We start from the raw sequence: 288,358 nt of genomic DNA, 5'->3' as shown, positions 1-288,358 counted from the left end.
GGGAGGACCATCGCAGCACGTCTCGGATGATGACGAAACACAGGTGCCAACTGCTGGGGCTTTCGAAAGCGTGCAGACCGACAAGGAAGTCAGGGGTGAAGACTGGGTGGAAGATGATGTGGAGGACGATGAGGTCCTCGACCCCACATGGAATCGAGGTCATGCGAGTGACCGATGTAGTTCGGAGGAAGAGGCGGTGGTTGCACAGAGCCACCAGCACAGCAGAAGAGGGAGCAGGGTGCAAAAGCGGAGCGGCCGTCCTCTAGACAGTACACCTCCTACTGCCCACACAGCAAGGGACCGAGCACACCAAAGCCAGCTCCAAGGAGTGACGACAAGACACGAGTGGTTTGCACGCTGTGCAATCAGAGCCTGAAGCGAGGCATAAACGTTCTCAACCTGAGCACAACCTGCATGACCAGGCATTTAAGTGCAAAGCACGAGCTGCAGTGGAGTAGACACCTCAAAAACCAAGAAAGGTCTCTGGCTCCTCCTGCTTCCTCTTCTGCTGCAGTCGCGGCCTCTTCATCCACCTCTGGAGTGACAGTGCCACCTGGCACCCCACAAACAGAGGATCTGCCAGCAACACCAACACCTGGGTCACCAAGCATCTCCACAATGTCACACAGAAGCGTTCAGCTCTCCATATCCCAAACGCTGGAGAGGAAGAGGAAGTACCCCCCTACCCACCCGCGATCCCTAACCCTGAATGCCAGCATTTCTAAATTACTTGCCTTTGAAATGCTGTCATTCCGTCTGGTGGAGACGGATAGTTTTAAAGGCCTTATGGCGGTGGCTGTCCCACAGTACGTCGTGCCCAGCCGCCACTACTTTTCAAGGCGAGCCATCCCTTCCCTTCACAACCAAGTAGGGGACAAAATCAGGTGTGCACTGCGCAACGCCATCTGTGGCAAGGTGCACCTGACTATGGATACGTGGACCAGTAAGCACGGTCAGGGCCGTTATATCTCCATAACAGCACACTGGGTAAATGCAGTGGCGGCTGGGCCTGAGGCGGATAGCAGTTTGGCACATGTCCTTCCTGCACCGAGGATTGCAGGGCGCTTCAGTTTGCCTCCTGTTGCTTCCTCCTCCTACTCCGCTTCCTCATCCTCTACCAGCTCCTCATCCGGTCAGCGTAACACCTTCACCACCAACTTCAGCACAGCCAGGGGTAAACGACAGCAGGCAGTTTTAAAACTTATCTGTTTGGGGGACAAACCCCACACCGCGCAGGAGCTGTGGACGGGCCTTGAACAACAGACCGATGAGTGGTTTGTGCCAGTCAGCCTCAAGCCCAGCCTGGTGGTGTGCGATAATGGGCGAAATCTCACACATCCCTTGCCTGGCGCATGTGCTGAATTTGGTAGTGCAGAGATTCCTTAAAAATTACCTGACTACATGTCAGAGCTGCTGCATAAAGTGCGGGCCGTCTGTGCGCGCTTTAGGCGTTCTCACCCTGCTGCTGCTCGCCTGTCAGCTCTGCAGCGTAACTTCGGCCTTCCCGCTCACCGCCTCATATGCAACGTGCCCACAAGGTGGAACTCCACCTTGCACATGCTGGCCAGACTGTGCGAGCAGCAGCAGGCCATAGTGGAGTTTCAGCTGCAGCACGCACGGCGGAATAGCCGCAATTCACCACCAATGACTGGGCCTCCATGAGAGACTTGTGTTTCTTGTTGCGCTGTTTCGAGTACTCCACCAACATGGCCAGTGCCGATAACGCCGTTCTCAGCGTTACTATCCCACTTCTATGCCTCCTTGAAAAAACGTTCATGGCGATGATGGAAGAGGATGTGGCACAGGAGGAGGAGGAGGAAGAGGGATCATTTTGTAGGGTTTCCGGCCAGTCATTCCCAAGTGGCTCCGAGGGTGGGTTCCTGCACCCACAAACCCAAGGTACACAATTGTCCAGCCAGGGCACAGTTCTGGAGGATGAGGAGGTGGAGGATGAGGAGGAGGAGATGCAGGAGGAGGAACCATGTTCACAGCAGGGTGACACCCAGTCCAGCTTATGGCCATCACGGGTGCGTGGATGGGGGGATACAGAGGACACAGACGATACACCTCCCATAGAGGACAGCTTTTTGTTGCCTCTGGGCAGCCTGGCACACATGAGCGATTACATGCTGCAGTGTCTCCGCAGCGACCGCCGAGTTGCCCACATTCTAACTTGTGCTGATTACTAGGTGGCCACGCTTCTGAATCCCCGTTGCAAGGACAATGTACCGTTCTTAATTCAGTCACTGGAGCGTGATCGTAAGATGCGCGAGTACAAGCGCACGCTGGTAGATGCGCTGCTGGTGGCATTCCCACCTGACAGCGGGGGCACAGTGGAAGCATAAGGTGAAGGCAGAGGACGAGGAATAGGTCGCCAACGAAGCTGGGGCACCGCCAGCACTTCAGAAGGCAGGGTTAGCATTGCCGAAATGTGGAAAAGCTTTGTCAGCACGCCACAACAACCAGCACCACTAGCTGATATGGAACGTCTTAGCAGGAGGCAGCATTTCACCAACATGGTGGAGCAGTATGTGTGCACACGCCTACACGTACTGAATGACGTGAATGAACCCCTGCTGTGCCTGGGTGACAGGGGCCTAAATCTCTCAAAATCCTCTGTTCTATTGCTGGGTGACATGAACCCCCTTTTGCCGTGAATGAACCCCTGCTGTGCCTGGGTGACAGGGGCCTAAATCTCTCAAAATCCTCTGTTCTATTGCTGGGTGACATGAACCCCCTTTTGCCGTGAATGAACCCCTGCTGTGCCAGGGTGACATGGGCCTAAATCTCTCAAAATCCTCTGTTCTATTGCTGGGTGACATGAACGCCCTTTTGCCGTGAATGAACCCCTGCTGTCCCTGGGTGACAGGAGCCTAAATCTCTCAAAATCCTCTGTTCTATTGCTGGGTGACATGTACCTTCTTTTGCCGTGAATGAATCCCTGCTGTGCCTGGGTGACAGGGGCCTAAATCTCTCAAAATCCTCTGTTCTATTGCTGGGTGACATGAACGCCCTTTTGCCGTGAATGAACCCCTGCTGTCCCTGGGTGACAGGAGCCTAAATCTCTCAAAATCCTCTGTTCTATTGCTGGGTGACATGTACCTTCTTTTGCCGTGAATGAATCCCTGCTGTGCCTGGGTGACAGGGGCCTAAATCTCTCAAAATCCTCTGTTCTATTGCTGGGTGACATGAACCCCCTTTTGCCGTGAATGAACCCCTGCTGTGCCTGGGTGACAGGAGCCTAAATCTCTCAAAATCCTCTGTTCTATTGCTGGGTGACATGAACGCCCTTTTGCCGTGAATGAACCCCTGATGTCCCTGGGTGACAGGAGCCTAAATCTCTCAAAATCCTCTGTTCTATTGCTGGGTGACATGAACCCCCTTTTGCCGTGAATGAACCCCTGCTGTGCCTGGGTGACAGGAGCCTAAATCTCTCAAAATCCTCTGTTCTATTGCTGGGTGACATGAACGCCCTTTTGCCGTGAATGAACCCCTGATGTCCCTGGGTGACAGGAGCCTAAATCTCTCAAAATCCTCTGTTCTATTGCTGGGTGACATGAACCCCCTTTTGCCGTGAATGAACCCCTGCTGTGCCTGGGTGACAGGGGCCTAAATCTCTCAAAATCCTCTGTTCTATTGCTGGGTGACATCAACCCCCTTTTGCCGTGAATGAACCCCTGCTGTGCCTGGGTGACAGGGGCCTAAATCTCTCAAAATCCTCTGTTCTATTGCTGGGTGACATGAACCCCCTTTTGCCGTGAATGAACCCCTGCTGTGCCTGGGTGACAGGGGCCTAAATCTCTCAAAATCCTCTGTTCTATTGCTGGGTGACATGAACCCCCTTTTGCCGTGAATGAACCCCTGCTGTGCCTGGGTGACAGGGGCCTAAATCTCTCAAAATCCTCTGTTCTATTGCTGGGTGACATGAACCCCCTTTTGCCGTGAATGAACCCCTGCTGTGCCAGGGTGACATGGGCCTAAATCTCTCAAAATCCTCTGTTCTATTGCTGGGTGACATGAACGCCCTTTTGCCGTGAATGAACCCCTGCTGTCCCTGGGTGACAGGAGCCTAAATCTCTCAAAATCCTCTGTTCTATTGCTGGGTGACATGAACCCCCCTTTGCCGTGAATGAATCCCTGCTGTGCCTGGGTGACAGGGGCCTAAATCTCTCAAAATCCTCTGTTCTATTGCTGGGTGACATGAACCCCCTTTTGCCGTGAATGAACCCCTGCTGTGCCTGGGTGACAGGGGCCTAAATCTCTCAAAATCCTCTGTTCTATTGCTGGGTGACATGAACCCCCTTTTGCCGTGAATGAACCCCTGCTGTGCCTGGGTGACAGGGGCCTAAATCTCTCAAAATACTCTGTTGTATTGCTGGGTGACATGAACCCCCTTTTGCCGTGAATGAACCCCTGCTGTGCCTGGGTGACAGGGGCCTAAATCTCTCAAAATCCTCTGTTCTATTGCTGGGTGACATGAACCCCCTTTTGCCGTGAATGAACCCCTGCTGTGCCAGGGTGACAGGGGCCTAAATCTCTCAAAATCCTCTGTTCTATTGCTGGGTGACGTGAACCCCCTTTTGCCGTGAATAAACCCCTGCTGTGCCAGGGTGACATGGGCCTAAATCTCTCAAAATCCTCTGTTCTATTGCTGGGTGACATGAACCCCCTTTTGCCGTGAATGAACCCCTGCTGTGCCTGGGTGACAGGGGCCTAAATCTCTCAAAATCCTCTGTTCTATTGCTGGGTGACATGAACCCCCTTTTGCCGTGAATGAACCCCTGCTGTGCCAGGGTGACAAGGGCCTAAATCTCTCAAAATCCTCTGTTCTATTGCTGGGTGACATGAACCCCCTTTTGCCGTGAATGAACCCCTGCTGTGCCTGGGTGACAGGGGCCTAAATCTCTCAAAATCCTCTGTTCTATTGCTGGGTGACATGAACCCCCTTTTGCCGTGAATGAACCCCTGCTCTGCATTGCTGACAGGGGCCTAAATCTCTCAAAATCCTCTGTTGTATTGCTGGGTGACATGAACCCTCTTTTGCCGTGAATGAACCCCTACTGTGCCTGGGTGACAGGAGCCTAAATCTCTCAAAATCCTCTGTTCTATTGCTGGGTGACATGAACCTCCTTTTGCCGTGAATGAACCCCTGCTGTGCCTGGGTGACAGGAGCCTAAATCTCTCAAAATCCTCTGTTCTATTGCTGGGTGACATGAACCCCCTTTTGCCGTGAATGAACCCCTGCTGTGCCAGGGTGACAAGGGCCTAAATCTCTCAAAATCCTCTGTTCTATTGCTGGGTGACATGAACGCCCTTTTGCCGTGAATGAACCCCTGCTGTCCCTGGGTGACAGGAGCCTAAATCTCTCAAAATCCTCTGTTCTATTGCTGGGTGACATGAACCCCCCTTTGCCGTGAATGAATCCCTGCTGTGCCTGGGTGACAGGGGCCTAAATCTCTCAAAATCCTCTGTTCTATTGCTGGGTGACATGAACCCTCTTTTGCCGTGAATGAACCCCTACTGTGCCTGGGTGACAGGAGCCTAAATCTCTCAAAATCCTCTGTTCTATTGCTGGGTGACATGAACCTCCTTTTGCCGTGAATGAACCCCTGCTGTGCCTGGGTGACAGGAGCCTAAATCTCTCAAAATCCTCTGTTCTATTGCTGGGTGACATGAACCCCCTTTTGCCATGAATGAACCCCTGCTGTGCCTGGGTGACAGGGGCCTAAATCTCTCAAAATCCTCTGTTCTATTGCTGGGTGACATGAACCCCCTTTTGCCGTGAATGAACCCCTGCTGTGCCAGGGTGACAGGGGCCTAAATCTCTCAAAATCCTCTGTTCTATTGCTGGGTGACGTGAACCCCCTTTTGCCGTGAATGAACCCCTGCTGTGCCAGGGTGACAGGGGCCTAAATCTCTCAAAATCCTCTGTTCTATTGCTGGGTGACATGAACCCCCTTTTGCCGTGAATGAACCCCTGCTGTGCCTGGGTGACAGGGGCCTAAATCTCTCAAAATCCTCTGTTCTATTGCTGGGTGACATGAACCCCCTTTTGCCGTGAATGAACCCCTGCTGTGCCTGGGTGACAGGGGCCTAAATCTCTCAAAATCCTCTGTTCTATTGCTGGGTGACGTGAACCCCCTTTTGCCGTGAATAAACCCCTGCTGTGCCTGGGTGACAGGGGCCTAAATCTCTCAAATCCTCTGTTCTATTGCTGGGTGACATGAACCCCCTTTTGCCGTGAATGAACCCCTGCTGTGCCTGGGTGACAGGGGCCTAAATCTCTCAAAATCCTCTGTTCTATTGCTGGGTGACATGAACCCCCTTTTGCCAAGAATGAACCCCTGCTGTGCCTGGGTGACAGGGGCCTAAATCTCTCAAAATCCTCTGTTCTATTGCTGGGTGACATGAACCCCCTTTTGCCGTGAATGAACCCCTGCTGTGCCAGGGTGACAAGGGCCTAAATCTCTCAAAATCCTCTGTTCTATTGCTGGGTGACATGAACCCCCTTTTGCCGTGAATGAACCCCTGCTGTGCCAGGGTGACATGGGCCTAAATCTCTCATAATCCTCTGTTCTATTGCTGGGTGACATGAACCCCCTTTTGCCGTGAATGAACCCCTGCTCTGCATTGCTGACAGGAGCCTAAATCTCTCAAAATCCTCTGTTGTATTGCTGGGTGACATGAACCCTCTTTTGCCGTGAATGAACCCCTGCTGTGCCTGGGTGACAGGAGCCTAAATCTCTCAAAATCCTCTGTTCTATTGCTGGGTGACATGAACCCCCTTTTGCCGTGAATGAACCCCTGCTGTGCCTGGGTGACAGGAGCCTAAATCTCTCAAAATCCTCTGTTCTATTGCTGGGTGACATGAACCCCCTTTTGCCGTGAATGAACCCCTGCTGTGCCTGGGTGACAGGGGCCTAAATCTCTCAAAATCCTCTGTTCTATTGCTGGGTGACATGAACCCCCTTTTGCCGTGAATGAACCCCTGCTGTGCCAGGGTGACATGGGCCTAAATCTCTCAAAATCCTCTGTTCTATTGCTGGGTGACATGAACCCCCTTTTGCCGTGAATGAACCCCTGCTGTGCCCGGGTGACAGGGGCCTAAATCTCTTAAAATCCTCTGTTCTATTGCTGGGTGACATGAACCCCCTTTTGCCGTGAATGAACCCCTGCTGTGCCTGGGTGACAGGGGCCTAAATCTCTCAAAATCCTCTGTTCTGTTGCTGGGTGACATGAACCCCCTTTTGCCGTGAATGAATCCCTGCTGTGCCTGGGTGACAGGGGCCTAAATCTCTCAAAATCCTCTGTTCTATTGCTGGGTGACATGAACCCCCTTTTGCCGTGAATGAACCCCTGCTCTGCATTGCTGACAGGAGCCTAAATCTCTCAAAATCCTCTGTTGTATTGCTGGGTGACATGAACCCTCTTTTGCCGTGAATGAACCCCTGCTGTGCCTGGGTGACAGGAGCCTAAATCTCTCAAAATCCTCTGTTCTATTGCTGGGTGACATGAACCCCCTTTTGCCGTGAATGAACCCCTGCTGTGCCTGGGTGACAGGAGCCTAAATCTCTCAAAATCCTCTGTTCTATTGCTGGGTGACATGAACCCCCTTTTGCCGTGAATGAACCCCTGCTGTGCCTGGGTGACAGGGGCCTAAATCTCTCAAAATCCTCTGTTCTATTGCTGGGTGACATGAACCCCCTTTTGCCGTGAATGAACCCCTGCTGTGCCAGGGTGACATGGGCCTAAATCTCTCAAAATCCTCTGTTCTATTGCTGGGTGACATGAACCCCCTTTTGCCGTGAATGAACCCCTGCTGTGCCCGGGTGACAGGGGCCTAAATCTCTCAAAATCCTCTGTTCTATTGCTGGGTGACATGAACCCCCTTTTGCCGTGAATGAACCCCTGCTGTGCCTGGGTGACAGGGGCCTAAATCTCTCAAAATCCTCTGTTCTGTTGCTGGGTGACATGAACCCCCTTTTGCCGTGAATGAATCCCTGCTGTGCCTGGGTGACAGGAGCCTAAATCTCTCAAAATCCTCTGTTCTATTGCTGGGTGACATGAACCCCCTTTTGCCGTGAATGAACCCCTGCTGTGCCTGGGTGACAGGGGCCTAAATCTCTCAAAATCCTCTGTTCTATTGCTGGGTGACATGAACCCCCTTTTGCCGTGAATGAACCCCTGCTGTGCCAGGGTGACATGGGCCTAAATCTCTCAAAATCCTCTGTTCTATTGCTGGGTGACATGAACCCCCTTTTGCCGTGAATGAACCCCTGCTGTGCCCGGGTGACAGGGGCCTAAATCTCTCAAAATCCTCTGTTCTATTGCTGGGTGACATGAACCCCCTTTTGCCGTGAATGAACCCCTGCTGTGCCTGGGTGACAGGGGCCTAAATCTCTCAAAATCCTCTGTTCTGTTGCTGGGTGACATGAACCCCCTTTTGCCGTGAATGAATCCCTGCTGTGCCTGGGTGACAGGGGCCTAAATCTCTCAAAATCCTCTGTTCTGTTGCTGGGTGACATGAACCCCCTTTCACCGTAAATGAACTCCTGCTCTGCATTGCTGACAGGGAACTAAATTTAGTGAAAACATCTGTTACTGATCGGAAGATGCACGACTACAAGCGCACGCTGATGATAGCATTCCCACCTGACAGCAGGGGCACAGTGGAAGCACAAGGCGAAGGCAGAGGAGGAGGAAGAGGTCGCCAACGCAGCTGGGGCACCGCCAGCACCTGAGAAGGCAGGGTTAGCCTGGCCAAAATGTGGAAAAGCTTTGTCAGCCTTGGAGGTGCTGACCTGCCCTGCAGCCAATGTATAGTGTGAACGTGTGTTTAGCACGACAGAGAGCATTATCACAGGCCACAGCCAATGTGGACAAGCTCACGTTTATTAAAATGAACCAGGCATGGATCCCACAGGACTTGTCCGTACCTTGTGCAGAATAGACATTTTTATACTAGCTGTTGAGGAAGGGTGGCAGGTATACATAGATATATATGCATGCCTACTGGGGCATGCATATATGTATATATTAGCGGTGCATAATGTTCCCCTCAGAGGGCGATGTGCGCAGATGTGCCCAGCACCTGCGCCCATCCGCCTCTGATATTCCCCAGGGGCTCATGCCCCTGTGGGAATTATGTATGTGCCCCCTTAATATATGATATAGATGTATGGGCCCCCTTAATATATGCCCCTTATCATATGTCCCCTTATCATACAGATTTCCCCCTTAATATATGCCCCTTATCATATGTCCCCTTATACAGATATACGCCCCCTTATCATATAGATAGATAAATATATATCCCCCTATATGTATGTGATTCCATTAATATATGTTTATGGATGTGCCTCAAGCATCCATAAACATATATGGCAGTTGCTGGTGCCCCAAATCCCCGCTCAGATGCGTCTGCTGGCGGTGGTGGAGGAGACCGACAGTTGGACAATTATGTCCAGCGTCGGCCTCTACAAAGGACAGAGGATCAATAAGATCCTCTGCCCTTTGTCATCATCTCCGGCCGCGCCGGAGATGATGCTCCTAACAGAGACATGGGAACAAGGAGTTCCCATGCCCCTGTGAGTGGCTGACCTCCGGCGCTGTAATTACAGCGCCGGAGGTAGGCGTCCGCTTCACAGGCGGGAGGATCAAAGGATCCCCCCTCCTGGAAGCGCGCTCTAAGATACTCGGGCCGGCGCGGTGACGTCATATCACCGCGCCGGCCAACGAGTTCAGGCCGGCAGTGCGCATGCGCACGGCGGCAATAGAGGGACTGCGAGCGGGCGCTGCCAAGCTTAAATAGGCTGGCGGCGCTCCGCTCAGCAGTCCAGCTTACCACCGGCCAGAAGAATCATCCCCTGGACCAACGAGCCCCCCTGGACAACGAGCATAATACCCTAAGTATCTTATACCTGCTATATACCCCCCTGAGATATACCCCCTGCTACCTGCTATATACCCCCCTGAGCTGATATATATACCCCCTGCTATATATACCCCCTGCTACCTGCTATATACCCCCCTGAGCTGATATATATACCCCCTGCTATATATATCCCCTGCTCTGATATATACCCCCTGCTACCTGTTATATACCCCTCTGAGCCCCTGGTAACCCTATCCCCTGCTCCCCTGAAATACACACCCCTGGTAACCCTACCCTATATACCCCTGGTAACCCTACCCTACATACCCCTGGTCCATACCTATTACCCCTGATAATCCTACACCCCTGGTAACCCTCTACGCCCCTTGTTGCTAATCACCTCCCGCTGTATATTTATGCTTTGTGGTTGGCTTCGTCTACCCCATAGGGATAGTATATAGCACTAGGTGGGTGGGCTGTTAATATTGAATGTGTGTATCGTATAGTTAGTTTATGGGTGGAATTGGGAACGTGTAGTGTAGTTGAGTACTGTATAATTAGTGCTGTAATGTTAGTGTATTGCGTAGTGTATGGTTAATAAATACTGTTATATTTGTATCTGTGTAATGTGTAATTATTGGCGATAGTTAGTTAGTAATGCGCATGCAGCTAGCATAGTGATTAGTGTAAAGCATAGCAAAGGTATTGTTATTATAATATAAAGGCATAAATAGGCGGAGTCATCAATAGACGGCTCCTCCTATTTATGAATATTAATTACCGATATCTGCATAAATATCGGTGATCAATACGCTCCCTTTACACTAGCCTCAACCATCCATTCTTGTACTCAAGTATTCTTTGTTTTATTTTGTTATATGTCCCAATATTTTGGGGGATACCCCAATTTAAAAATAAAAAATAGCACAAATCAGTGTTGGCTATCTATTCCTCCTTCACCGCCGCTTCCACCCACACCGCCACTTCAACCTACACCGCCCCATCCAGCCATCCACCGCCTCCTCAACCTCCTACTCCTAGATCCAGATTGTTATTTTTAATTTTTCTGTATTTTATGTTATTTTAAGTCATTTCCCTATCCACATTTGTTTGCAGAACAGTTGCCATGCTCTTAAAGAGGACCTTTCACCAGAATAAAGCATCTAAACTAACTATACAGACGTGTAGAGCGGCGTCCAGGGATCCCCCTGCACTTACTGTTATCCCCGGGCGCCGCTCCGTTCTCCCGTTATAGCCTCCGGTATCTTCATAGTGAAAGGTCCTCTTTAAGCACATTTTGATGCCTTTTGCAGCCCTCTAGCCCTTTCCAGGACTATTTTAGAGCCATTTTAGTGCCCAAAAGTTCGGGTCCCCATTGACTTCAATGGGGTTCGGGTTCGGGGTCAATTTCGGGTCAATTTCGGGTCAAGTTCGGGTACCGAACCCGAACTTTCTTTTCAAGTTCGGCCGAACTCGTCGAACCCGAACATCCAGGTGTCCGCTCAACTCTAGCGCATGGCAAATGTGGTGCCAATATTCAAAAAGGGGGGCGGAATCTAGGTTTTAATTTGCTGAACCCTATTGAGTTATGCTGCAACCTATGTGCTCGATGTAAAACACTCATTGCCATTAGGCTCATCTCACATTGGTGCTTACACCCCAGACATGGGGGTCTAGCAGACATCAGGCACAGCATAGTACACTGTCCAATACAGCTGGGACGGAGGTGTGTGGTAGAGCGGTGTTAGTGCACTCCCGCCTACCTATACACCTTAACTGACCCATTATTTACAGCATCTCTTATGGGGCACAGTGTTTTTAACCCTTTAGTTAGCTCACAAAATATCTTTTCACGAGTTTTAAAGAGTAATAAGTAAAAGTTATGTTTTATTAGTCTGGGACAAGAGTGGTTAGTAGCCGTTTAGGCAGTAGTTGTTGTATAATAAATAAACCCTTCCCAGATAGGGTCCTTTATAGCAAATAATATTCAAAAAGGGTGCAAAAACAGAGCCTGGAAACTATAGGCCGGTAAGTTTAACATCTGTTGTGGGTAAGGCTACTTTCACACTTGTGGCAGAGTGATCCGGCAAGCAGTTCCGTCGCCAGAAATGCCTGCCGGATCCGTCAAAATGTACATTCCCGGAGATTTTTTATGCAACGGATCAGTCGTTCCGTTGACGAAAATTTTAGCCAGATCCGTCAATCCGTTGCATACCGTAGACACTTTTTGACGGATCCGTCTGCGGGATCTGTCGTAATAGCGGATCCGTCTGTTCCATTTTCTTCCGTTTTTAAACGGAAAGACGGATCCGGTATTCAAATTTTTGAGATAAAAAGATGCAATCTGTTAAGCAAATACTACAGTGGCTATAAAAGACAACTGAAGGTCTCTTACCACTCAGGAGTTCCTTCTGCAGATTGCAAAGATGATGCCGGACCATATTCGTTTTGGATTTCAGGCTCTAATTCTGGTTTCACGCTGGAGAAGACGTCTTCGAGCCAGACGGCGTCGTAAGCGTTACTATTGGGTGCATCCAATAACCTCTGCAAGAATAAGAAGGGGAGTTTTTGAAACTCTGTTGACTGAATTGAGGGATTATCCTTAAAAATTCTTTAATTACTTACGGATGACCGTAGAAAGTTTTGATGATCTTTTACAACGTGTGTCACCTCACATTCAAAGACAAGACACCACTTTCCGCCGCTGTGTTTCCCCAGCAGAACGCCTATTATTGACCATAAAGTAAAGTACATACTTATTATATATAGTACCAATTAATTTCTGTCAATTTTTTAAAGCTGCTCTTTTAGGTAGTGTGAAACCCTAAAAGTTTTTGAACCCAAATTTGCTCTGTTTTTCTGGGATCACTGTACAAAGTGCCTAATTTTGGCCACAATTGATGCTCAGCATTATTATTTTTACTTCTACATCTTGTCTGTTAAAGTTTTAATCCATATAATGTTCATTAACGATGTAGAATGAACTGTGATCAATATCGTTCACCATGGAGAAGAAACCTTTATCGTTGTATTTTCAAAAAAATTCTATTGGCCACATTAAAAATCTTGTCCAAACAAAAATATTGAAATAAGGTCCCATAGAATTGTGTCCAATTTATATACCTTGTATATTATGTTATTTGAAAATCTAATACCCTAATAAGGTTTCTGGCAAGTGGAGAAAGTTTCAGCTCACTCCATTTTCAATTTCGCCTTGGCATATCAACTGTTTCCATAATTGTAAAGGAGACATGCCGTGTTTTGTGGGATCAACTGCATGATGAATTTATTCCACATCCAACTAGACAGCATTGGACAGAAATAGCTGAAAAATTTTGGGACGTTTGTCAGTTTCCCAACTGCATAGGTGCGGTAGACGGGAAACATATTCGGATTATCAAGCCCCAAGGAACCGGATCAGAGTTTTTCAACTACAAGAAATATTTTTCAATTATACTATGGGCCATCGCAGATGCCCAATATCGTTTTGTTGCCGTTGATGTAGGGGCCTATGGACGCACCAACGATTCAATGGTATTTAAAAATTCTTATATGGGCCGTAGTCTATATAACAGACAATTTAATTTTCATCTGCCTCAACCACTGCCAGGTACTGATGCCCCAACCATGCCGTTTGTATTGGTTGGTGATGAGGCCTTCCAAATGTGTGGAAATCTTCTGAAACGGTATTCAAGCCGCGGATTAGATTTAAAAAATTGCACATACAACTACCACTTGACCAGGGCTCGAAGAATGGTTGAATGCACATTTGGAATTTTGGTCGCAAAATGGAGGATTTTCACTAAAACAATTCATATGAAGGTTGAATCGGTCGACGAGGTTGTAAAGTCTGCTGTGGTGTTACACAACTACCTCCTTAAAAAACCACTCAATTTGGAACAAATACCGGAGGACAGCGAGATGGCAAGCATTCAAAGTTTTGGACCTCGGTCAAGTGTAGCGGTTTGACGTATGAGAGACTGTTTTGAGGATTATTTCTGCTCTGAAGCAGGAAGGGTGGACTGGCAGGACCGATTTGTATAAACTTTTTGCCATTAATTTCAAATAACCGTTAATTTCAGTTTTTTTGCCTGTTTGTTGGTGGTTACAGTTGGTTGTTATATTTGTTTTCAATTTGATTTGTGGTTCAATAAATATTGTTTTTCAACCTACTTGAAATTTTCATTCAATATATTTATTTGCCCACGATAGAGGAGAAACACATTCTTGCGTTGCTCCACTGGCGATGGTATATTATGTGAGGCATGTTTATAGAGACTCATTTTCAATCTCCCCACGAGAGAACCGACACATACTTGTGTCGCTCCACTGGCGCTGGTAGATTTTATCAGGCCTGTTATGTAGTGAGGTTAAATCTGCCCACGCTAGAGGAGCGACACATACTTGTGTCGCTCCACTGGCGCTGGTAGATTTTATTAGGCCTTTTATGTAGTGAGGTTAAATCTGCCCACGCTAGAGGAGCGACACATACTTGTGTCGCTCCACTGGCGATTAGACATTTTTAAAGACCTGTCTACATACCCTAAAGTTATCTCCCATCGCTGGTGGAGCGAACCAAGTATAGGTCGCTTCAAAAGCGATGTGAGACTTTTATTTAAAAAAATATATATTTTATTTGATACAGAAATATATTTAAATAATATAAATAAATAATAATTAAAAAAAACGGCTACAAATGCCTGTAGGTAGGACCGGTGGGAGTAGAAGGTTGGGTGGTGGAGGGGCGAACACTGGTTGGTCCCCCTCGTTCCTGTTCCTGTGCCCCTGTGGACATATAAGCGTGTGTTGTGGCAAGCACAACAGAGGGAGTATGCAATCTGGATGGGGGAGCAGGAGAAGGAGTTGACCGAGCAAGAGTAGAAGGAGTAGTGAAACTGGTAGCAGGTAAGTATTGAGGAGGAGAAGGAGAAAAGTGTTTAGGAAAAGTGCTCGGTGGATTGGGAATGGGGATGGGGAGGCTGGGATGGAGGATAGGGCATGGATGGGGGATAGGGCATGGATGGGGGATAGGGCATGGACGGGGATAGGGCATGGACGGAGGATAGGGCATGGACGGGGGATAGCATGTGGGGCGGTGCTGAACTTGCCACAAGACACTGTCCTCCTGTCTTCGGGCCTCAAACAGCTGGTCGGGCTTAAATCGTTCCATCACGGGGAGCAACGATAACCAATAGTGATGCACAGGACCCAACTACGACGTATGCACCGCCCCCTCCTGCAGACGTCGCACTGTGTCCTCCAAAGCGGCAACTCTATTGGTGAATCCCATCAAGGACTCGTAAACGTGCCTTGTGAGATCCCCGTAGTCCGCCTGACGGCTCCTACCGGTCCTCTGGCGATGCATCAATGCTTTAAAAAGTGGTGCCATTGTGACCATTGTTGAGTCGCCAGAGGGCACAGGTAGGGGAACATTGAGGTCCCGACCAGCTGTTGGAGTGGGACGAGAGGGACCCGCTGTGGGCAGCTCTTCGAGGACCGCCACTGGTGCTCCAGCCTCTGGAAGGACTTCACGAGGAGGTTCGTGCGCCCGAGTACTGCTAGATGTGCTGTAAAGGAAACAAAAATAATAATTAATGAAAAAATAGAGAACTATATGCGGATGTCCCGGACAGAGTGTCAAATGACAGTCTGCCTGGGCCTCACACATAGATTGGAGATTAACATTCATAATTATTCTAAACATTAGAGCTTACCTTCGCAGCTGTAGGGTTCGACGGAGAAAACCTAATGCGGCCGCATATGCTACGGCCGCTTTTGGCTCGCTCTTGAACCACTCGGGCGCTTGACCCCCTCGTTATAGTCCTTCTTATAGCGGTCCCTCATTGACCGCCACCGCACCAGGATCGTCATCCCTGTCCACAAGAAGAAAATAATAAATAAAAATTAATATTATAATTTTTTTTTTCATACATCAAAAATGGTTTAGTATTTGATTGAACCTGCCACAACAACAATAAAAAAAATATTGATGTTCACTATAGGTAGCAGTGACCAACTTCAACCAGACACAAAACAAATTTTGAATGAAAAGTAGACATGTGCATTATACAAAGTTATACTGTATAGTTACGGCACTCCTCCCATTGACTTTCATTGAGGTCGTCCCAATTTGGCACTATGACTTCGCATATCTCAAGCCAGAGGAGCCGGGTAGCATGATGGTCTGCGTGGCGGCGGTCGGTGTGGTCCCACAGTGGTGGCCTGTCCTCCACCATCTGGATGAGGAGTTCATTGTCGATAATCAAACCGCCAAATTCCTCCTCATCCGTTCTGGTGGAGCCTCTGGAACCCTAAAAATAGAAAATAAATAAATAAATTAGAACCTCATGTTTGACAGATTTGCAATTAAAAACACTCATTGAGGAAATACTCACACGAACACGACCGCCGGGTGCTCCCCGACTTCCTCTGGCTTTTGATTGACGACCTCTATTGGAGTCAACAGGCCGAGCTGCCTGTAATAGAAATAACAATAATAAAAAAAAATTGAAATATAAAAAATCATATTATTGAGCCTAAAAAAAAAAAAAAATGTACCGCTTGCTGTCCTCCACCACCGACTTCCTCCTCTCCTGCGTTCTCTGGGCTGGGAGGCCTCTCCTCCAAAGATGATGACTGTGAAATAAAAAATGAAATATTTAAAATGCGTTCATAATATTATAATGCTGAATGCTTCCAAAATTTTCTTACCGTATCATGTCTACGATGACGTCTTGGAGGAGAGGTCCCGGCCTCAGTAGAAGATGATGAGCTTGTAGAAAAAAAAAAAAAAAAATTTGATTTGAACTATTATTATTAGAAAAAACCCACACAAATCGTTAATTTCTAACGATAATTTGTTTTCCCTTAGTCCTAACAGCAGCACAGATGGGGTTAACTGCCCCTGTGGACTGGTAGGACCGGCGGAATTTTAATGAGCCCAAGAACCAATAAACGATCTTTAGCTCCCTGAAAGGGAGGAGATCACCCCCCAGCCCACCGTGTTTTTAACAAGCATAATGTATTTAGGGTAGGATATTTGTGTGCTGCTGTTAGGACTAAGGGAAAACAAATTATCGTTAGAAATTAACGATTCCCTTACGTCCTCAACAGCAGCACAGATGGGGAGATAGCAAGAAGAATCCCCTAGGGAGGGTCCTCATGCCTGGCAGAACTAAGAACAGTCTGCCCAAAAGCCGAAAACTCTGACATCCTAGCATCTATCCTATAATGGGAGATGAAGGTTGACTCAGAGCTCCAGGAGGCCGCCTTACAGATCAACTCTAAGGGGAGGAGTCTTCTCTCCGCAACCGAGGTGGAGACCGCCCTAGTAGAATGGGCCCTCACAACTCAGGAGGATCTAAGGATTGGGAGACGAAAGCTTCCATAATGGCCTCCTTGATCCAGCGACTAATGATGGCTTTAGACGCTTTACGGCCTTTAGACTTACCGGCAAACAGGATAAGAAGATTCTCATCTATCCTGAACTCACTAGATCTATCCACATAGATCTGGAGGCATCTAGAAATATCCAGCGGGTCTCTAGCTGGAGTATCAGAGGAGGAGGCTGTAAACAAAACTGGTAAAGATATTACCTGATTGATGTTCTGGAAAGTAGGCACCTTAGGCCTGAAGTAAGGTAAAAACTTCAGGAGTACTCTATCCTGTAGAAAAATAATGTACGGGTGAATTGCGGAGAAAGCCTGCAATTCAGAAACTCTTTTGGCTGAAGCTATAGCCAGAAGAAAGACCATCTTTAAAGTCAAAAATTTAAAATTTACCTCCTCGAAGGGCTCGAAGGGGGGGAGATGCTAGCTCCCTGAGCACTACTGAAAGATCCCACTGGGGGATAGGTTTCAGTATAGTAGGCTTTAGTCTTTCAGCTCCCTTCAGGAAGCGTTTGATGAGTGGGTCCCGAGAATGTGGCCTGTTGAGACAGGCCGAGATGGCATAAACCTGTACCTTCAAGGTAGCTGGAGATAGGCCTCTATCTAATCCATCCTGAAGAAATTGAAGTATCGCAGGAAGGGGCGGATCTGCAGACGCCACCTGTCTGGAATCACACCATGCCTCGAAGATTCTCATGATCCTGGAGTAGGCCTTCTTTGTAGACTCTGCTCGGGAATGCGACAAAGTTCTCAGGACCGACTCGGAAAGCCCTTCTATGTTGGGAAGGGACTGATCAACCTCCAGGCTGTCAGGTTGAACCTGTGCAGATCTAGGCAGAGGTGAGTGTCCCACGACACCAGGGTCTGCTCCGGGGGGAGTCTCCAGTATTGTCCCCGACTCATCTGAATGAGCTGGGTAAACCAGGATCTTCTGGGCCAAAATGGTATGATGGCTATTACCGAGGCCTGATCCTGACGGATTTTCATCAATACCCTCGGTATCATGGAAAAGGGAGGGAAGATGTAAGCCAGCCTGAACCTCCACGGTATTGACAGAGCATCTATCGCCAGGGGGTTGTCTTCCCTGTAGAGGGAACAGAACCTCATCACCTTGGCGTTGAACCTGGTTGCCATGAGATCCACTTCTGGCATACCCCATCTGTGAACTAGCTGCCTGAAGATCTCCGGATGCAGAGACCACTCCATGGTCGGTAATCCTCGACTTAAGCGGTCCGCTATCATATTGAGGGAGCCTCGAATATGAACGGCAGATAGATGGGAAAGGTTCAGCTCTGCCCACCGAAGAATTACCCCGATCTCTGACAGAAGGGGCAATGATCTTGTGCCTCCCTGTTTGTTTATATAGAGAACTGCAGTCATATTGTCTGACTGGACTTTCACTGCTTTGCCCCGGATCTGAGGCGCAAAGTGAAGGAGGGCTAGCCGGATAGCTCGCATCTCGCGAAGATTGGAGGAAAGATGCCGCTCCAGAGGAGACCAAGATCCCTGAATTGGGGATCCGTCCAGGTGAGCGCCCCAGCCTACAAGGGACGCGTCTGTAGTCAATATGACCCAAGCTGGTTGGGTCATAGACTTCCCTGCTGGTAGCTGAAACCACCATCTGAGGGAATTTCGGGTTTGACCGGACAGGGAGCACAGGGAATCTAGCCCCGCAGGGCTGCCGTTCCATAGGTGTAAGACCTCCGACTGAAGAGGACGGAGGTGCCATAGCGCCCAAGGGACCGCATCCGCAGCCGCTGACATGAGCCCCAGCATCTTCATGAGAGTCCGGATAGAGACTCGACGAGGGACATAAAGGACCTTTGCCAGGTCCTGAATCCACGCTCTCCTTTCTGGAGTCAACCGGAGGGACATCTCCACAGAGTCGACCACGAATCCTAAGTAATGGATTGAAGTCGATGGGCTCACATTCGACTTCTGCCAGTTGATAATCCAGCCTAGGCGGAAGAGAAAAGAGATTGCGACCTGAAGATGGTGGGTAAGGATCGGAACTGAAGAGGCTATGAAAAACCAATCGTCCAGATAAGGAATAATAGTCAGTCCTTGGAGTCTCAAAGCTGCCACCACCGAAACTACCACCTTGGTGAAGATAAGGGGGGCAGAAGAGATTCCAAAGGGAAGCACGGCAAACTGAAAGTGCCTGCAAACCCCTGAAATCTGGACCGCGATCCTGAGGAGTTTCCGGGAAGCGGAATGGATCGGAATGTGAAGGTACGCATCCTTGAGGTCCAGAGTAGCCATGACGTCCTCAGGATTGAGGATATGGCTGACTGATCTTATGGTTTCCATGCGAAACCTTGTTTTCCTTATAAATCGATTGAGGAATCTCAAATCGATGATCATCCGGAGATCTCCTGTCTTCTTGGGAACCAGGAACACTGGTGAATAAATCCCTAGGCCCCTCTCCCCTGCCGATACCTCCTCTAGGGCTCCCTTGGAAATATAGTCCTGAATGTAAGATTCTAGGACCACCTGTTTGGCAGACCCGAAGTTTCGTGTGGCGATGAATCTCTCTGGGGGGAGAGAGATAAGATCTACCCGGTACCCGGCGGAAACTATGTCCTGGACCCAGGGGTCTGCAATCAACCGGCTCCAAGAGTCTTTGAAATGGGTAAGACGACCCCCCACGGGAATCTGGGGGAGGGGTACGGGAAAATCTAGAGGAGACACTGCAGGGGCAGCAGGGCTTATCCAAGAGCCTCGAGGAGGCCCATAGTCAGGAGGGTTTTGCCTCCCTGGTGGGTTTGTGGGGGCGTCTCGGATATTTACGAGACGGCCCCCCCCAATCTCTGCGACTAGACTGCTGCCCAGGACGACCTCCGCCCTTCTTTTCCTGTCTGGGGCGTCCCCGAAAGGGCTGCTGGGGGAGGCTCTTCCCTTTTTTATCGGAGAGCCCCTCCATTATTTTGTCCAATTCGGACCCGAATAACCTATCTGGTTCGAAGGGGAGCCCACAAAGGTTAAACTTGGATGCGTTATCCGCGATCCACGGTTTCAGCCAGAGTGGTCTGCGGGCAGCTGAAACTAGGGCCATAGTTTTGGCGGCCAGCTTCAGCTGCATCTGGGAGGAATCAACTAAAAAGTCCATAGCCAGGTTGGCTGACTTGAAGGCTGCCAGGATGTCGTCTCTTGATACGCTCTGGTCCACATCCGTCTGGATTTGATTAAGCCTAGAGCGTAGATAGGTGGCTACCTCAGTGGCCGCAATGGAAGCAGATGCGGAGGCAGCGGCCGCCGCATAACCCCTCCTAAGGGTGCACTCTGCTCTCCGGTCTAGAGGGTCCTGCAGGCTAGACCCATCGTCTGCAGGGACTAGAGTGCGCCGGGACAACTTGGCTATAGCCATGTCCACCTTGGGAACGGAACCCCACGATTCCACCAAGGGTTTAGCCATCGGGTACATGAGTCTGAATTTTCTGGTAAGCACTGGACCCTTCTCAGGCTTTTTCCACTCTGTGCGCATCACAGAGAGGAGGGTCTCATCCGCTCTAAAGACACGCTGTGTCCGACCGGCGGGATCGGAGGACTCCCCCATGTCAACATCCTGGTCCCCCGACCTGATGGACTTGAGTAACTTCTGCGTCTTTTCTGGAGGGAAAAAGCAAGAAGTAGATTCTTCTTCCTCAGAAGAAGAAGACCCCACTGAACAGGGGGTAGGTCTTTTGACCAGTGCGACCACCTCCATGGGAGTCTGAGAGGGACCTGGTAGCCTCTCATTAAGCAGCTGAACTACTCCCTTGATGGAATCATCCACGTATGTCTTGGTCCATTGGAACATCTCCTGCATCGTGGGTTCCGTGGATGCCGTGCGACAACTCTCACATCTGGAGTAAGGACAGCTGTCATCTAGGGGTGTGTTACATTCGTAACATGCCAAATGCTTCCTCTTGGCCCCAGCCTTCCGCTGATCCTGCTCCTTAGGGGAAGCCATAGTCTGTAATGGAAGAAACAAAACAGGTCATAACACCTACAATATCAGGAGGTGGAGAAAACCAGACCTTAAGGGGCCCCACCAGCACTAGAAGAAATAGAGCTGAAAGAAGAGGAAGTACAAAACCCAAGCAAAGCAATACTGCAGGAATATCACAAAGCACAGGAGAGCTCTGGAGCTAACTTGTGAAAGCAACGCAACCAGAGCACTGACTGATGGGCTCTGGGCGCTTAAAAGGAGGAAGCCCCGCCCAATGGGCGGGTTCCTGAAACGAGATCAGCACCACTCCCTTTTTTTTTTTCTCTTGTAGAAAAACCAGAGCCTATACTGGCTCTACCTATACGAAAATTGTCTCCCCAGACTAATCCTAAGTCCAGGATGTCCTTCTAGGGAGCCAGTTTAAAAGAAAGGTGAGTTTTATACATCACCGCAACGCTTCGGAAAACCGGAAGTGACGTAGCGCACCTAGGGCGCGTCACTTCCGGAAAATGGCGGCGCCCATAGTGCCGCACACATGCGGTAACGGAGGGACGGAGCACCGTCTACAGATGATGAGAGAAGAGGGGAGGGGACGCCCCCCTCCCCGACGGTACCCCAGACCGAAATCGCCATGATCAGGCCTAAAATAAAGGCACTGAGATCCATAGAAAGCGAGCTAAGCTTAAAGAGGGGAAAAGAACCCCTAAGCAATCTTCAGCTCCCAGAGAGGGAGCGACACGCCAGTCCACCTGTCCAGAGGACAGAAAAAAACACGGTGGGCTGGGGGGTGATCTCCTCCCTTTCAGGGAGCTGAAGATCGTTTATTGGTTCTTGGGCTCATTAAAATTCCGCCGGTCCTACCAGTCCACAGGGGCAGTTAACCCCATCTGTGCTGCTGTTGAGGACGTAAGGGAATACTTACTTGACATTCTTGTCGAAAATTTTAAAATTTTTAAAAAGATGGCTTCTCTCTCTGGCTTTTTCTTGCGAGCAGGTCACAAGTGGAATTTTTTTTTTGAATACAAATATTTTTGGTAATTTTTTTTGACTACATGAAAAGGGAGAGTTACCATATTGTAGGAGTAATACCCCTAGCATTCCCTATGTACTTGCACCAAATGCAGTACCTATGTAGTTTTGCATAGGCACTCTATGTGGTGCAAGTACATAGTGGATGCTAGAGGTAGTAGTCATCAGGACTACCACCCCTAGCATCCACTATGTACTTGCACCACATGCATTGCCTATGCAAAACTACATAGGCACTGCATGTGGTGCAAGTACATAGTGGATGCTAGAGGTAGTAGTCATCAGGACTACCACCCCTAGCATCCACTATGTACTTGCACCACATGCATTCCTATGCAAAACTACATAGGCACTGCATGTAGAGCAAGTACATAGTGGATGCTAGGGGTAGTAGTCATCAGGACTACCACCCCTAGCATCCCATCCACTATGTATTTGCACCACATGCAGTCCCTATGCAAAAGTACATAGGGCCCCACTGGTGGTACAAGTACATAGTGGATGCTAGGAGTAGTCATCAACAAGACTACTACTCCTAGCATGATCTATTTACTACAGCTCCTATGTATAAATACATAGGAGCTGCTTATATTTCTTTTCCCTGCAAAGACAAACCAAAAAAAACTAACTTTCTACTCACCTCAATGGCGTCCACCCTTCTCCCTCGCAGGCAGGATCGAAGAGAGAACAGGAAGTAGACTGCGCCCACAGCTCCTCCTATTCGATTGCGCCGGCGCAGAAAGAAAGCCGGATCCGTGGATCAGGCAAATGACGGAAATCTTTACGATGGATCCGGCTCTAATGCATTCCTATGGAGAAAAACGCCGGATCCATCATTCCGGCAAGTCTTCAGTTTTTTTCGCGGGAGAAAAAAACGTAGCATGCTACGGTATTCTTTTTTGTCTGATCAGTCAAAACGACTGAACTGAAGACATCCTGATGCATCCTGAACGGATTACTCTCCATTCAGAATGCATGGGGATATGACGGATCAGTTGTTTTCCGGCATAGAGCCCTTTTGACGGAACTCTATGCCGGAAAACAAAAATGCAAGTGTGAAAGTACCCTAAACTGTTTGAAGGTTTTCTAAGAGATGCTGTCTTAGAGCATCTCAACGGAAATAAGCAAATAACGCCATATCAGCATGGCTTCATGAGGGATCGGTCATGTCAGACTAATTTAATCAGTTTCTATGAGGAGGTAAGTTCTAGACTTGACAGCGGCGAATCAATGGATGTCGTGTATCTGGACTTCTACAAAGCATTTGACACTGTACCACATAAAAGGTTAGTATATAAAATGAGAATGTTTGGACTGGGAGAAAACGTCTGTATGTGGGTAAGTAACTGGCTCAATGATAGAAAACAGAGGGTGGTTATTAACGGTACACACTCAGATTGGGTCACTGTCACTAGTGGGGTACCTCAGGGGTCAGTATTGGGCCCTATTCTCTTCAATATATTTATTAATGATCTTGTAGAAGGCTTGCACAGTAAAATATCAATTTTCGCAGATGACACTAAACTGTGTAAAGTAATTAAAGGGTTTCTGTCACCCCATTAAACCGTTTTTTTTCTTCTTTACTAATAATCCCTATAGTGCGATCTCATGATACATAAGCAAATTAATCATTTTGGTTCAGTAGAATTTGCTAAAAATCGATTTTTAAAATATGCTAATTACCTTGCTACCAGCAAGTAGGGCGGCTACTTGCTGGTAGCAGCCGCATCCTCCGATGGTAATGACGCCCCCTCGGCATGCTGATTGACAGGGCCAGGGAAGGGAATCGTTCTCTGCTGGCGCTGTTAGAATTTGAAATCTCGCGCCTGCGCCGTACCTGTCTTCAATCGGCGCAGGCGCACTGAGAGGCGGCCGCTCGCTTGACCGCTCCATCCTCAATGCGCCTGCGTCGATAACGTCATCAAGTACACCCGGAAGAGAAGACGCCGGCATCGCTGGAAGGAGGCGGAGAGTCTGGTGACGTCGCTGGATGCTCGAATCAGGTAAGTATGTACATAATAAGCATGCTGCCACAAAAACCACCAACGAAATGGGAATAAATAATTTTATAAAAATGACAGTTATTAACACTATACCACCAACGATTATTAATAATAAATCTCTTCCGGGTGTACTTGATGACGTCATCGACGCAGGCGCATTGAGGATGGAGCGGTCGAGCGAGCGGCCGCCTCTCAGTGCGCCTGCGCCGATTGAAGACAGGTACGGCACAGGCGCGAGATTTCAAATTCTAACAGCGCCAGCAGAGAACGATTCCCTTCCCTGGCCCTGTCAATCAGCATGCTGAGGGGGCGTCATTACCATCGGAGGATGCGGCTGCTACCAGCAAGTAGCCGCCCTACTTGCTGGTAGCAAGGTAATTAGCATATTTTAAAAATCGATTTTTAGCAAATTCTACTGAACCAAAATGATTAATTTGCTTATGTATCATGAGATCGCACTATAGGGATTATTAGTAAAAAAAAAAAAAAAACGGTTTAATGGGGTGACAGAAACCCTTTAACACTGAAGAGGACAGTATACTACTACAGAGGGATCTGGATAGATTGGAGGCTTGGGCCGATAAGTGGCAGATGAGATTTAACACTGACAAATGTAAAGTTATGCACATGGGAAGGAATAATGCAAGTCACCCGTACATACTAAATGGCAAAACACTCGGTAACACTGACATGGAAAAGGATCTAGGAATTTTAATAAACAGCAAACTAAGCTGCAAAAACCAGTGTCAGGCAGCTGCTGCCAAAGCCAATAAGATAATGGGTTGCATCAAAAGGGGCATAGATGCCCGTGATAAGAACATAGTCCTAACCACTTTACAAATCGCTAGTCATACCACACATGGAGTACTGTGTACAGTTCTGGGCTCCAGTGAACAAGGCAGACATAGCAGAGCTAGAGAGGGTCCAGAGGAGGGCGACTAAAGTAATAACTGGAATGGGGCAACTACAGTACCCTGAAAGATTATCAAAATTAGGGTTATTCACTTTAGAAAAAAGACGACTCAGGGCAGATCTAATAACTATGTATAAATATATCAGGGGTCAGTACAGAGATCTATCCCATCATCTATTTATCCCCAGGACAGTGACTGTGACGAGGGGACATCCTCTGCGTCTGGAGGAAAGAAGGTTTGTACACAAACATAGAAGAGGATTCTTTACAGTAAGAGCAGTGAGACTATGGAACTCTCTGCCTGAGGAGGTGGTGATGGTGAGTACAATAAAGGAATTCAAGAGGGGCCTGGATGTATTTCTGGAGCGTAATAATATTACAGGCTATGGCTACTAGAGAGTGGCCGTTGATCCAGGGAGTTATTCTGATTGCCTGATTGGAGTCGGGAAGGAATTTTTTATTCCCCTAAAGTGGGGAAAATTGGCTTCTACCTCACAGTTTTTTTTTTGCCTTCCTCTGGATCAACTTGCAGGATGACAGGCCGAACTGGATGGACAAATGTCTTTTTTCGGCCTTATGTACTATGTTACTATGTTACTATGTAATTGTCACGGCCACGGTTATGGTCGTGACTCCCTGGGAGTCGCATACAGTTGCCCGCGGTTTTGGTTGTTGTGTCAACCGCAGCTGAGGCATTATGTAGTTGGCCTCGGTGCGGTTGCCGCGGACAACAGCCTTGTGTGCGGTTCCCGGGGAGTTGTGTGTGGATGCACGTTTGTATGTCTGGTGTGCACTGTGTTTTATGTTTGTGTGCGCACGGACATCATTCCCCGCACTGTGGTTACCCGTGGCAACCTTAGGTGGTATTATGTACATGTGGTGGCAGTGTCCCGGCCTTCGGGCTGACTCCCTGGACACGTGTGCCACCCATGTCGTTGCTTGCGGCAACGGCCACAGTGTGATCTGTTGGACACTTTTCCTTTTTGTGAGTTTCCCTTCTGTGGTGTGTGTAGGGTTAACTCCCTTCCCAGTGTGTGTGTGATGTCACTGGGTGTGTCCTTCCTTTGGGTGTGGCCACTTTGGGCCTATATAACCTCTCTCTGTGGCAGGGCTCAGGAGGTTGCTTCAGCATGCTTGCTGATAGCAGCCTCCTGTGTTTTTCCATCTGCCTGTGAGAGCCACCACTGTGGTCATAGATTTAAGTTAAGGTTTTATGTATGCCTATCTCTTTATGTGTGTGTTGTAGCAAGTTTGTCTGTTGGGATTTTCATATGTCTTTGTGCAGCATAACGGTTCTGGATCCCTGCCTGTTTACGGATCCAGTCAGCAGGGCTGTGGCAGGTTGGTGAATGTCTGTTCACCTGCCATTTCCGTATTGCTGTTTCTGTTCCCCTTTTCCCAACAGCTTGGCCGTTGAGGCTCCTGCTCCTCCGTGTCAAGGAGGAGTAGGTTGCCTTACCCAGCTCCTAGCTCAGGGATCTGCGGAGGGTAAGATAGGGCTCCGAGGTTCCGGCGCATGGGCCCTCCTACCTTAAAGGTCGGCCCATGCAGGTTAGGAGTTAGGGTCAGGGTAGGGACGCTGTAGGAAGTGACCTGCTCCCTGTCCTGTGGCTTCATGGCCGAGTAGCTACTTCAACACCTGGCACCTCACGGCTGAGGGTTTCCCCCATCCTCAGCCGTGACAGTAATACAAAACCAACTAATACACAATAGATCCTAATAATGTGCCATATTGATCACAGTTGTGTGTAGTTTAAAACTCTATAATACCTTAAGGGGGGGGGGGGGGGCAGCCAGAGAAGCATATATACCAAGCACCTGCGATTCATGTACGCGTCCTAAAAACTTCAATATGCATGACCGCGATGTCATCCAGCGCTGACCAAATCAAAGTGGCGCGAATCACCGCGTCATCATGTTAGATCACACGACGGTCACTTGACAATCACATGACCACTATTCAATCTCCACCCAAACAAGTAAAAAAAATATACTACATAGGAGCATCTCCATTACCATGAATACTCACTCCACCCTAAACACAAAACAATGTAGTGATCTGGATTCGCATGAGGAGTCCCACTATCATAGCATACTGTGTGCTAGGGACCTCTCTAAAACAGCGGTATCCTGCACCATACAGTCACAACTATCTCACATATATATAAGATTCCTACCTGCTAATTCATGAATAGTAGAATCAGGGTGACTCGGTCGCCCCAGCAGGCTCCGCCCACCACCTGTGAGAAATAAAGTGACATTAATAAAAGACATAAAAAAAACTTCTACCGTATTTTTCGCCCTATAAGACGCACCTGCCCCTAAGACGCACCTAGGTTTTTGAGGAGAAAAATAAGAAAAAAATATTTTGAACCAAAAGGTGTGCTTTTGGTGGGTTTTGAACTAACGGTGGTCTGCAGATGACACTGTTATGGGGATCCGTGGATGGCACTGTTATGGGGGATCTGTAGATGACTCACTATTATGGGGGATCTGTGGATGGAATCAATTGACACAACCAAGATAAGGGTTTTGGTCAGACCGATGCTATTTAAGTAGGCTAAACCCTAAAGTCCAAAAGAATAATCACAAAATGGGTAGCTATATTAATACTTAACATTTATTTATTTAATAGTTAAAATAATAGGCCCTTGATGTATAGAAAAAATCTAAACTGAGTGCAATTGAGATATTGCATACAACTCTCTGTTGGCATGCCAACACAGAGAGAAAAGATGGACCAAAAAAGGAGGAAGGGACAGATATATTGATAGGTTGAGAAGAGAGGATGCGTAGTAAGAGGGACACACTGCTGAGTCTCAGCCCTAGATGTCCCTTATCCTAACTCCTCAACACACTAAAGATCTATCCCAACCCTAATTCGCCCTACCTAGACCTGGACTGCCCAGCTTTGTCCGAAAGATAGAATGTGGTCCCTATTTCTAGAGAATAGCATACCAGATCAGATAAAGGAGGGCAGTATATAAAAGACTGACAAACAAAAATTATATATATATGTGTATATGAGAAAACCTAAATACATTGCGATGAATGAGCTATATAGGTACAGTGCTCAGGGATCAATGGTCGGTCCTAAATTAATAAAGAGCATCCCATAAATACATATATGACACAACCTATAAAATTTGTGATAAATAAACTCAATAGGTACAGTGCTCAGGGATCAATGGTAGGTCCCAAGTTAATAAAGAACGTCCCGACGCGTTTCCTTGAAGGTTAACAAATCTTCAGGGGACTACAACCTTTAAATGTATTGGTCACAAAATTTGACTGAATTGTATGTGTCACAAGTTCTGTCAAATATTTAAATTTCTGCAAGAGGTGGCTCTCAAGTATCCAGAGCAATAGCCACACTAATGATACACAGAAATATTGTCATTTGACCAGAAAGGACTCAAAAGACCCCCCCATGACCACCTGAATTCAGGGTCATAGACACAATGGTTACCAAGTAGCTGGGTCTAGAGTCATTTCGGTCAAAAGACATACAAACTAACACGTGACCACCTATTTGAGGGTCACTAGTTTGATTCATCAATCAGCAAAAAATAATAAAGTGACTATCAGTTCAAAAGTCAATCATAAGACATGGTATAACAGATAGACCACCAGTTTAAATAAAATCCAGGTCTATGACAATACAATATGACCTGAGTTGCACTCAGAGAAACTAAAGAGGCTGTCTCTCAAGCATTGAATCAGCTTTGCTGGTGTATTATCGCCCACCAGATGATGTTAAAAGACAGTTCAATGCTATGTGCCAGAAAGCGCTTGTACAGCGATAAGGTTTGAGCACATGCAGTCAGCAAGGTACTTATCTGTACAGTCGTGATACACCAACTGTTCACAGAGGGGTGCGGGTGTCACGCCTCGGCATTCCGCGTATGGCAGCTGCAGTGAGGGTGAGTTCGCGGCTCGTTTAAAAAGCCGTCCAGTTCCGCCCATTCTCCGCCCATTGACGTCATCTCGTCAGCTGATCGGGTCACGTGACAACAGCACATGATAGTTTCCCGATCAGGTGACCCGGCCGGGATGGGAGGCGCTCGGCGAGTCCTGCTGTCATAGCAACCGCAAACAGAACAGCCTTTATCACGGAGCAAAGACCTAGGCAGATCGGCTGTCAGTCCAGCGGCCGCAAAGGCCATAGCGCCGCCCCAAACCGCACAGGATTGACGTTACAACAGAGCGGATCTGTTTCAATGTGTCAGCGAAGTAGGTAGGCAAAACATCTCCACATGACACATTAAACAATATTTATATATTTAGAGATCAATGGTTCCTTGGTCTCCGAATAGTATGTTTATTTAGAGCTCATATATTTGGATTTCATAATGACTGTTGCGATTTAAACTAGAAAATATACTTCCACCACAGAAAGCAGCAGCAAATGCAAAAAACAAGAGGAAGAAAAGAGACAAGAAACAGGTAGGGATTGAAGAATGTACAGGTTTTAAGAGTACACATAGATGAGTGGATCAATGGGCTTAAGGATCTATGTAACTGTTGAATGACAACTGTTCATTCAATCCCAAAGGAGCCACAGTCTGCAGTTGGAAGATCCACCACGTCTCTCTCTGTAAAATCCTCCTGTCCCAATCGCCCCCTCGTCTTGGTTTTTGAACAATTTCAATTCCCATGAATTTAAGGCCAGATATATCGCCTCCATGTACAGTATTGATATGTGTGGCTAGGGGTGTGTCCCTGTCATTCCTGACGTCACCCAGATGTTCCCCAACCCGACGACGTAATTCACGGGTGGTCTTGCCCACATATTCAAGTCCACAGATACAGTTAGCTTTATATATAACGCCCCTTGAGCGGCAGTTAACAAATTGTCTAATCTGGTGCATCTTGCCAGTGACACTACCACAAAATGTGCGTCCCTGTGTAATGTGAGGGCACGCTATACAGCCACTGCAGCGAAAACTACCAACAGGTCGTCGGAGCCAAGTTTCTCTGCCCTCCTGGTTTTCGCTGAAGTGGCTGTGGACCAATCGGTCCTTGAGGCTCAAACCCCTGCGATATGTGACCTGTACTGTCTCGGAGATGGCATTTCTGATATCAGGGTCTAGTAGGAGGACCTCCCAGTGGTTCCTGAGTATCTGTTTTACTTCATCCGATGCACCATCAAATGTGCCTATCAGACGTATCGGTCCACTGGTTGTTATTTTTGGTTTAGGGTATAATAATTCATCCCTCTTGCTATTACAAGCCCTCCTATAAGCTGATCTCAAAACAGCATCTGGATACCCCCTCTCACGAAACCTGCACCGTAGATCTTGGGCCTGTTTCTTAAAATCATGCCAGGTGGAACAGTTCCTCCTAATACGCAGGTACTGTCCCACCGGTATCCCTCTTTTGAGGGGTTGTGGATGATGACTCGTCCAATGTAACAGCGCATTCGTGGAGGTAGGTTTCCTAAATGTTTTAGTTTGTAACATATTATCCTTGTCCCTTGATATCTCTATATCCAGGAAGGGCAAGGTGTCGGTTTTGAATTCAAAGGTGAATCTCATATTGATGGAATTAATGTTCAATTCTTTTATGAATGCAATGAATTCACTCTCATTCCCCTTCCAGACGACAAAAATATCGTCTATAAATCTGGCCCATGTTAAAACGCATGGGATAAAATTGTTAGGTGCATCGTTGAATACCAGGGTCCGTTCCCACCAGCCCAGGAACAAATTTGCATACGATGGGGCACAAGAACTCCCCATCGCAGTGCCCCTGAGCTGGTGGTACAGAACCCCGTCGAACAAAAAGAAATTCCTTGTCAAGACAAAATTCAATAGACGTAAGACAAATAAGTTATGTAAATGGAACTGACGTCCCCTTGTACTCAAGAATGTTTCCACAGCCCTCAATCCTAAGGTATGGGGTATTGAGGAGTATAGGGCCTCCACATCAATCGAGGCCAAAGATGTACCCTCCTCCATGGAAACTCCCTCTAAGCGACCCAATAGATCGCTCGTGTCCCTCAGGTAAGAGGGCAAGGTCTTGACAAAAGGTGCCAAGATGTGATCTATATAGATCCCCACATTCTGTGTCAAGCTGTTTACACCCGACACGATGGGGCGACCTTTAACAGGGGTGCCACCCTTGTGAATTTTTGGTAAACTGTAAAAGGTGGCTAGGGTTGGATGTTTTTTATAAAGGAAATCAAATTCCTCCCCTGAGATCAGATCTTCCATTTTGGCTTCTCGTAGAATGCAAATCAGTTCTTGCTGAAAAGTGCCAGTAGGGTCACTATTGAGCTTCTCATAAGTGTCTCCATCACTGAGTAAAGACTGGCACATTGCCCTATAGTCTGCAGTATCCATCAGGACAATGTTCCCCCCTTTATCAGAAGGTTTGATGGTGAGATTTTTCTTTTGTTCAAGATTTTGTAGAGATTTGTATTCAGCTTTGCTGCAATTAAAGTCGTGTAAAGATGGTACCAGGTTTGACAAGTCTCGACATACTTGATTAACAAATACATCGATGCAAGTCGGATCCCCTGAAGGTGGAGTTTTAACGCTTTTGTTCTTCAGAGTGGTAAATGGACCCTTACCTTCCTGAGGTACACTCTCACTAAGGCTAAATAATAGACGGACATCCTTCAAAATATCTGGTGAGACACCCATCTCTTTGCTTTCACGTTTCTCAACCAGCGCAAAATGTTTGCGCCACCTGAGTTTCCTCGCAAAGAGATGGATGTCTCTCACCCAGCTGAAAAGGTCGAAACTTGATGCAGGGACAAAGGACAGGCCCTTACTTAGAATGCACATCTCCGAATCCTGTAGAGACTGGCTAGATAAGTTGACTATTTGGCTATATTTCCCTGGGGCCTTGTTGTCTGTAGTGGTAGTTTCTGAGGACCCCGATTGCGGAGTGGATAGGGTGTCTCTAAAAAATCAAGCCCAGCACCAGTCTGACCGCCTCTTGAATTCTTCCTATCTCCTCTGCGACGTCCTATCCTCTGTTGACCTCTACCTCTACCTCTGTTGTAGTGGCCTGCCTCTCTCTCGTTATCAGAGGCATCAGTTTCACTGGATGTAACATCCGTCTCTGGTCTTTTATGTTGCGAGGTATTACGATCTACAGTGGAGTAAACTCTATTTTCCCTAAAATCTTGGAGATCACGATTAAACTGACGATGTTTTCGTTCTTTTAGATGGAATTGGAATTTTTCCAAGATGTTTTTAAGTTGTAATTCCTTATTGTTAAACTCTGTCTCAGTTTTAAATTTTTGTGTGAGCTCAATCTGTTCTCTCAGTTTATTTTCTAAGATTACAAGATTGCTCTTCTCCTCATCTAGTAATAGCTGCATAAACCGCAGCGAGCTTTTTGTGGCTTCCTCTTCCCATTTACTAATCAACGAGGCAGTTCTACATCTATTAGCCGGTGTCAGAGTGATCCTCAATCCTCTAGGGACAATTTTATTCTTCAGGTAGTTTTCAATTGACTGGATCTCCCACCATGAAGTAATTTGCTCTTTGTAGATTTTAGTAAGATCTTTAAATGCTGCTTTAAATGAAGGTGCGTATTTACTCTGTACTAGTGTTTTCTCCGAGAAGACCTCACTAGCCTCTGAGAGTAATAGTTGTTTATCAACACCAGTGGAGAGAAACCCAGCCATACTCTAAGAAAAATGAAATCAATTGACACAACCAAGATAAGGGTTTTGGTCAGACCGATGCTATTTAAGTAGGCTAAACCCTAAAGTCCAAAAGAATAATCACAAAATGGGTAGCTATATTAATACTTAACATTTATTTATTTAATAGTTAAAATAATAGGCCCTTGATGTATAGAAAAAATCTAAACTGAGTGCAATTGAGATATTGCATACAACTCTCTGTTGGCATGCCAACACAGAGAGAAAAGATGGACCAAAAAAGGAGGAAGGGACAGATATATTGATAGGTTGAGAAGAGAGGATGCGTAGTAAGAGGGACACACTGCTGAGTCTCAGCCCTAGATGTCCCTTATCCTAACTCCTCAACACACTAAAGATCTATCCCAACCCTAATTCGCCCTACCTAGACCTGGACTGCCCAGCTTTGTCCGAAAGATAGAATGTGGTCCCTATTTCTAGAGAATAGCATACCAGATCAGATAAAGGAGGGCAGTATATAAAAGACTGACAAACAAAAATTATATATATATGTGTATATGAGAAAACCTATATACATTGCGATGAATGAGCTATATAGGTACAGTGCTCAGGGATCAATGGTCGGTCCTAAATTAATAAAGAGCGTCCCATAAATACATATATGACACAACCTATAAAATTTGTGATAAATAAACTCAATAGGTACAGTGCTCAGGGATCAATGGTAGGTCCCAAGTTAATAAAGAACGTCCCGACGCGTTTCCTTGAAGGTTAACAAATCTTCAGGGGACTACAACCTTTAAATGTATTGGTCACAAAATTTGACTGAATTGTATGTGTCACAAGTTCTGTCAAATATTTAAATTTCTGCAAGAGGTGGCTCTCAAGTATCCAGAGCAATAGCCACACTAATGATACACAGAAATATTGTCATTTGACCAGAAAGGACTCAAAAGACCCCCACATGACCACCTGAATTCAGGGTCATAGACACAATGGTTACCAAGTAGCTGGGTCTAGAGTCATTTCGGTCAAAAGACATACACTGCGTGCAGAATTATTAGGCAAATGAGTATTTTGACCACATCATCCTCTTTATGCATGTTGTCTTACTCCAAGCTGTATAGGCTCGAAAGCCTACTACCAATTAAGCATATTAGGTGATGTGCATCTCTGTAATGAGAAGGGGTGTGGCCTAATGACATCAACACCCTATATTAGGTGTGCATAATTATTAGGCAACTTCCTTTCCTTTGGCAAAATGGGTCAAAAGAAGGACTTGACAGGCTCAGACAAGTCAAAAATAGTGAGATATCTTGCAGAGGGATGCAGCACTCTTAAAATTACAAAGCGTGATCATCGAACAATCAAGCGTTTCATTCAAAATAGTCAACAGGGTCGCAAAAAGCGTGTGGAAAAACCAAGGCGCAAAATAACTGCCCATGAACTGAGAAAAGTCAAGCGTGCAGCTGCCAAGATGCCACTTGCCACCAGTTTGGCCATATTTCAGAGCTGCAACATCACTGGAGTGCCCAAAAGCACAAGGTGTGCAATACTCAGAGACATGGCCAAGGTAAGAAAGGCTGAAAGACGACCACCACTGAACAAGACACACAAGCTGAAATGTCAAGACTGGGCCAAGAAATATCTCAAGACTGATTTTTCTAAGGTTTTATGGACTGATGAAATGAGAGTGAGTCTTGATGGGCCAGATGGATGGGCCCATGGCTGGATTGGTAAAGGGCAGAGAGCTCCAGTCCGACTCAGACGCCAGCAAGGTGGAGGTGGAGTACTGGTTTTGGCTGGTATCATGAAAGATGAGCTTGTGGGGCCTTTTCGGGTTGAGGATGGAGTCAAGCTCAACTCCCAGTCCTACTGCCAGTTTCTGGAAGACACCTTCTTCAAGCAGTGGTTCAGGAAGAAGTCTGCATCCTTCAAGAAAAACATGATTTTCATGCAGGACAATGCTCCATCACACGCGTCCAAATACTCCACAGCGTGGCTGGCAAGAAAGGGTATAAAAGAAGAAAATCTAATGACATAGCCTCCTTGTTCACCTGATCTGAACCCCATTGAGAACCTGTGGTCCATCATCAAATGTGAGATTTACAAGGAGGGAAAACAGTACACCTCTCTGAACAGTGTCTGGGAGGCTGTGGTTGCTGCTGCACGCAATGTTGATGGTGAACAGATCAAAACACTGACAGAATCCATGGATGGCAGGCTTTTGAGTGTCCTTGCAAAGAAAGGTGGCTATATTGGTCACTGATTTGTTTTTGTTTTGTTTTTGAATGTCAGAAATGTATATTTGTGAATGTTGAGATGTTATATTGGTTTCACTGGTAAAAATAAATAATTGAAATGGGTATATATTTGTTTTTTGTTAAGTTGCCTAATAATTATGCACAGTAATAGTCACCTGCACACACAGATATCCCCCTAAAATAGCTAAAACTAAAAACAAACTAAAAACTACTTCCAAAAATATTCAGCTTTGATATTAATGAGTTTTTTGGGTTCATTGAGAACATGGTTGTTGTTCAATAATAAAATTAATCCTCAAAAATACAACTTGCCTAATAATTCTGCACTCCCTGTACAAACTAACACGTGACCACCTATTTGAGGGTCACTAGTTTGATTCATCAATCAGCAAAAAATAATAAAGTGACTATCAGTTCAAAAGTCAATCATAAGACATGGTATAACAGATAGACCACCAGTTTAAATAAAATCCAGGTCTATGACAATACAATATGACCTGAGTTGCACTCAGAGAAACTAAAGAGGCTGTCTCTCAAGCATTGAATCAGCTTTGCTGGTGTATTATCGCCCACCAGATGATGTTAAAAGACAGTTCAATGCTATGTGCCAGAAAGCGCTTGTACAGCGATAAGGTTTGAGCACATGCAGTCAGCAAGGTACTTATCTGTACAGTCGTGATACACCAACTGTTCACAGAGGGGTGCGGGTGTCACGCCTCGGCATTCCGCGTATGGCAGCTGCAGTGAGGGTGAGTTCGCGGCTCGTTTAAAAAGCCGTCCAGTTCCGCCCATTCTCCGCCCATTGACGTCATCTCGTCAGCTGATCGGGTCACGTGACAACAGCACATGATAGTTTCCCGATCAGGTGACCCGGCCGGGATGGGAGGCGCTCGGCGAGTCCTGCTGTCATAGCAACCGCAAACAGAACAGCCTTTATCACGGAGCAAAGACCTAGGCAGATCGGCTGTCAGTCCAGCGGCCGCAAAGGCCATAGCGCCGCCCCAAACCGCACAGGATTGACGTTACAACAGAGCGGATCTGTTTCAATGTGTCAGCGAAGTAGGTAGGCAAAACATCTCCACATGACACATTAAACAATATTTATATATTTAGAGATCAATGGTTCCTTGGTCTCCGAATAGTATGTTTATTTAGAGCTCATATATTTGGATTTCATAATGACTGTTGCGATTTAAACTAGAAAATATACTTCCACCACAGAAAGCAGCAGCAAATGCAAAAAACAAGAGGAAGAAAAGAGACAAGAAACCCTGATATCAGAAATGCCATCTCCGAGACAGTACAGGTCACATATCGCAGGGGTTTGAGCCTCAAGGACCGATTGGTCCACAGCCACTTCAGCGAAAACCAGGAGGGCAGAGAAACTTGGCTCCGACGACCTGTTGGTAGTTTTCGCTGCAGTGGCTGTATAGCGTGCCCTCACATTACACAGGGACGCACATTTTGTGGTAGTGTCACTGGCAAGATGCACCAGATTAGACAATTTGTTAACTGCCGCTCAAGGGGCGTTATATATAAAGCTAACTGTATCTGTGGACTTGAATATGTGGGCAAGACCACCCGTGAATTACGTCGTCGGGTTGGGGAACATCTGGGTGACGTCAGGAATGACAGGGACACACCCCTAGCCACACATATCAATACTGTACATGGAGGCGATATATCTGGCCTTAAATTCATGGGAATTGAAATTGTTCAAAAACCAAGACGAGGGGGCGATTGGGACAGGAGGATTTTACAGAGAGAGACGTGGTGGATCTTCCAACTGCAGACTGTGGCTCCTTTGGGATTGAATGAACAGTTGTCATTCAACAGTTACATAGATCCTTAAGCCCATTGATCCACTCATCTATGTGTACTCTTAAAACCTGTACATTCTTCAATCCCTACCTGTTTCTTGTCTCTTTTCTTCCTCTTGTTTTTTGCATTTGCTGCTGCTTTCTGTGGTGGAAGTATATTTTCTAGTTTAAATCGCAACAGTCATTATGAAATCCAAATATATGAGCTCTAAATAAACATACTATTCGGAGACCAAGGAACCATTGATCTCTAAATATATAAATATTGTTTAATGTGTCATGTGGAGATGTTTTGCCTACCTACTTCGCTGACACATTGAAACAGATCCGCTCTGTTGTAACGTCAATCCTGTGCGGTTTGGGGCGGCGCTATGGCCTTTGCGGCCGCTGGACTGACAGCCGATCTGCCTAGGTCTTTGCTCCGTGATAAAGGCTGTTCTGTTTGCGGTTGCTATGACAGCAGGACTCGCCGAGCGCCTCCCATCCCGGCCGGGTCACCTGATCGGGAAACTATCATGTGCTGTTGTCACGTGACCCGATCAGCTGACGAGATGACGTCAATGGGCGGAGAATGGGCGGAACTGGACGGCTTTTTAAACGAGCCGCGAACTCACCCTCACTGCAGCTGCCATACGCGGAATGCCGAGGCGTGACACCCGCACCCCTCTGTGAACAGTTGGTGTATCACGACTGTACAGATAAGTACCTTGCTGACTGCATGTGCTCAAACCTTATCGCTGTACAAGCGCTTTCTGGCACATAGCATTGAACTGTCTTTTAACATCATCTGGTGGGCGATAATACACCAGCAAAGCTGATTCAATGCTTGAGAGACAGCCTCTTTAGTTTCTCTGAGTGCAACTCAGGTCATATTGTATTGTCATAGACCTGGATTTTATTTAAACTGGTGGTCTATCTGTTATACCATGTCTTATGATTGACTTTTGAACTGATAGTCACTTTATTATTTTTTGCTGATTGATGAATCAAACTAGTGACCCTCAAATAGGTGGTCACGTGTTAGTTTGTATGTCTTTTGACCGAAATGACTCTAGACCCAGCTACTTGGTAACCATTGTGTCTATGACCCTGAATTCAGGTGGTCATGGGGGGGTCTTTTGAGTCCTTTCTGGTCAAATGACAATATTTCTGTGTATCATTAGTGTGGCTATTGCTCTGGATACTTGAGAGCCACCTCTTGCAGAAATTTAAATATTTGACAGAACTTGTGACACATACAATTCAGTCAAATTTTGTGACCAATACATTTAAAGGTTGTAGTCCCCTGAAGATTTGTTAACCTTCAAGGAAACGCGTCGGGACGTTCTTTATTAACTTGGGACCTACCATTGATCCCTGAGCACTGTACCTATTGAGTTTATTTATCACAAATTTTATAGGTTGTGTCATATATGTATTTATGGGACGCTCTTTATTAATTTAGGACCGACCATTGATCCCTGAGCACTGTACCTATATAGCTCATTCATCGCAATGTATATAGGTTTTCTCATATACACATATATATATAATTTTTGTTTGTCAGTCTTTTATATACTGCCCTCCTTTATCTGATCTGGTATGCTATTCTCTAGAAATAGGGACCACATTCTATCTTTCGGACAAAGCTGGGCAGTCCAGGTCTAGGTAGGGCGAATTAGGGTTGGGATAGATCTTTAGTGTGTTGAGGAGTTAGGATAAGGGACATCTAGGGCTGAGACTCAGCAGTGTGTCCCTCTTACTACGCATCCTCTCTTCTCAACCTATCAATATATCTGTCCCTTCCTCCTTTTTTGGTCCATCTTTTCTCTCTGTGTTGGCATGCCAACAGAGAGTTGTATGCAATATCTCAATTGCACTCAGTTTAGATTTTTTCTATACATCAAGGGCCTATTATTTTAACTATTAAATAAATAAATGTTAAGTATTAATATAGCTACCCATTTTGTGATTATTCTTTTGGATCTGTGGATGGCACTGTTATGGGGGATCTGTGGATGGCACTGTTATGGGGGCATCTGTAGTGTACGGGGACTGTAATACCCGTCACTACCAAAGTGTCACTTGGTGTGCTGTCGTCCCTCCTTAGTTATGGAGAAGTTGGTATATGTCAGTTTTATAAAATGTAATGCAATGCTATGTGTTTCCCTGTTGCTGTGAAACTTGCATGTACAGGCCTGCAGGGGTGTCATTCCAGCTTCTAGTCGCTAGAGGGAGCTAGAGAGCCCTAGTTTATATAAGGCCCAGTCAAGGAAGCAAAAGTCCGTCTAGTGGAGAGCTCAGAAGTTTCTAGAGCCTCAGGAAGCTGAGAGAGACCGAAGCAAAGTGCAGAAAAGCAAGAGGTACTAAGAATAACAGAGGAGGTACTTTTATAAAGCTACAACCAAGGATATAAAGCCAGAACTAGGTTATTGGGCCTTGGTGAAGAATTGCTATATTCCAGGATCAGACAGAAATAGAGTGCAAGCTCCTGTACTGCAAGTCCTGTGTTCAACACTCTGTAATCACCTTGCTAAAACTGTAATTGCCTGCATCAACCGTATTGCAAGATCGACTGTATGCAAAGGAACTGTGATTCCATTAATGTCCCTGTATTGATGATGACTACTAAAGTTGGAGTTTGGTTTTAATACCACGTGTTCCTCAATTTATTCCTGCATCCGCAAACGGCGTGCCACCGTTTAATTGGCACTGGCGTCACGAACATTTTCTACCATCACCTGCCCTTGCAGAGAGTCAGCCGTCTCAGGTTAGTGTCATTGCACTACTACACCCAGAAACTCTATTACACACAACTTGAGTACGCTGCACCTCTCTTTTGGCGTCACGAACAGGATACGCACGCTTTCTAGTGCAAGAAGCGTGAACTTTGTGCCTTATACCGTTGCCCTGTGACCAAAGTGACAAATTGCCTGTTTATTGAAAGTGGACTTTGTGGACTGAAAATCATACCCAAAGTGTACCCAAAACTTCTAAAAAGCGCTGTGCAGTGTTGCGCTACCCAGAGAAAGAAAATCGCCGCATTGGAGTGTGGTTTTGTGGACTTTTTACAATCCTGCTTGCTGTCAGTGAATGGACAGCGTTTTGCTAAAGATGGCCACCAGCTGCCTGGAGTAAAGTTTCCCGCGCCGCTGAGGACCTTCGTGGGCGGATCCCTGCAAAGACATAGAGAGTCCCGCCCCTCTTCATCATCGCACCGCCGCGGCCCTGCTTCTTCTGCGTCATCGGGTGCTCAGGACGTCCGGAACCTCGCGAGACTTGGCCTGCGCAAGCCCGGCGATAACGGTAAGCACTTGTAACCGGAGGGAAGGGGAGTGTACCGGCCCCTTTAGTCGCCAGCGGCCACCTCTCAATAGACTACCATGTCAGAGCCAGGAGTGCCTGAGCAGCCGGCCCCGGGAGAGCTTGCGGCTCCTAATCATCCTACAGCCCCCAGCATGATGCCCTTTACCATGCCTTACTACTTCGGGGCCCCATGGTTCCCTCGCTACAGGGGAGAGACCCATACCCTAAGGGACTTTAAAGAAAAGTTGCTGGCACTATTCCGATTGTACCCTATAAATGCCGACCAGCAAATGGAAATCCTGCTGGCACAACTGGAGGGAGCTGCCCGTAGAGAAGTGTTATCCTGGCCGGCTCCTGAGCGGAGTACTATAGAACAGATATTCACCCGCCTCAGAGCCACTTTTGAAACTAGGACTGCCTCAGAGATAAAGATGCATTTCTTTGGCAAGAAACAGAAGTCCGGTGAGTCCCTCCGTGACTATGCCCTATCACTTCAGGAGGCTTTAGGGGCTGTACTCCAGATAGATCCCAAAGAGGCTGATAACCAAGACCAGACCCTGAGGGAACAATTTATCAACGGGGTGTCTAGTGAACAAATAAGGACCCAGTTAAAGATGCTGTCTGCCCAGCACCCTAACAGTGCCTTTCTAGACTTTAAAGAACTAGCTATAAAGATCCTGGGGTCCACAGTATCTCCTGAGTTGAGCGCCCTATCTGAGTCATCAGCCTGCAGGCCAAAACCGCTTATCACTAACCGAGCTGAGGCCGGCCAAGCTGTTCAAGTGTCAGCTACCGATACTATTGCCATGCTGACAGAGCAAGTAAATCACCTCACTAAAAGTCTAGAGAAAGTGTGCAGAAAAATAGAGGAATGGGAAAAACCCATAATGACAGAAGAAAAGTTCCTGTCGTCTCCTAGGCCGTTCCCACCTCCATACCAAGAGACTCACCCCAGGGATCCTGGGAGGCGTAATAGAGGTCGCAAGAAGCCCGTGTGTACATACTGCAAAAAGCTGGGACACACAGAATCCACGTGCTGGCAGTTAAACGGGCAACCCCTGAGGCTGAGGACCACCCCTCGGGAGGTAGAACACTAGGTCCAGAGGATCCAAATTGGATGCCACGTTATGTAGGATCCCATCCTAAAATCAATATAGAGATCAACGGGATCCCCTTTGAAGCCCTATTAGATATTGGGTCTCAGGTCACTACTATTCAGCTGCCTGCATTTGAAAAGTTCTGGGACACCAACCAGTTGACCCAACCGCCTGAATCCTGGGTGGAAATTATCGCCAGCAATGGCAAACCAGTAAAGGTTCATGGATACTGGGAACCCACCCTGCAGGTGGGAGAAGTAACCCTGCCTCAACAGGGAGTGATCGTAGTACAGGCCGGTGACAGAGGAGGACATCCTGTCATTCTAGGCACCAATGTCTTCAAAAACTGTTATTCAGAAATACTTGCTGTATTACATCAGACTTTGCCCACAGCTTCCTCTGCATCCAGGAGGGTGATTCAAAAGACTATTACTGTGTTAAGTGCCCAGCAGAGGTTTGCTAATGGGAAAGGAGAAATTTGTACTGCCAGGATTAGTGATATTAAGCCTGTGACTTTGCCTCCTAATTCTCAAACTCTCTTATGGTGTCGTGCTGTCCTGGGAGTCCAAGGCCGAGACTATCCAGCCCTGGTGGAACCAATCCAGATGGAGGATTACCCTTTTGTGAGAGCTGCCAAGTCCCTGGTGAATGTCTCCCAAGGTAAAGTACCTGTCCGTCTGATTAACCTGAGTGATCATCCTGTGGCGCTTACTAAGCATTGCCGTGTTGCCCAGCTTTCTCAGGTATCCTTCCAAGACATCATTCGTCTTCCAGTGACAGAAAAGCCGCCAGCCGCAGTCAGCGGATGCTCGCCGATGACCCAGCCACAAGTGCCCTGGTGGGAGGAGCTCCATGTCGGGGACGAGACTACCCCCCAACAACAACAGGAAGGGATTATACAGCTTGTCAAGGAGCACCACCAGGCCTTCAGTAAGCATGCCACTGATTATGGAGAGGTGAGTGCCATACAACACACCATACCTACTGGCTCTCATCCTCCTATCAAGGAGAGATACAGACCTTTACCGCCTACTTCATATCAGACTGTAAAGGAAATGATCCAAGAGATGAAGGACTCTAATGTAATCCGGGACAGCCGTAGTCCGTGGGCTGCACCCCTGGTCCTTGTAAAGAAGAAGGATGGTGGTATCCGTTTCTGTGTGGATTATAGGAAAATTAATCAAATAACCCACAAAGATGCATACCCACTGCCCCGCATTGAGGAGTCACTAACCGCTCTGGGCTCCTCTGCCTATTTCTCCACATTGGACTTAACCAGTGGCTATTGGCAAGTACCCATGGCCCCTGCAGATAGAGAAAAGACTGCTTTCACTACTCCCATGGGCCTGTTCGAATTCAATTGTATGCCGTTCGGGCTATGTAATGCCCCAGGAACTTTCCAGAGACTAATGGAACGGTGTTTGGGTCACAAAAACTTCGAAACAGTGCTGCTGTATCTAGATGACGTCATTGTGTATTCAAAAACATATGAAGACCATCTGAAACATTTGGCAGAAGTATTTGAAATCCTTATCAAATATGGCTTGAAGGTAAAGCCATCCAAGTGTCACCTGCTCAAACCTGCAGTAAGATACCTGGGGCATGTAGTAAGCGGAGAGGGAGTGCAACCTGACCCTGATAAATTAGCAGCTGTCCGTAATTGGCCGGTTCCTACTACCGTCAAAGAGGTGAGGAGTTTTCTTGGTTTTGCCGGCTACTATAGACGTTTTATCCCCCATTTTGCTCAAATAGCTGATCCTATCCAGGAACTCTTGAGGGGGCAACCCAAGAAGAGTCCTAGAACTCCTGTGCCCATTGAGTGGAATGAGAAAAGAGAGATAGCGTTCCAATTGCTAAAAAAGAAACTGACCGAGCCTCCAGTGTTAGGTTATCCAGATTATAGCAAGCCCTTCCATCTCTATACTGATGCTAGCAAGCGAGGCCTGGGAGCTGTGTTAGCCCAGATCCAAGAGGGAAAAGAGAGAGTGATAGCATATGCAAGCCGCTCCCTGAAAGGAGCTGAGAAAAATGACCAGAATTATAGTTCCTTCAAACTAGAGTTCCTGGCATTAGTGTGGGCGGTGACAGAAAAATTCAAGGATTATCTAGCCGCCACCCCGTTCATTGCATTCACTGACAATAACCCTCTGGCACATCTAAATACAGCTAAATTGGGAGCCTTGGAGCAGAGATGGGCCTCTCGCCTTGCCAACTATAATTTCTCTGTAAAGTATCGTGCTGGACGCACTAATGATAATGCTGATGCTTTATCCAGACTTCCCACAGAGACAGCTCCTGATGATGTACGAGATGCTTGGGAAGATGTAGAGATGCCGGCTTTCTATAACAAATTTGCTCAACAGGATCAGGCTCGAGCTACCAATAACAGAGCTGCAGTTCCTTCACCCTCCAGTAGGCCTGATCCTAAAGAAGAAAGGTGGGTGAAACTACAGTCTGAAAGTAGAGTGCTGGGTGAGTTGTTGGACTTCATTACTAGTGGCAGAGCCCCTGAGAGGATTCGGCGTAAGAGTGCAGATCCTGAGCTCATCAAACTGTGGAGACAGCGCCATCAACTCTTCATACAAAAGGGCCTATTGCTACGGAGAAGCCTAGACCCAGTGTCCAACGAGAGAGTGCACCAGATTCTCATACCCCGACGAGATGCAGGTATGGTGTTGGAGATGTACCACAATCAATCCGGTCACTTTGGGGTCCAAAAGACTGAAGCTACTATCCGCCAGCGGTTTTACTGGGTGGGCATGAGAGAAGACATGGAGAAGTGGTGTCGAGAGTGTGTAGCCTGTGCCTTGAAACGAAGTGAGCACCATGATCAGAGGGCACCACTGAGACCCATTGTAAGTACCCGTCCTCTTGAACTTGTCGCCATCGACCATGTAAAACTGGAGCCTAGTCGCTCAGGGTATGCTTATGCCATGACTATTATTGATCATTTCACAAAGTTTGTTGTAGCAGTGCCTGTGAGAGACCAGACAGCCAAGACTACAGCCGAAATGTTCTGGAAGCACTTCCTCCTGCCCTATGGATGTCCAGAAAAGATCCTCACCGATCAAGGACCTGCTTTTGAGTCCCATCTGTTCCATGAACTGTGCCGCTTACACAACTGTAAGAAGATCCGGACAACGGCCTACCATCCTCAAGGTAACGGATTATGTGAAAAAATGAATCAGACCTTGATAGAGATGCTGAGGGCCGTGCCTCCTGAGAACAGAGGAGATTGGCCCAGTCTGTTGCCACAGCTCATGTTCACATACAATCATACCATACATTGTTCCACCGGGTATACTCCTTTTTACTTGATGTTTGGGCGCCAAGGGACATTGCCTGCTGATCATTCATTGGACATACACGTACCTGATTGCATTAACCCATTACCTAACACCGACTGGGTTGCTGAACATCAAAGGCGATTGAATACAGCCAACGCCATTGTTCAGGAACGTATGGACTATGCAAGGGACCGACAGCAGAGAGACTATGATCAAGCAGCCCATGCAGAACCCTTGACAATAGGGGCCGTGGTATGGTTAAAGAATAACCGCCGTACCAGTAAATTGGACAGTAAGTGGGAGCGAAGTCCCTATGTTGTCACTGCAATCCCAAATGTTGGAACTCACACTTATGAGATCACCCGGGAAGACAAGGGATCCCAAATTGTACACCGAAACCGGTTGAAGCTCTGCCTGACACCAGAACCTAGTGCCGAGAGTTCTGGATCTGAATATCCTGTGTCAGAGTCAGCAATACAGCCCGAGGATCCTATGCAAGCTGTTAGTAATCTGAGGTATGACGCTGATCCCATGCATTGGCTTCTGACACCTTGGTTGAACTTGCTGGTGCCTGCTCCGGCACCTACTGTAACTTCACCTCCGGAAGAGCTGGTTCAAGATGCCCCGGATCCAGTCCCCCCTGTAGTGGATATTGTTGTTCCAGTTGTTCCTGACCAAGATCTCCCTGTTGGAGACCCTCCTGTTGCTCCTCTCTCTTCTACCTCGTTGCTAAGGGAAGAGGAGACCCCTGTTTTGAGAAGGTCTACCCGGATGACCAGGGGACGCCCGCCAGTCCGTTTAGGAGACTTTGATTATTCTGGTGGTGTCTCCTCCCAAACAGTTGCCACTGGCAATACCTTACTTGACATTTGTGCGCAAGAATGGACTCCTCCACGTGAGCCCTTGCCTGTGATACACCCACAGGAAAATCTTGGGTAGTTCCGTTTTTATACTGTTTTATCCATTTGGCTGTTCTATTATGGACTTATTCATTGTCATGGACTATCCTGGTTATAATGTTACGCTGTGCCAGGTCAGCGCCCCAGTTCCATTCACTATCCTGAGAGAAGAGAACGACGCCCCTTGTCACCACCCTTCACCTTTGCCAATTGGACCTGATGTAAATGTAAATGCAGATGGATTACATGTATGTATGCCTGCATGTCTCTATTTTCTATTTCAGGTAGAGATTCCAGTTGGGCGACCCATGATGGAGTACGAGGTCGTACTCAGCTTAAAGCAGTGGGGTATGTAGTGTACGGGGACTGTAATACCCGTCACTACCAAAGTGTCACTTGGTGTGCTGTCGTCCCTCCTTAGTTATGGAGAAGTTGGTATATGTCAGTTTTATAAAATGTAATGCAATGCTATGTGTTTCCCTGTTGCTGTGAAACTTGCATGTACAGGCCTGCAGGGGTGTCATTCCAGCTTCTAGTCGCTAGAGGGAGCTAGAGAGCCCTAGTTTATATAAGGCCCAGTCAAGGAAGCAAAAGTCCGTCTAGTGGAGAGCTCAGAAGTTTCTAGAGCCTCAGGAAGCTGAGAGAGACCGAAGCAAAGTGCAGAAAAGCAAGAGGTACTAAGAATAACAGAGGAGGTACTTTTATAAAGCTACAACCAAGGATATAAAGCCAGAACTAGGTTATTGGGCCTTGGTGAAGAATTGCTATATTCCAGGATCAGACAGAAATAGAGTGCAAGCTCCTGTACTGCAAGTCCTGTGTTCAACACTCTGTAATCACCTTGCTAAAACTGTAATTGCCTGCATCAACCGTATTGCAAGATCGACTGTATGCAAAGGAACTGTGATTCCATTAATGTCCCTGTATTGATGATGACTACTAAAGTTGGAGTTTGGTTTTAATACCACGTGTTCCTCAATTTATTCCTGCATCCGCAAACGGCGTGCCACCGTTTAATTGGCACTGGCGTCACGAACATTTTCTACCATCACCTGCCCTTGCAGAGAGTCAGCCGTCTCAGGTTAGTGTCATTGCACTACTACACCCAGAAACTCTATTACACACAACTTGAGTACGCTGCACCTCTGTGGATGACACTGTTATGGGAGGATCTGTCAATGACACTGTTATCGGGGGGATCTGTGGATGACACTGCTATGGGGGGATCTATGAATGACACATATATAGCATCTTATGCTATATATGTGTCATCCACAGATCCCCCCATAACAGTGTCCCTATGTAAATAGTGACCCTCCCTTAATACAGGCGGTGGAGGCTGGCAACTGCTGTTGGAATCACGGCGGGGCCCAGTGCAGTCACTGTACTCTATTACACCGGGCCCCACTCACAGCAGTATTCATATGTAAAGTGAAGTCATGGGTAAAGCTTTGTTAAGGTATAGCAATCCTCTGCAGCAGTAGCGCAATTCACGTAGTACTCACTATGAAACTCCCATAACGTCACTCGCTCTATTGCGTCATATGCCTGCTCTGCCTGCTTCAGTGGGAGGAGCATGTGCGTGATGAAGTGAGTGATCGGCCAGCCTGCCTGCTACGGGAGTTTCATAGTGAGTACTACGTGAATTGCGCTACTGCTGCAGAGGATTTCTATACCTTAACAAAGCTTTACCCATGACTTCACTTTACATATGAATACTGCTGTGAGCAGGGCCCGATGTAATAGAGTACAGTGACTGCACCGGGCCCCCCGCCGCGATTTCAACACCAGTTGCTGGCCTCCAGCCCCTCCTCCCTCCCCGCTGATACATCGCAGGCCGCGCTGTGCAGTATCGCGGCCAGCATTGCATCAGTGTTAGCAGAGTAAAAATGGCAGCATTCACCCCATAAGATGCACTGCCATTTCCCCCCTACTTTTAGGGGGGGGGGAAGTGTGTCTTATAGGGCGAAAAATACAGTATACAAATAGAATAATAAATGCTCAATACTGAATCGGACATAAAAACATAATATAATCACCTCCTACATCGATTAATCCATATCATTCACACTGAATTCAATATTAAGTCCATGGGGTTGTAGTGATTTTAAATTGAAGATCCATTTCAACTCTTTCTTCCTAAGTATCTTGTCCTTATCACCACCCCTTCTCAAAGTGCCAACTGAATCTATCACACCGAATCTTAATTGGTTGACAGAGTGACCACACTGCACAAAATGTTTAGCAACCGGTTTTTCCAACATCTTCTTTCTAATCATACTCTTATGTTTATTTATCCTTTCCCTAATTTCCTTTGTCGTCTCACCCACATAGATTAAGCTACACGGGCACTGTATCATGTATATGACATCCCTAGATCTACAAGTATAAAAACCTCTGATGTTATATATTTTTCCACTGTAAAGGTGAACAAAGATCTCTCCCTTTATTATATTCCCACAATTACAGCATTGCAAACACAGAAAATGACCCATTTTTCTAGGTGCCAAGTATGTTTGTCTATCACCTTGCGTGCCACCTATGCTGTCGTTACCGTTTCTTTGAACGCTATCCTGAGGATAGGTCACCAATATAGGAGAGCCTGGAGAACCGCTTTAATTGTATTTTACCATTTGTAGCACTAATCTTTGTACATGTTGTGATTTTTTTTTTAGGTTTATAACACTTGACATTATTGATGTCATATAGAGTTGTTGCACTTTTAGGTTTCGCCTGCACTTTATATGCACTGGTCACTTTTAGTGGTTTCTTCAACAATAGTTTTTGACTGATTTAGGAACTTGATACTGGGTCTCACTATAATATTAAGGGTTGTTTGTGTGGAAGGTGGGAGGTCTGGGCCTACCAGTTATTTATGCCGCACACTTCCCGTGTAAATGTTTTTAATGTTTTTAAATTTTGTTTGTGATCATGTTTTGGATATCAATACATTTTGGGATTTAATCATGTGACTTTTTGGTGTGTGCCATTTTTCCATGTACCCTTTACTATTTACTATAATTTCAATAAATTGTGTTGCCATCCCAATTTTAGCTGGATGGTGGCAGCTTGGAATAGCAACTATGTGCACCAAACTTAAAAGTGGCCCCATGTTTCAGGTGGGTCCAAGCTGAAAGAAGGCAACATAATTAGGAATGGACAACAGAAGTAGGAGGGCAAGCAATACCATAGGGGCAGAACAATATACCTCCCCAGCTGAACCAAATACCACAGTGCAGCCACCTGTGCCACAGTATTTAACTGCATAGCTGTCCTGTCCTGACCATACCAATTGCTTTATGTCCATAATTAGGAATGGACAACAGAAGTAGGAGGGCAAGCAATACCATAGGGGCAGAACAATATACCTCCCCAGCTGAACCAAATACCACAGTGCAGCCACCTGTGCCACAGTATTTAACTGCATAGCTGTCCTTAGGATGTCGATATAGTTGAATTCGGGAGTACTGCTGGCCAGGTGAGTAGGAGAGATCAGATCATTATGTGCCCAGCTTGCGGCTGTGAGGAAGGCTTGAGTGGCCCTCCTAGGCATTGGCCCACCAGGAAATTTCCCTGTAGGGTCTATGGCCAATCCACCCCTGACCAGGGAATACTTATTATATACGCATCTAAGAGATGGGCCTTTCATCTTGCACAACCTCCTCCTGTGACCATACCAATTGCTTTATGTTACTAGACCTGCATGATGTCAACTTTTGTAGCAAGTACTGTTTTGCAAAGTTTTTTCCCCCAACATCCTTGCCACTTTTCCAAAGAGTGAGTGGGGTGTGGACAGGAGGAGTCAGGCCACAGAAGGAAGCTCCAGAAAAATGGCACACACTACATAAAAATTTAATCCTGGCTGAAGTAAATTTCTGTACGGCGCCTGGATAGCAGAATATGCAACTAAAGTTTTAAGAGCGTGCACCTCTTAATAAATTGGTGGGATTTTCTTCCCGAGGGGTTTTACTAAGACTGGCATGTGTCTAATCCTTCAGTCACATGTTCTTTTTTTAAAAATCTTTATTAAATATTTTCCCACATGATTATAGAATTACAAAACCACAAAAATCAGATATATCAAAATAAACTGAAAAATAATTAATAATCAACATCATAGTGATTGGGTCATTTTAAACCGTATATCTAATCAAATAGATACATAAATTCATAATGTACCATAATGATAAAACACAATCAAAAACAACAAAGAAAACCCATATACTTTAACATAAAAAAGGAGAGAAAGAGAAAGGGGTAAAAGAAGAGAAAAAAAAACACGTGTTTCTGTACTCCCTCTGTCCACCCTTCTTTCTAACCTACAAACAGCAGGTAAAAAAAGGTTCAGACTACATACAGTCAGGTCCATAAATATTGGGACATCAACACAATTCTAACATTTTTGGCTCTATACACCACCACAATGGATTTGAAATGAAATGAACAAAATGTGCTATAACTGCAGACTGTCAGCTTTAATTTCAGTGTATTTACGTACAAATCAGGTGAACGGTGTAGGAATTACAACAGTTTGCATATGTGCCTCTCACTTGTTAGGGGACCAAAAGTAATGGGACATAATAATAATCATAAATCAAACTTTCACTTTTTAAGACTTGGTTGCAAATCCTTTGCAGTCAATTACAGCCTGAAGTCTGGAACGCATAGACATCACCAGACGCTGGGTTTCATCCCTGGTGATGCTCTGCCAGGCCTCTACTGCAACTGTCTTCAGTTCCTGCTTTTCTTGGGGCATTTTCCCTTCAGTTTTGTCTTCAGCAAGTGAAATGCATGCTCAATCGGATTCAGGTCAGGTGATTGACTTGGCCATTGCATAACATTCCACTTCTTTCCCTTAAAAAACTCTTTGGTTGCTTTTGCAGTATGCTTTGGGTCATTGTCCATCTGCACTGTGAAGCGCTATCCAGTGAGTTCTGAAGCATTTGGCTGAATATGAGCAGATAATATTGCCTGAAACACTTCAGAATTCATCAGCAGTCACATCATCATTAAATACAAGAGAACTAGTTCCATTGGCAGCCATACATGCCCACGCCATGACACTACCACCACCATGCTTCACTGATGAGGTGGTATGCTTAGGATCACGAGCAGTTCCTTTCCTTCTCCATACTCTTCTCTTCCCATCTCTCTGGTACAAGTTGATCTTGGTCTCATCTGTACATAGGATATTGTTCCAGAACTGTGAAGGCCTTTTTAGATGTCGTTTGGCAAACTGTAATCTGGCCTTCCTGTTTTTGATGCTCACCAATGGTTTACATCTTGTGGTGAACCCTCTGTATTCACTCTGGTGAGGTCTTCTCTTGATTGTTGACTTTGACACACATACACCTACCTCCTGGAGAGTGTTCTTGATCTGTCCAACTGTTGTGAAGGGTGTCTTCTTCACCAGGGAAAGAATTCTTCGGTCATCCACCACAGTTGTTTTCCGTGGTCTTCTGGGTCTTTTGGTGTTGCTGAGCTCACCGGTGCGTTCCTTCTTTTTAAGAATGTTCCAAACAGTTGTTTTGGCCACACCTAATGTTTTTGCTATCTCTCTGATGGGTTTGTTTTGTTTTTTCAGCCTAATGATGGCTTGCTTCACTGATAGTGACAGCTATTTGGATCTCATCTTGAGAGTTGATAGCAAGAGATTCCAAATGCAAATAGCACACTAGAAATGAACTCTGGACCTTGTATCTGCTCATTGTAATTGGGATAATGTGGGAATAACACACACCTGGCCATAGAACAGCTGAGAAGCCAATTGTCCTATTACTTTTGGTTCCTTAATAAGTGGGAGACACATATGAAAACTGTTGTAATTCCTACACCGTTCACCTCATTTTGATGTAAATACCCTCAAATTAAAGCTGACACTCTGCAGTTACAGCACATCTTTTTTTCATTTCAAATCCATTGTGGTGGTGTATAGAGCCAAAAATGTTAGAATTGTGTCGATGTCCCAATATTTATGGACCTGACTGTCCATACCAACACGCTGGTAAGTCTGTAACAATGGAGACTTCTTCATAGAAGCTTCATACACCTAATACTAGGATGTTTTGAGTCAAGCCAATATGCAGAGTTGCTTAATTTAATATTTTAAATGTATTGGAGCAGTAAACAGCGGTTGCAAAAATGTACATAGGATATGGCTTTGTTCATATCATGTATTTTTTTATTTGTATGAATGCAAAATGGAAGATATACATTTGTACTCATTGACAAAAAAATAGCGCACCAAGAAGGAGTTGTTGGAATGGAATGAAACTTTCTATGTGTGAATGCAATGATGAGATTTATAAGTCATTACAAAATTAGAGCAAAAGTAAAAAGTAGAAGTTTATTGTACAAGTTTACTGTACAACTTAAAAGAAGGCTCTCGGTCCTCGTGGGGCCATCTCTTGCCTGGATACAAGATGAGATACGGTTGGGTATGGAGGCATACAGGTTCTGTATGGTATACTGCAGTACATTTACCCACAGATGTTACAGCTGAGCCTGAAGTTCCTTTACACTCATAGGTTGCCGAAGCTAGTGTCCCAGCTGGTCCCATAAATTGCAAATTAAATGTCAAAAAGGTATTTGCATTTCAATTTTGGTTTAGGCTACTTTCACATTCGCGTTTGGTGCGGATCCGTCTTGTATCTGCATAGACGGATCCGCACCAATAATGAAAACGCTTGTATCCGTTCATAACGAATCCGTTTGAATTATTCATTTAAAAAAAAAAGTCTAAGTCAAAACGGATCCGTCTTGACTTACATTGAAAGTCAATGGGGGACGGATCCGTTTTCAATTGCACCATATTGTGACAGTGATAAACTGATCTGTCCCCATTGACTTACATTGTAAGTCAGGACGGATCCGTTTGGCTCCGCATAGTCAGACGGTCACCAAAACGCTGCAAGCTGTGTTTTAGTGACCGTCTAAAAAATGCAACGGAGACCAAACGCAGCCAAATTGAAGCATTATGAACGGATCCTTGTCCATTCAGAATGCATTGGGGCTGAACTGATCCGTTTTGGGCCGCTTGTGAGAGCCTTGAAACGGATCTCACCAGCAGACCCAGAAACGCCAGTGTGAAAGTAGCCTTACCCATTTTCATTTTGTTTTTGGCCACTAATACCTCCCATACCTCCTCATAGGGTTCAGTCCTGTTTTGTTTTCATTAAAAAAATGCATGCAAAATAATTAACCCAAAACTGCACCTTGATTACGTCTGGGGCTTTGGAAATTAATATTAGAAAGGGCAGTGTTGTCAGTAACTTCTAATAAACTGAACGCTGACTTGTTCGTACATATAAATATGGAAATAGCAGTCGCTTTTACATCTTTATGCATACTTCATTATACTGTACATGGAAACACACAATTAATAAAGTCACGATCTAATTATACACAGTCACGCATGAGCTCCTTAATAGAGATAGAGCAGTTCCTAACGGTACTATTAATTGCACTACAGTCAGGTGCCAACACACACACAACACTTACCATACTCAGGTTCTGGTTTGCATAAAGAAGAAATTATAAAATGTGATTAGAGATGAGCAAAGTATTGGAAAATTCGATTTGTTTGCTTCTCTGAATTGTACAAAAAAAATTGCTTTTCTCCCCGTCATTGTACCCCTCAGATGCCACGTTCATAGCAGATCGTGGCATCTGACATTAATATTACAGTGTAAAATAAAAAAATAAATAAAATCATACTTACCTCATCCATTTGATCGCGACGAGACGGCCACTGACATCTTGCCTGAAGATTCAGTGCGAAATCTAGCGTGGCCTGTGATGACATCATCACTTCAGCCGGCGTGGTGACGTCATACATCACCGCGCACGGGATTTCACTCGTCATCTTCAGTCAAGATGGTGGCCGGCTCTTAGTGCTCAAATGGATGAGGTAAGTATTTGATTTTTCTTATTTTTTACCGCCATTCAGGAAAAACCTATTCAATACCACAAAGCACGAAGAAATTTGACTTCGCGGCAAATCAAATTTTGCCTGGAATTCGTATCGAAGCCCGCTTCGTGCAATTTGAACACTAAATGTGATATTGCAGTATGGAATGATTAAAATCAAGGGGTAGGATTATTTGTCAGGTGTTTAGGGTCTTACAGAGAGACCCAGACCATTTATATTCCATAAAACGCGATAGAGGTAAAAGATATTGGTCTCCACGGAGACTAATGAGATTTATAGGGTTCTCCACTGTATCTAGCCTCATGGCGTAGAAAACATCTGGTCTCTACAGGAAACGTCTTATGTGGCAAAGGTCGAGCATAGGAAGTACCTCTATCCATGCATAGGGAGTATATATTGGCTATGCAGATGTATGTATTGGATATAAATGTATTCACTGAAGTCCAGGGGGGTAACTTTGCATATGAGTTGCAAGTTGTAATAGTAGAAAATCCCTTTAAAAACATTATTTTCCAACGAAGGCTCTGTTCACATTAGTATCATGTTTTCTGTTCATAATGGAACCATGATAGATCTCTTATCAAATAGACTCCAACAACCCTAGACTGATCCCCTTGACAGTGATGGTTTTTTGTTGGGTTAAACCTCATTCACACGTCAGTGTTTCACGGACGTGTGCTGTACATGTTCTCCACGGACAGCACACGTCCCTATTCATTTTAATGTGTGTATTCACACATCAGTGTTTTAGCACAGTCCGTGGGTCTGTTTTTTTAGCACGGATGCATGCTCTGTTTTGTCTGTGTTCACGGATCCATCACGCCCATTATAGTCTATGGGTCCGTGAAAACCACGGATGCCATCCGTGTTGCATCCGTGTTTCATGGATCATTAAGAAGAGATTCTTTAAAAATTATTTTTCAGCTGGTCAGTGTCAGTGAAACATGGATGCAACACGGACAGCAAAAAACAGACACCGATCCTTCACGGACAGCTTCACGGATGCATCACTGACCACCTGCTCACGGATCTGAGCACGGACACGGACGTGTGAATGAGGCTTTACTGGTATTTTGATGGCAAGAATAGTCCTGCAGGCTACACTCTTTGTGATGAGGGCGGGCATGGCTGCAGCAACACTCACCCCATCTCCCGCTACAGTGCTGCGACCATCGCTGCCTGTCGGTGTCTCCTTGTTCCTTCCTGGAGGGCATGGCAGTCAGAGTAGTGCAGACTGATAAATGGATTGAACACATTCTGCCTGCCCTGACCTCAGCTCCTCCTTCTTGACTTGATTCTGCCTATCCTCTCTGTGCTACACATCAGTGTCTCTTGATCTGCCTGGGCCAGCTGCCACTGAATAGAGACTACTCCAAGAGGGAACTTCCTGGTGGTTCCCTGCAACAGAGTTCAGATCCCTGTATAGGGTGAAGACCAGGGGGTCACGTAGATAACGCCTTTAGGAGTTGCCCCATGCCAAATCTGTTCAATGACCCAGTTGGTCCTCACCCACTTTGCGATGCCTTTGCTGCTAGAAGTGTAGCTAGGCTTTCCAATGTTGGCTCTCCTCTAGACCCCAGCACATAAAGCACATGTCCCACTATCTGCCCTTATCCAGGTCCCAATGGAAAAAAAAAACTGATAGAAAGGGAAAAACATATGTTGTGGAAAAATTATTGTTCGCCATATGGTCGTCATCTATCCTATGGAGATGCTCAGATTCGTTCGCATCGCGCAGAAACTCTCACACGATGGTCTGGTCGTCCCGACCTGTAGCTGATTTGTGCCCGGCCTGGTATTGCTGCAGGATACCAGTGTCATGGCACCGGCTGAGGCGGAAGGGATGGGGATCGTCGAACAAAGGTTTCTTCATCCATGAGGATAAGTGCGGCAACGGAAAGGGCGCGAATAAGTGTGCGAACGCGCGAACATAAGTTCGCACGATCATTCACATCTTCGCCTGCCAATCACTTCATACCATAACCTGTATGCCCATTGGTCATGATTGTAAGACCGCCTTCCAACCAATCATTTCATACCATAACCTGTCTCCCCATTGGTCATGATTGTAAGACCGCCTTCCATCTTCTGGTATAAAAAAACCTTGCCTAGCTGTTGGAAGCAGGCACATTATTGGATCCTACTTGAGAACGTCTCTGTGATGTTATTTTGGAGGAATTGCGCACACATTGACGCACACTACACCAAGGATTTCCCAATTGTACTTCTGGTGGTCGTTTTCGGTTATGAGAATGAGACTTAGGAGCAAACGGCGATATCAGTTGGCGAGCACAGTTAGAGAGCTAATTTTTTTCCCCGTTATCAGCAGAACTTAAAGGAGACACAGCTTCATTTTCAAAAAGCAAAAAAAGGCCGGCATAAGGTAATAAAATCCCTTTCCTTACTCTCATTTTTGAGAAAGTTTTGCTCTTTGTGAATTGAAATCTGTGTACTCCAATCTGCTGATATCAGGAAAAAAAATCTACTGAAAGAACCTTTTGGTGTATGTGGTTGATGTTTTTCCAATAATAGCTGCCCAGATACTACATATTTGCATAACTGCTGTGGGGGTTTCTCAACTGTAACAGGCTGGTCAGTGCTCTGTTGGGACAAAGGATCTATAGTGAGAGATCCAACAGAGGGATCTGTGTGTAAGGTCGGGTGTTTATAGTTTAACACCACAGCAGGCAGATATTGCCATCAGTATCTAAACAGGGGTTTTGTTATGTCTATGGAAAGCGATTTGGTTGTTTTTGCCTCAAATGTCAGTTTTGTCCAGAATAGTTATCTTCTCTTTTTGTAACATTTCTATGTACAGTTTGATTTTGTGTTGGTAAGTTTTGTGCTGGATATCAGTTGAGTGTTTGGTTATGGTATAGCTCAGTGACGTAGAAAATAAGAAAATCCAGCTCACCCACTTGAATTCCAAATGATCCACCCTTGGTGCATGGTAGTGTAGGTAAGACCTCAGCAAATGAACAAAGGAAAGGATTCCAGCACCTATAATCTTTGAGTGACGATTTCTTTATTCCAGCAGTGGGTAATAAAACATTGATGGCAAAATCTTCAAACATTCAGTTACAGTCAGTTACAGTCAACGCGTTTCGAACAAATAAATGTTCTTACTCATGACTTGCCCTCTGTCTGCGGTGCTCCACTTGCTTATGAACTTTGTGATTCACCATCCCCCATGTTCTGGGCGGGCGGTTAAGTTCAGGTGTATGCAGTGAAGTGGATAATTGCAGGCAGAGAGGCCGTCTGTTTTAACCTCCAATATAGAAAAACCATATAGTACAGATTAAAATTGGAAAAATTGAGAAAGATCGTATAAAATAGAGTTACATTGATACAATAGATGCTTAGACTGACACAATAGCGATAAAAATTATTATCCTGTATTCATTGAAAAAATCAGTGTCTGAATTGTCATCTATAACCAATACCTCATGTATGATACAATTAAAACAAACATACATATAGAAATGTGGCCATGTGTTGAAAACCATTTTGAAGGGTGCTAGCTTCTCAATAAATGTACATAAGATCTTTCCTTAAATTTAAACCCGAGGGAAATCTTGTGTTCAATTTTAAGATCCAAAAATCTTCCCTTTGAAGGGTTAATTTATGCAGATCATCTCCCCTTGATGGAAGGAAAATACGTTCGATTGCATATGCAGAAAAGTATGCAAACTTCTGTTGTGCGAAGTGATAAAATGTTTCGCAGCATTCAAAATATTCACATATGCGCTGTTCGTGCTATAATTTAAGTGTTCCAAAAGTCTTAATTAAATTTTTCGAGTTGTACAGCCCACATACAGAAGTCTGCATTCCACACATTTGATCACGTAGACCACTCCAGTGGAATTACAATTAATGTACGATTTAATGGGGAAGCAATTTTTATCTGATGAATCTTGAAAGTTCTTACAAGGGAGGACATAACCACATGTTTTGCAAGGGTGACTACCGCATCGTGTGAACCCAGTATATTTTAACCAAGTCTGTTTGCTTTTAGACCTGGTTAAAGAAGTGAAGAGAGGGAGACAGTGAGCTCGCAAGAGACGGAGGTCGTCTTGAGACCACCCTGTGTCCATCTCTCAACAATCGATATAATACTGGATCCTCGAACAGCAAAGAAATGCATTTTGAGACATTCGCCCTCAGGAATTGATTTGATTGTATGTATGGGATGGTGACTATCTGCCCTGAGAATGGTGTTGCCTGTTGTTGGCTTACGGTAGGTTTTGGTTTGAATTATTTCTCCTTCAACACCTGTTAGAGCCAAATCTAGAAAATTTATCGAAACCCAATCATGTGAACACAAAGCGGAGACCATAGGGATTGCCGTTAAGGTAACCTTCGAATGAAGGTATGGCAGATACATCGCCTTCCCAAACCAAAAGCAGGTCATCGATATATCTGCCATACCACTGAATGTCCTCCATATAAGGATTATCTGTGCTAAAAATGTAACGTTCCTCCCAGTAAGCAATTGTAATATTTGCTAGGGAAGGGGAGCATTTTGCCCCCATAGAGACTCCTCGTATTTGCAAGTAGTACGAATTATTAAAGCAGAAACAATTATGCAACAACAAGAATTGAGTTACTTCTTGTAACGGGGTGCCGAAGGCGCACTCGGTCTCCCATCAGCCGCAGACCTGCTGCTTAGCTTCGGGAGCGAGGATCTGTGTTTGACCTCATTCACAGGGCGGCTTTGCTAGCTGGGAGGCTCCCTGCTCCTAGGTCTGCCTTTAGTGCCGAGCTGATCACTCGGTGCTCGACTGGTCGGTCTGTCGGTCATGTGACGCTGGCCACGTCACATGACCCTCACTCCCCACTATAAATACAGGCAGCCTTCTGGCCACAGGTTGCCTGTTAATTTTGGTTCCTGGCGTTTGTTGGATACCTGTATACTTACCTGATCCTGTTCCCTGGCGATCCTTTGCCTGCTCCTCCTGTACTGTGCATCCCTGCTGGTATTTTGACCTCGGCTTCCACCTGACTATTCTTTGCGGACTCCTTTGGTACTTCTCGACTCTCCTGGTATTTATGACCCCGGGTTCTCCTGACCATTCTTTGCTTATCCCTCTGTACTGCGTTGTCCTCTTGGTTTTGACCCGGTCCGTTCACTATCCGTTATTTGTCTTGTCTGTCCTTCCCGCACGTTTCCTAAGTTAGGGACTGCCGTCCAGTTGTCCGCTGTCATCAGGACTCGTGAGGCAAGTAGGCAGGGCCAGGGGTGAGGGTGGAGCGCAGTGGTCACTATCCTCCCCCCTGTGTGTGTGTGTACGTGACCGTTACAGATTAACAGGCCCAATAACTGTATAATGAATCCTCTGGTGACCCTGACTGACCATGTCTCTAATCTGACGCATATGGTGCAGGAGCTAGGGGAAAAACTCAGTTCTTTTAAGTTAGGGCAAGGTTCTTCCACTCCTCAGGCCTCCAGTCCACATTTTGAACCCCAGATAAAGCTCCTAGAACCCTTTTCTGGAAACCGGAAGAAGTTTCTCTCTTTTAAGGAGAGTTGCAGACTTTACTTCCGTTTGCGCCCCGTGTTCTCTGGCCCCGAGAGTCAACGCGTGGGCATTATCATTTCCCGACTACAGGCTGATCCCGAGGACTGGGCATTCTCTTTACCTGCTGGCGCCAGTTGTTTGACTTCTGTGGAGGGGTTCTTTCAGGCCCTGGGTACCCTCTATGATGAACCAGACAGGGCTCTGGTAGCCGAGACGGCTCTAAAGGCACTGGTTCAGGGCAATCTACCTGCGGAGGATTATTGCACCCAATTCAGAAGGTGGTGTGTCCCCTCAGGATGGAATGAACCAGCCCTGAAGAGTCAGTTCAGGTCAGGTCTGTCTGATAATTTAAAGGATCTTCTGGTCAGTTATCAACTTCCAGAGACCTTAGAGGAGATGATGACCCTTGTTGTCCGATTTGACCGACGGGTTAGAGAGAGACGACAGGAACGACAGTTCTCTTCCCAGATAGTGGTCCAGCCAGAGGCCTATTCCAGACACAATGCTGAGGTCTCCACCGAGGAACCCATGCAGGTTGGCATGACCCAAATGAATCTTCGCCGCAGACGTGGAGAATGCTTTTACTGTGGAGATCCTAACCATTGGATCAACCAGTGTCCAAAGAAGGTCCTCTGTCAAGTCTCCTAAGGCAAGGCAACCTAAATACCAGGTACACCCTGAATTTTTCTAAATATAAGCTTTTGGTACCCATTACGATTTCTCTGGGGGTAGATAAATGGCCGGGTAAGGCCTTTATTGATTCTGGCTCAGCGGCCAGCTTTATTGACTCTGAGTACGCTGTAAGATTGGGTATTCCAATGTTTGCTTTACCAACTGCTATCCATGTCATGGCTATTGATGCTACTCCTCTTATTGGTGGTACGGTGAGCTCATGTACCTCAGATTTCTCTAACCGTGGGTGTGTGCCACTCAGAGATGTTCCCTTTTAGTCCTGGAGAACCTACTGGTTGAGGTGGTACTAGGGTTGCCTTGGCTCCGACTACATAACCCCACTATAGATTGGTCCAAGGGGGAGTTGGTGAGATGGGGGCCTAAGTGTGACTCGTGCTTGTCCGTGGTACAGGCTGGGGTCTCAGTAAAGTCTGATACTTTACCCACTGTTAGGGAATATTCTGATGTATTCTCATCACCAACCCCGGAGGTATTACCCCCCCATAGACCTTATGATTGTACTATAGAGCTAGTAGAGGGGGCCAAGTTTCCTAAGGGGCGAATTTATAATCTTTCTAAGCCCGAACTCAAGTCCATGGAAGATTATATTAAGGAGAGCCTTGGTAAAGGGCATATTAGACCTTCTGTCTCTCCTATGGGGGTGGGGTTTTTCTTCGTTAAGAAAAAAGATGGTGGTCTTAGGCCATGTATCGATTACCGGAGATTAAATAAAATCACTGTCCAGAATAGATACTCCCTCCCATTGATTCCGGATTTATTTAACCAGGTTCTAGGGGCAACCTGGTTTTCCAAGATTGACCTGAAAGGGGCATACAATCTAATCCGAATCAAGGAGGGAGACGAATGGAAGACGGCGTTCAATACTCCGGCAGGACACTTTGAATATCAGGTGATGCCTTTTGGACTCAGCAATGCCCCAGCTGTGCTACAAAACTTTATGAATGACATTCTTAGGGAGTTCTTAGGTAAATTGGTTATTGTCTATCTTGACGACATTTTGATATTCTCTCCTGACTTCGAACCCCATGTGTCTCATGTTAAACAAGTATTAGAGGTGTTGAGGGAGAATCAGCTATCCGCTAAGCAAGAGAAATGTGTCTTTGGTGTACAGGAGATTCTGTTTCTAGGGCATGTTCTGACTCCTCACGCCTTCAAGATGGATCCTGGTAAGGTACTAGCAATTAAGGAATGGGTAAGACCTTCATCCTTAAAGGCCTTACAACGGTTCTTAGGTTTAGCCAATTACTATCGTAAATTTATTATGAATTTTTCTGTAATTGCTAAACCGTTGACCGATCTTACTAAGAAAGGGGTAGATTTGGAGAATTGGTCTACTGAGGCCATTTCTTCATTTTAAAAATTAAAAAAGGCATTCAGTAGCGCTCCCATTCTGATGCAGCCTGATCAGGAGAGACCTTTTATTGTGGAGGTGGATGCGTCCGAGGACGGCGCAGGAGCAGTCCTTTCACAATGTCCTGCTAGCCTCACTAACCTGAGACCGTGTGCCTTCTTCTCCAGGAAATTCTCTCCCACGGAGAGAAACTACGACATAGGGAATAGGGAGCTGCTGGCCATTAAATGGGCATTTGAGGAGTGGAGGCATTTTCTGGAGGGGGCAAGGCATTGTGTAACTGTTGTCACTGACCATAAAAACCTTATGTTTCTCGAGTCTGCTAAGAGGTTGAATCCCCGTCAAGCCAGATGGGCTCTGTTTTTTACTGGTTTTGATTTTTCCATTACGTTCAGGCCGGGAAGTAAAAATGTGAAGGCGGACGCATTATCTCGGAGCTTCCATGCTTTTCAACCTACTGAGGTACCACCTGAATCCATCCTACCAGCAAAAATCTTCATAGCAGCTCTAACCCAGGATATCTCGGCTCGCATTTGGTCTGAACAACATCTGGCACCGGTATCCACGCCAACAGATAAGTTGTTTGTTCCTGTACAATTTCGTCTCCAGCTGTTGGGTGAGTGTCACAATTCTGCCTTTTGTGGACATCCGGGTGTTGAGGGCACTAAGCATCTGGTTTCTAGATCTTATTGGTGGCCCACTCTAACTAGGGATGTCAAGTCCTACTTGTCAGCCTGTGAGGTTTGTGCCAGGTCCAAGACACCTAGGACTTGCCCTGCTGGTAACCTACGACCCCTACCCATTCCCAGTAGACCCTGGTCCCATATCTTGATGGACTTTATAACTGACCTACCGCCGGCGGAGGGTAAGACTGTGGTTTGGGTAGTGGTCGATAGGTTTAGCAAGATGGTCCATTTCATTCCCCTGTCTAAACTCCCGAATGCCCAAACCCTGGCGTCTATTTTTGTGAAAGAAATTGTTTGATTGCATGGTATCCCAGAAAATATTGTTTCTGACAGGGGTGTGCAATTTGTATCCAAATTCTGGAGGGCCTTCTGTCAAAAATGTCAAATTTCATAGTCTTTTTCCTCTGCCTACCATCCTGAGAGTAATGGGCAGACTGAACACCTTAATCAGTCTGTGGAACAATTCTTGAGGTTGTATGTTGCTGATGACCAGCAATTATGGGTGAAATTTCTTCCATTGGCTGAATTTGCTTTGAATAACCGTGTCAATTCTTCTGCTGGGGTTTCACCTTTCTTTTGTAACCATGGTTTCCATCCCCGTTTTCATTCTGGGTCATCCGTCTCCTCCTCTAACCCTGAGGCGGATAGGCTCTCCTCTGAACTGTGCACAGTTTGGGCCCGGGTTCAATCGAACTTAGAAAAGGCTCAAAGTTCTCAGAAACTCAAGGCCGATAGGTGACGTTCAAGGGGGGTGAATTTTCAGGTTGGGGATAAGGTATGGTTGTCCTCCAAGAATCTCTCTCTTAAGGTAGATTCTAAAGTTTGCTCCTCGCTTTATTGGACCATATAAGATCACGGAGGTGATTAACCCGGTATCATTTTTGTTGGAGCTGCCCGAGTCATTCCACATTCATAATGTGTTCGATAAATCTCTACTTAAAAAATATTTTGAACCGGTAGTACCATCCAAAGCCTCGCCTCTGCCGGTTCTTGTTAATGATGCTGTCGAGTATGTGGTGTCTAAAATAGTGGATGTCAGGAAGGTGCGTAATTCCTTGCAGTACCTGATTTACTGGAAGGGGTATGGACCTGAAGAGAGATCTTGTGTACCTGCCAGGGAGGTTCATGCTCCTAGACTTGTTCGAAAATTTCATTTAGAACACCCTGAAAGGCCATCACCTGAAGTCTTAGGTCCGTTGGCCCCTCGTAAAAGGTGGGGTACTGTAACGGGGTGCCGAAGGCGTACTCGGTCTCCCATCAGCCGCAGACCTGCCGCTTAACTTCGGGAGCGAGGATCTGTGTTTGACCTCGTTCCCAGGGCGGCTTTGCTAGCTGGGAGTCTCCCTGCTCCTAGGTCTGCCTTGAGCGCCGAGCTGATCACTCGGTGCTCGACTGGTCGGTCTGTCGGTCATGTGACGCTGGCCACGTCACATGACCCTAACTCCCCACTATAAAAACAGGCAGCCTTCTGGCCACAGGTTGCCTGTTAATTTAGGTTCCTGGCGTTTGTTGGATACCTGTATACTTACCTGATCCTGTTCCCTGACGATCCTTTGCCTGCTCCTCCTGTACTGCGCATCCCTGCTGTTATTTTGACCTCGGCTTCCACCTGACTATTCTTTGCGGACTCCTTTGGTACTTCTCTCGACTCTCCTGGTATTTATGACCCCGGCTTCTCCTGACCATTCTTTGCTTATCCCTCTGTACTGCGTTGCCCTCTTGGTTTTGACCCGGTCCGTTCACTATCCATTATTTGTCTTGTCTGTCCTTCCCGCACGTATCCTAAGTTAGGGACTGCCATCCAGTTGTCCCCTGTCATCAGGACTCGTGAGGCAAGTAGGCAGGGCCAGGGTTGAGGGTGGAGCGCAGTGGTCACTATCCTCCCCCCTGTGTGTGTGTACGTGACCGTTACACTTCTAAGATGTATTGAATGTGTTCATAGGTATGGTGGCTATATTTATGTAAATAAAATTCTAATGCCTGAAGTGCAGTGTGATGTGGAATTGAAGGATATTAAGCTCACTACATCGGCAGTAAGCCAGATGTATTTAGAACACCATTTTTGATCGAATAAGCTCCTTAAAACATCACTAGTGTCTTTAATATACCCCGGAGTGCATTTGGCTAATGGTTGTAAAATGGAATCTAATCACTGACCCAATCTTTCCATATCATCACCAGGACGGCCATACAAGGAGATTGACCCCTGACCTCTGTAGGGGCAGGAAGCATAGAAAGGTTTAAATGTTCCCCTCCCACCACCAAACACCAGTGTTTCCTGTCCCTACAGAGGACAGGGGCGGAGAAAGGTCTCCGGGGCAGCCGCCGTGGAGATGAAGACAGAAGTGGTATGGAGTCGCGTACCTGCTTTTGCGGGCCCCCCCTGTCTGCCCGCGGTCTCGTACTAACGCCGGACAGGGGGGGGGTAGGGAGAGACTCGCCTCCGGTTGATCTGGGGCCTGCTCCCGGGAGCACGGAGATGCCCGCTGGTTCATCAAAACCATGCCGGCTTGTGCTCCCAGCGCCGTGCGGCGCTATACAAATTCGTCACTTCCGGGTAGCCGGACGTTTCCGGAAGTGACGCGGACGTCGGGGGCCGGCTTCAGAGGGCGGGAAGATTCAAATGGATTCTCCTGCCGGCAGCGTCCTGCGGTGAGTACCTACCTGATTTCGGCTGTACTACAGGATGTCTGCTTCTGAACACACCGAGACCTCTACTCTACCGTCCGTAAGTTCCCCATAGGGGAGAGTTTTTCTTCCTCTCTCACCGGGGCACATTTTAATGGGGTTTTCTCTCTTGGTTTTCCAGACTGCAAATGAACCTCTGAGAAAACCCAAGAAGTCATTGAAGTGTATCTCATGCCTCAAACGACTTCCTGATGATTACCCTAAGAAACTGTGCAGGGTCTGCATTACTAAGATTGTCCGGGAGGAACAACCGTCCCTCATGGACGAGATTAAGTCCATGATGCAGGAAGAAATTAAATCCTCTTTTGCGGCTTTTTCCTCTCTTCAAACAGTGAAGCCTGTGGTTTCGGAGCCCCCCGCTAAACGCCACAAATCGGACGATGATGTCTCATCCGACTCTGAGGTTTATGGGGGTTCAGCTTCCTCCTCTAAACATATGGAGGATGAAGATAAGCTCTCTGAACGGGATTTTTCAGAAAACAGAAGGAAATTTTATTTTTCCTCTGAGGATATGCCCGAGCTGTTAAAAGCCGTCAGAGCTACTATGGGAGTAGAGGAGGTTCCCTCTACGCCGTCAGTACAAGATGAGATGTTTGGAGGTCTCAGGGTAAAAAAATCCAGAGTCTTCCCTATTAATGAGAACATCAAGGGGATGATTTTGGATGAATGGGCAGATCCGGAGAAACGGCTAGGCGTCGCCAGATCCTTCCAAAACCGGCTTCTCTTTGATCAGGAAGAAGCTAGGACATTTAATACCATCCCTAAAATTGACGCCCAGGTAGCTAGGGTCAATAAGAAAACCAGCCTACCATTTGAGGATGCTTCTCAACTCAGAGATCCACTGGATAGAAAGGCTGACGGCCTGCTAAGGAGATCCTGGGAAGCGGCCATGCTCACGCTTAAGTCAAACATAGCAGCCACTTCCATGGCCAGATCTATGTTCATCTGGCTCTCTGAGTTAGAGAATAGGGCCTCCGACGATTCCTCTACAAATGAAATCATGAGCGCCATTCCCCTGTTAAAATCCGCTACAGCTTTTTTGGCAGACGCTTCCGCGGAGTCAGTGCGTTTTTCAGCAAAAGATGCGGGTCTGTCCAATGCAGTTCGCCGTGCCTTGTGGGTGAAGTGCTGGTCGGGGGACAAAGTATCTAAATCCAGATTATGTGGCATCCCTTTCTCTGGAGAATATGTTTTCGGACCTGAACTAGAAAAAATCCTAGAGAGGGCCTCCGATAAAAAGAAGGGTTTTCCGGAGGAGAAGGTCTATAAAAGGAAGTATCCCTTTCGTGCCCCTTCCAACCAAGGTAGTCAATACACGGGGAAGGGCAAGTCGGGCCGTTTCAGTTACCCCAAAGGGGGGAGAGGTAGGGCTCCCGCTTCTGCTCCCCAGAAAGGAAATGGAAACCAGTGACATCCGGGTGGGGGGGAGATTGAGGATGTTTTTTCCCCGCTGGGAGGAAATATCCTCAAACTCCTGGGCTCTGAGGATTGTAGGGTCGGGTTACAGAATACAATTCTCGGACCCTCCCCCAAAGAGGTTTTTGGTCACCAAGGTTGCGGTCCCAGACTTCAATCATCCCATTTACGTGGGCATCCGGGAATTACTCGCAAAGGGGGTAGTGGTGAAAGTACCTCTATCCGAACAGGGAGGGGGTTTCTATTCCAACCTCTTCCTAGTGAAGAAGAAGGAGGGATCCTACCGCACAATTATAAACTTAAAGCGCCTGAACAGATACATTACTTATCAAAGATTCAGGATGGAGACCCTAAGATCTATAGTCCCTTTGCTCCAAAGCAATTCAGTAATGTGCTCGGTCGATCTGACCGACGCCTATTATCATGTACCAATACATCCCAGCTCTCAACGGTTCTTAAGGTTCGCGGTCAGAGACCATCACGGCAGAATCCTTCATTACCAATTCACCTCTCTCCCCTTCGGCATATCATCAGCCCCTCGAGTTTTTACAAAGCTAATGATCGAGGTAGTGGCTTATCTAAGAAAAAAAGGTCTGACAGTCTTTCCGTACTTGGACGATTTTCTGATTTCAAACAGTTCCGCTCCTCTCCTGCTGAGAGATCTAGGTTTCTTCCGTCAAACTCTAGAAAGCCTGGGCTGGTTGATCAACATAAAAAAATCTCAGTTAGATCCGACAACGAAGATCCAGTTTCTGGGGGTTATTCTGGATTCTCAGAAACAGATAACCTGCTTACCTCAGAGCAAGATACGGGACATCCAAAGGAAGATCTCCATCTTCAACTCAAAGAATCTCTGTTCCATCAGGGACTCAATGAGTCTACTGGGGATCCTTACATCCTGCATACCATCCGTTCAGTGGTGTCAGATCCATTTTCGAACCCTACAGATGTGGATACTCAGGGTTTGGGACAGAAGAGAATCTTCTTTAGACCAAAGGGTGATCATCCCTCAGAGGATAAAGACCTCCCTTCTTTGGTGGAAGGACAGGCTAAAGATCTCCAAGGGGGTGCAGTGGTCAAGAAACCCCTATGCCCAGATCACCACAGATGCGAGCCAGTACGGTTGGGGAGCAAAGGTCGGAGAAGTTTATTACCAGGGAGTCTGGCCCAGATCTGTCAGCCTCCAGTCATCAAACCTTCGAGAACTAAGGGCAGTCTGGAAGACTCTAAGACAAGCAAAAGTTCATCTTCAGGGCCATCATGTAAGAGTCCTGTCAGACAACACGACAGTGATCAGGTATTTAAACCATCAGGGAGGCACATTGCTGTATGTTGGTTTTTATCTGCACGGGATTAAATAAAGCCTCAAGTATTTTTCAGTGAAGCTGGACCGTCTTTCTTTTTATTGGGATCCGTTGTGCGCCTAAGGTTCAGGGCGAGGTCCGGGCTCCTGGCTTCCTGTGGATGAGCGCGACATCTCCTAGTGTTGCTCCATCAGGGAGGCACAGGTTCGGGCAGCCTGCTGGAATTGTCGGCAAGAATATTCGCCTGGGCCGAAGCGAACGTCCGGTCAGTATCCGCAGTCCACCTGAAGGGGTCCCTAAATGTGGAAGCAGACTACCTAAGCCGGGCAAGAATAGATCACTCGGAATGGTCCTTAAACGAGGAGGTCTTCCTGATGATAGTGGACAGGTGGGGGAGACCTACAATAGATCTCTTTGCCACTCGAGCAAACTCAAAATTACCAGTTTTTTGTTCCCTACATCCCAGAGACAGTCCGAGTTTCCTGGACGCTTTCTCTCTCAGATGGAACCGAGGTCTCCATTACGCTTTCCCTCCTCTTCCATTAATACCGAGGGTGGTACAGAAGATCATACAGGACGGTACTTCAGTCATTCTGGTGACACCCTACTGGCCAAAGAGGAACTGGTTCCCAATCCTGTGGAACCTTGCCAGCGAAGGTCCTTGGATTCTACCAAAAAGACGAGACATCCTTCATCAGGGTCCGATCCTACACCCGGACCCGGACTTCCTCAACTTAGCAACCTGGATCCTGAGACCCAGATACTAAAGCGTCAGGGTCTATCAGAGGCGGTAATTTCAACTCTAAAGGCTTCCAAAAAGAAGGTGACCTTTTCAATTTACCTAAAGATCTGGAAGCGTTTCTGCTCATGGTCAGGTTTGCCTTCACCGAATACCTCATCCCCAAACATCCAGATGATTCTGGATTTTTTACAAAGAGGTTTCGAGATGGGATTAAGACCATCCACACTCAGGGTACAAGTATCAGCCCTTAGTTGCTTTTACGACACCGAGCTGGCAAGCCATAGGTGGATAAAACGCTTCATGAAGGCAACAACAAGGCTACGTCCGACCCTAAAGTCTCATGTACCTTCCTGGGATCTAGATATCGTCCTTAGGGGGCTATCGCATCCCCCATTTGAACCTCTGAGTGACTGCTCTTTGAAGCACAAATCCTACAAGACTGCATTCCTGGTTGCCATCACCTCAGCCAGGAGAATAAGTGAACTACAGGCCTTTTCAGTTAGAGAGCCTTACCTACAGGTCCTAGATGACAGGATAGTCCTAAAACTAGACCCGTGTTTTCTACCAAAGGTGGTTTCAAAATTTCATAGGGACCAGGAGATCACCCTCCCTTCCTTGTTTAATAACCCATCTAATGATCGGGAATCTACCCTTCATTTACTTGATGTCAGACGGGCAGTACTGGATTATTTAGAGACCACAAAGGACTTTAGGAAGTCAGATTGCCTCTTTGTCCAGTTTGGAGGAAGGAACAAGGGTCAGAAAGTTTCCAAGTCCTCCATTGCTAGATGGATCAAAGCTACCATCACCTCCTGTTATTCCCTACAGAATCTTTCTTGCCCTGGCGATATCAAAGCCCACTCTACCAGGGCAATGTCTTCTTCTCAGGCAGAAAGAGCGGGTGTCTCCCTAGAGGAGATCTGTAGGGCAGCCACTTGGTCCAGTATCCATACTTTTGCCAAACATTATAGGTTGGATCTTTTTAAAAAAAACTGACATGGCCTTCGGACAGGGGGTTCTTCAGTCTGTGTCCCACCCATAGATTCATATTTGATATACCTCCTTGTATGGCCGTCGTGGTGATGATATGGAAAGCCGGAATTAGTACTTACCGGTAATTCATTTTCCATGAGATCACCACGACGGCCCGTATTTCCCTCCCTATTGTTACCCGGGGGTTGATATGATGAAATATCTTCTCCTGTTTATTTATTTTTTTCACGTGTGTAGCCACCACCCTTTACTCTGATATTTTGGAAGCACTGGTGTTTGGTGGTGGGAGGGGAACATTTAAACCTTTCTCTGCTTCCTGCCCCTACAGAGGTCAGGGGTCAATCTCCTTGTATGGCCGTCGTGGTGATCTCATGGAAAATGAATTACCGGTAAGTACTAATTCCGGCTTTCGGTCAGTGAGCCGATTCCTGAGACAATCAGATGGAGCGGTGGTGGATTGAAACCTTTGTGAATTTTTGGTAAGGCATGTATGATGGGTGTAATAGGAGCCTCCACATGCAAATAAGAGTGTTCCTTGTATGAGATGTGTCCTGAATCCCTACCTTTACGAATAATATCCGAATATTCTTTAGTATATAATTCGATGGGGTTCGATTTTAACTTTTTGTAAGTGGAGGAATCCGAAACAATGTCCATCATATGTTTTTCATATACATTTCTCATCGAGAACCACCACCTCTCCGCCTTTGTCCGCCATTTTGATCACCACACTATGGGTATCTTTAAATTCTTGGAGAGCTATTCTATGTTTCTTAGTTAAATTATTACATTTGTATTTACTGTTTTTGTCCTGATTGATAGAGGACAATTCCTTCTCCATTACATCTTGAAAGATATCCATACCCACAGTGCGTGACTGTTTGGGATAAAATTGTGGATTGGTAATGCAAAATTTTGATGATGCACAATCGGGAGTATCATTATCGGAGGCTGTCTGCAATTCATTTAAAGTTGTAAGTGATAATTGTTCTCTAAACGATAAACCTGATGTGGCAATGTGAACATTGAGGTGCTGTTTGCACCAGGAGCGTGTCACCAAGGGGCCCGGCCTTGGTGGAGTAAAAGCCCTAGTCCAGGTGTCCACTAAAGTAGTTGGGGGACACCATATAGATAGTGTAGCTGGTTCAGCTAATTTAGGGCGGGCTTTTACTGGGAACAGGCAATGTGTTGGGTGGGTGCCTGTTCCCCATGCTCCAGTCCGGGACTTAGGGCATGCTCATGTCCAGGGATCCTATTTAATCCTGCTACTGGATCTTGGGTGTGGCTCACTCTGGAGTGTCTTGTGAAGCAGAGTCCTGGTGAGGCTCTGTGTGAGTGGTCTCAGCCGGGTGGGCTGAGGGGCCACGAGGCTAGGCGATAGCCTGAACTTTGTGGGATGCGGTGACGCCTGTGAAACAAGGATCACAAGGCCAGAGTCGGGAGGACTACTGGGCCACAATCCCCCAAAAGGAATTGAAGTGTCACAGCCTGGAGGTTGCTGGACTGAATGGCTGAGGAAAGCTGCATTTGTGTTCCATGTGTGGCTCTCTAGGTGAGTCAGGGATACGCTTATAGTGTTTAGTTAGAGCCTAGCCGGGCAAGAGTTTGTTATTTTGTGTGGATGTCACACGTGATAAGTTGAAGCTGCGACTTCGTAACCTGTGCTTTGCTAAAGTGTCTGAAATAAAGCAAGAGTTTGGACATTATAATTGTGTCTGCGAAGATATCTGAGTGTGACCCCCTGAAAAGAGACGATCCCTTACACTGAATACATGTTATTACAATTATTTGCTATAGGAGGAGGATCTTCTGGATCCGAGTCATTCTCCACTTCCCCAAAAAGTTTTTTTACTGTTAAATTTCTGACAAATTTGTTAATATTTAGGAGAGATAATCCTTATATGGAGGACATTCAGGAGTATGGCAGATACATTGATGACCTTCCTTTGGTTTGGGAAGGCGATGTATCTGCCATACCTTCATTCGAAGGTTACCTTAACGGCAATCCCTATGGTCTCCGCTTTGTGTGTTCACATGATGCGGTTTCGATCAATTTTCTGGATTTGGCTCTAACAGGTGTTGAATTAAAAATAATTCAAACCAAAAACTACCGTAAGCCCACAACAGGCAACACATTCTCAGGGCAGATAGTCACCATCCCATACATACAATCAAATCGATTCCTGTGGATGTATTTATTCGCGCAAGACTAAATTGCAGTGATAACATTTCCTTTCATCATGAGAGTAAAGTCATCACTGCACGTCTTGCTTCCAGAAACTATCCCTTATGGATTATACAACGGGCGCAGGCTATCGCACTGAGAAAAAAACGCAGGGATCTGCTGTTTGGAAACAAGCAATCCACCAATACCTCCAAAAATATCAAACAAATACCGACCTTAGTACTTACATACAGTAATCAGTTCCATCAAATTCGAGAATCTGTCTCAATGCATTTCTTTGCTGTTTTGAGGATCCAGTATTATATCGATTGTTAAGAGATGGACACAGGGTGGTCTCAAGACGACCTCTGTCTCTTGCGACCTCACTGTCTCCCTCTCTTCTCTTCTTTACCCAGGTCTAAACGCCAACAGACTTGGTTAAAATATACTGGGTTCACACGATGCGGTAGTCACCCTTGCAAAGCATGTGGTTATGTCCTCCCTTGTAAGAACTTTCGAGATTCTTCAGATAAAAATTGCTTCCCATTAAATCGTACATTAATTGTAATTCCACTGGAGTGGTCTACGTGATCGAATGTGTGTAATGCAGACTTCTGTATGTGGGCTGTACAACTCAAAAATTTTAATTGAGACTTTTGGAACACTTAAATTATATCACGAACAGCACATATGTGAATATTTTGAATGCTGCGAAACATTTTATTACTTCGCACAACAGAAGTTTGCATACTTTTTCTGCATATGCAATCGAACGTATTTTCCTTCCATCAAGGGGAGATGATCTGCATAAATTAACCCTTCAAAGGGAAGATTTTTGGATCTTAAAATTGAACACAAGGGTTTAAATTTAAGGAAAGATCTTATGTACATTTATTGAGAAGCTAGCAGCCTTTAAACTGATTTTCAACACATGGCCACATTTCTATATGTATGTTTGTTTTAATTGTATCATACATGAGGTATTGGTTATAGATGACAATTCAGACACTGATTTTTTTTTTTCAATTAATACAGGATAATAATTTTTATCGCTATTGTGTCAGTCTAAGCATCCATTGTACCTTTGTAACTCTATTTTATAGAATCTTTCTAAATTTTAATCTGTACTATATGTTTTTTCTATATTGGAGGTTAAAACAGACGGCCTCTCTGCCTGCAATTATCCACTTCACTGCATACACCTGAACTTAACCGCCCCCCGCCCAGAACATGGGGGATGGTGAATCACAAAGTTCATAAGCAAGTGGAGCACCGCAGACAGAGGGCAAGTCATGAGTAAGAACATTTATTTGTTTGAAACGCGTTGACTGTAACTGACTGTAACTGGATGTGTGAAGATTTTGCCATCGATGTTTTATTACCCACTGCTGGAATAAAGAAATCGTCACTCAAAGATTATAGGTGCTGGAATCCTTTCATTTGTTCATAGCTCAGTGACCAGTCTGATTCAGGGATCATTGTGTGAGCATTAGTGGCTGTTTAGCGGTGAAATTGTCCTATAGTTGATGATTCTGCTTAATGTTTGTATATCTGTGGCTGTTTCACTGAATTGTAGACTCGTTTGGCATAATTAATACGGGTACTACAGTGTAGAAAGGAGGTGCTTGTAGTTCTGTGCCAAAAGTATTGGGACAACTCTTAGAGATCGGTACCAGTGTTTTGTTTTTGTTTTTTTGTAGCAACCATTGTGCTAAGCATTTTTAAAGAAGTTGCAAAGTTGAAGGACACGGCTGCCATTCTTCATGCAGGGATCTACTGATCCATGGCTGAAGGCTCTGAATTGTGTAGCAAATGGCACAAAAGGAAAGGCAAGTATGCTCTGATTTTTGCTGCTGGGTGGATAGCGGATGAATATCAGGAGTCTTGTAGGCTGAAGCTGAGTTTGGAAGGACAAGTGGAAGATTTAAAAGTGGAAATTGTTAAATTGAGAACTCTTGTCCAGCAGGCAACTGAAGCTAGCGCTAATTATGAATGTACTGTGAGGTGTAATACTGAGCTGCGCAAGGAGATTGAATGGTTATCTGAAAGCCTGACTCATGCACAGGCTGCTGTAAGGGAATTATCTGCTCTCTGCAGGAGGACAGAAGATGAACATTCTCAGTGCTTAGTGCAGCCAGAGTCATTGAAACAACCGTTAGAGAGTAATGTGTCTGGGGTTAGAGGAAATGTATGGGCTGTAGGTATGGAGAAGTCTGAGGACTGTGGGTCACATAGTGGATCCGACTCAGGGATGGAGATGGACAATTTGTCTGACCCTGGAGTTGGAAGTGTTAACACAATGCCAGAAGATTCCTCAAATGAGTCCGTGGTAAGTGGACTCAATACAGATAGTAGTGTGGGATCTAGTCATGCTAGGATGGTTAATATTGTGCAGCAAGTCAAATCACAATGTGCCCATGCCCAGAGAAGGTATTGTGCAGGGAGACAAGCTATTTGTTGTTTTGCATGCAGGAAAATTGGGCACATTGCATGATATTGTGACGTTGCTAATGGCAACAGACACAGGTATGCTAAGTACCCCAGAACCACATCTAGAAGTAAAGTGGTTTATTCAGCAAGGTGGGGTAATGGCCCCATACATGGTTTTTTGCAAAGGTAGAGAAGCCAGGGACAGCCAAGGTCTTTGATCAAGGAAGCAGATTTTAAATCCCAATATGAACGGTTAAAATGTGAAAATGTGAAGCTCAGAGAGGAAAGATCGGTTCCTGGAATTCAGAAGAGTTTATAATTTTGTGTGCCAGAGAAGGGTAAATTAAGGTCTTTGTAAACCATTTTACTATTTGTATTTACAGAAAATGGAGGGACTCTAAGACCTAATTTAAACTGACTTTTCCCTTCTCCTAAAAAAACGGTTTGGGACCTTGTAATGTTAAATCCTGCTTCTTTGGTAAAATGAATCTGAAATTGGTTTGGGGCTGGGCAAATTGGCATTTCAATGACTGGGTGGGTAGAAATTCTCCTGCTAGTGTTTACGGTTTGAGTTGAACCCTCCAAGACATTTATTTGTTAATTCAGTCCTATACAGTTGTATGTGTTCCAAATTTTTTTTTGTATTTGAGGTTTGGTTTTAAGTTTAACATTTACTTTTTACTAATTCTCAATGTATATAGCAAGACTTCCTGTAACTGAAATTTTTTACGTTTTCTTTTACTAACCCATTTTTATTTTTAGTCTATTATTCAGTTTTCCCTTTTTCATATTTTGGCGCTTTCTCTTTCTCTTTCTCTCTTTCTCTTTCCCTCTCTCTTCTCTATAGATTTGGTTGGGAGTACTGGGGGTCTCGTGACATTGTGTGGGAACTACTGTCTGAATTCAAGGGTTGCTGCTGAGCGAGAGGTTTTTGATCAGTCACTGCAAAAAGGGCTTTGTGTGCTGTTCAGCTTGACTATATAGAATAATATAGGCAAAAGTAAGTGAGCTGATGAGTTTTTTTTAAGGAGACAAGGTGGTATATATCACCCGGGCATACCAATAGCTGTGTGAGTAACCCCTTTCCCCACAGGAGTACTGTGTGTTTCCTGTGCACCCCTCGTCCCCACAGAGGTACTGTGTGCTCTCTGTGATGACCCTCTTTTCCAACAGCTGGTACTGTGTGTTCTCTGTTGATCCTTCCCCCACGGGAGTACTGTGTGTTTCCTGTGCGCCCCTCGTCCCCACAGAGGTACTGTGTGTTCTCTGTAATGACCCTCTTTTCCAACAGCTGGTACTGTGTGTTCTTTGTTGATCCTTCCCCCCACGGGAGTACTGTGTGTTTCCTGTGCGCCCCTCGTCCCCACAGAAGGTACTGTGTGTTCTGTGTGTACCCCGTCCCCACAGAAGGTACTGTGTGTTCTCTGTGCGCCCATTTTTCCACAGGAGTACTGTGTGTTTCCTGTGTGCACATTCCACTCCAGGTCAATTGGAAGCCCTATCCTGTGGTTAGGTCACTATTCAGAGCCAAAGCCGAGGCTGGTATATCTCATTAGGAGACTGAGGGCCGCTGTGTGTTGGCAAGAGCCCTTTTCCTCACGCTGCTACTCCTTTTCCTGAGGTCTAACTAGGGTGAACGGAGTCCGTGTGTCGGTGCCAGAAATCCTAGAGCAACTCAAAGGCGAACGAAGGGGAGTAGCAGCCGTCCAGGTGTGTGTCGCGGGACACTGTAGCTGGACGCACCTACTTTTAGAAGGCTCGAGCATGGGTGTAGGGAAATTTAGGGAACAGAAGGTTACCACTTCTGAGTATAGGACAGCCAAGCAGCACATGAAATCCATCTATGGAGCAGGAGTTGTTAAGCCCCACAAAGATTGGCACTAATGGACTGTAGGTTCAGAGTGGACCATCCCCAAAGAAGGGACCTTTTGAGGTCTGGATTTGGGAAAAAGTTTGTCCGTGAATTCCCCACTAGACTCCAAAGCCATGGTTCCCTCTAGAAAGCAGAACTGTGGCTGCACGAATCGATCGATCTCCAGCAACAGGGCATTCAATAGTCCCAGACAGTGCGAACTAACACTGTCATGTACTCCCGTCCAACTAAAGCTACAGAGTCCAATAGAAGCCAGGGACAGACGATGCACCATGTTGAATCCAGCTTCTCTTCGTCCTGGTTTTAAGGACGAATCTTCAAACTTTTTACTAACCATTCTAACCTCTCAACTGTCAATCAATTTTCTAACCTAGTAGGGAATTATGTTGAGAACCATCACGACTGCCTTTCCTTTGACGGTACTTGGGTCAGATTTTTGCAAAGAAGGTAAAAATCACGGCCGATCCATGGCCTGAATGTTCCGCTGTAGCCCTTTATTCCTTCAGGGATGCCCCCAGGCAGCCCCACGGGTTATCACCTGATGTCCACCATCGGATTCGGGAGTCTCTTCCGGACCCAGACTCAATAACCAGTGTTCATTCTAGTCAACCAGGTGATTGGGTCGTGCTAAAGAAACATCCGAGGACGGGACTAGAGCCGAGATATCTTGGGCCATTCCAGGTGCTGCTGATGACACCAACCTCCCTCAAGGTCGAGGAACGTGACTGGTGGATCCATGCCAGCCATTGCAAGAAGCTACTGGACCACAAAGCGCAATGATCAGGTACCTCACATTCCTTTATTCTTTCTGTCTAATGCACTTTGGAAAATGTTATGAGGAGTCACATCCGAATTTGTTATTCAGAATGCATTTGCAGTTAGCAAAGACGTCAAATAGATCCAACTGCTGGGTGTGCTCCAAACCACCTCCAAGTCAGAGCCTCCCCACCATGGTGGCAGTTCATGCCCTTTATGACATCAGGGTGGGCATGAGGAAAATCAACCCTTTAGGTAAATCTGTGGAGCGTCACCTATCCATAGAGTTCAACCATACATTCTTAGATGGTAACGTCACTTATGGTCTTGATTTCAGCCCTGAGACTTGTAGTAGGCTTAGTAGACCCATGTGGGTATCCGGTCAATTAGGGTGACCCCAGATTTGTTTTAATATCGGCTCTGGATTTGGAGCTAAGTCCATGGGTCGGACCGAATGCCTATCTGGGATCACTGTCCAGATCGACCATAGAATCCCTGACCGTAACAACCTAACCACCAGACATGACTATATTTGCTGGGGTGGAGGGTGTGACATTCAGGACAGTGCAGCAATCCCTTTATCCACCCAGCTGTTGCTCAACTCCCGTAACCGGAACCCTAATGACCTTTGTGTCTCTCTAACTGGGCCCTATTACTTATTGTGTGGGCAGGCTGCTTACAGAGTCATTCCCACGAATGCTAGAGGGTCATGCTCCTTAGTCAGGTTAGTCCCCGCCTCCTACATTGCTGATGGTCACGAGGATCTGATGGTGCAGAGGAGGGTGAGTATACAAAGAAGGACTAGGAGGGAGCTGTTCACTGCAGGGGACCCTGCTTGGGCATGGTTTCCGGCATGGACCGGATGGGGTATAGAACTTATGAAGCGGCTGAACAAATTTTCTACCATAGTGGATGAGATGTTCAACAAGACAGTCGAAGCCATGAGAGAAGTCTCCTCCGAACAGCGACAGTTAAAAACTCTTCTCCTCCAGGAGAAGATGGCTCTCGACTATCTTTTAGCTGAAAAGGGGGTTTCTGTGAATTCATCGGGGAGGATTGCTGCACCTGGGTGAAAGATACTGGTGACAAGGTTCAGGCCGATCTAGATAGAGTTAAAGGGATTCTGTCACCAGGTTTTGGCCTATAGAGATACGGACATGCACGGCTAGATCGCCGCTAGCATGTCCGCAATATATCTGTCCTATAGGGCTGTGTGGTTTTAATTTCTTTAAAAAAGGATTTTATAGATATGTAAATGAGTCTTGAATGTGTCCAAGGGGCTGCACTAACCTTACTTGTGCCCAGCTACGCCCGTCTGTGAAGGAGCCCAGCACCGCCTATGTCCTCCGAATCTCCTCCTTTCATCAACGATAGCCGTAATCTCGCGATGCGTGACATCGCGCATGCGCAGTGCCGGTATAGTGTTTCTTCCCTGTGCTGGCATCAGCCTCAGGGAAAGAACTGCGCATGCGCGATTTCGCGCATCGCGAGATTACGGCTGTTTATCGTTGATGAAAGGAGGAGATTCGGAGGACATAGGCGGTGCTGGGCTCTTTCACAGGCGGGCGTGGCTGGGCACAAGTAAGGTTAGTGCAGCCCCTTGGACACATTCAAGACTCATTTACATATCTATAAAAATCCTTTTTTAAAGAAATTAAAACCACACAGCCCTATAGGACAGATATATTGCGGACATGCTAGCGGCGATCTAGCCGTGCATGTCCATATCTCTATAGGCCAAAACCTGGTGACAGAATCCCTTTAAGGCGTTACAGGGCCAAGCACGTGTGGATCGTGGCTTAAGGAAATAGGAGTGTATGTTCTGTTACTGCTGTGTTTTCTATTTCTTTTCTATGTGGCGGTGAGAATGACCTGCTGCTTGATGAATCGAGTCGTGAGAAGCCGTTCAGAGGACCACATTATGATCGCAGAGAACCATCGCCCGGATCAACCAGATTTTTACTCCAGGAGGACCAACCCAAGAAGAACCACCGCATTTTAACCCCTTAAGGACTTAGGACATACCGGTACGCCCTATTTCCCGAATCCTTAAGGACTCAGGGCGTACCGGTACGTCATAAGTTTAAATCGAGATTGCGGAGCTGGGGGGGTTAATCCGAACAGGATGCCGGCTGAAAGTTAACAGTAAGAGGGAGCTCCCTCCCTCTCCCATCGGGGGACTGCTGTGCCTTTGCAGCCCACCGATGGAGAGGGAGAGAGCCCCCAGACAGCCCCCCTCCTTACCCTTCCCCGTCTGCGAAGTTGTGGCCACAACTGAGCAGACTGGGAAGGTTCCCATGGCAACAGGACGCCTTCTTAGGCATCCTGCTGTCCATGGTGCTGAACAGATCTGTGCTAAAGGCATAGATCTGTTCAGACAAAGTGTAAGTAAAATACAGTACAAAACACTATATAGTGTACTGTACTGTATTATGCAGACATCAGACCTACTGGATCTTCAAGAACCAAGTGCGTCTGGGTAAAAAAAAAAGTAAAAAAAAGTGAAAAAAAAGTAAAAATCAAAAAAACACATTTATCACTGATTAAAAATGAAAAAAAAAAAATTCCTTACACATGTTTGGTATCGCCGCGTCCGTAACGACCTGATCTATAAAACGGTCATGTTACTTTGCCCGCACGGTGAACGCCATAAAAATAAAAAAATAAAGACTATGAGGAAATTGAAATTTTGCCCACCTTACTTCCCAAAAAAGGTAATAAAAGTGATCAAAAAAGTCACATGTACGCCAAAATAGTACCAATCAAACCGTCATCTCATCCCGCAAAAATTATACCCTACCCAAGATAATCGCCCAAAAACTGAAAAAACTATGTGTCACGGCTGAGGATGGGGGAAATCCTCAGCCGTGCGCTGCCAAGTGCTGTAGGCCTACACGGCCAGGAGAACAGGATAGGGAGCAGGTCACCTCCTACAGCATCCCTACCCTGACCCTAACTCCTAACTGCATGGGGTAAAGGAGTCACGGTCATGGGCATGGCCGTGACACTCCCACCCCTCAAAGCCCCCCCCACCAAAAAAAAAAAAAAAGAAACTGGTGAGGAACTCACACAAGGGGATGGGAGAAGGAGACGTCCACTCTCAGGACATGGTTCCCAGGAGGTCACTGTCAGCTGCATCCTCTCCCAGCTCACACTAGCCAGTCCGACGAGGCCTGCAGCCCGCACCAGCGACAAGGAAATGGAACCACAGAGAGTGGACGAGGGGACTCTCCACTCACGTCCCCACTCTAGTCGCTGCCAGCAGACACTCCTAACCAGCACGCAGCCGGACCACTTACGGAGTGCTGCCAGCAAACGACCAGAGATGGGAACATGGAGAGGGACGAGGGATCACCAACACAGACACGGAAGGTAAGGTGGCGGGGAATAAGCCACCAACTGTGCCGTTAACGGAGATCCCCCAGGAACGCTCTCCCTCCGGAGAACGCGCATGCAGGCCACAAGAAGATGGCTCTGCATGCTGCACCCTCTTTCGAAGGTATGCAGCCCTACACCAAAAAACACCAAGGTGAGGTGATAAAAATATCAGGGGACGCCAAACGAACACGGTGAGAAAGTGGCGGGGAATAAGCCACTCACCGTGCGGTCAGCGGCGAAACCCCCAGAACGCTCTCCCTCCGAAGAGCGCGCATGCACCCCATCAGCAGACGGCAGTACATGCTACACCCTCTTTCGAGGGAGCATACTCCCACCCCTCAAAGCCCCTCCCAACAACAAAAGGGGAAAGTTGGTGAGGCATAAGAAACAATGGGAGGGGGGAAGGGGAAAGACAAACAAAAGGGGACACCAACATGGACAACGGTGAGCAAGGAATGGCGGGGAATGCCACTCACCGCGCCGTAAATGGTGAAAGCCCCATAACGCTCTCCCTCCGGAGAACGCGCATGCACCCCATCTGCAGATAGCGGTGCATGCTATACCCTCTTTCGAGGGAGCGCCACGCGAGAAGCCTCTGTGGTCATACTTTATGTTTATGTTTTCCTGTACTATTTAGTGCTGCCATGTATCTGGGTTCCGGTGTGGGGATGAGTTTGTGCTGACGTCTGTCTGCTATTTGTGGACTTCAGCTTTCCTGCACACGGATCCAGTCAGCAGGGCTGTGGCAGGTGGCTGGAACTAGTGCAGCACCTGCCATATACATAGGCTGTTTATGTTTCCCCTTTTCCAGCAGCTTGGCCGTTGAGACTCCTGCTCCTCCGTGCTTAGGAGGAGTGGGTTGTCTTACTCAGCTCCTAGCTTAGGCCCATCTTGAGGGCTAGCAGGGACTTCTAGGTTCCGGAGCATGAGCCCTCCTACCATCAAGGTTGGCTCATGTAGCTAGGAGTCAGGGTCAGGTTAGGGATGCGTTTAGGAGGTGACCTGCTCCCTAATCCTGTCTTCTTGGTCAAGCAGCCATAACATCACCTGGCTTCACACGGCTGAGGATTTCCCCCATCCTCAGCCGTGACACTATGGCTCTTAGACTATGGAAACACTAAAACATGATTTTTTTTGTTTCAAAAATGAAATCATTGTGTAAAACTTAAATAAAAAAAATAAAAAAGTATACATATTAGGTATCGCCGCGTCCGTATTGACCAGCTCTATAAAAATATCACATGACTGAACCCCTCAGGTGACCACCGTAAAAAAATAAAAATAAAAACAGTGTAAAAAAAGCAATTTTTTGTCATCTTACGTCACAAAAAGTGTAATAGCAAGCGATCAAAAAGTCATATGCACCCCAAAATAGTGCCAATCAAACCGTCATCTCACCCCACACAAAATGAGACCCTACTTAAGATAATCACCCAAAAACTGAAAAAACTATGGCTCTTAGACTATGGAGACACTAAAACATTTATTTTTGTTTTAAAAATGAAATCATTGTGTAAAACTTACATAAATAAAAAAAAAATTGTATACATATTAGGTATCGCCGCGTCCGTGACAACCTGCTCTATAAAATTACCACATGATCTAACCTGTCAGATGAATGTTGTAAATAACAAAAAAAAAACGTGCCAAAAAAGCTATTTCTTGTTACCTTGCCGCACAAAAAAGTGTAATATAGAGCAACCAAAAATCATATGTACCCTAAACTAGTACCAACAAAACTGACACCCTATCCCGTAGTTTCTAAAATGGGGTCACTTTTTTGGAGTTTCTACTCTAGGGGTGCATCAGGGGGGCGTCAAATGGGACATGGTGTCAAAAAAACCAGTCCAGCAAAATCTGCCTTCCAAAAACCGTATGGCATTCCTTTCCTTCTGCGCCCTGCCGTGTGCCCGTACAGCAGTTTACGACCACATATGGGGTGTTTCTGTAAACTACAGAATCAGGGCCATAAATAATGAGTTTTGTTTGGCTGTTAACTCTTGCTTTGTAACTGGAAAAGAAATATTAAAATGGAAAATCTGCCAAAAAAGTGAAATTTTTAAATTGTATCTCTATTTTCCATTAAATCTTGTGCAACACCTAAAGGGTTAACAAAGTTTGTAAAATCAGTTTTGAATACCTTGAGGGGTGTAGTTTCTTAGATGGGGTCCTTTTAATGGAGTTTCTACTCTAGGGGTTCATCAGGGGGGCTTCAAATGGGACATGGTGTCAAAAAAACAGTCCAGCAAAATCTGGCTTCCAAAAACCATACGGCGCACCTTTCCCTCTACGCCCTACTGTGTGCCCGTACAGTAGTTTACGGCCACATATGGGGTGTTTCTGTAAACGGCAGAGTCAGGGCAATAAAGATAGTCTTGTTTGGCTGTTAAACCTTGCTTTGTTAGTGGAAAAAATGGGTTAAAATGGAAAATTAGGCAAAAAAATTAAATTCTCAAATTTCATCCCCATTTGCCAATAACTCTTGTGCAACACCTAAAGGGTTAACGAAGTTTGTAAAATCAGTTTTGAATACCTTGAGGGGTGCAGTTTATAGAATGGGGTCATTTGGGTGCGGTTTCTATTATGTAAGCCTCGCAAAGTGACTTCAGACCTGTAGTGGTCCCTAAAAATTGGGTTTTTGTAAATTTCTGAAAAATTTCAAGATTTGCTTCTAAACTTCTAAGCCTTGTAACATCCCCAAAAAATAAAATATCATTCCCAAAATAATTCAAACATGAAGTAGACATATGGGGAATCTAAAGTCATCACAATTTTTGGGGGTATTACTATGTATTACAGAAGTAGAGAAACTGAAACTTTGAAATTTGCTAATTTTTCCAAATTTTTGGTAAATTTGGTATTTTTTTTATGCAAAAAATTTACTTCATTTTGCCAGTGTCATGAAGTACAATATGTGACGAAAAAATGGCCTGGATAAGTCAAAGTGTTTTAAAGTTATCAGCACTTAAAGTGACACTGGTCAGATTTGCAAAAAATTGCCAAGTCCTTAAGGTGAAATAGGGCAGAGTCCTTAAGGGGTTAAGGAACCATCATGCAGAATCGCCCTTCCTTTTAAAAGGCCTTTCTTTATTAGATACACTTTAGAGACTTTTCACTGTCACCACCCTTGCCGGACGTCGCGATCAAGCAACCGAAGAGGCCCAAGAATGATAGGCCAGGTTCTTCTTGTTAGTTCATCTGTAGTGTAGCATGTTCCCCTTTACATGTTTATTCCCTTTCGAGGTCTGGTTTGAGTGATTGTAGTGTTAGGGGAGCCTCTGAAATGACGACATATGGCGAAAAAGGGGGGAACTGTTGTGGAAAAATTATTGTTCGCTGTATGTTCGCCACCTATCCTATGGAGATGCGCAGATTCGTTTGCATCGCGCAGAAACTTTCGCACGATGGTCTGGTCGTCCCGACCTGTAGCTGATTTGTGCCCGGCCTGGTATTACTGCAGGATACCAGTGTCATGGCACCGGCTGAGGCGGGAGGGATGGGGACCGTCGAACAAAGGTTTCTTCATCCACGAGGATAAGCGCGGCAACGGTAAGGGTGCGAATAAGTGTGCGAACGCGCGAACATAAGTATGCGCGATCATTCACATCTTCGCCAGCAAATCATTTCATACCATAACCTGTCTCCCCATTGGTCATGATTGTAAGACCGCCTTCCAGCCAATCACTTCATACCATAACCTGTCTCCCCATTGGTCATGATTGTAAGACCGCCTTCCATCTTCCGGTATAAATAAACCTCGCCTAGCTGTTGGAAGCAGGCACATTATTGGATCCTACTTGAGAACGTCTCTGTGATGTTATTTTGGAGGAATTGCGCACACATCGACGCACACTACACCAGGGATTTCCCGATTGTACTTCTGGCGGTCGTTTTCGGTTATGAGAACAAGACTAAGAAGCAAACGGGGATATCATATACATCGCTCACATATGTGCAAAGAAGTTCATGAAGGCAGGAGCATGGCTACAAGGGTGCAGGGATAGCAGTTGCATCCATCCTTTAAGCTTGAGACACCATTATTACAAATCAATAGATGAGTAAGGGTACTTGCCACACACACACAGGGATGCACCTAGCCTTTCTGCTGCCTGAGGCAAAAATCGAAATGACACCCAACCCCTCCAGCCCTACTGTTTAAGGCATACTGTGATACAGTTGAATATAGAGAGATATTCCCACAGCCGTGCCACTGTCCCTACTTTTCTCTAGGTCTTGCCACCTGGGGCAATCGCCTCACCTGGCCTCGTTGGCGGTGCATCCCAGGCGACACGGTCAGGTTTCTGAATGAAGTTTTCAAACCCAAAATCAAGAATGGATCATAAAAGGGGAGAAAGTAAAAAGGACCAATGCGACTTCTCACTTTTTTGAATTCACTCCTGGTTTTCGCTTCCAAAAATGCATCAGGAAACCTGACCATGTGGCCATAACCTTACAATTCATACGCACCAAAATCCTGCTACACCAGTCCAGTTGCAAATGAGATTGCTATGACCCCTGTAGTTACGCTACTGAAGCTGACATGTCACATAAACAGTTTTGTACTCGATGCATTGTCATACTCTTCTGCTGACAAGTAAACCTTCATCCACTTCCAGTATGTGGCGATGTCTCAGAGGACAAAGAATATAACATGCATCAGGTAGGTAGACAGGCACATCTCACAGCATGAAGATAGATGCTGAGCAGCACCAAACCAGAACTGACATTTCCAGCTACTGCGAGTCAAAGCTGCCTTGAGGGGCCACTTCTCACTCAACGCCTAGGTGATAGAAAGTCACATATATTTTCTATGTATTTTCCAAATCACTTCCATATATTCACATGGAAAGGATATCGGAAATACAGGCTTTACGATGCATGGAATTAAAAATACATGGTTGCCTTCTTCCAAAAACAGCGCTATACTTCTCCATGGGTTGTGTCTGGTACTGCAGCTCAGCTCCACTGAAGTGAACCTCATACTGTAAGTAAACACAGATGCTGCCTCTACCCATAGTCCCCTGGATCCCCTTTTGGATAAATGTCACAAAGTAGGTGTGGACCCGTTATATCACTGAACAGATTTGGTCTGTACTAGTTCTAATGGTTTCATCTAAGTGGTCTTCACGCTTTAACCCCTGTACAGGGACCTGGGTTCCACTGAAGTTGAACCACTAAGCCCCTAACTCCTGAAGTAGTCTTTGTTTGGACACTGGAGCGGGAGCGGGGGGGGGGGGGGGGGGGGGACACAAGAGACACTGATATGTGGGTCTGAGGAGACAGCCTAAATCAGATTCAATAGACAGGCGAGGTCCAGGTATTCAGACTTCATACAATCCCGTATACAGGCAATAAGTCAGGCAACTCAAGGTCAATATGAGAGACTGGCAGAAGTCATGTCAGGCAGCAGAGGGTCAAATCCGACAAACAGGCAGATGTCGAGCTTGTGAAATCAGAATGGAATAACAGCTCACCTTGTTAGGAACTAGCATGCTTGAGAACGTGTTGCTCAGGCTTTTTCTCATAGGAGAAAGTCACTTATAACACCCAGGAGCAGCAATCATTAACTGAGGACATATTAGGCTAGGTGCACTTAGAGAGAGCATGTGCACCCTAGAAACAGCAGGCAGAGGAGAAGAGGTCTAACAGACAGAATAACAAGTGCTCCAGTGACCATGCCCACCGGGTGGAGGAGGAGGCTGGCAGGTGCCACCACTGGAGCCATTGAAGGGGTAAGTGTTCCGGTGGTCATGGCTTCCAGGAGAGCAGAGACAACAGCGAGCATGGATCACGGATAAAACATAAAAAAAATCATGAAGACTATTTCAAGGGGTTTTCCGGGTTCAGAGCTGAACTCAGATATTTCCCCATTTTCACCCAGGCAGCCCCCCTGACTTGAGCATTGGAGCAGTTCATGCTCCGATGCTCTCCTTTGCCCTGCGCTAAATCGTGTAAAATGGCTAGGGCAGCGCTAAATCCCGCCCATCAGAGCTGGTGACGTCACAGAATACACTGCTGGGCGGAAGCCTCCGCCCGGCAGTGTGTTATTGTAAATAAAAGAGCCCTTGCCCTGCGCGATCCAGTGCAGGCCAAAGGAGTGCATCGGAGCATGAACTGCTCCTATGCTAACATCAGGGGGGCTGCCTGGGTAAAATTATGGGTATGTCCAGGTTCAGCTCTGAACCCGGACAACCCCTTCAAGGTTAACATCTCCAGTGTATTCTTCACATCAGATCATTATATTTAATGGAAAATGACCTCATACAATAATGTTTTAGCTTAATATTTGAAATACAGGTTTTCCTTCCAAGAACAAAGTAATGTTAATTAGATTACAAAGAACTGACCTTCCATTTCCTGTAATAAGTGTATTTTGTAATGACTGCTTTTACCAAGTATGACTTTGACCACTAAACTTAGCCATACACATACAGATCATAGTTGATGAAATCCCTAGATTACTGTGCAATTGCCTGCCGATCCTAACATGGCAGCAAGAAAGTCCCCGACAGTTCCCAGACAGCAGAAGCCATATTCTGTATGCTTGACTTGAAGATGCTTAATTTTTTTGTTGCATGGGAAATGAGCTACTGCATCACTGTTGGTGTCCCTTACCATGCCAGTGCTTGGCATTGAGAATTGTAATCTTGGTCTCCTGCAAAACAGCTCAGTCTTAGAAACCGAAACTCAAGGTGAAAAGCTGGTTTCTTAATCTTGCTTCCGAGAAAATTTGGAACTAGGTAGTGATATTGCAACCAAGGACAGATGATTTGTGATGTACCATGTTCTTCAGTGGTATAGTCAAACCTACTAATTGAAAGAGGGTATATACCGTTGGCCATGTAGCCACCTTGGATGATCAGATGAAAGAATGTATGTAGAATTCAGACCTCCATATCAGGATGGAAACTGCAATTACATTGTTTCATAGGTTAGGTGAGGTAGTGGTTCTCCTAAAGAGACAGAATGTGTATCGAGACTTAATGGTGATGCTCCATGGATAAAAAATATGCAAAGAGGTATCTCCCAAGGAAAGAGAACCATCTCACTAGCACCATCTTTTGGAAGTGGCTCCCTATGAGGGGCAAGCACCATGAAACAAGTCTGTGGAATGACATCTGGCTATTGTCATGTCCCAAGGCTTGTTAAAAAGTTGGACATTGACTCATAGGGAGACACTTCCAGCAAAATGCTTATTTTTCCCTGGGAGATATCTCTTTGTATATTGTTTCTTAGGGATCAACGAGGACTTTATTTTACTGTACAATAAAGTTAAAGGAACCACGAGGCACATGTAACCTTTGCTATGTAAGCCGGTCATTTCTATTACACACCTGAATTCACTCTTTTAGAATTATTTCCATCTCTCAAGCACAGAAAGGGCAACTGTCTGACTAAGCCTTTGTACATGACTGTTACTGCTTCATTTGACCCATTTTTTTCTACATTCTGTGCACAACCAGGAATTTCATCCTCTTAGACTAGAATTTAGTATTCCCTGCCATGAAAATATATAACATTACACTTTACTTTTACTTTATATCTAGTTGATTTACTGCTTGTTAATTTTGATTATTTCATGAAATTTTATGAGATTAGAATATGTTGCCTGCTTATCTCCAGAACAGTGCCACTCTTACCCATGGGCTGTGTTTGGTACTGCAGCTCAGTTTCATAGGTTTCAAGCACATTTGCAAAATAAAATTAAAGGGGTTATCCAACTCTTTGGACACCCAATACCCCCACCGATCAGCCGTTTGAGAAGGCTTCAAGACTCCTCTGAGTACTGTGGCTTTCTCATTTACTTACTCTAGGCCAGTGGTATGTGTTTTTACATACTTTTATATGTACTTTTATTTGGATGTTGATTATTTCATTTTATCTTTATCATTTTTTACTTTTATTAAACTTGTCTGCAGATGTGGATGTAATGTGGATGACGCACTTATGGGGGATATCTGTGGATGACGCACTTATGGGGGATATCTGTGGATGACGCACTTATGGGGGATATCTGTGGATGACGCACTTTTGGGGGATATCTGTGGATGACGCACTTTTGGGGGATATCTGTGGATGACGCACTTTTGGGGGATATCTGTGGATGACGCACTTATGGGGGATATCTGTGGATGACGCACTTATGGGGGATATCTGTGGATGACATAAGATGCTATATATGTGTCATTCACAGATATCCCCCATAAGTGCCCTCCACAGATATCCCCCATAAGTGCCCTCCACAGATATCCCCCATAAGTGCCCTCCACAGATATCCCCCATAAGTGCCCTCCAGTAAGTAAAGTAATATATTAGTGGGAGGAAGGGCGGACACAGGGACACTTGCGGCGGGGCCGGTGCAGTGCCCGGCGCTGTGCACACACTGGGGCAGCTCCTACCTTTCTGCTGCAGGACATTTCGCTCCTCCTGAGCGGCGGCCTCTTCACCACTCATCACATGGCCGGCAGTGGGTAGCCGAACTAGAGCGCCGCTGCCCGCCCTTCTGCTGCTGTGCGCAGTGTGACATCTCTACCTCCGTCATGCGCCTCCTGCCCCGCCTGCCTGCTTCATTCATAAAGTGGAAGGAACAGACAGATAGGGCAGGAGGCGCATGATGGACATTTTGCAAGCAGCTTGAGCGGCGCGATATGGCTGCACGGCCGCCCACCCGCCAGCCCGAACCAAAGAGCCGCATTGAAGGATCTAAAGATCCGCTTGTGGCTCGCGAGCCGCACTTTGCCGACCACTGCTCTAGGCCATTGACATCATGACCATCGGTCATGTGGCAAAGGTGTAGCTCGCACCCCCACCGATCAGATGCTGATGAGCTACCCAGAGGATAAGTCATCAGTTACAAAGTCGGATAACTCCTTAAACTTAGCTTAAAGCATCAGTGATAATTTGAAAGAAAGAAAATGGCATGGAAGAGTCCCTGTCCTCCTTATGTGTGATGTCTTTTAAAAGAGCCTCCTAGTGACATCTGCTCCCTGTATGTCCCCCACCATCATCTGATGATATCAGGAAGCCCTCACTTCCCTATACTCCATCTAAAAATGTAGTCTATGCAGTCACCTGGCGTTGCTATGGTAACTAGCACACATCAGATGACATCGTCAGATGTTAAAACTGGACTGCTCATCCATACACCATCTAAGCCTCAGTACTTCTTGATATCTATCACTAATCAGTTTGTCTGCTTTGTATAATGGTGTGATTCATTATTCATCCTTGGATAACAGAATGAGGTTCTGAGCAGGGGACCCCCATATGATATCTATGTGGTCTCATAGGGAATATGGGCAGGAGTTTCCAGGACTATTTGGGACATATCAAATGTAAACTGGCTATATGGGGAGAAACTGTACAGACTATGTGACTGCAGAGGGTTGTAGAAATGCCAGTTTATAATGCAGGTTATTTCTGATCCTGTAATTCCATATAGTTTATAACCATCCACTGAGACTAAAGCCGCCATATACATGAGATAACTGTTAGCCAACAGCTATCTCTCCTGACCCCCCATACACATGTACTTGGCTTAACTGAGCGTACATGTATTGTGAATGGGTGAAGGGAGAAAGCGGTTTCCAGAAAACTCTAGTGGATGGCTTATCTCCTGGAGAACAAAACAATTGAACATGTTGAAATCCAACATTTCCGACCCTTCTTGTCACATAAACTACAGACTTCACCGTACAGAATCACAGGTGTTGCACAGGAGTTATTGGCAAATGGAGATAAAATTTGATAATTCAAATTGTTTGGCAAATTTTCCATTTTAATCCATTTTTTTGAAAACTGCTACCAATCTTCCTACTCCACTCTTAGAATCTAAGGCTAACCCTTGGTGTTCACCAATCACCAGCGCCTGTCACAAGGCCAGATGGACTTAGCTTTTAAAAAGCCAGGTTATGTCAGAGGAGTAGGTGACTGAAAACGGGTGTGAGTTCACAGGTACAGTGCTGCCCATAATTATTCATACCCCTGGCAAATTTTGACTTAAAGTTACTTTTATTCAACCAGCAAGTATTTTTTGATGGGAAATGACATAGGTGCCTCCCAAAAGATAATAAGACGATGGACAAGAGGCATTATTGTGGAAAAAAACAATTTCTCATCTTTTATTTACATTTGAGCAAAAAGTGTCCAGTCCAAAATTATTCATACCCTTCACAAACTGTCACAGTCTGTGGGAAAATCAAAAGTTCTATACCATTCCAAATAGTCCAAGCTGTTCTAAAGCATCCTAATTACCCTGATTAATTGGGAACAGCTGTTTTAGCAGAAGGTGAAAAACAGCAGCTCTCTGCAGTTGGTTTGTAGACAGTCATAGCTAAGACAAAGGCGCTCAGTGAGGACCTGCGGCTGCACATTGTGGCTGCTCACAAGTCAGGAAAGGGCTACAAGGCCATTTCTAAATGTTTTCAAGTTCCAGTGGCTACAGTGCAAAGTATTATTAAAAAATACAAGATGTTCCGCATTGTGGAAAATCTCAGAGGACGTGGTTGGAAGCCAAAAGTGACACCTGTGCTGGCCAGGAGGATAGTTAGAGAGGTGAAAAAGAATCCAAGGATCACCACCAAGGCCATCCTGGTGAATCTAGGCTCTGCTGGTGGCAATGTCTCAAGGCAGACAATCCAACGGACACTGCACACTGCTGGGTTCCACGGATGAACACCAAGGACGCCACTTCTCCAGATAAGGCTGAATGCACACGGCCGTCTTCCGAGGCCGAGAGCGGTCTGTGGTATGCCGGGCTGGATTCCTGTTAAGAGCAGGAGCGCACGGCGTCATTGGTTGCTATGACGCCGTGCGCTTCATGCCGCCGCTGCAGTACAGTAATACACTCGTATGATCTATACGAGTGTATTACTGTACAGCAGCAGCGGCATAAAGCGCACGGCGTCATAGCAACCAATGACGCCGTGCGCTCCTGCTCTGAACAGGAATCCAGCCCGGCATACCACGAACCGATCTCAGCCGCGGAACACGGCCGTGTGCATTCGGCCTAAGGCACACAAAAGCTCGCTTGGCCTTTGCAAAAGCTTATCTGGACAAAGAAGAAGACTTCTGGTCTTCTGTGTTATGGTCAGATGAAACAAAAATTTAATTGTTTGGTCACAATGAGGTTTACTTCATTTGGCGTAAAAAAGGAGAAGCCTTCAACCCAAAGAACACCATCCCCACTGTCAAACATGGTGGTGGGAACCTAATGCTTTGGGGGTGTTTTTCAGCCAATGAACCAGGGAACCTAATCACAGTAAACGGCACCATGAAAAAAGAGCAATACATGAGGATTCTCAACGACAACATCAGGCAGTCTGCAGAGAAACTTGGCCTTGGGCACTAGTTAACATTTCAGCATGACAATGACCCAAAACACACAGCAAAAGTGGTGAAGAAATGGTTAGCAGACAACAACATTAACGTTTTAAAGTGGCCCAGCCAGAGTCCAGACTTGAATCCAATTGAAAATCTGTGGAGGGAGCTAAAGATCAGGGTGATGGCAAGATGACCCTCCAACCTGAAATATTTGGAGCTCATTGCTAAAGATGAATGGGCAAAAATACCTGTGGAGACATGCAAAAAGCTTGTCTGCAATTATAGGAAGCGTTTGATTGCTGTAATATCCAGTAAAGGCTTTTCTATTGATTATTGAGAAGGGTATGAATAATTTTGGACTGGACACTTTGGGCCAGATTTATCATTAGCTCAAGTCAGAATAATGGAGTGAAAAAGTCAAAGAAAATTGCGCAATCGCTAAAAATTGCGACTTTTTTCTGCTCTGCACTATGCTTCGCAGTTTTCTGAAAGTGGGTGTGTTTTCTTATGTAAATGAATCTCTAGACAGATTTACTATTGCGACTTTCTAAAAAGTCGCAAAAAAGTCGCAAAAAAATGCGCAATTTCACTCCAGTTAGGACCATGCTTATCTTATGAGACTTTTTAATAGAACATGCAACTTTTTCATAAAGACGTGCGACTTTTGTAAAGCTGCTTACTGACGATAAACTGCTACCGTCAAACCACATTTATTACAGTCTTAAAGGGCCGATCATAAATCTGACTTGGCTAAAACTGACTTTAGCCATATGTGAAAGTGGAGTGAGCTGTCAGAGTAATGATAAATCTGGCCCTTTGTGCTCAAATGTAAATAAAAGCTGAGAAATGTTTTTTTTTTTCCCACAATAATGCCTCATGTACATCGTCTAATTATCTTTTGAAAGACACCTATGTCATTTCCTGTCAAAAATTACTTTCTGGTTGAATCAAAGTAACTTTAAGTCAAAATTTGCCAGGGGTATGAATAATTATGTAGCAGGCATATCCAGATGACCAAATGGTAAACAAAAGAGTTGTCAGCTAGCAAGGGTCAAAAACAAGAGTTAGTAGAAGCCAAATCGGAAGAAAACAATAGGACAAGAGGATAATCAGGAAGCAAGCCAAAGCCAGGACACGGAGAATATGTAAGCAGGAATAGCATAGTAGCAATAAGCACAGATGGACAAACAGGAGCCAGGACACATACAAAATCATAGGCACTGAATCAGTGCCTGATTTAAATCCCTTGCCTAGTCCTATTGGACAACCAGCAAGAGCCCTGACTGGCTTGGCATCGCATCTCTCTTATAGCTTGGCCAGCCAGAGCTTGGCTGGTTGGCATGGCAATCGTCCAGGAATGTCGGTGTGACTGGCGCATGTCCTGCTCCGTATTTCTCCAGCACTATCACAACGACTGGAGAAGCTGCTGCTGGACAGAGAGATAGACACCACTGGATTGTGGTTAGGTACATTCATAACATTTCCCTCCTCCAACATTAGCATTATGAGAGAACCGGGGGCCCGCTATACATAAGATGGTTGGTCAATCCCACCAAAGTCATACACCTGATTTGTATGACCATTTTAAGATTATTCAGTGCCTGCTGCTGTTAATCCAATCTACATCACTGAGTGTTACGTTAATGATATTATCTCAAAAATACACAAGTGCCAGCTGCTTGGCTGGTTACAGCGATCTACTCATTAATGTGTATTCACATCTCTGCATGTGTCATATCTCTTTTACCATCTCCTTAATAATTGGAAGGAGGAATGTGACTTGCAAGAAGATGAGAGGAAATGATGACAAATAAATATCTGGTAAAAATCAAAGCATTTTATTGATAGATGGTACTGTGCAATGAACATAATGAGAGAAAAATAAGAAGAAAAAAGTCAATTAACACATATTTGGAAATCTACAAAATAATTCAGAGCTTGAAGGGGTTGTGCAGTGGTTTAATATTGATGAGCTATCCTCAGGATAGTTGATCAATATCAGATTGACGGGGATTCAACTCAAGACACACCTACTAATCGGCTTTTTGACAGTGTAGCGGCATTTGTGCGAGCACTCTTCAAAATTACCTGCGTGTTGTCTCTTTTGCAGTGGCGGTGCAGGGTAATTACTTGAATGGGTTAGAGGACTGGGAATTATACTGCGTCACATATACAAAGGAAACAATGCGTTAGTAATTTTGAAGAGGAAGCAGCGCTCAAACAAGCTTCACTACCCCTTCAAACAGCTGATCGGAAGGGGTCTCTTGAGTTGGACCCCCTTAGATCTGATATTGATTAAATATTACAAGGGTTGGTCACCAATATTAAGCCACTGCACCTTACCTTTAATATAGAGATGATATAGGGGGGATGATACAACCAAAAGTGTGGACCCATTCTACCAAATAACCTGTTTGACTCTGTGCTAGTCTTAAGGGTGTTATTCTAGCAATGCCACTACCTCTTAGAATAGTTCCAGTGTAGTTGGCAGCTGACACAGAGGGGCCAGACACTGGTGCAAAGCACCGAAGGGACAGGCAATACTTATAATCAAGAAACAGGACAAGGTCAAGGCAGTCAATTTTCATGCATGTTCGTGAAACTGGTCTGAGGTCAGGGCAGGCAGCAATGGTTCAGTATGGTAGTCAGGCTAAAGTCAGGGCAGGCAGTGGATAATCAGGGTCGATAAAAAGTTAGAGATATTCTCCTTGGGCAGACAAAAGATAAGCACATCTTCATTGGAACACTAGAAAGCTAGAAACCTAAGGCTCAGGCAAAGGGGTGAAAAAAACTGCCTGGAATAAATAGGATGGTTAATCAGCACTTTTGTCAGCAGCTGGATAAAAAACAAGAGGGTAGATTAACCTTTGCAGTACTACAGAGGCGTTTCACTGAATACTATCCCTAATACACATAGGGGGAGTGGAGCAACACCCACCCGTGCTAGCAGGGCAGCAGCGGCATAGGTTGCTAGCGGGAAAAAAAGCATATGGATGTTTAGGACCTAATCAATTCCCATAATGATTGATGTAACCCTTTACTGATTGAGATTCCACTGAGATGTGTGGCTCCACTTCAAGCTGTCCTGAATAAAGGGACAACGTTTGGTAATGGTTACAGTAATGCCTCTTCCCTCTTTCTATCATTACATTGATTAGTTAGTTACCTGTTACAGAAATTAAAGATGGGTAGCTATGTCACAGATGTCATTATGATTAAGAAGTGTGGCCTTCTAGGTTGAGCTTTACAAAAATGTCTCAATAACACTTCAGCTAATTACACCTTTTCCTCCTCCTCCACTACCACAAGTCCTGCTCCCAAGACTTCTTCTGTGCTGCACCGATACTCTGGAAAGCCTTGCCCCAGACCATCAGACTAAAACCTTAGATAGCCCTCAGCCAGATACTTGTTTGGGTGGCAACTATTCCTTCCAGTTCTCTTGTACACATGCACACTCTGCTCAACGATCTTGGATTCACATGTTGGTAACAGTGACCTGCATCCCTTCTGTACTTCTTGATAACATGAACTCAGTAGATTCAAGGAATTAGGGGGCCGATAAAAAGGAGTTCAAATGCAGGGTAAGACTACACCAAAATTGTTTGTAGTCTGTTACCATGGAGACACAAAACAGAAAGATATTTATAATTAAAAGGGGTTTCCCATTAATAATAGTAAACATTTAAATCATACATAATCTACTACATGACGGCCTCTTTCTAACAAAGCTAGAACCAGCCCTGTACCTCACATGGATCCAGAGATCTCCCCATTCATTACTGCAATTGCTGTGCTAGATTTAATTCAAGCTGGCAATTTAGGGTGTCTGTCCTTTCTGCTGCAGCTCGTGGCAATTTAAGGATCGAACTGAGCATGTGCTTACATCTCAGTGAGCAGGACAGAGAAATTAGAAGAAAAGCAAACAGCAGGTGGTTCTATACACATAGATTTCAGTGAATAACTCAGTGGCTATACTACATTTTCTATTACATGCAATTTTAAAAGTATTCAGATCCAGGTACTGAGAACTGTAGAATATATTTGTGGGACAACCCCTTCAAGGCTGCAAGGTTGCTTCATTTTAGATGCTGTGGAGCATTAGAAAATAGGGTGCCAAGGTAGGCATATCCTAGCTATGCAGAATTTGCTGGTGCTATATTACTAAAGGTTAGTATAATTATTATGTGATATTTAGCTGGTAGAAAACATAACAGCTAGCCATTGACACAGGCATGGGATTCAGCCAGTTCCCTCTGGTTCTCAAGATTCGGTTGTTAAAATTACAGCCGGATTGAAAAACCGTGTCCTATCCAGTGCTCTGGTGGCGGCATGGCAGCTGGAGATGTTCATTACAATTGCTTCTCGCACCATTGATAGGTCAGAAAACCAGTCAGTATCTGGTGTGGCCACCATTTGCCTCACACAGTGCAACACATCTCCGTCACATAGAGTTGATCAGGTTATTGATTGTGGCCTGTGGAATGTTGGTCCACTCCTCTTCAATAGCTGTGCGAAGTTGCAGAATATTGGCAGGAACTGGAACACGCAGTCGTATACGCCGATCCAGAGCATCCCAAACATGCTCAATGGGTGACATGTCCGGTGAGTATGCTGGCCATGCAAGAACTGGGATGTTTTCAGCTTCCAGGAATTGTGTACAGATCTTTGCAATATGGGGCCGTGCATTATCATGCTGCAACATCAGGTGATGGTCGTGGGTGAATGGCACAACAATGGGCCTCAGGATCTCGTCACGGTATCTCTGTACATTCAAAATGCCATCAATAAATTGCACCTGTGTTCATTGTCCATAACATACGCCTGCCCATACCATAACCCCACTGCCACCATGGGCCACTCGATCCACAACGTTGACGTCAGCAAACCGCTCACCCACATGACGCCACAAACGCTGTCTGCCATCTGCCCTGAACAGTGAAAACCGGGACTCATCCGTGAACAGAACGCCTCTCCAACGTGCCAGATGCCATTGAATGTGAGCATTTGCCCACTCAGGTCATTTACGACGACAAACTGCAGTCTGGTCCAGACCCTGATGAGGACGACGAACATGCAGATGAGCTTCCCTTAGACGGGTTCTAACATTTGTGCAGAAATTCTTTGGTTATGCAAACCGATTGTTGCTGCAGCTGTCCGGGTGGCTGGTCTCAGATGATCATAGAGGTGAACATGCTGGATGTGGAGGTCCTGGGCTGGTGTGGTTACACGTGGTCTGCAGTTGTGAGGCCTGTTGGATGTACTGCCAAATTCTCTGAAATGCCTTTGGAGACGGCTTATGGTAGAGAAATGAACATTCATTGCATGGGCAACAGCTCTGGTAGACATTCCTGCAATCACCACGCCAATTGCATGCTCCCTCAAAAGTTGTGACATCTGTGGCATTGTGCTATGTGATCAAACTGCACATTTCAGAGTGGCCTTTTATTGTGGGCAGTCTAAGACACACCTGTGCAATATTCATGCTGTCTAATCAGCACCTTCATATGCCACACCTGTGAAGTGGGATGGATAATCTCGGCAAAGGAGAAGTGCTCACTAACGCAGATTTAGTCAGATTTGTGAACAATATTTGAGAGTAATGGGTCTTTTGTGTATGTAGAAAATCTTTCAGATCTTTGAGTTCAGCTCATGCAAAATGGGAGCAAAACAGAAAGTGTTGCGTTTATATTTTTGTTCAGTGTACTTTATCATAATGCACATATATATGCTTTTATGTACTTTATTATAATACACATATCTGTATAGATGCAGATGAGCTAAACTTGATTAACGCGTTAAGTAAAGAATGGCAAGAAAAAGATAACAAACTTTTCAATGGATTTCATTGGCATATGCTTTTATGTACTTTATAATAATACACAGACAATATGCTTTTATGTACTTTATTCTAAAATAGTAACAGGGCTAGCATGCTGATAAAAAAGAACAAGTAACTAAAATAGCGACACTCCAAATCTGTCAGTAGAAAAGGAATGATACGCTTGTGGCGTAATAACATATTATGTGCGGCATAATTACATAACTAGCAAGACAGGGGCTGTCAGCTCAGCATTTACATTGTTTTGCACAACTACAAATTTACACTTAACCCATTAATGGTCCTCCATTAGATATAACCCTTGACCAGTTAGATCTTAAATGTGGCATTGACTGAAAATGGCGAGAAATTCTGCTGGCGACAAGATCAATTCAGCCTGTGCAATTCAGCAGCACTCAGGCCGTGGATAGCTCCTCACTGCTCCTCACAGCTCTGCTTTATAAAGCCGCTTCCGTACATTATGGAAGGATTTAAAAGTGACTGCGGGGACTGTGGGGCTTATCTCCCGGGCTCCATGTTAGACAGGATTTTTCCGGCTGGATAGAATGTACCTTACAAAACTACTACCGGTAAATAGTTTCCTCCTCTATCTGGCTGCATTCACACCCCCCACTATCATTCTCCGGCATTGTCCATGTGAAATTCTTCCCGTTTGCTCTAATACATATCAATGCTGCTCCAAGCGACTAGCTGACAGTATTCCAGCCGGCGTATTCACCCAACCCTGGCCTCTCTAAGACCACACTAAGCTTACTGTTATTTCCCCCGTCACGGTCAATTACGTGCCCTGGTTACAATAGATTAAGAAAATATATTAATCGAAGGGCTATCACTAGCATTTCCAAAATCAAATAATGTATAAGGGCTCATGCACATGTCTTTATGTATTTTGCGGTCCGCAAAACATGGATCTGCAAAAAATACGGATGACGTCTGAGTGCATTCTGTAATTGGCGGAACAGAACAGCTGGCCCCTAATAGAACAGTCCTATCCTTGTCCGTAATGCGGACAATAATAGGACATGTTCTATTTTTTGGTAGAACAGACATACAGAAACGGAATGCACACGGAATAACTTTTGTTTTTTTTGCGGACCCATTGAAATGAATAATTCCGCTTGCGGTCCGCAAAAAAAAATTGAATGGACACGGAAAGATAATCCGTTCGTGTGCATGAGCCCTAAGGGACAGACATGGCATGCAACTAAGGAAGTCTGTGCGAAATGATGGAACTGCAGCGACCAGCATTATGTGAGACTGAGGCAGGATATAAAATTACTTGTTTGTTGAACCCTAGCCTTATTGTGTTATATTTCGCCAAAAGAAAGCTACCCATTCTTCCTGGCAAAAAGCCTCCAGTTCCCCTAAATTCTTGGGATATCTTGAATGAACTGCCCGTTTAATGTCTCCCCAGAGTGGCTCAATGATATTGAGGTCTGGAGACTGAGATGGCCACTCCAGAACCTTCACTTTATTTTGCTGTAGCCAATGACAGGTCAACTTGGCCTTGTGTTTTGGATCATTGTCATGTTGGAATGTCCAAGTAAGTCCCATGCGCAGCTTCCGGGATGATGAGTGCACATTTTCCTCCAGCATTTGTTGATAAATTACTGCATTCATATTGCCATCAATTCTGACCAAATTTCCTGTGTCTTTGTAGCTCACACATCCCCAAAACATCAGCAATCCACCACCATGTTTCACAGTAGGAATGATTTACCTTTTATCATAGGCCTTGTTGACTCTTCTCCAAAGGTAGCTTTTATGGTTGTGTCCAAACAGTTCAATTTTAGTCTCATCACTCCAAATGACTTTGCGGCAGAAGATTTGAGGCTTGTCTCTGTACTGTTTGGAATATTGCAAGCGGGATACTTTGTGGCATTTGCGTAGTAATGGCTTTCTTCTGGCAACTCGACGATGCAGCCCATCTTTCTTCAAGTGCCTCTTTATTGTGCATCTTGAAACAGCCACACCACATTCTTTCAGAGAGTCCAGTATTTCACCAAAAGTTATTTGTAGGTTTTTCCTTGCATCCCGAACAATTTTTCTGGCAGTTGTGGCTGAAAGTTTAGTTGGTCTACCTGACAGTGGTTTGGTTTTAACAGAACCCCTACTTTTCCTATTCTCATTTAGAGTTTGAACACTGCTGATTGGCATTCTCAAGTCCTTTGATATTTTATTATATCCTTTTCCTATTTGTAGAGTTCTACTACCTTTTCCCGCAGATCCTTTGACATTTATTTTGCTTTCCCCATGACTTAGAATCCAAACAACATCAGTGCAGCACTGGATCAAAGATGCAAGGGTCTGAAAGTCATTGACCCTTTATACACACCCACTAATTACAAGCAAACAGATCATAGGTGAAGATGGTTACCTTTAATAGCATTGTAACCCTTTTGTGTCAAGTTGTGTGCATGTTATCAGGCCAAATCACAGGGTATGTAAACTTTTGATCAGGGTCATTTGGGTAGTTTGTGTTGTGATTATGATTTAACCCCTTCCCGACACATGATGTAATAGTACGTCATGGCGGCAGGTGCGTTCCCGCATTTTGACGTACTATTACGTCATGGTGATCGGGCGGGCACCGGAGCAGTGCACGCCCGTTCACTGCAGGGGTACGACATTCCCTGAATTAATAAAAAAAAGTAGATATGTTAGATATCACCATGTCCGTAACAACCTGCTTTATAAAAATATCACATAACGTTAAAAAAAATTAAAACAGTGGCAAAAAATTTTTTTTTGTCACCTAACATCATTTAAAGTGCAACACGAAGCAATAAAAAAGGCGTATGCCCCCCAAAATAGAACCAATCAAACCGTCATCTTATCCTGCAAAAAATTGGCCCTTACCTAAGACAATCGGTCAAAAAATAAAAAAGCTATGGCTCTCAGACTATGGAGACACTAAAACATCATTTTTTGTTTCAAAAATGCTATTATTGTGTAAAACTTAAATAAATAAGAAAAAGTATACATATTAGGTATTGCCACATCCGTAACGACCTGCTCTATAAAAATATCACATGACCTAACCCCTCAGTGAATGCTGTAAAAATAAATAAATAAAAGCTGTGCCTCATAAAGTGTAATAATGAAAGATCAAAAACTCATATGTACCCAAAAATGGTACCAATAAAAACATCAACCCTTCCTGCAAAAAATGAACCCCTGCACAAGACGATTGGCAGAAAAAAATAATAATATGACGTTCAGAAAATGGAGACACAAAAACATTATTTTTTTCAAAAATGCTTTATTAGAGTAGATATATTTGATATCACTGCATCCGTAACAACCTGCTCTATAAAAATAGTGCATGATATAACCTGTTAGATGAACGTTGCAAAAATAAATAAATAAAAACAGTGCCAAAACATTTTTTGGTTACCTTGCCTCACAAAAAACGTAAGCGATTGAAAATCATATGTACCCCAAAATAGTACCAATAAAACTGTCACCTTATCCCCTAGTTTCCAAAATGGGGTCACTTTTGGGAGTTTCTACTGTAGGGGTGCATCAGGGGGGCTTCAAATGGGACATGGTGTCTAAAAACCAGTCCAGCAAAATCTACCTTCCAAAAACCATGCTGCAGTCCTTTCCTTCTGCGCCCTGCCGTGTGCCATTACATCAGTTTACGACCACATGTGGGGTGTTTCTGTACACCTCAGAATCAGGGTAATAAATGTTGAGTTTTGTTTGGCTGTTAACCCTCAATGTGTTAAAGGAAAAAATGGATTAAAATGGAAAATCTGCCAAAAAAGTGAAATTTAGAAATTTTATCTCCATTTTCCTTTAATTCTTTGGAACACCTAAAGGGTTAACAAAGTTTGTAAAATCAGTTTTGAGTAACTTGAGGGATGTAGTTTCTACCATTGTATGGGGGGTTTCTATTATGTAAGCCCCACAAAGTGACTTCAGAACTGAACTGGTGCTTAAAAAGTGGGTTTTGGAAATTTTCTTAAAAGTTTTTAGAATTGCTTCTAAAATTCTAAGCCTTCTAATGCCCCCAAAAAAGAAAATTACATTTACAGAATGATGCAAACATAAAGTAGACATATGGGGAATGTAATAAATATTTTATGAGGTATCACTTTCTGTTTTAAAAGCAGAGAAATGAAAATTTGGAAAATTGCGAATTTTTCAAAGTTTTTGGTAAATTTGGGATTTTTTCATAAGTAAAGGCGAAATATATTGACTCAAATTTATGACTGTCATGCAGTACAATGTGTCACGAGAAACAATCTCAGAATGGCTTGGATAAGTGAAAAGCGTTCCAAAGTTATTACCACCATAAATTGACATGTCAGATTTGCAAAAAATGGCCTGGGCAGGAAGGTGAAAACTGGCCTGGGGTAGAAGGGGTTAAAAAGAGTAAACACAGTTGTTTGACAATAAATGGCTTCAGCCAATCACTAACCATGAGTGAAAGAAAAGTTTTTGTGTTATCATTCATATTCTCTGAACAATGGTAAGAAATGGTTAAGAAATCATAAATTCTGCAAGGATATGTAAACTTATGAGCACAACTGTAGATGGCTCCTGTGTGCAATCACTCCCCTAGACTAGGGCGAGTCGGGTCTGCAAACGTGAGCCAGAATACAACAGGCACTGAGGTTCTCTGATCGGGCACATGGATCCGTGAAAAAAATGGATACTTGAAGAATCCAATTGACTCATAAGGATCCATGTGCTGTCCATTTGCAAAAGTGCACAGTACAAAAAACTGAAACATGGCTGTGAATAAGCCCTAACTCTATTATATAATACATTACCAAATCTAAAGGTGGCCATACACATTAGATAGAAGTTGGTTGATGGTTGAACAGCAGTTGAACGGACATCTAGTGAGCAATCATGTCACAGACACAGCCTTACACATTTTAGTCCATGTTGGCCAATTTCTTGTTTTTTTTCTCTCCGCTTCTGGTTTTTGGATGGACCCCGAGAAGGTCCGCGCTGTGCTTGATTGGGAGCTTCCTGAGAATCAGAAGGTGCTGATGCGGTTTTTGGGTTTTGCCAATTATTACAGAAAGCTCATTTTGAATTATTCCTCTGTTGTTAAGCCACTCACTGATATGACTAAAAAGGGGGTGGATTTTTCCTCGTGGTCGGTAGATGCGCTTAAAGCGTTTTCTAGTATTAAAGAGTGTTTCGTTTCGGCTCGAATGGAAGACGGCCTTCAATACCCCTGAGGGTCATTTCGAGAATTTGGTTATGCCCTTTGGTTTAATGAATGCTCCGGCCATCTTCCAACATTTTGTGAACAGCATTTTTTTTATCATTTAATGGGGAAATTTGTACTGGTGTATCTAGATGACATTTTGATTTTTTCTCCTGATTTCAAGACTCATCGGGACCACCTATGTCAGGTCTTGCTGATTCTGCGGGAGAATAAATTGTACGATAGACTTGAAAAATGTGTGTTTGCGGTTCCGAGTGTTTGGCCGTATGTTTCCATGTACGGGTGTTTGGCCGTACATGTTCAATGACTCTGGGAGATGGAGGAAAGATCTTTCTGGGAACGTTCTTTCAAAGAATGATCTTTTGCTCATGAACAATGACCTTTCATCCGACCATCAAACAAAAATATTAAACCCTCGTTTATTGGTAAATGCTCATTTTGGTTGGAATCGTCAATTTTGATGAACTTTAGACTAATGTGTATGGCCTCCTTAACCCTGTCAAACCCTAATAATACTTTGCCATAAAAATTGTGTGAAACTCTATAAGACACTCTCCTATTCCGCGATCCACTGGGGCCCCCAGGGGTCCTCGTGGGGCTTGACCTGCGGGAGACCCCGTTGGAGTAGCGGGACAATTCACGCATGTGCCTGGGGAGTCTTCGGTTCCGACTCCTTTGCGGGCAGACACGTTAGTGCGTCCGCATGGTCGCCGGAGGGGAAGACCTTCGGGGTCTCGGAGGCAGATTGACCGGACTGGTGGCGACACGCAGGGGCCAGTCCTGTCTCCGGTATCACCTGCGGGTTCCGTTCAGGTGTCCGTGCCGACGTGATCGTGTATTCATGCTGGGCCGCTCGAGTGTCTGCTTGCACGCTCGAGAGGAGGTTCGCAAAAAGATACACGGCCGAATGTACGCGCATCTTATTCGCTACGCCGGCCGCTGACGGGGAAAATACCTGTACGGAAAATCTAGTAGATTAGAGGAGGTGTCAGGGGCTCGAGTCTTCACCAAACTCGATTTGCGGGGTGCATACAATTTGGTATGCATTCGAAAGGGTGACGAATGGAAGACCGCATTTAACACCAGGGACGGACATTACGAGTATCTCGTAATGCCTTTCGGTCTGTGTAATGCCCCCGTGGTCTTCCAGTAGTTCATCAATGATGTCCTCCGGGATTTCTTGGGTAGATTCATGGTCGTCTATTTAGACGATATACTAATCTACTCATTGGATCTGCAGACTCACTGGGACCATGTGTGTCAGGTTTTCCAGAAGCTGAGGGAGAATCGCCTATACGCCAAACTCGAGAAGTGCCTGTTTGATGTGAGAGAATTGCCCTTCCTAGGGTATATTGTCTCTGAACGCGGATTGGCGATGGATCCATCCAAGCTCTCAGCTGTTCTGGATTGGCCTCAGCCTAAGGACCTGAAGGGATTACAGCGTTTCTTTGGTTTCACCAACTTCTACCGCAAATTTATTAAAAACTTTTCTGCGGTGGTAGTGCCTCTCACAAACCTCACTAAGAAGGGGGCAAACCCTTCTAAGTGGACCTGAGAGGCTGGTGAAGCCTTTGAGACGCTGAAGCAGGCTTTCTGCTCCGCACCAATCCTCACTCATCCAGACACTTCTCGACCTTTTGTCCTCGAGGTTGATGCCTCTGAGGTTGGTGTGGGGGCAGTTTTCTCTCAGTATTCTGGAAGTCCTGAGAGGCTTCATCCTTGTGCATTTTTCTCCCGGAAGCTCTCACCAGCCGAATGCAATTATGACATTGGCAATAGACATTCTGGGAGTTAAGTTGGCCTTTCAAGAGTGGAGACATTGGCTAGAGGATGCTGAACATCCCATTGCGGTTTACACTGACCACAAAAACTTTGAAAACATCGAAGGTGCCAAGAGGTTAAATTCTCGTCAAGCTCGCTGGGCATTATTTTTCATTCTCTTTAATTTTCGGTTAGCTTACAAACTGGGACCCAAAAATGTCAAAGCAGAAGCTCTCTCCTGTTGTTTCTACGTGACTCTGAGCCTGAGCCCATTATTCCTGCGAGGTGCTTCGTAGCCGCTTTGAACACCTCAGGTATAATGGAGGACTTGTCTTCTCTTCTTCTGCCTTTATAGGCGGAGAGCCCTCCTAACAAACCTGAAGGTCGGCTGTTTGTGTTAAATTTTAGGCTCAGAGTCATAGAAGATTACATGATTCTAAGTCGGCCAGGCATCTGGGGTTAAAAAAGACCATGTCCCTTTGTAAACACCATATCTGGTGGCCTAAGATGTCTTTTGATATCAAAGCCTACATTCAGGCATGTAGTATTTGTGTCTGGTGTAAACCGGCTCGGTCCGCCCCCTCTGGTACTTTGCTTCCGCTGCCTATTCCTTCGGCCCCATGGACCCACGTGTCTATGGACTTCATAACAGATCTGCCCAGGTCTTCCGGTTGTACGGTAATTTGGGTAGTGGTGGACCATTTTAGTAAGATGGCCCATTTTATACCACTACCCGGATTGCCATCAGCTGGAGAGCTGGCAGATCTGTTTGTGAAGCATGTCCTCCGATTACACGGGGGGCTGGAGGAGTCCAGTTTACCACCCGATTCTGGCGTTCTTTCTGCTCCCGGTTGGGGATTGGGCTGTCATTTTCATCTGGCTTTCACCCAGAGACCAACGGCAGACGGAGAAACCAAACCGGACTCTGAAACAATATCTCTGGTGTTTCGTGTCAGACTGCCAGGAGGAATGGGCAGCTCACCTCCGCTTTGCGGAGGTGGCTTATAATAACTCTGAACATGCCTCTACCAAGATGTCTCTGTTCAGGTGCGTGGGGGGCAGGGACCAAAGGCTCGTCCCCGCCTGCCATTCGCTGCTCCCCCCCAACACCAGATGTTTTCATCCATGTACAGTGAGAAACAGCAGCGGCGGTGCGGGGTCCAGGAGTGGCACGGGGAGCGGGGAGACAGGCAAATATATTCCCTGTATTCAAGTGAATGTAAGGAAGCTGTCATCACCCTGTACTGCTACTACTGTGTAGATAGAAAGTAAACATTGAAGAGGTGGCAGCACCTGCATGAGCCCCGTGGTCCCATAAAACAGCTGATAGTTAGGGGTGGCTGGAGTCAGACCCTCATCAATTTTATATTGATTGCCTATCCTGAGGATAGCAATCAATACAGGGTGACTCATATTAATGCAGTGGCGTGCTAAGGGAAGGGGTGGGGGGTGGGGCGGTCCACACCTGGTGCCCGCTTTCAGGGGGGGTGCCAGAGCCCAGAAGCAATGAGCGCTTCCATCAATACACAATGGGCATTACTACTATAAATGGGATACAATGGGCATTATTACTATGAAGGGGGCACAATGCGCATTACTACTGCAAAGGGGGCACAAAGGGCATTAGTACTGTGAAAGGGGCACAATGGGCAATACTACTATGAAGGGAGCACAATGGGCAGTACTATTATGAAGAAGGCACAATGGGCATTACTACTATGAAGGGGGCACAATGGGCATTACTACTATGAATGGGGCACAGAGAGCATTATTCCTGTGAAGGAGTGGGCATAACTATTATGGGGCACAGTGAGGTCATAACTACTCTGAAGGGGCACAAAGATGGCATTACTACTGTAAAAGGGTCACAGAGAGGTCATAACTACTGTGAGAGAGGCACAAAGAGGGCATTACAACTGTGAAAGGGGCACAGATAAGGCATTACTACTGTGAAAGGGGCACAATGAGGGCATAACTACTGTGAAGGGGGCACAATGAAGGTATAAGTAATTTAAGGGGGCACAATATGGGCATAACTACCGTGAGGGGGCACATATCTGGACAAAACTACTGTGAAGGTTGTACAATGAGGGCAATACTACTGTGAGGGGGTACAATTTTTTTTATATTGAGGGGGGGAAGGGGTGCCAGAGAAAGAACCCGCCCGGGGTGCCAAACACCCTAAGCATGCCACTGTATGGGAGGCCATTCTTATAATAGCATATTAACATTATAACCATTATAATGACTCCAAAGGCAATTCTTCATTTTTTAAAGGGGTTATCCCACCTAATATATTTATTGACTATCCACAGGACCCCCTCTCTTAATTGAATGGTGGTGCACATTGAAAATTGCAGTGAGCTTTTCCCCGACCTTACTGTGATCCGATATTTATTACCTGTCCCGTGGATGATGAAATATACTGTTCATGCGTTAAACCCTTTAAAGGGGTTGTGCAAGAATAGGCAAGTTTTTGGCAACTCCCACCCCCACTTGGGCAGACCTGTAAAGGAAAGCTTACATACCTGCTTCTGGCTCCTTCTCCTCCACACCCAAGGTGCTCCTCTGGGATCCCTTTATTCATCCTGTTTGACATCACTGCAGCCAATCACTGGCTGTGGTGTAGAGCGGATCTCTTTACTTCATGTGACAATTTCTTATGAAGTGAGTGGACCTGGTCACGACTGCGGCCAGTGATTGGCTGCGGACATGTCAAACCGAATGTTTACTTTGAGGAAGCACAGCAGAGCATCGCAGACCTGGAGGAGAAGGAGCAGTAAAGCAGGTAAGTAAGCTTCCCTTTACAGGAGCGGCCAAGTGGGGGAGGAGTTGCCAAAAACCTCCCCATTCTTGCACAACCCCTTTAAGACTGCATAGAAATATAATCTTTTCTGCTATTTGTATTTTAGAAAATTGTAGAATTCTTATCTTGAAATTAAAATTCCACAACATCAAAGTTTAATCCTTCACATTTTCAATAGGATCTTTCAAAAGAGAATATTGAAGGAGTCCTGTGTATTTTTCCTTGTGTGGACCTGTGACCCCCTGGCCAGTCTTTTCATTAATGATACAAGCTCCTTGCTGACACACTCCTGGCAATCCAATTTGCCTTTGGTGTTTTACCTAGAGATGAAATGACTTGCACATCACAAACCTCAGCTTTTCTTCAAGATTCTTCAATAATGGTATTAGCTGACTTTCTCCTGAATGTAAATCATGGGGCTTATTTATTGTGCAGCTCTGCAGGCCTCTGTGTCATGCAAGACATAAAGCTTTAACTGCTGGATGTGGCATTAAGGATGCAGCACATTTACACTATGAAAACTATTTCTCTGCAGTAATGTTGATGGAAGGCAAGTGTGAAAAAGGCGATTGTGGGTGCGGATGGTGAGGATGTAGAAACCTTATAAGTGGAATTACAAAGGGATATAAACACTCAAAAAATAATACTTGGTGTAATCTATAGACCCCCTAACATCACAGAGGAGATCGAAACGCAAATGTATAACCAAATAGAGAAGGCGGCACAGGCTGGTACAGTGGTCATAATGGGAGATTTCAACTTCCCAGACATTGACTGGGGTCATGATTCTGCCTCAACTGCAAAAGGGAAAAAATTCCTTTTCTTGCTGCAGGACCACTTTATGGACCAGTTTGTAGAAGCTCCCACTAGGGGCGATGCTCTGTTGGATCTGGTAATTTCTAATGATGCAGAGCTTGTTGGAAATATTACTGCTCGAGAAACACTAGGTAATAGTGACCACAATATAATTATATTCCCCCTAAACTATAAGAAGCAAACTTTGTCAAGCAGAGCAAAGACAATGAATTTTAAAAAGGCAAATTTTCCTGGGTTGAGGGCAGAATTTCAGGGCATAGACTGGGTGCAGCTACTGTCACATACTAAGGCCTCATGCAGACGGCTGTTGTGTGGTCCCCAATGCACGGGCAACATCCGTGCAATGGGCCGGACCCACTGAACTTGAATGGGTCTGTGGTCAGTCCGCACCGCAAAAAAATATGACATGTCATATTTTTTTGCGGTGCGGAACAACAGAAAGAAACACCACGGAAGCACTCCGTAGTGCTTCCAGTGTTCCGTTCCGTGACTTCGTTCCGCATCTCCGGAATTGCGGACCCATTCAAGTGAATCGGTCCGCATCCATGATGCAGGGTGCACACAGCCGGCGGCCGTGGATTGCCGACCCACCGTTTGCGGGCCGCAATGCGGCCACGGCCGCACAACGGCTGTGTGCATGAGGCCTAATACTGAGGATAAATGGGAAAGTTTTAAATCCACATTGAGTAATTGCACTAAAAAATTAATTCCTTTAGGTAACAAGTATAAACGGCTAAAATTAAACCCCCCATGGCTTACAGCTACTGTAAAAAGGGCAATAAAAGACAAAAAGTGAGCATTTAAAAATACAAATCTGAGGGGTCAGCTGTAGCGTTTGAAGATTACGAAGGGCTTAATAAAATCTGTAAAAAGGACATATAAAATACAAAACAAACAGCAGGTGGCAAAATAAACAAATCCCCAAAAATTCTTTAAATATATAAATGCTAAAAAACCAAGTTCTGAGCAGGTAGGTCCCCTAAATAATGGTAAAGGGGGGTTAGTCACTGAAGATAAGAAAAAGGCAGAGTTACTAAATGTTTTTTTTTAGCTCTGTATATACAAAAGAAGAGAAAGGAGCTGATATCTGTGGTGCTGGGGCTGTTAGTACATCCAGTAATGTACTCAATTAGCTAACTGTAGATATGGTCCAAGCTAAGTTAAATAAGGTAAATGTGAACATGGGTCTGGATCTAGATGGATTACACCCAAGAGTTCTTAAAGAGCTCAGTTAAATTATTGATGTGCCCATGTTTATAATTTTTAAAGATTCTCTAGGTACTGGTACAGTGCCAAGTTATTGGCGCAAGGCAAATGTGGTGCCCGTATTCAAAAAAGGATCTACAGGTAGGTCTTTCATGGGTAATTATAGACCAGTTAGTTTAACTTCTGTTTTAGGAAAAATGTTTAAAGGACTCTTAAGGGACTATATACAGGAGTACGTGACTGTAAATAATATTTTAAGTGACAACCAACATGGGTTTACCCAGGTCAGAAGTTGTTAGACTAACCTGATTTGTTTTTATGAGGAGGTGACTAGAAGCCTGGACAGAGGGGCATCTGTGGATGTAGTGTTTCTGGATTTTTCAAACGCTTTTCATACTGTCCCTCATAGACATTTAATAGGTAAAGTGAGGTCTATAGGCTTGGAAAGTATATGTAATTGGATTGAAAACTGGCTGAAGGACCGTGTCCAGAGAGTTGTGGTCAATGATTCCTATTCAGAATGGTCCCAGGTTATAAGTGGTGTACCCCAAGGTTCATTGCTGGGCCCTCTATTATTTAATTTATTTATAAATGATATCAAGGACGGGATTAATAGCACCATTTCTATTTTTGCAGATGACACTAAGCTGTGTAGTACTGTACAGTCTATGGAAGATGTCCATAAAATACAAGCTGACTTGAACACTCTGAGTGATTGGGCATCAACTTGGCAAATGAGGTTCAATGTGGATAAATGTAATGTTATGCATCTTGGTAGTAATAATCTCTGTGCATCATATGTCCTAGGTGCTGTAACACTGGGAGAGTCACTTATAGAGAAGGATTTGGGTGTCCTTGTAGATAACAGATTAAATAACAGCATATAATGTCAATCAGCTGCTTCTAAGGCCACCAGGTCATTGTCATGCATTAAACGAGGCATGGACTTGCGGGGCAGGGATGTAATACTACCACTTTACAAAGCGTTGGTGTGGCCTCATCTGGAATATGCAGTTCAGTTCTGTGCCCCAGTCCATAGAAAGGAGGCACTGCAGCTGGGAAAAGTACAGAGGAGAGCGACTAAACTGATAAGGGGCATGGAGGGTCTTAGTTATGAAGAAAGATTAAAAGAATTGAATTTATTTAGTCTTGAGAAGAGACTTCTAAGGGGGGACATGATTAACCTATACAAATATATAAATGGACCATACAAAAAATACGGTGAAAAACTGTTCCATGTAAAATGCCCTCAAAAAACAAGGGGCCACTGCCTCCGACTGGAGAAGAAAAAGTTCAGTCTCCAGAAGCGTCAAAGCTTCTTTACTGTAAGAACTGTGAATCTGAGGAATAGAAGTCCTCAGGACGTGGTCACAGCAGGAAGAGTGGACAGTTTTATAAAGGGTTTAGATGAATTCTTAAAAGTAAACAACATTAATGCTTATGAAAACGAGTAGAAATCTGAGTCTCACTTCCTTCTGGGATTCGTGTCCCCACCTGTCCCTTGGTTGAACTTGATAGACTTATGCATTTTTTCAACCGTATTAACTATGTAACTATATAGCCAGTTTAATCATTAATGATAATACTTACTGAACAGGGGCGTACCCAGATCTCATACAGCCCCATAGCACAACCTAGCATAACCCACCCCCACACCACCCAGTTTTCTGGTACGCATGTGTTAAACACTCCCAAATAACCAAGGCACAATGTCTGAGATTTCTGATAAATTTACGATTTGTTTTTTCATTAAGAAAAAGACATTTTAATAAAAAAATTGTCATAAAAAGTTGCTCTCCACCTCACCCAATTTACATGACTTTTATGTTGGAAAAAGTGGAACAGGCGTTTCCTTCCAAACACTATACTTCTAAATGTATGTACACCAGGCAACTGGCAGAAAGACACTGATAAAGCTGATTTCCTTCACAGAATGTATTATAAATTGGCTGCCTACAGCCACCACTAGGGGGAGCTCAGTGCACAGGAATTTATACAGTTCTGATCAATTGAAGCTGTAAATAATTTATTTGCACTGAAATCCCTCTAGTGGTGGCTGCAGAAAAAGGCAGGAAATCTATGTTGAAATACACTGATAGCCAAAGAGGGGCTCGCTACCAAACTTTACCCAGATCTCGAATGAGTGCTAAAAATTAACTTTTATTCATTTATATATAAAAGTAGGCTGTGAGCCTTAAAAGGTGTTTTAAAAACACTGTTTACTGCACCAGCATATTATACTCATAACTGCTTACATGTGAGTATAATATGCTGGTGCAGTAAATAGTATTTTTACAACACCTTTTGAGGCTCACAACCTACTTTTATATATAAACGAATAAAAGTTAATTTTTAACACTTATTCGAGTTCTGGGTCAGCAAGCCCCTTTTTGGCTATTAGTGTATTTTGTAAATATACCTCTACCCAGATTGGGTCCTTTTGTGCTATTGCTGAATCTATGTTGGGCACAGGAAAAGCAGTACAGCGCAAGATAAAAGAGAGGATCTCATTGATAAAGCGTAAAAAAAATAACAGTGGACAAGAGGGGATTCTCCCAGAAATGATAAAGTACAGTCCACTATTTCAGTCCTGTACACAGCGCTGGTAGTACTCTTATAGGAGAAATGGAGCTGACAGACTCCCTTTAAAACTTTATTTTGCATACAGTAGATAGACTGATAGATAGTTTGATGATATGAGATCATGGATGGATGGATGGATAGATAGATAGATAGATAGATAGATAGATAGATAGATAGATAGATAGATAGATAGATATGAGATAGATAGAAAAAAGATATTGTAGATAGATATGAGATAGATAGATAGATAGATAGATAGATAGATAGATAGACGGATGAACGGACAGACTGACAGACAGACAGATAGTTAGAAAGATAGATAGGAGACAGATAATAGATAGATAATAGATAGACAGATACTGATTACTTATCACAGGGACATTTTAAGGATTAAATATATGTATAGAAATAGACTGTGCACATGGGTCCATCTTGTGGGGAGGGGGCCATATTCTGTCATTGTAGATTCCTTTTGAAGATCTTCTGGCTAACACAGTACCACGCTCTTTTTGCTATACATGAAAGATAACAGTAAATGGACTGCTGTTTGCTTTAGAGCCAGCTTCTACCCTGCTGCATGCCGACTCCTCCATCTGTTGGCTGCTTTGATTCTTTAAATGACATTACTATCAAAAGCAACTGGAACTTTCACTGACCACTAGACACCAGGGGAGGCATGGACCGGATTTTGAATCACAGACCTAAAGCGAGTCTGTTTCTTGTAGTTGGCAGGGCAGTTAATTGTGCCTGGCATTGTCAGGAGGACATTGTGACTGGCACTTTTATGGAGGAGCTCAACAAGCTAGTTATATAGTTTGAAAAAACAAACAAAAAAAACACCGGTTTAACATTTTTTGATCAATTAGCATTTTGAGTGTCAGATAACCTCCATAATAAGGTAAGGAATAATGGGCCGTGCACCAGATAGAGAAAGGGCCCCTGACTGCTGAGCTTCTTCATCTTTTCCTTTTGGTGGACCCAAGTTAACCCGCATTTGGTTTCTTCTCCCCCTGGGACCAGGCTGAGTATCCAGCCTACCACAGACTTGTTATCTCATTTGCCCCCTCCCTTTTCTTAAAAAGGCTTATCTTTTCCTGGTTCTGCCGTTTCCAGTGCCCTGTACCTGGAGGCGCTCCGACCTGCCTTCCGTCCTCTGTGGCCCATATAATGTGGTGTGTGTATTTACAGTAAAAAAGAAACATGGGGACAGTAATTTCCTGTATATGACTGTTTTGTACCTTTTTGTTTTGTAATGTTGCCTTCAAATTACAGAGGTGGTCAGTTTAGAAGAAATGGTGTGTGGTTGGATGTGTTTTGGTGGTTTGTATGTTTTGTATGTGTTTTTTTAATTTTAATTTATATTCTGGTGTTTTGTACATTTCTGTATGTGTTTTGATGTTTTGTATGGTTATGATGTTTTGTATGCGTTTATGGTGTTTTGTATGTATTTTCAATGTGTTTTGGTGTTTTGTATGGGTTATGGTGTTTTGTATGTGTTTTGGTGATTTGTATGCCTTTGCTGGTGGTAGTGTTTTGTATAAATTCTGGTGTTTTGTATGGGTTAGGGCTCATGCACACGACCATATGTGTTTTGCAGTCCGCAAAAAGCAGATCCGCAAAAAATACAGGTGACGTCCGTGTGACATCTGTTTTGCATCCTGTTTTTCCCCCCCGATCCATTGTAATAATGCCTATCCTTGGAACAGACAAGAATAGGACATGTACTATCTTTTTTTGTGGGGCTATAAAACGGACATATGGATGCGACCAGCACACAGAGCGCTAGCCACACTTTTTGCTGACCCATTGAAATGAATGGGTCCGCATCCTATCTGCAAAAAAACAGAACAGACACGGAAACAAAATACGTTTCTGTACATGTAAGCAGTTTGTGGTGTTTTGTATGTTTTTGTATGTGTTGTGGTGCTTTGTACATGTTTCGGTGTTTTGTATGTTTTTGCATATATAGTGTTGTTTTGCATAAGTTTAGGTGTTTAGTGTAACTCTTGGTGTATGTGTTTTGGTGTTTTTTATGGGTTATGGTGTTTTGCAATTTGTCACCACAGTTGGTGCAGATAGTTAATCCATATGTACACAGCTCCTATATTGTGTGATATTTATATATTGCATGTATATAGCAGCATATATAGTGGGTGGTAGGAGACCCATGACCATTACTGATCAGGTGCCCAGACATTTCAATTCAAATGCTGTGTTACACAATATCCAGTGGGCAGCACCAGTTATAATATAGTGGCACTAAAATGGGGGTTTCCGGTATCATTTGGCTCTCCTTTCATTTTTGTGTTAACCACTTTATAGACACAATCCTCCTCATCCACGTAAACGGTTCAGTAGTCTATGTCTATAATGGGCAGGTCTAATAAGGTTCACGTATAGGTGTCGTAACTGAACTGTGGGGGAAGGGACGGGAACAAAAATAGCCCAGGGAGCCGTACAAAGCGTGAAGGTGCACACACAGCACTGGAGGGAGCAAGTTGGCAGAAGCCCTGCGCAGTAATAGCCTCTGGGGGCGATTACGTTTCCATGGAGACTGAGCTGTTTACTCCCCACATCCTATAACTAAATGAATATGAAGCTTGGCAAGGTGCCCTCCACAGGAGAGTGAGCACCCACCCCCGGCTCTAAAATCTATTAACCCATGTCAGCCGTGGTTTTCACTGAGAGACAGGTTTTAATGCATTTCTGCTTCAATAAGTAGGTAAATCTATATTCTAAAAATTAGAGTAAGAGTATGGGGAAATGATGGAGAATAATAGACAGAATGATAGAAAAAAGATCATGAAAAAACTGAAGATTGTGGAGAAATAAATCAAAGATTTCCAAAACCCTCTGGATATACCAATCACACTGCTGGAGATAACAGAGAGGATCTCATTGATAAAGGGATAAAAAAAAGCCAGAGGGGATCCTCCCAGAAATGATAAAATACAGTCCACCACATATCGAGGCTGCAATTCCAAAACTCTTCAGTGTTGTGCCTAGTGCAGGCTACTTTCCCCAGAGCTGGAACCAAAGCCTCATAACCCCCATAGACAAGAGCGGAGACAGGTACGACCCAGCCAACTACCAAGGGATATGTGTCATCTGCAACCTAGGATAACTGTTCAACGGTGTCCTAAATAAGAGGATCCTCAGCTTAATCACCAGCACAATGTCCTCAGCAAAGGCCAAGCAGGCTTTTAGTGCCCTGGAGCAGGGGTACTTTAAAGTCTGAATATTTGTGGATATTTGCCGGTTTTCCCCTACGCAAAGTCATCAAAACCTTACTTCATTTCACTTTAAAGGGTTAACATGCATTGCCTTATACTCAGTGGCGTACATAGAGAAGTAAGGGCCCCATAGCAAGGAACAAACCAGGCCCCCCACAGGACAGAAGAGTTTCTGTCTAAACCCTTTTAAATGACGTTTGGGCCATTTTTCCACTGCCTCATTTACTAAAAGTTGTTCCTTTAGAGCAGGCATGCTCAACCTGCGGCCCTCCAGCTGTTGCAAAACTACAACTCCCACAATGCCCTGCTGTAGGCTGATAGCTGAAGGCTGTTCGGGCATGCTGGGAGTTGTAGTTTTGCAACAGCTGGAGAGCCGCAGGTTGAGCATGCCTGCTTTAGAAGGTAGAGTCCTGACCAAGTTTTCACCTCCAGTAGAAGAGGAGATAATCTGAACTAAGACTGGGCCCCCTCTTGCCCTGGGCCCCATAGCAGTCGCATGGTCTGCCACTATGGTAGTTACGCCCCTGCTTATACTGTTTAATACTGTGTATCTGCATTTCATATGTTTGCTGTGCATATACACTATGACAGCAAAAATATCCTGCTCATTTAAACTGTATTTGCACAGCACTGTGGAAATGGTTAATGAACACCAAGAGACTTTTTGGACTTTCTAGCTAATAATGAGACACTGGTAATTTTCCAAAGCTACCACAGGTTTTAAAGAAGAGCCTGTTTTGGAGGTAAAAAGCCAGGCTTGTTCACTACCAAAACCAGACAGACCTTTTGAATGTCAGGTGCTGCTATGTTATCATGTCTGAAAATCTGTTTTTGTCTGAAAAAACTACTGTGTCATTGCCATTGAGTATCACTAAAGCTTTAATACAAGTCTATGAGAAATGAGATTTGTAACATTGTATTTGTTTGTTAGTGTTTCTCCACTTCACCCCTTCCACTAGAAGGTTCTATTTCAACTAGAAACTGTATATAAGGAGAGCAGTAAGAGCCCCTAGTGTTCTGCAGTTAGGGAACAACGCTTAGAAAAGGAGACTCTGCCAGACTATTTGAGTGACCAGAAGAAGAGATGGGGATACTCTGCCACAGACCCTGGGTCACTAGCCTTTGTCCAGGGTACGAGCCTTCTGAGAGAGAGAGAGAGGGACAGCTAGCTCAGGCCTTTCCTCGGCATCAAACCCTTCTTCTGCCACGGAGGAGAATGGAGAAGCCAGCCCTATGCCACACCCAGTATCGGACTGGGGTTCCTAGGGCCCACCACTAAAATTCCTTTTGGAGGCCCACTATAAAGCTACATGCAAATACTAACCACCCATACAGTGGCAGCAGCAATACAATATGATTATGGGGGCCCATGCAGTGACTTTGAGAGGGAAGGTCCTTGGGTCAAGAGGACATGGCTAGCCTAACTCTATATCTCAAAGTCATCTCAGCCACCTAATGTGTCTATAATAATAAACTGTGTGGTTTGTTAAATAATGTGCCCAGGTTTTCATATCAACATAGGCTGGTTGAGATGCTCTATGCTGCCTATTTACATCTAGTTCTGTCAGTCTACTGTGCTAAGTGACATTTGTAAAATGGTTGAGGGACTAGGGGCCTACCTTGCCCAGGGGCCCACCAGGGAATTCATCTGTTCCCCTGTGGGCCAGTACGATCCTGGCATCACCAGTATTGTTTTGTACCTGAATTCCTCCAGTAAAGAGGCACATTGGTTTACTGCAGACTGTGAGTGTCCGGACTTATTTCCCATTGGGGTGCACCATGCCTTACCATTACTTCCGAAGAGCAGCAACACGTGGTGATATCTCAACGGCATCTGGGGGCGCCAGTGTAGCATTGAGGCCACCCCAAACCCGGCTACTGCTACACCCTGCACAGCCTCATCAAGAGCCATGTCCAGACCACCACATCATGGACTACATCTACACCCTACACAGCCTCATCAAGAGCCACACCTACAATACAAAGCATGGAAAGATTTATGCCTGTTCTGTGGCCTTTGACTCAGTGTGACACCCAGGCCTATTCCTGAAACATCTGGAAAGCAGAATAGGAGGAAAAACATGTACGATGTCATCAGAAGTTCCTACACAGCTACAGCCTAAGGCCGAATGCACACGGCCGTGTTTCACGGCCATGATCATACCAGTGTATTACTGTACTGCGGCGGCAGCAGGAAGCGCACGGTGTCATAGCAACCAATGACGCCGTGCGGTCCTGCTCTCAGCAGGAATCCAGCCCGTGTTACCACGGACCGCTCACGGCCGTGAAACACGGCCGTGTGCATTCGGCCTAATTCCAACTCTCTTCCACATCTACCCGTAAATCAGCAGCTCTGCAGACCTTCTTAACACCAGTTATCAACCTCCATGACATTTCCATAAAATTTCTGCTGAATGCAGAGGACCTCCTGCTGCTATCACCAACAAGATAACCATGCAGGATAAAACTTACCAGGAAAGGTTAAAGGACCTTAATATGTATAGCTTGGAAGAAAGAAGAGACAGAGGGGATATGATAGAAACTTTTAAATACATAAAGGGAATCAACTCGGTAAAGGAGGAGAGCATATTTAAAAGAAGAAAAACTACCACAAGAGGACACAGTTTTAAATTAGAGGGGCAAAGGTTTAAAAGTAATATAAGGAAGTATTACTTTACTGAGAGAGCAGTGGATGCATGGAATAGCCTTCCTGCAGAAGTGGTAGCTGCAAATACAGTGAAGGGGTTTAAGCACGCATGGGATAGGCATAAGGCTATCCTTCATATAAGATAGGGCCAGGGACTATTCATAGGATTCAGATATATTGGGCAGACTAGATGGGCCAAATGGTTCTTATCTGCCGACACATTCTATGTTTCTATGTTTCTGTATATCCTGGAGAAATTTAGCACCATGTGGGCACTGCCCACCAATCCAAGGAATACACACATTTTGGTGTTCTAGAAGAGAAACCTGAAAACAGCCAAGCAATCCTTCCTCCCTGTTAAACAACTGCCACTTACAGGATCCGACAGCACCTACCTGGGCCTAGAAATCAGCCAATCAGGATGCTTTAAACATATAAATACTGAAAGACAAAGCATGCAAGACCTTCTATGCCATCAGAAGAAATCTGTACCATCTCAAACCATCAGAGACCGCCTGGCTTAAAATCCTTGATAGCATCATTGACCTAACTCTCCTGTATGGATTCCTGACACATGCCCAGACTGGTCAAAGTGGGATTCTGGTCCAACACAAAGCCTTGCTACATCAAGAAGCCTCAAAAAATTAAACACCCCAAAGCAACTCACCCAAACCCAGCCTGACCAAGCCACCAACCAGTACAGCCTGACAAATGGTGAAAGCCAGACGATGACACACAAGCGCAAAGAGGAATATATCAGTGCCTGGAGGAACGTCATACAAACTGTTTCCATATCTGGCAAAACTACCCAATCCCAGAGACTGACAGATCCTGAGCTGGTACACACTGAGCGCACACATCATGCTCATCGAATCCGAGCATTACTGACAGAAATACAATCCCAAGGAGAGCGGACTTTGCCCACTGTGTGAACAGGAGGCTATTGAGGATAAGGCCAACTTTTTGCTGTGGTACCCCAAATACTCAATAGAGAGGGACGCTCATTTCAGGAGACTGTCGGATCACTTCCCAGATTTCATCTTCACGGATGAGGAAAAAAAAATATCCATACTGCTGGGGAGAGATGAAAACACAATCGCCATAGCAGCACCATATTTCATTATCTGCCATAGACTGAGAGGAGCATGATATGCCATGGACCTCTATACCCCCACCCTGGATGTGTCCCTATCCCTATTTCCCCATCCCCACCTGATTATTTTCTACTTTCTTTGGCAATGCTAATGTGTATTTAGTCCTGCCCATAAAGATAATTAGAATTTAAATGTGAAATAGATAGATGGATAGATAGATAGATAGATAGATAGATAGATAGATAGATAGATAAGCAAATACTATATATAGCAGCACACTGCTTTATGTGCAAAGACAGATGCAAATACTGGAAACATGGATAAATCTGAATTGCATTACTGCTACACTTACTATATGAAAATTAGAAGCTCTTTGCACAGATTTTTTTAATCAAAATTGTGTCAGGCCCATCTACCAGGGACAAGGTGGCTTCCAACAGACGGGACTTACACTAACAGACTTGTCTCTTCCGGGCCTAAGGGCTTTGTAGAATCCAGCTAAATAACACTCTGATTAAAAGCCATTGGTAGCATACACCTGTACTTTATTTCATATCGTTTGGAGATGCTGGTCTAAATTCGTTTTTTGCCTAACCCCACAGATGCCACCATTGCTATTGAACACGGCATCTAAGAGATTAAATGACCGGGTTCGGCGTCATCGCCAATCCCGGTCATTGTGGCCAGGTGCCAGCTGTATTATACATGTTGAAAAGTATGTTGGAAAGTCAGATCTTGACTCATAGGGAGTCACTTCCACAATGTGGCGCTGGCAAAATGGTTCTCTTTCTTGGGAGGTACCTCTTTGCATATTCATTTACCATGGAGCAATGGAGCATTGCCGATAAGTATCAATACCATGGACAATTCCAGTAAGTCTCCATACAGGACTGGTCTCTTTAAGAGGATTCAGCACAAATAGGATTGTGTTTGGAAATGGAAGGGATTGAAGATTATCATATGTTTCTTCTATATCTTATGTTCCTTTGACATATACACTCACCTAAAGAATTATTAGGAACACCTGTTCTATTTCTCATTAATGCAATTATCTAGTCAACCAATCACATGGCAGTTGCTTCAATGCATTTAGGGGTGTGGTCCTGGTCAAGACAATCTCCTGAACTCCAAACTGAATGTCAGAATGGGAAAGAAAGGTGATTTAAGCAATTTTGAGCGTGGCATGGTTGTTGGTGCCAGACGGGCCGGTCTGAGTATTTCACAATCTGCTCAGTTACTGGGATTTTCACGCACAACCATTTCTAGGATTTACAAAGAATGGTGTGAAAAGGGAAAAACATCCAGTATGCGGCAGTCCTGTGGGCGAAAATGCCTTGTGGATGCTAGAGGTCAGAGGAGAATGGGCCGACTGATTCAAGCTGATAGAAGAGCAACGTTACAACCGAGGTATGCAGCAAAGCATTTGTGAAGCCACAACACGCACAACCTTGAGGCGGATGGGCTACAACAGCAGAAGACCCCACCGGGTACCACTCATCTCCACTACAAATAGGAAAAAGAGGCTACAATTTGCACGAGCTCACCAAAATTGGACTGTTGAAGACTGGAAAAATGTTGCCTGGTCTGATGAGTCTCGATTTCTGTTGAGACATTCAAATGGTAGGGTCCGAATTTGGCGTAAACAGAATGAGAACATGTATCCATCCTCTGATGGCTACTTCCAGCAGTTTAATGCACCATGTAACAAAGCTTGAATCATTTCAAATTGGTTTCTTGAACATGACAATGAGTTCACTGTACTAAAATGGCCCCCACAGTCACCAGATCTCAACCCAATAGAGCATCTTTGGGATGTGGTGGAACGGGAGATTCGTACCCTGTATGTGCATCCCTCAAATCTCCATCAACTGCAAGATGCTATCCTATCAATATGGGCCAACATTTCTAAAGAATGCTATCAGCACTTTATTGAATCAATGCCACGTAGAATTAAGGCAGTTCTGAAGGAAAAAGGGGGTCCAACACCGTATTAGTATGGTGTTCCTAATAATTCTTTAGGCGAGTGTAGATGCCAATCATATAGGTGTCGGTTGCTCAGGTCTGATGGCTGTTGTATACAGGCAGACCTTATAGCTGAATTATCAGTAACATAGTAGCTAAAAGAAAGCTGAAACAATAGCTGCACAGAGGAGCGCTGCCATTAGGATTCCTCATTAGATTGTTATTTACGTGTTCTAAATCCTGATTGTGATTCCAGGAGAATTAAATGTCCTACTTTCATTCTTATTCTTTTATCTGATTTAGGCATCAGTGATTGTAGGGTTTAATCATGTTAAATAAAGATGCTACATGGGTAATGATGTCATATATAACATTCTAGGGGCTACATATCTATCTGGCACTACTACATCAGGCATTCTGCTACTGTATGTGGCAGTATAATGTATGCTGATACTGTGTGGAGGTATTCCATTATTCTGAATTACTATTTAAAAGCAAAGGACATTAATTAGAAAGTTCCATAAATGCAAAATTAAGCAGCTTTCTAAATAGAATTATTTTGCTGCTGTAGAGTCTGTGTATATCCTTCGCATAGCTGGTTCTCTTGCTGCTTCTGTATTACAATGTATGCAAAAGCGCAGGACTAGGCTTTACCTATAACTGTACGGTCACAAAAACATCATATAAGAAGAACATATTAATACTAGCAGAAAACTAGGTAATACATAAGCTTACCAATAGATGACAGGAGCTGAGGGATGAGGGTCACAGACAGAAGAGTGCATGGCAGATTGTATAGCATATAGCTAGAATGTAAGTGAACAGAAATGGAGCCTTACTGAACTGACCTGATCTGAATTTGAGTCAGCAAATCAGCCAGGACAATACACCAGCACAAGAATAAGCAAATACCAAACACGGAATGAAAGACAGTGAAAGTACAGATCAAGAACACACAGAAACACTCCAAACCAGATACAACTGTGGAACTACAAATCCCAGAGTACAGAACAAAGCACAAACTATCTGGAATGGAATGCAGCTAGAGAAAGCTAAACCCGACAACCAGAATGGAGTAAGGCCTGAATATATAAAGTCTAGACAATCATCAATCTAATTAACCAAGCAAAGCTAGTCAATATCCAAATAGCAAATACTGTAGTTGCACAGCAACTTCCTAAACAAAATTAGTAACTATTATTATACAGAGTGGCCCATGAAAAAGTAGCCCGCCTCCAGCGATAGTATGACAAGATGAATGAGCAAGTAGATTTTTTTTAATTACCCACAAGTCACAAAAGATGCTGAAAGTGGTCCCCGTTCACGTCTCTGCATCTTTGGGCAGATCGGATTATGATGGCTAATACTGCTTGCAGCTCTTCAACAGTGATGCTGCAGAAGAAGAAATGTCCTGCTTTTTCCAACAGATGGGACAGTATGCCACACCTCACGGGACTCACTGGCACGGGTTCATGAACGGTTTACGGAGGACAGAACTGTGAGTAAGGGGTTATGGATGCCACGTTACCCAGACTTGTCCACATGCGATTTTTATCTGTGGGAAAATTTAAAACAGAAAGTGCATCCTAGCAATCCATATCCCCTGGACAAACTCAAGGAAAACATCACAAACACTATCCACAGCATCTGCAAGCAGTATCAGCCATTATAATCTGACGTGCCCAAAGATGCAAAGACATGAACGGGGACCACTTTTAGCATATTTTGTGACTTGTGGGTAATTAAAAAAAACAATCCAGTTGTTCATTCATCTTGTCATACTATCAATGAAGGCAGGCTACTTTTTTGTGCATCACTTTGTAGTTATATATACATATATTTGTGGTCGGGGCGACGGCCCAGAGCGTACTAAAACCGGACCCTACAGATGGCTGGTTAATGCCGGGAGCCAAGGACGAGGGTAGGCCTAAAAGGGGGCCTACCCCAATGAGAACTGAAGAAAAAAGGGCAGGGTGGGTGGGGTACCTGGCTGCACGTCCCGCCTAAGTGTTAGCACGGGGTTATAAAGAAAAGGGGGGCCTCAGCCCCTCCCACAAATACAGGCTGCCGAATAGCCTTAACTACTTGTGGTCGGGGCGACGGCCCAGAGCGTACTAAAACCGGACCCTACAGATGGCTGGTTAATGCCGGGAGCCAAGGACAAGGGTAGACCTAAAAGGGGGCAAAGAATAGAGGCACAACGTACTGCAATACAACTTTATTGTTTGATTTACAGGGCAAGTGAGCAAAAAGCATTGCGAATTTCAGATTGTGGATTTGGAACGCATCTGGAGAAGCAAGACGACCTCCAACGCCTCATGTTCCTGATGACGTGCGGAGGTACTTGGTGTCTAGAAGCGGCTGAGGCCGCTCCAATGCGAAAGGAGTGGCCGGAGATGGTCTTTGGATCATAACCCAACCCTGCCGCTAACGAGCGTACGTGAGAAATAAACTGTGAAGTTGACAGTGGACCACCCTTGAACAGTAGCAAAGGACTATCTGAGGCTGCAGCTTGAAACCCCGACGTTAATTGCTGTAGTGCGCTGACCGGGCACCAATCGTTGTGAGTAGGGAAATACCTCACCTGTGTCGGAGGCTCTATTTGTGAGGTCTTAGTTGAAGGAATGCTGAGTATGAAGTGGTCGTAGTGCCATGAGAAATGCTGTTTCTGGAGATGATGCCCGCCCCTAATGGTGACGGTGAATTCCCCGGGCCGGAGGAACCCATAGAATCCTAGGTATATTGCGGCTTTGACGACTGTACTGATGAGAGGCCCAAAAGGATTACCGTCCAGGGCCAAAGACAGCTGCCTGAACATTGTGCTGGACAGGGGTTGTCGGACCAAGGGCCTATTTTCGCAGACTTTTTCAATGCCCCTGAGTGTGGCCTTGATGGCTTGAGCCGTGAAGAATGAGCCTCGGGCTGGGTCGCTTAACGTGAAAAGGTGTTGCACACCCGCCAAGTAAAGGCGGATGGTGTTGGGAGAGAGCCCGAGGTTGGAATAGCAGTGGGCGATAAATGCTATCATGAATGAGACATCATCGATATCGCCCTGCGGATGTCTATCTGCGAATTCCCTGTAGAGATTCCAGCCCGTGCGGTAATTCCTGGCGGTGTTCACCGAGAGGCTCCTGTGTAAAAGATCTTTAGCTGCCATGATCAAGGATGTTAATCCCAAGTTAGGTCGCTGAACTCTGGAATTGGCGCCCCTGTGGTGTCCGCGTGTGGCAAGTTCTGGAAAAAAAACATTGAAGTTAAAGCGGGACAGAGCGTCGGCGGCAATATTCCTGGAACCCTGAATATGGGAGCAATCAAAGTAGAAATTGTACACCATTGAAAGCCAAACCAATCTACGCATGAGGGACATGATTTTTGGGGATTTGGCTCTGCCTTTGTGGATGATGTCTACCAGGTCCTGACTGTCTGTGACAAACATCACTCTAGAATCTGACCACTGCCGGCCCCATACCTGTGCTGCTGCCACCAGTGGATACAACTCTAATAGGGGGAAGAGTGTAGAGCCTCCTTATCTGTGGTGATTTGTGGTGGCCAGGAGCTGGCGAGCCAATGATTCCTGAAAATGGCTGCAAAACCCTTGGCGGCAGGAGAAGCAAGAGACGCGAAATGAAGGACCGCCATTGGACTGGAGATCTGATTTGGTCAGGAAGCAGGAATCGGAGGCTTTATTGATGACCATCCGGATCTGCAGCCACTTCTCCTCGGGGAGCCTAGCTTCTAACCTAACAGAGTCGAGAATGACCCCCAGGAAGGTGATAGACTTGGATGGGCCTACCGTTTTCCCTGGGGCTACAGGGACTTTAAGTGTAGAAAATAGTTTTAATAGGGTGGACAAGCTGGAGGGCTGCTGGGATGGGTGCTCTACCAGCAGGAAGTCATCCGGGTAGTGGATGCACATGGGAGTCTCACCGTGTTTGACCAGGATCCAGTGCAGTGCCTGAGCGAGCTGGTCAAACAGCCACAGGCTGCTTTTGGAGCCAAAAGTTAAGCGATTGGCAAAATAATACTTGCCCGCCCACTTGATACCATAGTATTGCCAAAGTTAAGGAAGGATCGGAAGAAGTTTGAATGCGTCCGCTATATCCGTTTTGGACAACCAAGCTCCCCTACCCCCCTTGAGTATGAACTGTATGGCTTTGTCGATGGAAGAGTACTTTATATTGAATTCTTCTGATGGTATGAGGGAGTTAATGCTGGGCACGATGGAAGAATGAGGAGCCGAGAGGTCATAAATAAGCCTTTTTTTATTTGAATCTTTTTTAGCCACCACACCGATAGGGTTTACCCTCCAAAAATCGAAGGGAATGGAATTGAGGGGGCCGATGAGGAACCCTTTGTTCAACTCTGAGTCAATCGATGCCTGCACTGCCTCCGGATCCCGTTTGGCGGAAAGAAGGTTATCACACTTCCAGTTGGACTGAGGGAGGCCACCAACCCTGTATGGAACCCATGCGAAAGACCCGTCAACAAATGAACTACAAACTGCCGATCGTGGTGGCCCCTCAGAAGCGCTTCGAGGAGGTCCACGTTTATGTCGGTTAGTCATGGCTGCTTGGAGGATCTTTTGGGACATGTGGAGCACGGAAGCAGACTGTGCAAACATGAAGGGCCCTGCAGCCCGCTGAACAAGCAGTGACCGAAATTGAAATTGTTACATATCTGACTTTTCCCCAGATAGACAATAGGTCTACCGAACTTATCCATGGGGGCCGGGCCCCTGGGGTCCCCAGACGGGCCAGGAAGGGCTCTATCTGGTTGGGAAACAGCCTCATTGGGGCACCATTCGGTAGAATGAAAGATCGACTGACACGAACCACAAGTGGGGGCTTGGAGACCTCCAAAATGTCTGCAGAAGAGCTTCATGTCGAGATTAGCCCAATTTGTTGAAAACTGGAATTGCGCCAGGGCAGCTGCTGCCTTGGCCGCGAGGGAACGATGATAATCATAGAAGGCAGTGCCGCCATACTTGTGGCCTAAGTCGGTGACCCGGTAGAGGTACGAGTCAAGCTCTTCCCTCCTATTCGGCTGAGCAGAGCAGATGACATCCCTGTAAAGACAAATTCGGGTATGGAAAGCTTCCGATTGAGGCGGGCATCTTTGGATTTTAACACTACTGAGACCTCGCCGCAATCGATTGTTTTGTTCTCATTAGCATCGTGAGATGCTATGAGAATTGATGCCAGGTTGACGTCTTTCCCTGCCAATATGTCCTTCCTGATATTCTCTGCCACGAAGTGGGCCGGGGCGATGGCCGGAGGAGTGAGGGACATACCTGGGGAACCTGACTGAGGCCAGGGGGGTTGCCACGGGTGCCACTGGCTGTGAGGCGGCGGGTACCCTGGATTCGAGCTCCATGACCCTGGCCTGGATGTCTGCTACCGAAGTAGCCAGACTTCTCATCGTGGCGTGCAGCTGTGCCAATGAATTTTGAATCGAGGGTAGCAACGTTTGATCAACGGAAGGTCCCAGATTAGATACTAGAAGTCTATAAAGCTCCGCCTTTCTCGCCAATGCCGGGTGGCTGATGCCCCTTCTGTTTAATTCAGCGACCAGCTTCGGAATAGTCCAATTCCTGAGGGATCCATAGGCCGTCTGTCCGGATATTTGAGACTCGGGGATGGACGATGAGTCTTCTATGTCTGAAGCTTGAGACATGTCGCCCGTACCGACTGAAGAGCCGTGGACCGGTGACCACCTGAGGACTAAAAACCCTAGTTACAAGAAAAGCCACTGTGGATGGGAGACCGTGAAGAGCCCAGGACGCATGCTAAGGAAACCCTGGTGAAAGGGGAAGGTATACGGGGGGGCCACCACCAGGGGTGAGGTGGGCCGACCCAAGAAGGTGGAGGGTGACACGTGGACAAGCGCTAAAACACTTACCTGGGTATGACTGTGGACATGAACAGATCAGGTACCGTGGAAGTTGACACGAACAATCTAAAGGGGATGGTGGCCCTGCTTCACAAAGGCCGGAGATAACTGGTGCCACCTAAAAGTTGCTGGCGCGTGAAGAAGAGATTTATGATGAACACAATACCTGCATGACCGGAACGCAGAAGGTGACACGCATACTAGAAGTGAACCGACCAGCGGCCACCCCACCACTAGTGTGTGTTTTTTTTTTTTTTTATCATCATAAAAGACCGCCGAGACACAATGACCTGGACGTACCAGGCAGTACAACATGCCACCGCGGGCGGCAGACGTGACAGAAAGCCTGAACGCTTCAGGCGGAAGTGCAACGAGGACTGACGAGCATAACGACCTGGATGTTCCAGGCAGGACAACATGCCTCCGCGGGCGGCAGACGTGACAGAAAGCCTGAATGCTTCAGGCGGACGTGAAACGAGGACTGACGAGCATAACGACCTGGACGTTCCAGGCAGGACAACATGCCACCCCGGGCGGCAGACGTGACAGAAAGCCTGAACACTTCAGGCGGACGTGCAATGAGGACTGACGAGCATAACGACCTGGACATTCCTGTAAGACAACATGCCACCACGGGCGGCAGACGTGACAGGATGCCTGAACGCTTCAGGCGAACGTGCAATGAGGACTGACGAACATGAAACCTGAAGGAACCAGGCAGGACAACATGCCAACATGGTGATAGACGTGACAGTACGCCTGAACGCTTCCGGCGGATGTGCAACACTTAATGGAACAATCCCCAAACTGGGCAGATGTAGGACATGACAGGCACCTGAAGCTTCAGGAATACGTGAAACGAGGGCAAATAACACTCTTGGACGCACCAGGTGGAGACACACACCAACATGGAGCCCCAGCAAAGCCTGTATGCAACACTTAACATGGTGACATTATCGTGACAACATGCGTGGGATAACTGGCAAATGCCACTGGGACCTGGACGTACCACTTGACAGCTTGAAAAATAGACGTCTGCGAATTTGGGCCTGAAGCTTCTGCTTCGTGGGACCACAGACCCTAGCAACTCAGCCTATAGCGGAGCCGCGGGACGTGCGGAGTACAGGGTGGCGGGCGCGACGTGACCCGGAAGTACCTGGCTGCACGTCCCACCTAAGTGTTAGCACGGGGTTATAAAGAAAAGGGGGGGGGCCTCAGCCCCTCCCACAAATACAGACTGCCGGGCAGCCTTAACTACATATACACCTGACAACCTGAATGGAGTAAGGTCTGGATATATAAAGGCTCAATTATTAGCAACTTCACCCTAATTAACACGGCAAAGATGATGACCAAACCCAGGTTCAGTTACAAGCCAGATGCTTTGCAATTGGCCGAGCAAAATTAGTAATAAGGTGAACATGAAACAACCTGGTTGCCCATAATATTCTGACATACTGCAGATTTGAAAATACACTGATCTTGGATGTATTCTCACCTCACTATGGCACAGTGCCTCCAACCAAATCTTGCTTGGAGCTCTATAGGATAGCAGGAAGGTCTTGGGAAACTCCTGCCCAGCTCAGTACACACTCACCCTAGGAAGGAGTTAACTGATCAACAGGTTTGGGAAAGGGTAAACAATGGTGAAGAACATAAAAATAATGCAATAAAAGGAACAGAGCACAGATTATAATATTGTCTAAAAATTGAAAATCCCTGGTGAAGGGGACGGCTATCTATAAGGTAAACAGTGATGGTAGTCACACACACTCTTTTGGCAGATAAAAGCAATACACTCTTCCCAGCTATCTACTCCTAATGCTCAGATGGCCATATACTCATGCCTAACAACTAACCCAGTCCAAATGTTGGAGACCGATTGCAGAAAACGTTGGCGCGCAAATGTTGGTGCACTTATGATTGTCTTGCCCGGGGACCAGCTGGTGGCTCTCTCCTTGCACATAGGAATCACTGGAGCTGTCTGGACTGTGCTGTAGGGTTAATGCAGCAACTGAGCTCTCTCCTGTGACACAGGTATCACTCGAGCTGTCTGAACTGTCTGCACAGAAGAAGGGTTCACTTCTGCCTATGGAAAGTTTTTGGTCTGTCTCTCTTCTGTCTCCAAGAAAAAAAAAAAAACTTATTTTCAGAGTGAAAGGTGCCCATAGCCTTTAAACAGGTTAAGGGAACGTCTGATCCGATGGGACTAAACTTTAATCACTGAGTAATAAAAAAACTCTGTAACTTTCTGATATCTTTTGCGTCCAATTTCTTTTAGAAAACCCATGGGACAAGAGTGAATTAATTCTGTTAATGTATTTAACTCACAGAGACTTGCTTTGCTGCAAACCTTTTGCTGCTGTAATAGCAGTCAAATTTGCTGTTTGGCAGTGTTATCTGTACCTATTTGGGTTGTAGTTATAGAGCTGCCAGCATTACTACAGTTCAATGCATTATTGACCATGAATAAGATAATAAGGAGGAGGGAGCGCATCCTGGGCATTGTAAGCTTTTAATAGTAGGCCTAGTGAATTTTAGTGATGCCCTTGATTAGAATATTAGAGGTCATTTAGATTCTCATAGAAGCAGTAAAACTGGTTTTATAATGTAATAATATTGACATCCCAGATCAGAGGGACTTAGGCATCATATTAAGGACCTACATCCACAGCTCTATTATACCTCCATGTGCCTCTGATTTAAATATGCAAGGAGCTGTTTTATACTAGAAGCACTGCTTATAAGGAGGATACAATTCTGGGACATGGAGTGCCTATAGGTCACTAATGTCTTCCTTTAGGGACTCCATGATGTTACGCCCTGGGTGTGTAACCACTGTGTCAGTTAACTGAGCAGGTTTGACTTGGGGCTACTCCTAAGGGTTTATCCTGGCAGTCCCCTGTTTTTCACCCTTTAACCTCTGTATAGGGATCTGGACTATGCCGCAGGCAAACCACTAGGCCGCTACCTCCTGGAGTGGTCTCTGTTTGGTTTACTGACACACCAGAGCAGAGCACCGAGGGATCAGACAAAACTGTAGTCATGGACAGGCTGACGTCAGGGAAGGCAGAGTATGTGCAATCCGAGAAACAGTCCGAGGTCAGGACAGAGATCAGGCAGAGGTCAGGACAGGCAGTGAGGGGTCAAATCTGGAAAACAGGTGGAAATCAGTACACAGACAGACAAACCTATATCATCACACCTCAACAGGACACTAGAGTACTAGGAACCTATTACTCAGGTGCCTTCCCATTTAGGAAGAGGCCTTAAAGTACTCCAAGGTTGCTAGCCATTGGCTGGTAAAGACTAAGATGCGTGCACACTGACCCTTTACAAACTAGAGGGAACACATACGTGTGCCCTATGGGCAGACAGAGACACACTGAGCTGGCAAGGGGACAGAGTTATGCTACTTTCAAAATAGCGTTTTTTGCAGATCCGTCTTGGATCTGCAAAAAACGCCTCAGTTACAATAATACAACCTCATGCATCCATCCTGAACGGATCCTGTTGTATTATGTCTTCTATAGCCATGACGGATCCGTCATGAACACCATTGAAAGTCAATAGTGGACGGATCAGTTTTCTATTGTGTCAGAGAAAACGGATCCGTCCCCATTGACTTACATTGTGTGTCAGGAAGGGTCCATCTTGCTCCGCACCACATCGCGGACAGAAAAACGCTGCTTGCAGCGTTATTCTGTCCGCAATGGGAGCGCAACCAAATGGAATGGAATGCATTTTAGTGCATTCCGTTTCGTTTAGTTCTTTTTTTTTCCCTATTGGCAATGAATGGGGACAAAACTGAAGCGTTTTCATCCGCGATTAAGATCCTATGACGGATCTCAATAGCGGAATTGAAAACGCTAGTGTGAAAGTAGCCTTACTCTTCATCCGGGCCCACCTGGAAGAAGATTGGAGCAATAGGACAGGGGCAGATGAGCCGAGCAGGCCGTTGGCTGCCGATATAACGCTTGTGTTTCCCTATAGGGTTCAAGTTTGAAGCATAGCTATACAGAGTGCAGGGGTAGCAGTTGTACCCATGCCCTAGTTTCTGAGGGTCCCGAACACCATATAAACGGAGATCAGTATTAAAAAAGGCCTATGGCAGTTGGGGGCCCCGTTACAGATTACTAAAATAGGGCATTGCTATTAATGGTAATTTAATATATTCTCATATGTTCACCTACAATTTAATGTCACCCAATACTGAATAAAGGCATTCTGGTGAGATTAGTGTACATAGATTTCCATGACTGTTGGAGCTTCTCCTCTTTAAAGAAGTCTTTACATGATATATATACAGTATATATAATGAGAAAATGAATATCTGAATATCATCACTGCTGCACCAGGTCTGTGGGAAATTTCACATCAACATCAATGTGGAAAAAATACTATTGCTATCCTAGTCGAGAAGGGAATATTGGACAGAGAGGCTGTTTATGTAGATACAAATGTATCATGGGTGAATCTTTAGCGTTGGCCACATATTCTCGAAGCAGCCGGATCAATACTGCAAAATGTATGGCCTGCAAACAAACCTGACAAGCAATAAAGAGACTATCAACATCTATAGGATCACTATCTGACTTGGCCTTTGACATGTCTTGTCATCTTTCACAATCACTAAAAGGTTGACACCATCTATTTCTGTTTCTCTAGATCAGAGAAACCCTCCATGCAAAACTGAAGCAGTTTTATGACTAAGGCAGGGGGTGATGCATGACACCAGGATTTAATTTTGGTGTTTTGTGAATTATTGTGCATTTGTCTATCTGGCCCTACACTGGGCATAACACAGTGTATCAGTTTTAACTATAGAATTCCTTTAAAGGGGTTGTCTAACCCCATGAAGCATTTTATAAAACAGCTTACGATGGCATAAAATATCTAAAGGTGTAATATTCGTCTTAACAATCGGATGCAGATGACCCGCTAAGGTCTCTGTTTTTCCTGCTCCAGCAATGAGATGTCAACATGATATGTGACTTACTGATGTCACTGATACAGCCAGTGATTGGCTGCAGTGGTCACATGTCATGCGGACAAGTCATTAGTGAAGCAGAAAGATCTGCTGGATGACCAGGGAAGCATCGGCTTCGGAGTGGCAGGGGAATGGTAGAGAGAGTGTTACTCCTTTTGTTATTTTGCACCATTTTTTTTTAAATTGTGGACCAGGACAACACATCTAAAGGGCATCTGTTAGCATGTGCAATTGGGAGCTGAAGGCATCTGTGTTGGTCCCATGTATGTGCAGGTCAGCAAGTTTCATAGGTACAAATCTACTAACAGATGCCCTTTAACTAATTTTATGTGAGATGGCTGCAGTGTACAGAATAACATTATTGGTCTTCAATGGGTCTTTAGTTAGTAAGAAAAATGTAAAAAACAAAATAACATCTAAAAGAGCCCCTTACAAAAAAATAAAAATAAAAAATTACACTGTAGTAATAATTCCCACCCAAAAAACAAAACTAAATAATTATCTTGATGGCACTTTGGAAGTGATGGAGACCTCTTGAGGGAGATGACCACCCTCACCCTCTACTCTTCGGCAGAGTAATGTAATCAACAAATTGATACTGTTAAACTGCAAGAGGCAATAGGAATACATTGGACATTGGACAATGATAATGTCAAGGATGTTCAAAGATGAAGTGAAGTGAAATGAAGAAGGAAAGATGTAAATGTTACGTAATTTACTAAAACTAGAAAAACAACCAGTTAAAATAACACTTATCATGAGCTACACAAAATCGGAATAAAATTGCACAAAGCAGGGTAAAATCAATATTCACTGGGAAGATTAACTTTTAATGGATCATTTCCCCATTTTGGTAAACAGGTGAAAAAATCATTAAAAAGGGGGTTTTCACTTTGGACAACCCTTTTTCGTTAGAATGGTCACCAGCGAATAAGTTAATCACAGAGTATGGTATTCTATGGATCATCTGTAATCCGTAGATGAACCTGGCAACACGTGCTAAATACCCCTGCAGTGTCCCCACAGGAGAAATGAGTTATTACACAGCTCCTCTCCTATCTTCCATGATTGAAACACTCAGATTGGATGACAACCGAGCCAAAATAGGTGAGCAAGATCCCACCAAGTCTCCATCCATGTCTATACATATATAATTGCTCCAAACTGGCATACTCTATCCATTTGTTTAATTTTCTAGCAGCTCTCTGATCTTAGAAGAAAAAAAGGAAAGAAGCAGCACACAAAAAACAATATACGGGTGCAAAAATCCTCCTGAGGGACCTGAGACCAAGGCCCCAGGTGTAGATAAAGGAGCAAAAAGAAGGCAGCACTCCAGGTTGTGATAAAAAAGTGTCAGCTAGACAAAGGCTCCATAGAGAGAGCTGAAACGTTGCTACTGGTTGGGTGAATAAACCATCCACTTTTTTTATCACAACCTGGAGTGCTGCCTTCTTTTTGCTCCTTTAGTTCTCTGATCTTGCTAGAAGTTAGACACTCTTTTCTAACTTTATACCACATATTACTTGGCTTAGTTTAGGCATATGTTGTGCCATTATTGGCACATATCACATTTTGAGCCATGGCCGTTCCTGCCAAACTGTGCTCATGTTCCTTTAAGCCATGGCCCCTTATCTAGTGAGGCGCAAAAGAGTCAAAAACCAACAATAATCTCCCCTATTCTGTGTAGTTATGCTCTGCTCTGGTTAAAAGTTGAGGGTCTTGAAAGCAGATCACTCTCTATTCACTCAGAATTCCAGAGTAGAGTGTATAGGTCTTCTACATCAGCTAACCTCTTTAATGACCCAATGGAGGGGCAAATAAAATAATGTGTGCTACTTTTTAAATATAAATGGGTATCCCCATCTGGAAAATCATGCAATATCCACAGGATATGCCATAAATTTCCATTAGGCCTCATGCACACGACCATATCTGTTTTGCAGTCCAATAGTCTTCAAGGGGTCCACATTTTGCGGACATACAGTATTCTATCTTTTTGTGGAACAGACAAATGGATGCAGAAAGCACACAGATGATCCATGTGCTTTATTCCACAGTCTTATGCCTGTTACACAAGTGGATAGAACATGTCCTATACTTGTCCTCAAAGTGCGAACCGCGAACCCATTGTAAGTCAATGGGTCCACAAAAAATGCAGATGGAACATGGACAGCATTCGTATTTTGCGAATACGCAATTTGCGGACCTCAAACAGATATGATCCTGTGCATGAGGCATTAGGTGTGGGTCCCATTTCAGGGATACACACACATCTATCTTAAGAAATAAGCCCTGTCTCGCTACTGCTGCAGATGGAGGGGTGGCTGTTTATGAGCAACTCTCACCATTCACTGCTATGGGAGTTTTTAAAAATACCCCACAGAGGTGAATGACATGCATGACGCATGCAGTGCCACCTCTCCATTCACAGCAGCTGCAAGAGGAGACCCTGTTCTCGATATAGGAGCAGGACTGGGGTTCCTTGGGGCCACCAGAGGAAATTATTCTCGAAGCCCAATCCTCAAATCATCAATAAAGTCTAATAGGCTTTGATCCAAAGAAACAGACCCAAGTTGCAAGTTATGGGCTCCAAAGGCAGCCTGGGCCCACTGGAAGATCCTCTGGTATTCTTGTGGGCCAGTCCAATGCTAGTATCCATACCTACTGGACATTTATGGCTTATCCTGTAGACGTGAGTAACCCTTTCATTATGGTTGAGCAGTTCCTATCTATGGCATTGGGAAGTGGGGTGGGACAGATATTTAGTGACAACAGGTAGGACCATTACATGGTGTTAGCAAGTTCTCTACTAACCTAAAAAAAGGATTGTCCATATCTCTATCATGATACTGAAAAACGTCAAGATACATCCATATTTGCCAGAGACATGTCATGGTAATTGCTGCCCAGACTATGAAGTCAGTCATATAGCCTACCAAAGCAGTTGCACGATTCAACGTCAGGGCTCTGTAGTGCGGTACTGGGTGCTGTGATAATAGAGAAGGAGCAAGATGCACTTGGTTTTTCTAAAACTAGATGACACCTCCCTCCTGCAATGTATTTCAGGTTTGCTCTTCATATTGTGCTTAGTGAGTGGCACAATTATCATTACGGCTCCTTAAAGCCTGATAGATCGATTGTTGTGCATCACTATTTGGACCATTACTATCTGTTCTACAGCTGTAACATTCAATATGAAGCTAGTGGTGTGAAAACAGATGCCTGCTCTTCACCAGCCCGTGCATGAGAAGCTTGCAGTATAGATTTCCTTCTCTAAACAGATGTTGATTCTTATTCTTTTCTTTACTGTAGACAAACGACAATGGCTGTTAAACCTTTTCTCAATTGTTCTAGACCTTCAATTTCATCTTTCAAAAAGAGTGGCTACTGCGTAGCCGAAACGTTGTACTTTGTTTCTGTGTGCACTCAAGGCTTCCAATAAATGATGCACTGGATATGCTGCTGTGACCATCGTCTTCTAGCACTCTGGAGAAGTGTCACTGTAACAGGGTGCAAAATAGGTGGCACACTTTTTGCAGTTGTATTTATGTGCAGATATTTCATGCTTATATTACTTTGATAGTGCTTTGTTGTTATATGTGTGGCACTGGTGGCCTTGCAGGTATGGGGAGGAGGCAATAATATAGATCTGGCATGTGCCTCCTGCTGATAGTCGTTGGGATGACTATTAGAATCTCATAGGAGGCTAGGTGTGAAAACTGGGCACATAGTTTTGCCTCTATACAAATCACTAGTCAGACCACACATTAATTATTGTCTACAATTTGGGGTATCTGAGTATAAGAAGGACATTTAAACTAGAATGGTGATCAAGGTAATTAAGGGAATGTAAGGTTCAGTATCATGGCAGATGATCAAATATGGGGTTATTCAGTCTGGATAAAAGACAACTTAGATGAGAGCTAATCACACATGACCTTTTAATACCTAGGCATGTAACCATGACAAGTGGGCATCCTCTACATCTAGAAGAAAGAAAGCTTCTACACCAACATAGAAAAGGATTCTCTACTGTAAGAGCAGTGAGACTATGGAGCATTCTGCCACAGGAGCTTGTGATGCTCGATTCATTAAACACATTTATTAAGGCTCTGGATGCCTTTCTTGAATGTAAAAATATTTCAGGTTATGGGTACTAGATTTCTGGAGATGGGATGTAGATCCAGCGATTTATTGTTTGGAGTTGGGAAGGAATTTTTGTCCTTATATAAGGGACAATTGGCGCTTCATATGTAGAACTATAGGTTGGGATTGATAGACCTGTGTCTTTTTCCAACCTTACCAATGATGTAACTATGTAACTATGTAATTGTGTAAGTCAGCGATGAGGCGGGAGAGATCGGAGACCCACCAGGAATTAAGTTTGGCCAAAAATCTGCCGAGGGGTGAGTTCTATGAGATCCAGTGGTCACAATATGAATGAGAGTTCTCCTCATCTTCTTTTAGGAATCTACCACACAGAAGAACTAGACATGTTCATTCCAGGTAGAAGACCTCATGTACATAATGTAAAGATGATCTGCAAAGATTGGACACTCTGCATATGTTTTCTCTTGGTAAGACATGATTGTGAAAATGAACTGGAGTTGCCTGGGGAAAGAGCAAGCATCTGTTAGGGGACGAGAGCAAATGAGGTTGGCAGTGGTGTTTTCCAGCTTTATGGTACTGCATGCAGTTTCTGTTTAACATAAGGAGTTACTCTGAAATAACAGCCCATTAACTCTCTGCCATGAAAGCCTTGAATCTGTCAGGAACAAGCCAATAAAGAAATTAAGTTTTATTATGGGCCATGTGTATGCAGTCATGCCTACTGCTGAGTTTGGGCTTTTGATACAGGTACAAACTTTTTTCCCTATACACCGTATACACAGATTTTTAATTATCTTTGATTACAACTATTTTTTGTGTTATGACTGGAGCATGTCTGCCCTGACTTTTGCATCACGCCATGCCTTACAATCTCCACATTATCCACATTTAAATAAGTCAAACATTTTGTGCTGATAAATTTCTTATCAGGGTCTGACTCTCCATTTTTGTGATATGGACTGCCAAATCCTCTGCATGACCATAAAGTTAAAGGGAATCTGTCACCAGTGACCTATCTATACAACTGTCTGCGTAAACACATAGATGCAGTTTATCTGATTAAAACGCTGTTTTTCTTTAGTTGCTCCATTCCTGAGTTATGATATTTAGATCTTTGGAGCAATGAGGGCATCACCACTGCTCTTGTTGCACACAAGCTCCGCTCCTTTCTGTGGCCAGCCCCTCCCTTGCTACTTTGCCTCTGCCTGGTGCTGTCAATCGAAGTAGCCAGGGAGGGGCTGGCCACAGAAATGAGTGGAGCATGAGGGCAACAAGAGTTATGCCCTGTGATAAGTGTGATAAGGTGGACAGTGCGGGAAGAGGTGTATATCCCACTCAGGTACCTCAGCTGGGTGGGATAGCTAAAATATGGGAGGTAATAGTCTCAGCAGAATGTAGGTTGCTGAGACAAGGTTTTTGTTGGTGTAGTCTGGGCCGGATTTTAGTTGGATTGGCAGATAGGATTGGAAGTGGGATCTGCCAATCCACACCCTTTCAGCACGGGTGTTCCCTTTGACCAGAGAGGATCGCAGGTGAGGTCTGCGATAATCAGACTGGGATAAAGATCCTCCCAGGGTGTCAGTTAGTGGGGAATGTACAGACAGAGGCCTAGTGAGGCTCTGTCAGTTTGGTCTCAGCAGGGCAAGGCTGAGGGGCCACGGGGCTAGGCGCTAGCCGGAACTTCCGAGGACACCTTAATGCCTGGGAACAAGGGTCACGAGGCCAGAGTCGGGAGGACTACTGGGCCATAATCCCTCAGAATGTGTTGAAAGGGATTCTGTCATCAGAAATGAGCCCTATAAGCTAAACATATGGCGATGTCCCTTGTAAAACACTGAATCCTAAAGTGAGTTTATCAAATGCCCCTGTGGCTCTATATTCATAAAAAAGTGGTTTATATCACCTGTCAATCACTTCAAAATGTAGGAGGAGCCCAGCACCGCCTATGTCTCCTCCTTTCATCAATTGATAGATAATCTCGCGATGCGCGAGCTCGCGCATGCGTAGTGCCGGTATAGTGTTCCTTCCCTGTGCCGGCATCAGCCTCAGGGAAGGAACTGGGCATCGCGAGATTACGGCTATCTATCGTTGATGAAAGGAGGAGACATAGGCGGTGCTGGGCTTCTTCACAGGCGGGCGTGGCTGGGCACAAGGAAGCTTAGTCACCTGAGGTAGGCGTATCGAATGAAAGGGAGGGCGGTGATTTCAGCTCAGAAGGCGGCGCTGGGCACCTAAATGACATGGCTGCAGCCGGGCACCTTTCACCATGAGACGTCCCCTTGGACACATTTTGAAGTGATTGACAGGTGATATAAACCGCTTTTTTATGAATATACACTGCGTGCAGAATTATTAGGCAAATGAGTATTTTGACCACATCATCCTCTTTATGCATGTTGTCTTACTCCAAGCTGTATAGGCTCGAAAGCCTACTACCAATTAAGCATATTAGGTGATGTGCATCTCTGTAATGAGAAGGGGTGTGGTCTAATGACATCAACACCCTATATTAGGTGTGCATAATTATTTATTATCTTTGGCAAAATGGGTCAAAAGAAGGACTTGACAGGCTCAGAAAAGTCAAAAATAGTGAGATATCTTGCAGAGGGATGCAGCACTCTTAAAATTGCAAAGCTTCTGAAGCGTGATCATCGAACAATCAAGCGTTTCATTCAAAATAGTCAACAGGGTCCCAAGAAGCGTGTGGAAAAACCAAGGCGCAAAATATTTGCCCATGAACTGAGAAAAGTCAAGCGTGCAGCTGCCAAGATGCCACTTGCCACCAGTTTGGCCATATTTCAGAGCTGCAACATCACTGGAGTGCCCAAAAGCACAAGGTGTGCAATACTTAGAGACATGGCCAAGGTAAGAAAGGCTGAAAGACGACCACCACTGAACAAGACACACAAGCTGAAACGTCAAGACTGGGCCAAGAAATATCTCAAGACTGATTTTTCTAAGGTTTTATGGACTGTTGATATCTTGATGGGCCAGATGGATGGGCCCGTGGCTGGATTGGTAAAGGGCAGAGAGCTCCAGTCCGACTTAGACGCCAGCAAGGTGGAGGTGGAGTACTGGTTTGGGCTGGTATCATCAAAGATGAGCTTGAGGGGCCTTTTCGGGTTGAGGATGGAGTCAAGCTCAACTTCCAGTCCTACTGCCAGTTTCTGGAAGACAACTTCTTCAAGCAGTGGTACAGGAAGAAGTCTGCATCCTTCAAGAAAAACATGATTTTCATGCAGGACAATGCTCCATCACACGCGTCCAAGTACTCCACAGCGTGGCTGGCAAGAAAGGGTATAAAAGAAGAAAATCTAATGACATGGCCTCCTTGTTCACCTGATCTGAACCCCATTGAGTACCTGTGGTCCATCATCAAATGTGAGATTTACAAGGAGGGAAAACAGTACACCTCTCTGAACAGTGTCTGGGAGGCTGTGGTTGCTGCTGCACGCAATGTTGATGGTGAACAGATCAAAACACTGACAGAATCCATGGATGGCAGGCTTTTGAGTGTCCTTGCAAAGAAAGGTGGCTATATTGGTCACTGATTTGTTTTTGTTTTGTATTTGAATGTCAGAAATGTATATTTGTGAATGTTGAGATGTTATATTGGTTTTACTGGTAAAAATAAATAATTGAAATGGGTATATATTTGTTTTTTGTTAAGTTGCCTAATAATTATGCACAGTAATAGTCACCTGCACACACAGATATCCCCCTAAAATAGCTAAAACTAAAAGCAAACTAAAAACTACTTCCAAAAATATTCAGCTTTGATATTAATGAGTTTTTTGGGTTCATTGAGAACATGGTTGTTGTTCAATAATAAAATTAATCCTCAAAAATACAACTTGCCTAATAATTCTGCACTCCCTGTAGAGCCACAGGGGCATTTGATAAACTCACTTTAGGATTCAGTGTTTTACAAGGAACATCGCCATATGTTTGACTTATAGGGCTCATTTCTGATGACAGAATCCCTTTGAAGGGTCGCAGCCCAGAAGCTTCTGAACTATATGGCTGGAGAAAGCCGCATTTATGTTCCATGTGTGAACAGCACTCTGTATAGGTGAGTCAGGGATCATGTTATATGTAGAGCCCAGACAGGAAGGTTTTCATTTTGCATCGTGTTTTCTGGTGCTGGTATCAAAATAAATGCACTGTTTGGACATTCAACACGCTTGTCAGCAAGAATATTATGACTGAGACACCGGAGATAGAGCTAATCCCTCACAGCCCTCATTACACTAAAAACTGAATTTGCATATTAAGAAAAAGTATCATCACTTCGGAACCGAGCAACAAAACAAAAACAGTGTTTTAATCAGGTGAACTGCAGCTATGTGTCTATGCAAGCCTTTAAAGCGTATGGACAACTATGAAATGAAAAAAAATATTTTAAGATATGTTAGTGGTTACCTAAAAACTAAAAGTTTAATAAAAACTTGAACTAGGTTTCAGGCTGATGATATTTTATTTACATATAGTCCTTTTGGACCAACAATTGCCTTTTTTCCACCTGCTAGTAGAATTAAAATTTTACTTTTATTCTTTTCTATTTTAATATATCTTCTTGATGAGGAGATATTTAAAAGTAACAGTAGGAGGCACAGTGATACTATTGTATTTGGCGTCCTGCTTTCTGTCTCTGTGGCAGGAACTTAGATTGGTTTGCTATGTCTGTGGCTGCGCACTGCCACCCACTTTCCCATTCTCTCTATGCCCTATATTCTCAAATATGTTGGTATTTGTAAATTGTCTGTGCCTTTAACTGTCCCCCGACATGTTTCACCAGATTACCGGCGTCTTCAGGGGATCAGGCAGTGCGTATACGGGGACAATTTATAACCAAGCGTCTTGAACAGTGTTGAGCGAGCATGCTCAGCCGAATACCTCGCTTGCTTGAGTCAGTGTCTTTAAATGCAATTTAGGCTCTATTTCTGAAAAGTTTCTGCCAGGGTTTGAACCCACAACCTTCTACATTAGAGGCAAGGACTTTAACTACTCAGCTATAAAGCTGAATGATAAACTGGGTTAGAAAAACCTCATAGTAGTTTGTCATGTAGTAAGTATTCCTATACAGCAGAAGTATCATTTCATATTTCACTGCAGGTTAACATGTAGCTGTATAGTGTAGTGGTTAATGTTCTTGGCTCTAATGTAGAAGGTTGGCTCTCTATCTCTCTCTCTCTATATATACAGTCAGGTCCATAAATATTGGGACATGGACACTATTCTAACATTTTTGGCTCTATACACCACCACAATGGATTTGAAATGAAACAAACAAGATGTGCTTTACCTGCAGACTGTCAGCTTTAACCACTTCAGCCCCCAGTGCTTAAACACCCTGAAAGACCAGGCCACTTTTTACACTTCTGACCTACACTACTTTCACCGTTTATTGCTCGGTCATGCAACTTACCACCCAAATGAATTTTACCTCCTTTTCTTCTCACTAATAGAGCTTTCATTTGGTGGTATTTCATTGCTGCTGACATTTTTACTTTTTTTGTTATTAATCGAAATTTAACGATTTTTTTGCAAAAAAAATGACATTTTTCACTTTCAGTTGTAAAATTTTGCAAAAAAAACGAGATCCATATAGAAATTTTGCTCTAAATTTATTGTTCTACATGTCTTTGATAAAAAAAAAATGTTTGGGTAAAAAAAAAATGGTTTGGGTAAAAGTTATAGCGTTTACAAACTATGGTACAAAAATGTGAATTTCCGCTTTTTGAAGCAGCTCTGACTTTCTGAGCACCTGTCATGTTTCCTGAGGTTCTACAATGGCCAGACAGTACAAACACCCCACAAATGACCCCATTTCGGAAAGTACACACCCTAAGGTATTCGCTGATGGGCATAGTGAGTTCATAGAACTTTTTATTTTTTGTCACAAGTTAGCGGAAAATGATGATTTTTTTTTTTTCTTACAAAGTCTCATATTCCACTAACTTGTGACAAAAAATAAAAACTTCTATGAACTCACTATGCCCATCACGAAATACCTTGGGGTCTCTTCTTTCCAAAATGGGGTCACTTGTGGGGTAGTTATACTGCCCTGGCATTTTAGGGGCCCAAATGTGTGGTAAGGAGTTTGAAATCAAATTCTGTAAAAAATGACCTGTGAAATCCGAAAGGTGCTCTTTGGAATATGAGCCCCTTTGCCCACCTAGGCTGCAAAAAAGTGTCACACATCTGGTATCTCCGTACTCAGGGGAAGGTGGGGAATGTGTTTTGGGGTGTCTTTTTACATATACCCATGCTGGGTGAGATAAATATCTTGGTCAAATGCGAACTTTGTATAAAAAAATGGGAAAAGTTGTCTTTTGCCAAGATATTTCTCTCACCCAGCATGGGTATATGTAAAATGACACCCCAAAACACATTCCCCACCTTCTCCTGAGTACGGCAATACCAGATGTGTGACACTTTTTTGCAGCCTAGGTGGGCAAAGGGGCCCATATTCCAAAGAGCACCTTTCGGATTTCACAGGTCATTTTTTACAGAATTTGATTTCAAACTCCCTACCACACATTTGGGCCCCTAGAATGCCAGGGCAGTATAACTACCCCACAAGTGACCCCATTTTGAAAAGAAGACACCCCAAGGTATTCCGTGAGGGGCATGGCAAGTTCCTAGAATTTTTTATTTTTTGTCACAAGTTAGTGGAAAATGATGATTTTTTTTTAATTTATTTTTTTCATACAAAGTCTCATATTCCACTAACTTGTGACAAAAAATAAAAACTTCCATGAACTCACTATGCCCATCAGCGAATACCTTGGGGTCTCTTCTTTCCAAAATGGGGTCACTTGTGGGGTAGTTATACTGCCCTGGCATTCTAGGGGCCCAAATGTGTGGTAAGGAGTTTGAAATCAAATTCTGTAAAAAATGACCTGTGAAATCCGAAAGGTGCTCTTTGGAATATGGGCCCCTTTGCCCACCTAGGCTGCAAAAAAGTGTCACACATCTGGTATTGCCGTACTCAGGAGAAGGTGGGGAATGTGTTTTGGGGTGTCATTTTACATATACCCATGCTGGGTGAGATAAATGTCTTGGTCAAATGCCAACTTTGTATAAAAAAATGGGAAAAGTTGTCTTTTGCCAAGATATTTCTCTCACCCAGCATGGGTATATGTAAAATGACACCCCAAAACACATTCCCCACCTTCTCCTGAGTACGGAGATACCAGATGTGTGACACTTTTTTGCAGCCTAGGTGGGCAAAGGGGCCCATATTCCAAAGAGCACCTTTCGGATTTCACAGGTCATTTTTTACAGAATTTGATTTCAAACTCCTTACCACACATTTGGGCCCCTAGAATGCCAGGGCAGTATAACTACCCCACAAGTGACCCCATTTTGGAAAGAAGAGACCCCAAGGTATTCGCTGATGGGCATAGTGAGTTCATGGAAGTTTTTATTTTTTGTCACAAGTTAGTGGAATATGAGACTTTGTATGAAAAAAAAAAAAAAAAAAAAATCATCATTTTCCACTAACTTGTGACAAAAAGTAAAAAATTCTAGGAACTCGCCATGCCCCTCACGGAATACCTTGGGGTGTCTTCTTTCCAAAATGGGGTCACTTGTGGGGTAGTTATACTGCCCTGGCATTTTCCAGGGGCCCTAATGTGTGGTAAGTAGGTAAATGACCTGTGAAATCCTAAAGGTGCTCTTTGGAATGTGGGCCCCTTTGCCCACCTAGGCTGCAAAAAAGTGTCACAGATGTGGTATCGCCGTATTCAGGAGAAGTTGGGGAATGTGTTTTGGGGTGTCATTTTACATATACCCTTGCTGGGTGAGAGAAATATCTTGGCAAAAGACAACTTTTCCCATTTTTTTATACAAAGTTGGCATTTGACCAAGATATTTCTCTCACCCAGCATGGGTATATGTAAAATGACACCCCAAAACACATTCCCCAACTTCTCCTGAGTACGGCGATACCAGATGTGTGACACTTTTTTGCAGCCTAGATGCGCAAAGGTGCCCAAATTCCTTTTAGGAGGGCATTTTTAGACATTTGGATACCAGACTTCTTCTCACGCTTTGGGGCCCCTAGAATGCCAGGGCAGTATAAATACCCCACATGTGACCCCATTTTGGAAAGAAGACACCCCAAGGTATTCAATGAGGGGCATGGCGAGTTCATAGAATTTTTTTTTTTTTGGCACAAGTTAGCGGAAATTGATATTTTTAATTTTTTTCTCACAAAGTCTCCCGTTCCGCTAACTTGGGACAAAAATTTCAATCTTTCATGGACTCAATATGGCCCTCACGGAATACCTGGGGGTGTCTTCTTTCCGAAATGGGGTCACATGTGGGGTATTTATACTGCCCTGGCATTCTAGGGGCCCTAAAGCGTGAGAAGAAGTCTGGAATATAAATATCTAAAAAATTTTACGCATTTGGTTTCCGTGAGGGGTATGGTGAGTTCATGTGAGATTTTATTTTTTGACACAAGTTAGTGGAATATGAGACTTTGTAAGAAAAAAAAAAAAAAATTCCGCTAACTTGGGCCAAAAAAATGTCTGAATGGAGCCTTACAGAGGGTGATCAATGACAGGGGGGTGATCAATGACAGGGGGAGTGATCAATGACAGGGGAGTGATCAATGACACGGGGGTGATCAATGACAGGGGTGGTGATCAATGACAGGGGTGGTGATCAGGGAGTCTATATGGGGTGATCACCACAGTCATTGATCACGCCCCTGTAAGGCTTCATTCAGACGTCCGGATGCGTTTTGCGGATCGGATCCATCTATCAGTGCATCCGTAAAAATCATGCGGACATCTGAATGGAGCTTTACAGGGGGTTGATCAATGACAGGGGTGTAATCAATGACAGGGGGGTGATCAGGGAGTCTATATGGGGTGATAACCACAGTCATTGATCACGCCCCTGTAAGGCTTCATTCAGACGTCCGGATGTGTTTTGCGGATCGGATCCATCTATCAGTGCATCCGTAAAAATCATGCGGACATCTGAATGGAGCTTTACAGGGGGGTGATCAGGGAGTCTATATGGGGTGATCACCACAGTCATTGATCACGCCCCTGTAAGGCTTCATTCAGACGTCCGGATGCGTTTTGCGGATCGGATCCATCTATCAGTGCATCCGTAAAAATCATGCGGACATCTGAATGGAGCTTTACAGGGGGTTGATCAATGACAGGGGTGTAATCAATGACAGGGGGGTGATCAGGGAGTCTATATGGGGTGATCACCACAGTCATTGATCACGCCCCTGTAAGGCTTCATTCAGACGTCCGGATGCGTTTTGCGGATCGGATCCATCTATCAGTGCATCCGTAAAAATCATGCTGACATCTGAATGGAGCTTTACAGGGGGGTAATCAATGACAGGGGGGTGATCACCACAGTCATTGATCATGCCCCTGTAAGGCTTCATTCAGACGTCCGGATGCGTTTTGCGGATCGGATCCATCTATCAGTGCATCCGTAAAAATCATGCGGACATCTGAATGGAGCTTTACAGGGGGGTGATCAGGGAGTCTATATGGGGTGATCACCACAGTCATTGATCATGCCCCTGTAAGGCTTCATTCAGACGTCCGGATGCGTTTTGCGGATCGGATCCATCTATCAGTGCATCCGTAAAAATCATGCGGACATCTGAATGGAGCTTTACAGGGGGGTGATCAGGGAGTCTATATGGGGTGATCACCACAGTCATTGATCATGCCCCTGTAAGGCTTCATTCAGACGTCCGGATGCGTTTTGCGGATCCGATCCATCTATCAGTGCATCCGTAAAAATCATGCGGACATCTGAATGGAGCTTTACAGGGGGGTAATCAATGACAGGGGTGTAATCAATGACAGGGGGGTGATCAGGGAGTCTATATGGGGTGATCACCACAGTCATTGATCACGCCCCTGTAAGGCTTCATTCAGACGTCCGGATGCGTTTTGCGGATCCAATCCATCTATCAGTGGATCCGTAAAAATCATGCAGACATCTGAATGGAGCTTTACAGGGGGTTGATCAATGACAGGGGGGTAATCAATGACAGGGGGGTGATCAGGGAGTCTATATGGGGTGATCAGGGGTGATCAGGGGCTAATAAGGGGTTAATAAGTGACGGGGGGGGGGGGGGGTGTAGTGTAGTGTAGTAGTGCTTGGTGCTACTTTACTGAGCTACCTGTGTCCTCTGGTGGTCGATCCAAACAAAGGGGACCACCAGAGGACCAGGTAGCAGGTATATTAGACGCTGTTATCAAAACAGCGTCTAATATACCTGTTAGGGGTTAAAAAAAACACATCTCCAGCCTGCCAGCGAACGATCGCCGCTGGCAGGCTGGAGATCAACTCTCTTACCTTCCGTTCCTGTGAGCGCGCGCGCCTGTGTGCGCGCGTTCACAGGAAATCTCGGCCATCGCGAGATGACGCATATATGGGTGACTCTGCGCAGGGCTGCCACCTCCGGAACGCGATCCTGCGTTAGGCGGTCCGGAGGTGGTTAATGTGAGGGTATTTACATCCAAATCAGGTGAACGGTGCAGGAATTACAACAGTTTGCATATGTGCCTCCCACTTGTTAAGGGACCAGAAGTAATCGGACAGAATAATAATCATAAATCAAAATTTCACTTTTTAATACTTGGTTGCAAATCCTTTGCAGTCAATTACAGCCTGAAGTCTGGAGCGCATAGACATCACCAGATGCTGGGTTTCATCTCTGGTGATGCTCTGCCAGGCCTCTACTGCAACTGTCTTCAGTTCCTGCTTGTTCTTGGGGCAGTTTCCCTTCAGTTTTGTCTTCAGCAAGTGAAATGCATGCTCAATCGGATTCAGTTCCGGGGATTGACTTGGCCATTGCAGAACATTCCACTTCTTTCCCTTATAAAACTCTTTGGTTGCTTTTGCAGTATGCTTTGGGTCATTGTCCATCTGCACTGTGAAGCGCCGTCCAATGAGTTCTGAAGCATTTGGCTGAATATGAGCAGATAATATTGCCCGAAACACTTCAGAATTCATCCTGCTGCTTTTGTCAGCAGTCACATCATCAATAAATACAAGTGAAGCAGTTCCATTGGCAGCCATACATGCCCACGCCATGACACTACCACCACCATGCTTCACTGATGAGGTGGTATGCTTAGGATCATGAGCAGTTCCTTTCCTTCTCCATACTCTTCTCTTCCCATCACTCTGGTACAAGTTGATCTTGGTCTCATCTGTCCATAGGATGTTGTTCCAGAACTGTGAAGGCTTTTTTAGATGTCGTTTGGCAAACTCTAATATGGCCTTCCTGTTTTTGAGGCTCACCAATGGTTTACATCTTGTGGTGAACCCTCTGTATTCACTCTGGTGAAGTCTTCTCCTGATGGTTGACTTTGACACACATACATCTACCTCCTGGAGAGTGTTCTTGATCTGGCCAACTGTTGTGAAGGGCGTTTTCTTCACCAGGGAAAGAATTCTTCGGTCATCCACCACAGTTGTTTTCCGTGGTGTTCCGGGTATTTTGGTGTTGCTGAGCTCACCGGTGCGTTCCTTCTTTTCAAGAATGTTCCAAACAGTTGTTTTGGCCAGGCCTAATGTTTTTGCTATCTCTCTGATGGGTTTGTTGTGTTTTTCAGCCTAATGATGGCTTGCTTCACTGATAGTGACAGCTCTTTGGATCTCATCTTGAGAGTTGACAGCAACAGATTCTAAATGCAAATAGCAGACTGGAAATGAACTCTGGACCTTGTATCTGCTCATTGTAATTGGGATAATGAGGGAATAACACACACCTGGCCATGGAACAGCTGAAAAGCCAATTTTCCCATTACTTTTGGTCCCCTCTTAAGTGGGAGGCACATATGCGAACTGTTGTAATTCCTGCACCGTTCACCTGATTTGGATGTAAATAGCCTCAAATTAAAGCTGACAGTCTGCAGGTAAAGCACATCTTGTTTGTTTCATTTCAAATCCATTGTGGTGGTGTATAGAGCCAAAAATGTTAGAATAGTGTCCATGTCCCAATATTTATGGACCTGACTGTATATATATTTTGTATTTTTTTTTTTGTAATTACACATTTATTTTGTGCCATACATTTTTTACAATTACAAAAAAAACTATAAAATATATAAATTAAATTTAGCCTCTATTTCTGAAACATTTCTGCCAGGATTTGAGCTCACAACCTTCTACATTAGAGCCAAGAACTTTAACCACTAGACTATACAGCTACATGTTAACCTGCACTGAAATATGAAATGATACTTCTGCTGTGTAGGAATTCTTACTACCTGACAAACTACTATGAGGTTTTCTGACATAGTTTATCATTCAGCTTTATAGCTGACTGGTTAAAGTCCTTGCCTGTAATGTAGAAGGTTGTGAAACTTTTCAGAAATAGAGGCTAAATTAGATTTAAATACACTGGGTGTCCCCAAGCACTGACTCCATATATGGACATAGCTATATATGGAGTCAGAGCAGGGACTCCTAAGCCGCAGACTCACACTGGGGGATTCCCTCACTGTACAGCGATCTTCTGCATAGACCTCAGTGGGACCTGGCACCCTCCCCCCTTCAGAGCAGGGGGTGCCTGGTTTAATGCTCGATTTCTCTCACTGACTTCCATTGTGCTTAGGTGCTCTGTAGAGCACCCGAGCATCGCAAAGTGTTCTACTCGAGCACCAGAGCACCCGAGCACTTTGGTGCTCGATCAACACTAGTCTTGATGTCATCAAGCAAAGTAACCTATACTAACGCTCATTGCTATGATCTAGTGAATGGTGGGAGAGATGTAATCACTCATAGGGTAAGTATTCTCACTATCCATCCCCTGTGGTGAAGTATGCTTACCTTCCCCTTCCTCCCTAGTTGCTGCAACAGAGACATAAATTAGGACGCCAAATAGTAGTCATGGTGCCAAAACTGTGCCTTCTACTGATACTTTTAAATATCTCCTTATCAAGAAGATATATTAAAATAGAAAATAATAAAAGTTAAGTTTTATTTCTACTAGCAGGTGGAAAAAAGGCAACTGTTGGCCCAAAAGGACTATATGTAAATAAAATATGATCCATAAAATGCTATTAGGGGTCATATTAATCTGATTAGGTTTCAGACTGCAATCTTTATTCTTTCATAATTTTGAGATCCCTATAGTTAGTGTACAACCAGCTGTTAGTCTCAGATTTTTGTAATGTAGGATTGTACCTCTAGGTAACACATTCTGGATGTGAGGTTTGTGTGGCCAGGATACTGCTGCCTTCACTAGCTCTCATGTATCGGTAAAGCTTAATTTCTCCTTCTCTAGGCAATAGAGGTATTGTCAGGAGTTCACCCAGCCAAATCACTATGCATGGCTTTGCTGGGAGGGTTGACATGCTCACCAACCGAGTTCCAGCTAGTCAACGTATCGGTAAAGACTGTAAGGGAAGGTTCCCGACTGTGTCTAATCCCAGAGCTAATACTTGGAAAAATCTGCAGCACTCCTCAGTTTTGATAGAAAATTCCAGTGACTTTATTTAATAAAGCAGCATACAATTGCGACGTTTCAACTATAAGTCTTTATCAAGCAGTGCAATAATGGACAATATCATCCTTATATAACCCTAAGTGCAATCACATTGCATTTAGGATTATATAAGGATGATATTGTCCATTATTGCACTGCTTGATAAAGACTTATTATAGTCAAAACGTCGCAATTGTATGCTGCTTTATTAAATAAAGTCACTGGAATTTTCTATCAAAATGGAAGAGTGCTGCGAGCACCATGTCTGGATCATAATTGCTGGTACCAGATGAATTGGACTTTTCCCTAATGTGGGGTATCTAGTGCTGCTTACTTTGATGTTTAATCCCAGAGCTAGGCAGGGCATTTAAGTCTGCAGATTCTTAAGTGACTTGCCTGTGATTTTCCATTTTGTATCCTGGCTCTTAAGCAGAGCGCTTCTCAATACTACTTCATTAGAACTGGTATCTGACTACTGTCTGTATTCTAGATTAGCCTCTTGTCTACAATTTTAGCTTCTTTTAATGTTCCTGATATCCTGCTTGATTTTGGATTAACCTTCTAACCCTTGTTTTTGCTCTGTCCCTCTCTCCTGGTATTGACCCTGATTGTCAACTACTCTTTGCACCCCGGTCATTCTAGTAGGTCTGCTTCCACTTTTCTGCTGCTTAAGGGTCCATTCAAACGACCGTGTGTGTTTTGCGGATCCACGGATCTGCAAAACACAGACATCGGCGATGTGCATTCCGCATTTTGCAGACCGCACATCGCTGGCACTTAATAGAAAATGCCTATTCTTGTCCGCAATTGTGGACAAGAATAGGACATGTTCTATTTTTTTCGGGAACGGAATTGCGGACCCGGAAGTGCGGATCCGCAATCCTGGATCCAGGCAGCACATCGTGCTGCCCCATAGAAATGAATGGGTCCGCAATTCCGTTCAGCAAAATGCGGAACGAAATTGCAGATGTGTGGTTGGACCCACTTGGGTCCCTACCAGCCAACTCTATTCTGCCTTGCAGTTGGCTCTCGTGAAGAACCTAGGGATAGCTACCGGAATGGTTAAGAAAGACTGGTAGCAGTTTCTGAGTTTGGTGGATTTAGTTCCAGATGGTGACCATAGTATGTCAATACAGGTATCTTCTTTGTTTTGCTGAGTAATTGAGATTAACCCCTCTCATACAGTTGACTGTTGTGTGTGATTTCCTCCCTATCTACAGCTTGTGCGTTCAGCATTCCCTGAAAACTTGAATGCTTCTCCAAACTCCCACATACAACATCCTCCCCCTCCCTTCTGCTCTCTGTAACACTAAGAGAATGGAAGGGGAGAGCTGAGAGAGACTATGTAGCCAGAATAAGTGTGCTGTACAATTAGCAGGACAGACAGTCATGAGTAGAAGTTACACTCACTGAACAGCCGCAAAACGCTAACAAAATTTGTAATGAAGACTATTCAGAAAGTTAAGGTGTTAAAGTGTCAACAGTTTTTAAATTATAAAATTGTGGCTGTCTGCATTTGCCACTAGAGGAAGCCTGTTTATTTCAGGTAGACATTAAATTCAATAACTCTGTATGCAGTCAGCTCTTCAGCTCCATCTAGGGGTGACTGTGGACGGACAGAATGTTCTCTTTAATTTTATCATTATATAACTGTATGCCTATGCAGGGGATTTGGAGCTCTATATCAAATGGAAATCTGTCCATGATAAATATACTGGGGGAGATTTATCAAGACTGGCGTTCCTATGTGCCAGTCTTGATTCTCCCTGTGCTCGAGTCAGGTGAGCCATACCCTGTTTCTTACTAATTAAAAAATGTGGGGAGAACCTCAAAAAGTTGAAAATAATGGTGCACATATGGCATGCACTATAAAGAAATGTAACTCACTTTCTAAAATGATTCAGCACAGAATGCTGGACCTAAATCTGGCACAACGATAAAAGATGGCAGCTCACTTTAAAGAAGGAGCATGTTTCTTGCCATTGTCTGCTTGTTTCTTCTCAGACAATCTTCTTGTGCATGGCTGGCTTTAATCCACAGAACGCAATCACTTCCAGTGGGATAGAAATGAACATTACACCATGGGATTACAAGTGAAAATACGTAAGCACTGAGCCCCGATGATATCAGATCCTCAATAGGAGCAGACGTAATTAAGATCAATAGGCCTATCCTTCCCATTGAATGGAAAGGAAGGGGGAGCAGACTCTGCAAACGCTCAGATCTAGCTCTCTGAATACATTCATCTGCACCCAGGGTACATATAGATGTAGTGCTGCACGAATCAGTCTAAATTTATCTCTCTCCCCACTCTGCCCCTCCAATACAGTGCAGGCGTCAGCGGGGAAGCAGGAGAAAATGCCTCTGAATGTGAGATCATAGATGCTAAGTGTGCCTATAGATCTCACCTCCCCTTCACACCATATGCTTTGCAGTCGAAACAACGTATATTATTTATACCGAGAAGGCCCTGATTTGTCTGTGAGCTGTAAATGTAGATGGGGAGAGGTAATCACATTCACAACAGATTAGCGACATGTCTGGATGTGATGAATACATTGTGCACTTTACTCCCCAGAAACTGAAACGTCACATCAGGGATTCCACTTGGGATCAACATATGCTTGCAATGTCTACGGCACCATAGCCATAGACTATCTATCCAAATGTGTGCCTGAAGAGTGCCCTTTATGTTTGGCCAGTCTACATTGGCTTTCCTTTTAGTAGTCGGCTATGCTTATCAGTACAATTGGACGCAAAAAGTTAGGAGTGCATTTGGCCAGGGGCGTAGCTATAGGGGAAGCAGCAGCTTTGAGGCCTAAACCCACTAGGGGCGCCCTCGGTAGGAAGACTAAAATATTTTATTGTCAGAGCCCCCTCAACATTATGATACAATGACATTATATACAAATACACTGTAGGGAACGGACGGAGCAGCTGCCGGGTCTCGTCTGAGAGAGTGATCTTGACTAGCCTCAGGAGAGGGGGTTGCACGTGAGTTGGGGGTTGCAAAGAAGTTGCTGGGGGGCCCCGTTCAAAATATTGCTGTGGGCCTCAGTAAGTTGTAGTTACGCCACTGGATTTGGTATATCTGGGGCCCCAAGGAACGATATGTCATGGTGCATGACTCTACCCCCTTTGCACCATTCTCAGCTAAGCAATGCAGCCTGGACACTTCTTCTCCCGCACTTCAGCTAGGCCAAATCTTTGGAGACCCCAAGCATGTGCTTGGTTTGCATGGTTGTAAAGTCCTCTCCTGCAAAAGGTGTATACCCAGCGGTTTACTATTTTTACATTTACGGTTGTATATGCCTCCCGCCAGAACTGTAGCGAGACTCTCCTGCACTTGGGGCAAAGGTTCAGTTTACTGCCCTAGCCTTGGTATCTAAATACCCTGGCCAAGGTAAAGGGCTTGGCATCCACCCCTGCCATACTCCACCACTCAACACCCAGTGCACCCCCCCTCCCCCCCCCCCATAGCTATGCCCATGTCCCAAACTCAGTGTGAATAGAGCTATATATTTAAAACTGGTGTATAGTCTCATCTATGTATTTCTGTCCATTCCATACATACAAAATAGAGAAAATGAAGGGAAACTGATTTTTCAATACGTCCGGTCATGGCGGTCAAATGTTAGGACTTTGCGACATTATTTTATCATGGCGGGCATTAGGCATGAAATCGATTTTTGCTGCTTGTGATTGAAGCAATCCATCACCATAAAGGCCAAAAATAAAGCACCGTTATAATATTGCTTAGAATAAATGCAGTCACTGTGAAATTTCTTAAACTTTTTAAAGAAATTGCGCAACTAAGTATCTATTTTTTGGGATGATAAGACACTTCCAGCCCTCAGAAGGGGAGGGGATATTCACTTGTCCTACTGAAATTTATATTTTTCCATATCTTGTAGGACATAGATCTCTTCTCGAACCAACATATGTCATCTGTAACACCAGCTTTAGCAAAATAACAAATGACAGCTTTATTGCCGTGGAGAGGGTTAAACATCTCTGGTCTCCTACAGAAGAAAACGATCCTGCAGTACCACGTTTTTGGCAGCAGATGGCGCAGTTGTAGTAGGTGTAATCCAGCTGGCTGAAAACAATGCAGCCTCCACACTCAGCTGGCAGAGCGCAGTGTATGGCCGGGAAAGAAGGTGCAGACAGGTTTGTGGAGAAGAGATGGAGCATCCTCTGCCACCCTGGAATAGTCTGTCACCCACTTTCCTCTGCTGCTGACCTAACAAGCACTCAGGGTATGATCTCTTCTGAGTTATTGGTTACCTAGGTGTATTGGGCAGCTGGATGCATGATGGATCACTTGATGCTTTGTATGCAAGTGTAGACTGGGGAACCCCTGGCATAGGAATTATATAGAGGACCTGCTCTATTTTACTTACTAGCTGGCTGTAGTCAGACTGTATGTGGAAGGACTGTGATGCTGCTGATGATGAGAGGTATGCTCTAAAATGCATTGCATGAGGCTAAGGTGTTGGCATTATTGTGGGTATTAAAGGGGGTAGGTTTTGTCTGCTATTTCTTAAAGCTGTATACCCTATAAGATGGTAGATATATCATGTGCCATGCACTGGCTCCAAGCACAGCTGTGAACTGTATATATATATATATATATATATATATATATATATATACACCAAATCACTGGAAATAGAATACATAGAATGAAGACAGGCTAGGACTCCTGTAGACTAAAGTGATGCATCAATAAGGGGTATAAGACATGGTGCCAACCCAGTGCCCATGTGTGAGAGCCATGTGTCACCATATAATCTGTATGCATGAGTGAGATGCATGGTCAGTATAGTCATAGAGAGAGCGCTGCCTCTGTATGCAATGAAACGGTCTATATAGGTGCAGAATCCAGGCTTCTGTCATAGATACAAGGGGGTGAACTGCACGTATTTATAAATATATGTGTCTGGTGTTTACAAATATTTACTGTTATTTTATTATTCATTTGTTACATTGTATTTGAAAGATGTACGTCATGTGTCACGTATACTGTATGTAACTAGATGTATCGCTCTAGTGTTAGTTACCTAGTTATGGCTGATTATATAATGACATATATGTGTAAAACTCTGTATGTGTCATATAGTAGTATTGTGCTGTAAAGAATGCCTACAGTGATAGGTTGTGAAGGATGCTGATACTTATGACTTATGCTACACATATACTTACAAATACTGATATATATATATATACTGTAGATAGATATGTATACATATTCTCTATATACTGTACCCAAACCATACATTTGCATCTACATTTTATGTATATATATACACACATTTATATATTATGCACATAGAGCATGCATTGATATGTTTGCCTGCCCGCTAATATGCTGTGAAAGGGATGCTGTTATCTGTAGTCAGCTTATGCATCAGTCTGCTTAATATCAAGGTCCATAGACTCCTTCTTCCAGACAATACGTCCTTTTCTGAATTATATACAAAGCAAACACTTAGTGCAGAGCTTTGCTGTAGGTAAGCAATACAAAGGGAACAGCAGGAACAGAGCGTACAGAGTGCTTACTGGCGAGCTCTATCTAGATAGATACATAATGGACGCTGTTATTAACCCACCGTAAGAACCCCTGGAGCGTGTGCTTCCACCTGACTGTAGGTTCAGGTGTTAAGCTGCTCATGCATGGTTCACTTACTTGACAAGTTTTGTTCTTGAGCTTCTCATCAGGTGATTGAACGGGTATGAGCCTCCCACCCACGGCTCCAGACCAAGCATAGCCTACAAGCTTGGCAGAGGAAACTTGTTTGAGGGACACATTATATTATTCATTTTTGTATTATCCTCTACACATGAAATAGGAAGTGCACTGATTTGGTATCAGGGTGGGTGTCCACATATGGGGTGGAATGGACATCATGATTGTAACATGTGAGACCACAGAAAATCACCTGCTTTGAAGTCAACTTTTGCTCTGTGCTTGAAGTTTTCTCGTAGATTGTATTTTGGCCAGTAGGATACTAAACCAAACAAGTGGACAGTGATCAATGTTTGAGACCATGAGCTGGAAACTTGATTTTGGATTGAGATTTTGTGATGTCCAATATGTTGCGTATGGACTCTCCTAGATGATCAATAGCAGGTAGTTAGGCTCAACGGGGCAGAGTTGGTATCCCTATAGGTGGAGTAAACTTAAGCCTCTTTCACACGAATGATACAAATTGTGTCAGGGTGCATTCAATGCAACTCGCTCCATTTCGCAGCAACTTCAGTCAGTTTTGTCTGCAATTGCGTTCAGTGTTTACATTTTTTCCGCCCGGGTGCAATCAATTTTGATGCGTTTTTCATGTGCGTGAAAAAAAAAACCCGGAAGACTTACAAACATCTCCTAGCAACCATCAGTGAAAAACGCATTGCATCCGGACTGCATCTGGATGCAATGCGTTTTTCACTGAAGCCCCATTCACATCTATGGGGCCAGGGCTTCGTGAAAAACGCAGAATATAGAACATGCTGCGATTCTAATGCGACGCAGAACTGATGTGTGAAAAATAACGCTCATGTACACAGACCCATTGAAATGAATGGGTCAGGATTCAGTGCGGGTGCTATGCGTTCACGTCACACATTGCACCCGCGCAGAAAGGGGCCTTAGGCTGTCTAGACCTGCACCACATTTATCATAGGGGCTCAGGCTAGAAGATGAATGTGGTGCAGGCATAGAAAATTTTGTCTGACGCTATAACAACTGTTGATTGGCCAACTTTTCACCTGAATTTTATGCCAGAATTGTGGTGCAATTTTAGTACAAAATGATGCCCCTCAGGCCACCCCCATTTTCTTACTAAGCCACACCCCTTTCCTGCTACACCCCTTTCCATCCCCTTTAGGCAAACTAGGCACAATGGATTTTTCTAAAACTAATGTTGCCAAACTGCACCAGAAATTTGCTAAATTTAATTCAGTGTCGCACGGAACAGCAGTGAGGGTTGCATGTGGCCTACGAGACAGAGGTTGTGCACCTCTAGGCATCTAATAAAGTTAACATGTAGGTAGGTGCATCACTAAGGGGAAGGCTGCAGGACATGTGCCCCAGATGCAGGCTGCCAGAGGAGGTGCAAACAAGCAACTCACTCTCGGACAGGGAATTTATTTAGATGCAAAACCAAGGTATCAAACTAAATCTTTGGCTTAGATGGTGGAAGGCCTGGGGCTTTACACTCAGACCCCAACTAATCTGGCAGGAAGCATTAGTTATCTTGTATGCGGGGCAGGGAGATATCGCTCCTGTGCTCTGCCGCAATATTCAACTGTATTGCCATCCTGAGGACACCAATACAGTTGAAAAGAGAGATAGAGAGATGACTCATTGCTACAGCTTTGCTGTCGCCCCCATTTGCCCTATGTGTTGCCACCTGAGGCAGTTGCCTCATCTCGCCCCATTGGCGGTGCGCCCCTGCTTGAATGCAGTCTTAAAGGAAACCTGTCACCGGGATTTTGTGGAATAGAGCTGAGGATACGGGTTGCTAGATGGCCACTAGCACATCCGCAATACCCAGTCCCCATAGCTCTGTGTGCTTTTATTGTGTAAAAAAAACGATTTGATACATATGCAAATTAACATAAAAGAGTCATATCTTACTAGTGAGACCAGAGAAGAGTCTTATTTTCAAGCTCTGACTCATCTCAGGTTAATTTGCATATGTATCAAATTGGTTTTTATACACAATAAAAGCACACAGAGCTATGGGGACTGGATATTGCGGATGTGCTAGTGGCCATCTAGTAACCCATGTGTTCAGCTCTATACCCATAGATGGTTATTGGGAATGACAAATGGTAGAAAAGGAGCAAAAGAACTGAAAAACCTGAACCATGGAGAGACCTACAAGACACTGAAATTTTGAAATGACATGAAGTCTTGGAAGGAGTAACTATAATTCATTGCGGCCCCATAGCAAATAGGATGGGGCCCCCACCACCTAGTGTAAGAAAATGAAAACAGTAGCATAAATAGCCATAATAAAGGTATGTATAATAGCACCATATATCAGAAAAAAACACATTATAGCAAAAATGTTCTTGCACCTGACTGAAGTTCCTCAACCTCCAGGCCTCATAACAAGTGCTATGGCTATAGTTTTGCCCATGCCTGGGGGATTTCTCTCCCTGCTATAATGAGTAGGGAAGTAAATAGCTGTTAGGCCAGAGCAACAATAATGAACTCTTATAATGAGAGTATTAGGCAAAGCCAGGCGTCCAGAGCTCATTTCACATCCATAACCACTTCTTTTACCTCCATGTGGTGATCTCTACTGCTCCATATTCACTGAGTGCGTTGGTAGTACAGCATGTGTTGGAACATGTATAGCTCATGTTGTGGAGGGTTAGTATACAATATCCACATATCAGCCATTACTTTCAGACCGCCTGCCTAATATTGTGTTCTACACTGTACTGGTTACTATCTATGCAGCCTTATTTGCTGAGGGCTGTAATATACTGTACGCTTTTACACATTTCTATCATACTCAGAATTATTGTTTTCAGCTAATTGTGCTACAGTAGCTTTTTTGTGTGATTTTGTGTGACAGGCTAGCCTTCTCATTCCATACACATTAGTTATCCTAACCCCCGACTTACTTCACCAGTTGTTGTTCCTTGGACCACTTCTAGTAGTTACTAACCACAGTATACTGAGAACCCACGAGACCTGCCGTTTTGGAGAGGCTCTGACCCATTCGTCTAGTCATCATAGTTTGTCCTTTGACAAAGTCGCTCAGATCCTTAGGCCTCATTCACACGTCCATGTCTGGGACTGCATGGTCCGTATTTCATCCATATAGAAAACAGAAAAGAATTACCGCATGCAAGGCTGCACCTCTATTAATAAAAATATAATTTATTAAACACAAAAGCACAAAAACTCAGAGAGATACAAACATTGTATACAATGAAAACAATGTGTGTGGACTAAATATATGTCCACCACACTACCATATAAACACCAGTTTCTAAATGGAAACATACATGGGCTCAGCCGTGATAATGTACAATACATAATAAATAGGACATCAAAAGGCATAAAAAATTGCAGATACTTATCATAGTATTCAAATCGGCGAGCATGGTGTCTACAACTGGCTTCCTCAGGGGTCCACAAAGGAACCCTGAGGAAGCCAGTTGTACCTGGCGATATGCGTGGGGCGTGTCTACCCTAGATACCATGCTTGCCGATTTGTATACTATGATAAGTATCTGCAATTTTTATCTTATGTATCTTAGGTCTTATGTTTTTATCTCTCTGAGATTTTGTGCTATTGTGTTTAATAAATTATATTTTTATTAATAGAGGTGCAGCCTTGCATGCGTTATTTATTTTTCTGTTTTCTATATGGTCGTCTTTTAGTACCGTGGTTGGCACTCTTTTTCATTGGTGTGCCCCTTATTTCAGCATTCCTACCATGTTTCATCCATGACACTGTCCGTGATCTATCTGTGGTTCTGTGATTTTCAGTCTGTGTCATCAGTTTCACGGACAATTCAAAGGTGAAAAGTTTCACCTTCTAGCATCTATCCATGAAAACCATGGACCAAACACAGATACTGTAGCATCCGCATTGTATCCATGGTTTTGACTGACCCATAGACTATAATGTGCATGGAAGTTCCCTAATCACGGACAAAATAGAGCATGCTTCCATGGTGTCACCTAAGACTCGTGGTCCATGGTAAACCATTGATGTGTGAATGCACACATTAAAGTCAATAGAGATGCTAGTGACCTGTGGAGACCATAGACAGCACACATGTTAATCTACTTCCAACACGTCAACTTCAAGAACTGACTGTTTACATGCTGACACGAATCAGCTGTGTCAGGCAGCCACTGGCGCTAGAAACTATGCAGTGGGCGTAGCTTGAAACACAAGGGTCCATCCACTGTGTAGTTTCTGGCACCAGAAGCTGCTTAAAGCAGCAGTTGGACCCCCACCAATTTCATATTGATGACCTATCTTGAAGATAGACCATCAGTATCTAATCCTGGAAAGCCTTTTTAATGTGATTCACTTCATTTGTCAGTGCTTTTCATGCTTTGCACCACATTTATGAAGTGATTTAGACACTTTTTTTAACAGTAGAAGGGGATTTGGCTTAGCCATGGGGGGTGGGGCCTATTGTAAAGGGTAGTTTCTTAAAGCATACCTAAGTAGTTTTTTTTAAAGTTTGCATTATGGCTGTGCTTCTTTGTACAATCATAACTGTGAAGTAACAGTTATGTTTGGGCTTCCTTAATGTTTTTTTTCAGCCATATTATTCCCTGTTTCATCTGCACAGCTAGATACATTTCATTCAGTAGCATGTGGTGTCTCCCTTCTGTCAGCACTGCATGCAGTGACCATTATGTTTGTTTGGAGCTCACAGAACAGATAAGGAGGGATAAATCTCACTTACAGATAGGCAGGAGGCTCCTGTTATATCCTGAAGTGGTTCTTTTATCAGGCTCAGGATCTCAGCTAGCTCTGACATGTCCCCACTTCCTCTCTGCCATCTTCTAAGTCTCTGTTACAAGGTATGGATATTGCTTAACAACAGGCAGTGGACTGCAATTTAGTTGGAAGTGAGACTCCTAGTGGTCATTACTTTACTGCTTTTTTCAGGTGGATGCAGTCATATTTTTTAAATGAAGTGATTTAGAAATTTCCTAGCTACACCATCCTCTATTAAATTAAATGAAATTGTGTGAAAGTGCAGTGCCAAAAAATGTGCCAATATTTCAACTCAAAATTTGAGCCAACTAATACGTGGTTTGAATTTTAACTAGAGTGTGCCAGATTTATCATAATACAGCACCAGCCATTTTGGAGCATTTTTAGACTGTTTAGTCTCAGTTTAAATGATCAAAAAATTAGACAGGATTAGCAAATCTATCCCAGTATGTCTAGTTTACGTAGTACTTAGTCAGCATTTACAAGGTGCGTTATCGTGTGTCTATGTAGAATGGAACATAAGGTTGTAATAGCAGCTTGTATCTGTGTGGCGTCAGCTGTATCTGTATAGTTTATCGTCTGTAGTAGCATCTTCTGGCAAGCTATATAGGGTTGTCTATCATAAATCTGTATTATGGCTGTTTAGCTGTTGTTTGGGGGCACATATTATTTATAAGTAGCAAAAAAAAGACCAAGTTCATTTCCTCTTGTCAAGCCATGTGTGATTGGTCTAATATCCAGTAAGGACAATAAATTTGTACGCTATTACGGCCATTCTGCTGTAACGGGGAACACATTTTATATAAGCAGCACTTTCCATCCGTATTTCCATTATAATTTATCGTAAAGGATATTTCTTATGTATTTCATTTAGTTACAATAATTGAATTTACTATGTAGAAAATACATAGTACGTCTTAACGCTGCGGCTAGCTATTTTTTATAATTAAAAACGTCCTTGAGGTTGGTGGAGACCCACTTCCTTTCTGTAATGTCTGTATATAATGAATGCGAGGGAATTGACAGAGAAATGTCAGTACCACTGTAGCATGCAGTCTACCGCAGGAGTCGTAATCTACTGAGACACAATTTGTATAACCCCCCCTGTCCCCAGGGGAGTAGTTCAAGGCTTATGGACCCTGGTGCAAGAGATCGGCTTGGGCCCCAACCTTCCTCAGTGCTTTGTGGCAAGGGACAGGGAAGCACCTAACCTTTCTGCCGCCCTTTAGCAAAAATTTAAATGGCACCCATGCCAAACTTTCATCCTAACCCCTTCCCTTCAGCCCCACTGTTAAATACATATTTGGAAAACATTACATACTGTAATTCTTACATCCAGTAATGTATCCTCTGATGTAGATGTTTTCTTTCCTTAGCTTCTCCATTCAGACCAGACCGCCATGATGATTTCTTTTAGCCATCTCTTGTCTCTGCAGACATCTTAGTTTCCTACTTTTCCATCATCCTCCACACCTTCTCAACACCCAATCCTGCCACCCCCAATACAATGCCTACTGTTCTCCCCAACACTATACTGCAGAAATATTCCAGCTGAAAATAAAAGTACCGTGCAGATGGTGGCCCCTTTAATAATTATTGGCACACAGTGCCTTTAAAAATAACTGAGCCCCGAAAGTAGTGTACCTAACACTACTAGTGTAAACATAATGGCCCACAAAAATAATTGTGTTAATAAGTTGTGCGAGGGTGCCTCCACCGTAATAGTGCCCCCCAAAGGCCCACCAAAAGAAATAATTATCTGCCAGAGTGCATAGAGATAACAGTACCCCCAATAGTAATAATGCGCCCATTGTGCCCATACTAGTAATTATGTTCCCCATAGTCCCCCAGTAGTAATAATTCACATTATAATGTGTGCCAGTACAAAAATGCCCCCTAATGTGTCAGTACAAAAATGCCCCCTTATAATGTGCGCCAGTACAAAAAAACGTTATAATGTGTGCAATACAGAAAATACCCCCTTATAATGTGTGCCAGTACAAAATATCCCCTTATAATGTGCACCAGTACAAAAATAGTCCCTTATAATGCCCACCAGCAGAAAAAATACCCCCTTACATAACCCCTTACCTTTCAGATCAGACCCCTATATCAGACCCCCATATCACACCTCAGATCGGACCCCATATTAGACCTCAAATTAGACCCTCATATCAGACCTCAAATCAGACTCCCATATCAGATGCTTAGATTAGACCCCCATATCAGAACCCTATATCAGACCTGAAGACCTCAGATCAGACCCTTATATCAGATCCTCAAATCAGACCTCCATATTAGATCCTCAAATCAGACCCCCATGTCAGATCCACAGATCAGACCCCATATCAGATCCTCAGATCAGACCCCCATATAAAACCTCAGATCTTACCCCCATATCAAACCTCAGATCTGACCCCCATATCAAACTTCAGACATGACTCCCATCAGACCTCCATGTTAGACTCCCCATATCAGACCTCAGATCAGACCCCAAATAAATAAATTAACATACCTCTTCTGCTTTGCTGCTACTCTGCAGGTCCAGCATTCTCCCCTGCAGTCATGCTCCCTGGTTTTCTCGGGACCTACGCTGCACTATGACCTAACTGAATACATCAGGTCATAGTGCGTGCACTATGTCCTGGCGCTGTATGCAGTGGGGACAGTGCAGCGTGGGCCCAGAGAAGACCGGGGAGGGGTAAGTAACGAGCTTCACTCTCTGCTCCCTGCATCTCCTACATACCATAATGGAAGCACTCACTAGTATTCGCTTTATAAGAAGCACTGACATTTCCCCCCACTTCTGGGGGTACAAAGGCTGTCCTATAAAGCAAAATATATGGTAATTGGAGGTGCACCACTGGCTTAGGGTCCTGTTTGCAATTGCGAATGCTGAAAACCCTATAGCTATGCCCCTGCATATTCAGTTGATTGGCTGAGGGAGCAAGAGGTGACCCTGGTGCATCCTACAATCCCCTCAATCCCCATTAATAACACTGTCCCACCTGCTGAATGATTTATGATTATTATTACATGTGGTACCAAAATCCCATAGTGCCCTCCCAATAATTTATGACTTAATGACTTTCTACCTATGCAAAGTTTTGGAGGGAAAAAAACAGACACACTGGCCTTTTGACTGTCTGGGTTAGTTCTGTTGTATATGTCTGAAGACTTGTTTATGTCTGCAAAAACTGCTTATTATTTCCCAAAGACTTGCATGGAAGCTCTATACAAGTCTATGATGGACAGAAAGTGTGTTTCTGTTAAGGCTGTGATTCTCCTCTCCATCACTGCCACTAGAAGGTTTCAGTTCAGCTATAAACTGTATATAAGGAGACCAGTCAGAGCCACCGGAGTAATGTCTGGTGAGAAGCATGCTATTGTTATTATCCCGTGGACCCTACTTTATAGTAGCTATAGTAGTACAAACCCCTACAAACGAGGGAGTGACAGAGCCTTATTTGTGTGTATAGTGTATAGCAGTGGTCCACAGCCAGTGTCTCGAGAGCCATATGTGACTTGCAACCCTTACTGTGTGACCCTATGTGCGTACTACAATATGACATCCACATTAACAATATTTCAGACATATCCTACACCTGAACAGTGTTGTATTTGGTGGTGGAATACCAGAGGGTCAAATTTTGAACTGAGATATTTATGTGCAAATTGAATGGTGTGATCGTGATCTTCTATGTGGCCACCCACTGACCATTACGGAAAATTTACTGTGGCCCACAAGGTATGAAAGGTTAGAGATCTCTAGTGGATAGGGTTTCTATCCTGCTTTTTTTTTCTCCCTCCCGCTAATAATACCGAGAGAACTCTGCTCCACCTACCCCTATCTATACAGCAAAGCTGACAAGTGAGCTACAGAAAAGTGGAGTCGACTACTCTAATTGCCAGTGTGACTGACAAAACTGATCTGTCAGGATCTTCCTCAATAGGACAGGAAAATGAGAGAGTCTCTGATTCTCTGTCCTGTTGATAAAAACAGATCCTGGCGGAAACTTGTCAAATGGTGACAAACAAAAACACTTAACCATGATGGAAACCCCAAACCTGTAGATGCATTAAACTGATTTTCTAGGACTTAGATATTGATCACTGATCCGTAACATAGGTCATCAATTTCAGATCAGTGGGGGTCTAACTCCATTCCCCCCCCCCACCCCCCATTAATCAGCTATGTCAAGCAGCTGCTGGAACCAGTTTCCAGTACCAGTGTACTGCAGCTTAGCTTCCATTAACTGTGAACTGAGCTGCAATACTCCGGCATGGCCGCTACACAATGTCAGATGAACATGATCAGGATAGGTTTTCAATGTACATGTTTCCATTCACAATGTATACTACCTTGTTATATAATTAAAGGGGTCGTCTGGGATTTTAAGAAACTTGGGTAACGGCATGAAATGGTATAAAATAAAATAAATAACCCCTGATCTTTTATTGATGACATTACATATGGCCTCAGCAGTGATGCTGGCATGTATGGCATAGTGCTTGCTGCAGCAGCAACTCAGGACCGGCAGCGACCACTGGAGCTAAAACATTGGAGTGGCGGTGGATTTAATGCATAAGTACAGGTTTTCTTTCTTTTTTTTTACAATTTCATGCCCTTATGCAAGATTTTAAAAACTCAGGACAACCACTTTATTTATTTATAAAATGGCAAACCCTGCTTAAAGGGGTATTCCTGTCTGGGCCTTTATACTATACCCTGTGGATATGCCCTAAATTTCCAATAGGTGCAGGTTCTCGCGAATGGGACCCCGTTTCATACTGCAGTGGATGGAGAGGTGGTTGCACATGTACAGCTCTCACCATCTACCTCTCTGGGAGTTCTGAAAATAGCAGAACCTCCTTAGTTGGCCATTTTCAGAACTCCCATGAAAGTAGAGAGTGATGCGCATGTAAAGCCACCTCTCCATTCATGGTCCTGTTCTTCAGATATGTGCTGGTTCCAGGGGTGGTAATGTAGCTGCAACTTTGGAAAATTTATGAGATATCCCGTGGTGAGAATACTTCTGTGTTTGGCTCCGTTAACATCTGTGTTGGGCGCTCCATCATAAATTCAATAAAAATAGCGTGGCATGCAACGTCATTTTTCCAGCAAAATGATGGACAAGTCAGAGAGGTCCATCGGGTGCTGTGGCAGGCGCAGCACTATGAACTGCCTTTTGCGCTGTGGCATTAGAAGAATTCTGATATCTCTAACTTTTAGTCTAACCAGACTGTCTATTACTCAGTAATTCCTCTAGCGCCGTTCTATGGAAACAGTAGGCTTAAAGAGCATACCAAATGCTTGAAATAACTTCTTTATTAACTTCAAATTTTCTTCATATATGACACTGCCGCCTCCGCAGCAGATAGTCCATGTACATAAAACGTGTTGAAAAGATATCACAAAATGGCGGTATGCATAAGATGGTGGTTAAACTGTTCAATCTTGTCATTCAACATTAAATGGTGGATATATTTCTCTCTTGAGTATCTGTACTCTCACTTTAAGTTATTTAAACCCTTTATGATCTCTCTGAGAGGTATATCTGAGGTCTAACTAATAGTTCACTTGCTCAATTTGGTCGCAATTTGCAGTATGCAGTTAGCAGTAACTATTTGCAGATTGGTTGAGTATGATCTGGTCTGGTTGTATGCAATTTGGATTGCAATATGGAATTTGAATGGTTTCAATTGTGAACTTTGTGGTTTGCAATTGAATTTGTGGTTTGCAATTAGTGGAACTGTAAGTAAACACACATATAACTGGTTCAGTATACAGTTCCAATCACTACATTAACAATAGGAACATTATATAACTGTTTTAAATACCTATTTTGGCCTCTCTGCTTCCGTAAAAAACAGCTCTTGGTGGAGTGAATGTCTGTTCAGCTTCTCTCTTTCTGGTGTAATGATTCCAGCAGCTCCTGCTAGGGGAATTTCCCACACAGGCTGTGTGTGAGGCTGGCTGTGATTGGTGAAAACTCTTGCTGTGTGTGAGGCTGGCTGTGATTAGTTGAGACTCCTGCCCAGCAAAATCAGTTTAACTCTATGCTTTCTGTTGTTTCTGCTGTGTCATTGAGCTTACCTCACATCCATATATTGAATCTTAAAGGCATATTATCTTTTCTACTTCTGTGAACACAATATATATAACAGTTATATGACATCCAAACATGAAGTCACTGTAAATAACTCTGCTTTTGTCTTTAACACACAAACATAAGAACTGCATTAAGGTTATTGGCCGGTATAGCTGTATAAACACACAAGCTATAATAGCAACCTAGGATAGGTCTTAGCTGGCCAGCTACACTCCCACCAAAATTACCTATATTTCTATGTTCGTAGTGGTAGGACTTGAATTTGAGGAATTTTCCATCAGGTTCTCAACTTCCAAGTGTCAAGTAGAACAACTAACTTCTGTATAGGACGTTCCAACTTGAGTGGAGTAGTGAGACGTTTTCCTTTTTTGTCAAGTTTTGAGTCTCCTATTTGTAAAAACACTCTTCTTACTAGTTTGTTTTCATCCTTTTGAACTTCTAGAACTTTGGCCAATTTCCACTGAGTTCTAAGTAAATCTTCTTCTTTCAATAACACTATGTCACCAACTTGGACATTTCTTCTGGATGTTTGCCATTTACTTCTTAGCATCAGATTGGCTAAGTATTCTTTCCTCCATCTATTCCAAAACTGTTCTGATAGATATTGAACTTTTCGCCATCTCCTTTTGGCTAAGTATTCTTTCCTCCATCTATTCCAAAACTGTTCTGATAGATATTGAACTTTTCGCCATCTCCTTTTGGCATATAAATCCTCTTTGGTAAACTTGCCAGGTGATGGCTGTATGTAATCAGACTTAAGGTGAAGTAGATAGTTGGGAGTTAAAGGGTCCAAACTTGTTTGATTGTTGATGTTATCAACTGTAAGTGGACGACTGTTAACAATAGACATTACTTCATAGAATAGGGTCCTAAGTGAAGCATCATCTATTCTTCCGACGTTCTTTTTCAACACTGAACTTAATACATTTCTTACAGTTCTGATTTTTCTTTCCCAAACTCCTCTTGCATGGCTTTTTTGTGGAGCATTCATGTGCAAATCACACTGTTTCTTTAACAAATACTCAGTTACTTTTTCTTTATCGATCTCTTTTAGAGCTTTCTTCAATTCATTCTTCGCACTGACAAAATTAGATCCTTGGTCAGATCTAAGCTCTCTGACAGTACAATGACTATGAAACATCTCAAGGCGTTGATAATGAATGCATCAGTTGACATATCTTCTAACATTTCCAGGTGAATTGCTCTGGAGCTTAGACATGTAAATATTAGTCCATATCTTTTGTACTCCTTGCAGTTCTGTTTGGTGATGAATGGGCCAAAACAATCCATTTCGCTATAAAGAAATGGTGGTGATGTGTGGTGATTTACACGATCTGCCGGTAAATCTACCATTCTTTGTTCTTCGGCAGGTCTACGTGTCTTTCTGCAGACTACACATTTACTTATATACTTTGCTATAACTTTGCTTCCTTTCATTATCCAGTAACCACCTTCTCTCAAACAACTTTGGGTAAAGCTTCTTCCTTGATGCAAGGATTTTGTGTGGTAGTGATCAATAATCAATCTTGTGAAGGTAGAGTTTTTGGGTAGAATTGCTGGATGCTTCACTCTGCTAGGTAACGATGCATTTTCCAGTCTCCCTCCCACCTTCAGTATACCATCCTGCAGAACAAGATTAATCTTGTGCAATGGGTGGTTGTTTGGAAGCCTTTTAGGTTCTTGACTAAGTCTCTTCAAATCTTCACTGTAGAATCTCTGTTGAATGAGTCTTATGACTGTTTCTTCAGCTTTCATTCTTTCTTGTACATTCAACAATTCCTTCTTTCTGATTCCCTTTTCCAAATGTTGAGTTCGAGCTACTACGTTTATGACCGTATTCCATTTTGAAAATCTGGCTAGTCTTTCAAGTATGTCATCTTCACACTTAGCAGCAGTGCTCAATGTTTGTACAACTTTTACTTCTGGATCACCCATAGACAATTCTGTGTAACCTTTACTGGGCATGATTTCCTTTTCCCAAAGGAACTCTGGGCCTGTGAACCAATTTGAATTTTTCAATTCTGTTACATTCAGGCCTCTTGAAGCCTGATCTGCTGGGTTATGTTTTGTGTCAATGTGATGCCAATGTTCTGGATTTGTTATTTCCTGAATTTTCTCAACTCTTTTGGCGAAAAAGATATGGAATCTTCGAGCTTTGTTGTTTATGTATCCTAGGACAACTTGTGAGTCTGTCCAAAAATATTCTTCATTTACTTTTAACTCCAATTCTTCTCTCAGAAACGTGCTTACTGATGCTGAAACAAGAGCTGCTGTCAGTTCAAGTCTTGGTATTGTCTGAATACTGGTAGGTGCAACTTTGGCCTTCCCCATAACCAGGGCACAGTGTATCTTTTCTTCTCCTATTACTCTGATGTAGAAGAACTGACCATAACCATAACTGGCATCTGAAAAATGATGAAGTTCTATTTTCTTGTACTTTCCGAAATCATGAAATACAAAACATCTGGGTACCCAAACTTCTCTCTCCTACCTTGGCCTCAAATTTTTAGGTATGAGCTCGTCCCATCCCAACTTCTGTCTGCATAATTCTTGTAGTATTTTTTTTGCTTTGAGGATCACTGGGGCCAATAATCCCAATGGATCAAATATAGAAGCCACTGCGGAAAGAATGGTGCATCTAGTTGCAATTTTCTCTTCAATAGATACTTCAAAGAAGAACTTGTCATTCTCTACATTCCATCCCAATCCAAGTACATTCTGGACTGGAAGATGATCATAATTGAGATCTACATTCTTTATTGATGATGCATTTTCAGAGTCACTGATGGATTCCAGTACCACTCTGTTGTTTGAGATAAATTTATGAAGGCGCAGGTTTCCTCTTGCACATAACTCTTGGCTTTCTTTCACTAGTTTGATTGCAGATTCTGTGGACTTTAGACTTATGAGACCATCATCTACATAAAAGTTTTTCTTCAGAAAATTTGCTGCTGATGGGCAATCCTTTTCATTCTGATTGGCCAGGTACTTCATACCATAATTGGCGCAACCTGGAGACGATGGTGCTCCAAACAAGTGTACTTTGATTCTGTATTCTGCTGGCTCCGAATCTGTATCTCCGTCCTCCTACCATAGAAACCTCAGGAAGTCTCTATCTTCATTCTTCACATGAAACTGGTAGAATATCTTTTCAACGTCATACATGACCGCTACAGGATACTTTTTGAATCTACAGAGTACTCCAGGCAGAGTGTTGGTCAGATCTGGTCATTTTAGTAGATGATCGTTCAATGCAACACCATCGTACTTTGCTGAGTAATCAAATACTACTCTAATCTTATCTGGTTTCTTTGAGTGGTAAACACCTTGATGTGGGATGTACCACACTTCTTCTTTAGGTTGGTTATTAACTTTCTCTGCATGTCCTTTTTTGAGGATACCTTCCATGGATTTCAATTAATCATTCTTGAGTTTGGGATATCTTCCCATCCTTTTCTTCAAGCATTTCAATCTTGCTAGGGCAAGATTTCTGTTATTTGGCAGACGAGGTTGTTCTCTAAAGGGTAAGGGCATTTCAAGATGACCTTGTTGATTCTGTTGAATACTTTCTTCTAGAGTGTGTACGAACTTTATGTCTTCTTCGGATACACTCTTTTCTTTAGAACTTACTGTATGTCTGCAAACTCGGATTCAAGGATCTTGAGTACTTTTGCTGGACTTACAGTTGGTAACTATTGGACAGATATTCGATGACACAATCCTGTCACCTGTCTTGAGTTTGCGATCTGCTGTTTTCCTCCAACAACACCCTATCCTAGATCAGTTTGAACAGCGTAGGGTTCAGCCTTTCCTACTGTGATTACCTTTCGTGGTACCAAGGCTTTGGGACAATCGTAACCTATCAACAGTCCAACACGAAACTCCTTCAGCGGGGACATTTCATGAGATATGACAGATAGGTGCTCCCATTTATTGGCTGTTTCACAGGTAGGTATGCGATCTCGATGTATATAGTCTTTTGTATAAACTGGAGGTAGATCTTATATCTCTCACAGGCCTTTCTTCTAAGGATTTTAAGACGCAAGATGATGTTACTGGACTACATGCTATCCGTGCTTCCTCATTGACGAACTCAGAGAACTCTTTAAAACTTGGGAAGTTCTTACCTAGATCTGTTTACTCACATAGCGATTCCATCTAGAAGCCACTTCTTCAGGTAGCTTAGTTAGCATCCTGTGGTTTTCTAGGTAGTCGTTTAGTACTTCCAGTCCTTGAACATGTGGGATGACATTGCTGCATGCTTGCAGGAAGTCACCATACGTTTGGAGTCTGAAATGTTCTTTAGGACCAATTTTAGGTCAGTTATTCAGTTTCTCTCTAAAGGCTATTTGTACTAAGAATGGATGACCATATCTTACATTAAATTTTTCCCAAGCTTGCTTGTAGGCTTCTTCGTCTTTTCTATAGAAGTTACCTTCAAGAACTTCCTTGGCTTCTCCACCAACATATCTCTGAAGGTAGAATAACTTGTTGACTGGACTGAAGCAATGATGCTCAATGATCATTTCAAAACTTGCCTTCCACTCTATGATCTTCAGTATGTCTCCTGAAAATACAGTAGGTTCCGGAACGGGAAGTCTAGCTAAGACTGTTCTCTGTTGTCTTGCTGGGACAATAGTTGTAACACTCTCCTGAGCATTGGCGTGACATCTAGGAATAGAATCAGCCGGTTCTATTTTCTTACTTAGTTCTGAATTAGGTGAGTCCCTTTCTTTATCTTTTCTGGTAGAGATAGAGGGTATATCCTGACGCTGGATTAGGCCTCTCTTTGTCTTTCTGAGCAGGGATGAAAGGATAAAGACTTATTTCCTCACTAAGTGCTGGAGATTTCCTTCCATTCTCTTGGGAGTATGTATGAAAGTAGAAGTCTGCCTCTTCACTTAGTACAGATTTTAACCTATGACTACTCTGATTCATATCCTCTTCGTGTACTCTGAGTCTGGCTTCTATGATCTTAACTTCTTTCTGCCTTTCCAGACTTTTCATCTGTTGGTGCTGTGCTTCCATTTGATGGCGCTGTGCCTTCATTTCAGCTTCCATTTGATGGCCCTGTGCCTCCATTACAGCTTCCATTTGATGGCGCTGTGCTTCCATTTGACAGCGCTGTGTCTCAATGGCAGCTTCCATCTCAATTTCTGCTCTCTTGACAGCAAGTTGCTCAGCAAATTCCTTTCTTTTGGCTGAAGTACTTGAGGACTCTGATATGTGGGTGAAACTTCTGCTAGTGAAGGAAGTTACACTTGAGATTGTGGTTCCACCTAAGGACCTAGCATAGCCTCTCATAAAAAGCTCATTCATTCTACTTCTTGCTTTAACTTCATCATAGTTAGCTGCAGATGAACGTTCTCTCATGAGCTTTACTAAATCTTTAGTGACTGCAGTACATGTGTCCATGTTCCTTACAATATCCTGGGAAGATGTCGTAAACGACCGCAGGTTAACATACAGTATGCTGCCATAAGTTCAGATTCTTCTACCGTCTCTACCATATCACTCAAGTTCCTTTTTATACTTTCTTGTTTTAGCTTTCCACGAATGCCTCTAATGTATAATTTCCACTTATCATACATTCGGGCAAAACTTTTTCTCCAGATTTTCCAGCATCTGTGGGGTCTGTTTTCTGGCATGTGATGAACGTCTTAGCTCATATGCTTGGGCTATATTGGTTTGAGGCAAGACTAATGCTGCATCAGACTCTTCTACCTCAGACAGGTTCCCATGCTCTTCAACTTCTACTCCAGGCATCCTCAAACTGCGGCCCTCCAACTGTTACAAAACTACAACTCCCAGCATGCCCGAACAGCCTACAGGTATCAGCCTACAGCAGGGCATTGTGGGAGTTGTAGTTTTACAACAGCTGGAGGGCTGCAGTTTGAGGATGCCTGTTCTACTCTATCTATCTATCTTTGTATCCTCTAACAGTGGCATGGTAATACTAGGCTCAAACATTTTACTTTAAATGCAATACTGACAATCAATACAAATAATAAGATGCCTTTCACTTTAAATGTAATATTGACAAATGCAGAAATAAATAACTTTCACTTTAAATGTAACAGCGATAAATGCAGGCAAAATGACTTTCACTTTAAATGCTTTAGAGTCCATATACTACACACTGTCCTTTGTTTTTACTTTACAGTCTCTTATTTCTGAACACAAAAAATGTCTCTTTATTCCAAAGCCTATATGCAATGATAAGTAATAAAAGGAAAGCTCTGACCTTATTCTGAAGAGCAGGAACAAATGTCAGTCTTAAAGGAGACGTGTCTTTTCTTGATGTGTTGTGATCCTTGCGCTGACTTGCGATGCTTTGTGATGACTTGGAATGCTCTATGATGACTTACGATGCTCTGTGCTGACTTGCGATGCTCTGTGCAGACTTGCGATACTCTGTGCAAACTTGCGATGCGCTGGCTTGGATACGCTGCTGCAGGCTTTGGGCCTAGTGGTGCGAAACTAGCTGGCTGCAGTACACGGTCTCTCCGTGGATAGCGGTGCGAGCACTCTAGCTCTGGACTTTGGCCTCCCACCATGCGTCTATTTCTCTCTTTAGGGATCGCAGGAGGGTTGGCGCTCTTTCTCTGACTATTTTTCCTTTGCTGTTCTGCCACTTTAAGAGTCGGCTGCAGTTTGACTAATGCACACGTTCTATGGCCTCTATGGTAACTCCGCTGAGGTGTCATTGCTTGCTCACTCAGGGAACAGTTGCTGCGCGGCGGTATATGCTGGCGCTCTGCTGTTCTAATGCGCTCTTTACTGTGCAAGTTGAGGAGCGCTATCACTTCGCCCTCTGAGGGTAATAGTTCCACTGTGGCAGGCCTTTTGCGCTGTGGCATTAGGAGAATTTTCATATCTCTGACTTTTAGTCTAACCAGACTGTCTATTACTCTGTAATTCCTATAGCGCTGTTCCATGGAAACAGTAGGTTTAAAGAGCATACCAAATGCTTGAAATAACTTCTTTATTAACTTCAACTTTTCTTCATATATAACACTGCCGCCTCCGCAGCAGATAGTCCATGTACATAACACGAGTTGAAAAGATATCACAAAATGGCGGTATGCATAAGATGGTGGTTAAACTGTTCAATCTTGTCATTCAACATAAAATGTTGGATATATTTCTCTCTTGAGTATCTGTACTCTCTTTAAGTTATTTAAGCACTTTATGATCTCTCTGAGAGGTATATCTGAGGTCTAACTAATAGTTCACTTGCTGAATTTGATCGCAATTTGCAGTATGCAGTTAGCTGTAACTATTTGCAGATTGAGTATGATCTGGTATGGTTGTATGCAATTTGGATTGCAATATGGAATTTAAATGGTTGAAATTGTGAACCTTGTGGTTTGCAATTGAATTTGTGGTTTGCAATTAGTGGAGCTGGTTCAGTATACAGTTCCAATCACTACTTTAACAATAGGAACATTATATAACTGTTTTAAATACCTATTTTGGCCTCTCTGCTTCCATAAAACACAGCTCTTGGTGGAGTGAATGTCTGTTCAGCTTCTCTCTTTCTGGTGTAATGATTCCAGCAGCTCCTGCAAGGGGAAATTCCCACACAGGCTGTGTGTGAGGCTGGCTGTGATTGGTGAAAACTCTTGCTGTGTGTGAGGCTGGCTGTGATTGGTCGAGACTTCTGCCCAGCAACAACAGTTTAACTCTATGCTTTCTGTTGTTTCTGCTGTGTCATTGAGCTTACCTCACATCCTTATAATGAATCTTAAAGGCATATTATTTTTTCTGCTTCTGTGAATACAATATATATAACAGTTATATGACATCCAAACATGAAGTCACTGTAAATAACTCTGCTTTTGTGTTTAACACACAAACATAGCAACTGTATTAAGGTTATTGGCAGGTCTAGCTGTATAAACACACAAGCTATTTTAGCAACCTAGGACAGGTCTTAGCTGGCCAGCTACAGGTGCCATTGGTGTACATCATGTAATGGATTTGGCACTCCCATCAGTTTTGTTGTTTGGCTACTATGATGACGCAGCCTTCCATTACTGTATAAGGGCTCATTCAGACGGCCGCAGGGTTTTGCAGTCTGCAAAACACGGATACCGGCCTGTGTGCTTTCCGCATTTTGTGGACCGCACATGGCCGGCACTATGATAGAACATGCTTTTTCTTGCCTGCAATTGCGGACTAGAATAGTTCATTCTCTTTTTTTTTTGCAGGGCAACGGAACGGAATTACGGTTTGTTGTCCACATTTTTTGTAGCCCCATTGAAATGAATTGAAATTAATAGGTCTGCTCCCATTCCGCAAAATTGTGGAACTGATACGGATTCATTCATATGATCATGTGAATGAGCCCTAAGAGGGATTTAGCCTGGCCATGAGTTGTGTATGAGTTAGGAAGCTATCACACTTGTTCCAGATTTGGACTTCACTGCAGGAACGACTGTGGTTACTACAGGTTCCAGTTTTCCGCCATGAACATGCAGTGCCAGGTTAAACAAGTGACATTACATCTTAAGCATAATACGGCAATCACAAGCAATCATTGTTCTCTTCCGCAGTGTTTTAACTGCTTACCTGCAGGATATGTAGACTGCGGTGCTGCTGTTTAGGAATCACAGGGATTTGGCACATTAGCCTCAGATTTTCAGTGTGCTGCTATGACCCATGTCACGCTTAGCAGTAATGTGCACTACAGCGTATAATGAGAGCCACTGCGTTTCCATAACAACTGATATTTTTCGATGGTCTGACCGCTCTCCAAAAATGTTGAAGTTCTTAATCAATAGAAAAACTAATTTTGATATATCAGTGGGCATACAGCTGAACTGTTTAACTTCAATATACGTGTGGTGCTCCAGTGAACAGTTCAAATGAAATAATGCCTAAGGAGAGCTCTTTTTAAGCTATAAAAATATGGGTCACAGGGAACATTGATAACTAACACCATAACTATTCCATAGCAAGTGAAGCCTAATTGTACAACAGAAATGCCCCATCAGGGGCGTAAGACGTAATTATGAGGTCTCATAGCAAAACTTGGAATAGGGCTCCACGCATGCCATGACCACTTTCAGTAGCAAGTCGAGAATGTGAAAAGCACAGATTATTTTGGCTTAATGCACAGAGATAATGCACATAGTAATGTCATACTAGTGGGATAACATAATTGCCAGCTGTCCCGAGTTTGCAGAGGACAGTCCCAGGCCCGAAATGGTTGGGGATAAAATAACCTCGTCCATAAGTGGGTGTTTGTAGGCTGAGTATTCCCAGTGCGTGGTTTTGTTTGCCTCGATTTTACCAACCTAAATGTTGAGATACTAAACACAGTGAAGTTAGAACACAGGGATAATGCACAAAGTGATGTCACAGTACAGGATAATAAACACAGTGATGTCACAGTACAGAATAATAAACACAGTGATGTCACAGTACAGGTATAATAAACACAGTGATGTCACAGCACAGGGATAATAAACACAGTGATGTCACAGTACAGGTATAATAAACACAGTGATGTCACAGTACAGGGATAATAAACACAGTGATGTCACAGCACAGGGATAATAAACACAGTGATGTCACAGCACAGGGATAATAAACACAGTGATGTCATAGCACAGGGATAATAAACACAGTGATGTCACAGCACAGGGATAATAAAAACAGTTATATCACAGCACAGGGATAATAAACACAGTGATGTCACAGCACAGGGATAATAAACACAGTGATGTCACAGCACAGGGATAATAAACACAGTGATGTCACAGCACAGGGATAATAAACACAGTGATGTCACAGCACAGGGATAATAAACACAGTGATGTCACAGCACAGGGATAATAAACGCAGTGATGTCACAGCACAGGGATAATAAACACAGTGATGTCACAGCACAGGGATAATAAACACAGTGATGTCACAGCACAGGGATAATAAACAGTGATGTCACAGCACAGGGATAATAAACACAGTGATGTCACAGCACAGGGATAATAAACACAGTGATGTCACAGTACAGGGATAATAAACACAGTGATAGTATAGGGATAGTACAGTGATAATACACACCATAATGTCTTTTCATAGCACATTCATACTGCACACAGACTTAACTGGTGGGTGTATAAATAAGCCCTGGACATGCTTTCCCCAAAGTGAAAGACATGTGATTCACCACATGAAAGAAGGCCTCATTGTAAATTTTACTATAGATCCCTTAATTCCATATGTATCCACCTGCCATAAAGGAGGGCATCATACAGGAAAGATACGACAATCATGTTGTCATGACCCATTGGAAGCAGGCCGGAATCACATCAGGTTAGTGGTGTTTTATAACTTGGGGTGGATAATAGTCTAGATCTTACAGTAAGGTATAAAGGTCTGTAGATTGCAGATTTGATTTGTCTTAGTGTCTAGTTCATCGTATACATGAAGAATTATTGCTATTATTTTGCAGTGTTTTGTCTCATGCTCTGTTTTTGATGCCTGCTACTGGGATTACATCATCTCACAGAAGTCTAAGGAGAGGGGAGGGGGAGGAGAAGGGTGAAAGTGCAGAGAAAAACAAACAGTGCAAGACAGGCATGATCCAGCAAATTCATTATCTAATAGTAAGTGTTATATCTAAGCCCTTTATTCACATCATCTATACTGCTCAGTACTTTTTGATAACATCTGATATGGAGTTTCTGAGTGTTTCTTTGTGAGTGACACTTAGGGGGCAGAATCTACTGTCTCCACGTGTAGTCAATAGGCAGACATCATTACAGCTAGTCTCCACCCACCAGCTCACAGGAAACTGAGCATTAGAGATGCAGCCCTCAAAGGAGGAAACTGCAAAAAAAAAAAAATGCCAGATACAAGTCACGTAATGGTCGGATATATTGCTATCACTCATGTATGGCAGCTTATTTTGAAATGTCATTTGAAATGACAGGTACGCTTTATAAATATATTTATATATATATATATATATATATATTACATATCTATACATATTAATATATATTATTTAATATATGTATATATAAATTATACAGTATATATTTATATATAAAGTATTTATAACTTATTTATAACTTATTTATAATGTATTTATGTATTCATATATTTATATATAAATATAGAAAGATAATCTTAATACAAATAGCCAGATACACAATCCCTTTAACTCCTTAAACCATATAGGGTATATGAAAACAGAATTTCTGAATTGGATAACCCTTTAAATCTCTATTTGTAGGAGAGTAATAAATGGACGTAAAACAGGCAAACCAGCAGAAAATTGAGGAAATAGCTATTTCACAGTAATAAAGGATGTCATCTCCGTGCACCGTGCAGAGCCTGCTGTTTGACAAGTAAACTTTACAGGTTAGGGTGATTAAGTCATTGCAGTCACTCTTTATTCTTTTCTTCTCAATTTAATTCTGTTGGCATTATCCTTTCTCCCTTGCCATCAAATCTGATAATTTGAGGTGGTGTATAGGTGATGGATGTAGACAGAGTGATTTCTCGTCAGACCAGGCAAGGCACACCGGTCCGCCTCAATTCAAATCCACATGCAAAAAATAAGTGAGACTATTATAATAAGAGAATGTGATGGGATTGAAGTATTTGAAGATGGTTTCCACAGTTTATAAGACTGCACTCTACGAACTGTCTTTAATGTTGTGTTAACTCTTAAGTGAAAGCTCTCACGCCTCATTCTTATACTGTTCTAGTCTTGCTTCAATCTAAGTACACTTGTGATTTACACCTAGGAGATAAGTGCAAAATGAATACATTAGCAGTCAGTATACAGATGACACTACCCAATAAGCTGCATCCTGAACATTATGTAATGCGGCCGAAATAATGCGCATTAATTTCTTCCAAATTATTAGCTGTGGCCTGTGGACAGTGACGTGTTTGTCTTTACCTTCTCTAGTTTTCACCAGATGGCCTGCAAACATCAACCTAGGGCCCCATTTCAGTGCTGGACACCCTTCCTGGTGGTGGCTGGGGAGCCCTTGATGTTAGATAAGCAGCCGGGTGCAGCGTAGGAGAACAGGGGCCTGTGGATGATGAGTGGCACAGTGCAAGTAGTGGGCACAGTTCTCAGAAATATCACAGAGTACAACATGCCCAAACACTGTGAATAGGGGTGAAAATGATAACAGTACCCTCTTAGTCTCTCTTTACCTATACAATGCAATTTACCCAATTGACCAAAGGTGTGCAGTTTCTTGCTCAGTATCAGTGCAATGCCGAACTGCGAAGTGCAGTCCTTCAATATTTGGCCAGTCCATCTCAGTAATGTGGCGGGTGCTGGAAGCAAAATAAGCCCAATGTCTATAGCCATAAATATGTGTTACCTTTCACAGATCTTCTTGTCATTGTAGTGTCCCACTTTAATAGTTCTCGTTCTTCTAAAGAAGTTTGTTCTTCTCTCCCTTATGGGTCGATTCTTAGTACAGTTGCTTTTCTGGCAGCTTTTCACTCACAGGGATGGTGTTTTCTTTGAGAAGGATTCTCCTTTTCTTCTTCAGCTAAAGCTTGTCTGGCTCACACCAGCAACAACAGAACGTGTCTTCTCTCTTGGCCTGCTTTCCAGCATATCACTAACATGTCTTCTCTCTGGCCTTCTTGCCTACAAGTCCCTAGCCAGGAGGAGTGGGACCAGCCTACCACATGGCAATTGTCTCTAAGGTCTGCCAATTTACTATTTCCTATACTGCCTTTTGGAATACAGATATATAATAAAGTCACATCAATCACTTTTACCACTGAAAGTGCATATTCCACCTATATTAAGCCTTTTCTCACATTTTGAAAAAACTTTAGCAGTGAACCCCATTACAATAGGGCATTAACCCTTTTAGCGGTGAACCACTAAGTCACTGCTTAAGGCTGGATATACACATTAGATTAAAGGCATTGGTGAAAATCTTGTTGTGTGTTGACCTGTGGAGGGAAGATAGTCTGTTCAGTACTTACCCATCTGTCACACTGCCTCCACTGTGCTCACATGATCACCAGGTCTGGATGAAGGCTCTTCCACTCAAATCTCAACTGAAAATGTTCCTTAGTCTTCCGGTTCAGCTGAGAAAGTACTGAGCAGACTTACTGAGCTGAACAAGAAGACTAAGGAACACATTGGGTTTAGATTTGAGCGGAAGAGCCTTCATCCAGTCCTGGTGATCATGTGAGCACAGTGAAGGTGGTGCAATCGGCGGTGTGACAGAAGTACTGGGCAGACTATCTTTACTCCACAGGTCAGTACACAGTAAGAAAGCCCAGGAACCCCTTTCATAACTGTATAGTAGTATACAGTGCCGGACTGGGGTACCTAGGGCCCACCAGTAAAATTTATTTTGGAGGCCCACCATATGGATACATTAAAATATAATAAATAATCTAACAAGTTTTTTATATGAACCTCGGCTGGTTGAGGTGCTGTACAGTGAATATATGTATGAAGTGCAGTAAGTCTACTGTGTTATGTGCCACTTGTGCAGGGGGTGGGAGACTAGGGGCCCACTTTGCTCAGGGGCCCACCGGGGGATTCCCCTGTACCCCTGTGGTCCAGTCTGAGCCTGGTAGTATATGTCATATACTTGTATTTATGCTTGGAATGCTTCATTCATCTGCACCTCTTCTGGCCTCATAATAACAATGTTGGCATTTGTTCATAGGGTGGAGCACCAGACTACCCTGGATAAGTGGTTTTACCTGTGGAGTAAAATTCGGATATAAGGATGCTGTCTGTCAACTCTGATGGGAAGGTTTTGGTGCGAAGATGTTTTCTTACACTCAGGCCGTTCCGGTAAGCATATTTTGGAAGTTTGGAATTTGTGTTGACTTGAAAAGTATAATAATTTTACAGTTGCATTACAACATTTATATCTGGTCAGTGCATTAAAGGGCTTGTCCCATTAGGAAAAGCTCTGCCTGTATACACTGTTAGGCCGTATGGACATCATGGAGGGGGGGGGGGGGGTTGCATGAGTCCCTCACTACTAGTCAGAGTGCAGATCAGCTGCTAAGAATATATATTACATGCTTGTAAAAACCCAAATGTAGCAGAGCTCCACTTTTGAACAAATCTCTATAAAATGTTGAGCAATTTTGTAGATATATTCCTTCACTAACAGATTCAACTGTATATAGTTCTTTACAATTCACAATCAAAGAGGCAACAAAAATGTTGCACTATGCAGTTAATGTGCATGCAGTGGTCAATCATGTGACCTAAAAGCTCCGTTCATGTAACTCCCACAATGCACTGCTCTCTGGAATCCGGCAAAATCATGGATTTCAGTATTATGTCGAAATGAAGAATAAAAAATCTTATATTAATCAGCAGTTTGAGGATTTGCAAAAACAGACAAAATATATTTAAATTCAAACTGTAGAATGACATAAATAGGAAATCAATAATGATTTTGCAAAGTTAAAGTTGTCCGAGTGTCCAAAGTAAGAGTTGTCCGAGTATTTTATACTGACAACCTGCCCTCAGGATATGTCAATAGTATCTGATGGGTGGGGGTCCAACACCCGGCACCCCCTCCGATCTGCTGTTTGAAGATGCGCCGGTGAGTAGAGATGGCTTTGCGGTTCGCCCGAATTTTGCGCGTTCCTGATTCGCCGAACATGCAAACATATGGCGATGTCCGCCGTCGCCATATTCTTTTGCATTGCGCCGAACTTTGACCCATGACACATCCATCAGGTGGGACAGGACAGCCAATTGAAACGTTTCAGCACATGGACACACCCCCACTCTATCAAAGAACCCGATCTGGCAGCCATTTTACATTCTGTGTTTTGCCAGTGTAGGGAGAGGTTGCTTTGTGGAGCAGGGACAGGCTGCTAGGGACACCAAACACTAGCTAATAGGGCCACAAAAGTCCTTTTAAGGACTGGTATACAGTCAGATCCATAAATATTGGGACATTGACACAATTGTAATTTTTTTGGCTCTATACACCTCCACAATGAATTTGAAATGAAACAAACAAGATGTGCTTTAACTGCAGACTGTCAGCTTTAATTCGAGGGTATTTACATCCAAATCAGGTGAACGGTGTAGGAATTACAACAGTTTGCATATGTGCCTCCCACTTGTTAAGGGGCCAAAAGTAATGGGACAATTGGCTTCTCAGCTGTTCCATGGCCAGGTGTGTGTTATTCCCTCATTATCCCAATTACAATGAGGTGATAAAAGGTCCAGAGTTCATTTCAAGTGTGCTATTTGCATTTGGAATCTGTTGCTGTCAACTCTCAAGATGAGATCCAAAGAGCTGTCACTATCAGTGAAGCAAGCCATCATTAGGCTAAAAAAACAAAACAAACCCATCAGAGAGATAGCAAAAACATTAGGTGTGGCCAAAACAACTGTTAGCAACATTCTTAAAAAGAAGGAATGCAACGGTAAGCTCAGCAACACCAAAAGACCCGGAAGACCATGGAAAATAACTGTGGTGGATGACCGAAGAATTCTTTCCCTAGTGAAGAAAACACCCTTCACAACAGTTGGCCAGATCAAGAACACTCTCCAGGAGGCAGGTGTATGTGTGTCAAAGTGAACAATCAAGAGAAGACTTCACCAGAGTAAATACAGAGGGTTCACCACAAGATGTAAACCATCGGTGAGCCTCAAAAACAGGAAGGTCAGATTAGAGTTCGCCAAACAACATCTAAAAAAGCCTTCACAGTTCTGGAACAACATCCTATGGACAGATGAAACAAAGATCAACTTGTACCAGAGTTATGGGAAGAGAAGAGTATGGAGAAGGAAAGGAACTGCTCATGATCCTTAGCATGCCACCTCATCAGTGAAGCATGGTGGTGGTAGTGTCATGGCGTGGGCATGTATGGCTGCCAATGGAACTGGTTGTCTTGTATTTATTGATGATGTGACTGCTGATAAAAGCAGCAGGATGAATTCTGAAGTGTTTCGGGCAATATTAGGCTACTTTCACACCTGCGTTTAGGTCCGATCCGTCTGGTATGTGCCCAGACGGATCCGCACCTATAATGCAAACGCTTAGATCCGTTCAGAACGGATCCGTTTGCATTACCATGAACAAAAAAAAAAAAAAAAAAAAATTTTTTTTTTTTTTTTTTTTTTTTGTTCATGATAATGCAAACGGATCCGTTTTGACTTTACATTGAAAGTCTATGGGAGACGGATCCGTTTGAAAATTGAGCCATACTGTGTCAACTTAAAACGGATCCGTCCCCATTGACTTACATTGTAAGTCTGGACGGATCCGTTTGCCTCCGCACGGCCAGGCGGACACCTGAACGCTGCAAGCTGCGTTCAGGTGTCCGCCTGCTGAGCGGAGCGGAGGACAAACGGAGCCAGACTGATGCATTCTGAGCGGATCCGCATCCATTCAGAATGCATTAGGGCTGGACGGATCCGTTCGGGGCCGCTTGTGAGAGCCTTCAAACGGAACTCACAAGCGGAGCCCCGAACGCTAGTGTGAAAGTAGCCTTATCTGCTCATATTCAGCCAAATGCTTCAGAACTCATTGGACGGCACTTCACAGTGCAGATGGACAATGACCCAAAGCATACTGCAAAAGCAACAAAAGACTTTTTTAAGGGAAACAAGTAGAATGTTATGCAGTGGCCAAGTCAATCACCTGACCTGAATCTGTTTGAGCATGCATTTCACTTGCTGAAGACAAAACTGAAGGGAAAATGCCCCAAGAACAAGCAGGAACTGAAGACAGTTGCAGTAGAGACCTGGCAGAGCATCACCAGGGATGAAACCCACCGTCTGGTGATGTCTATGCGTTCCAGACTTCAGGCTGTAATTGACTGCAAAGGATTTGCAATCAAGTATTAAAAAGTGAAAGTTTGATTTATGATTATTATTCTGTCCCATTACTTTTGGATCCTTAACGAGTGGTAGGCACATATGCAAACTGTTGTAATTCCTACACCGTTCACCTGATTTGGATGTAAATACCCTCAAATTAAAGCTGACAGTTAGCAGTTAAAGCACATCTTGTTCGTTTCATTTCAAATCCATTGTGGTGGTGTGTAGAGTCAAAAATTTTAGAATTGTGTCGATGTCCCAATATTTATGGACCTGGCTGTAGGTGTGCTATCGATAGGTGTGATATACTGAGGGGTGTGAAAGTATATCGTGCATTTGTATTGTGCAACAGTTGCATGTGGTTCTGCTGCGATACCGCAGCTATATAGAGGGACAAGCGCTATTGGAACAACTATTTGCAACGGATGTGATATATCTGTTGCACCAAAAAAAAACAGATTGAGGGGTGTGATATAAATTCTTCCACAAAATACCGATTGAGGGCTGCGATATACCTGTTGCCCCAAATAAACAGGGTGGTGTAATATAACAGTTGTGGAGAAAAATAATTGAGGGGTGTGATATACCTGCTTCCACAAAATACTGATTAAGGGGTTCGATATACCTGTTTCCACCAAATATTGATTGAGGCCTGCGATATACCTGCTTCCACAAAATTCTGATTAAGGGGTTCGATATACCTGTTTCCACCAAATATTGATTGAAGCCTGCGATATACCTGCTTCCACAAAATACTGATTAAGGGGTTTGATTATACCTGCTTCCACAAAATACTGATTGAGGGCTGCGATATACCTCCTTCCACAAAATACTGATTAAGGTGTTTGATTATACCTGCTTCCACAAAATACTGCTTGAGGGCTGCGATATACCTACTTCCACAAAATACTGATTAAGGGGTTTGATATATCTGCTTCCACAAAATACTGATTGAGGGCTGCGATATACCGTATTTTTCGCCCTATAAGACGCACTTTTTTCTCCCCAAAAGTGGGGGGAAAATGGCAGTGTGTCTTATGGGGCGAATGCTGCATTTTGCCGAACTGTCAATGATACGCCGCGCCGCGATGCCGTGCGGTGGGTGTATCAGTTGAGAAGGAGGAGGGGCTGGGGGCCGGCATCTGGTTTTATAATGACAGCGGGGCCCGTGCAGTGACTGTATTCTACTACACGGGCCCCGCTCACTGTATATACCGTAATCTTATCTATAATTGTAGGCATTGTTAATATATACAAATTCAGGGTAATCAGCGCCTGTATTACTTACAACAAGCACTCGGTAGCAGAGAGGAGGCAGGCCGGAAGGACGGGCGCTGGCAGCGTGAGTCACTACGTCACGCGCCTGCACCGCCCACTTTATGAATGAAGCAGGTGGCGTGGGCGCATGACGTAGTGACTCACGCTACCAGCACCCGTCCTCCCGGCCTGCCCCCAACCTCCTCTCTGCTACCGAGCTCTTGTTGTAAGTAATACAGGCGCTGATACCCAGAATTTTTATATATTAACAATGCCTACAATTTTAGATAACATTACGGTATATACAGTGAGCGGGGCCCGTGTAGTAGAATACAGTCACTGCACGGGCCACGCTGTCATTATAAAACCAGATGCGACCCCCACCCCCTGTATTGGGGGTCATTCACACTACAGGGACACTGTTATGGAGGGGATCTGTGGATGACACATATATGTGTCATCCACAGATCCCCCCATAACAGTGTCATCCACAGATCTCCATAACAGTGCCATCCACAGATCTCCATAACAGTGCCATCCAGAGACCCCAATAAGAGCCATCCAGAGATCCCCATAACAGTGTCACCCACAGATCCCCCATAACAGTGTCACCCACAGATCCCCCATAACAGTGTCACCCACAGATCCCCCATAACAGTGTCACCCACAGATCCCCCATAACAGTGTCCTCAACAGATTCCCCATAATAGTGTCATCCACAGACCACCATTAGTTCAAAACCCACCAAAAGCACACCTTTTTGTTCAAAATATTTTTTTTCTTATTTTCCTCCTCAAAAATCTAGGTGCGTCTTATGGGCAGGTGCGTCTGATAGGGCGAAAAATACGTTACCTGCTTCCACAAAATACTGATTAAGGGGTTCAATATACCTGTTTTCACCAAATATTGATTTAGGCCTGCGATATACCTGCTTCCACAAAATAATGATTAAGGCATTTGATATACCTGCTTCCACAAAATACTGATTGAGGGCTGCAATATACCTGCTTCCACAAAATACTGATTAAGGGGTTTGATATACCCGTTTCCGCAAAATACTGATTGAGGGCTGCGATATACCTGCTTCCACAAAATACTGATTAAGGGGTTTGATATACCTGCTTCCACAAAATACTGATTAAGGGCTGCGATATACCTACTTCCACAAAATACTAATTAAGGGGTTTGATATACCTGCTTCCACAAAATACTGATTGAGTGCTGAAATATACCTGCTTCCACAAAATACTGATTAAGGGGTTCAATATACCTATTTCCACCAAATATTGTTTCAGGCCTGCGATATACCTGCTTCCACAAATATTGCTCTTCTGTAGGGACTTAGGCACAGGGTCATTTTGAAAATAACAGGCAGAGGAAGAGGCAGGCCGTTCGGCAGGGGTGGTAGGAGTCAGGCAGGCAGGCGCATGCGATTACTTCAAAGGGCGCACGAGAGTTGGTTGAGTGGCTCACTTACCCTTCCGCCTCTGCACCCTCCTCATCCTCTGTATCTGCACCCTCCTCACTCTCTGCTGTGTGCACCCCCAAGTACACCGCCTCCACCACCACCATAGCCCCTCCACTCAAGTCAGAGGAATTATTTTCCCAGACCTTACCGATGCGCAGCCATTCTTGACATCGGATGAGGAAGAGGAGGTAGCAACGGCCGCCACCCAGCGGTCTGACGACAGTACCCAGATCAGCCCAAGGAGGGAGGTCCCTGCTGTTGCTGCCTACTCCGAGATCTCAAATGTCAGTGGTGGTGAAGGTGACGATGATGACGTGTCGATGGACTTCTTGTGGGTGCCCACAAGAGAGGAAGAGGAGGGGAGTTCAGAAGGAGAGACGGAGCAGCAGAGAGGGAGGAGAAGCAGACAGAGCTCGCAGCGCACAGGAGGCAAAAGGCAGACTGCAAATGTATCTGGAGCGAGCCATCCACCATGCACGGTCATTTCTGGCGCTCCCAGGACGCCAACACATGGCTCCGCAGTGTGGGCTTTTTTTTAACGTGTGTCCTGCTGACAATAGTGTTTCCTTCTGCAGCCTGTGCTGTCAAAGCATAAGTCGCGGTAAGCCCAACACTCACCTAGGGACGACCGCCTTAAGAAGGCACCTGGCCTCCCATCACCGAGCCCAGTGGGAGCAACGCCGTCAGAACCCATAAAGCCACACTCCAGGTGCTCCACGTCCTGCCTCTTCTCCTTCTCCTCTCTCCTTCCATTTGTCCTCCACTCCACCTTCAACCATGCCGTCGTCCCGTTCATCTGGCCGAAGGCAGACTTCCGTTTCCCAAGTGTTCGAGCGTAAAAGGTTGACGCCGAAATAACCCTCTTGTCCAACGGCTGACCACTGGCTTGTTAGAACTACTAGCCCGCTAATTACTGCCATATAAACTGGTGGACTCGGAGGCCTTTAGAACATTTGTGGCCATTGGCACACCGCAATGGAAGGTCCCCAGAAGGAAATATTTCTCCCAGAAGGGCATTCCTGAACTATATGGCCATGATTAGCGGCAAGTTAATATATCTCTGGCACACAGTGTTGGTGCCAAGATACATCTGACCGCAGACACCTGGAATAGCAAACACGGGCAGGGAAGGTACATATTTTTTACTGCCCACTGGGTGAACCTTCTGATGGCCGTCAAGCATGTAACCCGTGGCTCCCGTGTGGATTTGGTGTTACCGCCAAGGATTGCATGCAGGCCTGCCTCTTCTTCTCCTCCTCCTACTCTATCCTCTGTCTTCTCCTCGGCTGAATCCTCCTATCCTACTGCTACCGCCTCTTCCGCTGCGCCCCCCAAGCTACCCAGAACCTATTCGAGGTCCCAGGTGAGACGTTGCCATGCTGTGCTGCGGCTGTTGTGCTTGGAAGCCAAGAGCCACACTGGTCCTGCACTGCTTTCAGCTCTGCTGTCACAGGCCGATTAGTGGCTAGCCCCGCTCAATTTGACATTTGGTAAAGTGGTGTGCGACAACGGTGCCAATCTGCTGAGCGCCCTGAAACAAGGCAAAATGACACACGTGCCATGCATGACACACATCCTGAACTTTGTCGCGCAGCGATTAGTTGCTAAATTCCCCGGGGTCCAGGACATCTTGCGGCAGGCCAGGAAAATTTCTGGCCATTTTAGAAGATCTTACACGGCCATGGCTAGCCTTGCTGACGTTCAGCGGCGACACCACTTGCCGTCTGATTTGTGACAGCCTGACACGCTGGAACTCCACTTTGTATATGCTTGATAGGCTGCTCCAGCAGCAACGTGCTGTTAACGACTACCTGTACGAACTCTGCAGCAGGACAGGTTCTGGGGATCTTGGTTTCTTTTCACCGCGCCAGTGGCTGCTCATGCGAGATGCATTCAGACTTTTGCTGCCATTTGATAAGATCACCAAACTGGTCAGTCGCAGCCAGGGTGCCATCAGTGACATCATACCTTACACCTTCTTTCTGGAGCGTGCATTGCATTATGTCATTGATCAAGCTGTCGAGGAGCAGGAGCTGGAAGATGAGGAAGTCGCAATGCTGGATGAATTCCCAGGGGGTGGCTACTCCATCTGAGACAAGTCAGCAGGAGTCTGAAGAGGAGTCAGAGGAGGATGGTGGCTGGGGGAGGAGGAGGAGGAGGAGCAAGAAGAGCAGGCTTTTAGGGGGACTTTAAACTTTTCGGGGATCCTTGGTGTTGTCTGTGGCTGGGGGGAGGAGACCAAGGACGACATTCTCCTGGGCGATGAGCAGGAGCCAGGGCTCCTTACCTCTTCCAATTTAGTGCAAATGGGGGCGTTCATGCTCCAGTGTTTGAAGAGGGACCCGCGTATAAAAAGCATAAAGGGCAAGGACCAGTACTGGGTGGCAACGTACTTAGACCTCCCGTACAAACACAAAATGGCGGACATGTTAACAGCATCACAGAGGGTAATTGAATTTCCTCATGCCAGCCCAGACAAATTCGCCACCACCCAGAACAAAGAATGGTCCTTGTCTTATGTATATACAGCGGCATAAAAGGCCTTTTCTGTCAGGTGAATGCCTAATTTTTGTGGCCTGTATTGGCCGACAGTAAAATTTTTAGCCAGTGACCGCCTAATGTACCTCCAGCCACATAATCACAAGATCTTTTCTGTCAGGTGAATGCCTAATTTTTAGGGTCTGTACCCCTGTGGCCTAAAATAAAAATTTCTAGGCTCCAGCAGTACACATTTTTGAGAGTTTCCCTTTAAGATTTATAAAAATGGTCCCTGATTAAAATACATATTTTTTGTGCAGATTTTTGCCAATGATCCCCCTCTGGTATGTCCATGTTGTGGGACTATTTGTGCACTTCTAGTAAGTATTTGGTGGCTGCAAATATGACCTAAAGGTTTTTCAGGTTTCAGGTAAAGCCAATGGGGCCCGCCGCGAACGCCCAGCTCGCAAACATTTGATCGCATTCACGAACCGTCCCGGCCGATGTTCGTCCATCACTATCGGTGTCATGTTCATTGGTCACATGACCTGGGTTCAGCTCAATACCAAGCATAGCCACTATCCAATGGACTGCGCTGTGCTTAGGAAGGTGCAAAGTGGCCACGGCACGAGTGTTGTGGTCTCTTCAAACAGCTGATATTAAGGGGTGCCAGGAATCAGACCCCCGATGATCACTGAGGATAGGTCATCAGTATAAAACGCTCAGAAAACCCTTTAACTATGTATTTCATTTAAAAAAACGTCCATGCGGTGGCGATACTGGAGGCACACTCTTCTTTCCCGCATCTTCTGTATATACAGCATACTTGCCAGCCTTATGGGAATGTTCAAAAGCCTCTCCGAAAAAGGGAGACCTCCTAGACTCCTGAAAGAGCTGGAAAATCTCCCAGGCTCCAAGAATAACTGTGTGTGGTGCCACGATGGAGTGTCAGCAGAATCATCCCCAGCAACCAAGTGTGCAATGAAGGGGTGAGGCATGTCACAAAATAGGATATAGCCTATGAAAATTGGGTGTGGTCTAAGAAAAGAGGTGTGTCAGTGCCCCCCAAAATTCTGTTTACTATCAGACAACATATGTGAAAAGTTGACACGTGTGATACACTGTGCAGCAGGGTGTGTGCTATATGCCAACTATGATAAAAGTAAGGTGTCAATAGACTGATATGTCTCAAGAAAGATTGTAGAGACACAGGAATGGCTGCATACAGAGCCTTATCTATGTGTCTAGTATTACTGTCTTACCTTATCTAGACTTCCATCTATACAGTAGAGCTGTTATAAATTTGTCAATCCATTGATGATAATGAGATGGCTCTCCTTGTCCTGTCCCAATCTGTACAGCAAAGCTGACAAATGAGCTACATGAGACGAGAAATATCAGCTTATTTTGTCTGCTCTAGCGGCCGGTGTAAAAATTTGAATATTTCAGGAATTGTATGTAGTCATACAAAAACACCATCAAAATGCTTTTAAAAACTGTGATTGTAATAAAAATATGAGCTATATGTCATTTTCTGATAAAACATTTAAAGGAGTTATCCAAGATCTATAATGCCCCCCCATATGCCTGGGCCCGTCACTTACCTTGTACTTACCTTGCTCCCCGGCACCCGCATCGCTTCTGGCGCCCGCACGTCGATGCATCTCCCCATCGCGCGGATTAAAACATCCAGCGTCGGGGGGGGCCAGCTAATTGCAGGCTGCGACAGGAACAAGCCTCCCTAGCCTCACCCACGGCCTGCTATTGGCTGCCCCTGTCGCCGTATGACGGGGAGATGTAGCGGTGGCCGTGCTGACATCAGGAGAGACGCGGGTGCCGGGGAGCGAGCTAAGTGCAGCCTCTGTGAGGGGCCCAGGCATATGGATCTTGGGTAACCACTTTAATTGCTTTAGTACTGATTCTTCCCTTCTAGTACTATATGTAGGCCTTCTACAGCTAAACAGAGGTTAATCATTAAATCTTTTTAATACACCTCTCCATAGGGAAAAAAAGTGAAAGACAAATATTGACTAATGCGGTGCTGAGGCAGTGCCACAATTGTAGCGATCATCTAATCAGAAACTCGGCATCTGACAAATAATAGCTTTGTCTGTTTGTGGCAAGGAGAATGCATGACATTATAAATCTATATAAAGCTCTATATAAAATCATAGTTTACAGGGACCTTGTTGGGTGATTTCTGCTTCCCAGTCTGAGAGCAGGTTATGATAGAGCAGGCATGCTCAACCTGCGGCCCTCCAGCTGTTGTAAAACTACAACTCCCACAATGCCCTGCTGTAGGCTGTTTGGGCATGCTGGAAGTTGTAGTTTTGCAACTGCCTGTGATAGAGGGAGAGCTGAGCTCTGTCATATGTAGGATTATATTATGTTATTTGGATCAGAATTTCAGAGTAATTCCTGGCAGGACTCCTAAGAGACAGCGAGATTCCTGAATACTCTGTCTACACAGGATGATTGACAGCTTTCTCTCTATACACACTGATACAGGGAGAGCTGTCAATCATCCTCAGTGGTCAGAGTAATCATACCCTGCTCTCAGAGAAGGCAACAGAATTCACCTGAAAGGTTCACATTAAACGGACACTTTCATCAGAAAGGGGTATTTTTTAAAACTCACTACTCATAGAATTTTTTTTTTTTAAGTTTTGGCTTTTTTTTTCTATTTCATTTTGGCATTACAATGCCACTGAAAAGGAAAATGGGTTTTCTTAGATATTTTTTCCTGAGGATAGGTCATCAGTATCTGATCGGTGGGGTTACGACACTTGGGAACCCCGCCAGTCAGCTGTTTAACAAGGCATCAGGGCTCACAGTAGCGCCGCGGCCTTCTCTTTGCTCACTAAGCACAGCGCTGTCCACTTGAAAGTGGATGTGCTTGGTATCGTAGCTCAGCCCTATTCACTTCTATGGGGCTGAACTGCGCCTAGGCCATGTGACTGATGAACGTGATGCCCTAAGGAGAGCTGCGAGAAGGCTGTGGCACTACTGCAAGCATCGGTGCCTTCTCAAACAGCTGATCGGCGGGGGTCCTGGATGTCGGACCCCCACCGATCAGATACTAATGACCTATCCAGAGGATAAGTCATCAGTAACAATATATAGGAAAAACCCTATAAGTGCCTAATATTGTCCTTCTGTAGCAGTCAAGAGAAAATATAAGATCTCCTATATCTATTGTCAGTTTACAGCTGCTGTGAGGGAAAGATGAGCTATTGTTCACTTGATAGGCCTAGATAAAGATGCTGACAGAAGAGCACTGCATTATGTGGTGCTCTGAGTCACTACAGGAGAGCTCTCTCTGGTCGCAGTGACTGTCTGACAGTGAGAGTTAGGAGGCACTTTCTGCCATGGTGAAAGTCCAAACAAACAGGAAGTTAAAAAGCCACAACAGGAAGTAGAATACATGAGGTGACTTCAAAAAATGATGTCCATAAAATCATCCATCCATCCATAGTTCATTGAAAATAATAAATAAATATACATAGAATATTTACATATTGGTTGTTGGTGTAAATACATTTTTGATGAATGTTGTGCACATAATGGAGAGGACTCTGGAGCACATGTTCAGAAGTCCTCTCAATGTCCACTCCTCACCGATCAGGACTCAGCGGGAGCACTATTATTCATGTGGTACGCACTTCATAAGCCTTGGGGGTGTTAACAGACTCCTTAGAAAGCCAAGTGAGTAAATTGAGCACATAATTGAAATGCTGGTCTTTCTCCTACATGATACATGGTCGAGAACCACGCGGCAAATCCAATTTGGTTTTCATCAGAATGGCTTGTACAGTACAGGTGGAGAAATCTGCTTGACCTGCAGAATCGAAAACTGTGTGGCACACTACTGCCCTGTACTTGCATTGTGTATGGGCACCCTAACTCATGTTCATTCTGGCATATATTTCATAAATTACCTCTCATTCTTGACCTATAGGATTTTCGTCCTGGGGATCGGATTTTTTACCCTTTGCTTCCTGATGACCTCACTTGGTGGACAGTTTTCAGCCAAGCGGCTAGCAGATTCTCCATTTACCATCAGGACAGAAGGTTAGTCCTATATAATAGAGCATGCGACTGTGATCCAAGATAAGCCCTAGAGGGTAATGGTTATAATGGCTGAAGGGAAATAATAATCAGATTAAGAGAGAAATAATATTGTTGAATAAACATTTAGTGGCACATTTATTAAGACCGGCGTTTTAGACGCGGGTCTTAATAAAGGCCAGTAGCTGGTGGTAGATCCGCCGAAGTTATGAAGAGGCGCCGGCCTCTCCATAAGTTCAGCTCATCCAGCGCCAGTTCTAAATGTAAGACAGCTTCCGAGCGGTCTTACATTTAGAACATTTCCTACGCCTGAAACAGGCGTAGAAAATGATGAATGAAAAGGGCCTGCCGGCCCTTCCCCGCCCATGCCATGACCACAATTTTAGACCAGGCATGAGCGGGGAAAATTTGCAGATAGCCGTGCAACTAACTGTTGCGCCAGAAATGCACTAAATTTAGGCGTATTTCAGATTAGTAAATGACCCCCAAATTGTATTCCAGTTACAACAAGTTATCCACTGTCCGTTGGATTTGTTAGATCTGTTAGAACATGAGTCCCATGTCCCTTGTGTGAATGGAGCCAGTTCACTGCTGCTCTATTCAAACTCTATGGGACTCTCGGAGATAGCTGAGCACTGTATTCTGCTATATCCGGCAGTCCTATAGAGATAATTGGAGAGTGCATGCTTGACTGGTGCTCCATTCGTAAGGGTGGATCGGGACAGGATCCCACTGACCTAACAGTTATTCCCTATGTTATTGAAATAACCATTTAAAGCGAATGTGCACCCCTGAACACAATTAAATGTTGTTTTACCTAAATATTTAATGCTGATTAATTTCTTATTATATCTTTATATCAGAGCTCTATTTTTTCCAGTACAAAGCTTCTGCATAGACATAAAAGAGAACCTGTCACCACAAGTTACCCGTATAAACCGCTGCAACCATATCTTGCAAAAAGACAGTTTGAAAAACTATTTTGATGACTGCTCAATTGTTCCATAGACATATCCGGATGATCTAGGAGTCCAGTTGAAACTTTGCTAAGCCAGCCCCCTGCCCTTTAATTAACAGTCTGCACTAAAGCTCACGCTTACGCAGTAGAGCAGAAAGACGGCCATGTGTAGCGTGTGTGCCCTTGTGTGGGCAGTCATCTCTTTTGTTTTGTATGTTTGCCGGTCCCGAGCACACTTTGGGGTCACCACAGCAGTTCAGCCGCTGCCGCAAAAGGAAAATATAACATAGTGAGTCCAGAACTGGCGCATGCACAGAAATGAATACTCTGCCCATACATGCACTGGTTCTCTGTTCTATCGCATACACTTTAGTGCAGCGTGTGGATGAAGGCGATATCCATATCATTTAAAGGTAGTGTAGTTTCAACAAAAATCCTAGATGGTCCAGATCTGCCCAATGTACATTTGAGCAGTAATTAGCATACGATGCAGTAGTTGTTCAGAATTCATTTGATATATAAATATATTTAAAAAAAAAAAAAATATATATATATATATATATATATATATATTTATATTTTGAAATACCTTTTGATGTCTTTTCAAGGTACTGGCAACAGATTATAGGGGTAAATCCTGGTGACAGGTTCCCTTTAAATGATAACATTCTGACTGCTTTCAGCCACCACTAGAGGGAGCTTCCTGTATACAGATATACTTTAAAGTGATTAAACACAATGCAGGTAGCTTGTTAGCTTCCCCAGTGGTGGCTTTAGGCAACTATAATTGCATGATTTTAAGAGGTTGTCCAGGATTTCTTCAGGATAGGCAATCAATATCAGATCTACGGGAACCCTGACACCCTGCACCTCCACTCCACAGACCTTGTAGCCCTGATGCCAGCTTCAGTCGGAGCAATGTTGCAGTTACCAGCTTTGTCCACTACACAGTGCACAAGGCAGTTTAGTTTTCGGGGTGTCAGACCTCTGCAGATATGATATTGATGGCCCATGCTGAGGACAGGCAAATCAATATCAAAATCCTGGACAGCCCTTTTAAGTCTGAAGCTCTGTATCATAAAAAGGAGCCCCAAGCACCATAAAGGTATAATAAAAAATGAATCAACACAGAATATTGGTCCCAAAAAGGACATGAAGTTAAAAGGTGAAAAGTAAAGTGAACTTCCAGGTATGAAATTATGTTTCATTCCTGGTGCCTGGAGTCCTATGTTCTTAAGGTTTTCAAAGGTGTTCCTGGTTTGCCTTCTTTGGAGCTTGTTATAACAAGATCCATCAGAGGAAATGTCGCTTTATAGAGGACCACATGAGGATGACGTCTCCAGAAAATGCAGATAGGAAAATACTAGGCGTCTCCAGCTCTCTTGGTTCCCTGTAAGTTGGAGGAATGGGATATCAACCCAAACCCAGGCAGAATGTACTAAATAAACATATCATTTTCATATAAGACATACGGTATCAGCACAACAGGCCTGATTCAGCTGGATACATTTTCAATCTGTATGCTATGCACATGGACGGCAGACACACCGATATGAGTAAATAGAGCAATTCACAGCTCTAATTTTCCACTTGGATCAAGAGATCATGCAGAGAAATTCAGGGCATGCACTATTTCGGTCCATGTCTTATGGAACATGGTAATGGAAAGTATTGGAAACAATTCTCTTAAGTGGTCGTCAGGTCTATAGACGTACGGACCGCACTGAGTATTAAAAATCATATGTGTGGTGGATAATTTTAAAAAAATGGACATATAACCCAGCCTAAAACAATAAAAAAGTAATAAATGAGAGTAAATATTAAAACAATAGCAAAAGCAACAACAAAAGCAACACAAGCTCTATAGCAAAATACAAAGATATGAGGTTAATATAGAAGAGTAAGATGATTTGTGTGACACGTGTGTGTGAGTGCGGGTATACACTTTCTGTGTAGATTGTATTGATCACTAGGTATATTTAGTGTACATATCTCGCCAGTAACAGTGCTATAAAGAAACGGAACCAGCATAACTATTTTTCTGCATGTCATAAAAAACAATCATAAAAATTTGTGAGCATGAAATTGCATTGCCAATCCCACTAGGACGTAGCTGGTGTAAAATTGTTGTTGCTGTGTATGATTTTAATGTTAGGGCAAATATCCAAAAGTTTGTTTTTGTTAGAAGAATTGAACAGCCAAATTACAGCAATTTTCAGGCTGCAGGGAGAGGTTGGAAATGTGTGATTGCAGACAAAGCATTGCACGGACATAATAACACAGCACTGGGAGACATATAGCGTGTGATGTGCAATGGGGAAGTTAGGTGGAAACGATGGGATCTTAAAGAAAGAAATACTAAGGCCTCACGCACATGAACGTATTTTCTTTCTGTGTCTGTTCCGTTTTTTTTTTGCAGACCGTATATGGAACCATTCATTTCAATGGGATACGGAATGCACATGGACATCATCCGTATTTTTTGCGGATCCGTTTTTTGTGGACCGCAAAATACATACGGCCGTGTGCATGAGGCCTAAATGGGAGTATAAGGTGGAAAGTGAAAAGGGTGATAACTGGGAGTATAAAAGGGGAATTTTGAGATGACATTAATGGATGTCCATAAGTTTGGATGACTACTGAAAGCTATAGCTAGATATTCCTTCATCTGGGGGCAAGTATTAAAGGCTAAAAATAATTTATGAAAAATGTTCAGCTGTTTCTGATTAACAGGGGTTAAAAAATCTGTCTATTTCCAAGCTGTCACTTTCTGTTTTCTTTGAATCCTGTCAAAATAATAAGAATATGGCTTAAATACGGTAAGTGTTTATGAGGTCAGGAGTTTAGGGATAATAGCTACACATGAGTCATCAGATAACGGGATTAAAAAAAAACACAAAGTGACAGCTTATTAACAGACTGAGTTAACAGTTAACAGACTGTATATCAGAAACAGCTGAATATTTTTAATAAATTATTTTTACTTGCCCCAGATGAAGGAATACCTGTCTATAGCTTTCAGTAGTCATTTCTAGCCCAAAATGAGTAACATGCAGTCATTAAACTACATATAAATGTATGTACTGTATGTATACATATATATATATATATATATATATATATATATATACACTCACCTAAAGAATTATTAGGAACACCTGTTCTATTTCTCATTAATGCAATTATCTAGTCAACCAATCACATGGCAGTTGCTTCAATGCATTTAGGGGGGTGGTCCTGGTCAAGACAATCTCCTGAACTCCAAACTGAATGTCAGAATGGGAAAGAAAGGTGATTTAAGCAATTTTGAGCGTGGCATGGTTGTTGGTGCCAGACGGGCCGGTCTGAGTATTTCACAATCTGCTCAGTTACTGGGATTTTCACGCACAACCATTTCTAGGGTTTACAAAGAATGGTGTGAAAAGGGAAAAACATCCAGTATGCGGCAGTCCTGTGGGCAAAAATGCCTTGTGGATGCTAGAGGTCAGAGGAGAATGGGCCGACTGATTCAAGCTGATAGAAGAGCAACATTGACTGAAATAACCACTCGTTACAACCGAGGTATGCAGCAAAGCATTTGTGAAGCCACAACACGCACAACCTTGAGGCGGATGGGCTACAACAGCAGAAGACCCCACCGGGTACCACTCATCTCCACTACAAATAGGAAAAAGAGGCTACAATTTGCACGAGCTCACCAAAATTGGACTGTTGAAGACTGGAAAAATGTTGCCTGGTCTGATTAGTCTCGATTTCTGTTGAGACATTCAAATGGTAGAGTCCGAATTTGGCGTAAACAGAATGAGAACATGTACCCATCCGCTGATGGCTACTTCCAGCAGGATAATGCACCATGTCACAAAGCTCGAATCATTTCAAATTGATTTCTTGAACATGACAATGAGTTCACTGTACTAAAATGGCCCCCACAGTCACCAGATCTCAACCCAATAGAGCATCTTTGGGATGTGGTGGAACGGGAGCTTCGTGCCCTGGATGTGCATCCCTCAAATCTCCATCAACTGCAAGATGCTATCCTATCAATATGGGCCAACATTTCTAAAGAATGCTATCAGCACCTTGTTGAATCAATGCCACGTAGAATTAAGGCAGTTCTGAAGGCAAAAGGGGGTCCAACACCGTATTAGTATGGTGTTCCTAATAATTCTTTAGGTGAGTGTGTATATATATATATATATATATATATATATATATATATAAAAATAGCTGTGTTACAATAGTGGAGGGGCTTTTGACAAAGCATTCCTAGTTCACAAGCCCCCTTAATTCTATCTTAAAATGAATTATATAGAGCCCCCCCTGCGCTCCTGTTGTTAGGCTTTGTAAATCTACCTTATGAAGCAGATCCCGCTGCTGAGTGGCTGAAAAGGAGCTATTGTTCTCCTCAGATAAATATAAATAATAATATTAAATCACCCGTGGGTGATATGAGACAAGAAAGCGCTGGATGACACAGTCAAAACAATTAGTCCTCTTGAGTGAGTGCTGTTCGTCCGCACTAGTATAATAGAACGGTTGGCACACAGAAGTTTATGGCAGTGAAAAAGGTATTGTAGGTGTTAGTCCTGGAATGTCAGAATTACTATTAGTAGTGATGTTAGTATTGCCTTGATTTACCTTTTCTCTGATCCAAAGTGATTCCTGGATTGGTGGTCCGCTGTGAGTGTCGCTATTGGTAGGAAGTTGCTGATGCTGTTCTTTTTATGAATCGCGGCGTCTTCCTAGCTCACCTACCAGGAGCCGCGCGGCTCCGGCCGGAAGCACGCGCAGCGCGAGGGAGCTTGTGTGTCTGTTGCCCGGGAAACCGCTAATGGTGACGTCACCAAGCAAAGTACAGGGGCCTCTGTAGGACAAAAAGATTACCTACGCGTTTCGGAGCCTATCGGGCTCCTTCGTCAGGGTTAATCCATTAGTTGTGCCTAGGTGGTTTAAATAGCTCCTCCGGTTCCCATGGCAACAGGTAAACAAAGATCTTGCAGCAACGGGAATGTCAGTGTATTTCCATATATTAAATATTCTGGATGCGACTTATTTCGGCAAGTTTATTTAGATGTTTATTCCAATGTTAGTGGGTGAGATAAGGAGATTATGGATAAAATCGGGTGAGAAATAGCAACTGTAATCTCTTGATCTGCCTAGAAAGTCCATTGGGTACGTTTTTTTGGGTTGTACTTTATTATTGAAATGCAAACAATTATATTTCTTGATTTAATCCTATTGGGGCCAGACTGTTGCATCTGAATATCCATTTACTTTCTGTTCTAGACATGGCTTTGATATAATCACCTCCCCTCTTATCTTCCTTAACTCTTTCAATGCCCCCAAAAAAGGATCCTGGGAATTTTCCTTGATGGAATTCTGTATAATGACGTGATAATGGGTGACTGTCAGATTTTTTGTTTATATTGTTGATATGTTCCCTTATTCTCACCCTAAGTTCTCTTTTGGTTCGTCCAACATATATTTTATTACATGGACATTTAATATAATAAATGACTCCTTTCGTATGACAAGTGATATAGTCCTTGATTGTGTATTTGCCCTGTTGGGTGTCTATTTGGAATATGGGTTTGACTTGGTGCTTCACAGTTTTACAGTTATTACATAGTCTGCAGGGGAAAAAACCCTTTTTAATACGTGTTCTGCAATTCACTGTATCTTTTTTAATGGAGGGAGCCACCAAATTAGCCAGGTTTGGGGCTTTTTTGAAAATAAATGTAGGGTTATTGGGGATCCTGTCACCAATGGTCTTGTCATATTTTAGGATGTCCCAGTGTTTGTATATAATCCTCTTAAAATTGTTCACCCCTATACTATAGGTTGTGATAATAGGGACTTTAATCACTTTGGGATCCTCCGGATCGTTTTTATTATTTTTATTTAATATTTTGTCCTTTAATAAGATGTTCCGATCCAGGTCTTTTACTGCTCCAATAATAGGAATAAGTGATTTTAATTCGTAGCCCTTTTCAGTGAATTTAGCATTTAATATCTCAACTTCCTCTTCATAGTGGGTCTCAGTGGTACAGTTTCTTCGTGCACGTATGTACTGACTGTAAGGTATGTTATTTAGCCAAATAGGTAGATGGCAGCTGTCCAGAGGAATTAAGAGGATTTTAAGAGGATTATATACAAACACTGGGACATCCTAAAATATGACAAGACCATTGGTGACAGGATCCCCAATAACCCTACATTTATTTTCAAAAAAGCCCCAAACCTGGCTAATTTGGTGGCTCCCTCCATTAAAAAAGATACAGTGAATTGCAGAACACGCAATAAAAAGGTTTTTTTCCCCTGCAGACTATGTAATAACTGTAAAACTGTGAAGCACCAAGTCAAACCCATATTCCAAATAGACACCCAACAGGGCAAATACACAATCAAGGACTATATCACTTGTCATACGAAAGGAGTCATTTATTATATTAAATGTCCATGTAATAAAATATATGTTGGACGAACCAAAAGAGAACTTAGGGTGAGAATAAGGGAACATATCAACAATATAAACAAAAAATCAGACAATCACCCATTATCACGTCATTATACAGAATTCCATCAAGGAAAATTCCCAGGATCCTTTTTTGGGGGCATTGAAAGTGTTAAGGAAGATAAGAGGGGAGGTGATTATATCAAAGCCATGTCTAGAACAGAAAGTAAATGGATATTCAGATGCAACAGTCTGGCCCCAATAGGATTAAATCAAGAAATAGAATTGTTTGCATTTCAATAATAAAGTACAACCCAAAAAAACGTACCCAATGGGCTTTCTAGGCAGATCAAGAGATTACAGTTGCCATTTCTCACCCGATTTTATCCATAATCTCCTTATCTCACCCACTAACATTGGAATAAACAGCTAAATAAACTTGCCGAAATAAGTCGCATCCAGAATATTTAATATATGGAAATACACTGACATTCCCGTTGCTGCAAGATCTTTGTTTACCTGTTGCCATGGGAACCGGAGGAGCTATTCAAACCACCTAGGCACATCTAATGGATTAACCCTGACGAAGGAGCCCGATAGGCTCCGAAACGCGTAGGCAATCTTTTTGTCCTACGGAGGCCCCTGTACTTTGCTTGGTGACGTCACCATTAGCGGTTTCCCGGGCAACAGACACACAAGCTCCCTCGCGCTGCGCGTGCTTCCGGCCGGAGCCGCGCGGCTGCTGGTAGGTGAGCTAGGAAGACGCCGCGATTCATAAAAAGAACAGCATCAGCAACTTCCTACCAATAGCGACACTCACAGCGGACCACCAATCCAGGAATCACTTTGGATCAGAGAAAAGGTAAATCAAGGCAATACTAATATCACTACTAATAGTAATTCTGACATTCCAGGACTAACACCTACAATACCTTTTTCACTGCCATAAACTTCTGTGTGCCAACCGTTCTATTATACTAGTGCGGACGAACAGCACTCACTCAAGAGGACTAATTGTTTTGACTGTGTCATCCAGCGCTTTCTTGTCTCATATCACCCACGGGTGATTTAATATTATTATTTATCTTAAAATGATATTCCAGTTTCACAAATTAAAGCTTAATTTCTTATGGCTTTAAAGATCACTGATAGTGATAGTGATAGTGAATTGTAGACTTACCCTTTTCCACGATGATAATCTGTCCTGGTCATGTGATGATCACTCTGCCGCATGGCTCGTCATTACAACTATACTACTCTTATCAGAGGTGCCCTTATAGCAATCTGTGAACCTGTGTAAGTGTGACCATCACATGACCCTGATGGATTGTAACCCTCTGGAAGAGAACAGAGAGGGTTCACATAAAATGACTCTAAGGCAAGATCTTGAAACTGAGATATACAAGCTGTATATCATGAATTTAAAAGATTTGAGAATGAATAAGCTTACGCAGCTAAGTGAATGAATATATTTACTAAGTGATTAGATATACGATAACACAAACAAATCACATGCAGAATAATAAAAAGTAAATAATCATCACTAGCCTAAATGTGGGGTAGGGATCAGGTCGGCCATGCTATAACCCAAGGCTGTCTATCATGTTATAACACATGACTGACACCCCAGGGTGTACAAGAGATAGGGCAAATCAATACTCACATCCTAACTCGGATGAAGTACCTGGTCGAATCCAAATTACGCAGGAATGTGTTCTTATCAGCACAATGGGGGATGGGTACTATCTCTAACCCACTTCATTGCAAGGAAAACTTGTAAAATATTACACAGAGTATTAAACAGAATTAAAGGAGACAGAACCAAGCAGTGCTTAAAAATACCCTTACAGTACAACAATAAATAAGCCTTATTTGTTAGATATCCCTTTGAAGGGGACTTGTCACCTCCCCTGACATGTCTGTTGCAGTAACGACTTGCGTTCCCCATGTAATAATAATTCTGGAGCATTTATTCCTATGTCTCTATGTTGTGCCATTCCTTTATTATTCCTGCAGAAGGTTATGAATTGCCAGCAGTCTGCAATAAAGGTCCAGCCGGGTGTTACCAGTTCCGGGGGGGGGGGGGGGGTGTCCCTGCACAATCTGACACTATCCAATCAGTGCTGCCAGTGTCAGATTGTGTAGGGACACACTTCCAACCGGGGACACCCATCTGGACCTTCATTGCAAATTGCTATCATTAATCTTTAACAGGAATAATAAAGGAATGGTGCAGCATAGAACCATAAGAATAAATGTTCCAGAATTGTAAGTACATGGGGGATGCAAGTAGTTACTAACGTGAAATTCCCCTTTCAACACTGAAGAGTTAGAAAGGAAAAGCACAGGAATAATGATAATCTGTGTAATATGCGGAATCTGTATAACACATGATTTAACCTACAAGAAGATTTAGACTAGAACCTTCAGAAATCACAGGTGCATATCCATGAAGCAAACATTATTATAAAAAGAAAATGGCTGCACACCATTAGGCCCCTTACACACGGGCGAGATTTCCACGCGGATGCAATGCGTGAGGTGAACACATTGCACCCGCACTGAATCCGGACCCATTCAATTCTATGGGGCTGTGCAGATGAGCGTTGGTTTTCACGCATCACTTGTGCGTTACATGAAAATCGCAGCATGTTCTATATTATGTGTTTTTCACGCAACGCAGGCCCCATAGAAGTGAATGGGGCTGCGTGAGAATCGCAAGCATCCGCAAGCAAGTGCGGATGCGGTGCGATTTTCACGCATCGTTGCTAGGAGACGATAGGGATGGAGACCCGATCATTATTATTTTCCCTTATAACATGGTTATAAGGGAAAATAATAGCATTCTTAATACAGAATGCATAGTACAATAGGGTTGGAGGGGTTAAAAAATAAAAAATAAAAAATTTAACTCACCTTAATCCACTTGCTCGCGCAGCCCGGCATCTCTTCTGTCTTCATCTTTGCTGTGCACAGGAAAAGGACCTTTGATGACGTCACTGCGCTCATCACATGGTCCAGCACATGATCTATCACCATGGTGATGGATTATGTGATGGACCATGTGATGAGCGCAGTGACGTCATCAAAGGTCCTATTCCTCAAAGAAGAAGACAGAAGAGAAGCCGGGCTGCGCGAGCAAGTGGATTAAGGTGAGTTAAATAATTTTTTTTATTTTTTTTAACCCCTCCAGCCTTATTGTACTATGCATTCTGTATTAAGAATGCTATTATTTTCTCTTATAACCATGTTATAAGGGGAAATAATACAATCTACACAACACTGAACGCAAACTTCTGTGAAGAAGTTCGGGTTTGGGTACCAAACATGCAGATTTTTCTCACTCGCGTGCAAAACGCATTACAATGTTTTGCACTCGCGCGGGAAAATCGCGCATTTTCCTGCAACGCACCCGCAACGCATCCGCACCTTATCCGGACACGCTCGTCTGCAAGGGACCTTATACATACAAACAATAGAGCTAAGAAATGGGGACCATTCTAAATAAAGTGGTATAATACCTACTATAAATGAGACAATGGAAGCTCTTTTATTTAGAATGGTCCCCATTTCTTAGCTCTATTGTTTGTATGTATAAGGGTGTGCAGCCATTTTCTTTTTATAATCATGTTTGCTTCATGGATATGCACCTGTGATTCTGAAGGCTCTAATCTAGATTCTCTTGTAGTATATATTGAGGGTAGCGCCTCTTTTAGACTGGACACGCCCATCTACCTGGGACTTTTTGGCAGAGTACGTATGGAGCTGGTTCCTACACTGCCCTGAATATTGTAGGCTTAGGTAAGTCCAAAGAGAGGCAGTATACTAGTGTTAGGGACCCATCTGCGGAAGCCACCTTGACGCCTGGTAGATGGGCCCGACACACGTTTGATCAGATATGTGCGCTAAGAGCTTCCATTAACTCATTTATAGTAGGTATCATACCACTTTTATTTAGAATGACCCCCATTTCTTAGCTCTACTGTTTGTATGTATAATGGTGTGCAGCCATTTTCTTTTTATAAACATGATGTAACCGGCAGTAAATAATGGAAAGGTCCTTCCATCTTTATGACAGTACCATATGTTCCTCTGTCGATTCCAGATGCCGCTGTACAAATAGCCTGAAGATATATCAGATCAGGGCAAACAGCCCCTGATCCAGTGAGAAGGTCTTGCATATTTTGTTTTCTGGCCATGCCAGGAAATATATGCTAATATTTTCAAGATTACATTGATCCCCCCCCCCCATACACATGAATGCTCGGATTGGCCAAGTGTGCATGTGTTCTGCACGAATGGTGAGGCGTAAGCCTCTGCCAGTAATCTCTGTGGTCGCATTTATCCCTTGGGAACAAAGGATCAGACATGTTGCATAATTTCGGACGAACATCAAATATACATTACATGGCCAGCTGTAGGGTTTGGCTTATCTTAGTTCAGGGACCAGCAACCTCCGGCACTCCAGCTGTTCTGAAACTACAACTCCTAGCATACTCCATTCACTTCTATGGGAGATACAAGAACAGCCAAGCAAATGTGCATGCAGGGAGTTGTAGTTTCGCAGCAGCTGGAGTGCCATGGGCTGCTGAACCCAGTCTTAGTCTAATGTGCATGGTCACCTCTCAACTTCGTTACAGCGCTGCATATGCTAGTTTTATGGCTATTTTTGTGACGAGGCAGAATCCAACATTACCTGAAACGCTGAACCACACGCCAGAGGTGAAACTAAAATTCGTGGGGCGCCATAGCAAAGTATAGCAAATGCATTTCTTATTATAGAGTGCCAATTTCATAATATATAATATGGAAATGAGACATCATATAGTACATGACTCATGACGATCTCTTTCTAACAAAGCTAGAACCAGCCCTGGACCTCACATTGATCCATAGATCTCCTCATTCATTGCTCCAATTGCTCTGTTAGATTTATGTCTAGCTGGCAGCTCAGAGGGTGTGTCCTTTCTCAGGAGGTGTGTCCTTGCTCAAGGAGCATGTCCTTTTTGATGCAACTCCCTCCCTGTAGCTGTCACATCTTCTACAAAAAAATCCAGCTGGTGGCAGTTGAGGGATAGGACTGAGTATGTGAGACCACCTCAGCCAGGGGTGCACACCAATGAGGCCAGGTGAGGCAATCCCCTCAGGCAGCACCAGGTAGGGGCAAGAGAGCGGCAGCCAAAGGGCCATGTGCTAAAGGGAAGGGTTAGGTTAAGAAATTGGCATGGGATGGGGGTGGTGGGGTCCATTTCAGTTTTTCGCCTCAGGCAGCAGAAAGGCTAGGTGCACCTCTGACCTCAGCCATGTTCCTAAGGTGGATGGAGAAATAAGGAAAAGAACAAACAGCAGGTGGTGCTATACAAATACGTTTTATTGAATAACTCAGTGGCTAAACCACATTTTTAATTACTTGCAATGAGAAAAGTATTCAGATCCAGGTGCTGGTTGAAATATTTATTTTTTTAACACTGCTGGCCCTCCTGTCAGTCCTCTACAGGGCCGGCCTTTGGGGTGTGCGGGCTGTGCGGCCGCACAGGGCGCCATAGTAACAGGGGCGCTGGGCGGCCGACAGCTCGCAATGTAATCTGCGGCAGGCGAGGCTGTACTTGTGTTCTCCCTCGGGGTGCCCCCTCCATCTCCCCCTCCCCTGTCTGACCTGCCTGCTGCCCCCGCCGCTGCCAATAAGAAGAGAGACAGGAGGAGGAGGGGAGGGGCTGTGGCCACTGCGCCACCAATGAAGAAAACTGACCTGAATACAAATACAGGAGGCGGGTGCCGGAATCAAATAGCCGGCACCCGACCTCTGTGACAGGGAGCTGCGATCAGCTGCAGTTGAGTTAACCCTTCAGGTGCGGTACCTGAGGGGTTAACTGCCGCTGATCGCAGCTCCCTGTCACAGAGGTCGGGTGCCGGCTATTTGATTCCGGCACCCGCCTCCTGTATTTGTATAAGAAACGTTGGTGGCACAGTGCGCCCCCCCCCCCAAACACCCCAGCATAAGAAACATAATTGGTGGCTCAGTGCGCCCCCCCTAGTATAAGAAACGTTGGTGGCACAGTGCGCCCCCCCCCCAGTATAAGAAACATTGGTGGCTCAGTGGGAAGTGCCAATGAGGGTTAAAAAATAATTTAAAAAAATTAACTCACCTCCTCCAGTTGATCGCGTAGCTGCCGGTCTTTCTTCAGGACCTGTGGTGACGTCACTGAGCTCATCACATGACCCATTACCATGGTGATGGATCATGTGATGTATCATGTGATGAGCACAGTGATGTCACCACAGGTCCTTTGACAGGTCATGAAGAAAGAACAGAAGACGATCAATTGGAGGAGGTGAGTTAATTATTTTTTTATTTTTTAACCCTCATTGGCACTGCCCACTGCGCCACCAATGTTTATTATATTGAGGGGGGGCGCACTGCGCCACCAATGTTTATTATATTGAGGGGGGGCGCACTGCGCCACCAATGTTTATTATATTGAGGGGGGGCGCACTGCGCCACCAATGTTTATTATATTGAGGGGGGGCGCACTGCGCCACCAATGTTTATTATATTGAGGGGGGGCGCACTGCGCCAATGTTTATTATACTGGGGTGTTGGGGGGGCGCACTGCGCCACCAATGTTTATTATACCGGGGTGTTGGGGGGGCGCACTGCGCCACCAATGTTTATTATATTGAGGGGGGGCGCACTGCGCAAATGTTTATTATACTGGGGTGTTGGGGGGGCGCACTGCGCCACCAATGTTTATTATACTGGGGTGTTGGGGGGGCACACTGCGCCACCAATGTTTATTATACTGGGGTGTTGGGGGGGCGCACTGCGCCACCAATGTTTATTATACTGGGGTGTTGGGGGGGGCGCACTGTGCCACCAATGTTTATTATATTGGGGGGGCGCACTGCGCACAACGATGGGTTAGGGAAATTTCACAGCAGAGTGCGCATGCGCTGGGAGCCTCGCCGGCAGTTAGGGTAGGGAAAAATTATGGGCCAGTGCACAGGTGCGGTGATCGGATGGATGTTCTCAGCAGGACACCGGCCGACACTGCGCATGCGCTGGGAGCCTCACCAGCGGTTAGGGTAGGGAAAAAGCACTGGCCCGTACGTAATTTTTCCCTTCCCTAACCGCTGGTGAGGCTCCCGGTGCATGCGCAGTGTCGGCCGGTGTTCAGCTGAGAACATCCATCCGATCACTGCGCCTGCGCACTGGCCCATAGTTTTTCCCTACCCTAACCGCCGGCGAGACTCCTGGCGCATGCGCACTCTGCTGTGAAACTTCCCTAACCTGACGTTGTGCGCCTGCGCGGCGCTGCACACCTCCTCACGTCATGTCCGGTGCGACCGGAAGTGACGAGGGTAGGGAAATCTCACGAAGTAGGGAAGTATGACATTACACCGGCCTTTGGGGTGTGCGGGCTGGTAACTACTTGGTTGGATAGTCAGCCAGCCTATGCCATGATGCCAGCAACAAGCAGTGCTTTTTTTTTTGGGGGGGGGGGGGGGGGCGCCACAAGGTTAGCTCGCACAGGGCGCCTGGACACCTAAGGCCGGCCCTGGTCCTCTATGACATCTATGTATCTAAGAGAACTATCTACAAGGATAGTATGTGTCTATAGGGGTGCCGTGGTTGCAACTTGAGGGCCCCAAAACCTTCCTGCCACATCACAGGACAGCAACGCTACAAACAGCCAGAGGGCTCTGACACAGATTTCCCATTGGAGCCCATGTCCATAGGCATAAAAAAAACATACAGTTACATCTCCATTCCTGGACTGCAGAATCTTAGATCAGCGGGATCTCTGGGAAGATAATACATTCTTCATACACATCTAGGCAGAAAATATTGGCAGAAAACCCATGGTCTTTACACACGATGGCAAAACAAAGCACGTGCCCAAATGCCATGAAATGTAGTAGCTTTGCTGTGCACAGATTTCTCTTCTCATACTCGACTGCTTAGATAATGAAATCTTCGGGCTGCGGGGAAGGGGATATTGCCACAGCAGCTTAAACTCTTCTGGGAGCTGTTGAGAATTGGAATCAAAGACAACTTTATAAACCCTTCCAGCAATTTCTCCCCCCCCCCCTCCCAACTCACGAAGAACGACGGATCCCCTCGGGACCTGGAGTGATGAGGGAACCGCAAGAAAACCTGCAGCGCAATCCAAGCTGAGAGTAATCATTATACATACAGATCCATGTTTAATGCATGAGTACTGGCTGTGTCAGTGTGTCACCCTGCAGACGAAGAATGGGCTCTATGTCCCCAGCTTCCCCGCTGTCCTCTGTCACTGTGTCACTTTGCATATGAACAACAGAGTTTACTAGCGCTTATGGATTATTCAAATGAATGGGTCTTCAGACAGAGAAAGCGCATCGTGGATCACTGCATCTTAGTCACTTATGTGTCATGTCCCAGGTCATGTAAGGTAGTCCTGGGTAAGACTGCATACCATAAGTCTAGCTAACACTCGAGGAAATGAATCTAAGATGCATTCCCAAGGTATTCCCAAGAGCACAGCCCCTGTGAGCACTCTATTCACAGAACACAGGCTGCCATAAACAATAGTGTTGATCGCAAATATTCTAATCGCGAAATTTTATCGTGAATATTGGCACTTTGAGGATTCAAATAGTGCTATATCTTCGTAATCGCGAATATTCTAGATTTTTTTTTAATCAGTACCCATGATCCCTCACTGCTTCTTGCTTGTGGGCCAATGAGAAGGCTGCAATATCTTTGACTTTAGGAGTAGTGTTGATCGCAAATTTTTATTGTGAATTTTTTTCGCGAATTTTAAGATTGCTGACTTTCGCAATCAAGAAAATAATGACTGGAGATCACGAATATATCGCGAATTCAAATATTGCCCCTGCCACTCATGACTCATAAACAACACCTGTATTCTGTAGACTGTGCCTGTTGGACAGCAGAGAGGTATTGGACTTCTAGGAAGCCCAATTTTAGACTTAGAGTTTTTTTTATCCAAACAGAAGAAAATTTACAGTTTGGTTGGAGGATTTGTCAGAGATTTTTTTTCATGGTTCCGTAAAAAGGTAAGGTTAGGAATTAGTGTTGTATTGTATTTTCAATGGTAATGATGCTGTTTTGCGTACCAGTGACCTACTGGAGATGTGGGCCCATTGGGTTGATAATAGTTTTGGTTTAAAGGGTTTCTGTCACCCCATTAAACCGTTTTTTTTTTTCTTTACTAAAAATCCCTATAGTGCGATCTCATGATACATAAGCAAATTAATCATTTTGGTTCAGTAGAATTTGCTAAAAATCGATTTTTAAAATATGCTAATTACCTTGCTACCAGCAAGTAGGGCGGCTACTTGCTGGTAGCAGCCGCATCCTCCGATGGTAATGACGCCCCCTCGGCATGCTGATTGACAGGGCCAGGGAAGGGAATCGTTCTCTGCTGGCGCTGTTAGAATTTGAAATCTCGCGCCTGCGCCGTACCTGTCTTCAATCGGCGCAGGCGCACTGAGAGGCGGCCGCTCGCTCAACCGCTCCATCCTCAATGCGCCTGCGTCGATGACGTCATCAAGTACACCCGGAAGAGAAGACGCCGGCATCGCTGGAAGGAGGCGGAGAGTCTGGTGACGTCGCTGGATGCTTGAATCAGGTAAGTATGTACATAATAAGCATGCTGCCACAAAAACCACCAACGAAATGGGAATAAATAATTTTATAAAAATGACAGTTATTAACACTATACCACCAACGATTATTAATAATAAATCTCTTCCGGGTGTACTTGATGACGTCATCGACGCAGGCGCATTGAGGATGGTGCGGTCGAGAGAGCGGCCGCCTCTCAGTGCGCCTGCGCCGATTGAAGACAGGTACGGCGCAGGCGCGAGATTTCAAATTCTAACAGCGCCAGCAGAGAACGATTCCCTTCCCTGGCCCTGTCAATCAGCATGCCGAGGGGGCGTCATTACCATCGGAGGATGCGGCTGCTACCAGCAAGTAGCCGCCCTACTTGCTGGTAGCAAGGTAATTAGCATATTTTAAAAATCGATTTTTAGCAAATTCTACTGAACCAAAATGATTAATTTGCTTATGTATCATGAGATCGCACTATAGGGATTATTAGTAAAGAAAAAAAAAAATAATGGTTTAATGGGGTGACAGAAACCCTTTAAGGCTAAACCAGGGAGTGGAGTCTGAGGGCTTGTGTGCTCTTCATCATTAACCCATGCAAGGGGATGGACTTTTCTTCCCCAGAGTAGCCTCCGTTAGGAATGATTGGTATGTAGATAGGCTGAAGTCACCATTGATGGTGCACAAGTCAAGGCAGGGAGAATTTGGTCATGAGTGGTAGATGGGCAGAGGTGAGAATGGGCAGCACATAATTAATAACACTGGCTGGGCTTATATCAGATGAAGCAGTAACATTCACACCTTTACAGACACAGGAACCAAGAAGACCTCTGTTCTCAGGCCTAGAATGTTGCAGGAATGAAGTCCAAGGAAAACGGGCATTGGCTGAGCATTAGCGCACACTGGCAGCAGCAGGTGAGCCGTAAGATGCAGCTGCAGAATGGTGGGTGGGAAGAGAATGGCGAGCAAGTGGTGTGACATTTGGGCAAAGATGGGCAAAGATGATGGTGTTATTGTAATGCCTGCTTGAATTTGGGGTATTATCTAGCATGTTTTAACCATGACCAATCACCAGGAGCAGTTGTGGAGCACCGTGTGGCACTGGTTGACCAGAGGCAGGATGTTCTGCGGCATCCGAGAACATGGATATAGTTGAAAGTGGTATTGATGCCAAATGCATTTCAGGATCATACTTCCTCAAAATCAACATAACCCTTGACGCTCGAAAAGTGGGATATATGCAAAAAAAAACAGGCCAATTAAAATTAGAGGATGTTGCTCAATGGAGCTTAGGGCTACCTGCACGTGTTGCGGATTGTGCACCTTTTTTCCATGCAGAGTTTCGTGCACAAAAAACAGTGTAATGCAGTTCTGGAAAAGCATATGAGAGTAGACAATTTCTGTGCAGAATTTGACCTGCCATGCAGATTTTGAAATCCACGATTTTCGGGGTGAATTTGACCCTTTTCAATTGAAGGGTGAAATCTGAAGCAAAACTGAATCAAATCTGCAACAACATCTGCTTCCTACATCCATGGGCACAAGTGTGTGATTCCTTAGGGTTAAGTATTGCAGTAGGTAACACCATGACAATACTGTAGCAGATAATGCAGTGTGGACCAAGCAAGAAGAGATGTCACATCCTTTTCCCTAAAGCCTTTATAGATTGCAGCAGATAGCTATAGATTTTACATACGCCGTGGGAAGACTGGTGCTTACTTCAGTGTGGTAATTACTACATCAGGCAGTACACACTCATTAAATATGTAGCTGTGCAGCCGCTTAATGAGTCTTTGTAGCCGAAACAAACTGTCACATGGTTCCTTCTCCCTTGAGGCTTTAGAAGAAGAAAATGAAGTGGAAGACATTTCTATTCCTTTAAACAGTGTTGGTATCTGATCTCTGGTTATCTCAACATAATGTTACTTGATAGACCTTGACAGATACTGGCTGTACTGACCATGGTCCATGCTTACATTCTCAAATGTTCTGACATAAGCCAAACTACTAGAGCTCATGCACACAGTCAGATTATGGTTCTGTACGGAGACTAGAAAGGGCGGCCATGAGGCCGATACTATACCTACATATGCCTCCAATTTTATTCGAAGGATTTGAAGTGTTCTTTTCAGGCCAAATTCAGAAGAACTTAAGCGAGAAAAACTTCCATTGAACTTATTCATTGCTTCTTAAGCACACTATGTGGGTACATAGGCAGTTTGATAGAACATGCAGAGCAGTTCATGGAGCTGTGTAGTTCCATAATAAGGAACTATGGCGCATTACCATGTGCATTAACCCTTAGAATGTTGTTCACAAAAGTCTGATTTTGCAAAGGATCCCATAGGACTGGTTTGAGCGGCAACATAACCTATGTACAGGGTGAGTCAAAAGTCTCAGGACACCCTTTTATTTCAGAAACTAAAGGGAAAATGAAATATCTGAACATCCCAGCAAGTAATGGGTAAAGGGGTCTATCTTTTAGGCTATGTCCAGAACATGGCCGTCATCTTGAAAGCTGCCATATTGGTTCAAGGGCAAATTGTTCTAATGGGAAGGGCGTCATGTAGCATATCAGAGAAGACAAGAATTTTCTCAGAAACCAATTGCCGCAATCACAATATCTCTTGTGGTTCAAAAGTTATCAACACAGAAAGTTCAAAACTTCAAAATTCTGTGTTCAGCACCAGGGAAAACATATTGAACACATCAAATAGCTGTGCATCACAGGGAATGCTCCCGGTTGTTGTTGCAACTTTCTGTGTTGATAACTTTTGAACCACAAGAGATATTGCAAATCTGATTGTGGCAATTGAGAAAATTCTAGTCCTCTCTCATATGCTACATGACCCCCTTCCCATTGAAAAAAATTGCCCCTGGCAGCATTCAAGATAGCAGCCATGTTCCACACACAGCCTAAAAGATAGGCCCCCTCACTCATTACTTGCTGGGGTATTCAGATATTTCATTTTCCCTTTCATTTCTGAAATAAAAGGGTGTCCTGTGACTTTTGACTCACCCTGTACATTTTTTTGAGTACTAGAGATAAGGATAGATTGGCTGATTATCAAAGTAGCCTTTTTATGATTGGATGCTATAGCTAAACATGCACCAAGCATCTTCAACAACTGTTGACTGAACTTTCTCCAGGACTTCTTTGTACACTGAACCGAGTGTGCGCGTGTTCTCACATCTGCCAAAAAGAGTGTTGGCCAGTGATCTAAAACACATTAGATGATTGGCTGGCCCTGCTGAAATTGGTAGGACAGCCAACCTTATGTATGGTCATCTTAAAAAGTCCACAGCTGAAGAGTGGAAGAAGTGGTTTACTGTAACTTCTCCTGCCCGTGAACCAGATTCTCCACTGAGATCCAGGAAGACAGCCAGGCAGCTACAACCTTACAAGCCCCACAGGCAGTTGTGCCTGACATAGTGCGACATACCTAGGTGAACAGCACCATCCCATGCTTCCTTTAAAGGTACGGCCACACGGTTAGGTTTTCTGATGCAGTTTTGGAAGCCAAAATCAAGAGTGAATTTAAAAGCAGGGAGAAATGGTATTTGGCCTTTTTCTCTTTTTATGATCCACCCCTGATCCTTTGGCTTCCAAAACTTCATCGGGAAACCTGATTGTATGGCTGTACCCTAATACTACTGGTCTAATTGATGGAGCTCCATGTTTTTTCACAATATGTTCAGGGGAAAGAATGAGGTGTTCTTCTCAAAGACACCAATAATATTTCTGGTGTATTTGTGGCCATATTTTGTTTCTCAGAGGAATGACTTTGCTGGTTGGTTGTAGTGCTTGTTCTTTTGATAATATAAAGTACATTACAAGTAGAACAGTGTGCAAATCCCTTCAGCTTGTAGCACACTATACATACTGTACCTGATTTTATTATACCACAATCTCTGTTTTATTCTGAGCCTTCTCTAGACTACAGTAAGTAGTTGACCTAGTATCTTTGGACATGATGGTGAAAATGTTTCACAAGTCCAGTCAATTTATTTTCAGTACTAGGTCTAGGAGAATCTCGAGGAGCCCTTCGCAGAATGAATGACATACTGGAGACCCTGGTGAGGAGGATGGATATCTTAGCCCGACTGGAAAATGTCAGCGAGTCGCGTAGGACAGAGGACATTGGACACTTCACATTGGACAGGTATATAACTAGGTTCCTCTATAATCCTGCCTGTATTATATCAGTACAAACTCTAGCAAGCCATGCGGTATAACTTATTGCACTGTGCCTGTGAAGGAAAGGACAAGGATGTTCATTTTGATGAAAAATTGTCAGATTGCTACAGGAGCCCAGGAACAGAATATGACATCATGTCAGGGTTTGTGTGCATTGCCTCTGATATATTTCTGACAGTTCTGTGCTAGTCTCTAGAATATAAAATTTTATGGCATGGTAGCAAAGCATGCTGGTTGCTGCATGGATAACTTAATAGAAATGATGTAAGGGGTCTTAAACTCAAGTTCTGCAACAGCTGAGCACGCCGTTCAGCATCAGTCATCAGTCTGGGCAGCTATGGAAGAGCAGACTTGCTGTCACTTGTAGTCTCCCACACATGGCACTCACCAGGTTCAGCTCCTTGGTCCAGGACCTTGCAACCACTCTTGGCTGCATGGCTTATGCTTGTTCCGAGTTCTGGGGCTGCCCACCCCAGCAGTGCACACAGCGCGGCCCCAGAACAGGCACAATGTGACAGGAAGTCTGGGCCTGTGGCAGTGAGCGGGCCTACAAAGGCTCTGAGCTGAGGGACTTTAGGAGCTGCATGCCTAAAGGGAACACTGGTCGTAGGCCACAGATAATTGCCTCAGGGGTGCGTGTTTGAGACCCTTTCTTTAATCAGTGTAAATATTAGCAGTAGAGTACAATGTATTATCTGGAAACCTTGAGGAATGCATTGTCAGTTAGGCACAAGAAGCCCATGCGTATGGGTCCCCCCTTAGCATTAACAACAGGGCAGGACAGTAGTTTGTGCAGTGAAAGTTGCTGTCACTCCAGGACTGCCCAGTAGAATTAATTGCAAAATATGGGCATTGGTTGAATTTGACTCCCTGAATTACCTACCAACATTGCCAGATGAAGGATTTTGACATGGAGCTGTATACTTCATGTTGTATGACGTGAAATGAGCCCCATGACCTCTAATATTGAAATATAGATCTCTTTGGTCACGTTGCATCTGATTAGGTGTCTACAGTACATAACTGGCAAACTTCTTAAAATTTTGCATTACTTTAAAAAAAAAAAATTGCATTAGGATCTAGTTTTGTATGACAAGAAATTCCTGACTCTATCAATTATCTGACATGACATACATGTAATATTATGGATTTACCATAAATTGTTAGGGGGTAAAATGTCCTTGTGATTCCTTATAGTTGGAAAATAGCAGAATTTGGGATAGAAATACAAGACATGATCCCAGCAAAATTAGAAAAACTGACAGATATTTTAAAAATAATTCGTGACTGCCTGTCACTGGCAATGTGTATACATGTCTTGCAGCGTGCAATCATTGGGTTTGATGGAGAAGATTCAGGCAATTGCTCAGAATGTGTCTGACATTGCAGTCAAAGTGGATCAGATCTTACGGAATAGTCTCCTGAGAGGAAAAGGTGAGGTAGATGAAAACTGGTATGTATCCCTGGACACAATGGATCCTATGTACACTAAAGTCTAAAGTAGTTGCAGTCTCTTTTGTATTGTTAGAATTTTTTTTTTACAGTGTTTTATACCAAAATCAGTGCAAATACTTATTTAATAAGTTAGGGAGCCCAGTCACCAGGCACTGGAGGATGTTGTCTTCAATAAGTGTCCAACTCCAAGCGGGCCTGGTGTTAAGGAGTGTCACGCTAGACAAATGCCAGGGCCACTGTCTCTCATCTATTTCTATATATGTAGAAGGATTCCTTCTTTGCCCTAAGCCACCAGGTATTTAACAATGAACCCTTTTAATATCCTAGACCACCAGGGATTTTACCATGAAGTACTTTATTGCACTATGCCACCAGGTATTTATCAATGAAGGAACCTCTTTACTGCCTTAGACAACCAGGGATTTAACCATAAACTCTTTATTTCACTACACCACTAGAGATTTAACAATGAACTCCTTTACTGCTCTAGACCACCAGGGATTTAATCATATATTGTCTGAGAACAGCAAATATTTAGGAATTCTAAAATTTAATAGGCATCTGTCAGCAGATTTGTACCTATGAAACTGGCTGACTTGTTACATGTGCGCTTGGCAGCAGAAGGCATCTGTGTTGGTCCCATGTTCATACGTGCCCACATTGCTGAGAAAAAATATGTTTAAATATATGAAAATGAGCCTCTAGGAGAAACAGGGGTGTTGCTATTACACCTAGAGGCTCTGCTCTCTCTGCAGCTGCTGCCCCTCTCCATTTTGATTGACAGGGCCAGGCATGATGACATTTATACTGCCTGGCCCTGTTAATTAATGTGGAGAGGGGCAGCAGCTGCAGAGAGATTAGAGCCTCTAGGTGTAATAGCTACGCCCCCGTTTCTCCTAGAGGCTCATTTGCATATAATAAAACATCATTTTTCTCAGCAATGCGGGTACATATAAACATGGGACCAACACAGATTCCTTCAGCTGCCAAGCGCACATGTAACAGGTCAGCCAGTGTCATAGGTACAAATCTGCTGATAGATGCCCTTTAAACTTTGACCTGCTTTCCATCTGCATATGTCTTTTGTAGGAAACAATAGTGTGGTAGACTACTCTTTTGTGCCTTTGTGAAAAATGTAAACCGATGTAGAACAGGACAAACAGGGCAAAGTATAATCTATCGGATTCCGTTTTCCTCATTGCAGTGAATGGATCCAGAGTGGAATATGTTTCAATGATGTTTTTGGGTATTCATATATACCCAAGGATAAAATGTGATTTGACCACCAAAGATGTTAACACTAGCACCTTCACCTTCTAGACCACTTGGAATGTTAACATTACCTAGCTTCCAGCATGTTGTCCTCTGTGTTAGCATGTTCTTCCAAGCTCTTGTCTTCCATTTTGCCCTACACCACTGCTTGTAAATATTCACCAAAATATTTTTCCTGTATTTTATAAAAAGGGAAGAAGCAGGTTGTGTGGTTGACAGCATAGGCTAGAAGAATCTTCTACAGCAGCGGTCTCTAAAAAAAAACTACAAAACTACAACTCCCAGCATGCTATAACAGCTGCATGATATCTGGAAGTTATAGTCTTTTGACAACTAGAGAGCCTAAGTTTCAAGACCATTGTTTCCCCGTGGTATGGTATGTTTTGTGTATCAGTGATGTACGTATCTGAGATGGGTCATTGTAGCTGCTTCTGCCATCTCTTTTCTGACTATTTTGTAGTACTAGACTGTTCTTTCTTTTCATGTGTTGACCTCTTAATATATACTTTAGCTATTGAAGGCCAGAGGGATCTGTGTGACATCCCAAGAGACCCCCGTTTCCCAGACTGCTCTGGAAAAGTGGAGGCAAGTGTATTCAATCCTGTTTTATTATTTATGCATAATAACTTATTTACTATTCAAACACTTGTCGATTTATATTCAATAAGCAACATTTAAAAAAAAATACCTTCATCTAATGAACTGTCATATTTAAAGCAGTTGTCTAGCCAATTTTGTAAAATATGCTGAGAATGGTTTAAAAAAATAAAATTTATAATAATACTCATCCCACTGTTTCCCCCTAAAACTCATTCCAACACTTCCCTGGTCCTCCAACAGCCTCTACCTCCTGCACCCTCTCAACACGGACATGTAATGCTAAAGCTAATCCCTGGCCACAGCAGAGTGTTGTTACAGCCAGTGATTGGCTGCAGCAGTCACATATCTGTGTGAAAAGGGTTTAGGAAGTAGAGACCGACAAAGGAACCAGGAAGTGTGGGAACAGGGATTGGTAAAAATTATTTTATTAAAGCATTTTCAGCATTTTTTTTTACTTTAATTGGCTGGACATTCCCTTTAAGATATGCTTATTCATTACTGATTGAGAATAATAAGCAAAGAACCTTGAATATCTCTTCTAACAATCCTTTTACAGTGGATGCGATCACGGTGGACATCTGATCCGTGCTATGCTTTCTATGGAGTGGATGGTACTGAGTGCTCCTTTCTGGTGTACCTCAGTGAAGTTGAATGGTTCTGTCCAGTTCTACCCTGGAGAAATCAATCCATCAGTCCGTTTTTCAAATCCCACCCCAAAAAACAGGTATGAATGGAAAACTGAATAAAATAAACTCAAAATGTAATGCAGAACAATAGATACATGACAGGCAAAGGTCCAACCATACAGATCACTTTTCAAATGTAATTCACATGTAAAAACTGTAAGGCCTCATGCACACGACCGTTGTGTGCATCCGTGGCCGTTGTGCCGTTTTCAGTTTTTTTTCGCGGACCCATTGACTTTCAATGGGTCAGTGGAAAAATCGGAAAATGCACCGTTTTGCAGCCGCATCCGTGATCCGTCTTTCCTGTCCGTCAAAAAAACATGACCTGTCCTATTTTTTTGACGGACAACGGTTCACGGACCCATTCAAGTCAATGGGTCCGTAAGGAACACGGATGCACACAAGATTGGCATCCGCGTCCGTGATCCGTGGCCGTAGGTTACTTTCATACAGACGGATCCGAAGATCCGTCTGCATAAAAGCTTTTTCAGAGCTGAGTTTTCACTTCGTGAAAACTCATATCCGACAGTATATTCTAACACAGAGGCGTTCCCATAGTGATGGGGATGCTTCTAGTTAGAATATATACTACGAACTGTGTACATGACTGCCCCCTGCTGCCTGGCAGCACCCGATCTCTTACAGGGGGCTGTGATCCGCACAATTAACCCCTCAGGTGCTGCACCTGAGGGGTTAATTGTGCATGTCATAGCCCCCTATAAGAGATCGGCCCCCCCTCCCTCTATTGTATTATTTTTATTGGTGGCACAGTGTGCGCCCCCCCCCGGCCCCCCCTCCCTCTATTGTATTATTTTCATTGGTGGCACAGTGTGCGGCCTTCCCTCCCTCCCTCTATTGTATTATTTTCATTGGTGGCACAGTGTGCGGCCCCCCCTTACTTAGCAATATTAGAAGCATCATACTTACCTGCTGCGCTGTCTGTGACCGGCCGGTAGCTCCTCCTACTGGTAAGTGACAGATCATTAAGCAATGCGCCGCACAGACCTGTCACTTACCAGTAGGAGGAGCTCCCGGCCGGTCACAGACAGCGCAGCAGGTAAGTATGATGCTTCTAATATTGCTAAGTAACCATGGCAACCAGGACTGCAGTAGCGTCCTGGTTGCCATGGTTACCGATCGGAGCCCCAGCGATTAAACTGGGACTCCGATCGGAACTCTCCGCTGCCACCAATGATCAGGGGGGGGGGAGGAGGGGAGGCCACACACTGTGCCACCAATGAAGATAATACAATAGAGGGAGGGAGGGGGGGCCGGGGGGGGGCCTGATTTCTTACAGGGAACTATGATACACACAATTAACACCCCTCAGGTGCAGCACCTGAGGGGTTAATTGTGTCGATCACAGCCCCCTGTAAGAGATCGGGTGCTGCCAGGCAGCAGGGGGCAGTCATGTACACAGTTCTTAGTATATTCTAACTTGAAGCGTCCCCATCACCATGGGAACGCCTCTGTGTTAGAATATACTGTCGGATCTGAGTTTCACGATCTAACTCATATCCGACAGTATATTCTAACATAGAGGCGTTCCCATGGTGATGGGGACGCTTCAAGTTAAAATATACCATCGGATTGGAGAAAACTTCGATCTGATGGTATATTAACTCCTGACTTTACATTGAAAGTCAATGGGGGACGGATCTGTTTGCAATTGCACCATATTGTGTCAACGTCAAACGGATCCGTCCACATTGACTTGCATTGTAAGTCAGGACGGATCCGTTTGGCTCCGCACGGCCAGGCGGACACCAAAACAACTTTTTTTTCATGTCCGTGGATCCTCCAAAAATCAAGACCCACGGACGAAAAAACGGTCACGGATCACGGACCAACAGAACCCCGTTTTGCGGACCGTGAAAAAATATTGTCGTGTGCAGGAGGCCTAAGAGTTACCTATAAGTGGTCTTTATAAGTTGTGATTCCCTCACCCAATCTATAAAGAGGTATAGGGCAGATATGGAGGCTTTGGTTAAGTGATGTAACATGTGAGCACGGTGTCATACAGTCATACATGTTATAGGACACTGTAGAAGAACCAGAGACTCAAAGCGGAGAATTAAAGAAATCAAAAGTGGTGAAAATTGTATGTTTCACAGAAATAGGAGACTAATAGTTTCCTATGCAGCCCTTAGTATATAGGCATTGATTCAAGTGTTAAAGGGGCTGTCTCACTTCAGCAAGTGTCATTTATCATGTAGAGAAAGTGAATACAAGGCACTTACTAATGTATTGCGATTGTCCATATTGCTTATTTTGCTGACTTGATTCATTTTTCCATCACATTATACACTGCTCGTTCCCATGGTTATGACCACCCTGCAATCCATCAGCTCAAGCCTATGTGCATGGTCCTGGTCACCAGACAGGCCAACATTTTTTCCTATAGTATGCAAGCATAAGCACCACTGATGGATTACAGGGTGGTCGTAACCATGGAAACGAACAGTGTATAATGTGATGGAAAAATGAATCCAGCCAGCAAAGGAGGCAATATGGACATACACAATACATTTGCTGAAGTGACACAACCCGTTTAAAGGGGTGATCCCATGAATAATGTAAAAAATGAAAATCAGACATCATGTACAGTACAGACCAAAAGTTTGGACACACCTTCTCATTCAAAGAGTTTTCTTTATTTTCATGACTATGAAGACATCAAAACTATGAATTAACACATGTGGAATTATATACATAACAAACAAGTGTGAAACAACTGAAAATATGTCATATTCTAGGTTCTCTTGGCATTCTCTTGATGAGCTTCAAGAGGTAGTCCCCTGAAATGGTCTTCCAACAGTCTTGAAGGAGTTCCCAGAGATGCTTAGCACTTGTTGGCCCTTTTGCCTTCACTCTGCGGTCCAGCTCACCCCAAACCATCTCGATTGGGTTCAGGTCCGGTGACTGTGGAGGCCAGGTCATCTGGCGCAGCCCCCCATCACTCTCCTTCATGGTCAAATAGCCCTTACTTTCAAAGTTTTCCCAATTTTTCGGCTGACTGACTGACCTTCATTTCTTAAAGTAATGATGGCCACTCGTTTTTCTTTACTTAGCTGCTTTTTTCTTGCCATAATACAAATTCTAACAGTCTATTCAGTAGGACTATCAGCTGTGTATCCACCTGACTTCTCCTCAACGCAACTGATGGTCCCAACCCCATTTATAAGGCAAGAAATCCCACCTATTAAACCTGACAGGGCACACCTGTGAAGTGAAAACCATTTCAGGTGTGTCACGGAACCATGAACCAGACGTACAACAAGGGATAAGTGAAAATAAGAAGGCTTTATTGAAAATAAAGCTGTAAAGCAAAAGTCCAAACGGATGGCGAAACCGAAGCAGAGTCTTTGCGAAGCCAGAGGTCAGGAACCAGAAGGGTAGTCAGACGAAGCCAGGATCAGGAACCAGCAGGGTAGTCAGACGAAGCCAGGATCAGGAACCAGCAGGGTAGTCGGACGAAACCAGGATCAGGAACCAGCAGGGTAGTCGGACGAAACCAGGATCAGGAACCAGAAGCAGCAGCAGTCTAGAAGCATGTGAACACAGGAGGACCAAGCAAGGAACTGAAGCCACAGACCTCCTATATATATGAGCTAGGCATCCAGCTCCTCCCAGTGGGAAGGAGGAGCCGCAGGGTGGGAGGCTACAAGAAACCCAGAAACCAAGATGGCCGCCAGCACATGTCAAACGAAGGAGAACAGCAAGAAGGTAAGACCATGACAGTACCTCCCCCTCAAGGGCCCCTCCTCCGCGGAGTAAAGAACGGTTTCTGAGGGAAGCGTGCGTGGAAGGCTCGGAGCAAGGCAGGAGCGTGGACATCTGCGGAGGGAACCCATGAACGCTCCTCTGGACCATAACCACGCCAATGGACCAAAAACTGCACCCGACCGCGGACCAGGCGTGAGTCCAGGATATTGCTCACCTCATACTCCTCACGATTACCCACTTGGACCGGACGAGGCCGAGGAACCGAGGAAGTGAAATGATTACACACCAGTGGCTTCAACAGGGAGACATGAAACACGTTGGAGATCCGCATGCCAGGAGGAAGCGCAGGAAGGGCATAGGCTACCGGGTTTACCCTGCGAAGCACTCGGAAGGGACCAACAAAGCGAGGCGCCAGCTTGGGAGTGGGCACTCGAAGGTTGAGGTTGCGGGTGGACAACCATACACGGTCTCCGACCTGGTAGGAAGGAGCAGGCGCTCGTCTGCGATCAGCCTGGAGTCTCTGGCGCTGCGCAGAGACCTCAAGGGACCTCTGGATCAGTACCCAAGAAGCACGTAGGACGGAAAGGTGATCCTCCACAGCCAGAATATCCTGGGGAGAGAATACCTCCGGTAACACGGCAGGTTGGAACCCATAATTGGCCATGAAGGGAGACGTCCCAGAGGAAGAGTTCACCGCCGTGTTCCTGGCAAACTCAGCCCAAGGCAGGAGGTCAACCCAATTGTCTTGGTGATCGGAGACATAGCAACGAAGGAATTGCTCCAAGGCCTGATTGGATCGTTCTGCGGCCCCATTGGACTGAGGGTGGTAGGCCGAGGAGAAGGAGAGATGAATCCCCAACTGGGAGCAAAAGGCGCGCCAGAACCTGGACACAAACTGACTCCCCCGATCCGACACAATCTCCTTGGGCAAACCGTGCAACCGGAAGACCTCCCTGGCAAAAATCGTGGCCAACTCTTGTGCAGAGGGTAACTTCTTGAGAGGAACACAGTGGCACATTTTGGAAAACCGATCCACAATCATGAGAATGACCGTATGGCCTCGGGATGCAGGGAGGTCCACAATGAAATCCATCCCCAGGTGTGACCATGGGCGCTCCCGGGTGGCTATGGGTTGCAGAAGGCCCAACGGAAGGTGCCGAGGGGACTTACTCTGGGCACAAACGGAGCATGCCGCTACATATGCGGCGATGTCGGAACGTAGGGAAGGCCACCAGAACAGACGTGAAACAGCCCAGGACAGCTGATTCTTTCCAGGATGCCCCGCGGTCTTGGAGTTATGGTAGGTTCGCAACAACCGAGTGCGCAACTCCTCAGGCACAAAACATCTGCCGTTGGGTCTCCCAGAGGGAGCACCAGATTGAGCCGCCAAAATCTGCTCACCCAGGGGAGAGGTCAGGCTGGTGCGAATGGCGGCCAAGATCTGATTCGGAGGTATGACCGAAGTCGGAATCGACTCCTCCCTGGACAGCTCGGAGTACTGCCGTGATAAGGCATCCGCCCTGAAGTTCTTGGAACCGGGTAGGTAGGAGACCACGTAATTAAAACGTGACAAGAACAGAGCCCATCTGGCCTGACGTGGTGTCAATCTCTTGGCCTCAGAAAGGTAGGTCAGATTCTTGTGGTCCGTCAGGATGAGGACCGGAACCACCGAACCCTCGAGCAAGTGCCTCCATTCTTTAAGGGCCTGCACGATGGCCAATAACTCCCTGTCACCAATCTGATAGTTGCACTCCGCGGAAGACAGTTTCCGGGAGTAAAACCCACAAGGAAGCAGAGGACCCTCTGGTGTTCTACGCTGAGACAGAAGGGCGCCTACTCCCGTCTCAGATGCGTCCACCTCGAGGACAAAGGGCAACCCAGGGTTGGGATGCGACAGAATCGGAGCCGACACAAAGGCGGACTTTAGAGCCTCAAAAGCTCGGATGGCCTCGAGCGGCCAGACCTGGGAATTACTGCCCTTCCTGGTCAGATCCGTGAGAGGCTTGGCTAGCATGGAAAAGTCCCTGATGAACTTCCGATAATAATTGGCGAAGCCCAAAAAGCGCTGCAGGGAACGAAGACCACTGGGCTGGGGCCACTGTAAGACAGCCGAAACCTCTCAGGATCCATAGAGAACCCCTCAGCGGAAATGATGTAACCTAAGAAGGTTACCTGGGATCGGTGAAATTCGCATTTCTCAAGCTTACCGAACAGCTTGTTCTCTCGTAACCGTTGCAACACTCGTCTGACATCCAGAATGTGGGCCTCCATGGATTCAGAATATACCAAGATGTCATCCAAATAGACCACCACACACTGCTGCAACAGGTCACGGAAAACATCGTTGATGAATTCCTGAAAGACTGCGGGCGCATTGCACAACCCAAAGGGCATAACCAAGGATTCATAATGACCGGTCCTGGTGTTAAACGCGGTCTTCCACTCATCGCCCGCCTTGATCCTTACCAGGTTATATGCCGCCCTCAGGTCGAGTTTGGTAAAGACCGTGGCCCCTTTAAGGCGATCGAACAGCTCGGAAATCAAGGGTATCGGGTAAGCGTTCTTGATCGTGATGCGATTGAGACCCCTGTAATCGATGCAAGGCCTCAACTCACCGCCCTTCTTTTTCACAAAGAAAAATCCAGCCCCTGCCGGGGACGAGGATTTGCGAATGTGTCCGCGTGAAAGCGCCTCCCTCACGTACTCCTCCATGGCCTCATTCTCCGCTACCGACAGTGGATAGACTTTGCCACGAGGAGGAATGGCACCAGATTGTAACTCTATGGCACAATCGTATGGGCGGTGCGGAGGTAGGGCAACCGCGCGCACCTTATCGAATACATCCCGGTACTCCTCGTATTCAGGAGGCAACAGAGAGTCCGAGGAAGTACACAGCAACTTGACAGACCCATGGATGCAACTAGCCCCACACTGCGGTGACCACGAGAGGATCTCGGCCGATCTCCAATCGAAAGTCGGATTATGCTTCCGGAGCCAGGGGTACCCCAAGACCACCGAGTAGTGTGGAGACGAAATAACCTGGAGGCAGACCGACTCTCTGTGAACGGCACCAATGGCTATCCCCACTGGAAGGGTCTCATGAGTCACGTGTGGCGGCAGAAGGGGTCTGCCGTCTATCGCCTCAAGAGCCAGTGGGGAACCTCGAGCCTGCAGAGGAATGGAATTGGCGGCAGCGAACACATTATCAATGAACAAACCACCAGCACCAGAGTCCACCAACGCCTGGGTCGTCACCGAGCCCCCGACCCAGGAGAGGACAACAGTGATCAGTGGTTTGTCAACACGGGAAACCGGGGATGAGGAGACTCCACCCAAGATCTGCCCCCGACAGGATCTCAGGTGCGAGCGTTTCCCGGACGGTTCGGACATGCCAACCGAAAATGCCCACCGAGACCACAGTACATGCATCGGCCCTCGCGTCTCCGGAGTACCCTCTCCCCCTCGGACAGGCGAGCAAACCCCAGCTGCATGGGTTCACCCCCAGACAAGTCATCCCCAGGAGGCGTGGGAGGAGAGGGAGGCACGGGTGGGACAGCAAACGTAGGCGCCAATCTGTTAGAAAACCTCCGCAGGCTCTCCTTAAAGGAAGGTCTCTCCCTGAGTCTGGTGTCAATCAAAATCAGGAAAGAAATAAGAGACTCGAGCTCCACTGGTAGGTCCTTAGCTGCAACCTCATCCTTCAAGGCATCCGAGAGACCATGAGAGAAAGCAGCGACCAGAGCCTCATTATTCCAGCCCACCTCTGCTGCCAGGGTACGAAACTCAATGGCGTATTCAGCTACGGATCGTGAACCCTGTCTGATGGACATAAGGAGCTTCGCAGCAGAGGCAGCACGAGCCGGCACATCGAATACCTTCCGAAGAGAAGCAACAAAACCGGAAAACTCGGCAACCACCGGAGTGTTGTTCTCCCATAAAGGGCTGGCCCAGGCCAAGGCCTTGTCCGAAAGCAGCGAGATCAAGAAGCCCACCTTTGATCTCTCAGTGGGAAAGGCATGTGGCAGCAACTCGAAATAAATGCCCACCTGGTTAAGGAAACCTCGGCACTGAGTTGGCTCTCCCCCAAAGCGCTGTGGAAGAGGGGCAGAACCGGTCATACCCCGAAACACCGCAGGTGCAACAACAGGTGTCGGGGTAGACTCTGGCGCAACAACCGGAGCGGCAGTAGGAGCGGGCCCAGGAGCGACAACCGACCCATCGGCAACGGGAGCGAAATGAGCCGTGCGTTCAAGCAGGGTTTGCAACGCCACAGCGAACCGACCCAACAGGTGATCCTGCTGATCAAGTCTGGCAACCAGCGTGGGTAGCGAGGATGGCCCTGTACCGTCAGAATTCATGGCTTGGTCCTAATGTCACGGAACCATGAACCAGACGTACAACAAGGGATAAGTGAAAATAAGAAGGCTTTATTGAAAATAAAGCTGTAAAGCAAAAGTCCAAACGGATGGCGAAACCGAAGCAGAGTCTTTGCGAAGCCAGAGGTCAGGAACCAGAAGGGTAGTCAGACGAAGCCAGGATCAGGAACCAGCAGGGTAGTCAGACGAAGCCAGGATCAGGAACCAGCAGGGTAGTCGGACGAAACCAGGATCAGGAACCAGCAGGGTAGTCGGACGGAACCAGAAGCAGCAGCAGTCTAGAAGCATGTGAACACAGGAGGACCAAGCAAGGAACTGAAGCCACAGACCTCCTATATATATATGAGCTAGGCATCCAGCTCCTCCCAGTGGGAAGGAGGAGCCGCAGGGTGGGAGGCTACAAGAAACCCAGAAACCAAGATGGCCGCCAGCACATGTCAAACAAAGGAGAACAGCAAGAAGGTAAGACCATGACAAGGTGACTACCTCTTGAAGCTCATCAAGAGAATGCCAAGAGTTGCAAAGCAGTAATCAAAGCAAAAGGTGGCTACTTTGAAGAACCTAGAATATTACATATTTTCAGTTGTTTCACACTTGTTTGTTATGTATATAATTCCACATGTGTTAATTCATAGTTTTGATGCCTTCAGTGTGAATCTACAATTTTCATAGTCATGAAAATAAAGAAAACTCTTTGAATGAGAAGGTGTGTCCAAACTTGGTCTGTACTGTAGTTCATGACAATACCTTTCTAACAAAACTAGAACCAGCCCTGTACCTCACATGGATCCAGAGATCTCCTCATTCATTCCTCTGCTAGATTTATATCAAGCTGAAAGCTCAAGGGGAGTGTCTTTTCTGCTGCAGCTCAGGGGGCGTGTTTCAGCTCTCCCTATCACAGCTCAGGGGGCGTGTCTCAGCTCTCCTTATCACAGCTCAGGAGGCAGATGAAAGATGAAACTGAGCATGTGCGGTTTTCTTAATGAGCCGGTCAAAGAAATACGAAATTAAGTTGCACTATACAGATACATTTGAATAACTCAATTATTTATTACATGCAACTACAAAAGTATTCGGATCCAGGTGCTGGTTTGAAAACTGTAGAATATTTTTCATGGGACAATCCCTTCAAGTTCTGAACTCTCCTATCCCAGGGCATTGAGGAGTAATTACATGAACCTGCAACAGGGAGCGCTGTTCTGAGTTTTATCATCCATTTTGTCAACGTTAATCAAATCTGTATGGGCACCTTTAGAGATAGCACCCAAAGAATGTCTTCAAATCAAGATACAATCAAATCCTTGTCCCGCAAGTAGGGCTTGTGTCAGTGTATGTGGGCCCATGGGGAAGAGTCACATTGAGTTCTTTGTTTACCACAATGTTTGGCTTTTCAAATCCATCAGGTTCTAACATCTGCCCAGGTTTGCCTGGTGCGTTACCACCAGCCAAGGCCCTAGGAAGGAACAGTTCTTATCTAAAGAAAATTCCAATCTCTTTCCTGAATGTCATCATTTTTCTTATATAAAACACCTTAGAATTTTCATGTGTATTTCATTTCTAAGGCGGCCTTCCGCACAGAACTCTCCTCTCTTCTTGATCTAATGGGTACCGGTAAAGAATCTCTCAGCTTCATGAAGAAAAGGCTGAGGAGGCTTGAGGCTCAATGGCTTCTGGCTGCTAGGAGGTTAGAGGCCAAAATTCAAGATAAACCAAATGAACAGAAACAGGTAAGAAAGCCTTCATTTCTTTTTACCCCATTTAAACTAATTTTATACCTACATAATTACTTTTTCTTTTACTTATTGATCCATTAATCATATTGCCGTGTCTTGTTAGATTCTAGTCCATATTGGATTTCTGACAGAAGAGTCTGGTGATGTTTTCAGTCCAAGAGTGCTGAAAGGTGGACCCCTGGGGGAGATGGTGCAGTGGGCAGATGTCCTTGCGGCTTTGTATGTGTTGGGCCACAGTCTAAAAATAACAGTGTCTGTGAAGGAACTGCAAAGGTGAGGATATCAATGGTGCCATGCCATCACTGTTTCCAGTTGTACTCCCTAGTAGAAGATTTCTAGTTTGCTATTGGTGCAGAATTAATTTTTTTTAATTTTTTTGTGACCATATTGATATTGGCTAGATGGTGGAACGTAGAAGATGGTCAATTTATATTTAGGTAGTAAATCATGAATCTGTATATATCCTGCTGTAAGTATCTGTGACCCTTTCTTCCTTGCAGTTATTTAGGTGTCCCACCTGGAAGAGGAAACTGTCCCCTTACAGAACCTCTAAGTTTTGATCTCATCTACACGGACTATCATGGCATGCAGCAGATGAAGCAGCACATGGGACTGTCCTTCAGAAAGTACAGGTGAGACGATGAGTTCAACTAGAAGCCATGGACCCAGATATGTATTATGTGGCTTCCAGGCTATTTTCGACCCTTGACTGAGCTATTGACGTAGACCTGAGATACCTGACCTCCTGTGGCATTGTTTGGCTACTTGATAGTTTACTGTGACCATTGACTTGCCCCAGATTTCCACCGGCTACAACGCCTAAAACTCCCCATAGTTTCCTGTTGTGCTTTGATTTATGTTGACACCCCAAAAAAATAAATAGATCCCTGCACTCCACACCGACATTTGGCACCTTACAGAGGGTCCACACCATGAACACCCCCCTCCTGCAGGTGCCGTCTACGTGTGGTGGACACATTTGGGACAGAGCCAGCGTATAACCATGAAGAGTATGCCACACTCCACGGCTACCGCACAAACTGGGGATACTGGAACCTGCACCCCAAACAGTTCATGACAATGTTCCGTGAGTCTGGGAAGAGGATTTGGGGAGGGTTCAACTGAAGTGATCGGACATCTTGCTTAAGCATGCTTCATGGCATTCGTGTGTCTTTTTTGTGCTGCCTGAAAACGATAAGCCGGTGTAAATATTTTCTCATTATGTGCTGTCATATCATACATAATAAAGAGGAAGTATCACTTAGTTTTATAAACATTGCATTAATTACAAATGGTGCTAGTTATATAGCTTGGCTATTGGGGAGAGGAGAACCTACAAATCTACACTGGCCTATTGTTGCCCATAGCAGCCAATCAGAGATCCGCTTTCATGTCTCACACTGCTCTGGTGAAATGAAAGCTGCATCGTTATTGGTTGTTATGGGTAACAAGGCCTGTTTTCATAAAAACCCACTGAATCCTGTACGCTAAAAGCAGTTTCACAAAGATAGAAATTACATTTTACAACCACATTAACTACCAATGGCAGTAAGTTAGCTAATGCTTTGGATAACCTGCATATCTATGGCCTGTCATTGTTGCCCATAGCAACCAATCAGAGCTTAGCTTACATGTCTTAAACTGCTCTTGTGAAATGAAAGCTGCGCTGTCATTGGTTGCTATGGGTAACGAGGCCTGTTTTCATTACAATCACAATGAATCCGGTAAATGGTTACTACATAAAAAAGGCACTTTCACAGAAATAGAAATGACCTTTTAATGAAACTCCCCCTTTGTTCTGCTCTTTGAATGAACCTCCATCTGCGCCCCCCTTGGAGTTCATTTATCTTCTCTTTATTAGGCGCTTGTATTGTTTTTCATTATTGGTACTGATAGGGCATCTATAGTACCCAGCGCTCTGCACTTTATCAGTGCTAAATGTCATTTAAGGTGAAGCTAATTTACTGTAATTAGAGGACAGGGAGGTGGGAGGTAGAAGTGTGATTTATGACTAGAGAAGAGCGAATTTCCGCTTATGAAATTCATTCATACTTCGTTAAATTGCATTATGGATTCTGTTACCACGGACCATAACGCAATTCTATGACGGAATGCATAACGAAATGCCTTTAGAGGCCTCCCCTGTCTAACGGAAACGAGACGGATCTGTTTTGTAGCCGATAGACTTCTATTATGACGGACTGAATAGGGGAATGCCTCTAAAGGCATTCTGTTATGCATTCTGTCATAGAATTGCGTTATGGCCCGTGGTAACGGAATCCATAACGCAATTCACCTTTTACCACAAAACAAAGTGTGAACGAATTTCAAAATATGAAACTCGCTCATCTCTATTTATGACGTTCCACATCCAGTTAGTGGGAAATTTGGTTGCATTAAAAAATTACATTAAAGTGCAGTTTGAAGACCGGCTAGTAGGAGTGGAGGATAAAAATTATAGAGCAGGAGGAGCTTAGAAGATGGATATATAGTTTTGTAGGGAAAGATTCAGTAAAACTTATATTTTATTGATTGAAATGCTAGCTTATTCTGCGTTTAGGAGTCCAGAGGGCGGGCCTACTCATTGATTGATAGCTATGTTTTCCCAAGCAGGAAGGGATATCAGTTATTGATAGGCCACCCACTGGACTAAACTGTAGAGATTAAAATAAACAAATTACTAGCTAGGCCCCATGCACACAACCGTATTTTCGGTAAGCATCCGATTTGCATTTTTTGCATATCAGATGAGGACCCATTCATTTTAATTCCCTGCAAAAAGATACATGTCCTATTCTTGCACACAAAAATAGGACATTTCTACAAGAGGAGGAAAAAAATGGTGGCATGCACACGGCCAGTATTCATGTATTGCGCATCCGAGGTTTGCAAGCCGTAAAGCACATACGGTTGGGTGTATGAGGCCTGATGCTGAATCTTTTCCCATAAAACTATATATCAATCTGCTCAGCTCCTCCTACTCTATAGCATGATAGTGATAGATTGGATTGCATTTTCATGGTTAGGGACGGACTTTACTACCATGCAAACCAAATTTATGCTTGGGGAACCCAGATATCCCGTCGGCCCCTTGCTTGCTACAAACTAGTGGTCTAAACCAGGGGTGTACATATGCCAATACATCCATTTCAGCTGCAGAAGGGCGCAGTAGGGGAGAGGGACTGTAGAGCAGTAGCAGAAGTGTCCAGACTGCAAAGCTAATCTTAAGGGCTCATGCACACGGCTGTTGCCTATTTTTTGTGGTGCAGACAGATCATGGACCCATTGAAGTGACCCACAGATGTTGCCCGCACGGAATGGCTGAGCAACGGCTTAGTGCATTAGCCCTAAGGCTGGTTTCACACCTGAGCGTATTTGATAAGCGCTTTTTACCGGCGTTTTTATCGGGCGTTTTTGAGGCGTATTTTGGGGCGTTTATGTATTTTGGAAACGCGTGTAGTATGCGCGTTTGTGTGATTAACCACAGAGGCATCCAATGAAAAACTGCCACAATACGCGCGACAATATGCCCTAAAGAGGCTCCTTTACTTCTTGCGGCGTAGGGCGTTTTACAGCGCGTTCGTACGCGCTGTAAAACGCTCAGGTGAGAACCATGCCCATAGGGAAACATTGGTTTTTGCCTGTTGAGCGTTTTACAGCGCGTAGGAACGCGCTGTAAAACGCTCAAGTGTGAACCTAGCCTAAGAGTGAGGTTTAGGGTTGTGATGGGACAGGGCATAACTAGATGGGCTGCACAGTAATATTCTAATAGTTTGCACCTCACATACAATGTGTCAGGAAAAGTAATGGGATTGTGCCTCTTCTCAAAAAGAATATTCATGGAGAACAGCTGGAGGGATGTAGTTTTGCATGACAACTAAGTAATAGATGCTTGCTCCAAGTCCACCAGATTGGGAACAGCTCTCCTCTTGAATAGCAGAAGATTGCAAGCCCTATGAACCTTCCATCCACCCCCTGTCATCCTTACATACTAAGGGTGGCTTCACACGTTGCGGTAAATTCTGCCACAAAATCGGCATAAGTTTTTTGGGTGGGAGGTATGGTGCACATTTTGTTGCATATTTCCTGTATGAGAATCATTCCTTTCAATTCAATGGCAAACTGATTCTGCAGCAGAAACCGTACAGACTTTGTTGCTGATCTTTCTGCAATGTTTTCCACTGCAGAATCAGTTTGCTATAGGATAACATGGTGGAAGTATTGATGTTGCAAATTATCAGGCAGAATTTTCCACAATGTATGAAGACAACCTTATAGGACAGAGCCAGTGTATAACGAGTATTCTGCACTCCACCCCAAACAGTAGTTCATGACTATGTGTCATGAGTTTTGGAGGAGAAATCTGGGAATGTCACAAGGACTTCCAGATAACGCAAGTGCTCCATAACAGAATCCCACTTTGGTCTTTCATCATAGAGGATAAAGCAGTAGTTCTGCAAATGGGTAGGAAAGGCAGTCCATCCATACACGGATATTGTGTCATGCACCTACCTCACAATGATTCAATCATGGAATCAGTCAATCACTCAATGAATCAATCATAGCACTTTTGCATGGAGTTAGTAGCCGTGTTCCTGCATATGCGACACCCCTGTGTTCCTGCACGTCCCTCCTGCTGAGTCTGCTTACCCCTGTGTTTGCTGCGTTCCTGCACCATTATTGTTGCACTGCTGGATTTCCAGTATTGGATAGCTTTGCCCGTGCATATCTCTGCCTGACTTTGTCCTCTATAGCGCAGTAGATACAAAGCACTACTTCTAGACTGTTTCAGCTCCGTGTCCTTGTTCTACAGCTCACACTCCAGATAATTCCTTCATGGGGTTTGTAACAGATGAACTGAATGAAACTGAGCGCCAACAGGTAACTCAGAACAAGGTCAGAAACATGGCCGTCGTATACGGAAAAGAGGCTGCTATGTGGAAGGTAAACTGTCTCCTCACACGCCTGAATGTAAATCTTTCTTGACTAATCTGCTTGTCATAACCTAAACCTAGCTTGTATTTAATATAAATCATTTTGTCTGGTTGTAGTCCCCATTTTCATGAACCTTAAGAGGATCATTTGCTAATTATACAAATTTGTAATGATTTCTTAATGCACTAAAGTCACCTGGACGTGTAGGTAGTATAGGATTTGAAACCTCTTGAAGCAGCATCCCTCTAGGCTGTGTCTGGTAGTGTAGCTATGCCTCGTTCACTTGAATGGTGCTGGGTTGCAATGCTGGACATGGGTGTAGTGTCCCACTACGTAAGGGTGGGCACTACTAAGGGACATGTTGTCCCCACCTCCTGTGGGAAATTGCTATTGTGTTTTGTATTGCATTGTAATGCATATTTTCATGTTATTTCCTGTGTACCAGGCCTGTTAGGGGTGTAGTTTCTCCTCCCAAGCTGTAGAGGGAGCTAGGGAACCCCCTAGTATATATAGTTAGGCCCAGACAGGAAGGAGTTAGTTCAGTCCAGTCCAGAAGGCTAAGTAGCTCAGTCTAGCCTGCCTGAAGTCCTGAGTAAGCAAAGCTCAGAAGTTAGTCCAGGAGAAGAGGTTCCCTCCTGAAGTCATCCTGCATCTTACAAAGTACAGAGCAGTGCTAATTTTAACCAGCAAAGTAGAAAGCTGAAAGGCAGAAGGTTATTTGCAACAAGTGGATTCATACCAGATGAAGGTTCCCTCCCAAGGATAAAGCCAGCTATTAGGCATCCGGGCCTTGGAGAAAGTCAGACAGGATTCTGCAGAAAGTACAGCCTGATCTGTGAGTTTATTCCCTCTGAGTTATCTTGCTAGGATTTTACCTGCCATTTATGTCAAGCCTACCTGATACCATTATCCTGCATATGGAACTTTATCTGAAGCCTGTAAATAGTTGAAATGTTCAGTAAAAAGGAGTTCTGGTTCACTACAACTGTGTGTACCTCAATTATTCCTACAACAAATCGGTGTGCCACCGTTACCGGCACTGGCGTCACGAACTATAAGGGATATTGCCACCTGCACACTAAACTTCCAACACCCAGGGCACCTCACCTACCACCCGGCCTGGTCCCTATATACAGAGAGTGCCCCAGAGGATTCATGTGCCAGCCTCTCCATCGCTGCTGTACGCCTGCCCAGGGTCTTCTACAAATTGTGAGTACCAAGAGTAACCCTCGGTCTGCTAACTGACCCCCGTGACCTCACATTCGCTCACCCTGCAGGACTGGCGTACTGCATGGGCAAGTGTGGGACTGTAGCCGAATGATAGGAGCCAAGTTATTTAAACTGTAGCTCCAAGTATAGACAACTTTCCATTAATCAATAGTGAAGTCAAAAATACTAACATAGGCTGGAAATAGACATCCGTCCATCCAGTTCAGCCTGTAATTCTGCAAAGTTGCTCTAGAGGAAGGCAAAAAAAAACCTGTGAGGTAGAAACCAATGTTCCTCATTTTAGGGGAACAGTTATTTTCCCTGGATCAACAACCCTTCTCCAGAAATCTAGTAACTATAACCTGTAATATTGTTACACTACAGAAATTCATATATTCCCCTCTTGAGCTCTTAGTGAGTTCACCATCACCACCTCCTGGAAGACAGTTCCCTAGTCTCACTGCTCTTACCGTAAAGAATCATCTTATATGTTGATGGAGAACCCTTCTTTCCTCGAGATGTAGAGGTTGTCCTCTTGTCACAGTCCTGATTTATCAGCAGGTCATGGAAGAGATCTCTTATACAGATGAGAAACTTTATAACATATGTTATTGCAAGAAAATTACTCATCTCCCCTTGCCTCTTGCACTGTTCACTTACTCTTAATTCAGTGATAATTTCAGTGATAATATCCATACACAGGAGGCAGATAAAGATTTTCAGCTTTACTGAGAGATCAGGTCATAGCTGCTGCCCATAGAAAGGGGATAGGATGGAAAGGTGGGAGCAGTTGCAGACAGTGACAGAAAAATTTAGCTTTTTCTAGTATTTTCTTTTTTAGTATCTCCTCCCAGTGCTGAATTCAGAACAGCACTGCACTGTACTGCTGTATCATGTCCTCTGTGTGATAGAATAAGGTAGGGGAGCAGGATCTCCTCTATTCTCTGTGTAATGTGCATGGGAGACATTATAGCAGCTAGTCTCCAGAGCAGCATCTGTAACCTGATCTCTTAGTGAAGCAGCAAATTGGTTTCCTCTCTGCTTTATGCACAGATTTTATTACTGGATTCAGAGAAAGTAAACAATAAAGTAGGAAGAGAAGAAAAGCCTGAGGTATTTTTTTGTAATAACATATATTAGAAAGTTTCTAACCTTTACATGACATGTTCTGGACCGTTGGAGGTAAAATTTGATACAGCCTTTTTAAGGTTCCTGTCCATAGACTGTAAAAGCTATGTCTCCAATCTGAATTTGCATTTAAAGATACGTAGGTGCCTCAAAAAATGTGCAGATAGTAGCTTATGTACTGTCCCCACAATGCTGAAGCATTTGCTTAGTTCTTTGTTTAGTTTACAGTGTTAAAGGGGTTGTCTCACCTCAGACATTGGGGGCATATCGCTAGGAGCCCGCTAAGTGAAGAAGGGTGCAGCTTGCATACGTGGCAGCCCTCCGTTCATTCCTGTGGGAGCATTGAAAATAGCCAAGCGGCATGCTCGGCTATTTTCGGCTGTCTGATTTAAAATGAATGGGAAGCGCAGCGCAGCCACCGCTTTATTCATTTCTGTTGGGCTGGCTAGCTATTTTTGTCACTCCCATAGGAATGAATGAAGGGTGGATGTGCATGAGTGGTGCACCCTCCTTCACTTGGCAGGCTCCGTTCTAAAGATAGGTGCAGGTCCCATAGGTTGGATCCACACCTATCAGACATTAGAGGCATATCCTAGCGATACATGAATCATAAATTTATATAATATTTTATTTAGGGATGAGCGAATCGACTTCGGGTGAAACATCCGAAGTTGATTCGCATAAAACGTTGTTTCTATACTGTAAGGAGCGAGCACTCCGTACAGTATTAGAATGTATTGGCTCCGATGAGCCGGTTATTATTTTGCGAAGTCTCAAAATAACTTCTGAAATTGATTTATAGTGTAAAAAAACATTTCCCGAACTCGGGTTCGGTTCCAAGTGGTACCTTGCTTGCTCCCTACAGTATTAAAACAAAGTTTTATGCGAATCGACTTCGGATGTTTCATCCGAAGTCGATTCGCTCATCCCTAATTTTATTATATGTCTTCTACTTTAGTGTTGAATTAGTTAGGAAATATTACAGCCCATTATTTGTTGTGTGTGCTGCCATTTACTATACTTCAGTATCCCATCCATCCCATTCACTACCAGGCTTTGCTCGGAGTGCTGTAGTGTATACGTTTCATCACTGCATATTAGTATATGTCATGCCATATTAAGGTAGTAAAGAGAACGCAGATGAAAAAAATTTCTTGGTCTACCAGAAAAAATGGTTAATAAAAAATGGTTTGTCAAAACTGTTCTGCACATTGGTTCCATTCTGCTCATTTCACCATCCTTCCATGTAATGTTCTCTGTCTTACAAGCATTTTCATCATATTTGCCTCATCACAAGCTAATTCCTCCTCCATTTCTTTCAAACTACTCACGCGCCTCTCTCTTTCTCCCATGGATTCTTCCCTGGTGACGTTGCACAGTTGCAGGTAGGAATTTATATCTAATCCCTCATCTGCCACTCTTATAGGCATGACATTGATCCATCTTGCATTGAAATGTTGACAGTGATGTCTAGATTGTCGAGTTGCTAAATGATGCGTGAAAACTGCAATGAATAGGTAGGTAGAAATATGGAGAACAGAGGATAGAAAATACCAGAGAAGGACAGACGCTTCTTAAAGAGGACATGTCCCCTCTGCTGACATGTCTCTTGCATACCTCATGTAATAACAATTCCGCAGCATCTATTCTTATGACTCTATGTTATGCCATTCCTTTATTATTCCTGCTAGAAGCTATGCAAATGAATTACTAGCAGTTTGTAGTGAAGGTCCAGCTGGGTGTTACCAGTCTGACACTATCCAGTCAGTGCTGTTAGTGTCATACTGTGCAGGAACACACTCCCAATTGGTAAGCCTCCTCTGGATCTTCATTGCAAACTGGTAGTAATTCATTCATAATTTCTATCAGGAATAATAAAGGAATAGTACATCATAGAGTCATAGCAATAGATGCTCCGGAATTGTTATTACATGTGCAATTCAAGTAGTTGCTATAACAGGCATGTCAGAAGAGGTGACAGGTCCTCATTAAATGGGCTATTGTTGTGCCTTTTCATAGGTAAATGCATTCATATCCAATTCATTATTGTCAAAATGGATGTTCATTGCCTTTAAGAGCCATGCTCGACTATAGTTGCAATTTTGTATGTCTTGAGTAGGCCAATTTAAGGTCACACAAAGGTTTATACTCTTCAGTGTTATCCTTCCCATGAATATACCAGTCTGAGAAGAGGCCTCTCCTTGTCTACTTTTAAATTTATGACGGGAGGTAAAGATAAGCTCTATGCAGCTGGTGATAATTACCTATACAATTAGGCATTTATTAATGAAGCAAAATATATAATATGTATGTATTCATTTAATGAGCCTTAGTTAGTCCTTAGCATAAGACAATCAGTAGGACATATATATATTACTTTATATTATATTGTTATATGTTACGAAGACAACATGTATCCAGTATATTGTATATATTTCTCATTAGAAGAGTGTCTGTGAAGATGTGTGTTTTGTAACAATTAATCACATCTTTGGTATGACAGAGGAGGTACTGATATCTCTGAGAAAACAAGGCCGTTTACGATCCATAAATTAAGTGTGAGAAACGTTTAAAGAGACGCCTAGAGGTCTGTCTCTAATTGCTACAAGTGTCAGAATTAATCCCTATGGCTGTGAATTAAAGCTTCTAAGGTCAAAATGTGTATTCAGACTTACATAAGTTAACCCTTTATACTATGATGCAGATAGCTTATACAGCAGTGCCACCTATGTATCAGTAGGTGACAATACAACAGTAGCAAAAGTGCATTCTGGGTAAGGTTATGATGTCACATTTTTTATCAATGGTCACGCCCATTCGACAATGATTGGAAAGTTCCAAACTAGGAAGGTGTGTCTAACTGATAAGTTTGGGATCATAAGCCATACACAGGAGGTAGAGAGAAAAGAGAAGGAGAAAGGAGAAAGAGAAGAGAAGTTGAGGTTTATCAAGATGAAAGCCATGGTGAGATGTGCTATGATGGACCACCCAGCTTTCCTAGGAGCAGAAGTAAGATTCCTACTAGGACTTGGTAAGAGACACAGAAAATGATATTTCATTTTATTAAGACTAATTTGATAGTGTGGGTAAAATTATACCATCTAGATTGGCGAATAAATAAATAATTAAATTAATTGATCATCTCCATATTGAGATGTAGTCTTAGGATATTGTGAGGCTTCATTCTACCTGCTGAAGAATCTAGACTCATAATTTAGCAAAGCATTAAATAATTGCTTATATATATATATATATATATATATATATTAATAGAACATTCTTCGCCAAGCTAAGTGATGGATTCCCACAGGAAGAACTTATTTCAAGTCCTTCCCATTTAAGATATGGTCTAGCAAAATCCTAGATCCCTGTTATTTGTCTTAATAGTCTTACCAATGTTATATATGTGAAAATAGTCCAGGATGGGGCGGAAGGATACAGTTATCTCTTCTAAGTTATATCCTTGGATGGATTTGCCCATGCCTGAAGCCATGTGATGTGTAGTTGGTTAAGGGGGGCAGAATGTATTTAGCATTCTATATTGATGTCTAGGATTAGACATGCCCATCTTGATATCATAAGGTTTTCTCTGAACAGCAGTGATGTATATAACTTATGTTCATATTTTGATATCCTAACCTAATAATAGCTTGGTTATAATGTGACAAGTTATTTCCACTCACATGTATTGTTAAGCTTGTAATGCTTTATATTAACGCTATATATATTCATTTGCATGTATCATTGTGTTTATTTACTTATATATGTTTATAACCCTGTAACCAATAAATCTGCATACTTGTGTATTAGAACTACATTTTATCATTAACATCATCTCACGTCAAAAAGAACTTATTTATCTGAGGAAATAGTCGGACTCAGATGTTAATTGTATCAATTAGGTTGTCTACAATTCACCAGGTCATGATTTTAAGAATTTATAACAAATTTTATAAATTTTATTTTTTTATGATTAATTATTTTTATGACCATAATTAATAATTCTTAATTGAATTATTACCCCCCGACACTATCCAATGTCTAAAACATGCACCCAAATGCCGAGGCCCCTCATATAGATTATACTTTCCCCGCTTCCTGGCACCCGTGTTGCTCCTGATTCCCAAACGGCCACCGCTACATGTCCCCGTCGCACTGATCAAAACATCGGGCAATGGGGGAAGCAGCCAATAGCAGGCCGCGATGGGGACGAGCCTCCCTAACATCACCCGTGATGCTACAGAGGCTCATCCCTGTCGTGGCCTGCTATTGGCTTCGCCCCCCAATGCAGCAGCGGTCGTGCGGGGATCAGGAGCTGCGCAGGTGCCGGGAAGCGGGGTAAGTATAATCTATATCAGGGACCCAGGAATTGGGGGGAACATGTTAGACTTTGGATAACCCCTTTAAGGGTACATCCAGGCGGAATGTAAATTTCTGCAGAACAATCTACCATGGATTTTGCTATTAAGCAATAGAAACATCTGTAAAATAATGTAATTAATGTGGATTTTGCTGTGGATTTGCTCTGGATTTGGTCCTCTTTCCTCTATATTCCCCAATATTCCCCAAGTTAGTATTCGTCCTGATGTTCTGCATTATTGGACTGAATTAAATGTGTGCTGTCCACATGGCATATAAGCACGGACTGTTCCAACCACTGCAGTTAATGGGACATCCCCTTTTTCTAGGGTAAAGAAAAGTTTCTGGCCGTGTTACACAAGCACATGGAAGTGCACGGGACCGTTTACTTCGAGACCCAGAGGCCCCCTGAAGTTCCTGCCTTTGTTAAAAACCACGGCTTGCTGCCACAGCAGGATCTACAGCAGCTGCTGAAGAAGGCCAAGGTAGGAGATGTGTTGTAGGGCAAGCAACAAGTTGTGGGTCACAGATATAAGGCCAGAGAGAAGGAAGAGACAAAGAAACGGTTTGCTCAGATCTTCAAAGCGGATCTGTCAGATTAAAGGGGTTATCTGACTCTTTGTAACTAATGACATCCTCTGGATAGGTCATCAGCATCTGATCAGTGGTGGGGTCCGACACCTGGGATCCCTGCCGATCAGCTATTTGAGAAGGGCTAGAACCCCTGTGAGCGCAGTGGCCTTCTCGATGCTTTCCATATTCCAGTGATGCCACAACTATCGGTCATGTGGCTTAGGCGCAGCTCAGCCCCATTCATTTAAATGGATGCTGAGCTGTAGTATGCTGTCATCAGAAACGAAACAGTGTACGGAGCCTTTTGTTTCATATCTTACACTGTGTAGGTTCTGGTGCAGTGGCTGATCGTTAGGGAGCCCCCTACCAATATGATATTGATGAACTGATATTGATGACCTATCCTGCAGAGGTGAACAAGTGTAATTATAGCTTTCCCATCCCATTCACTTGAATGGGACGGATGGAGTGTAACTACAACTGCTCCTTCCCATTAAACTGGATTGGATGGAGAAGCTGTAATTACCCTGCTTGCTGCTGCGATGCCGAGCAGGTAAACAGTGAATTAAATCAGGACTTGACAAATTTCCTTGGAATCTAGGAGCCAGCTAAAAAAGTTAGGAGCCAGGCGGAGCCGCATCATAAAGCCCCTAGTAGGTGCCCCCATAGTGCCCCCCCCCCACTTCTCCATAGAGCCCCCCCAATAATGCTGTATACCATGTTACATATACCGCCGCTCCGTCCCCGGACCCTATTGACTATAATGGGGACGGGGGCGGAGCTCCGGCGCAGCACGGCAGTTCGCGGTGAGAGGCCGCCGGACTAAAGTTGGACATGCAGTACTTTTAGTCCGGCGGCCTTTCACCATGCACTGCCGTGCTGCGCCAGAGCTCTGCCCCCATTATAGTCAATGGGGACAGAGCTGCGGTCCGGCGAAACAGCGGAAGGACGGATCCGACAGGGTAAACAGCCTGCCGGATCCATCCTGCCGCAAGTGTGAAAGTACCCTTAGTTCTATAGCTACTGAATGAGACAGAAGGGGGGATGCCTTTAACATATAGATCTCCTTGAGAAGCCAATTTGATCCTAAAGGGTTGATTCAAACTGTAATCTAAACTGTGTCCTGTCACTTCTCTCATATCTCTGCTCCTGTCCCTTAATCTTATCACTGCTGCGAAAGCATCAGCCACAGCCTCAGTGTAAACTGTTCTAGAGTCTGACTGACTGTTCTTTTAACTCAAAGAATCGAATGAGTCACTAACTGAGTCGGATCTTTAGATTCTTAACCTGTGACTCATTCGATTCCCTGTACTTGTGTCAGTGACTCAGTGCTGCTAGTGCTTGCCTTGCCTCGCCTCAGCTCTGATTGGTTGGTGGGCGGGGAGGGGAGGGGCTGGCAGAAGCAGCTTCCACTCTAGGATCAGATTACACTCCTCCCCAGTCCCTCCCCTCCCTGCTGCCAGCGTCCAGGGCCGCTGATAGAAATCATGGGGCCCCGTACAGCATACATGACGGGGCCCCCTTCAGCTCCACCCCCTGATCCCTCCTTCAGCCACACCTCTGGCCCCGCCCTTGGCCCCTCCCCAGACGCCGCCTTGAAACAACATGCAGATTTGTCTACAAGTGATATTTATGGCGCTGGGGGGTCGTCTGTGAATGGCGCTGTTATGGAGGGGATCTGTGAATGGCACTGTTATGGAGGGGATCTGTGAATGGCACTTTTATGGAGGGGATCTGTGGATGGCACTGTTATGGAGGGGATCTGTGGATGGCACTGTTATGGAGGGGATCTGTGGATGGCACTGTTATGGAGGGGATCTGTGGATGGCACTGTTATGGAGGGGATCTGTGGATGGCACTGTTATGGAGGGGATCTGTGGATGGCACTGTTATGGAGAGGATCTGTGGATGGCACTGTTATGGAGGGGATCTGTGGATGGCACTGTTATGGGGGGATCTGTGGATGGCACTGTTATGGGGGGATCTGTGGATGGCACTGTTATGGAGAAGATCTGTGGATGGCACTGTTATGGAGGGGATCTGTGGATGGCACTGTTATGGAGGGGATCTGTGGATGGCACTGTTATGGAGAGGATCTGTGGATGGCACTGTTATGGAGGGGATCTGTGGATGGCACTGTTATGGGGGGATCTGTGGATGGCACTGTTATGGGGGGATCTGTGGATGGCACTGTTATAGAGGGGGATCTGTGGATGACACATACCGTATATAGCATCTTATGCTATGTGTCATCCACAGATACCCCTCCATAACAGTGCCATTCACAGATACCCTCCATAACAGTGCCATCCACAGATCCCCCCCATAACAGTCATCCACAGATCCCCCCATAACAGTGTCATCCACAGATCCCCCCCATAACAGTGTCATCCACAGATCCCCCTCCATAATGGTGCCATCCACAGATCCCCCCCATAAGTGTCATCCACAGACCCCCCGGCCCCCCCCATAAGTGTCATCCACATGACAGACCCCCCCCCCCATAACAGTGCCATCCACGGATCCCCCGCCCTCCCTATAACAGTGCCGTCATGACGTCATCCATATAGATCCCCCCCCGCCACTCACAGTAGTATACATTAATAAATCGGTGCAGCCGTGCAGGCTGCAGACAGTAACTTTAATTTTAGCACAGGCACAGCGCTCATCTCTTTACTAAAATACTACCTTACATTCAGCTCCTGCCTCCTCCCTCCACCCTCCAGCCTCCAGTAACAAGTGCGGGCGGCAGCGCTCACTCACTGACGTCACGCGCCTGCGCCGCCTAGTGGGAGGAGCAGGCGTGTGACGTCAGTGAGTGAGCGCCGCCCCCACACTGCCTGCTGTTACTGGAGCCAGCCCACTGACAGCAAAAAAATTAAAATGGCTCGGGAGTCGGCAGCCCGGGCCCCCCTGCCAGCCGGGCCCGGTACAACTGGGCCAGCTGTACTGGCCTATCAGCGGCCCTGCCAGCGTCTCTGCTATTGTGTGCTGTGACGGAGCTGTTTCACACGGTGCTGCCTCCGGACAGAACGGCAGCTCCGCACCCATCGCCCGGGCACCTTTGAAAACGGGCTGACAAATACCCAAGCGCCAGGACTAAATTCCTGGTCGCCATGGCGACCTGGCGCCTGGGATTTGTCGAGCCCTGAATTAAATGCAGCGCTCTCAACTGACTAGCGAGTCGGATCCCCTGCCAATCTGATATTGATGACCTATCCTGAGGATAGATCATCAATATAGGAAACTGGACAATCACAGGTTTGATTTACAGCAGCCTTATGGCAACTGGTGTCTGGAGATGACTTGTTTAAGTAACAGGAATTCATAAAGGGATTTAGCAATCTACTGTAAAAAAAAAAAAAACATGCTTTGATTCTTCACTATGTTCAAGATCTCTGTTTGCTGTCAGAGGATGAAAACATGCTTGTTGGCATCCAAAGGCAGAAAATCTGTACAGACCTTATCACACTCACTTGGTGGATATTACTAGTCACTAGTTCAGTGCCGTGACACAGCGCTCGAAACCGAAACCGAGTGCGAACTAGTATTCAAACTTTGAGCATTGCCACAGGCTGGGGCAAGCTCGTGCTGAAGACTAGGCTCTTTATCCCACTACTATATACACCTACAGTTGTGTTCAAAATTATTCAACCCCCACTGAAATTGAGTGTTTTGGCCAGTTTGACATTGATTTTGATCATTTCAGTCATCTTGTTTACAATTAAATCAAAGAGGCACTTGTAAGTCAGACAAATATAACATAACATTTATAATGAAATAACCACAAATGTATTTTCTGTGCTCACATCATTATCAGTTTAATTCAACCCCCAAGTGACATTCAATCTTAGTACTTAATACAACATCCTTTACCAGTTATAACAGCTTTTAAACGTGAAGCATAGCTTGACACAAGTGTCTTGCAGCGATCTACGGGTATCTTCGCCCATTCTTCATGGGCAAAAGCCTCCAGTTCAGTCACATTCTTAGGCTTGCGCGCTGCAACTGCTTTCTTTAAGTCCCACCAGAGGTTCTCAATCGGATTTAAGTCTGGTGACTGCGATGGCCACTTCAAAATGTTCCAGCCCTTAATCTGCAACCATGCTCTAGTGGACTTGGAGGTATGCTTGGGATCATTGTCCTGTTGAAAGGTCCAACGTCTCCCAAGCCTCAGGTTTGTGACGGACTGCATCACATTTTCATCCAATATTTCCTGGTACTGAAGAGAATTCATGGTACCTTGCACATGCTGAAGCTTCCCTGTACCTGTAGAAGCAAAACAGCCCCAAAGCATGATTGACCCCCCGCCATGCTTCACAGTAGGCAAGGTGTTCTTTTCTTCATAGGCCTTGTTCTTCCTCCTCCAAACATAGCGTTGATCCATGGGCCCAAACAGTTCTAATTTTGTTTCATCAGTCCACAGAACACTTTTGTGGTTTGTCCACATGACTTTTGGCATACTGCAGTCGACTCTTCTTATTCTTTGGAGACAGCAAGGGGGTGCGCCTGGGAGTTCTGGCATGGAGGCCTTCATTACGCAGTGTGCGCCTTATTGTCTGAGCTGAAACTTCAGTACCCACATCTGACAAATCTTTTTTCAGTTCCTCAGCAGTCACACAGGGACTTTTCTCCACTTTGCACTTCAGGTAGCGCACAGCAGTCGAAGTCAGCATCTTCTTTCTGCCACGACCAGGTAGCGTTTCAACAGTGCCCTTTGCCTTGAATTTGCAAATGATGTTTCCTATGGTGTCTCTTGGTATGTTTAACATCTTTGCAATCTTCTCATAGCCATTGCCCTTCCTGTGAAGAGAAATCACCTCTTCTCTTGTCTTCCTGGACCATTCTCTTGACTTCAGCATGTTTGTAAACACACCAGTAAATGTCTTGAAGGAGCTGAGTATCACAGTCCTTTTAAATCTGCCTAATTGGTGCTTATTATGCTTGATTGCTGCTCCTTGACATCCACAGGTGTTTTCAATACCTGATCGAAAACACTTGAATGAACCTCTGTTCTTAAGAGTGGTAGTCTTTAAGGGGTTGAATAATTGTGTCAATGAAGAAATCACAAAAAAAAAACATTTAATACTGTATTACAAAAACAATTGATGTCATTTTAGTTGCATTTGGTTCTTTAAAAAGTCCTTGTAAGATTTCATTCTGAACACAATTACAAATGTACACTAAATTCCCTAAAACCCTTTACAGCATTGGGGGTTCAATAATTTTGAACACAATTGTACATATATAGCAAGATACTTGGCACGTGCAAAAGAAATACAGCGAAGCTGAAGCAGGTATGCATTTACATATTTGAAAGCAATACGGTGTATGCACGGCCATTCCTGTTTATAGTGTTGAAGAGTGAGCGATAGCATTGCGCGGAACCATAATAATTTTATCATTTTGTGTCTCTTTGCAGTAGTGGCGATACTACTGCGGTACCGCAGCGTTAGAAATAAAATACTAAGACTAAGCGCCAGTGAATAACAATTTGACATATTTCTAAACAATAGTTTTAGGCCTCATGCACACGACAGTTGTTTTTTTCCGTATGCAAATTGTGCGTTCAATAAAAAAAACGGATGCGGCATCCGTTTTTTGGGGAGGATCCGTTTTTCTCCACAGATCCCTTGTAATAAATGCCTATCCTTGTCTGCAAATGTGAAAAAAGTAGGACATGCACTATTTTTTTTGCTGAAGGGAAACACGGACAACAGACGCGGAACACAAACGGATGAACTATCAAAATTTTTTTTGCTGACCCATTGAAATGAATGGGTCCCCATCCTATCCGCAAAAAAAACGGAACGGAGGCCGAGAAAAACCACTGTCGTGTGCATGAGGCCTTATTAATATATTTTTCTCATTTCACTTCACCAACTTAGACTATTGTGTTCTGATCCATCACATAAAATTTAGATTAACAAAACATTGAACTTAAGGCTGTAATGTAACAAAATGCGAAAAAGTCAAGGAAGGGTGAATACTTTTGCAAGGCACTGTATTTCTATTATAAGCTACGATATGCTATCTATGGAAAAGAATAGCATGTGTCTTCAGCTTGGCAGAATGTACATGGTACTTGTTGTCAGAGACCACAATTTGTTGTCAGAAACCTCTAGTGCAATTCACCTGAGAAAGAAACAAAAAGATCGGACTTGAAAATCTATAATCAGCATTTTTCCTGAGAGCAACCATTGACTGATGGTCTGCAAGATCTTGTAGTGTCTTTAGCTAGGTTAGGCTCTTGATATTGTGGGGTTTTGCTCTGGTAGACAGGCTAGTGGACCCATACTAACAACAAACAATGTCAGTCAGCACTAGCTGCCGCTGACACTTAAAACTACCGGCTCTTACCTCACCAAGGCCAGGAATCTCAGTGACACATACAATGATGGCCCCTTGCGCCTTCCTACATACCTCCCCCCTTTGTTCAACCCTAAGGGGGTGAACACCAGCCAGACAGTATACCCGGGACAGGACATCTGTGTTTCCCTGTAACCTGCCTGTCCTATGTTCCACGGAAAATTTTAAGTTTTGTAATGACAAGAACCACCTGGTGACCCGAGTATTCCTCTCTTTAGCCTGACTCATCCACTTGAGAGGGGAGTGGTTGGTCACCAGACGGAACTTTCGCCCCAACAGGTAATAGCGGAGAGACTCGAGTGCCCATTTGATGGCCAGGCACTCTCTCTCCACTATACTGTGCCTAGTCTCGGCTGGGGTAAGTTTTTGGCTCAGGAAAACAACAGGATGTTCCTCCCCATTGATGTCCTGAGAGAGGTCTGTACCACAAACTCCCTCTTGAAGTCAGGCGTCACCAATACCGGGGACCCACACAGGGCAGACTTCAAAGCAGAGAAAGCTTTTTCCGCCTGCTCATTCCACTGAACCGTCACTGACTTGCATCCCTTCAAAAGGCCTGTCAATGGTGCGGCGACAGTAGCAAAATTGGGGACAAACCTCATATAGTACCCCACTATACCCAGGAACGACTTTACTTGCAGAGTAGTGACAGGTCGGGGCCAATTCCTAATTGCCTCAACTTTGTTTACCTGAGGTTTGATAATTACGCGCCCAATTAGATACTCCAGGTACTTGATCTCTCCTAACCCTATTGCGCAATTTTTTGGGTTAGCGGTTAAGCCAGCCTTCCTAAGGGAGTCCCATACAGCCTGTACTTTGGGTAGGTGACTTTCCCAGTGTCCATTAGCCTTTGAAACGTGGCAGGAGCGCCATGTAGACCAAACGGTAATACCTTGTACTGATACAGACCCTCTGGCGTGATAAAAGCTGTTTTTTTCCTTGGCAGCCTCTGTCAAGGGTACCTGCCAGTACCCTTTGGTGAGGTCCAACACAGAAAAATACTGGGCTTGGCACAACTTCTCAATAAGCTCATCCACTTGGGGCATGGGATAAGGGTCAAACTTGGAAACCTCATTCAGTTTGTGGAAGTCGTTACAGAACCCCAATGTCCCGTCCAGCTTTGTTATTAAGACTATCGGAGTGGCCAATTCACTTTTTGACTTCGATGACACCTAGCTAGAGCATTAGCTTCACTTCCTCTGCGATGGCTTGTCGCCGAGCCTCGGGTACCCGGTATGGTTTTAACCGGACTTTTGCCTGAGGCTCAGTGACAATGTCATTGTTGGACTATGGAAGTGTGTCCAGGAAGGTCCGAGAACACATCAGTGTTTCGAATAATGAACTCTCTGGCTTTCTGAGCCTGTTTAGATGAGAGGCTGTCAGCAATTTTCACTGTGGCAGCTGCTTCCTTGCTTCAGACAGAGGAGCTGAAACCGCTTCCCCTAGGAACCCTGGTTTTGGGCTGTCTTCCGTACAGGTTTCTCCATCTTTCCAGGGTTTGAGCAGATTCACATGGTACACCTGCTCCGGCTTTCACCTCCCTGGCTGGTGTACCTTGTGATCTACCTCTCCAATTTTTCCAAGCACCTCGTAGGACCCTTGTCACCTAGCTAGGAACTTACTGTCTACGGTTGGTACCAGGACCAATACCCGATCACCTGGGTAAAAGGTCCAGACCCGAGCCTGCTGATTATAGACCCTACTCTGGGCTTGCTGTGCTGCCTCCATATGCTCCCTAACCAGATGTAAAACTGTTTCCATCTGTCCTTGCATCGGGGTGACGTACTCAACAACACTTCTGTGTGGTGTGGGTTGTTGTTCCCACGCCTCTTTGGCCACGTCCAACAGACCGCGAGGGTGTCTGCCATATAGCAGTTCGAAGGGTGAGAACCCAGTAGAGGCCCGGGGCACTTCTAGGGCAGAAGAAGATCCCAGTCCCTCCCATCCTTAGACACCACTCTTTTTAACATATTTTTTAATGCTTGATTAAACCTCTCCACCAGGCTGTCCGTTTGCGGGTGATAGACGGACGTCCGCAACTGTTTTATGTGGAGCAACTTACAGAGTTCTCTCATGACCTTGGACATAAAAGGGGTCCCTTGGTCAGTCAGTTGAGTTTGGCGGAGGTATGTCGCAGCGGCACCACCTCCGGGTACCGAGTGTCATAGTCCAGGACTACCAAGATGTGTTGGTGCCCTCTAGTGGACTTCGGTACTGGGCCTATAAGATCCATAGTGATCCGCTCGAATGGAACCTCAATAATCGGAAGAGGGACCAGGGGACTACGGAAATGTGGCTGGGGCTGTTTATCTGGCAGGTTGGGCAAGACTTGCAATACACTTCCACCTCTTTGAATACACTGGGCCAGTAAAACCACTGTAGAATCCTGTCCTGCGTTTTCTGATGGCCCAGGTGTCCCCCAAGAACATGTTGGTGGGCTAACTCCAACACAAGCTTGCAAAACGCCTTGGGCACCACCAATATGCTCACCCCGTAGCTGGTTTACCCGATACAACATATCTTGATGACCCACAAAACGGCTACTCTGCTCCTGGTTGTTGTGGTTCACCATCTATTATTAATACATTTTCCCAGGTTCGGGATAGGGTTGGGTCTCGGTGTTGTGCCGTACCAAAATTATCCCCGAAGACATTGAGGTCTGCCAGCTCAGGGCCCAGCGGCACGTCCTCCATGTCTCCCACCATCACACTTAGTGGGGTTGTCTCCCCCTCTTCCACCGAAGTGGCGGTCACCCCTACCACTGGCCCTTCGGACTCAGATTCGCAGGGTTCTGGTCTCCCCCCCTGAGCCAGTCCACTCTGCTAGGGTTACATCTGTCCCATGGGTATCGGTAACTTTTGTTGGTGCCGGGAAACTGCGGAAGTCAATCCCAATTATTAGTTCATATGGTAATTTTGTGGCGACGGCCACCTCATAACTCCACCTACCGGTCACCGTTGATAGAGAGACCAGGGTGGTGGGATAGTCCTTTATGTGCCCATGAATGCACACAACGCCCACCTTTCTGCCAGTATACTCGACAGGCTGCACCAGGGCAGCTCTTACCAGGGACACCAGGCTCCCTGAATCCAGTAGTGCCACCGCCAGAGTGCCCCCCACTTCCACCTGGCACAGGGGGCTATTGTCTACAGTCTTTGAGGTACCTGTGGCACACAGCTTCCTGGCATACAATGAGTGGCGGTAGCCATAGTTGGTATCCATGGGTTCACCCCAATGGGGACAGTTGGCCCTTATGTGTCCAGGCTCATAACACTGCCAGCAAACCACCAGGGCTGGGTCTGCAGGTGATAGGTCCCGGGCGGGTTTGGCTGGCACCGGCCACCGGGTCTGGGGTGGAGATTTCCGGGCTTTGACTGTCCCTCTCCCAAAATAACCCGCCTGCAGATTTCTGGTGGCCTCGTAGCGCTCCACCAGGTCGACCATCTCTAAGGCATTACCAGGAGACACCTGGCCGATGCAGTGCTGGAGAGGGTATGGCAAAGCCCTCTAAAACACATCCGCCAACAGACGGTCCAGCATAGTAGTGGGAGTCAATATGTCAGGCTGCAGACATTTCTGCAACCAGTGTAGCAGGTCATAATCACCTTGCCTGCAACACAATGGGGGAGCTCCTGTCGCCATGCTACCCACGTAGCACATGGCTGATGCTCCATGGAAATACAAGAGATATATAGTGACCTACAACATCCTAATTGGATTATGTTCTCATTGGAGCTAAGTTTTTTGTATTTGTGCACAAAGGTTTATACCTTTCAGCCCCTCCTGCTAAGCATGTCCAGTGTGGAGTATGTATGTCCTGTGAGTTAACCACTCTGGATTGTAGCCTGGTAGTCATCTGACACAGAACAATGAGTTTGCATAAGTTAACTTATCATCCCTAACTTACTACATTACAAGCAATATACAAGGTAATATAATTAAAGGGGACAGAACCAATCAGTAATTAGATATATATTTAAAATACCCTTACACATAAGGAGAGCTGTCAAATACTTTTTAGATAAAATGGTCACTAGCATATCATGTACATTAATAGAGGAGTCCTGAAATATGCTGTATATCTGAGGGCACGTTAAGTGATGGAAGAGGTTTTTGATCTATAGGTTTTCTGAGACAGGGGCCTTTTATATAGCACGTACAAAAGTGACAATCAGCCAATTATTTCCTGGACATAAAAGACCTATTGACATTAATGTTGATGGAGTAGTTTGTGGAGGATGTATTCAGAATCAAATTATACACTCACACTCTCTGCTACAAATTGCTGCCTCATTGAGTTCTGATTAATAGGTCAGTTTAAATTTAATTTACACATTGTAATACAAAATGGACTAAGACATTGCATTTTCCTACATTGTTACTGCCCCCCTCTCCCCAATAATCACTGAACTATTCTGTTTCTGTGCAGTCAGACAGCTGTGTAAGTAACGGCCTCCATCTGGTGCATTGGTTCTATATCTAGTCCCTGAAGTATCGCTAGATTTAGATATTGAATCCCTTTTATTTTAATTAGATATTGGATAATTTGTATGTTAATTACACTTAATAAAGTTAAGGTTGTAAGACATTTCATCACTTCCTGGTCAGTTTTAAAGTACCTATCATTTTTTGTGACTTTTCAGAATAAGCCTACGTGTGTGTACATGAGGAAAAGCCGTCCTGACCATTCAATGACTTCTGCCTTTTTATCTCTCTACCCTCTTCAGGCTCTATCTTTAATTGTCAGATTTAGGATGCTTTCACATATGTCGAAAGCTCTGTTGGGGGCTTCCGTCACCGAATTAATCAAAAATAGCAGAGAAAAAAGGACTGCATGCAGGTCTTTTTTCTCCACTAATAAAATGTTCTCCTGAACAGAAACCGAATGGACCCCATTATAGTCAATGGGGGCTGTGAGGCTCCATTTGCTTCCATTATTTTTGTTATTCTGCTGTTATATAGCAGAGCAGAAGAACAGAAATAATAAGCACAGATGTGAAAGCAGCCTTAACTGAACTAGCAACGGCATAGAGTGCATTATATAACAGCATTAAGCAGTGTAGCTGGGAATCCAGCACTGGGCTATGACAGTAAAACACTTAAAACAAGCAGCAGCATCTCTATGTGCTTGTCTTTCTGTCTCTGCAGCTGTTCCCTCATACTCCTCCCCCCCTCCATAGACCTCTATGGGCAGCAGCTGTAGTCTGATTCCTCAGGGAGCTGATAATTCCTCTTCATCTCATGACTACTACTAAAATAAAGTTTAAGGGGGCTGGGATATGCCACAAAAGTCCAATCAGTGGAGGTCAGAAGACAACTTCGGCCCCTCCTGGCTCCACTTTGCTTTGTCGGTGCATCCCCAGTCATCAGATGTTGCTGGCATATCTTAGTGATTCACTTCAATGGGGTTGAGCTGTGTCGGGGCCATGTGACATAGTCGTGTCATCACAGGCCTGCGGGGAGCAGCGAGAAGTTACTGCTAGCGATGCTGCCTTCTCAAACAGCTGATTGGTGGGGGTCCCACAAGTCGAACCCCCACTGATCAGTTCCAAAAGATAGATCATCAGTAAGAAAAAGTCAAAGAATCCCTTTAAGCTATCCATAGCAAAGTGTCACATGTGGAATTACTGAGCTATGTTTTCAAGGGAGTTGACCTGTTCCAGATTACTGTATATGGAAAATTCAGTTTAACTTCTATCAAGAAGATTTTCTTATCTTTTTGACTTAGAGTATGTCTGATTATATATATACAGTACAGACCAAAAGTTTGGACACACCTTCTCATTCAAAGAGTTTTCTTTATTTTCATGACTATGAAGGCATCAAAACTATGAATTAACACATGTGGAATTATATACATAACAAACAAGTGTGAAACAACTGAAAATATGTCATATTCTAGGTTCTTCAAAGTAGCCACCTTTTTCTTTTATTACTGCTTTGCACACTCTTGGCATTCTCTTGATGAGCTTCAAGAGGTAGTCCCCTGAAATGGTCTTCCAACAGTCTTGAAGGAGTTCCCAGAGATGCTTAGCACTTGTTGGCCCTTTTGCCTTCACTCTGCGGTCCAGCTCACCCCAAACCATCTCGATTGGGTTCAGGTCCAGTGACTGTGGAGGCCAGGTCATCTGGCGCAGCACCCCATCACTCTCCTTCATGGCTGACTGACTGACCGTCATTTCTTAAAGTAATGATTGCCACTAGTTTTTCTTTATTTAGCTGCTTTTTTCTTGCCATAATACAAATTCTAACAGTCTATTCAGTAGGACTATCAGCTGTGTATCCACCTGACTTCTCCTCAACGCAACTGATGGTCCCAACCCCATTTATAAGGCAAGAAATCCCACTTATTAAACCTGACAGGGCACACCTGTATAGTGAAAACCATTTCAGGGGACTACCTCTTGAAGCTCATCAAGAGAATGCCAAGAGTGTGCAAAGCAGTAATCAAAGCAAAAGGTGGCTACTTTGAAGAACCTAGAATATGACATATTTTCAGTTGTTTCACACTTGTTTGTTATGTATATAATTCCACATGTGTTAATTCATAGTTTTGATGCCTTCAGTGTGAAGCTACAATTTTCATAGTCATGAAAATAAAGAAAACTCTTTGAATGAGAAGGTGTGTCCAAACTTTTGGTCTGTACTGTATATATATATATATATATATATATATATATACACACACACACACACACACACACACACTGTATTTTTCAGACTATAAGATGCACCTAGAATTTGGAGGAGGAAAAAAAGCAAAAAAAATCTGACCTCAGCTCAGACCCTCATCAGACCCCCAAGCTCAATCAGCCTCAGCTCAGACCCTCATCAGACCCCCAAGCTCAATCAGCCTCAGATCAGACCCTCATCAGACCCCCAAGCTCAATCAGCCTCAGATCAGACCCTCATCAGACCACCAAGCTGCATCAGCATCAGATTAGACCCTCAAGCTCCATTTGCCTTAGATAAGACCCCACCAACTTCCATCAACCTCAGATCAGTCCTCCATCAGCCTCAGATCGGACCTCCCTCAGACCTCAGATCAGAAGTTAAAAAAATAAATAAACTTACCTCGCTTGCTCCGAACGGTGCTGCCGCGCACTGCTCCCAAATCTTCTTCTGGCCTGCACTGCTCTGTGACCTGATGTCGCACAGTGTCAGGTCATAGTGCATGCCTACATGCACTGCGTCTTTATGCTGTTTGCCATCAGGACACCGTAAAGAGCTGGGCCCAGAAGAAAACCAGGGAGGGTAAGTGAAGCCACGCAGCACTTCCTTCACTGCTCCTCCACCTCCCATTTGTCATTTGCATTCGGACAATGAGACGCACTGTGACTTTTCCATCATAGGACTCAAGTAATAATAACACAAATCATAAAACATTTATGCTGCCAGTGGAAAGGCACCACCCGTAGTGTAATTCATTTGCGTTTGAGACCTCAGCCTCCAGATCAGATTTGTACAAAATACAAAAATGTAACATAGTAACATAGTACATAAGGCCGAAAAAAGACATTTGTCCATCCAGTTCGGCCTGTTATCCTGCAAGTTGATCCAGAGGAAGGCAAAAAAAAAAAACCCCTGTGAGGTAGAAGCCAATTTTCCCCACTTTAGGGGAATAAAAAATTCCTTCCCGACTCCAATCAGGCAATCAGAATAACTCCCTGGATCAACAACCTCTCTCTAGTAGCTATAGCCTGTAATATTATTACGCTCCAGAAATACATCCAGGCCCCTCTTGAATTCCTTTATTGTACTCACCATCACCACCTCCTCAGGCAGAGAGTTCCATAGTCTCACTGCTCTTACGGTAAAGAATCCTTTTCTATGTTTGTGTACAAACCTTCTTTCCTCCAGACGCAGAGGATGTCCCCTCGTCACAGTCACAGTCCTGGGGATAAATAGATGATGGGATAGATCTCTATACTGACCCCTGATATATTTATACATATTAATTAGATCTCCCCTCAGTCGTCTTTTTTCTAAAGTGAATAACCCTAATTTTGATAATCTTTCAGGGTACTGTAGTTGCCCCATTCCAGTTATTACTTTAGTTGCCCTCCTCTGGACCCTCTCCAGCTCTGCTATGTCTGCCTTTTTTACAGGAGCCCAGAACTGTACACAGTACTCCATGTGTGGTCTGACTAATGATTTGTAAAGTAGTAGGAATATGTTCTCATCACGGGCATCTATGCCCCTTCTGATGCAACCCATTATCTTATTGTCCTTGGCAGCAGCTGCCTGATACTGGTTTTTGCAGCTTAGTTTGCTGTTTATTAAAATTCCTAGGTCCTTTTCCATGTCAGTGTTACCGAGTGTTTTATCATTTAGTATGTACGGGTGACTTGCATTATCCCTTCCCATGTGCATAACTTTACATTTGTCAGTGTTAAACCTCATCTGCCACTTATCTGCCCAAGCCTCCAATCTATCCAGATCCCTCTGTAGTAGTATACTGTCCTCTTCAGTGTTAATTACTTTACACAGTTTAGTGTCATCTGCGAAAATTGATATTTTACTGTGCAAGCCTACTACAAGATCATTAATAAATATATTGAAGAGAATAGGGCCCAATACTGACCCCTGAGGTACTCCACTAGTGACAGTGACCCAATCTGAGTGTGTACCGTTAATAACCACCCTCTGTTTTCTATCATTGAGCCAGTTACTTACCCACATACAGACGTTTTCTCCCAGTCCGAGCATTCTCATTTTATATACTAACCTTTTATGTGGTACAGTGTCAAATGCTTTGGAGAAGTCCAGATATACGACATCCATTGATTCGCAGCTGTCAAGTCTAGAACTTACCTCCTCATAGAAACTGCATTGAGTGAAAAGCTACTTTTACTCAAACAATGCAATACATACAATAAGTAACATACACAATAAAGAATGGACAAAGCAGAAAAATAGACTTGCTTCTTTTTCAGATTTATGTGATTTTGTACATTTTGAGTTGTACTCACATAATGATGAACTTAATTTGAATTGCAAATATTTTTGAACATGTTTTTATATTTTGCATGAGATAACACAACTGTGCTGTGGTAATGTTTGTTCCCATGTATCTGCTGAAACAGCAAGTCTTGATTGTAATTTATTTTTCCTATTTAGTATTGTTATTTCATAAATGCTATGTTTTATGCAAGGCTGTTAATGTTCGGTGATGGTAATATTTTACTATAGAGTTAAATATATATTTTTTAAGGTTTGTATCGATATTATGCCATATGGTTAACAGTAAGGATATCAGCACTTTCAATATCCTTTTGAATATGATTTATTTCAAGACATTGGCTAATTTGTTAAAAGTTTTTAGTCTTTATGACCTTCCACAGACCTGCAATTATCCTAACATGTCAGGCAATCGGGTCAGCAACAGGAGAGTCAAGTCAAATAGGCAGGGATCAGATGAGTAGCAGAATCCAGGAACAGTTTAAGTCAGGAGCACACGAGAGTATCAGGAACTTAGCAAACACAAGGACCTTGACACTGAGGCATCTGTGAAGGGGGCTGAGCCACTTAAGTACCTGCAGGAGAGCCTGGGTTGGTCAGCGAGGTCACATGACCCAACCCATGCAGCACAAGGAGTGATGCGCGCCTCCCCTAGGACAGTGTAACACGAAACCAGCAGCAAGCATGCTGTGGCCAGAGCTGTGTGGAACCTGTGGAGTGGAATCCTCAGCACCACAGCACGTACAGCGACAGAGCCCAGGACTGCAGGGGTGGATAGAAGGATCACCGCTGAGCGCGGCGCCCAGGACCACAGCGGTAAGCGGGGGAACAGCGGCATACCGCAGCCACTGTTACAGAAGGATATAGCTGGGATATATAGATCTGTAACATGGTTGGGCACCAGTTCTTTTGACCCCTTGATCTTGACTTTTGATTTTGCACTAATGCATCCTAATTAAATAAATTAAGCAACTTTGACTAAGCTTCTGTCACTACAGCACATGTTGGCCGGCCACAACCCACTTTTGACTTTCATTGGCATCACTGCTAATGTTTCATCTAAGACTTCATAGCTAGTGAGCATGGCAGTTAGGGACCTGGGCACTGCTCCCTCTAAGCCAGAAGTATAGAACAGCATATAATAAATATTAACACTAAAGAAGTCAACACAAGCATCCAGGCAGACACAAAGAAGATACAACGCATCCAGGCAGGCTATGAAAGTTGTTATGTACATCCCTGGTGGTCTAGGGTTGTGAAGGGGTTAATATCTGTTTCTCTGGTGTTTGATGGCAGTAAAGATATGACTGTCAGCATCCCTGGTGGTCTAGAGTAGTGAATGGATTAATGCATAACTAATGGTCTAGGCTAGTGAAAGTGTTAATGTTAGTCTAACTAGTGGTCTAGGTCAGGAAAGGGGTTAATATAAGCATCATTGGTGGTCTAAGGCAATGAAGTGTTTAATGGTAAGATACCTGGTGCGTTAGGGCAGGAAGGGTTAAATGTCAGTTTCCCCTGGTGGCTTATGGCAGTGAAAGGGTTAAGTTTAAGATCCCTGGTGGGGTCCATTTGCTACTCATCTCACAAGGCTCCAACATTGTAGCTACTTATTTCTTGTGGGCCCCCCTTAGCTTAGGGATCTGGTCACAACTGTGATTTCTACATCCTCTATAGCTGTGATGGCTAACCTCAAGCACTCCAGATGTGGTAAAACTACAACTCCCAAGATGCACACTTGCTTGGCTGTTCTCAGAACTCCACAGAAATGAATGGAGCATGCTGGGAGTCATAGTTTCACCACAGCTGGAGTGCAGGAGGTTAGCCATCACTGCAGGCCAATAGCAACACCTTAGGTTATAAACTACTTACAAACCATGTGTACCTACAGTCAGGTCCATAAATATTGGGACATCGACACAATTCTAAGATTTTTGGCTCTATACACCACCACAATGGATTTTAAATGAAACGAACTAGATGTGCTTTAACTGCAGACTGTCAGCTTTAATTTGAGGGTATTTACATCCAAATCAGGTGAACGGTGTAGGAATTACAACAGTTTGCATATGTGCCTCCCATATGGATATATGTTGCTCCATTTTATCTGTCTCTCTCTTGCTGACTACAAACAGGCTTCATTTGTAGTCTGTGACCATCGAGACACATAGGTATTGCACACCCAAAACAATAGGATATATTTAATTAAAGGAGTTCTCTGGGCTTTACAATGTTCTGACTATGTGGAGAAAAGATCGCTTTGTTAGTACTTACCTGCTGATGCCGCCATATCTGCTGTGCTAGGACCAGCTACAGGCTCTTCTGCTCTGGTCCGGACCAGATGTGTTCCTGAGTTTTCATGTTCAGCTGCATACTGTATACTGTATATGCAGCTGAACAGGAAGATGAACACATCTGGTCCACAGTCGGTCTGAGCACAGCGGAGACAGCAGCATCAGCGGCCAAATGGAAGGGTAAATACTAACAAATCTTTAATCCCCAAGGTCAGAACACACCAGGATTTTCTACAAAGCCTGGGGAACCCCTTTAAGACTACTTGCTCAGGTGCTACGTTTCTCATTTTAGATGTATGAGATTTATGAAAGTGTATGTACCTTTTTGAACAGAGCAGAATCCTCTTTGGAATAAAATGAAGGAAATCAGGAATCCAATCTTTTTAGATTATTTGTTACAGGTATAGTATGCAGACAGGCTCCCTTTTGTTAGCTGCCATTCGGTGGTGCAGAAAAAGAACTTTGTCTCTAATCTCCCAGATAACACTCCTGAGGATGTACACGTGAGATTTACTTGATAGAAACAGCTGGCTGCTTTTGTGCACTGACTGATAATATGTGACGACTGCGGTTTATCTTTCCTCAGGATTAATACATGCAGACAGAATTATTCCAAGAGGTTATTTTTATAACAAGTCAAGAGACTCTCTCTGTATTTAGTCAGTATAAAAGATCCTGAAGCAACTATCACAGGCTTAATAAAGAATATTTAACATTTGTTTACATGATTAAAGAATATTAAAATAATATGAAAGGTACTGGAGCTATGCCATATTATAAATACATTTCATAGTACTTAAAAGGATGGATATATTATATAACATAACAGCTTTTATTTAAAAAAAATTATATATATATAAAAAAAGAAAAATAGCTTTCAGGATAATAATTTATATATTGCAATGCTCGTTGGATGTTGTTGCATCATTGTGAAGTTTATTAAGATGCCTAGGGCCGTGTTGATAAGGATGAGCACAAGCATCCATTTGAACCACGCAAAAAAAAAAAAGATTAGATAAGACATACTTCATAAATCTAGATAACAAGTAGAACAGCTGGCAGCTTACTGCTTGACATGAGGAACATACGGTAGTTTATAGATGGAGATACAGTCCTTTGTAACATCACCTCAGTGGAATGCACTCTGCCATAACAAAAAAAAAAACACTCCTGAAATAATCACAATAGAACAAAGCGTGTAAATAAATGACATGATTAAAATAGATGACCCGTGTGACATCATAATTAGAGATGAGCGAATTTCTTAAAAATTCGATTTGGCCGGTTCACAGAATTTCCCTAAAAAATTTGGTTCCATCCGAATTTATTTGTGGCGAATCGCGTTAAAAAACGGCTATTTCCTGGCTGCAGAGAGCCTTTATAGTGGTGTAGAACACTGTGCCTTGCAGTAACGCGCATAGGGAGTCTGCTGTGGTAGTTAAACAATACTGTGAGTCAGTATGGCATGTAGATGACAGGCGTCGTTCTTAGAATCACTGCACACTTCACTTATTTGGGCAGTTACGGGGCCAAAACTGACCAAAAAAACTCAAGTGTGAACTCAGCCTTACAGGTCAATGTTAGCGGCAGGTATAAAGAACTATGCAGAGGCCCAAGATCCTACTATAGCATGAAAGAGCCCACGCCTTATACACCAATTCACTGATTCCACATAGATTTCTACAGAACCTGTTCTATTAAACGCTTATACAAGTAGAGCCCCCCCCCCCCCCCCGACAGAGTGGATAGGGTGTCAGCAGTAAGTTTGTGTTGACGTCACTGAATATTTTGCCCTTCCTCTGATCCGTCAGAACAATAACCCCAAAATAACGCATCCTGTCTGTGGAGTATCCGCCTTCACTCGGTCAGCATTTGGTCAGTAATCCATCAGTATTGCTAAAGCCCAAAAAAACAGGAGTGGATCCAAAACAGAGATGACACGTGAATGGAATATTTGCATGTTTTCTCTGTTTTGTACCCACTCATTCTTTTTGCTACCAAATCATAAGCCTATTCTGATGCAAAATCAGGGACCATGTCATGCAGGCCTTACAGCTGTTACATAGACAGGATCCGTTGTGCATCTCATTTTTCCTTTCTTCTGACAGATCAGAAGAAGGGGCAAATAAATGATGATGTCAGCCAGGCCAAAAGGCAAAATAGTGGCCCAGTCATGAAGTGGGGAGGGTGGGAACAGCATGAGAAGTCCACAGAGTGGCCCTATGACATAGTGGTGAAGTGGAAACAGCATGAGGAGGCCACAGAGTGGCACAATGACAGAGTGTGGAGGTGGCAGCAGCATCAGAAAGAGGCCACAGGGTGGCACAATGACAATGTGGTGGTGGCAGCAGCAGCATCAGAAGGCCACAGAGTGGCACAATGACAGAGTGTGGAGGTGGCAGCAGCAGCATCAGGAGGAGGCCAAAGGGTGGCACAATGACAGAGTGTGGAGGTGGCAGCAGCATCATCAGGAGGCCACAGGGTGGCACAATGACAGTGTGGAGGTGGTGGCAGCAGCATCAGGAGGCCACAGAGTGGCACAATGACAGAGTGTGGAGGTGGGAGCAGCAGCTGTATCAGGAGGAGGCCACAGGGTGGCACAATGACAGTGTGGAGGTGGCAGCAGTATCATCAGGAGACCTGAGTGATGAGGTGGCAGCAGCATCAGGAGACCACAGAGTGACCCGTTGACAGACAGGGGAGGTGGGTGGCAATACCAGTACCAGCTGAATATGGTGGGTGAAAGAAGGAGCACTTGGCAACAGATGTGTGGCCTCAGGCGGGTGGCAGCATCAGAATAGTAGCTGAGGCAGGTAGCCAGAAGAAACCGGTCTTTTTTTGTCAAAGTGTTGGTGTGGCACTATGGATGATCTAGTCTGATGCATCAGGCATTGGTGGGTGGAAATCCTGGCTGATCCACCCCTGATTCATCTTGACAAAGGTCAGTCTCTCCACATTTTGGGTGGACAGGCGAGTTCTTCTTGGGGTAACTATGGTCCTTGTCGCACTAAACACCCACTCTGATGCCACACTACTGGCCGGGCAGGACAGCTTTTCCAGGGCAAACTCTGCCAGTTGCGGCCACAAATCTAGTTTGACTGCCCAGTAGTCCAGCGGATCTTCAATGTGGGGTGGCAGGGTGCTGTCCAAGTATGCCACCACCTGCAGGTCCTGCTCCAGGTCTAGCTGCTGCTGGTGAGTAGTTTCTTCACTAGGCGGGTGAAGAAAGCTGCTCATCAGCTTGTACCCCCCACCCTGCCACAGCATCCATGGCAGAGGAACATGAGCGCAGAGGGCCCCCCTGTCAGACCTGCGAGAGGATAGAAGATGGCACAGATAGGCAGCGGCCAACTGACTACATAGGATGTCTCTATAGTAGTTCAGCTTGTCCTCCCTCTCAGCAAGTGTAAACAATGCCCCCATTTTGGACCGGTAGCGAGGGTCCAACAAGGTGGAGAGCCAGAAGTCATCCCTCTGCCGAATGCTGACAATTTGACTGTCACTACGCAAGCAAGTGAGCATGCATCGGGCCATTTGTGAAAGTGACTCGGAGGGACTCCCTGCCTCCATCTTCACTGCATACTGCCCCGGTGTGTCTGGGTCCTCTGTCTCGTCTTCCTCATCGCCCTGTAGCTCCTCTGGCTGCTCCTGCTCCTCCTCTTCTCTCACCTGTGTACCAAACATATGGAGGGTGGAATTCCAACGGGTGGAAACGTCGCATATCAGCCTATGTTGGGGGATGCCGTTCTGCCGCTGCAGCTCAAGGAGGGTGTGCTTTGTGGCTGTAGTGCATGCAAAGTTTCCTGGGCTTTTTTAGGATGTCTTGCAGATGGGTGGAAGACTTCAGGAACCACTTGACAACCATAATGAACACGTGTGCCATGCAGGGCCCATGGCTCAGCCCTCCTTGACGCAGCGCCGACACTATGTTTTTCCCATTGTCGGTCACCATGGTTCCGATTTTGAGTTGTCGCAAAGAAAGCCAGGATTGGATTTCTTGATGAAGGACACGGAGCAGTTCATCCCCTGTGTGACTCCGTTTGCCCAGTTAAACTAGGTGCAGAACAGCGTGACACCACAGTGCCCTGCACATGTGGTATGCTGGAGGGGCACTGTGAATTGTCCCTGCAGTGGAGGCTGAGGACACGGCGGAGGATGAGGAGGCAGAGGCGGACATTGTCACAGGACCAACGGCGTGAGAACGTGGAGGCAGAAGCGGCGTCACCCTGCCAAGTTGCTGGTGTGGCTGTGCAGGAACCACATTTACCCAATGGGCCGTAAAGGACATGTATTGTCCCTGACCGTAGTTACAGCTCCACACGTCGGTGCTGCCGTGCACTTTGGCAGACACCGACAGGCTCAAGGACTGGCCCACCTTCAGTTCTACATACGTGTGCAGGGCTGGTACTGTCTTTTTGGCAAAGAAATGACGGCTTGGTACTCTCCACCTCGGCTCAGCAAAAGCCATCAGTTCTCTGAAAGGTGCAGAGTCCACCACTTGGAAAGGGAGGGACTGCAGCACCAGCAACTTGGACAGGAGCACAGTCAGCTTCTGCGCCGTTGGATGATTGCACTCATACTGTTGTCTCTTGGCAATCGCTTCGGTGTTCGATTGCTGACAGAATGACTGATGAGGATTAGGAGGAGAAGCAGGAGCATCAGGACCAGCAGATGATGGGAAGGACAGACAGCTCCCTTCGGCTGAGGTGGTGGAGCCTTGACTGCCTGAAATTGGGTGCGTGCCACTGGGTGAAGGAGCGGTTGCTGCGGCAGGCTTGACCACCACATCGGAGCCATGATTCTCCCAGTCCACTTTATGGTGACGCTGCATATGTTGACGCAGGGTCGTGGTGCCAACATTGGCACCCTGGTCACGCTTCACCGTCTGCCTACAGATTCTACAAATGGCCATGTTCACCTCCTCAGGCGGCTTACGAAAAACTGCCACACCGCCGAGTAGGTGATTTTACCCCCAACACTCCGCACTGACTGACTGTTACTGGCTGCTGCTTCCTTGAACCCCTGCACCACTACTTTCCGGGCAGGTAGGCTCCTGCGAAGCGAGTGGTCTACCCCAGGCACGTTTGGCTCCCGACCTCCCACTGCTGCCAACCTGCTGACTCCCGGCCACGCTAGCGACTTGCCTGCTCTGCCGTTGCCTTACGGGCAAGCTGCCACCCTCTTCTCCCGATGATGATGAAACCCCTAATTCACCCGGCTCCCAAGTGCGATCAGCTACATCATCATCATTGAGTACTGTCTGCAAGTCACTTATCTCCTCCTCAACGGTTTCTGGGTCAGGAGCCTGACCGCTCGCAGCACCAGCTCCCATGACACACTCCTCATCACTACTTGCCCGCCTACTGGAGGAAGCGGCGGATGTCTCCTCCACATCTTGGATGGCCAGTAGCTACTGACTGTCCTCTAGTAGCCCGTCCTCGCTGTATAGAGGAGCTGAGCCCACAGCATATAATATTTGTCTGGCTGAGGGAACAGAAAAGGACAGAGGCAGGTTGAGGACAGGTGAGGGCACAGGGCCGGCTCCCGGGCCATGCCAACTAAGGGTTGTGTCTGACGAACCCACCGCTTCTTGGCTGGGGTGTCTGATGTCACTTGGGACGAAGTGGATGACCGAGTCAACCATTCAAGAACCGCTGGTTTTCTGGTCAAGACACGACCGCTAGATGACACCGGGAGCTCAGGCCTCTCGCTGCGACTCCTGCTGCCACGCCCCCTTACTCTGCTGCGAACTGTGCCTGCGCCAGAAACATTTAGGACTCTGCCACTCCCCTGTGCAGGGGCTGGCACTTCTCTGTGTGACATACTGTTAGATCAAATAAATAAATAAATAAATAAAAAGGAAATTAAAACACCCCAAAAAAGTCTGTAATTTTCTAATAAGCCCTTTTTTTTCACTAATACACACCAAAGAAGGCTTTAGAACATATAACTGCACCGCTGAATGAAAAATAGGCCCTTACTTTTTTCCACTTATAAACGCCACAGAAGGCTTTAGAACATATACTATAACTGTCACGGTCTCCAACGTGACAGGTGTCCGAAGATCTAGGAGACTGTCTGCACGTGATGTGATCTGACAGCCTCTTTGGTTTCACTTGTTTTCAGTGTTGTTGCTGGTAATGACCACACCTCTTGTCTCAGGTGTAGCTTAGTGGTCATTACATCTCCTCTATTTAGTCTGGCTTCACCCATCATGCTATGCGGTTGATAGCTTCAGTTTTGTATTGGAAGAGCTGGTGTGTTGTCCTCTTCTGAGTTCCTGCCCGTCCATTTACTTCAGAAGTTTAGTGTTACTTCCCTTTTATATTTTGTTGTTTCCCCTCTGTCTTTTGTTTCTAGGCCTCAGGGAGACGCTTGTCGCTTGTTCGTTCATATCGGAAGGAACAGGTCGTCTCAAGCCCTAACACTATTCCAGGGCAATTCAGGGTTTCCAGGGTCATAGGTTCCAGTGTATGAACATTCCTACCCTCAAGGTCCGTTCATACAGATAGGAGTCAGGACTAGGATTAGGGTTTCCATAGGTGGCACTGGTGACCATTTCCCTTTCCCTAGCTTTGAGGCCTAGTTCCTTTTCCCAACCCTCCTGTTGTCAGTGTGGTGTTCCCTCCCACATCACTTATGTGACAATAACTGCTCCGCTGAACGGCAAATATATATTTTTTTGCCACTAATACACGCCAAAAAGGGCTGTAATTTTCTCACTTCACCACACAACGGCTAATAAGCCCTTTTTTCCCACTAATACAAGCCAAAAATGCTTTAGAACATATAACTGCACCGCACAAGGGCAAATAAGATGTAGAAATATTTACTTGTAATAAACCCTGTTAATGGCTGTGTTAAACAGCGCTTGCACCCCAATAACAAGAATGGTTTGCTAAAATTACAGAGCTGTATAATGGCAATTTGGATCTCCAGTCAGTGCAGCAAGGTGTAATAGGATTGTTCCTATTACCCAGGCTGTAAACTCCCCTACTGAACCCTGTTCTGCTTCAATACTGTGGAATGATTCTTCCCTATCCTTTCCCTAAACTTCTATACAGCAAAATAAAAGTTTTAACGTCTTTTCTACCACTGTCCCTAGCGCCTGCTGACGTCTCTCCCTGCACTAAGTACACTGGAAAATGGCTGAATCCAAGGTGGCAGAAGCTATTTATAGGGCTGTGACATCACAGGGCTGGCTGGCTACTGGATGGCTGCATGCATGGCATTGTGGGTGATCCTTGTTCCCAGAGTTCCTTGCTCCATGTCCTAACACGTGCAGCAGCCATTTTAGGAAAAAATGCCATTCGTTACCACAAAGCGTGAGGAAATTCAGATTCGATGCGAATGAAATTTTTCTTGAAATTCGGATCGAATTTCACTACGTCAACTTTCGCTCATCTCTAATCATAATAGTAGGTACAGCATAGGAATAAAAAACAAACACTAATGTGACATCATCATAAAGTATATACTAGCAATAAAGACGAACAATCATCACAGCAGTGACATCAACAAAATAGGACTCAGCTCAACAATAAAGACAATTGCTATTGTGAAATCACTACAGAAGAAAACAGACAAGCCATATTATGAGATCATCACAATAGAACGCAGCTCATAAATGAACACAAAGGTTGTTGTGACATCAAAGCCTAGAAATAAGGACACTCTAGTGTTATATCTTCGAAATAGAATACACACTGTAAATAAAGGTAGAGACAATACTGGCAACACTAATGGGACATCATGACCATATAAAAAGTGTAGAACAAAAAATGTTTTATGTCATCATGACTTATAGCTTAAAAGTGAACACGCAGCCTACTATGACTTAGAGATAAAGACAAACATTATTGTGACATCACTAGAATATAATAAAGTCTATGAATCAACAGAAACAATATTATCTAACAAAAAGTTCCTGAGAGCTCACGGAATGTGTTCACATTGTGCGGTGATGCCGTGCCGGTGGATTGGTAGGACCCAGTGCCAAAATGACTTTGTCTACCAGCAAGGGTGCTGTTGGACTGCTGGGTCCCTCCGCCTGCTGGTACGGTGATGTAGCGTCAGTGGTCGCCATGTGGTGCTGCACCAAATAAGGGCTCTTTCACACCTGCGTTCTTTTCTTCCGGCATAGAGTTCCGTCGTCGGGGCTCTATGCCGGAAGAATCCTGATCAGTTTTATCCTAATGCATTCTGAATGGAGTGAAATCCGTTCAGGATGCATCAGGATGTCTTCAGTTCCGGAACGGAACGTTTTTTGGCCGGAGAAAATACCGCGGCATGCTGCGCTTTTTGCTCCGGCCAAAAATCCTGAAGACTTGCCGCAAGGCCGGATCCGGAATTAATGCCCATTGAAAGGCATTGATCCGGATCCGGCCTTAAGCTAAACGTTGTTTCGGCGCATTGCCGGACCCGACATTTAGCTTTTTCTGAATGGTTACCATGGCTGCCGGGACGCTAAAGTCCTGGCAGCCATGGTAAAGTGTAGCGGGGAGCAGCATACTTACCGTCCGTGCGGCTCCCGGGGCGCTCCAGAGTGACGTCAGGGCGCCCCAAGCGCATGGATCACGTGATCGCATGGCACGTCATCCATGCGCATGGGGCGCTCTGACGTCATTCTGGAGCGCCCCGGGAGCCGCACGGACTGTAAGTATACCGCTCCCCCGCTCCCCGCTCCTACTATGGCAACCAGGACTTTAATAGCGTCCTGGCTGCCATAGTAACACTGAAAGCATTTTGAAGACGGCTCTGTCTTCAAATGCTTTCAGTACACTTGCGTTTTTCCGGATCCGGCGTGTAATTCTGGCAAGTGGAGTACACGCCGGATCCGGACAACGCAAGTGTGAAAGAGGCCTTAGAGTAGGTGCCCACTCGTGGAGGCAAACTTGGCGTGGTGAGTGGGCTTATGTCTTTTGATCAAAATGTATACCAATGCCACGTGTACAGTATGTATATTAGGGGGCGGTATACTTTTATTTACGCTAAGAAGCGATGTCAATTGTGCTGAGAAGCAGTGATAGATCAATGCATGGCATGTGGATGTGCGATCCATATTTTCTCTTTTTTTGTTGGACAAACAATATTATGACTTTATTATAATACACCAAAGCTGAGAAATTAACACATAGAAATGTATGACATCATTACAGTAGCCTATGACTAAATATAATATATATATATATATATATATTTATATATATATATATATATATATATATATATATTTATCACACAAAGAAAGGACAGCAGCACTTGTTAATGAAGTCGGGTGCAGGAATCCTCAAACCTTAGGCAAATCGGTCATCAAAATAGTAGTAGTTTTCCAAAAAAGAGGCAGCACTCCAAGATAAAGGTGAAATGACCCGCTTGATTCCCCTCTGCAACGTTTTAACTGCTCATTGCAGTCTTTCTCAAGCATAACAATTGGTGTCAGAGTATCTACATTTATGCCCACAATGCTTTGTGAATCAATTAATAAAGTGAGTGACAATTACATAATCAATTGTGTTAAAAACGTGATATATATCAAAAGTACATAGTTCAATGTGAATTCATTATATACATCATATGTCAAATCATTAGTGAAACATAACAAAAACAAATACAGGTGCACTTGGCGTGGTAATAAAAGGCAGGAAGTGCTCAACCCCGTATGCAGTGGTGCATCCGGGGGGGGGGGGGGGGGGGGGGGGAGATCCTGCACTTGTGGCCCGTTGCTAATGGCAATCCCCAGAAAAAATGCATACAATGGAGGATGCCTGCAGCGGACCACAAGTACCACAATGTACATCCTACACAGGATAGCAATTGTGTGGATGTGATAGACAGTCAAAAAAACATAACAAAAACAAATACAGGTGCACTCTGCGGTCTTACTAACCCTCATACTGGTGTAAAATTGAGAATTAGCCAACATATCCTGCTTGGAGGACATGTCTGAGCCCGAGCACCGCGCCAAGGTTTCTCAAGTAGCTCGGGAACCTAACGCTAAACCTACCTGGGCCGTATGGGCAATACCAGGAGCCAGTGGGCGAATTACAGGTGCGCAAGGTCCGACTCAAAGCAATCTCCCAGTAACCTCCAGCATGTGACCATGCATACAATGGGAGGAGGCAGAGAGCTCTGAGCCCCACCCAAGACTGGCTGATATAGCCCGGGCCTTACATGTGCACTAGAATGCTGCCTGTGGATGGAAATAAAGGCACATTCAGACTAGGAGTTTCTACATTGCCCATTCTGCAAAATACTGCCCATACTGCAAAATAACATAACAAAAACAAATACAGGTGCACTCTGTGGTCTTACTAACCCTCATACTGGTGTAAAATTGAGAATTAGCCAACATATCCTGCTTGGAGGACATGTCTGAGCCCGAGCACCGCGCCAAGGTTTCTCAAGTAGCTCGGGAACCTAACGCTAAACCTACCTGGGCCGTATGGGCAATACCAGGAGCCAGTGGGCGAATTACAGGTGCGCAAGGTCCGACTCAAAGCAATCTCCCAGTAACCTCCAGCATGTGACCATGCATACAATGGGAGGAGGCAGAGAGCTCTGAGCCCCACCCAAGACTGGCTGATATAGCCCGGGCGGCCACCACCATGCTTCAATGTAGGAATAGTATTGGACAGGTAATGAGCAGTGCCTGGCTTCCTCCAGACAGGATGCTTAGAATTGGGGCCAAAGAGTTCAGTCTTGGTTTCTCACAGTTTGAGACTCCTGTAGTTGCTTTTTTGCAAACTCCAGTTGGGCTTTCATGTGTCTTTTACTGAGGAGAGACTTCTTTCTGGCCACTGTGCCATAAAGCCCAGATTGGTGGAGTGGGTTCTTGGTCACCTCTCTTATCAAGGCTTTTCTCCCCTGATTACTTAGTTTAGTGGGGCAGCCGGCTATAGAATGAGAGACCTGGTTCTTCCTAACTTCTTCCATATAAGAATTATGGAGACCACTGTGCTCTTGGGGACCGTCAATACATCAGAAATGTTTTTGTACCATTCGTGCCTCAACACAATCCTTTCTTTGAACTCTACAGGCAGTTCTTTTAGTCTTTGCAGCTTGGTTTTTGCTATTATATGCATTGTCAGCTGTGAGACCTTATACAGACAGGTGTGTGTCTTTCCAAATCATGTCTAATCAACTGTATTTGCCACAGGTGCACACCAATCAAGGTGTGGAAAAGGGTCTGAATACTTATGTCCATATACGAAATTAGTTTTTCCATTTTAATACATTTGCAAAAATGTCTGAAATTCTGTTTCCACTTTCTCATTATAGGGTATTGAGTGCATATTGATGGGGAAAACTTTATTTTTTATTTTAGTACAAGGAGCAACATAACAAAATGTGAAAAAAGTGAAAGGGTCTAAACTAGACTTTCAGAATGCATTGTAAATACATCACTATACATATGTACCACTACTTCTGTTATAATGAGTTATGGAGTCTTTAAGTTCTGCAAATGTTTGTGTGGGTTTTCTACTAGGTACTTGAGTTTTTTTTCACAGTCCAAAAACATGTTTTATTGCATTGGCTGTAGTGTATATGTGTGTGTGTTAAGATAGGAAAAGCTTGTGAGCTGCACTGGGGGCAATTTAGAGATCATTGTAAGATCTTGATAAATAAATTTACCAGCTTCTTAACCTATGTTTATCCATATGCTGACAAATAATACATACTGTATATAGTGAAGCCTGTGTGCTGCTCAAATAGCAAAGATTTCTATATTTCCTGTATGATCTTTGTCCTATTCTAAAAGGACCTATCCTATCTTAAAAAAACAATCTGGTTGGAAGAAAGAGAAAAATTTAGGAGAATGTTGACCACAGTAATTTGGTTATATTGTTAGACGACTAGACGTGTTTAATGAATTCTTTGTAACTCCTCACTGATAACTTCATTTGATGTATTTTTATCTTTTAGTTGTTTATAGGTTTCGGCTTCCCCTATGAAGGTCCAGCCCCCCTGGAAGCAGTTGCCAATGGTTGTGTGTTTCTGCAACCTCGTTTCAATACACCACATAGCTCCCTGAACCATGAGTTTTTCCGTGGTAAACCAACCTCCAGAGAGGTATGAGGCTGTGACATTTAATTAAGATTGGTCATGATCAAATAATGACCAATACTTTCAGCAGTCAGCCCAGGTGATCTGACAGAGGGCATTTTACAAGATTATCACGGCCTACAGTAGAGGATTTTGTATTGATTTAACCACAAGTAGAAAATAGTGTTTTGCACAGCAGGCCTGGGGAATTAATCATAGCCACCTGACAAAAAACATAATTACCTCCATTAATTAGACAAGATTTCCCACTGAGTTCTGATGAATGGTGGTGTCAGTCAGGAACTGTCAGGGAACGAGCTGCATTCGCACTGATGCATGCTCATTTTATTTCCAATATCGGGATCAGTGAATTGGGGAAAGTTTAAAGCCAAAGACGCTAGAAAGTTGATGTTAGCCCATGACTAACATGTCCATGTTCATCATTATTGTTCATCATAGTGGCCATATATACATTCTGGCATGGTAACTTATGACAGAATGCTTTGCCTCAAATGATGTGCCTGATGTTGAATTAACTAAATCTTCATCACATCCCAGTTGAACCATACCTCAAATTCATTACCATTGTAACAGTCTAGCCTCAGTACAAACCGACCACCTTTCTTATGACCCTACTTACTAGTGTAATAAATCTAACCTTCCTACCAAATAAAACTAGCCAAGCAGGCACAGGAACTCAGGACAAACCAGGGAAACTCCCAACAATGGCCATTTCACTTGAAACCTCTCCTACCTTCCGTATGTCTTGCTATCAACATTTGCCTTGTTCAAAACACATCCATTACCTGTCACTGCATTCTTGCTCTGGTGGACAATGAATAATTAGCTAATTTAGACAAATCATTTTTTTCTCTTATTTGCAAAACTGCTCATGCTCATTTGTGTTACATGTTGATAATTATATTCAAATGCATCCAAAAATTCTCAATTGGATTGAGGTGTGGACTGTCCACTACAGGGCATTAACAGTTTAGTTTGAAAGTCATACCAGTGCATGCATTGCTGTAGCATAGGATTTATGGGTAACTAGTGAATACAAAGCTCAAAGTAAACTTTTGAATGCTCCCCCATCACTCATAATCTACCAGCTCATGTGAAAGTTAGGGCGAGGGCACACTTGCCGGCCAATTCACAGTAAAAAAAAAAAAAAGGTACAACTTACGACATTGTCTTGCCTTTTCCTCCTGATAGCTCACTATCTGGACACAGGCTGTATCATATTTTTTCTGTGCCAGAGTGGCCAATGCTCAGGGAAAGAAATCTGAGTCTATGCACTTCCTATGCAGATAGACACTGTGTCACAGCCAGTAGCCAATGCAGTTGCAGAACAGAGGTCAAAATTCAGGCCCTGGACTTCAAATTAATCCAGACCTATGATAAGGCTCCAAAATTAATACAGACCACTAATTATATTAAATGGGTTCTCCAGGATTTAACAAAATTAAAATATTTAAATATTACTTTATTATAAATATATTCCCTAATACATTTCATTAGTTATAATATAATGGCTCGTTTTGTCTGGGGAGCAATCATGAGGAGAAATAAAATGGTCGCCATCCTATCAGTGCACCTAATCACACAGCAGGAAAATTTACTTCAAAGCACTAAGCTAAAGAGCTGCCTCATCCTCCTCTCTGCTTTGCTTGTCAGGGATTATGATCCTGAATACAGTTTATTATGATCTTTAGCTCAATCTCTGTAGGAATGAAGTTCATGAGGAGACATGAAGTACAGAGAGAAGGTGGGGATGTGGCTGATGAGTAGCAGCACTTGTATGCAGTCTCCATTACACAGCCCCACATTACCAGTCTGTCCTGTCTGTCCTCTCTGTACTTCATGTCTCCTCATGATCTCCATTCCTACAGATATTCAGCTGAAGTTCTTATCAGCTGTGTTCAGGATCATAATCCCTGACAAATATGAGAAGAGGATGAGGCAGCTTCTGAAGTAACTTGTCTTTCTGTGTGATTAGGACAGGTTTTGTGTGTACTAATAGGATGGCGGCCATTTTATTTCTCCTCATGATTGCTCCCTAGACAAAAGGAGCCATTATGACTAATGAAAGGTATTTGGGTATATATTTATAATAAGGTAATGTTTAAGTATTTTAATTATCTTAATTCATGGGGAACCCCTTTAAGATACCTGCCCCCCACCCTCAAAATGAATTCAGTTCTCACATCTGACCCAAAAATAATTTCAGACCCCTCCATCTACTTCTGGGTCCCCTTTACTTCTAAGAGCTGCTGCACAAAATATTCTGACACTGGCTAGCACCAGGATCTATTGAAGTGACCAGAACCTAGGAATGAGGATTCAGAAATTACTCCAGGTATTACTGACATAAGTCGAATACAGTAGATAACAGTCATGTCACCTTGTGTCCATGGGCATTGTAGCAGCCACTATGGCTGCCATGAAAATTTGACTATTACATAGCTCAGCTAAATGTAATGATACCATTCACTTAGTAACCGGTTTCTTCATTCTGGAGAAAAAAGTACTTTTAAGCTATATGCAAATGAGCCGTAAAGTGCACCAAGGGTGGACTCAAGCTTTTTGATAGCCTTCTTGATTGACAGGGCCAGGTTTCTGCAAACTCATCTCACCTGGCCCTGTCTATCAAGAAGGAGAAGGAGGAGCTGGTATAGGAAGCAGAAGGAGCAGGGTGCACAGAGTGGCTGGAGACTGCCCTCAGTGCACTTAACTGCTCATTTGCTTATGGGATAAAAGTACTTGCCTTCCAGAATTAAGCAATGGATTGCTAAGTGAAAGGTATCATGACATTTAGCTGAACTAGCCCTACAATACACTACGGTACCTGGTTTATCAGTGAATTTCCTGCTAACAAATTCCCTTTATAATAAAAATAAGTATGTAGTGCTATCTAATCATTCAAGATGACACAACAATGCTTCTCTGAAATTTTCATATTCTACTGCAGGTCTCATCTCAACACCCATACATGGAGATGACCATTGGAAGACCTCATGTCATAACAGTGGACTACAACGACACAAAAGAGTTTGAGGCAGCTATTAAAGTCATCATGAGGAGCAAGGTATTGTGAAGGATGCCTCTTATGGTGACTGATCTCCCCTGAGTACAAAAGAAGTCAAAACCCAACATGCTTGAGTCTCAAGACATTGGTCATCAAGTGGCCTACATACACCTTAGATGGTCAGCCGATTCAACAAGTATTAATCTAAGGTGTATAGTAGCCTAAGACTGGCCTTGATTATCACATGATACATTCCTGACAATGTAAGACTACATAATTGCCACACTATAAGCAGTCACATGAGAACCTAACAAAGGTGTTCACACTCAACGTTTTTCTTAGCTAGTTGCAAACCATATTCAGATTTCTGCAGTGTTAATGAACCATGATATTGTGCAGTGGTATCATGGATGAGAAACATTTGGCCTTGTTTCAACAGACTGGTTGTTAGGGATTTTTACATGACATCACTATTGAATAGACTGGTTGTGAGAAAATATGTCCCTAACAATTAGTCTCTCAGAGAATGGGAAAAGAAGCTTGGCCACTGTTGAGTCATGCTAATCCCCATCTCAGTAATAGTAAGGCTCTGTCCTTACCCCATTATTAGGTACAGGTTGGTAGACACTTCAAAAATCTATAGGTGCATTTAACATTTGCAGAGGTGTGGAAGTGCTTTTAACTAGAATTGAACCAGGATCATACACAAGATAGACTAACAAGGTGCTGCTGTGCAAATAGAGATAGACATGAGATAGATCGATAGATAGATATGAGATAGATAAATAGGTAGATAGATATGAGATAGATAAATAGATAGATAGGAGATAGATAGATAATAGATAGATATGAGATAGAGAGACATGATATAGATAGATAGATAGATAGATAGATAGATAGATAGATATGAAAGATAGATATGATAGATAGGTATGAGATAGAACGATATATATGATATGATAGCAATTTTCAATGCATTCCTTTTGGCAAAAAATATTTATGTAACTGGCTGGAGGGAGGACAGAGGAACAGGGGTGGGGAACATCTCAGCCATAAAGGGTTTTGAGGTCTGGCTAATGCTTCAATTTGAGGTCATCGAGCCGTAGAGGTGTCAGTTGCGGGTGGTTTAACAGCCAATATTCCTGAGAAGCCGAGAGAGAGGTCTCATTATCTGGAAAGTTCTGTACAGAAGAATAATGGTATATCACTGAGCTCAGGGACGAGGCCCAAGGGAACTCATTAGACAATGTGATGAGGAGAGAAAAGCTGCAGTCATGGAAGCAGAACCCTAATATTCTTTGTTTATTACCCCTGGTGAATGGGGGCTAGGCTCTGGTTGCTGTAGTAATGTCGCTATGTGGAGACAACGCTGTCCCTTAGTATATCTGGTGAATATGTCTTCTGCTGTCGTTATACCGCACATATACATACATTTTGTCAAAACTCATGTACCGTGACTTTAAATGTCTGCTATTAAGAGAGCTAGTGAATCTCTGATGCAGCCTGCTCCCTTGTTAACATATCATAACGTGATGTAGTCAGTTTTTCTACAAGGCATAACCAAAAACAAACCCATTCATTGCCTTTTCCATAGATTGAACCATACCTGCCCTATGAGTTTACAAGTGAAGGAATGCTGCAGAGACTCCATGCCTATATCCAGCACCAGGTAATCATCGGATAGTGACTTCACATTAGATACCAATCTGAAAGCCTGCTCTACTCTTATTGAATGCTTACAAAATGTATACTGCTTTAGTGGTGACCCTCTGTAAACTGTGCTCCATACTACACCACTAAATTGTTAAATCAATGAAAAGCTGACACTTGATGCCTGTCTTCAGACCACTGATATTAGCATATCCCAATTAACTGGAAATGTTCATTACAGATAATGCCTCTGTACATAATGGAGCAGAATATGCTTTAAATTTCTTTTCTGTTTTCTTTTTCATCATTCTTCATCCTCCATTTCCTGACAACATCCTTTTTATTTTGTATTCATATGCCTTTTTTAATACGCTAATTATTTTCTTTTCATATTTCTTTTACTTTTTCTGCTTTATCACCTATTACATTCCTTTATATGCATCCAATATGAAATCCCTTCCAGGAGTTTTGTTCTCCTCCTTTGCCCTTCCCCATTCCTATTAATACATCCCAGGTTAATCTACCATCCTCCTTGGTTCTCATCAATCATACACACCTGGTTTGGTTACCCAGTGATCCTCCTCCAACCATGTGGCCCCCTGTCACGTCGATGCAAGTATGGTTGTCTGCAGAAGGAGAATCTTGCACTAGTGCATGCTGGAACCATGACTTGGTATGTGAACCCACGTTCTTCAGCATCATCAATAGACAACATGCTCTGGAGCAGTAAGTATACAACAGTCTAATGTAATATGTAGCATGGCTACTGGTCAAAACTCTGTGACATCCTCTGTATGGAGGCTGTCATGTCTAAGAGCACCTGGTACTTTTGATATTGTAGTCATAACTACCATGAAGACACCTAAAGAACATTAAAATATGTTCTTCAGTGTTTGTGGAAGCAATATATATGTTGGTCTACAACAAAAGAAAAAAAATAGCAATGGCTTAAATATGTGATAAATAATTATACAATTTATCCATCTTTGAGTAGAGTCCATGGAACCCTGATATCCATATTTTCAGATTTTAGTGCCCATATTCACTAGTACTTTACATCCTTCGGAGGTTCTGCTTATAGTTTGATTCATGATTGGTTCCAATTTACATGTTACTGTTGAAGTATCTAGTTTTATGATATTGCTTGTTTGGCATGCTTTTTGGAAGTCAAAACCTGAACACACAAAACCATATATTTTCTTTATGTTACAGTCTTAGAAGATTATTATAAAAGGGATGTATATTATTGGCAGATAATGGCAAATTCCATGGAATCTGTGATCACTTTCATGCATAGAGAAAAACAACTGTCCCTCAACATCTTCTATTGGCTCATTAGGATGGATATGAACCCATCTGATCTTTATTTCAAGTAGAATAACTTGAAGAATATGGCAGCTGCTAATTTCACCCCCTATTAAAATAACATGATTTATCTGCTTTCATAAAGCAGAGGAAGAGACCTTCTCCTCAGTCGACAGATCTTGTGTATAAGACCAAGTTTATAGCAATGCAGCCTTTTCTTAAAAATGTTACCATATTTTTCGGACTGTAAGATGCATTGGACTATAAGACACACCTAGAATTTAGAGGAGGAAAATAACCACCGCCCGTTGACTTTAAACGTCCGGGAGGTGGTTCTCTATTTCTGAATGGACGTTCCAGAACGTCCGTTCAGAAACTGCAGCTGCACGCATAGCGCTTCCTGCTCTGCATACACAGCGCTCGTGAGCGCTGTGTATGCAGTGATCCAGAAGGCAGGGACACCTGGGCACTGTCCTGCCTTCTCTAAGGGTTGCCCTGCTGTCACTGACAGCGGGCAACCCGATCAGCAGCTGCACGATTAGCTGTATTGCGCTGTACAGCCTCTCTGGGGGGTGTATTTCTCCTGTAACTGGGGCTACTATGTCAGCCCCAGTTACAGGAGAAATCAACAGTAAAAAAAAAAAAAAGAAAAAGTGAAGTAAATGTCCCCCAGTGTAAAAAAATAAAATTAAAATAAAGTGTTAAAAAAAAAAAAAAAAGGTTTCACATGTAAAAAAAAAAATTCCTCAAGTAAGGAATAAAAAAAAAATGTTAAAAATAGAAAAAATAAAATAAAATAGACATATTTGGTATTGCCGCGTCCGTGACGGTCGGCTTTATAAATATATCACATAATCGAACTAGTCCGATAAACACCATAAAAAAATAATAATAATAACTGTCAAAAAAAGCCATTTTTGTCACCTTACATCACATAAAGTGCAACATCAAGTGATCAAAAAGGCGTATGTCCCACAAAATGGTACCAATAAAACCGTCACCTCATCCCGCAAAAAATGAGCCCCTACATAAGAAAATCTCAAAAAAAAAAAAAAAACTATAGCTCTTACAACATGGAGATACTAAAACATAATTTTTTTGGTTTCAAAAATGCTATTATTGTGTTAAAGTGAAATAAGTATACATATTAGGTATTGCCGCGTTCATAAAAACCAGCTCTATAAAAATATCACATGACCTTACCCCTCGGGTGAACACCGTAAAAAAAACTAAAAAAAACTGTGTCAAAACAAGCAATTTTTGTCACCTTACATCACAAAAAGTGCAACACCAAGTGATCAAAAAGGCGTATGTCCCACAAAATGGTACCAATAAAACCGTCACCTCATCCCGCAAAAAATGAGCCCCTACATGAGAAAATCTCTCAAAAAATAAAAAACTATAGCTCTCAGAACATGGACACATTAAAACATAATTTTTTTGTTTCAAAAATGCTATTATTGTGTAAAACGTAAATAAATAAGAAAAAGTATACATATTAGGTATTGCCACGTCCGTAACAATCTGCTCTATAAAAATGTCACTTGACCGAACACCTCAGGTGAACACTGTAAAAATAAATAAATAAAAACTGTGCTAAAACAACCAATTTTTTGTTCACCTTGCCCCATAAAGTGTTATAGTGAATGATCAAAAAATCATATGTACCCAAAAATAGTACCAATAAAACTGGCACCTTATCCCCTAGTTTCCAAAATGGGATCACTTCTTGGGAGTTTCTACTGTAAGAGTGCATCAGGGGGGCTTCAAATGGGACATGGCATCTAAAAACCATGTGGAGTTTCTTTTTTTCTGCGCCCTGCCGTGTGCCCATACAGCAGTTTATGACCACATGTGGGGTGTTTCTGTAAACCGCAGAATCTGGGTAATAAATATTGAGATTTGTTTGGCTGTTAACTATCGATGTGTTAAAGAAAAAATTGGATTAAAATGGAAAATCTGCCAAAAAAGTGAAATTTAAAAATTTGATCTCCATTTTCCTTTAATTCTTGTGGAACGCCTAAAGGGTTAACAAAGTTTGTAAAATCGGTTTTAAGTAACTTGAGGGGTGTAGTTTCTACAATGGGGTCATTTATGGGGGTTTCTACTATGTAAGCCCCAGAAAGTGACTTCAGACCTGAACTGGTCCTTAAAAAGTGGGTTTTGGCAATTTTCTTAAAAATTTTAAGAATTGCTTCTAAACTTCTAAGCCTTCTAACGTCCTAGTGAGATATGTCAGTTTTTCAAAATTAGGCCTGGTCAGGAGGGGGCAAATGGCCCAGATGGGAAGTGGATAAGAAAAAAATGTTTTTTTCTCAGAACTCAGATCAGACCCCCAACCCTCATCATTCCCCTAATCTTTATCAGATCAGACCCCCCCAACACCCATTAGCCTCAGATCAGACATGAAAAAAAAAAAAAACATAAAAAAACCTCACCTCGCTTGCTCAGAATGGTGCTGCCTTTCTGCAGATCCAGGACTCACCACTCCCTGATCTTCTTCTGACCTGCACTGCTCTGTGACCTGACGTCATACAGCATCAGGTCATAGTGCGCACCTATGTGCACTATGTTGTGATGCTGTAAGCAGTCAGGACACAGTGCAGACCAGAGCCCTGAAGAAGACCAGGGAGTATGAGTATAGCCATTGCAGTGCTGTCTTCACCTCCGCCGCCTCTTGCATACTAATGACTGCTTCCATAATGGTCATTAGGATTCAGACTGTAAGACGCACTGACATTTTCCCTCACTTTTGGGGGGGGGGGGGGGGGTGCGTCTTATAGTCCAAAAAACAATGGTAACTTTTCCCTATTGTCACGATGTCCATTGTCAGATGAGAAATGAAACGTTCCTTACATACAGTATAAAAGGAAAGTCTGACAGTGATGTTTTTGAATCAGTGCTAGTGTCTCACAGGTTACAGTGTTATACAGAAGAGATTTAACAGTATGGTACAACTGATTAGACACTGCTGAATCTAAAACTTAAACAAGTCCGCACCACAGAAGGATGCCTGTTGGACTCAAAGATAATGGTACATTTAAAATAGAATAAGGCTGTGATGGCTAACCTCCAGCACTTCAGTTGTGGTAAAACTACAACTCCCAAGATGTACATTTGCTTGGCTGTTCTCAGAACTCCATTGGAATGAATGGGGCATGCTGGGAGTCGTAGTTTCACCACAGCTGGAGTGGCGGAGGTTAGTCATCACTGGAATATGGATTCTGCTGGTCTGAACAAGGTTTTATCATCTCCAAGGAGGGGGGAGAAGAAAGAAGGTGTCTTATTTAAAGATATGTTATTTTTGGCTGTTTTGAAGTTTACTTGGAAGTAAGGCCTCTTTCACACGAGCCAGTTTTTTGTCCGGATGCAATACGTGTTGCGAATGGACAGCATCTGGGCTGAATCCTTACCCATTCATATGAATGGGCCTGTGCACATGTGTATTATTACTGATCATCTCTGCAGTCAGGAAAAATCGCAGCATGTTCCATAGTGTACGTTTTTCACAAAGACCTTGACCCATAGAAATGAATGCAGCTTGCTTGAAAAATGGAGGGCATCAGGACGCAATGCGTTTTTCACTGATGGTTGCTAGGAGATGTTTATTGTTATTTTTCAGTTTTTCTTCACACACGTGAAAAACGCTTTAAAAACTGATTGCATCCGCGCGGAGAAACTGAAGCAATGAACGTAATTGCAGACAAAACTGATTCAACTTGCCTGCAAAACCATCAGTTTTAAAGACCCTGATTCATTCTCTGTCGCTCGTGTAAAATAAGCCTAATAATTGGCTTTTTGTACATTCTCAAGGAGACATACCATTAAAGGTCTGAACTTCAAGTTGTTGACGCAGGTAATAATCTGAGCTCACATAGGAAAGCTTTGTTCAGTTAAGGTGAAGGTATCAGAATTAGGGCAGTAGAGTGATTTAAAAGAGGTGGCACTTATAAGATGGTAACGAGCAGTAAAAAGTGCATGATCCACAATAATAATAATTAAGGGTGAGCAAATCTACTTCGGATGCTTTATCCGAAGTTCATTCGCATAAAACTTTGTTGTATTACTATACAGAGTGGGAGCTCCGTACAGTATTAGAATGTATTGACTCTGATAATTTAGTGAATTAATTATTACTATAAAAGACCTTGATACCGAACTCGGGTTCGGTTCCAGGGTACCATAATAATAATTATCAGAATAAGAACTGTAATCTGATTGGCTACTATTGGAAAGTGTTTCACATGTCTATTGCAGCAGTTTTGATAAATGTCCCTCAATGTTTAACCTGTTACGGACACAGGGCGTACAGGTACACCCTGATGTCCTGGTACTTAAGGACCTGTACGCCCTGTGTATTTCTGAGCACCGCCGCGCGGCGGATGGTGATCAGAACAAGGTGCCTGCTCAAATCATTGAGCAGGCACCTTGGGTCAATGCCCAGGGGGATCCTGTGACCCTCCCCTGTCGGCGATCGCAGCAAACCGCAGGTCAATTCAGACCTGCGATTTGCTGCGTTTCCGGGTTATTCGGTTCTCTGGTGACCAGATAACCCGGAATAGGAGGGTGATCGGTGGTGTGATAATACACCACCAATCACCGTCTTGCGATCCTGAGAGGTGGGCTGATTGGTCGGCTGGGCACATGGGCGGGCGGAGCGGCAGTTTTGAATTGCCGGAGCTTCTCTTCCCGCTCATACCGGTCCGTGGAGCGGCAGAGAGAGGAGCCCGGCTGTTGTGTGAGTTTTTTTATCTGTGTTTTTTGATGAGGTAGGGAGAGGTAGGGAGAGGTAGATTAGGCAGGGATAGTGAGGGAGAGTTAGGGGGAAAAAAAAAGTTTTTTTTACTGTGGTGTAGCACCAGATCGGGTGTCTGGGGTCCATGGCACTCAGCTGTGTGACCCTAGACCCCCCAGGGGTGGTGCAGCTTGCCCCCTGTCCCCCCACACAAATTTTTTTGGGGCGCAAGTTTTTTTTAGCTTTTTTTTGCTTTTTTTATGCATGCGCTGACTGGCACTCTTAGCGTCCGGCCACTGTTAGTGCATCGCCCACCCACCGCTGATCAGCTTCGTACCGCTAATCAGCGCGTTTGAATCTTTTTTTATTTTTATTTTTTACACTTTTTGGGATTTTCGCATTTTTTTTGTTATTTATTTTTTCTGTTAGGTGTAGGGCAAAGTCCGTGAACACCCGTCCCCCACACACACGCAAACTGAATAAAGTTTTCCATGCACGCACACACACGCACTCCCCTATGGCCCGCCAGACGTTCTCGGCCGAGGAGGCATACGCCCTGCTTGCCTCCGACTCCGAGAGCCCCAGTGAGGACGTTGATGACCTCACTTTCCTTTTGTCATCCGCGTCCGCCTCATCATCTAGCGATGATGATGTGCCCCCAAGGCAGCGGAGACGCCGCCAGGCGGAGCAAGGGGACCGTTGTGCTAGGGACCCTGTGGCGCACACTAGTACGAGCAGCTCTGGGGCTCATACTAGTTTTCCGGCACACCAGATAAGTCCCCCTGAGCCCCCTACCGGTGACCTTGTCTGGTGCACCCCAGAGCATTTTAAGCCTGTGATTCCTTAATTTGGTTGGCTAAGCAGGAATCCAGATTCCCACAGTGGGCTTCACTGAATATGACTATTTTAGTATTTTTTTCAGTGACCACTTAGTGAACCTGATGGTGGAGCAAACGAACCTGTACGCCCAACAGTTCATTGCTCAACACCCGGGCTCCTTTTTGGCTAGGGCCGGTGACTGGACTCCAGTCAGTGCAGCCGAGATGAGGACGTTTTGGGTCCTCGTGCTGCACATGGGCCTAGTCAAAAAACCTAGTGTCAGGCATTACTGGAGTGGGGATGTCCTCTACCAGACCCCACTTTACAGTACAGCCATGACACGTACCGGGTTTAAGGCCATCCGGAAATGCCTGCATTATGCAGATAATGCAGCATGTCCCCCCCAAGGTGATCCTGCTATGACCGCCTGTACAAAATCAGGCCGGTCATCAATCACTTTGGGGTCAAATTTTTGGAGGCCTATGTACCTGGAAGGGAGGTCGCGGTTGATGAGTCTCTCATTGCTTTAAAGAGAAGACTCCTTTTCCGCCAGTATGTTCATACTAAGCGGACGAGGTATGGCGTGAAGCTGTACAAACTTTGTGAGAGTACCTCAGGGTACACTTACAAGTTTTGTGTGTACGAGGGGCAAGATTCCCGTATTCAACCCCCAGAATGTCCCCCCACTCTGGGTGCTAGCGGGAAACTTGTGTGGGACTTTTTGCACTCACTGCTAGATAAAGGTTACCACCTGTACGTGGATAACTTTTATACTAGTATCCCCTTGTTCCAGTCCCTCGCCACCAGATCCACGTCCGCCTGTGGGACCGTGCAGAAAAATCCACGCGGCCTACCTACACACCCCCTCCAAGTACCTATCCCCAGGGGTGAGACCCGTGCCCTTACCAGTGGAAACCTGTTGCTGGTCAGATATAAGGACAAGAGGGATGTCCTTGTATTGTCCACAATTCACGGTAACGGCATCACCCCTGTCCCTGTGCGAGGTACCGTGGCAACAGTCCTCTAGCCCGATTGTATCATCGAAATACAATCGGTATATGGGAGGAGTTGATGTCTCTGATCAAGTCCTCAAGCCATATAATGCCATGCGCAAAACCCGGGCATGGTACAAAAAAGTTGCGGTCTACTTGGTACAGGTTGCCTTGTACAACTCTTTTGTGCTGTCCCGGAGCGCTGGCAACACAGAAAAATTCCTGCAGTTCTATGAGGCAGTCCTTAAGGCCCTGATCTTTTCTGACCGGGAAAGAGCAGGCCGGAGTACCTCGGGAACTAGAGGTGCCCGGATTGTCCCTGGCCAACATTTTTCAGGTGTGGTCCCCCATACTGGAAAGAAGGGACGGTCCCCAAAAAAGTGCAGTGTGTGTCACAGGAGGGGGATACGGAAGGACACCACCACTCAGTGTGACACGTGCCCCGATCATCCGGGCCTCTGCATTATTGGTTGCTTCAGGGAGTACCACACTTCCATGGAGTACTAAATTTATATTCCCCTTCACCAATTTTAATTAAATTTAGCCACTGACAATCGGAAAAAAAAACTATGGTTCTCAGACTTGAGACACCAAAACAAAAAAAAAATTTTTTTTATATTATTTTGTAAAACTAAAATAAATAAAAAAAGTTGACATATTAGGTATCGCCGTGTCCGTATGGAGACTATGGAGATACTAAAATGTTTTTTGCTTTGTTTATAAAAGGATATTATAGTGTAAAACCTAAATAAATAAATGGTAGACATATTAGGTATGGCCGTGTCCGTAAGAATCTGCTCTATAATAATACCCCATGACCCAAAAAAATAAAATAAAAACGGTGCAAAATATCACAAAAAGTGTAATAGCAAGCGACCAAAATGTCATATGCCCCCCAAAATAGTGCCAATAAAACTGTCCTCTCACCCCACAAAAAATGAGCTCCTACCTAAGATAATCGGCTAAAAACTAAAATAAACTGACTCTTAGACTATGGAGATACTAAAATGTTTTTTTTTTGTTTATAAAAGAATAATATAGTGTAAAACCTAAATAAATTTAGACATATTAGGTATCCCCGCGTCCATAAGAATCTTCTATATAAAAATACCCCATGACCTAACCCCTCAGATAAACACACAAAAAAAAAAAACGCTGCCAAAATAGCTTTTTTGGGCAAATTTTCCATTTTAATTCGCTTTTTCCAGTAACAAAGCAAGGGTTAACAGCCAAACAAAACTTTATATTTATTACCCTGATTCTGCAGTTTACAGAAACACCTCATATGTGGTCGTAAACTGCTGTATGACCAAACGGCAGGGCGCAGAAGGAAAGGAATGCCGTATGGTTTCTGGAAGTCAGATTTTGATGGCCTTTTTTTGGCACCATGTCCCATTTGAAGAACCCCTGATGCACCCCTAGAGTAGAAACTCTATAAAAGTGACCCCATCTAAGAAACTACACCCCTCAAGGTATTCAAAACTGATTTTACAAACTTTATTAACCCTTTAGGTGTTCCTCAACAGTTTATGGCAAATGGAGATGAAATTTCAGAATTTCTATTTTTGGTAACCTTGCGTCACAAAATTTTAATATAGAGGAACCAAAAAATTTACAGAAAATGGCAACTCCCAGAACTGTTATTTCACAGGGAAATAGAAGAGGTGAAGTGACAAGCACTCCTTAACACAGATATGTATATCATATGTGGAAATTTGGAGTGGAAATTGCCAAATGGATAGATATTATGTCTGTTTATTATGTAGTTGTCAGGTGGAACATATCAGATTGGTCATACAGATATCCTTCCCAAAATGTGGCAGGTTAAACTCACCTCGAAAATGTGACCAATTAGGAAAGTACAAATGTTTTGGGTCATGTGAATTTTCTGAGACTTTTGTTTTATGTATCATCTCATGTCATCTTGTCCCCCTAAAGGCTTGGAGCCCAGTGCGAGAGTACAGAATCTGTAATGAGCCACCTGTACCCAGCCGTGTCACCTTCTGTTCGGGAATGCTACCTTCAGAGGGAGCCACTGCTCTTTAGCTGTTCAGGACAAAGCACAAAGTTCCGCAGATTGTGCCCATGTAGGGACTACCAACGTGGACAAGTAGCTCTGTGCAAGGACTGCTCGTGATGCCATGGGTTGTTCAGCCCAATAATTGTCTCCATTAAATTTCCAACTACTGATCATATTGACTGCTGCATGTAGAGGTCCTACTGTACCCTTTCTAACTGTGACTATTACAGGCTGGAATCTCTGCCCGGCGTTTTATGCTGCAGCATAAAGCAATAGTGAGAATGATATGCACTCACACCACAACCTGTGTAATACATCTTGGAGCCACGTAATGATCTCCATGCCCTCTCCATGGTTTTTGATGAAGGGTCGACTACACAAATAAAGCACAATGAAGATGAAACAAGACAGCAACAACAACAACGACCAATCGGCGGGAAGAGAGCTGCAAGGTTTCAAGGGCAGATCCTTCGAAAAAAGGGCATGTTCTGATGGCAATATCTTGGAACTACTCGTAATAAATATGGTGTCAGTGCCAGCTAGTGTGGTGCAGCCAGTGTCAATCCAGTGACTGCTCGAATGGACATCACTTCCATTTCTGAACATTACCGATGGGACAATATGATTTAGTTTTTTACAGAAAAAAACACAAAGACTAATAAAATGTCGAGGATTCAGAATAACAATTAAGTCATTTGGACCAAATGTGAAAGTAATTTATTTTAAGCCAGTGTGCCAGGGAACGGAGGAGATATATGCACTTTTTTTTGTCTGAAGCCAACACTTCCAAATAACCTGGAATGTCTGAAAAGAAGGCGTGTGAGCAATAGGATTTCTTTATTTCTCTCATTTATGTTAATAAAGGCTGAATTGGTGAAACAAAATTAACATTCTTCAATTTAAATTTAAAGGTGCACACCAGGCAAAAGGGATCCACTGGGTCTCATATATCAAACTTAGTATCCAATCACAAGGTAGCTTTTATGTATTGACGAAATGAACTGCACTGTGATTGGTTGCACAAAGTAGAACACAAAGCTAGATTTACTATTAGTTTTGATAACTGAGGCTGACTGTGTTTTTCTAGAACCACTGTGTCATCTGCCCCCTTGGGCCCTGCATTACCATGGTTGCCAACAGTCTAATGGATTAGGCAGTGGCGGAGGGACAGGCAACAGAGGGTTGTAGTCAATGGAGTATATTCAGACCAAGGTCTTGTTACCAGTGGGGTACCTCAGGGATCTGTTCTGGGACCCATATTGTTTAATATCTTTATCAGCGAAATTGCAGAAGGCCTCGATGGTAAGGTGTGTCTTTTTGCTGATGACACAAAGATTTGTAACAGGGTTGATGTTCCTGGAGGGATACACCAAATGGAAAAGGATTTAGGAAAACTAGAGGAATGGTCAAAAATCTGGTAACTAAAATTTATGTGGATAAGTGCAAAATAATGCACCTGGGGCGTAAAAACCCAAGAGCAGAATATAAAATTAGTGATACAGTCCTAACCTCAGTATCTGAGGAAAGGGATTTAGGGGTCATTATTTCAGAAGACTTAAAGGTAGGCAGACAATGTCATAGAGCAGCAGGAAATGCTAGCAGAATGCTTGGGTGTATAGGGAGAGGCATTACTAGTAGAAAGAGGGAGGTGCTCATGCCGCTCTACAGAGCACTAGTGAGACCTCATTTGGAGTATTGTGCTCAGTACTGGAGACCATATCTCCAGAAGGATATTGATACTTTGGAGAGAGTTCAGAGAAGAGCTACTAAACTGGTACATGGATTGCAGGATAAAACTTACCAGGAAAGATTAAAGGACCTTAACATGTATAGCTTGGAAGAAAGATGAGACAGAGGGGATATGATAGAAAATTTTAAATACATAAAGGGAATCAACAAGGTAAAAGAGGAGAGAATATTTAAAAGAAGAAAAACTGCTACAAGAGGACATAGTTTTAAATTAGAGGGGCAAAGGTTTAAAAGTAATATCAGGAAGTATTACTTTACTGAGAGAGTAGTGGATGCATGGAATAGCCTTCCTGCAGAAGTGGTAGCTGCAAATACAGTGAAGGAGTTTAAGCATGCATGGGATAGGCATAAGGCCATCCTTCATATAAGATAGGGCCAGAGGCTATCCATAGTACTCAGTATATTGGGCAGACTAGATGGGCCAAATGGTTCTTATCTGCCGACACATTCTATGTTTCTATGTTGCCAACAGTCTCGAATTTCCAGGAACTGTCCCTAAATTTCAAAGCGAATAGAAAATGAATGGATGTTGATAATTATGCTTCATCCACTTGCCCAGAGGGGTCATCATTGTGTTGCCTGTGTCCATATAAAATTAAATAAATGCATCATTTTTATTACTGATCTAAAAGATTAAGTAAACTGATGAACATATAAGTAGGGGATCTGACTGGAAAGTCAAAGAAGAAGCCTAATGCAAAGTTTGTTTGACCATTAAAATTTTATCAATGTTCAAAACCTTGTCAGCTCAAAAAAGTCCCAAACACTCTGAAATGTTCATATAATTTTTATAAACTCATTTTTAAAAGACCTAACTATTATTTGAAGGCTCTAATCACACTGCTTTTGCAAGAAAGAAGCTCCTTATGCATACTTTCCATAGTTCAGTTGAAAAACTATTGTAATTGTACCTTTGGCCTCAAGAATTTCAAACCTTCTGGGACTGCCCACACATGGGTGGGGCTTATAAAAGCCTTGCCAATTTTCATCCCAGGGCAGCATGAAATTGTCTGGGCTGTCTGAATTTTAGGTAAAGTCCTTGAAAACCTATTCTGTTGGAAACCATGTTATGTATACCCTTAGTCTACTCAAATCACTGCAAAAAATGCACCAAAATGATACACAACTGACAATATTATCTAATTCCTCAAGCCAATGTTAAAAGCTGAGAATTTTGCCAATATCTTCCAGTCAGGAACATATCGGAGCCCCTCATGCACCACGTCACGGTGTCTCAGCAAGCATGGAGTCCTACCACTCAACTGCCCGTGGTGTGTGAACAGGGTCTGAACAGTGCTAGAAACCAACTCACAGCCAAACTCTCACATGCCTCCATAGTGGTATCACCAATGCACTGTGAGGTAGAATAAAGCTGTGAGCCGCACCCACAACAGACCATGTGACACAGAAGCTACCAGGTGCAAAAGAATGTTACCAGCAAAATAAAGTGGCACATTCCATACACATAAAGACAAAAACTCACTGAAAAAAGTGGACTAAACGGGTGAAAATGCTCCAAACCCAGACACTGTAGCGTGTCTATAACCGGGGGAGCAATTCATCTGCAATGGAGGATGCCGGGGCAGACAGCATGGACCACAAGGACATCTTACACAAAATGATACATTGTGCAGATCAAAAAAATATATACATACACAAATCACTTAAAAAAATGCACCAAAATGATAAGCAACTGACAATACTAGCTAACTCCTCAAGCCCAGGGCAGCATGAAATTGTCTGGGCGGTCTGAATTTTAGGTAAAGTCCTTGAAAACCCATTCTATTGGCAACCATGTTATGTATAGCCTTAGTCTACTCGGCCTAAAAGCATTGTTGACTATGCTTTGCAGTGTAGTCAAAAAAGGTAGATCAGCCAGATGTATGCCTAAAGGACATACACATACACATTTAGCAAATGTCAAGTCCATAGATAGCTATGGACATGTTCAGCCTATATACTGGGAGCAGTTTTTCAGTATATAAGACAAACTTACACTGCAAATTCAGTGTTAATAGAACCTTACCCCAAACCAAACACAATTCAAAAGCACTCTGAAAACAGAGATTATATGAACTAATGGTATATTCGCTATATAAATGCACATGAGGTACTTAGCAAATATATTTTTATCAAAATCATTTTTGCCCATCTATCACGGCAAGGTGACCTCTTTTAGATGGGACCCTACTCTATAATAACTCCTCTCCTTGTGCCAACTGGCCTCTGGTGAATTCAAGGAGCGCAGGCTCCAGCTATATACTGCACTAATAGAAAACAGACTGTGGGTAAGATGGGTTACTTAGGAATGCATGACCAAAATGGAGACAGTCATACTTCCAAATGAATACAGCAAAAAACAAAACACAAAGTCAGCACATCCTGTAAAATGAAGTAAATACACAGGTGGGCATTGCCATGACTGAAAATCCAAGACCAAACAAAATGCAACAACACTGCAAACACTAACTATATGAAGTAATGCTATATTCACTATAAAAGTGAATATGAGGGACTTAGCTACTGTATTTTGATTACAATCATTTGTGGCTATCCACCATGGCAAGGTGACCTATTTTTTTAGATGGGGCCTTACTCTGCAATGACTGGTCTCATTTTACCAGCTGACCTTGAATTCTGGGAGAGCAGGCTCCAGCTAAATACTGCATTAATTAAAAACCTTACCCAGAAAAAGTACTCTATTGGTGGATAGAGAAATGGATGATGAAGGGGAGGGGGGGATTTATTAGGGCAGTGGATAAGGAGATCCACATCTTACAAACCAACAATAAAAACCAAGGTGCTCATGAAATCCCAAGAGTTCACATTCTGAATGTGGTGAATTTAATAGTAACTTAAAATGTATGTTCACAAATGCCACAAGTCAATAAAGTAAAATGTGGGAGCTGGAGTCCCATGTACTGGAGGAACACATCGATGCAGTTGGTGTGGCTGAGACAGAGCTGAACTCTTCGCATGAGTTCAGGGTTTTACACTCTTTAGAAAAGACAGAGCAAATAGGAAAGGAGGTGTAGTTGAGGAGTGATATGAAGGCGAGTGTGAAAGTAGCAGTTGTGGATGAAGATGGTGAGAATGTTGAATCCTTCTGGGTGGAATTACAAAGGGAAATAAACACTGAAAAAATAATGCTTGGTGTAATCTATAAACACCTCAACATCAGAGAGGAGATAGAAGTTCAGCTGTATAATCAAATAAAGCAGGATGCACAGGCTGGTACAGTGGACATAATGGGAGATTTTAACTTCCCAGATATTGACTAGGGTCATGGTTCTAACTCAGCTGCAAAGGGAAAAAAGTTCCTCAGTTTGCTACAGGACCACTTTATGGGACAGTTTGTAGTAGATCCCACTAGGGGCGATGTTCTGTTGGATCTGGTAATTTCTAACAGACCAGGTAGGTCCCCTAAATAATGGTGAAGGGGGGATGGTAGCTTAAGATTAGGAAAAGAGAGAGTTCCAAAATTGATTTTTCATCTTTGTATATACAAAAGAAGAGAAGAGCTAATATTGGTGGTGCCAGCGCTGTTAGTATATTACTGGATGTACTAAATTGACTGAATATAGGTATGGTCCAAGCTAAATTAAATAAGGTAAATGAGAACATGGTTTCTATAGATTCCCCTAGTAACTGGTACAGTGTCAAGTGCAGTGGCGTAAGTAGAAATCACTGGGCCCCACAGCAAATTATTTAACAGGCTTTCACCCCGGCAACTTCTTTGCAACCCCCTCCATCTGGGCAACCCCCACTCTTGAGTCAAGATCACCCTCTCTGGCCAAGCCCGGCAGCCTTCCCGTCCGTTTTCTGTAGTGTCACTGTATATAATGTCATTGTATAATACTGTTGAGTGGGCCCTGACAATAAAGTCTGGGTGAGCCCCTTCTGAGTTTGGGCCCCAAAGCAGCCATTTCCCCAAAAGCTACGTCCTTATCCAAGTGTAATTATAAATGATATAATTATAAGCCAGTAAGCTATATACAAGAGTATGTGACTGACTATAAATAGTAATATCATTTCCATGGACAGAAGTTGTCAGACTAACCCGATTTGTTTTTTTGAGGAGGTGAGTAGAAGCTGGACAGAGGGGCGGCTGTGGATGTTTGATACTCCCTCATAGACATTTAAAGGGGTTGTCTCATCAT

General features: G+C 44.3%; 1 protein-coding gene across 1 annotated transcript; it reads left to right on the top strand.

The window, feature by feature from the left end:
• The first annotated feature begins 152,443 nt into the window (after nt 1-152,443).
• Nucleotides 152,444-283,267, top strand: MGAT5B (alpha-1,6-mannosylglycoprotein 6-beta-N-acetylglucosaminyltransferase B). Its single transcript, XM_040435824.1, has 18 exons — nt 152,444-152,537; nt 178,552-178,682; nt 190,850-190,962; nt 212,003-212,150; nt 213,510-213,619; nt 215,424-215,497; nt 216,069-216,236; nt 225,863-226,027; nt 226,137-226,306; nt 226,534-226,665; nt 226,987-227,120; nt 230,847-230,977; nt 237,994-238,149; nt 267,784-267,930; nt 270,872-270,988; nt 272,523-272,597; nt 273,042-273,304; nt 282,368-283,267. The coding sequence occupies exons 2-18, from the start codon at nt 178,615-178,617 to the stop codon at nt 282,564-282,566; spliced, it is 2,370 nt and encodes a 789-aa protein (XP_040291758.1). The 5' UTR covers nt 152,444-152,537; nt 178,552-178,614; the 3' UTR covers nt 282,567-283,267.
• Nucleotides 283,268-288,358: the final 5,091 nt, after the last annotated feature.

This window comes from Bufo bufo, chromosome 6 (genome assembly GCF_905171765.1).
Source record: "Bufo bufo chromosome 6, aBufBuf1.1, whole genome shotgun sequence".
Lineage (NCBI taxonomy): Eukaryota > Metazoa > Chordata > Amphibia > Anura > Bufonidae > Bufo > Bufo bufo.
This window is presented reverse-complemented; position numbering and strand designations above follow the sequence as displayed.

Coding starts and splice junctions, on each gene's coding strand:
- MGAT5B (XM_040435824.1), top strand. CDS start 178,615: ATGCTGTCTGTCAACTCTGATGGGAAGGTTTTGGTGCGAAGATGTTTT. Junction 226,666..226,986: donor CTGTCCTTCAGAAAGTACAG/GTGAGACGATGA, acceptor CCCCTCCTGCAG/GTGCCGTCTACGTGTGGTGG. Junction 227,121..230,846: donor ACAGTTCATGACAATGTTCC/GTGAGTCTGGGA, acceptor CTTGTTCTACAG/CTCACACTCCAGATAATTCC.